The following is a 251,762-nucleotide window of genomic DNA, read 5'->3' on the forward strand; positions in this document are numbered from 1 at the left end:
AGTTTGGACAAAAATGTATAACGACACACATCCAGATTGTGTGTTTGCGTGTGTGTGTGTGTGTGTGTGTGTGTGTGTGTGTCTAATCTCTTTGACAAAAAGAGACACAGCACTGAAAATAGCAAAACAAAGTCACCTGAGATAACCTCTTCAGCAAAACCCCCACATTCAGGCATCCGCATGCACTTCAAAAGACCTACCAATGGGCCCAAATCACCCAGTAAAATCACCTCACTGATGTCAACAACTGACTACGGAAGCAATAGGAAGAAACAAAGAATGGGTGAAGGTTTGAAGAGCTAGGCAGCTCTTTGATTACTAATACACAGCCTTAGAAGGAGAAGACTTCACAAAGGTGATAAATGGAACCAACCCAGCTGAGACTGTGAGGCTTGAGAATGGTTTGTAACTGGCAAGAGCCCAATTCCCCTTGAGAGAGAGGGCTGAAGTAGAGGATGATTTTTCTCATACAAAAGTGTCCTGGATGGACCTGGATGGATCATGGCCTGATCTAACATCATCGAAACAGGAAAATTGAATTCAAGGCCAGCAGAGGGGTCACATGTGAACATATTTTTTTTTTTTTTTTTGACTCTGGAAGCCTGCTATGAAGAGGCATGAATGGACAGTAACGGAAGCGGAGGGAACCCTGGGCGTCTGATCCTTCTGCCTTCCTGTCCAGGGAATAAAATGGTCCAGATTCTTAGATTCTGTAGAGACAGCAATTGGGTATAGTCACACCAGGCTCTGATCCCTGTATTCTTTGCCCTGAAAGACCATCCCCATCCTCCTTCAAATCAGCAGGAATGACACAAAGAGAGTCTGCATTTAACTTCCCCTCCTCTTCAGACAGATATTCTGCCAAATCGCTGACACCTACGAGGGGAAATGAAATTACAGCAAAAAGAAAATACCAGATAACTGAAGAATGCAACCACTAATTAAAGAAAGGTAATAAACTTAATTGTCCATACTAAACGGAATCGATTTGAAATAAGCATAACATGTACTATTGAAGAAAGATGATAAGATATTGTTAACATCAAGTGAATACCATATAATTTTTTTAAAAGGATCAAGTAAAAATACCAGGTAAGAAAAATTCAGCAGTTTAATTAAGGAACTTCATTAAAGAGAGAAATGACAGAAGGAATACAAATTTGAATTTGTGAGCAAAGGCCGAGGCTGAAGAACTATCTCACCACAAGTCATCAGGAAGAAATAAAATGAAGAGAAAGAGAATAGAAATTTTAAGATCTATGTAATAGAGGACCAGAAGAAAGTAAACAGAGGAAGATGTGATACACAGTAATGCCATGGTCCCCACATACCTCTCACAATGTATAATCAGTCACCTCTCACATTGACACCAGAGGACCCGTTTTTACCAATGGGATAATAATAAACATGATGCAAGCAAAAAAGAAAAATGTGTTAAGTACTTGTGCCTTGGGGTTAGAGTAAGACTTGTGTGGTCATGTGACTTGTTTTGACCAATGGAATGTCAGTAAATCTGATCAAACACAGACTTACTGAGCACCTGAGCCCAAACACTGCGTTGGCTGTGTACGGATGCTTAGTACACACTCTTAAAGGATGAAAGATCACAGAGAGAGGCCTAGCCCTCCCAGCTGTCTGACCAGCTCAGACCCTGGATTCTTGTCAGCTGGAAGCAGCCGTAACTATGACTTCTCAAAATCAATAAACCATCCAGCCGATTCACAGAAGCATAAGAAATAATTGTTCTTTCAAACCACTAAGTTTGGGGGAAATTTATGATGTGTTCAGCAATAGAAAATTGATATGGGCAATAATGTATGGATAAAGAATGACCTAAAATTGCCAGAGTAAAAGATGTTAAAATGAAATTTTTAAAAAATTTAGATGGAAAGGCTAATGCAATGCCAAAAATTTAAAAAAAGAAAAGAAATTCATCTAGGATGTAATAGCTTCAAACTTCAAAAGGCAATTCTAAAATCATACCAAAAGAGAATATATGACTTACAAAGTAACATGAATAAGTTTGACATCAGATTTCTCAACTGGGACACTAAAATCAAGAAATTGATGGAGCATGATTTCCAGGAAGTAAAAAAAAAAAATAAAAGGACTGCAAACCTAGGGCTAAATTATTCCACTTAACTGTGAAGATTCAATAAAGATAGTCTTGGCTAAAGAAGGTTATTGGAACTTTACAAGAGACACTCCTAATTGTGCTCCTTAAACAAAACAAACCAAAAACAATGTATTAAGTCATCAACTAAGAGAGGTAAATACAATAAAGGAGAAAAATAGATAAAACTCTGGCAAGAGTAATAAGGGAGTAAAAATGAGAAGATACAAAGAAATAAAATGCAGAGTAAAAGGGGAAAGATTAACTAAAGACATAATCAATTTTAAACCTAATGAATGGCTGATTACTTTGGACCTTTCTCAGTTGCTTTATTTTGTCATGAAATAAAACTTAACCTTACCCTAAAATAAATAAATAAATAAAAATAAACCTAATGAAAGAGTATAATGAAGTACTATCTGCTCATAAATTTGACAACAGATAAAATGAGAGGGTACTTCCTCAGGCAAAATTATTTCCAAGAAGAAATGGAAAATTCAAATTAACTATTATAAATTGAAATAGTCATAAAGCAACTATCTTCCTAAACACACACACACATACATTTAAACACACAAGTTATAGATAACCACTACCTTATCCAAGGATCCAAAGAAACCCTACTCATTTTATGAAGCATGTATAAACCAAGTTCCAAAACTAGAAACAAAGAGTACAAGAAAACATCCTTTATGCTGGCAAGAACAAGATGGAAAATATAACATAAAATCAAACACTATTTACAGTAGCAACAAAGTAATAAAGGATCTATGAATTAACCTAAGGAGGGAAATCCATATAGAGAAAGTTAAAACCTTATTACAGTACATAAATGTTTATGCACAAATGAAAAGATGTGAAAATTTTCCTCCAAATTTATCTGCCTAATGTCATCTCAATAATATTTTAAGATCTTAAGTATATTTATTTGTACATATATACACACACATATATAAAGATATAAGTATGTACATACACAAACACATATAAAATAAAGGTCCATAAATACTAAGGCAATTTTGAAAATGATAAGTAAGTGGTCAAGAGAGAAAGAGGACAACAGAGAAGGAAGCAGAGCTCGGCTCACTGCACCAGAAAATCAGTATATCATATAGGACTGGGGATATAGCTTAGTGGTTGGGTATTTACCAAAGCAAGTGTGAGATCTTGGGTTCAACCCCAGCACCACAAAAATAGAAAGTATATAATAAAAGTTATAAAAATAAGTATATTGATATATTAGGAATAAAACACTCAAAGGTGGTCTAAAGACCAAGAGGACAACTGACATCTCAGATGATTCAATAGTGCCAGCAGAGAACGGTGAGGCTCAGCGCTATCTTGGTAGAATAGAAGTGGGTAGAGCACAGCAGATCAGCTGTGAGATTTATTTCCTTCAAATGACCACAGGAGGAACTGGGGTTGTGGCTCAGTGGTAGAGTGCTTGCCTCTCATGTGTGAGTCCCTGGGTTCAATCCTCGGCAACACATATAAAAATAAAATAAAATAAAGATTTTTTTTTTAAAAGACAGGAGGAATTTCTGACTGAATAGATACAGGAGTTAAGAGAAAAAAGAACATGGAGTTGTATGATGGGATTTGAGGTTGATAAAATGAATTAGCGGTAGACCGTGCAGGATATTTGTATGAAGTTAATCTTAGAAAGGTTAAGTATAGGGTTAGCATAGAGAATAAGTCATAAGAGAAATAGACCAATTAGGTCAACTGGAGAAACACTCATTGAATTCTTGCAGTTGTCAGGTAGGGAATAGTGAGATACTTAGTTTGCTAAAACTGTGGGAACTGAGGTGGGAAGGGAAAGATAGAGATAGGAGACACTAAGTATGTTGAATCTGAGTGACTTATTAGATTAAAGTAGATGGCGAGGGGAAACAGATTCAAGAAAACCCTTGAGTTTTCTAGTTTTGTTAGGAGATCAATGGTAGCAGCATTAACCAAGATAGGAAATCCAGGGGCATTTATTTGGCCAGAAATTTATTTAATTTTGTATATACAAGTACGGATACTTCCAATTACAGTATGCATGTTCAGTGGGTAATTGGAAATGAAGCTCTAGAATTTACACTAGGGTGAAGTATATAGAATCAATACTCTGACCAGAATTGGGGAAGTAATTGAAGCCATGAATATGCTCAAAATTTCACAGCAGATGAATATGGAAGGTACATGTCAGCTACTTGAGTTCCTGGCTGTCCATGGTCCAAAGGCAGAATCCAGTCCTGTTTCTGAGAGGTGCAGGGAATTCTGGGAAAAGTGAGAACCACATTTGGCAACTGTCAGATCACATCTGCTTTCTGTGGCATGGTTTCCTCACTGACTGACGATCCCAATGCATAAATACATGTAACACATCAAACAGACAAATCCACTCCGCTCCGATCTGCCTAAATATTTAGACACAGCCAAGCAGTGACAGAAATTATTAGGAAATTGAAATTCCAATCACTAAAGGTGATCAGTGAAGCAGAGAACAGCTCTCATCTCAATCCAACCCTCATCTTCAGAACTGTGGTTGGCTTGTCACCTCCAGAATGAAGAAAGGACACAGTTCAACACGTGTGGAAGTTTCTCTGTTTGACTGGTCACCTCTAGGTCACCTTTAATTCTCCTTTGAGAATCTTCTCATAGTATTCCCCGCCCCCATGAGAGTGGATGGGGGAAACAAACAAAGGGTAGGGTATAAGTAAAGTTAAAAGAACTTTAACTCAGTGGTAGCTCAGCGGTAGACAGCTTGCCTAGCACATGTGAGGTACTGGGTTCAATCCTCAGTACCACATAAAAATAAATAAAATAAAGATATTATGTCCATCTACAACTAAAAACGTTTTTTAAAAACACAGAATTCAGCATTTCATGTTGGACTAAATTCAAGTCTCATATCCACTGGTTCCTACCTATAACAAAACCTCTACAAATCTATTCTTCTCTATAAAATAAGAACTCTAAGTCCTGACCTACCTGCCCCCAAAGGGCTCATGGGAGTCAAGAGCTAATGTATGTCTCTAGGTTTTGAACTGTGTTCTCCGGGGCTCTCCTCTGTCAGGATCCACAGCTACAAGGACGAACAAGAGGAAGGAATGTCTCCTAGAGCAGAGCTCTGGCTGCCCCATGGCTGCTACACCAGAGCAGTTGCCCTTTTACTTGCTTTGTATACTGAGTTTCCAAAGGAGATGCTGTTTGAAACTATCTGCTTCTAAAACATCCTTGAAAACCACTGACATGAATGAAAGGGCCATACATAAATATAAATTATTATTATGAGGGAGTAAATTCATTGCCCTGGCTGAATAGACGAAGAAAAACAGGTATCTGCAATGAGCTTTTTGGATTATCTATGCACTGCAATTTCTGGTATCCTCTCTTGACCTTGATTATCAGATAATTAAGAATTCATTCTATGTGCATTTTATTATAATAATTATAACTTGGCTCCTAGTACCACCCTAAATGACTTCTCCTTCTGGAGGACCACAGACTTTTGTTGGTTGCATCTAAGGAAGGGTGCTGAGTAATGGGGATTGCTACCCTCTTTCACCCATCCTAGTTTAATTACGATTCCTCCCTCAGTCTGCTTCCCAGCAAAATTGTTGGGAAGAGGCAGCACCCCAGCTGTTTCCACGGGAGGAACACAATTCAGGAGACTGCCATCCCAGCCCCCCCCCCCAAACCTGGAGTTCCTGTGGGAGAACTCAATTTCTCTCAAAGTTTCAGCACATTATTTCACACCATTAGACCAGGCTCTATCATAAAAGACGGTGCCAGGGAAAAGAAACTGAGCCTGGGTTTTCTGCAGGCAGATCATTAATGACTTGGCTCTGGTGTGTCTTAATAGAGTTCCAGGAGCTCAGGATCTAAATAGTCTGTAGCGCTAATCTTCCCAGTAATGGGGAATAGGGTTGACAAAGGAAAAATTTCAGATCTGTTCTAGTTTTGAAGAGAGGCATAAGTCTGATCAAGTATGGTGACCCGGGAAGCTGGGGCTCGTTAATTACTATCCACGTGTAGGAATGATATCAGCTACCGGCCAGTCCTTTCTTTTCAGCTATAACATCCAAGAAATGATCGTCAGAAATAAAGGGAACATTTAAGGAAGCGCTTAAATTCTTAATTATCTTAGCCTCTGAAGACTGCAGGGCTTTCAATCAACATCTCTCCAGGCAGAAGCTTCTGTAGTCAACTCACTGTTTCCAAGGTCTGTTTCTGCCTCCTCGGGGATGTGTCGCACAGCAGTTTCCCTCTCCTGGAGTGTTGCTTTCTCTAATGCCACCTGGTCATCCAGCCAGGAGACCGAGAGGAAGCACCGCAAATCTTGTCATTTCTATTCACTGGGGAAAAGGGAGGGATGGACTATTCTGTAAGTTCAGGTTCAAGACCTCAGTAACTTCTGGTCATCACAGGAGTGTGAGAAAATGTTTGGGTCTCTCACTATGGTAAGCAGCAATATCGTATGTAGGTACAAAAGTGAAATTCTAGAATCTTCTTTTTACCCCAAGCTGGAGTAGGAAAGAGATTCAGAGCGAGCCCTGCTGTCATCTAGGAGGACCACAGAATCCCAGCTCCCATCAGCTTGTATCATAAAAGGGTTGGAGTGAGAACAGTGTCAACTGAAGGATAGGGCCCAAAGAATAGGGTCCAAACTGTCAGACTTCATTTGGGAGCTTCCAGAACCTTACCGGGGAGCACAGCTCCAGCTGCTTCCTCAGAGAGTTGAGGAACACCATTGCCACAGGAGCCCCAAACATGATCCATCCAGCTAGAGGTTGCTTTATCATGAAAACTCCAGAGATGGTATCATGGCAGGCATGCTGCCCCCCACCTCAAGCCCCAAATGCTCTTAGTTAGAATATTTCTAAGAGCCAAGTGTCTATCATGCAGAAGAGCCCCCTTTGCAGGACGAGCTGAAGAGAAGAAAAGAAACTAAGAAGAAAACTAATACTTGTGGAAAATCGATTGGTATAAGGCCCGGTGATAGTTGCTTTTACAGTGAGCACTTTCAAGACTCTTGGCAACCCTGTGGACTAGTTCTTATTACTCCCCATTTTTTAAGTGAGGAAACGGAGAGTTGGAAAGGTCAGGCATTGTGCCCAAGGCAAACATCACTAATAAGGGGGTAGAACTGAGATTTTTTTTTCTCTTGGCCATTATATTTAATTAACTAATGACTAAATCTTCTTGGTTCTGCCTCTTAAATAAGCATTAAATTGGTCTCCTCTTTGCCAACTTTATTACCAGGAGCCTCGCTTAGGCCTTCATCAATGTCTTGTCTTGACCATAGCAAAAACCAATTTACTGGTCTGCCTACATGTCTCACTGCTACTGCTAATCCCCTTCCTCCCTGACCCCATCAACCCCATCTCATCATCCTCTACACTGGCCATGTTTTGCCCTTACCAGCTAAACTGAACTGTCTTGGTAAAATCTTTTTTTTTTTTTCTCCTTTAAATCTCAACTTAGAACATCAGCTCCTCTGTGAATCCTGCTCTCACATCACAGGCAGGGTTATAGACTCCACCCACAGCATGGTAGTACCCCAGGCCCAAGTCTTTCTTAGCAATGTTTACATGGTGTCAAGATTGGCTCCTTAAGAGTATGTCTGTGTCGTCATCCTCCTCTAAGCTCTTTGTGGATAATGACAACCGCCATTCATTTCTCCCTTGCATTTACAGCGTCTCACCCAAAGTAGGCACTAAACGAGAACTTGTTGAACAATGCAAATAAATGAATGAGTGAAATTTTTAAAAAATCCACTGAATGAAACTTTAGACAATAGTTATCTGACTCCAAAGCTGTACCAATAAAAGAGTCTTGAATCATGACTAAAACATTAGATTTCTTTTATAAACACAAAAGGAAGAAGAAAAATAGAGTACCCTTCGTAGGTGAAATTTGAATTCAAAACAGAAAGTAATATTATTCGCTTCAGCTTGCAAAAAGGACACACGTAGAACCATGATAAATTATGTTTATGCAATACTTCACAGTTTTCAAAAGATACTTACAGGCTCTATTTCATTTGAACTTCATAGCAAATCGGAGGGGTAAAACAGTAGATGGGTTTTTTTAATCCCCATTTTTCAGATGATGAAGCTGAGGATCAGCCAGGTTAAAGTGACCTACCCACAATCACACAGAGGCAGAGATAGGACAGAACCCATGAATTCGGAGTGCAAGCCCAGAATTCTTTCCTCTCTACTGGGGCACCTCTTGAAGAAGGCTTTGATCATCCCATGTGAAAATGTACTGTGATTTCCTAGCTTACTGCACTCACAAACTTCTCACATCCCTTCCTGAAAAAGGCAGTAGGGTCCCAGGTATCTGAGGAGGTCAAAAGACTATACGTGGACAAAGTCCTCCTGAGTCCAGACTTGGTCCTCTCCAACCTTTCTCAGCCTTCCTGGCCAACCGTTGGCACTGTGTTGCAGTTGCTTTTATCCCAAGCTCTAGACACGCCTTTCTGCAGGCTACAGAGGGTAAACATGCCAGGTACAAGCAGGGTGGGAACCCCAGGTCAATGAGGGGAAGTCGAATGAGGCAGGCACACCCAGGTTCAAATTCCAGCCCTACCTACTTTTCCATACAGTGTTCTGTTGTTCCAGCACAGTGTTGAACATGCTTTTCTTACCCAGTGGATTGCTGTAGTGCCTTTGTCAAAAATCACATGACTATATGCTTGAGCTGTTTATTCTGTTCCAAAGATGGATTTATTGTTTCACCTGATGCCATAGTATCTTAATAGCGTACCTTGACACTAAGTCTTGAAAGCAGGTGGTTTAAGTCCTCCAACTTGGTTCTCTTCCTCCTTTCTCTGGGCATCCTAAATTCTTACATATAAGTGAGAATCAGTTTGAGATTTTCTTAAAAATTAGAAGGATAACTGGGATTACTTTGAATCTACAGATACACATGGGGAGAACTGACATCTTCTCAATATTGAGTCTTCCAGTGTTTAAGTATGGCATGTCTATCCATTTACTCAGGTCTATTAAGTTTTCTCTTGGCTATATGTTACAGTTTTCTGTGTAGGCACCTTACAATTCTTTTGTTAGATTTATTTCTAAGAATTGTACATTTTTGCTGTTACTGAAAATGGAATTATAGGTTTAATATTTTTTTGTCACTTTCCAATTCTACCTAGTGAAAGGAAGATGAATTTACCTTGGTGTTAATAAGTATTAAGCTTCAGAGTCTTTCTGTACAAAGTCACTTTGTAAAGCCTTTAGAGGTGGCCTAGAAGTTTTGTAATCATTATTTTCTGTTATTATTTAAAGGGCCCCCAATTTGTAAAAATTTCAGGCCACACAAAACTTAGACCCATCCTCTGCCCGATAGTAATGTTCCTGGCATCTCTTAGAGCCTCAGTCTTTTTATTTACAAAGTTGGGATAATGATCTGTACCTGTTAGGGTCATTTTTAATATGGTAAAGTGCCCAAAGCAAAATCCATTATTTTAACCACTTTAAGGTGTAAAATGCATGACATGAAGCATGTACTGTTGTGCAACCATCACTACTATCTAGTTCAAGGATGTTTCGTGACCCCCAAACATCCTATATGTTAAGCAATCACTTCCCACCTCCAACCCCCACACCCTGGTAACCACTAATCTGGATTTGCCTATTCTGTACATTTCATATCAATAGAGACACACACTGTGCCCAGCGGCACATACCTCTAATCCCAGCAACTCATGAGGCTGAGGCAGGAAGACTGCAAATTCATGGCCAGCCTGGGAAAGTCAACAAGGCCTTCAGCAATTTAGTGTCTCAAAATAAAAAATAAAAGATAAACAGGACTGGGGATATAGCTCAGTGATAAAGTGCCCCTGGATACAATCCCCACTACCTAAATAAATAAATAGAGTCGTGCATTATGTGTCCTTTCACATCTGGCTTCTTTGGCATAACATTTTTTAAGGTTCATTCATGTTGTAACATGAATAAATCCTTCAATGTCTTTTTATGGATGGGTGATATTCTGTTGTAATATACCACATTTTGTTTAACTGCTCATCTGTTGATGTTCATTTGGTTACTCCCATTTTTTGGGCTATTATGAATGGTGTTTCTATGAATATTGTGTACACTTTTTTGTTTAGACACCTGTTTCCAGTTCTTTTGGGTACGTATCCAAGAATGGAATTGCTGGGTCATATGCTAATTCTATGTTTAACTTATTGAGGAAACATCAAACTGTTTTCTCTCCTAGGGTTATTTTGAGGATCCAATGAGCCAACACATTTGTAAAGCTTTTAGTATAGTGTCTGGCACATAGCAAAAATCCAATAAATCATTGCTAAAAGATAGAATTCCACACAAGTTATCAGCAATAGAGTACATCTGTTGCAACATGTGTCATATGTTAGAGGGAACAATTAGTCCCCCCTCATCTCTTTGTATGGCAGGGCCTCCATGAGGCTAGCTTTCCAAGCTTCTCTCTCCATTCCCTCCATTACTTCCTCCAGGAAAAGATACATGATTTACCATCTGGAAGGCCAAACTACACAAGCTCCTGCCAGCCCATTTCACTCTTCCCTTGGGATCTGCATGCCTGTAGAGAGCACGTAATCTAATCTCTACTCTTCCATGCCATATAGTTTTAAGGGGCACATCCCTATAAACGGAGGGCTAAGGCCATTCAGCTCAAAGTCAGGTGGCATGGCAGAGTGGTGGGGAAATTTAATCTGGGGCATAATACCAGCAACTACACTTGCTGATAGATCCAAACCACCTTCACTAAACACCTTTTTCCATAAGTAGTAAAAATTACATTTGCAATTTACATCTACTGAGCCCCATATGTCTTATACAATTGGTTCTGTCGGCAGTAAGGAAGGGATATAATGTATTACCCACCGATGGGCCAAAATCAAACAAAATGCAACAAAATGAAAAAACTTGAACATACCCAGAAAAGTTAACAAGGCTGTTTCTCATACCCAAATTCTTCTACCTGAAATCTAAGTAGGTTAAAAATAAAAGACTTTGAATTGAGATCAAATATAATGAGTGACTGTTTGTCTTTTCCAGAGGGTTTTTTTTTGTTGTTGTTGTTGTTGTTCTTTGATCTTAGAAAAGTTGGAATTAATACAGAAAGGCGTTTGGCTATACTGTAGTGGCATTATAGTAAACCTTGATAGAGAAAAACGCATTGTAAGCTTCATTTCAGAGTCCCTATATTTTTAAATTACCAACCTTGAGATGGCATTTGTTTTCATTTTTGCACTTAATAGAGCATAGCATCCCATTCATTGTTTTTTCTCTCTTGGGGTGAGTGTAGAATTGATAAGTAGTGAATGTCTTCTCTTTAATTCAATTCAATAAACATTTATTGAGCACCTGGTTATGTGTTAGGCATTGTGCCAGGCATTTGGGGGGAGACCAAGAGGAGTACCCTTCAGTTTCATATGCAATGAACTTTTAGTCCTGTGAACATGAAGGAAGACACTGCTATGTAAATAAATACAAGGCAAATTTTAACTGATCTGGCTTTAAATGGGTTTTAGCCATTTGGTTTAGATGATTAAAATCTAATACATCTTACCAAAGGAAATTGGATTCAGAATTTTATTTCATTACTATTCCCATGCTAGTTATCCTCCCTTCTGTCAGACTAAATCCCTCTGTCCCTTTGGAAAATGACATATTTTGCAAACATACTCCAGTCTATTCAACTAGCTAATTAGTTTATTTCCTCTATGAACCAACACTTTAAGTGGCTTAATTGTTTAGGGTTTTTTTGCTGTATTTATCAGACAGGTAGCAGGCAACATCAGGCTAATGAATAAGCAAATTAATGAAAAATTAAAATCCCAGACTAAAACTTAGAAAGCCTGAATTTCAGTTTTATCTTGGATACATCCCTTGGGAATTCTTTTCCTCAAAGTCACATCCCAGGGTTCTGGATCACATTGAATGTATGTGTCAGGTGGATTGAAAGGAATGGAAAACAATGACATCCAAAGAATCTGTGTCCAGGCAAACCAGTACCCAGACATATCCGTTAGGCCTGGCACAGGGACAGTCAAGGCCAATGAGAGTCAGCTATAGCAAAGTCATTTTGAATGGGGCTATCAAGCCAGACTGCTCAGCCTTGAATGTTGGCTCTCTTCTCCAAGCTGGGTGTCCTTGGGCAAGTAAGGTGACTTAGTTTCCTCATCTGTAAAATGAGAGTAAATCATGGCATCTGCTTCATAAGATTGTTGTGAATGAACATCTGCAATGTGCTTGTGTCTGACAGGTAGGTGGTGAGGATTATGGCCCATCCGCTGAAACACAGATATGAGTGTAAAACACTGAAGAAACCATGAAAATCAGAACCCCCAAAGCCCCCTTTGCATCCTGTTCTATATGACCCTATGCAATTCACCTGACCCCTGCCTCCCGTCTCTAATTTCTTTCCTGTAAAACAAATGAGAGGCCCATGGAGAGTAGTGGTGAAATACCAGCATGGCCACTGACCAGCTAAGCGGGCAAATAGACCTAACATCTAGATATCCTAGTTTCAACTGCACTGTGAGGATACTAATAGTTCCACTTTATAGGTATTATGGGGTGCGGGGGTGTGCGTTTAATTCGAGAAGATCTCAGGATATTGACTTGTGCATAAAAAGCACTTTACTAACTTCAAATCCACTCCTTCCAATAAATAGAAGGGATTATTATGACCTTCAAATTTATTTACTGTTTTTTCATTTAGATAATGTCATGGCCTAAACATTTTCTTTCTGTCTTCATCCAGCTGATTCTTAAAACTAATGGAGAATCTCGGTCAGTAGAGAGATTTCATAGCTTCTCTCTCTCCTCTTTGTGGGCTGACTTCCTTGCTAATTCCCTCCCTCTGGATAGCTGTAAAAGCAAAAACTACTGCCAGGACAGCTCTTATCAAAATATTTTAGCACTTCTGCATCTGGTCCTGGTCATAAAATAGAAGTGAAGAAACACTTATGTAAAGCTTTCAGAGCTGTGAAGGAAAAAGAGAGCTCTTATTTTATTGGCTCTGGTTCATATATCTCCAGGACAGCAGGGGGGGAAAAATAACTTAAAGATTTAAACCAAAAAGGCATTCAGTAAAAGAAAGTTAAAGATATGACACGAGCACCAGCAACTAAGATAAACAAGGGAGGAAAAAAAGAGTGAATGTTGACGAGTGAATTATCTCTCCCCTGGGCTCAGTTCAGCTCTGTGTACCAAGTCAACTAATGAGCTGGGCCACTTGGAGAACTCAATGATCCATATGCAAATCAGCTTTCCGTGCTCTCCTTCCCACCCTTGTTCAGTGGCTGGCTGCAGTGGCCGACAGCATCCATATCAGCAAAGTCTCTCAGGTTTGTGTCTACAAACCTCTTCCTCCCATTTGCAAGGTTAGTTCTTTCTGTCCTGGCCATTCTCATGATCACATAGGAAATGGATAACAGAGACAGGATTCATTTCATATTTATTGGGCATCTAACATGCTCCAGACCCTCAACCCAGGGGATCTGGGGAATACAGATAAATAAGACAAAGGCCCTGAACTCAGGGAGTTCTTTGAGTGACAGGAGAGACCACTGCAAAGTGATGCAGCAAGAATTAACAGGGTGGGATGCCCTATGTTTTAGTCAGATTTGTGCTGCTGTGATTAAAAGATCTGTCCAGAACAATTTTAGGGGAGGAAAAGTTTATTTAGGGGCTCATGGTTTTAGAGGTCTCAATCCATAGACAGTAGTCTCCATTCTTCAGGCTCGAGGTGAGGCTGGACATCATGGCAGAGGAGTGTGGCAGAGGGAAACAGCTCCCATGACGATCAGAAAGCAGAGAGGGAGAGACTCCAATCTCCAGATACAAAATATATACCTCAAAGCCACAGCCCAATTCCCACCTCCAGCCACACCCCACCACTTCAGTTACTACTCAGTTAATCCCTATCAAGGGACTAATTCACTGATTGGGTTAAGATGCTCATAATCCCACTATTTCTCCTCTGACCTTTCTTGCATTGTCTCACATGTGAGCTTTTGGGGGACACCTCATATCTGAACCATAACATCCTGGGTGCACAGATGAGGTAGGAAAGACAAAAGCCTGAACTCGGCATGTACTCTATAGATTATCTCCTATAATCTTCAAGACATCTCTTATGGGAGGGGCATGATTTCTTTTAATCATTGCATAGAGTAGGAAACTGAGGCTCAATGTAATTAAGTAATTCGCATCACAAGAGCCAGAATCTAAATCTGACTCCAAAGCCTATATTCTTTGCAAAAATCTTGCTTTTTTTTTTTTCAGTTGGGGGGGAGGGAGGTGGATACTGGGGATTGAACTCAGGGGCACTCGACCCACTGAACCACATCCCAGCCCTATTTTGTATTTTATTTAGAGACAGGGTCTCACTAAGTTGCTTAGCATCTCCCCATTGCTGAGGCTGGCTTTGAACTTGCGATCCTTCTGCCTCAGTTCCCAAACCTCCCAATCCCTGCTCTTGCTGTGTTCTCACATCAGGATCAGTATGCCGGTGGGATTCAGAGAAAGGTAGGTAGAAAAACCCAAGTGAAATTGTGGGTGATTTAACGGCAGAGAGGGACGGTGATTGGGAGGCACAGGGACGGGTGACAGAGAGGTCAGATGAAGGGAGAGATGGAAGCAGGGGTGTTTCAAAGCCTGACTTTACCCACTCTCACATTCAGGAGTTTTGCTGCCTGTTTTTATACCCTTGGTAGCTCAATCCACCACGGGGGAGTATTTATAGGACAGAAATAGGAAAATGTTACAAATTAGGGTCATTTTCCCCCTAGAGAGTCATTTAAGCTGCAGTCCACTGAGAGAAAGGCCTAGGAGGGAGTGTGGATGGTCCTTGAAGCATTTACAAATAGTAGATGTTTTGGGGGGGGGGTAAACCAAAGTCTCAAGTCACCCACATCCCGTGCATTCATATACTTCTAGTTCTAGTGATGAAAGACGCACGTGCTGCTCAGAGACTCTGGTGTGTGGATGCTAATTAGCTTTCCACTTCCCTCTTTCACGTGCTACAGTAACCAGAATTCTTTGGATTGCAAAAAGAGGATTTCTTTGCTCAGGCACTATAGTCAGGAAGGCCAAAAGGAATTGACCTCAGGGATCCTTGAGAGACAAAAGTGCCAACAGTTGTCAGCAGATTTTTTTTTTTCCTCCTCCATTTTTCACATTTTCTTCTGGGTTTTTGCCTTATTCTTTCCAATCGCATTATGGGGCTTTCTATGCAGAGACAGTGGGAGGGAAGTCTTGAGTGGGCAAGGAAGGCAAAGCCCCCAGACATGGTCAAGTTTGCATCATCCCAGCTCAGAAGAAAGAGACAACTTCTTTCCAACACCAAACTCTGACCCAGGGCACAACTGCAATGGTTCTGACTTAGGTCATACCCATGCTTAGGCCCATCACTGTGACTGGAGAGTGGGATACCCTGACTGATGAAACTAGGTACTCACTCCTGATACCAGGGAAAGCACAATTTGGTTTGACTGACACTCTGGTTTAGAGTCACCAGAAGTGGGGGAAAGTTAAGTGGACCCAAACAAAGATGTTCCTTATATCTGCTAAACTTATTTTTGGAAGTACTAGAGGTCCTTAGGTCACTTTAAATGAGACACTTAGGCTACATGGAGCAAAAATCATTTGACTTTGAGATCATTCCCCAACAGAGTGAATTTCTTTTCTTTCTTTCTTTCTTTTTTTTTTTTTTTTTTTTTTTTTGTACCAGGGATTGAACTCAGGGGTACTTAACCACTGAGCCACATCCCATCCCTTTTTTAAAATATTTTATTTAGAGACAGGGTCTCACTGAGTTGCTTAGGGCCTTGCTAAGTTACTGAGGCTGGCTTTGAACTCACGATCCTCCTACCTCAGCCTCCCGAGCTGCTGAGATTACAGGTGTGCACCTTAGAGTGGATTTCTTTTGGATAAAGTCCCCAATCCTTGTAAGGCCCTGGGAGATCTGGCCATGCCTACAGCTACTCTGTTAGCCTCCTTCCCTTTTGCCCTTTAGCACCCCCCGCCCCCTGTCTGCCCCCCCTCCCATGTGCCCTGCATTAACTTGAGGCACGTGGCATTCTTTCCTTTTGCAGAAGGGCTGTCCCTTCCTTCTGGTGGCTTTTCAATTGCTGTTCTGCCAGAATGCTCATCGCCTGGGCATTCCCACAGCTGGCACCTTCTCAAAATTCATGTCAAAAGTCACCTTTCAGAAAGACCTTCCTTACCTGCCACGTGTAAACTAGCTTTTGCCCCAACCCAGAACAACTTCTCATCATTCTTCCCTATTTCCGTTTCACTTGTATTTATCACTACCTCACACTTTCTTTCTCATTGATTTGCTTCCTTGTTAATTGACGGTCTTGCTCCACTAGAAGATGAGCTTAATCAGAACAGGAGCCGTGTCTGCCTCACTCGATGATGTGCCTCCTGACCTGAGTACGGTGCTTCCTACATGATAACGCTTAATAAACACTTGTGGAACCAGTGAGTGAGCAGAATGACACATGTGTGCTGCTGTAACCAGCAAGAACGTGAGGCAAGAGAAGATATCCCGGCCTTAGACGACATTAATTCAATTTCATGGATACCTGCTTCCCTCCCAGTCTTCCATCCCCATTTCTTCTGCTCTTAAACAGCTCAAAAGTTAATGAGGGCTGGGGTCATGGCTCAGTGGTAGAGCACTCACCTAGCATGTTCGAGGCCCTGGGTTCAATCCTCAGCACCACCTAAAAATAAATAAATAAAGGTATTGTGTCCAACTACAACTAAGCAATAAATATTAAAAATAAATAAATAAGTAAGTGCCAGGTGTGATAGTACACACCTGGAATCCCAGCAGCTCAGGAAGCTAAGGCAGGAGGATCAAGTTCAAGGTTAGCCTCAGCAACTCAGCAAGGCCCTAAGCAACTTAGTGAGACCCTGTCTCAAGAAAATAAAAAAATAAAAATATAAATAAACAAATAAATATAAAACAATTAAAAGGGCTGGGGGTGTGGCTCAGTGGTTAAGTGCCCCTGCATTCAATTCCTGGTACAAAAAAAAAATTTAAAATATAAAAAGTAAATGAGTAAATAATGATCACTTGATCACTTTCTGTCAAATCTAACGATATCTTTTTAGTTTGTCTCATCTTGGTCTCTCTATTGCCCTTGTCACCATTGTCGAATTATTCCTTTGATTTTTTCTAATTTCTACAGTTCTGAGATATCTTCCTTCCCCTTCCCACCTCTTGGGCTCTTCTTTATCTCTCCTTGGCTGACTTCACCTTTTCCCATTAATCCCAGTCATCATCCAGGCCTCAGTCTGGTTTTTTTTTTTTTGTATCATACAAACACAAACCCGTCCAAAATAAGCTTCTAGAAGCTGAAAGATTTATAGCAACGAGCATTCAGTAAATCAACCAAGAGTAGGAACCAGAATTCAGCAGTGCTATTAACATAAGCTTATAATGATTTTTCTAGGAACTTAACTATTTCAATGATTTATATACTAATAAGCACATAATAGGAACATTACAAAGAAGTTATCAATCTAGCCACAAAATCTGGTGTCAGGATATATGATATTAATGCAAAGGAGAAATTCAAATGTGAAGACAAATATTTATGTCTAAAGTTATTCATTACTGTCTTTTCATCATAATAAAATGCTTGCAAGGAAAACCAATGTTCAAAAAAGGGGAAGAAATAAGATGCCCTTAAAAATCATGATTGTTATGTAGACATGGTGGCTTACACCTATAATTACAGGAGGATTACAAGTTCAAGACCAGCCTGGGCAATGAAGTGAGACCCTGTCTCAAAATACATGGAAAAAAAGAAAAAAGTCTGGTCATGTACTTCAGTGATAGAGCACTTGCCTAGCATGTGTGGTCCCTTGGGTTCTATCCCTAGCAATGAAAAAAAAATCATGAAAGTTTAATATATTTAATGTGTGAGAAAATAGTCATGGTATATTGCTAAATAAAAAACAAAGGCCATAGATAATATAATTATATGATGAAAGAGAAAACAGGGCTATCTTGTTTATGGGTGATTTTCAGCCATGTTAGTAGATATTTTGATACTTTTAAAATATTACCTAAATATTACCTAAAAGTTTGTTTGCCTGTATGGGTATTTCACAATGTAATTAAAAGCACAACTTCTGAATATTTGCAAGAACTGTTGTTGTTGTTGTTGTTGTTGTGTCTTTTTGGATTTTTTTTTAAAAGACAAAATATTCATACAATTCTGGGGAACTCTGCCCAACACAGAGGTCAGGGATGTGTCAGTCATCACAGAGACAGGCAGAATAACAGTAACTACATCAGGGAGTTGTCTATCCACTGCCCAGGGCAGAAGGAAAAAGTAGCAGCTTGAATTCTGCGATCACCTATTAAGTTTCCGTTACTGAAGCTTGGCCTTATTGAATTAGCGCAGGAGATTGTTTGTCAATAGTGGTTTCCTGAGTTTTATAGGCAAGCCTCAGGATGAGAGAACAACCAAAATTTCAGATGATGGGCTGGGCATTTAATAGATAAGAAGAGCTGATAGGTAGAAAATAGGAGGCTGATTCATATATTGAAAATGCATAATTTAATTATTAGAGATAATCAGTAAATCTTTACATCCACTAATGGAATCAAATCAAATTAAATAGTCAGCACAACTCAGGACTCAACAGGCTATGAGGATAATGCAAAACAATAAAGAACAGCAGCTAAGTAAATTGACCATTTCCATTTTTATTAATTGGGGAACTATCTGGTGATCGTTTAAATAAAAAGAACTGGGTTTTACAGAAAATACACATTAACCATTCAGATACTTTCTCCAGTAATACGTTTTCATACTGTTATATGATTTTTATTTTCATTCTTTTAATATTAAAAAATAGAGAGTATCCCCGGGCCTTAATTCTCCCATCTGTAAAATAAAAGTGTTAGAACAACAGTTCTAATAATTCATGCTATGGGAGTGAGACTGTAGGACTTGCAGAAATGTTTTTTAATTCTCTTCACGGAAGTTGCTGTTGACATCAGACTGTGATTATCATTCCTATTTCTGGATTCCACTTTTTTTTAATAAAACAGGATGAACTGATAAGTTTTATAGTAAGTAAATATTCTTTATCTGAGCTTATAAATTTATCAGTTTCAAAATCACTTTGCTTGTTGGGGAGACTTCAACATTGGGGAAAACTCCATTTTACAGCTTAAATAACGAAGTTTGAAAACAATGGAGTTTCAGGAGCTCTAAGGTTGTACTGTGACTCAGAGGCTGACATTTCATCACAAAGGAGTCCCAAGCTTCTAGTTCCAGGAAGCATCAGGTCCCGGCCAGCTCATCATCTTGAAATGGTACCCTTGAAGGACATTCTCAGCTGCTACTTTTCACTTTTGAAAAATCAAAGGATCTAATGGTCACTTTGCACTTTTAAAACTGTCTCACAAGGAAGAAGTTCAAGCTATATCATTAAATTTTTTTTTAAAAAAACGCAGGCAACAACAACAACAAAATACTTCCATCCCATCTTATAAAAACACACAACTGAATCTAGATAGATAATGCTAGATACAGGCTGTATGGCTTTTATGAAGCACCAGGCACTACTTGAACCACTTTGTATACATTCACTCATGTTTTGCCCACAATCATCCAATGAAGTAGATAATATCATAATCATTTTCACTTTGCAAATGAGAAATCCAATGCACAGCAATGAACTGTAAAATCTATCTGAGGTCATATAAATGCATTGAAAAGAATTTCTGGAAGTATGTTCTGTAAGTGGTAAAATTATGAGTGATGTTTGCTCTTTTGCCTGCATGTAATTTCCAAAAAGAATCTTGTGTTACTTATGTGACAAAATAAAAGTCCTCATGCTCATTTTCCCATGCTCTCATTTAAATGAGTCTGAGTAGAAAAGGGCTCAGGATCAGAGATCTGGCTCGGTTTGGGAATAGGACAATGATCCATTAAGATTTGTGGGTAGTTTTCTGCTCTGTGTAACATGGAACAATAGGAATTTTTATTTAGTTGAAAGGAAGAAGTGGTTCTAATAAAACACCCTTGGTAAGAACCTTTGCCCTACAGACTTTCTCTCTTTCACTAAGGTTATCTCCAACTTTCGCTACCAGGCTAGGATCACTCTGTCAGCATCAAGCCCCAGATAAAGCCAAGCTTGCAGAATGTGTTCATCCACTTGGCTCCAAGAGAATCAAGGGTCTGGCGCCAGCTCGTTTGGGTATTCTATTGAACTGCTTATTTTTTATTTGTGTTATTAATCTACTTTAAATCTCTGTGTTTCATTTCCCCAGTGAGATTTTAAACTCCTGAATGGCAGTTATGCTGAGAGAAATACTTTCTCGTTTTTTCCCCCGAATGAGTTGAACACAGGAAGTGTTTGGTAAAATGACAATTGGATGGAATCGAGTATGCATATAATGGTAGATTCCATTCAACTATTATTTTGGGGCATTTGTTTTGTTTTAGATCAATGAGAGCAACACATGGACAATTAGGTTCACCACTTCAAGATAATATCCCATTCAAAAATGAAGACTTAGGGCCGGGATTGTGGTTCAGTGGTAGAGTGCTCTCCTAGCATGTGTGAGGCCCTGGGTTCAATCCTCAGCACCACATAAAAAATAAATAAATAAAAATAAAGATATTGTGTCCAACTACAACTAAAAAATAAATATTAAAAAAGTGAAGACTTAGAGATAGATACATAGATATACCTTGAGGAATGCTAAGTCTCATTGTAGTGCTATAAACTATCTTCAAGCACCTATTCTAAAAAGGTAGAATCCATTGGTGCATGTTCAATAAATACAAAATGGAAGAATCTTCCATTTGCCTTCCTTTCCTTCCCTTTTCTGAACAACTCAGGCCTAAATCCACCATATAGGACAGAGCAAGACAAACAGACATCCAAATGGGTGGCCTGACCCCAACAGGATGAAGGCCCTGTTGAGGGAAAGAGGCAGCAGTGGTGATGGAAGGTTGGCTGCATACAGGGGAGCTGATTGAATACATTCATTAAAAATAATGGGAGCCAAGTTTCTCTCTATCGTAGAAGAGAGTTATAAAGAAGCAAAGTAAAAGGGCCTGAGATGTACCTCAGTGTTAGAGCCTAGCACGTATGAGGCCCTGGGCTTGATCCCAGACAACAACAACAACAAAAAAAAAAAAAAAAAAAAAGGAGAAAACTAGAAGAGTGTGATGTTGAATTGATATTGGGAGCATCAGTGTAAACACACGGAATTTTGTAAATATACATAGACGGGGCAATAAATTTGATATATATCTATGCCAATGCACATACTGACACACGTGTGTTTTATGTATATGTGCACATATATATTTCTTACCTAAATTGTTTTTTAACTTTGTTATATTTTCAATGCTACATTTAAATTCATCTGGCATTTATTTCCCTGTGCTGCATGAGATGGGGTGCCACATTTTTTTTTTTTTTACTAAATTGCCAGCCAATTTCCCCAACACTGTTTATTGAATAATTCATCTCTCCCCATTGATCTGAGACACTTCCATTATCATATATTATGCTGACTGCAAACATCTTAGAAAAGCAACCTTGATCGTCTGTCTTATTAATGATAGAGCACTGCTGACACATCTCTGTTTCTCCTGCTCTGACATCTTGGGTGTCAAGGGCCTGTTTCCAAATGAGGGTCCAAAAGACATCTTAAGCTCAACACTTCCCAAACTCAACCAATCCTGCTTGTCCTCACGAATTCTTGACCTCCATCAGGATCAACCTAACTGCCCAACCTTCCTTTGTCTGCCTCTGATCCTGTGCTCTTGCCCCTCCTCTTTCCCTTGTCTCTGAAGCTCCTCAGTCCTGACTTTTCCTGAGCTACTTGTGACAGCTGACTCCTGAATAATAAATAAAAATAACGAATAAGTAAATACAACATAATAATACAGCCTTTCCCATGGCTCTGCAACTCAAAAACCTTCAAGCTGCATGTTAACCTGAACAGCACAGCAGAACATTCAAGCCACTGTGATAGAGCTTCCAGAGGCTCTTTCTTTTACCCGACTTGCTCAGCTTTCACTCAGAGTAAGCTCTGGACATGGAACATGACAAACACTTCCCCAGTTTTGAACTTGTTTGTCTGGTCTGGAAAGCTGGTCTCTTCCTGCCGTATCAATCTATTTTTTTTTTTAAGATCCAACTTGAACATAGCCCTCTTCTATGGAAGTTCCAGTTGGAATTCATTATTTGCCACCTGTCTTCAAAGTGTTTTGTCTGTGTCGTATCATACTGCAGGTTTTATTATGCCTTGTGCATAAGTGCTGTGCCTCTTGGTTTTTATATCTAGATTTTAACCCCTGAGGGCAGAACCACATCTTTGTACCTCTGACCTTTGCCTATAGCTAGAGCCCACTTATTGAGACACCTTGCAGGGTGCTTTTATTCTTTCCTCCTCCCTCTTTCTCTAGTTCCCTTCTTTCCTTCTTTCAACTCTGTTTTGGTAAGTGGCAATGCATACCTAGCACTATTCAAACACTTGGAATACTGGGATAGGCAAAGTCCTTGTCCTCTGCATTCCATAAGGATTCTATTTAATCCCATCAGGAACCCTGTGACATAAAGGCTATTATTTGACTTCAATAAATTATCCCTCAAGAGTGGCTACATATTTGGTAAGTGTCAGAACTGGAATTCAAGTTCAGGTCTGTATGACGGCCCTTTTTCCTAGCACCATGCTTTGCTACAATGTTTGCAAACTGAAAAGAAAGTTTGGCACCAAAAGAGGGTTAAGTAGGATACCTCTTTAGGTGCTAGTAAAGGAAAACAATTATGTGTCACTGTTGAAAAAGCCAGGACCCCCTTTGCTAGGTTCTTAGGAAGTAAATATACTCACCAAACCTTATACACAAGTTAGGTCTTTAATTCTGAGGGATGATGTTGCTATACTACAGAAAATTGGGAAGAAAGGGAAATGCATTAACTGAGATAGCTGTATATATGAGTTTTTTTTTTTTTTAAATCTTCATAAGAACAATGCAAGATAGATACTGCTCTCTTCATTTTCATGGAGGTTGCGGGGGGGTGGGGACAAACCCAGAGAAGTGAAATAACTATCCACAGTCACTATGGCTATTTCTGGCATTATTTTTCAATGAAAATTTTATAGACCGCATATAGAACTTACATAAATGGAATCATATTTAAAATGTACATGGAGACGTTATTATTTAAAGGACTCCTATGGTGGTAGATTAATTCAGTCAATGGTAAGGGGAAGTACTAATTGCTGTTTTGAGGTTTTAAAAAAAGACAATAAAACTGGAAGGAAGGAAGGATGGACAGAGGATGGTTAACAGGTACAGGGATACAGCTGGACAAGAGAAATAACTTCTTTATATTTTTATTTGTTTGCAATTCTGGGGAAAGAACCCAGAGACTTGCATGTGCTAGGCAAGTGCTCTACCACTAAGCTATGCCCCCAGCTCAGGAATAGCTTCTACTGTTCTATAGCATAGTGGGACAACTATAGTTGACAACAATTAATTGAATATTTCAAAATAACTAGTAGAGTAAAAGGAAAGTGACCACAACACTTGGAGCGACCTAGAGATCTTTTTTTGGGTGGTGTCTGATTAACAGGGAAGGAAGAGAAAAAAAGAAAGAGAGAAAGAGAGCAAGAGGGGGAGAGAGAGAGAGAGAGAGAGAGAGCCCAACAGGAGAGAGTTTTTATAGCCAAAATCTAATGGGGTCTCTGGGTCTGCAAGCTGCCTTGTTGGCGTACAGTGATTGGATCACACAGTAGTAGTTGCTAAGGGTGTCATCTTCTGCCCTCAGGCAGACCGGGCAGGATCCAGACGTGGGTTTCCATTGCACCAGATGGGTGGAGGTCGAGTGTTCAGCCTTGAGTAGGGTTGAGTGTTCAGCCTTGAGTGGGGTTGAGTGTTCAGACTTGAGGCAAACAAGCGGTAAGGAACCAGATGGACGGGGGGTCAAGTGTCCAGGCTATCTGTAGCTAACATTCGTTCAGCCTGCTCAGCAACCAACAGAATTTTGAGTGTTCCCAACCCTAAAAAATGACATATTATGTGATGATAGATGTCAATTACCCTGAACTAATCATTGCACATTATATCCATGTATTAAAATGTCATACTGTACCCCATTAATACAGTTACTATGTATCCATTAAAAATACAATTTAAAAAAAAAAACCTGGATCCCTATTTCATTTCTTATATCAAAATAACTTCAAGATGGATCAAATATTTACATGTAAAACATGGAATCACAGACATCCTAGACAACCACATGCATGGGTATCTTTAAGATCTTAGAATGGGTAAGACTTTTAAAAATATAACATGAAATCCAGCAGATATACAGAAAAAGATTAGTAAATTGTTTATATGAAAATTAGAGTTTGTATATCAAGCTTCAGCCCATTAAACCAGTGCAAAACACCAAGGCAATCAATCAATTAAAGTTAGAGAAATGTTTTCTTTGGTTCTAGACACTAGTTAGACCTCACCAAAAGACTGCATTGGGGTTTGCAGCCAAATCACCATTAGTAATAGAGGACTGTGTGGTTTGGTTGTATTTTCTACTCTTAGACCTTGCTTGACAAACTTGTGTGATGGTAGATACTAAATCAGAAACAGGACTGGGAATCAATGTTCTGTATCCTAGACCATATGTTTCCTGCCAGTGTCAAATTACAACTAATTCACAACTTAGTAGTAGGAGACTTAATATGCAATGCATTATCTCAGGCTTTCAAAATTGAACACATGAATGTGAAAGTAAAGCATTTGGCTAGTTTGATTGTAAAGGCTGACTTGATGAATCTGGGCAACCAGAGCTGCCTGTCACTCCTTCTTGAAGCACAGTGTTATGGTTTGGATGTGAGGTGTCCCCACAAAGCTTGCATATGAGACAATGCAAAAAGGTTCACAGGAGAAATTACTGGGTTGTGAAAGTCTTAACCTAATCAGTGAATTAATCCCCTGATAGGAATTAACTGTAACTGAAGGGGAGGGTGTGGCTGGAGGAGGTGGGAATTGGGGCATGGTTTGGGGTATATATTTTGTTTCTGGAGAGTAGAAACTCTCTCTGCTTCTTGATCATCATGATGTGAGCTGCTTCCCTCTTCCACACACTCTGCCGTGATCTTCAGCCTCGCTCTAGCCCCAAGGAATGGAGTCCGCCTTCTATGAACTAAGGCCTCAGAAACTGTGAGCCCTCAAACAAACTTTTCTTCCTCTATAATTGTGATGGTTGGGTCCTTTAGTCATAGCAGCAAAAAAAAAAAAAAAACAAAAACAAACAAAAAAAAAAAAACTGACTATAACACAGAGTTTTAATCATAAAGAGAGAAGAAATGTAAGAATGCAAAGATAAGTGAAATCTGTTTGAATCTTGGTGGAACTCGGTTTTTCTGTGCAAGGTACTACTTGGCTATTTTTAAAAGACATTTGGTCAAAAGGAACCTGTGAATGAGTTTATGTGACTTTCTTTAGCAAAGTTATGGAGTGTATCAATATAGAAAACATTAGGGATGGTTTAGAGATCTATAGGAGAATTATAGTGTATTCTCATTACATTTTTACTTGTAAAGTACATATCATTTATTAAGCTATTGTTTTGGGGGGGTTGGTTGTTGGGTTTTTTTCTTTCTTTCTTTCTTTTTTTTTTTTTTTTTTTTTTGTAGTTCTGGGAATCAAATCCAGGGCCTCATACATACTGGCAAGTACTCTACTACTAAGCTATATCCTCAGTCTTCTATTATTTCTTAAGCATGACAAACATAAACTTATTGGGGATGAGCAATAGAATTTATTTTTATAACTGTGCTTTTATTCTCCATAGTCATTTGAGTTACTGTGTTTTCTAATGAGATTTCAAAAGATGCTGGAGCTTTACATTAGGAAGATTGGTCTGACCCGCCCCAGCCTAGTTACTCTTGCTTTGTGATAGAACCTCAGTGTTTGTGGGGTGTGTGTGTGTGTGTGTAAAAGAACCAAGGGGTGGGGGGAGGGCATATAATTAAAAAGCTTGAGCAGGGCTGGGATGTAGCTCAGTGGTAGAGCACTCACCTAGCTTATGAGAGGTACTACACACACACACACACACACACACACACACACACACACTCACACACACACACACTCACACACACGATCCAACAAACAAACCAACAAAAAACACCTGCAAGTCTTTGGGCTCTAGCCAGCTGTGTTGTGGGATATCCTTAACTGATCATGGCTCTGGGAAGATGACCTCCCCACTTCCAAAAAGATCACTGAGTTTCATAATGCAAGAGTGAGCCAGGAGACTAAGGAGAAAACAACCAGGGGAAGTACATCCAACATATCTGCCACCTTGAATAAAAACACAAGGGAGACATTCCCAAACACACCTTATCGAGGAAGGCAGTTTCTAAGTGCCAGCCTCATTAGCAAGCCAAAGAAGGTGCATGCAAACACTCCCAGGGATTCATGCAAACTTTTTTTTCCAAAACCTTCCATTACAAAAAAAAAAAAAATTAGTTGTTGGACACAATACCTTTATTTATTTCTATATGGTGCTGCAGATTGAACCCAGTGCCTCACACTTGATAGGCAAGCACCCCACCACTGAGATACAACCCCAGTCCCTCACGGAAATTCTTAAAGAGTGCAATCTGGGAATGATTGGACTTAGGGCAAATTAGCCAGGGGAATGGAGTAAAGGCAAAGTGTGCTCAAAGTCCTTGTAATTTGGGTATAGATGCCAATTAGGCCTTATAGTGAAGTCTGGATAGTTACATTTTAGTGTTCCTTCCAGGATTTTTGTTAATCCTAATATTGTCATACCTGTAATAGAACTAATTATTTCCTCTAAGAGCTATGGTCAACTGGTATTTGGAAATGGCAGTAGTGATATTGTAGGAGGCCAAATGTGAGGAAATGAATGTGGATTCTCAGTTTGTTTGTGATTGTAATGAATAGTGAGAAGCATGTGATTAAAAATAAAAACAAAAAAAAAACATCCAACAGGCTGCCTTAAAGATCCTGGTGTCAGCAGCTCAGGAGAATTGCAAGTTCAAAGCCAGCCTCAGCAACTCATCGGGGCTCTAAGCAACTTAACAAGACCCTTTCTCAGGAAAAAGAAATAAAAGGACTGGGGATGTTGCTCAGTGGTTAAGTGCTCCTAAATTCAATCCTTTTTACCACCAAAAAAAAAAAACCAGGAAAGAAAGAAAAAGAAAAGGAAAAAATCTGGTGTTGTAATTTGTTTCTGGAATGTCCTTCAAAGACTTGTGTGTTAAAGGTGTAGTAGTCTCTCAACCTGTTCTCCTTACCTTCAATAAAATAATGAATTGCTATATAGTCTGAATCTCCTCCTAGATCAAGAATCAGGCATGACCTTGGTAATGGATTGTCCGGTTAATTTAAAACGAGGCAGATCACGTGTCAAATGCACAGGAGCTCCTGTTCTGGCACAGACAGTGGTAGAAACCCTCAGGGCCAGGGGCAAGAACTGGGTGTGTGTAAGACCAGTGACACCACAAAAATGACAGATATCAGAAGTGAGACAACAACAGCCCCCACATATAATCCTGACAATAGCTCCACTTGTCAATTGCTTACTAAAGTGTCCAGCGTGGCACAGACCACTTTACAAGCATTATCTCATTTAGGAAATTGAAGGGGGGTTGTTGGAAAACTTTAGAGTCTTGATATTTGAGGTCATATGTATCCTAAGGTATATATATGGTACTTCAATAAGAGTGTTTAAATGTTTGAGAACCCTTGAGCAATCATTGGGGAGCGTTACCAATTATAGAACAACACAGGTAAAACTGCGAAGCTGTGAGTGAACTAAGAAAAGGAAAAGCTGACTTTAAAAGCTGGAGTCACTAGGATGGAAGATAGTGGATAGAAAAGCATAGATCAAGCTCTCTGTGAACGAGCTCTGGAGCAGAACCCTTCAGGATTGCTCCAGCTTCCAGCCCAAGAACAGGCTCCAACTCCCTCCAGCTGCTAAGACCAGGGACAGGCAGGAGGAAAGCCTATCCAAATCAGGAAGGAGTCACCAGGACCAATTGGCACAGTCACTAAACTACTAGGAAGGTAAAGGTCTGACTTTAGTCCAGGTCTTCTGTGAAGGCCTATAGGTGGCCTCTTGCCAGCCACAGGAGTCACTTGACCAAGAAAAAAAATGTAGGAAAGCGTACCCAGAAAACTGCTGAACAAAACTACCCCTTTTTTATATCCAAAAATTGGAACAAGATTATATCCAAAAAGATTGTGATCAATAAGAAAAATCCCTCTTTAGGATTCCCAAGGTAATCAAGCATCACAAAGAGATTTTTTTTTTTTTAATTGCTGAGGTTGACATTGAACTTGCAATCCTCCTGCCTCAGCCTCCCGAGCAACTGTGATTACAGGCCTGTACCATTGAGCCCCCAGCACAAAGAGATGTTTGTGCAGGAACTTAGAGAGACTGCTTTTGCTAAAAACAGTGACTCTTCACTTAGGCCTGCCTGCACATGCCCTGTGGGTAACTGAAAGCAGGATAAAGCTTGGCATCTCTGTCATCATTCTATACATCTTCTTTATTTCTGGGGTCTTTTGTGAATGCATGTTAGCCATGTTAATCACTTAAGGAATATTCATCTAAAAACTAGTAGTGCAAGGTTTATTAGCCCTCAGTCTGTCTAACCTATCTCATTCCCTTCAAGATTGAGACAAGATATGCAGCATCCTGTTTCAGACCCCTAAAGTAGCGCCTAGAAGCCTTCAGTCATTGCCCTGTATCTTCCAGGAAAGTGGAACACATCCCTCCACAAGAAGACTGTCCCCCCACCCCCACCTCCCAGGCAGGAACAATCATCCCTTGGAAACTGAGTCTCCCACTTCTAGGATCACAGATCTAATAGATAACCATCCTGAGCAACAAGTAGAACACGCCCCCTCAAATAATAAGTACTTCTCCGGAGCCACCTTGCAGAACCAGAACTGAGATAATGATCAATCAGACCACAGTTTGACTAAGATTGCTTAATCATGCATACATCTAGCCCCCTGCCCCAGTTCTTCCTCTGTGTAAACCTAAAACTCCCATTGGCATCTCAAAGACAGAGCAGAGATGCTGGATCTCACCTTGCCTTCCCAACCAACATGGCCATATTGATGAAAGTTCTTTTCTGGCTTTTCACCATGACCTTCTCTGTTTTTTTTTTTTTTTTTTTTTTGGCGGGGTGGTGGTGGTGGTGAGTGGTCAGCCTGGTTTATTAGAATGCCAGAGTCAGGCCTCTGTTCTAGGATTCCACTAACAATATTGAAGTGGCACCCCCTTTCTCCACAGAAAAGCCCTCTTCACCATGGTTAATTTTAGGACTGCCAGAAAAAGAGTCTATTGTAGAGGGCTGGGGATGTGGCTCAAGCGGTAGTGCGCTCGCCTGGCATGCGTGCTGCCCGGCTTTGATCCTCAGCACCACATACAAACAAAGATATTGAGTCCGCTGAAAACTGAAAAAAAATACTGAAATTCTCTCTCTTCTCTCTCTCTCTCTCTCTCTCTCTCTCTCTCTCTCTCTCTCTCTCTCTCAGAAAAAAAAAAAAGAGTCCATTGTAGATAAACTTCCTATTTTTGTGTCACCCTGTTTACTTGGCCACTGGCCTAGAAGATACCAGCACTCCAGGTGCTGGACACCCCCTTACTAGTTTTTCACAAACGTATCAGTATAGTACTTTGAAGAAATGTGCAAACAAGGCCTCTGGCCTTGAGCTGGGCTTCACAGAGATGTCTACATTTTTAAGATAAGTTACAAATGGGCTCCATGGTAACAGCTGGCAGGGGAGGAAAGAAAGGGGAGAAGAAGCTCTCCCCTTCTCAGGTGTTGTCCTTGAAGAGTTAACATGTCCAGAACAGTGAAAGAAAAAGCTGCTTTTATGTGAACTTCTGCAGACTGTGAACTTCTGAGCCCCTCCCCTTACATGCTGGGTATAAAACTCTGAAACTCCCTGAACTCAGGGTTCAGGGGATTGATTGATTACAGCAAAGGCTGTGCCCTCCGAACCTGGCTGCAGCCAAATAAAACTGTTTCCTGCTGTCTTCGGTGCCTTGCCTCATTTGTCCCTACAACAATATGACAATATGGACCAAGATAGAAATTGGTCCAATCACAACAGCAATCTCTAGGCATGCGGAGATTTGATGATTTGAGTAGAGTTGAACAGAAGCAAGGAGGGATTTGGTGTTTGCACAGAGCAGGAGCTCTCCCCATGATCTAATTCTGACCCACTCTTCTTCATGAAAATTGGATGCTTTCAGGGATTCTAGCATACATGATTTACCCCTCCCTACTTTGGAAGTGTGAGTATGAGGCCTGAGTTTTCTGAAGTAAGGGAAGAGGTGGATATGGATGGCAGCAGCCATGACCTTGAAGTGGGCAGGGGGATCAAGGAGAAGCCACATGGATAAGAACTTGCTCCTGTTTATTCAAAGTACTTTCTGCAGACTGTGGGCAGCAGGTTGGTTATCACAGAGATCTGGATTTTCTCCCCACCCACCCCTCCAGACTGAACCCTCAGAAGACAGGAACAGGAAAGGACCAAAGATATTGACCCTTGAGGATATACCAACTGGATTCCCAGGAATCCACTTAGAAATCTTAAGGAAATCCACTGCTGGATGAAAGAGGTTGAGGGGAGTGTAATTCACACAAAAGAAATGTTCCCCTTTCTTCTGAGAATGGGATTGAGTCATCTTCAGGGAAAGTTAGCACATAGCAGAGCTGTATGACTCTTCTCCCTGAAGGGAGAAGTTCACAAAGATAGCATTGCTTGGGATTAATAAACACCTAACTAATAAATATCAAAGTGGTGATATGTCTTGACCTATATGCTTTCTCAACATGATAAGGGGAAGATGAAGCTTAAAAAAAATATAGATGTAGCATTGAGTGCTCCACATAGATGAATTAAACTAGTGCACTGTACACAATACTTTCCACCAATTGTCTTCTAGAAGATCAGTGATTATTGGCATCTATTTGAGGAGAGAACTGTCAAAACCCTTTGACTAAGGGAATAAAAAGAGAACATGAGCTCAGCGCAGTACTCCCAGTGACTCAGGAGGCTGAGGCAATAGGATCACAAGTTCAAGGTCAGGCTTAGCAACTTAGTGAGGCACTAAAAAACTTGGCAAGACCCTGTCTCAAAATAAAAAAATAAAAAGGGCTGAGGATGTGGCTCAGAGGTTAAATGCCCCTGGGTTCAATCCCTTAAACCCCCTACCAAATAAAATAAAATAAAATAAAAAGATCCTGAGCCAGGAACAGTGGTGCATACCTGTAAATCCAGCAGCTCAGGAGACTGAGGCAGGAGGATCCCAGTTCAAGGTAAGCCTGAGAAAGTTAGTGAGACCCTGTCTCAAAATTAAAAAAAAAAAAAAAAAAAAAATGAAAAGGGTTGGGGATGTAGCTCAGTGGTACAGCACCCCATTACTCCCCCCACAAAAGACCATGAAATAATGTATGTATAATTTCTATCGGAGAAATTGGAGGTGGAATGATTTATCTTTAGGTCTAGAAGCTATTAACAAATAGGCTCTAAAAATAACATACAATGCTATGAAACAAGAAAATGGCAAAAGCTGATGGAATGACTCTAGGCAGTTTTCTTCCCATCACTCTGGTGATAATACCTTTAACATTTTTTTTGTTCTATCCTGTGCTTAATGTTTTTCTTTAAATTGGTGTGCATCTCAAACATATATTTTTAAAGAAGAAACTTTATGTCATGATTGTAAAAAGAAAACAATATCACTGTCCATAAATAAGAGGTAACAATATAAACAAGTACTTAGGTAATAAAAACCAAAACAACATTATGAAACTCTAGCTAGATACTATTACACTAAAGGCTCTCAGCCTGAGGCCTGCTCTTTTTACAAAAGGGAGATTAGGTAGGAATAGGCCTACAAGGACCAAATGGAAATTTTTACTTAAAATAAAGGGCAGGGCTGAGAGAGAATTGGAAAGGGAAGAACTCTTTTCAAGGTGTGGTTCAAATCCATTTGAAGGCAGTGTCTGGGTACCACTGATAAACATCTCCAGTGTTACTTAGGCCCGATTCATGACTTGAGGGCTACAGAGTGTAGGAAACATTGTTTTTGACCCTTCGGAATCAAGCAAAATATAATAATGGGAAAACAGAGAAAGAAAGTGTTTGAAAAAGTCTTTTTAAAACATTGGGAAAATTAAGATGTAGAAACTAAGTTGGAACAAAAGACACACAAACACAAGGCAAAACACAGAAATTGAAGGGTAGCCTGATGCTTGGGAGGAAAAAGAGCTCATGAAAGAAAGAATCAATTAAAGACTGAAGGGGTACCATATGCGTCACATCCGGTTGACACAGCATGAACAGAGATGCAGAAAGTCACCCAAACAAGAGCTGAGTCTGTAGGCCACATGGACAGTTATTCATCGACCTCTGTTCTTGAGGGGAAAGAGAGGAGGTGTGAGAGAGCTGGCTGACACCTCTGTTTGTGCCCAGTGAGATCATCACAAGGCTGAACCAGCTGGCTGAAGTAACAGGACCAACTGGCGCCTCAGGTATTTTAGCTACTCTAAAACAAAACACATTCTTCTTTTTCCCCTGGGGAAAAAAATGGGAATTTGTCCAGCTGAGTTTTACTTCTCAAACAGTGGTTTTGCATGTGGAATTTGAATTGCCCATCACTTAATTTGTTTTTCTAGAAGGTAATAAAATGTAATTTATAACTGGTAGGTTCAGTGACCAGGGAGAGTGATAAAATTCCAAACTCAAAGCATTGGTATTCAGTACCTTTAGCTATTCTACTATATAATCTAGTTTACAGCAAAGCAAAGATGGGTCACTTGGGGCTCCTATAGTTGCCATTTATACCTCAGAAAATAATTCCTAATGATTGGGGCAGGATAAATAAATAGAAGACCAATAAAGTTCAAGGTGAAAGCTATGTTTAGATCACATCAGAAACTACACATACACACATATGCTACTTAACATAAATTGTGTGATGTTGCCTCAAAAATTCCACCATCTGGATATTAGTGACTCAGACATAAGAAACAGAAACATATTAATAATATACTTAATATGTATAATATAAAACATATTTTAGCATTTTATTTTCACAAAGTTAAATTATATTTTAATAATTGTGTATGTTATATTTTGTATATTATACATTTTATACATTGTATGATATATTTTTATATATATATTTTTTTAAACTTCAAAATGGTGTTTCTCAAGTACTGTTCCAAATATAGCTTTCTGAATTTTCACTTTCTTTCAATTTGGGTTTGTTCTCACATAAATGGAACAAAATGGGGAAACAAAACTATGATAAGACTTCCTGGATTTTAGCGTACATTTGAAAAAAAAGTTCTTTATATGTATGTACTGTATTATGGTCTGTAGAATATTTTCACATGCATGACTTCTCCCTGCTCATCTTCACCATGACCCAGCGAGGCAGGTGGACTTTACAGGGGAGTTACAGGCAGCGAGATTAAATGACTAGCTTAAGCACAACATGGCCCTTAAAATGCAGGTGACATTTAAAATGAGCCGGTGTTGCAGCTGGCGTATTACTAGAGGAAGAGAGGCTGGCTGTTCCCTCTGAGACTTCACAGGTGGCCTTACTTCACTGGATCTCCAGTTGCAGGATCTGTGTCTAGTCTGTCAGTGTCTCAGAGTGTGACTCTCAAAGTCAACTGAAGCGTCCAGACCCAAACCCATAAGAGACCAAAGTCTAAACCAGAAGGCTGGTCTATTTATTGAGAGCCATTACTGCCCTGTGAACCAGTCGGAATGCACTTGCTGACACCACCGTGTATTCTCTCCCTGCAGGCAGAATTACATGGGATGGCAAACTACAGTCATGAGACTGAGGGATCCATGGGACGGGAGGAAAGAAGGCAGATGCTGAGGAGTGAACAAGGAGAAAAACCACATGTCTTGATACTTAACAGTGTGCCTTTCATGACTATCAACAGTGACATTCTTACCAGTATTCATTATCATCTTTCCTTTTCTAGAAAGGAAGGACTTCAGACCTGAGGAGTTTAATTAACTTGCCCAAGCGTGCGTTTGATTTCATTTCTAGGTACTGCTTTTGAGATGGTGTTCTCGCCCTTGGGCCAGAGGCCAGCTACTCTAATTACAGCAGAGGAGAGAGGAAGCTTCTCCTCACTTGCAAGGAGCAGGTCCATCTATGGATTAAACCCCCTCCCACATTAAGGGCCAGGTAGATGCACCTTAAGTCTTGGCTCCTGACTGACAGCATCATTGAATTTGTTTGTGAATTTATTAAAACGATATCCCCTGAACTGTGGCTTTCTCTACAGGTGCTCTCATGTAATGGAGCCAGACGAGAGGGGGTTCACAACTTGAATTTCAAATTTTCAAAAAAACGTTTGAAATTCTTCATTAAAAAGCAGCATAAATACTGTATTACTAATGTTTAATTTGATGAGCAGTAACGGGGGACCCTTATCCTTTTTCCTTTTGTGATTTTAAAGCTTCCACATTAATTTTTAGAGGCTTAAATATATCATCTCTCCATGACTCCATAGGTTTTAATTATCAAAGCAGCTACATCAGTTTTTACCAAAAGCAGAGTGACCTTATTTTATAACTGAAACAAAGCCCATAGCTTGGTCCCAGCAGCAGGCAGTTAATAGGTCATTCCATAAAGATTTATATAGACTTTGTGGACAGAGGAGAATTTCAAATAGGGTCAGTTAAACTTACAGGCTCACTATTTTTAATCACTTTAGCAAGTTAGGGTTTACTACCATTAAAGGCTGTATCCTGGCCAAAGAAGGTTTGTTTTCATGAAGATTTCTCCCCCACAAAAATCTCAAAACAAAATAAACAACAACAAAAACACTGACATTAAACCACTCAGAGAATAGTAAATTCAGCAACTAATTTTAACATTCCTTTGGGGGAAACAAAAATAACCACCAAATTTTCTTTTGTTTCAGCAGGAAGGTGACTTCACTGTGGACTAGAGAAACAGGCAGGGTTTCATAATTGTGTTTATGCACCTGACATAAGAACATATTCTTCCAAAATGAAAGCAAAACTAGGGCAGAAATAGCTGGGTGTTGGAGGGAGGTGGGCATATGTGTAGGAGAAGGCGAGGAAACTCTTCTATTGTCTTTTAGATTTAGTAATATCAGTATCAATTTATCTTCTAGCTCACTTTGTTGTTATGAAATTCTCCAGGAAAAAAAAATATGTGATGAAAATCCTCAATTCTGCACCCCGTTCCCACACGCACGATCCTCTCCCCTAACAGAATCTGTCACCAGTGCCTTTCCTGAGATCCTTTCCTGCGAGTGTTTTCTCTCTGGAATAACAGCTAAATCTGGAAAAGGTCTTGGCCACAGCTCACTGCTTCAGTGACTACCTCAAGGCCAGCTGGGGACTGACAGTCTCAGACCCCGACCAGTTGCCACAGACGCAACTGCTTTTGAAAAGCAGATTCTCTTCTGTGCTAACCTCATGCAGAAAAATGAAAATGGGAAACGCAGTGATCTTTTATTCAGTTTCCTTCTGCTCATTCTAGGAAATAGAACCAAGGGGATACACGATTGGAGCAAGACATGGCTTTTCTTAGCAAATCAACACTCCACATGCAGAATCAGTACAAAATGTGGGTTAGAGAGTTTTCTACAAACACATTAAATGGCCATTCTTCGTCTTCCTATCACTGAGGGACTGGGGTGATGGCAGAGGGGGAGGCTGGAGGCTAAATAGGTGACATTTAGAGAATAGGCCTCGTTATCCTCATTTTACAACTGACAATCAAACACACATAAGCTTTATAAATTATGATTTTGTCATTACAGACAGAAGTGTCCTTTTAAGCATGTTTTGGATGAGCTATGAAAAATGTGATTGTTGTGGTACAGAGATATGTTAATTAAGACTGTTAGAGTTTTCGGTAATGTAGGGTATCCTTTATTGGCATCCAGAGTCCAGAGCGTCTGTCCCCACAGGTGAAGACATGAGAGGCTGCCCCTCAAAATGGGCAGGATCCAAGCCGAGGTGGAATGGAAGCCACACCTTGCTACCAAATAGAATGCACATCCTGCAGCCCTGACACCAGGAACGCAAGCCTCTAATAGCCTGCCTTGTTCCTGGCTCTCTTTCTCCCACAAGCTCATACTTTCGGTTAGTGGTTTTTTGCACCTGCCTGAGTGGCTGTGTCCTCCAGATGAGCTTGCTGGGGTCTGTGTGACTAAATGAGCAGACAGGAGATCCCACCATGTTGTCACTGCGTTCTCTTCACTGTGGGAAGGAACGATCCTGGCTCCCCACAGCCCAGACATCATGTGAACCAGCAGTAAATACCATCCAGATTCATCAGTCTGAGAGAGATGCTGCTGATCTCAGGGATGACAAGAGCTCAGCCTCGGGGAACCAGACTCCAGAATGGGCATCAGACGGCGGCGGGGCATTCAGGGCAGGACCAGACCTGCCTCATCGGTTGGCCCAGAAAGCTGGGATCTTGAGAGGGAGGCAAGTTCCTCTGAGGCTGTCCAATCAGTTTGGCTTCCTACTACCCCATTGTTCTCGGGGACATTTCTAAACTTCTGCAGTTGCAATGGCAGCCTTGAGTTTCCTTATCTCTAAAATGAAAATAACTATGTTCTAAAAATGTTAAGAGATAACGTATGTAAATTGCCTGGTGTACAGTAACTCAATAAATGTCAGATCTTATCATCAAAGATAGACATGGATTTTTTTTTAAAAAATTATTAATGTATTTAATTGTTTAGAAAAACAGATTTCATTATTACATATTCATACAAACAAATAGTATAGTGTGGTCATATTTGTCCCCTATTATTCTTCCTTAACCCCCATCCTCTTTCTCTAATAGACAGACATGGATTTTTCAAATAACAAACAGCTGGTGTGGGGCATGTTTCTTGTGTCTCTGAACCCAGGCTCTTGAGTGGGCAAGTAGAGGGACACATTTAGCTTGTCTTTAAATTATGACTTTTATTTCGGTTCTGCAAATGTTGATTTTTGTGTTGGGTTAATTTCTGTGCGATGGAGCTGGCATGAAGGCAAGATGAGCTCCCAGTTGAGCATTTTCCCTTTATGCTCTGCCTGGTCTCTACAAGTTGTCTGATGAATATTTATGAATCAGTATTAATACACGTCTACCTGAGAGAATTGCAGAGCAGTAACATTTGACCTTTCATCCTGTCTCCCCTGTTTTCTGGGGTTTCGATAGCAACAATTATGGTTGTAACATCTATTTTTATTAAATAAGGAAAGGGACAAAATTAGGAAAATGAAAGGCTTGGGTGCCTTTGGTGGTGCTGCCTTTTTAAACGTGTATTAACTATTAACGTTAACTTTGTTCTGGGCACTCTGCCAGCTGCTTTCCTCATGTTCCATCTTTTAGTCATTGCGAAAACCCACAAGGAAGTTATTTTAGCTTTGCTGAGGATCTAAGAAGTTACGCAGCTCACTTCAAGTTACAGATCTGCAAGTGATAGAGTCCTAATCTATCGATAGCGACAGCTATCTATTCACCTCTCAAAAATTTTTGGAATACCTAATAGATGTTATTCACTTTGCTAGATGCTGAGAGCATAATGGTAAGCAAAGACAGACCCTGTTCTGGTCATCACAGGGAGGCTGACAAGTTAATAGGCCAATACTCAATGTCAAGGTAGAGAGGATGGGGTGGCATATGTACTCCAGACAGGAAGTACAAAGGCCAGGGGTAGGTAAAAGCAAGAGTCTTCTGGGAATCTGCAAGGAGTATGTTGTGGAATTTAGTGCTATATAATAAAAAAAGGCACAGGCAGAGTCCTGTGGGCTCTTAGGGGAAGGAGACACTATCTCTGCCTGGGGCGAGTTAGGTTGAATATGATTTTATATATACATATATATTTAGTTGTAGATGAACACGATACCTTTATTTTCTTTCTTTATTTTTATGTGGTGCTGAGGATGGAACCCAGTGCCTCACACATGGTAAGCAAGCACTCTACCACTGAGCTAATACCGCAGCCCCAGGTTGAACATGATTTTATTGGAGAAATTTGTGTTGTCAGACTGAGGTTTGGCAAAGGAGTAAACAATAGGCTCTGGAGATAGTTATGTTCATTTCTTTGCTTAGAGTTTTCCAAAAAGCAATGGAACTCAAGATTTCTCTAGGTTTGTTCCAATTCTTGTGCCCTAACATGAGCTGAGGGGGAGCAATGACCAGGTCAAATAAGACATATTATGAGTATGTGTGTGTGTGTGTGTGTGTGTGTATGTTAGTGTATGATGCATATGGGACTCCAGTGTAAGATCTTGAGTCCCAGAGGAGCAAAACATCCTTTTTTAATAATATCAGTTAGCCCTGTAGGCCTAACACCCTGTGACAGACTGTGTTCTTGAGCCATGCAGGTACCAACTCATCAAATCTTCAAAATAACCCTAGGAGGCAGGACCAATTATTTCTAATGCTTCAGAGGAGGAAACCGAGGCACTGAGCTGTCAAGTAAGAGAAGACCCACGCTCACACAATGAGTGGGTCATAGAGCCTGCCTGTAAACCCAGGGCAGTGTGGCCCTCCAGGCTGTGCTCTTATTTGCCACCCTGTAATCCCTCCTGCCTTGGAAAGACACTAGCACTGTCAGAAGTCCTTGAAATCACATATGTAAATTATGAAAGATAAGTTCTGTTCTCTGGCAGTGTATGAATTAAAATCGTCTATGGGCCACATCGTGGATAAACCTACCACCACCCACACCTGCCCCAGAGTGTTTGACACTTTACCTTTGCTCAAAGCAGGTGTTGCAAAGGCTGTGACCTTTGGTCGAGCAGTCAGCAAACCTGGTGCACTGTTGTGGAAGTGGAGTCGCTGCCAGTAGGGGGTGAGGTTTTTTTCTCCCATACCTAAATGCTGGCTTCTCCTCAGAGAGATTCAAAAAGGCTCGGCCTAAGGTGGATAAAGCAATGACACAGTGGCAGTCATTTGTTCCCAACAAAGCATCGTAGGGTTCGTTATGTGGACAGGCTCCACCCCAGAGGATTGTAATTTAGTGGTTCACAAAAGGGGCTAGGGCACACAGATTTAAAAGAAATGCCACATGTGATTCTGCTACGCAGAAGGAAGAGAGAACCACTAGAATCCGTGAATCTGTCATTAAGAGAGAGCAGTAAAGAATGCCTGACACCATGATGATGATGATAATAAGGCATTAAGACAGTTGAATCAGTGAATGAATGCTTCCATAAAACCCCTGAAACAAACCCATTTGAGGGTCTAGAGTTCCCAGCTTCTGCTCTGCCACAGGGTTGTTAAGAGACCCATCTTTTATAGGAAGTGGTGACCTGCCTTAGATTAGATCTTCTGTGTCTCTCACTCATACTTGACTCTCAACCTTGTGCCCTCTGGTCCATCTTCCCTACAGGCTTTATTCAGAGTCCTCCCTGATGTTCCTTTTTCTATACTTAAGCAGTGCATAGTTTGATTGATTACCTCCAATTCCTCAGCTCTGCTGTGTGTGTGTGTGTGTGTGTGTGTGTATAACTAATTTTTACTGCTATATTCACCAAAGTGATCCTGATGTCCAGCAGCTACTGTGACTACCATTTCTCTTGCTACCTGTGGGATTCACTGATGCAGGAGGTAAGTCGGAAAAGAAATTTAGTTTAGATGCAGAAAATAACTTTGCATGAAATAGCATGACACATATTTGAGGAGCCTTCATTTTCCCCAAATTCATAGAAATAAGATATTGTCTTGTGGAGACACTAGACATTTTGCTGAAAAATAAGAGAAAAAGACCTCTCTTGTTATTATGGTATTATAATGATTAAATTTCTGCTGTGGAAGTGATACAGGTAATTTTGTTTCCTGTTTGTTGCTGAGTCTATCTTCAAATAGAAGATTTGGTGAATCCTTCTGGATAGCACATGTGAATCCTGAGCTTTATTCACATCTATTGGTGAACTGGTTTCTTCCTTCCTTCCTTTCTAGGAAGCACAATAACAAAAAAAAAAACAAAAAAAACAAAAAAAAAACACCCCAAATTTATTACATTTGGGCTCGATTAAAAATACAAAGGGCTAAAACGTCATTCTTGTGATCTGATTTTTTTTCTGTGCTGTTTAAAACCAGTAAATTATTATGATTTTGAAAAATACCAGTAAAGTTATAGTGCATCCATTCTTCAGCTTATCTTATAGGGAAGAAGAATCCCACAATATCTTGTTAGTAGGACCTCTGTGTTTTTAGCATTTCTTAATTAAGGGTGATATGTCTATATAGCAGATGATAATCAAATAACACTTTGGGTTAGGTAACACAACATGGTGACTGGCCCTAAAGGAGAGGAGCCCACTGTACTATTTTGTTTTCACTGACCTGAATGAAAAGGGACACAGTTGAAGGTGGTCACAAGTGAAGTTCTGTGATAATGACTCAAAATAAGAAGCAGACTATGTGTGAGGAATTTAATATAATACAAGACCTCAAATAAGTATTAACTTTAAAAATGAAGTACAAAAAATGTTTTTGTCTTTGAAAAACACATCCAGAGTCACACATATTATTATTGCTCTTTACTACCAGGAAATTTCCAGTCTGCAGATTTTCAAGCAAGTTCCCTTTAACGGTTCCAAATATTTTGTGTCTGTTAGAGCAGTCCTATTCTGGATTAGGCTGAAATTGCGCAGCACATTTAGAACTTTAAAATCTACATCTCATTTGCATTTTGGAATTGCTGTAAATACAAAACTTTAAAATTCATAATTGGAAATCTGTAAGTCCTTTATACCTTTTTCACGCTTGAAGCTACTAAGTAAAGTGACTTTGGAATAATAGCTCCTTAATTTCCAGCATTTGTGCCTTAGTTTGGTTGTATAATATGTGCCCACCTCCTTAGTCTGAGTACCTACAAAATCATTGTTCTCTGAAGGATAAACACACATTGTAACTCAAACATTAGTTTAAGGTAATGCAACCAGGGAAAGGAAAGGAATGTTTGTGCTGTGAAATTTGAGTGTAAGAATTCACAGGTCAACCTATTGGCCTTACTTTTTTTTTTTTTTTTTTTTGTGATGTTGGGGATCGGAACCTAGGGGCCTGTGCATGTGGCATGTGCTGTATTCTTGAGCCACACTCCCAGCCCTGGATTTACTTGTTCTCAATAGCAATGCGCTCTAATGAGAGTCACAACTCCTTTATTCCAGCAGTTAGTCACATGGGTGTGTTTGAAAATCCATTATGTATAGAAGTGTGTGAAAATCTGCCATAAAATATAAATAATCTTAAAGGACTAGCATTATTATATGAAAAATGATTATTTAGGACACACACACTTTTTTTTTTTAAAGAGAGAGTGAGAGAGGAGAGAGAGAGAATTTTTTTTTAATATTTATTTTTTAGTTCTCGGCGGACACAACATCTTTGTTGGTATGTGGTGCTGAGGATCGAACCCTGGCTGCAAGCATGCCAGGCGAGCACGCTACCACTTGAGCCACATTCCCAACCCCAAGGACACACACACTTTTCTGGCATCATTAAAGACTTCTCTCAGATTATTAAAGCTTCTCATAGAAGTACTTTTGGCAGGGGTTGGGGGTGGGAATGTGGCACTCCACCCCTGAGCCACATTCTCAGCCCTATTTTGTATTTTACTTAGAGATAGGGTCTCACTGAGTTGCTTAGCGCTTAGCTTTTTGCTGAGGCTGGCTTTGAACTGGTGATCCTTCTGCCTCTGCCTACTGAGCTGCTGGCATTACAGGTGTGCGACTCAGCGCCTGGCTAGAAGTACTTTTTGATGGGTATTTTAAAAAATACTCTTTCTATATTAAATATAATTTAACTTTTTAATGAACCAGTTTGTGAAAAGTGAGGGGAGGGGAGTTCAAGGGTTATAATCAGAGAGTGAAAACAATATCTCCACCTGCCTACCAAAAAAAATCTGCTTTTCTTCATTGCCATGCATCAAGTTGTCTAGCAGGATTATGATTGTTATCTTTGATCTCCTCCCCTGCCATCCAATCAACTATGCTATCCGAGTGCTTTTTAAATGCCTGCTCATCTTTGCCAATGGTTCTACTATGGTTCAGGCCATTAATATCATTCAGCTCTGCAGTAGAAATGGTTTTCTAACCAGTTTCTCTGCCTTTATGTAGTCTGACCATCCTGAAGCCCATTCTCCATTTTATAGTCAAAGTTCTAAAACTGGATATCTGATCTAATCATATCTGTGCTTGGAATCCTTTAATGGCTTCCTACGGGTCTCAGGAAAAAAAACCTCAATTACTTAATGAGGCCTCCTTAGAGGCTCTTCATGATTCAGTCTCTTGGCTTTTGTCTACTTGATCCAGCTGTTTCTGATTGTCAAAATCTCCCATTCCCATGGTGGGCTTGTCAATCTCTCCTTGAGGGTCTGGTGGTTCTGCTTTCTATAATTGAAAACCATGTTGTTTAGGTATTTAAAATTTCTTGATAACGACCTTATTCATTTCTATCAATATACTTGACTTAAAAGAATATTTTTTGTCTGGCATTAATAATGTTCCATTGCCTTTCTTTATGTTAGTATTTTGATAGACTTTTAATCCCATCATATTGCCTTTCAATAATTTAGTTTTGTGTGTCACTTGCTAACATTATATACCTTGAATATTATTTTAAAACCAAGATGACCATCACTGTCTTTTACCAATTAATCTAAATCTGTCCTTACTAATATATATTTGGATTTAATTCTATTATTTTATATTGTGTGTATTTTGTTTCCTATATCTTTATTTTCTTTATTCTGCTCTTTTGTTTTCTGTTGAATTATCAGTTTTTTTTTTTTAAAAGAGAGAGTGAGAGAGGAGAGAGAGAGAGAGAGAGAGAGAGAATTTTTTAATATTTATTTTTTAGTTCTCGGCGGACACAACATCTTTGTTGGTATGTGGTGCTGAGGATCGAACCCGGGCCGCACGCATGCCAGGCGAGCGCGCTACCGCTGAGCCACATCTCCAGCCCGAATTATCAGTTTTTTTAATATTAAATTTCTTCAATTCTTGGCCATTCTTTTCTCTTTGCTGCTTTAGAAGCTTTGGGTTAGATTTTAATTAATATAAAATATCTTAAATACAAAATATTCAGATAAAGCCATTGTTTCTAGCCCTCTCTCAAACATGAAAAAGGCCTTATCTTGCTTTTAATTACCCATTTTACACTCACATTTATATGCTTTTTATTTGTTCTTTTTAGTTATACATGGCAGTACAACATATGTTGGCAGATTATACATACATAGAGTATAATTTACTCTATTTATGATCCCACTCTTGTTGTTGTACATGATATGGAGTTACCCTGGTCATGTATACAAATACAAAGGTAGGAATGTTATAACCATTTAATTCTACTGATTTTGCACACACACACACACACACACACACACACACACGTGTGTTAAAAATAGCATAAAAGTAGGTATTTTTAAAAATTCAACTATACATTTTATTAATTCCTTCCTCATCAGTTTCTCTTATCTCCTATGCTTTCCCCCAGGCTTTTATATTTTTTTCCCTTAGTCAGGTTCTTTTGATGTGAGTCTGTGGGTGGTAAACTCTCTTTAATTGTTTACAATTGAAAGTGTCTCTTTTACCTTCTTTAAAATGACAGTTTATGTGGAAATCAAATTCTTGGTTTAGAGTATTCATTCAGCACTTCTAAGTTATCATTTATTTGTCTTCTTATTTCTGTTGTTACTTTTGAGAACTCTAATTACACTATCTTTGTAGATAACCAAAATTTTCCCTTTGATAAATTAAGATTTCATTTTTATCCTATTGTCCCATAATTTCACTGTAATATGATGAAAGTTAGTTTTCCTTATATGTGTAGTACACATAATGTTCTGATGTTTTCATGAGGAAACTTTCAGTTTTCTTCTCTTCTCCCTCCTTCTCCTTCTTCCTCAAGCGTAGCTTCTCTACTCTTGCAATTTTTCCTTCTGGAATTCCTATTAGATGTATGTTGGAGTCGCTCAACCTAACCCCATGAATATGAAATTTTCTTCCATATTGGAAAATCTGTTTTTCTAAACTCTCCTCTGCTCTGGGTGAGTTCTGTAGTACATCCCTTTAACCCCCTACCTTTTCTCTTCAACTTTGGATAGCTCCAGAGACCTTTTAATTTCAGTGACCACATTTTTGTTTTCCGAGATTTCAGTTAGTACTTTTTCATATTTACCTGTTCTTTATTCAGCTTTAATTTGTTCCCTAATTTCTTGTCTTTTAAAAATGAGTATTATACCATCATTTATTGATTTGAGAATGCAAAAATACGAAGTTTATAAATCTTTGTCAGGCAGTTCTGTAGTTTTATCTAGAGTAAACTCACGTTCAGAGTGTTCATTTTGATGGTTATCTTTCTTAGTGTGAGATATCTTTATGTGTTTGGAATCTAGATCATGGTTAGGTTCATTCTGAGGGGGAATTTTCTCTTTGCTTTTTTATCTCTTTTGCTTCAACTGTTTTGTTTTCTTCTTTTTCTCTCACTCCCTCTGTGCCCACTTCTCCATGTTTAGTAATTTTACCTCGCTAGACCTCCTTTCTAGGATCAGGCCTAATGTTGGCACTTTGATGTTCCTACCCCACAGTGATGTTGGGACTACCACAGAATTAGTCAGGTGGTCAGCTGCTTGGCTTGGTTCCTGGTTCCAAGTCTGATTCTTTGTCCTTCTGCTTCCCAAGCAGTGGGTGGCAGCAGTTATTTTTGACCTTCTTTCAGGAGCTCTTGGCTTCAAGAACTCAGTCTGGCTCCTGTCCTCCACCTGGTTTGAAGCATCTTCAGTTTATGTCACCTTGCAGGAGACAAAAACCTTAGACTTTGAGCTTGAGATCCTGGTGGGCCTGTAGCTTCAGCCTGCTAAAGACTTTGTTTCAGTTCCATTTTTGGGTCCATGGAAGTGTTTATTTTGTCTCTGAGCCTGGTTATATTTTTTTTGGCTTTTCTTTAGATATTTTAGTCATCATTCATTGCTAATTGTGTGAGAATGGATAAAACATGACCACTGCACCAACTTGAGCAGAAATATTTCTGTGAGTACCTCTCTTTTTCTCTCTCTAGCTTCCCTTACAATCTACGTTCTAGCCATAATGAACTACTTTCAGTTTCTAGAAGGTCCTCAAGTTGCTTGGCCTTCCTTCAAACACCAAGTTTGAATGAAATAAAGCATAGAAAACAAGCAAATGGAGATTTTTTTAAAGCAGTCAGCTTTATTACAGATAGCATAATAAAAAACTAGTTTCTAGATCTGTAACCCAAAAGGACTTGGCAACAGTCTCAACCCCTATCCAATATAGCCACCATACAGGAAAATTGGGTCTGCAGAGCAAATATGTACACCAAAATTATTGTCTGTAGCAGACTGGGGCAGAAAGAGAAAATGAGAAATCTTTAGTACTGGGCCTTTTTGCTAAGTTTACTTCACCCAGTCAAGAACTACTAACTAATGCATGGAACAGTACTCATTAGTCAAGCAACTCCTGAGTGTGAAGAATATTGGTGTAAGGAGCCAGACATGGCACTCCAGTAAAATTTCCTCTTTCCCCCCATGAAAACTTGGGATAGGTTCCTCTAACAATGTTGTGCACTTTCTTCCTCCCTTAAGTCTTTTCAAAGACTCTTCCCACTTCTTTTCTCTTTGCCAATTCTTACTTATTCTGATGTCTATAATAGAATAATGCCACCCCCGATCTGCGGGGGCAGCTGAACTTAAGGTTGCTCGTGTGAATTTCCTAGGACACCAAATAAAACACAGACACACACTTTACCTTTACATCATGCTTCAGGACAGCTCGTCCGTTCTCGGTTTCAAGCTCCCCAAATGGGAGAGCAAGGAAAAGTCCCAAGAGGCTGGCAAGAGAAAAGAGCATGTTTGGAAGTGCGCTTTTATTGGCGGGGTTGGGGGGACACTGGTTCTTAGAAAGTTCCATCCAAACAAGGACAGGAAGGGCAGGGTTACAAAGGACAGGTGAGTGTAATTCGATCCAAGGACAGTAGGTCGACATGCCTAGGTCTGAAGACACATTCTCAACTTCCAGGACCGGGGCAATGTCCGGGTCACTATGGTAGTGACAATCAGAGCCTCTCCACTCTCAGGAAGGAGAATGCAAATCATTCAGAGTGGCGGCCTGCCACAGAATAAGGCTAATATTTACTAAATCTCTATTATCTCATTTAATCCTCACAACAACCTGATGAGGTTGTTTTATTTTAATCTTGTGGATGAAGAAACTGAGGACAAGGAAGATTTCCAAGGTTTCCAAGATCACACAGGTAAATAGTGAAGATAAGATTAAGCCTGAGTTCCTCCAGTCCCAGAGCCCGTGTTCTTTTAGTCATATGCAACTGACTCCCATAATTTACTCATCTTTGATGCTTACAAGCACAGGATAACATCTGGCAGAGAGTGGGTGCTCAATAATATTTAATGAGTGAATATATATAATCAAAGAAACATATTCTCAAGCTAACTGCCCAGAGTGAATTTACAACTTTAATATAAGGATTTACAAAGAATGTGCATCCTCTTTTGGCACCAGATTCCTCTTTATAAAGGTAGAGATGAGCACCCAAGTTTGAAGGTGTCTGTAGTGGGTGCTAGATTCAATATACCTCTGCTGTCACTTCTGTCTAGCTGTTTCAATTTTAGGTTTATCCCCTTGATTGTCCAAGCAGACAGTTGTACTCTACTGTCCACCGTGCTTATGACCCTAGTATAAGCTTGTTCATCAACTGAAAGAATGAGTTAGTTCTGGTTCCTGATCATTTACACTTATAAACCTTCTGATGTTTCACATATAGTTACAGACACAGGACCAGCATGCAGAGACATGCTGTGTGTTACGTCAATATTTTTTGTTGCAAGTCACAGAAACTAATTTAAACTGCAAAAATAACTAAATAAATAAATATTCATAGGCGTTGTTAGTCAGCTTTCTGTTACTATAACAAATACCTGAGATAATCAAGTTACAAAGAAAAAAAAGGCTTAGTTTGGCTTCCAAAGTAAAGGCTACAGACCATGGCCAAGCAAATCTATTGCCTTTTAGTTCTCTGGAGGGGTACTAGATGGCAATGGCAGGGAGGAGATGGTGGAGTAAAACTACTCTCTTTATGGCCAGGGAGTGAAAGAGAAAAAGAAGAGACTAGTGTCCTACAATCCCTCTTGAGGGCACATTCCTAATGATCTAAAAACACCTCACTGGGCTTCATCTCTTAACATTTCCATTGTTTCGCAATGGTGCCATGGTCTCAGGATCAATTCTTTATTATGTGAGTTCTTGGGAGACATTCCAGATCCAAACTATATCATTCTTCCTCTGGGTGCCAAAGCCCATGTCTATCTCATGATACAAAATGCATTCACTCCATCTCCAAGAGTCCCCATAGTCTTAATTCTTACAGCATTGTTCAAAAGTCCAAATCCAAATTCTCTTATGAGATTCCAAGGCAAAACTCAGCTATAAGTCCTAATACAAATCAAAAGAACAAGAGACAAGCTTCCCAAACACAATGGCACAGAGTAAACATCACCATTCCAAAAGGGAGGAACAGGAAAATAGCAAGGAAAGATCAGATCAAAACAAGACTGAAACCCAGCAAGACAAACATTAAATCCTACAGGTCAAGTGTCCAGGGCACACTGTGTGCAATGTGGACTCCTAAGGACTCAGCAGCTCCACCCCTGTGGCTTTGTTGGCAGCTCCAGCCCCTGTGACCACTCTCTTGGGTTGACTCTGCCCACTGCCTGAAGCTTTCCTTAGGAGGCATTCTCATATTGCTGGGCTTTCTGTTTTCTTGGAATCTTCAGTACAGCTTTGGCTTGGCTCTCACGGCTCCACACATCACCTTACCAGAGGCTGCTTATAGAGATTCCAAACCTGCCACACACTTCCTGGCCTCCCAGATTTTCTTTTAAAGTCTCAGTGCAAGTCTCCATGACCCAGTAACTCTTGCATTCTGTGTGCCTGCAAATCAGGTTCACATGGATGAATGTCAAGGTCTGCCACCAGTATGATCTGTACGAGGGCTTGCTTGAACCATGGCTGCTGCAACTTCCGAGTGCCTTGCTGGCTGGACACGAGGAAATGAATTCCTAGACACTTTTGGGAACAGAGTGCACTCATAAAAACCCCTTATCCACCCTGGAGCCAAGCACCAAGGGAGGATGCTTTCTCTTCCTGTGCTCTTCTCTGTTTCATTCGCAGTCATCCTAATCCTGGCCTATTAAGATTAGGAAAGGATAGTTCTCCAAAGGAATGCTAGGCACATTCATGTCTCCATGTTATACAAACACTATCACCAACAAGCAATCTATTATTTTGAATAGAGCTAATAAATTTTTTAGAATGTTTTAGAATTTATAATAAGTTTGAACCTTGAACAACAAAATTTGATCCTTAAACAACAAAATGAAAAATTCTGTATAAATAAGGGAACTCAGTAAGGGATAGAACTAAATTTGAAATCCATGTATTTTGACTACTAGTTCAGTACTCTGTAATTTGTGGTATCTCTTATATATGTGTGAATAGCCTCATTTTGTTAATAAGTTTAAATAGGTAGAATATTTCCCTGAACTAACAGAGTACTGCCTGTGAAAGCAAGATACCATCTAAGTCTTTTGATTACTGAAACAGGTTTATACCTGTAAGTTATTCTGAACTCATTTTATTCATAATGTAGGTAAAAGCTTTACCCCACCATTTTAATTTTTCCAGCTCAAGAGTATGGAGTGATCAGGTCCAAGCAAGCTATTTATTGGAAGAGTAAAGTAGAAAGGTTCTAGGTAAGTGGCAGGAAATCCCAGCTGTTGACCTGTGCATGTTCTGTTCTCTAGGTTAGAAAACAACCCTTCTCTTCCACCTAATTAAAGGCTCAGTTCAGGTGATTCCTGAGCCAGAAAACTTCCCTGACCCAATCCCCATCCACCTTCCCTCACTCTGCTGTCCTGTCAGTATCCCCATAACCCGTGGCACTATATTCTAACAGTATTCTTCCCATTGTTTTTTAATTGTTAGTGTCATTTATTTTTTCGCATCAGACTGTATGTTCAGTAAGCATGAAGATTCTGTTTTATTTCTCCACATCTCTGGCACTTAGTAGATGATTTGTCACATACTAGTCCTTCAACTAATGTGTCTCTTATAAGTAAATGAACCTCAAATACTTTGGCTCAGAGAAGCAACTGAGGTTTTTTTTTGTTGTTGTTGTTGGCTTTGCTGACTTTCATGAAACTAACTCATATTAATTGTATAGATTAGTGGATTTCTCTGAGACATTTCCAATCATGTATACATTATGCTTTATTCAAATCCATCCTCCTTAATCCCTCCTCTTAATGTTCCTTACCCTTATTAGTCCCTCTTCTACTTTCAGGTCATCTTTTTTGTTTGTATGTACAGATAAATGAAAATGTGATTCTTGTCTTTCTGTGTCTGGCTTATTTAGCTTACTTTGATGTCCTCTAGTCTAGTTCATTTTCCTGCAAATGACAGGATTTTATTCTTCTTTATGACTAAATAATACTCCATTGTGTATATGTGCCATATTTTCTTTATCCATTCACCACCTAGGTGGATTACAAAACTTGGCTATTGTGAATAGAGCTTCGATAAAAATTGACATGCAGCTCTTTTGTATGTTGACTTCGTTTGCTTTAAATATATACACAGGAGTCGTATAACTGTATCATATGGTAGTTCTATTTTGAGTTTTTTAAGGAATCTCCATACTGTTTTCACATTGCCTATTCTAATTTACATTTTATCCAACATAATGTAAAGATTCTATGTTCTCCATATCTGTGCCATCATTTGTTGTTGTTGTTATTATTTTTTATAATAGCCATTTTGACTGGGGTAGAATGGAATCTCAATGTAGTTTTGATTTGCATGTCCCTGATGGTTAAAGATGATGAACATTTATTCATGTGCCCATTGGCCATTTCTATTTCTTCTTTTGAGAAGAAATTCTTCTATTGAGATCTTTAGTCCATTTATTGATTGGATTACTTTGAGCTATAAATTATCCCTGACCTTTGAGGAAAATGCTTCATAAAGAAACCGAGAGTGGAAGAAGTAGGACTGGAGCCTGGTTCTTCCCCTATACATTCAGTGGTCATGTCTGATAATTTCTCCTCTAAATCTTCCTTGGACACTTTGGGAACCAATTTACACTATGAAGGAAGAGGATAGTAAGTAAATAGTAAGTAAATCAAAAGCCTTTTTTGCATACCAGCTATTTATGTTTTTCTTCTACCCTATGATTTCAATTTTGCTTAAAACAGGGACAGACTGTGTGTGTGTGTGTGTGTGTGTGTGTGTGTGTATGTACACAAGGTGTTAAAATTATTTAAAAAATGGATGATTCAATGTATGATTAAACCAATATAAGTAACTTTTACATTGCAATACATGAGTGGATCTCTGAAATCTGTAGGACTAATTTTTTTGTTAATAATTTAGTAACTCTAATCTCCTACGATATTAACTAATTTATATAATTTTGTAAAAGGGAAATCACCACTTTATCTGCTACTTTGGAATCCTGTCCGCACCTTTGATCAAAGTATTACTACTCTTTGAAAATGAAATATTCTCTTTAGACCCTCTGAAATGAAATCCTTCTCTGTTATATGTGATTACACAGACACACCAGTTCACACACTGTTTTCTGCTGATTGCTCTCAGAGGGACCGGTGTGTATACTTACCTAATATGACTAACTTCACCTCTTGAAATCAGACCTTAACTTTTTCAAGTACCAGTTCCTTACATATTTTTAACTTATTTAATTATAAATGTAACATAAAGAGAACACATGGGGGGAAATTATATGTAATATCAGCTATAATTTTTTCAAATATTCTCTTTTATTCCTTTTATATGCATATTTTTATATACTTATAATTAATGAATGAATTTGCAACTTGCTCTTTTATTTTAACAGTACTGATTCTTTATTCAGTCTTGGCTCTAGAAGAATGTGTGTGAGTGCATGCATAAATGGTTTTGATGCTGGTGTAGGAGTATAATAAAATAACTGATGGTATCAATGGCCTTAGATTTGCAGACTACAGTTGGACATCTGCAATAATCACTAATTTAAATAACTGTGCATACTCTCATGATGGAAAAATAATTTTGCAAAACAGGCAAGGGCAAAAAGAGAAAGAGGACTGTATGACCAATGTGATTCTGCAACCTGTACAATCAGAAAAATGAGAAATTATACCCCATTTGATTCAAATGAAAAAAAAAAAAGAGAAAGAGGGACATATAAGATTTCTTTTAAGTTATGAGGTTGAATTTGCAGATGTCACACTTGTCAGCTAGTTTATGGAAAGTTTCATATGATTGCTGACGTCAACCTAGGTAATATTTACTTTTCAAGATTTATATAACTTGCTATCTATCAGATCAATAGTTATTTCGTCTGAATTTCTCATGGAAAATAATGACCTCAATAATAGGAAACCAAAGTGTTTCTTTTCCTTTAGCTCTTAGTTTTAACAGTAGAGACTTAAGACACTTTGGGAAGACACTTTTTTTTACCTATGTCCAACACTAAACTCACTTTGGATAGGGCACTCTTAAGAGGTGGCCCTTAACATTCTTAGATGTCTTTATTTGGTGAAGCAGGGTCAATGACAATGACTTCTTTTGTCATGTGGTAGGTAGTTAGATATGCAGAGCTTCTAGAAATCCTGTAGACTGGAATGTAATTATGAATTGTGCCATTGAACATGAGACTTTTTTGCTTGATTTTTAATCTAAGGCTGATTTTTCCCCCACCCCTGCTATGTAAGGGCCTCCTCTTCAATCCCCAGTCATCAGTAAGGATGTGTACAGGGAATGACAACTTAATATTGGAATAAAAATCTGAAAGTAATTGGACACGAGTATATATATATATATATATATATATATATATATATATATATATATATTGCTCAGAAAACTTCTGGCTAAATCACAACATGATTCTTCTCAATTACAGGGTAAGAGAACAATCTGTTGTTTTTAAGCCTGAATTTAAACAATACTGTGTTTTGAGTTTTAGCACCTCCAGATTCATCCCTATTAGCTCTTACAGGGAAGGGTGGTGGTAAGGAGAACATGACAGGAGAACATGCTCTAGAACTTGAACCATGAGGAAGGCATTCTCACATGGGGTGGGCAGTGGAGGTAACTGGGTTTCTGAGAAGGGAACCTAACTGGAAGGACAGGTTGCCATTTTACTTTTAACACAGAACCTGGCACGTGGCTGGTGCTTTCTATGAACTGAGTCTCGGGTGCCCAAAAAACGTGCCCATAGACTGTATGGGAAGAAGTTTGAGACCCTTTTCCTGAACCCTGGGGACCAATGGTCTATAACCCAAGACAGGACTTGGACACTGGAAGAGTGAACGTTAACCTCCGCCATGAGCATCCGTCAATCTCAGGACCCCCAGATTCCAGCAAAACCTTCGTCACCTGCCTCGCACCCACTCGCCCCAATGCCGGTCAACCCCACCGGAAGGCGGGGGCAAACTCCAGGTTCCGGAGAAGCTCTCGGTCCAGCGCGGTTGACAACCGTCCGGCTACCGCCCCCAGATCGCGGCGGCAGGACGCTCCGGGGCGCGGGCGGGCTGGCGGCAGAGCCCGCAGCGGCGCGAGGCCGGAGCGCCGGCCTGGCGGGGCGGGGGAGGGGCGGCGGCGGCGGCGGGGCCGGGAGCGTGCGCGCGCACCTCACACTCCGCCGCCCGGGGACGCCCACTCGCCAGTCGGGGCCGGCAGGCCGGTCCGCGCCCTGTCGCCCGCTCCCCCGCCCGACTGCTCTACGGAGTGCGCCCAACGGGTGTCGGCCCCGCGGCGGTTCAGCTCTTTCTGGGCCTACGGAGACAGGGGACGAGGCCCGGGCCGCAGCCCCGCCCGCGTGGGAGCGCCGCCTCTCCCGCCGCCGCCAGCGCGAGCGGCTGCGAGCTACCAGAGGCAGCACGGAGGAGGGCCCCGCGGCGACCGGCGGCCGGGCAGGAAGGAGCCGGAGCCGGAGCCGACCCTCTGCCCGCTGAGGCGCGGTAGCTCCCGCGCGCCCGCGGCCGCCCGCCTCCCCAGGGCGGAGCGAGGAATGAGCAGGCGCCCGCCCCGGGCTCTCGGACCGAGGGCCGGGGCCCGGCTTCCTCCCACGCCGCGGAGGCGCGGGGGTCCGGTCGCGGCGACCGGGCACGGCAGGGTCGGCGGCGGCCTCGCGCGGGGAGCCGGCGCTCGGGTCGACTGAACCGGCCGCTGTGAGGAGGAGGAGGAGGAGCCGGGTGGGGGCGGCCGCCGCGCCTCCCCTCCCCCGCACACGCCGGGGCCGCTCAGTGGCCGCCGGAGGAGGAAGTTCCGCTCCCTGACAGACCGTGCCGCGGCGGCTCCGGGGCTCAGGTATTGGAGGCGCGATTGCCCTTCGGGCCGACCGTCGAGGGTGCAGCGCCGCAGCTGCGCCCGGCGCCGGGAGCCTGCGGGGCGGCGTGGCGAGGCGCGGGCGACCGCCTGGTTCAGCCTGCTGGCTTCACCCGCCGCCGCTGCCTCGGCTTTCCCGCGAGGTGAGATCTTCCTCCCTTTTGGGACACTTCCGAGGAGACCTGCATTTTCGCCCCCGCCACCGCGGGGGAGAAGGTTAAGAGCCCGTTGAATAGAGACGTCAGAGGAGATTAAGTGGACCTTGCACAACTCCTCGGACCTCGGCAGCCTCCCCTTTGGGAGGGAGACCTCATTTGAGCATCTCACTCGGGTGCGGGGATGGAAGAACCCACCTTGCAGCTTTTCTGCAGTGTGGTTTGCCCGATCTACTCCCAGGAATGAAGAGGAGACTTCTGATGACCTGATGAAGTCCTCAGAGCCTAATGGCAGGAAGATATCACAGGACAGAAAACTAACGATCGTTTGGGAGGCCACCCAGGTTTCCGGATGTAGTTGGACGAGCGTGAAAGAGATACCCTTTTTAAAAAGCACAACACTCCTGTGAAAGGAGAAACATTGAGTTTATTCTTGTTTTTTTTTTTTTTTTTTTTTTTTTTTGCCAAGATTTTGGAAACGGTTCGATGTCTTGTACATTTGGTATAAGATGAGAACTTTATAAAGTATTCCGTCCGAGAGCCTAAACGATGACTACCCCAGCCCTGCTGCCCCTGTCTGGACGCCGGATTCCACCTCTGAACCTGGGGCCGCCCTCCTTCCCACATCACAGGGCCACCTTGAGACTTTCCGAGAAGTTTATCCTTCTCCTTATTCTTAGTGCCTTCATCACCCTGTGTTTTGGGGCATTTTTCTTCCTTCCAGACTCTTCCAAACACAAACGCTTTGATCTGGGTTTAGAAGATGTGTTAATTCCTCACGTAGATGCCGGCAAAGGGGCTAAAAACCCTGGAGTCTTCCTGATCCATGGACCTGATGAACATAGACACAGGTTTGTTTATTTCAGAAATTCTGGTGTTCACATTTGGCAGAGCAAGGTACAGTCATTGCATGTAATCTGGTGGTGGTTTTTTTTTTTTTTTTTCTTTCTTTTTGGGCAGTAAAATGTAAGAGAGTCCTAAGAGTTGCATTGCTAGTTTAAAACTGAGTGGAACCGTGGACTGGAAAGATTGCTAGAGTCCCATTTCAAATCCAGCTCCTTTGTTTATTCTTTAATAAGAGTAATGCTTGTGTTCAGTGTTGTTTGATGTTGACAATTGGGAATGGAGGTTTGAAAACAACCTAGAGAAATAATGGCATATGCTGTGCCTACAGTTTATCAAGAACGTATTGCATTCAGTCATCGTGTCACCATGTGGAATCAGTACATTGACAGCTCCCATGTGTTTGCTCTCCCAAAGGGCTCTAAATCTCTGGCTTTCAGTTTAAAACTTAGTGCTGAATCTTAGCTTTGTAAATGACTCACATGGGAAGAATATCCGGAATATAACATGGTAAAAAAAAAAATCCTGCTTTTTGTTATTTTCAGGGACTGTGTGTTGGTGTTCTATATGGAATCAGTTTAGTTAGCCATTATCAAGTCATTCACTTTGGGAATCTTGTGGATAGATTTAGGTTTTTCCCTCCCTCATAATTTATTTTTTTCTCTGATATTTTTGTTTCAATAAAAGAGATGGCCTTAACTATTAGAATTTGGTCACTTAAGGGGTTCACATTCTTTCAGATCACTAAATATGAAGTGAGCTCTTGGAGATTGTAGCCAAATTAGGATGAATTCAAAGCCTTAGTCACAATCCCTTTAAATCATTTATATATTTTTACTCAAAAGAAGACTTTGGGAAATAGTTTACTTTTTCCAAACCTATCCCATTTATTTTTGAAAATAATTTTTGAGTATGAAGAAAAGTCACATGCTTGAATTCAGTTTTCAGCTTATGTTAAGTTTTAACTTTTAATCGAGCATGATGATTTTGAAAAAGTGTGGGTCCAAGTTAAATACTTGGGAAAATACACTGTTGTAATGTTGTTTTTCCCGTTTCTTAAACTATTTAATTCATTACTTGATTGATGATTCTTTGACTTTTAGTTGAACCTTTTGGAGTAGTTCTACATTTTTCATACCATTCTTCTATAACTAAGTTATTTGGGGATTTTTGCTATTTTCAACTTTTGTATTCTTGTAGATTGTTTCTTTCATTTTGCTTTTTGTGACTTCGAGAAAAGTCTAATGTGATCTATGAAATGTTACTGAAAAATTAGCAACGTAGTTTTCCTTGAAGATCTTATTTCCCATTTTATTTATATAAACTATGATGAATATTTGTAAAATATATATTATTTAGGACTAGCATCCAAGCTCTTTGTCATAGCCATGCATTAACATTATTTATTATTAATAGCTGTCATAAACTAAGCGGTTTCCTTTATATTGTGTGATCTAAAAGTTTAAATAAATATGGGCAATTTTCAGTTTAAAACATCACATAGTAGTTGAAATTAAAAATTTGAATGAAATATATTTGTATTTATTCAGGTTTAAAAAGTTTGCTTAAATTGTGTAAGTAAAAAAAAAATTGTATAAGTAAGAATTCTTTAATTTATATAGCCCATGCATACATGTATATATATTCTTGCTATCTAAAATTCCTAGGTTCCTAAATTTGGAGATTGGATGTAGAGTTCTGATGGCAAAGGGTGGTTTGTGACCCAAATTCTGATTTTTGGAGAGTAAGAATTCAGATAGCAAATGATGCATGTGAAAATTTATTGGAATCTTTTTGGTTCCTGAATTTTGGAAAGTGAGAATTTGAATAGAGTTCAGTTAGTGAAGGATCTCTGTATTAGCTTGTGTGTATGTATATGTGTGTGTGTGTATATATATATATATACACACATACATACACACACACACATATACATACACACATATATATTTCTGTGGTTATATAATTTTATTTTTTTTTATTTTCTTAGTGTGTTTTTTGATGCTTACTCTCATCTGGAAATGTAGCCCATAGTGATAAAAATTCTGTGAGAAGGAAATGAATTTTAAATTAAGTTTAAAATGTGGAAACACAAAACATCAAATTAATATGTAAATATTAACTTAATTAAAATATTTCAGAAAGATGACATCCCCACAGAATTGGTTGGTACTGGGATCATCCATATTTTGGGTGTGGATCAAAAGCTTAATTTAGAAGGCATAAATTGACAATTTATCTTAATTTTGTGTGTATGTGGAAGTGTTTGAGAGGCATGAGGAACCTTACTTTAATAAGCATGGTCCTTATTCCTTATTAACAGTACTTAGGAGATACTTCTTGGACTGGTGTTTCTTTACTAATGGATCATTTAGTATAGTAGCTTGATGTTTACTCTCTGGAACACATGGGTTCATACTATAGTTTGCAACTGATTAGATGTGGGATCTTTTTAAACTCTATGCCTAAGTTGTTTCCTCTGTATGACAGTAGCATCTATTTTGTAGGTTGTCATATTGAATCAAATAATACATGCAAAGCACTCAACGTAGTTCCTAGCATTTATTTAATTAACCATACATTTTTAGCTATTATTATCAGTAATCATAATTATAGTTGAATATTTTAATTTGGACTCTGCTTTAAATATTGTATATGTTCCTGAAAAGTTGGGTGTCATTTGGTTTATATCTTAAAAGTACACTAGAATCTTATTGTCTAAAGGAACATTTTATAACCATACCACTGTTAGCAGCAAATGTATATTGCATGTGAGCTGCCAGGCCCTATTTATATGGAGCTTCCTTATCTAGGAGGGATGATGGGCATTAAATAAATAATGTTGGTTTCGAAGCATAATGAGTGCAGTGAAGTTGTGATCACAGCACATAATGGAGTTAGAGTTACTTAATATATAGAATGGGAGTACAGGGCAGTGACAATTAGGGAGGCTTCATTGGGAAGCAAGGGCTCAGAAACTTTGAGTAGGAAATCACTAAATGAAGTATAAAGAGGGGAGGGGGGAGGGGAGAAGTGGCCAAAGAGGTGACACTTGTGAGACCCCCTAAGGTAAAACAGCTTAAGGTCATTGAGGATCTGCTCAGTGTTAAAGTATGGTTGATGTAGAGAGGGACTGTGTGGGGCCAAGTGAGGAGACTAGATGAGATGTGTGATTTGGCTTGTGTGCTTGTTTTTTGGGCCTCTTTAACATTACAGAAGTTTGAAGTAGTTGCCAGCATTCTCAGATCAGGAGATTTCACATGAAATTCTGTGTTTCTGATTTCTTTTAAAAGATTAGATAGAGTACCGGGTAGCACCCAAGTTTGCATATTTTGATGGTAACTCTCAGCTCAAATCTGGCAGCAACTGCTCCCTCTAGAGGGGCACGTGCTCTTCATTTTATGCCACTCAATTAAGGTGTCAGATAAGTAAATGAAATGAATCAATATTTAACCTGGTTGTTTTTGAGTTTGTAATCCCTAGGCAGTAACCTGGAAGGTTTTCTATTTAGTATTTTGGTCTTTATCACAAGTGTATTAATGGGAAGATATTGATGCAAGGGTATGACATGCTCATTTTATATTTTTTTAAAAAGTAAACAATCTCTTTTGTTCAGGAGGGCAACCAGATAGGAGGGGTTAGGTCACAGAGGATATTGACTTAAACTACAGTGGTGATGTGGGGAGGTGAGAAATTAGTGAAGAAAAGAGATTAATGTAAGAGATGTTAAATTGGTTTTGTAGAAAGTTGTGGTTGGTTGGAATATGGGGACTGAGGTAGGAGGAGGAGGTAGTCCAGGTTAACTTAGAGGTTTCTGGGTTGTATGGCCATGGGCTATATTTATTTATATTACTTATATTTTATATATCTATGTCATATTTGTACTATATTTAGCACCTGAATTTATTCAATTGATAGTATATTTTTATGAGGAAACAAGTATGTTTCCTTCTGTTAAGTAGTACATAAATAACCCAGAGTTTTCAAACTGTATTTTATATATTATGTATAATATATATTACCACCTTGAAGGTGGTAATGACATGTAATTGGGTTGATTATGGTCATTTGTAGCATTTTTGACTTAAAGTACCTCATATGGGAATTGGTTATAATATACATCAATGTTGTTGCAATATCATCCTAATTTGTGTATGTAAAAGACATAATTTTCATTTTTGAAAGTGGCATTTGTTTATATAATGGCTTTATATAATAAACTGTGTATGTGCATGTGTGTGTATGTGTGTGTTTCAAAAAAACTTATTTGAACATCCAGGAAGTTTCCTCTTCTAGTCAGAATTTTGTTAGTCTAAATTGAATATTTGAGGTTCAGGAATATGATTACCTCTGATAGTTTCCTCCAAGGGAAGAACACATAGGCTTTGGTGTAAGGAGGACCTAAAGTTGCGTTTTGGTTCTACTAATTAGCTAAGTGACTTTGTTCTAGACATAATTGTTCTAAACCCGGGCTGGCCAACGCAGTAGCTTTTAGTTACCTAAGACTTTTGCATTTTTAAAGTGGCTGGTACAGATTGCAATGAATTTTAGTGAGTTTTTTAAGTTCATTATACCATGATTTGGAGTTTTGTCTTTTATTACAAGAGTACAGATTTTGCGGCTCCGGAGACTGAGGCAGGAGGATTGCAAAAGCAAGTTGCTAAGCATTTCTGTCATACCCTGTCTCTAAATAAATACACAAAATAGGGCTGGGGATATAGCTCAGTAGTTCAATCCCTGAGTTCAATCCTGGTACCAAAAAAGGAAAAAAAAAAAAAAAAGTACAGATTTTAAATCTGACTGTTGCAATTTTAATTTTCATGCCATCTTTCCTTATCTCATTTCTCTTCTGTGGCCTTTTTCCCCCCTCTATCCTGTTCTCAACTTAAGACTTTCTGCTCCTTGGTTTCATTGTTTTATTCTCTAATAAGTCTTTTGGATATTATATTCCCTTGTAATTTATTGCCCCCACTTGGCTCATGAGTATTTTCCTATTTCCCTTTACTTAGATTTGAATTATTTACTCTTTGTTTATATTTGACATTTGTCAACAACAGAGTGGTGTAGATGCCTTTGCTGTATTATTTATTGATTTTTAAATATAGTATTGAGTGAATACCTTTCTAGCTTTGAGGTTGGAGAAAAGCTGATCTTTTAGCTCTCAGTCTGTTTAATGATAGGTAGCATTTTTAGTAGTCTCAACTCTTTTGGTACTAGAGTAGGTTTTATGTAATTTCCAAAGTCAGAGTAGAGTTCGAAGGATAGATGGTCACTAAGATTTTTTTTTTTTTTTTTTGTCTTCTTCTGTTTGCAGGATAGACAGTCACTAAGATTCTTTTTGTCTTGTCTTTCACCACCCAGATTGTGGTGGTTCTTCCTTTTGTCCTCCCACAAGAACATAGTTAGGTTTGGAATGGACTAAGTGGAAAAGAAAGTTCAACAGTGCTCTGACTGCATAGTGGTCTCTTTTCCATCTTCTCATTGGGACAGTCCAGTGACTGAGATAAGGAACAACTGGAATAGAACTGGGATTGTGTAGTAGTTTAGGCTTTCTTTCTTTTCTCTCTCTCTTTTTTTTTTTTTTAGTGCTGAACCAAGGGCCTCATGCATGCTAGGCAAGCACTCTGCCACTGTATATCCCCATTCCATAGTCAGGTATTTTTTGTTCTATGAAGATAAAGTAAGGCTTGGTTTTTGTGAAAGTTATGGGTTAGTGGAGAGTTCTTCCAGATTCTGATGTAAAAATTCATAATGGCTATTGTTTTGATAGTTTTTAGGTGTTTTTTTTAAAACATTATTTTCTGTGCCTTTTGCAAGTATTATGATAATCTGGAGGAAGCTGTATTTGAGAACTACTCATTAGATGACATTTCGCATACTCTATATTTAAAGTCAAATTTTGATCCAAAACAAAATAACTATGACTTTGCTATTTTATTTGTTAGCAGTTTTTTAATAAAATGCCAAATTTATTAGTATGTATTTCATTCTTCTCCTTAGGAATAGACTATTAGTGTGGCATGGTTAAAATGCAAAATGCCAGGGTCTAAGTTCTGATTTTCATGTTGGTTATAGTGAGTATTAGATATTCTAGGAGTTAACAATATAAAATGCCCATAATAGGTGAACAGTATTTATTGAATGTAGTTAAATAATTCAAGGAAATAAAATTTGTTCAAATAGTTTGTTTACTCTAAAAGCTATAATAGCCTCTATATAATTTCCATTGGATTTCATAAGAAGAGTTGTAGAGTTAGAAATATTTACTTTCTCTTATTTACTAATATTTACTTGGCTCTCTTATTAAAGTATTAATAGTTCAAAATTTTAACATTGATTTGTATTGATTATAGAACTTCTATAGCATAGTTTAAGATTTTATTTTTAATCATCACTTTTTATTGTAAATCTGTACTTTAATATTGTAAATCTGTACTGAAATATTTTGAGTTATTTTTAATATCATTTCCTAATAGTATATTTTGACCTTCAGCATTCTTGTTAATATAATTTTAGTTATTAATAGCTGAAATAGCCCAAATTCACATATAGATGAATTACTTTAGCTTGCCTGCCATTCTGTAGTCTTTTTTAAATTAAATGTTTCATATGTATCATCTGTGATTACACATGTAAAGCATTTTATAGTCATTTGTTTACTTATCTGTCTCCCTTAATAGGACATGAATTCTTTGAGAACAAATGACTATATTTATTTATCTTTGTTTTTCTAATGCTTGAAGTACATTTGATCCTTAATAAAAGTATATTTCTACTGAATAAATATTGTCTGCGGTAAGATGACAGATTCCCTGAGTATAAAAGAATTGCAAGAAAGCATTGAGAGAGAAAATGCAAAAGTAGGAAGAATGATGCCTGAAATTGATAATACAGTCTTTAATAAAGGCCCTTTATACAAAAGAATAACAGATTAGAAATAGTTAATTTTGGCCCTATCCATAACAAGTTTATTTCTGTAAATGTATCTGAAACATTCTGCATGACTCTACAATGAATTTCTGCCACTTCAAGAAAAAAGGAAAACAATAGAGAATATGTGATGAGTTTTTCATATATTTAATCCTCTTTAAACTTCATATGAAGTCTATAAATTAGGTATCATTGATTTCATTTTTATAGGTATGAATGCTGTAAAATTTTTATAGGTATGAAAAGCTGGAGTTGTTCACATTGAAGTTAAGTGTCTACTAGGAATCAGTAGTATATGATAAGCATTAATTGATTTTTTTAATGGGAAAACATTAATGTTCACTGTTGTTTTGAACATTATAAAAATATTTAACTTATAGTTTGGACTGAATTTACATATTTTTTGGCTAGGAAAATCATTTTGCTACTTTAATTTTCCCTAACTCTGCAAATTCTGTCAGAAAAGTTATTTTTGCCTGCCATTGAATTTTTTCCCATTTTTTTTGATTGGTGCATTATAGTTGTAAATAATGATTATTTGAATTTTTGCTGGAAATTTTTTCCTATTGGAACATGGTTGAAATGAAACCTGAAGTGGAGATTCATTATTCAGACTGGGTTTTAGGATTTATCATTCTTTATGATAAATCATCTTGAAAGGTTATGTTTTCCATTGATCTGTCTTGGAATGTAGTATGATCCAGAGGGACGGCATCATTATATATTTAAAAGAACATTGGGTTCAGTGTTAAAGAGTTAGGTAGGGGCTCTAGTTTCAGCCTGGTCCTTTGTTGCTGAAGTGTATTTAGATAAGCTGTTAAATTTTCCTATACCTTAATATCCTTATTTATGATTTGAGAGAATTGATTAAGTCTTTTCTTTCAGTTCATGCATATGAAACAAATAATTTTATGAAATAGGGAACTGATGAGTGTGTGGTAATTTAGTTCAACATCACAAATACTGTGAAGATAGAATGTAGTCTACTAAATAGGAATTAATGTCATTTTGTATACAAATTGTTTCAAAATCATTTTAGAATTACTAAAATTTATATGTTATCTGATTATTTACATAATGAAATTGTACAAATTTAAAAAGTGGAAATGAATCAAATGACTGTTTATATATTCTTATTTCTCATTAGTTTAAAAGTATAATTTATTAAGCATTTTATTTGCAAGCCTGAAGGTAAAGGGTGTTTTTACAAAAGTGTTTCTAGATATTATTTTGAGCTCTGGTTACCAAGCATACTTTTTCATTTGTTACCTAAGATGTTAGGATAGATTCTGTGGAAAATGGGGTCCTTGAGTAATTGAGGCCTCAGGCCCTGTGGAGACTCATACTCCTCCTGAGGCACAATTTTCTTTGATTTAAGACTTTAATTTTCTAACTTTAATATTGAGAGATACCATTGAAAGTGTTCTTTTCTATTCTTCATATTTTAACAAGAACTTTTGGGATAAGTTATACAAATATGGCATTAATAAACATTTACCTTTTCATGACCTTGATTTTTTTCTTCTCCAGTTAAATAGGCGAAGAAGGTGAACATTGAGTAGTTGTCTTCTCTTGTGAACTCTTATAAATATAAATTAATAGAATTTTCATGAAGAGCAGTGTAGTTATATCAACTAATTTAAAGTTCATATTTTTTAAAAAATTATTATTTTTTTTGTGGATAGACATAATACCTTTATTTATGTGATGCTGAAGATCGAACCTAATGCCCCATGCATGTGAGGCAAATTCTCTACTACTGAGACACAACCCCAGCCCTTTAAAGTGCATATTCTTTAGATTTAATAATTCTTCCAGGAACTTATCCTTGGGAAAGTACATCAGTACACAAAGAAATGTTCCGGAATATCCCTTGGAGCTGTAACATGACATGTTGTAAATGATCCAAATGTCTGTCAACAGAAGATTAAATAAATGTTCCTGATATGTCAGAGATTTTTTGCTTTGCCGGTTTTATAGTTTTATAATAGTGTATTTTGATATATCATAGGTTAAGTCCTCTGTGTCATTTTTTAATAAAAGTTGTAAGCATCTATAAAACATCAACAGATAATTAGTGAATGTTGATGCACTATTTAGCTTTGTTATATACAAACATTTCCTTATGTTAGCTGAAGATTAACCTTCTTGCTTTCTCAAAGTAAATCTTTATCCTCATTTGGATAGTCATTCTTAGTACATGTTCTTAAACATAATAAATTATCCTACAGGGTTTTTTTTCCAGCGGCATCTTTGCTGCTTGTGTGTGTTAATGTTAGTTTATATTCATTTAGGTTGTTCCATTATATGAGTGAACTTCAAAATATTTGTATGTTCTACTAATGATGGATCATTTTAGGTTTATTTGTTTGCTTTTTCTTTTTCTTTTTTTTTTTTCTCCCTGCAAAACCATTTCTTTACATGTATTCTTAGGCACATGTGTTTTCTGCCAAGTTGCAAACGTAGAATTCATTGCTGGATTATAGGTTATGTTCAGCATTGACTCTAAATTTTGTTACCAATAAACCGTGACACTTCAGAGCTATCATTTTCACTGCTACCCATATCTCACAAACCATAGTATTACTAGATTTTAAAACTCTTTGCCAGTTTTAGTTTGCATTTCCCTAGTTATTAATGAGGTGAAAACTTCTTCTAATATACTTACTGGTTGTTTGGGTTTTTTAATCTCTTAGTTGCTTTTTTATTTATTTATTTATTTTTTTGCTAATTTTTCTCTTGGGTTGTTTTGCTTTTTCCTTATTCATTTGTAGAAATTGCTTCCACATTCTGGATAAATTCTCCTTGCTATAGGTATTTTTATTTTTATATTTTGTGTCTTTAGTTTTACGAAAGTTTTAAATTTTAATATAATTGCAACTGTCAATATTTTCTTTTATGGTCTTACTATTTTTTTTCTTTTTCTTTTTTTTTTTTTTTTTTTAAGGTAGGGAAAATGTTCCAGGAATTATAGTCTCCCATGTTTTCAGTGCTAGTAGTTTAAATTTTTTTTTTTTAATATTTAGGGATTTAATCTATTTGGTATTGATTTTTGTTTATGGTGAATTAGGGACTGAATTTATATTTTTCCACATGGGCATCCATTTGTCTCTGTGTTACTTAACGAAGAGTCTTTCCTTTTCCATGAATTTGTTTTGCCGTTTCTACTATATAATATTTTTCATATATTTCTATGTTTTCTAATCTCTTGGTTCTTTTATATATTTCCTTTTGAACAACATGTTATGTTTTGATAAGGATAGCTTTAGATAAATTCATATTAGATAAATTGCATTCTTCTGTCTTATTCTTCAAAGTTGTTTTTGACCTTCTTAATTCTTAAGCTCTTTCATAGTATTTTATTTTTATCAGTTAAATCCCCCCCAACCCCTTTTTACCCCCCACCCCCAAAACAGGGATTGAACCCAGGGTTTTTAACCAGTGAACTACATCCCTAATACCCCACCCCTCTTTTTTTTTAATAGCAAAAATGCTCTCATCCTGCCAGTATTTAATTTTTTTTTTTTTTTTTTAGTTATTGATGGACCTTATTTATTTATTTATATGTGGTGCTGCAAATTGAACCCAGTACCTCATGTGTGCCAGGCAAGCACTCTACCACTGAGCCACAATCTGAGCCCATTTGAGACAGGGTCATGTTAAGGTGCTTAGGGCCTTGCTAAGTTGCTAAGGCTGGCTTTGAACTTGCCATCCTACTGCCTCAGCCTCACAAGCTGCTGGGATTATAGGTATGTGCCACTGTGCCCAGGTATCAGGTAAAATTTCCTTAATTTAAAATAACCATTTTAAAGTGACTATTTTAGTATATTCACAATATTGTGCAACTATCGAAACAATTTCATCTCCTCAAAAGGAAACATCATTTCCATTGATCAATACTCCTCACTTTTTCTCCTTACTATCCCTGCCTTCTTCAGTCCTGGCAACCACTGGTTTAATTTTTGTTTGTATGGATTTTTGTGGTCTGTGTATTGCATGTAAATGGAATCATGTGATGTAAGACCCTTTGTGTCTGAATTTTTTCAGTTAGCATGTTTTTGAGTTTCATATACATTGTTCCATCTCTTATTTCTTCATTCTTTTTTATGGCAAAATAATATTTCATTACATATATATATATATATATATATATATACACACACATACATACACACACACAGTTTGTTGGTGCGTCATCTGCTGATGGACATTTGGGTTGTTATCACCTTTTTGACAATGGTAAGTAGTGTTGTGAACATGTTCACAAATGGATTTAAATACTTATTTTCAGTTTTCTTGGGTGTTTCCCTAGGAGTGGAATTGCTGGATCATATGGTAATTCTTGTTTAACTTTTTGAGAAACTGCCAAACTGTTTTCCACAGCAGATGAACTATTTTTCATTTCTACCAGCAATGTACGAAGATTCTAATTTCCTTTTTTTATACCCTCTTTGATACTTGTTATTACCCAGTTTTAAAAATGTTCATTATATCCGTTCCAGGGTTATGAAATGGTATCTCATTGTGGTTCTGACTTGCAGATCCCTAATGACTAATGAGGTGATACATTTTTTCCCCCATGTATTTGCTTGCCATTGTATATCTTTGTTTTGAGAAATGTCCATTCAAGTTCTTTGTCCATTTTTTGAATTGGGTGTTTTTCTTTTCCTTATTGAGTTGTAAGAGTTCTTTATGTCTTTGGGACTATAGATCCTTATTAGATATGTGATTTGCAAGTACTTCTTCCCTTTCTGCTGTCTTTTTACTTTTTTTGGGGGCGGGGGGAGATCACCAGGGATTGAACCCAGGGTCGCTTAACCACCTAGCCACATCCAGTTTGTATTTTTTATTTTGAGACAAGGTCTCGCTTAGTTGCTTAAGGGACTTATTAAGTTGCTGAAGCTGGCCTCAAACTTGCAATCCTCGTGCTTCAGCCTCCTGAGCTTCTGGGATGACAGTCCCCATTTTGCAAAAAGAATGGAATCAGAGGACATAATGTTACGTGTAATAAGCCAGGTGAAGTAAAATAAACATTACATATTTTCTCTCTTGTGGAAATTACAAGGAAAGAAAAACAAAAACAAAACCAAAACGACTTGGAAGTAGAAGAGGGACTTTTAGGGAAGGAAAAATAGATTGGGGAGAGGAGGACAAGAGGGTTGTAAGGAGGGTAGATATGATCAAAGCTCTGTATGTATGAGAATGTCACAGTATAAACATTAATTTGTACAATTAAAACTCATTAATTAAGAATAATAAAAGAATGCAAGATAATTTTGATGACCATTTTAGAAACTGGTTTCCCCATTGAATGGATTTGCATGCAACCTTGTTGAAAATCAGTTTGCTATATAGAAGTAGATTTTATTTCTGGACTCTGTTCTGTTCCATTTCTGTTCCATGTCTGTTCTTATACACAATAGCTTTCATTATTGTAACTTTGTAGTAAGTTTTGAAATTGGTAAGTGTGGCTATTCTAGCTTTGTTACTCTTTTAGTATTGTTTTGGTTATTTGGGACTGCTGGCAGTCCCTTATGAATTTGAAGGTAGACTTTGAAGTTCTGCAAAGATAGCCGTTGGAATTTTGATAAGGAATTACTCTTGAATTTGTGAATTGCTTTGGGTACTGTTATCATCTTGACAATATGACCAGAAGAGGTCTTTCTGTTATTCAGGCCTTCTTTAGTTTCTTTCAGCAGTGATTGTAATTTTCAGTCTCAAATGTTTCATTACCTTTTTTATTAAATGTACTCCTAGGTGTGCTACTCTTTTTGCATACTATTGTAAATGTGACTTTTTCTCCCCACATTTTTTAATTGGTCAATTGTAGTTGTACATAATGATGGGATTTGTTGTTACATATTCATACCTGCACACAGTGTAACAGTAGCGTTTGTCCAGTATCACTCCTCAGTACCTCCTCCCTCCCTCACTCCCTCCCTCACTCCCTCCCCAACTCCTTGCCCTTGGTCTCTTTCCTCTGCTGATTTCCCTTTGATTTTCATGAGATCCCTAACCTTCTTGCCCCCACCCCCACCACCCCATTCTTTTTCTTTTTCCTCTCCAGCTTCCACATATGAGATAAAGCATATGATCCTTGACCTTCTTAGTTTGGCTTATTTTACTTAACATAATGGTCTCTAGTCAGACTGTCTGTTTTCCTGCAAATGACAATTTCATTTCTCTTTATGGCTGGATAAAATTCCATTGTGTATATATACCACATTTTCTTTATCCATTCTTTTGTTGATGGACACGTAGGCTGATTCCATAGTTCGGCTATTGTGAATTGTGCAAATATGACTTTTAATTCCCTTTTTTGATTTTTCATTTTTGGTATATAGAAACACAACTGATTTCTGGGTGTTGGTCATATATCCAGCAACTTTGCTCAATTCATTTATTAGCTCTAATAGTTATTTTGTAGATTCTTTGGGATTTTCTATATAATCTGTGAATAGTTTTAGTTCTTCCTTTCCAATTTAGAGGCCTTTTTTTTCTTGACTGATTACTCTGGTTGGAACCTCTGGTATTAAATAGCAGTGGTAAAAGTGAATATCTGTCTTATTCTTGATCTTATGAAGAGAATTTGTTGTCAGTCTTTCATTGTTAGGGATAATATTAGCTTCTTTGTGGTAAAGAAGTTTCTTTTTATTTCTGGTTTGTTGAGTATATTTATTATGAAAGGATATAGGATTTTGTCAGATGTTTTTTAAAAAATTTATTTGTTTACTTATTTGTGTCAATTCAGATGCTGCTGTGTTTTATTCCCTTCATTGTATTAATGTGTTGCATTACATTTGTTGATTTTCTTATATTGAGCCATTCCTGGATTTCTGGAATAAAGTCCACTTGCTCATGGTGTATAATCCTTTGAATATGCTGTTGGAATCAGTTGCTGGTATGTTAATGAGGATTTTTGTACTTGTAAGAGATTTGTCTTTAGTTTTCCTTTTCTTGGAATGCATTTGGGTGGCTTTGGTGTCAGGATAATAATGGCTCCATAGAATGAATTAGGAAGTGTTCCCTTCTCTTTTATTTTAATGACAAGTTTAAGACTGATTGGTGTTAATTCTTTAAATGTTTGGGTGGAGTTCACTTGTGAAGCCTTCTGGTTCAGGGTTTTGCAGAATTTTATTTATGACTTGCAATCTCCTCAGGTAGATGAACAGGAGGGCTTCTTCCCAGAAGTGACCAAGACAGACTTTTTTAGCCTGTGCTGGAGCACATACCAGTTTTTAACTCAGGTGTATAAATAGAAGAGAACAGTAGACTATGTAGCTGAGTGCCTTGCTAGATTCCAGATCTCTTCCCAGATGCTCGGAAGTGCCTTCTTTTTGAGTATGTAATAGTAAATAGTAATTATGGGCTGGTTGACTACCTTCCTACATGTCACCTTGTTTTCTGTGTCATATTCAGAATAACTTGGGGTTTTAAGCATATAGGTGGGATTCTTCTCAGTTTTTTAGTGGTATTGGTAGGTCAGCATTTTCCATTTTATTTTAATTGTATTGCCTTAGCAAGTGTTGGTAGGGCGGGGAGTCAAAAGCCTGGTTTTATTCCTAGAATATTTTCCATTCACAGTATAAGAATTACAGAAAGGAATCTTTTTGATACAAATAGTAGAAATCAACTATAACACATGCAAAAAATGTATTTATTGGAAGGATATTGGGTGGCTTTCAGAGTTGAATTTAAAGTCTGGAGAACTAGGTTTAGAAAATAGTTATTAAGTAAAGCCAGACTTCATTAAAGGAAGCCAGACAGAACCACAGTGAAGGTTAAGGAATAATTAGGTTCCATTGTCATTGTTGCTAATCACCAAGCACTGGTTATGGCATTGCTACCTCATGACACTGGATACCTCTATTTCCAGAGTGGTTTCTTAAATTAAGTTTTAATAATATTGGAAAACCTAGAGAAATCTGGATAGTGATAACATGAATGGAATTCTTAAGATATGAACATAAACTCATCAAGGTAGAAGTAAAGGAGATTCCAGGGTTTAATGTGCATAGTCTGGAAGGTATGAAAATACAGAATCTATTTAGAGGGTGGTCAGAGTTGCATGGGGTATTTTTAAAGGCATCAGGGCTGGTAAGGGAGGCTGGGTCTTTAGTTTAAATAGGGATTGCCTAAGAAGAGAAGATAATTTGTTTTCCCATTTTAATAGGTGAAAGGCACACAACTATGATTGAGTAGAAAAACATTAGAGAACCAGTGTTACTGATCCTAATACATTTCTAGCCTAAAGAAGTAGGAAGGAGACCTGATACTGATCTATTTGAGTTGCTAGATGCTTTTAAAGATGAAGAAGAATGTGCTTCTGTCCCAGAGTATAATTCCCTCAAAGTGCAAGATAGTCACTCTTTAGAAGTTAAGGTATTTGACATTTAGTTCTATATAGGAGTTATTGTTTACATTTTACAGCCCAGCAAACTGAGGTATAGAATTTAACTTGTTCCAGATCATGTAAATTTCAAGTTTCTCTGACCCTACAGATCATTAAGCAGAATTCACTGATGTTTATCAGTTAATCTGTAGATTATAGCCTAAGTAAATAAAAGATTATCACTAGACTTTTGAAACATCATCTTTACTCTCAGGGAATCTTAAAACTGGATCCCGGATTGGAGCCATTCTTTTTCACCGCAACATTTTTTTTTGATTGTCAGTGGACATTTATTTATTTATTTATATGTGATGCTGAGAATCAAACCCAGTGCCTCACACATGCTAGGCAAGTGCTCTACCACTGAGCCACAGTCCTAGCCCAACACTGTAACTTAATTTTTTTTTTTGAGTTCACTATACAAGACAATTTCCTTTGTGAATTGCACACAGTATTATATTGTATAGATATTTAGTTGTTTCAACACCATTTGTGAAAATGAAGACTTTACTTTTTCTGTTGAATTTTCTTTGCATCTTTGTTTAAAACTAAATGACCATATATGTATGAATCTGTTTTTGTACTTAATTGTGCATTTTTATGCTACTACTGCATTGTCTTTTTAACTGTAACTTTATACTAAGTCTTGAAATCAGGTAGCTTAAGCCTCCAGTTTCTTTTCTCTTTTTAAAGTTGGCTATTCTTGGTTGCATTTCTATATAAATTTAAAATCATCTTTCTAATTTTTCTGAAAAAGCCTGCTGATACTTTTGTTTGGATTGCATCAAATCTGTAGATTAATTTTGGGAGAATTTTTATCCTAACAGTATCGAGTCTTCAGTTTACAAACATGCTATAACTTTTTACTTATTTGGATTTTCTGTAATTTCTTTTCAGCTGTGTTTCATAGTTTTCAACATATAGGTCTTAACACATCTTTCTTAAACTTTTTAAAGCAATTCACATTTTTTAATGCTATTTTAAGTGATATTTTTAAAATTTTGCTTTTTTTTCCTTTGCTGGTAAATAGAAATACATCTGATTTGTTAATATTGACTGTTGTTCAATGATCTATCTTACAAAACTAACTTACTGTATTTTATGGCTTTGTTTTTTAAGTTTTTTTTGTAGATTCCACAGAATTTTTACATAATCATCTTTCCTATCAACGAATACAGCTTTATTCTTTCCTTTGTAATCTACATGCTTTTATTTATTTATTTTTTTTGGTGCTCCACTACACTTTCCATAGAGTGTCTGATGTGTTATTGAGTTGATGTGGTGAGAGTGGGTATCTTTCCCTTGGTCTTGATTCTAGCAAGAAATTGTTCTGTTTTTCACTAGTAACTTTGATGTCAGCCATGGATTTTATACAGATACTTATATCAGTTCACTAATATTCTTAGTTTGATGAGGTTTTTTTTTTTTTTTTAAGTCGGGTGAATATTTAATTTTTGTCAAGTGTGTTTTCTGCCTCAGGGTGATGATATTATCATTTTTCTAAGTCTGCTACATTGTTTGATATTTGACTATTAAACACCATTTGGGTCATTGTTTATTATATAATTCTACTAGTGGATTTCTCTGTTCATAGGGATATTAATTACGTTCTAATTTTATTTACTTATTTTTACTCTATCTGTCTGATTCTGTATCAAGGTAAAGTGGTCTCATAAAATGAGTTGGGAAGTTTTCTGAAAGAGTTTTCTGTGTAACTGCTATTAATTTTGACCAAAATCCTTGGTATAATTCACCAGTGAAATAATATGAACTAGAAGTGGATTTTTTTTTGGTGTATATGAGAAAAGGTTTTATACATTCAGTTTTTTAAAATAGATTATAGGCTGTTGACTATTGAGGTAACCTATTTCTTGAGTTTATTTGAATAGGATTTTTTTAAACAAGAGATATAAATTGATGAATTTTGGTATAAAGTTGATATACTTTCTTTTACTTTAATATTTGTCAGATTATAGTTATGTCATTTCTCTCATTCCTAATATTGATAATTTGTGATAATTTCAATGCCATTCACTCAAGAATTGGAAAAAAAAGTAGAAGGAAAATATGTAAGAATATAAAGGACTTTAATATTATCAACCAGCTTGACCTAATGGATGTTTATGAAGCACTCTACCCAAAAGCAAAATTCATGTTCACGTTCAAATGAAGATTTACGTACATGGACCATTTTGTGGGCCATAAAACGAGTGAAGGACTCAAACAATATAAAGTATGTTCTTTGTTACAATGGAATTAAAATAAAGATCAATGAGATGAAGATAATGAATAATCTCCAGATATCTGGAAATTTAAAACATTTAAAATCATAATTTGACCCAATAATCATGGGTGAAAGAAGAAATCAAAAGTATAATCAAATGAGTGGTCATTCTTCCAATATATCAATAGCCACTGAATTGTATGCTTTAAATCAGTAAATAGTATGTGTTGTATAAAATGGTCACCTTTACCCCTACTCTTATGAACTACTGCCTCATATTAATATAGCTGCTCCCACATTCATAATGAAACATCTTTCTTGAGGTATACCTTATACAACATAAAATTCACCCTTGTTAAGTAATATAGTTAGGTGAGAGCTTCATCTGTCTTCCATAGGCTGATGATTTCCAAATCCTTGTTGTCAGCCTTGTACATCTGAACCTGTGTGCATTGTAGACTTTTTAACTTAGCATGTCTCAAGTCATAGTAGTTTGTCTCTCTTTGTCCAAATAACTTTTTTCTTCTTTATTCTCTGTCTAGTTAATGGTACCCCTTTTTTTCTAGTCAGTACAGTGAAAAACCTACTATTTTAACTTCTTTTCCCTTTCGTATTTACTAACTTGCCTTAAACTGGTTCTGCCTTTCTGAGGTCTCTGATATTCAGTCCTCCTTCTTCATACCTATTTTAGATACAAATTATTAGGTGATTGTCTTTTTATTTTTTATTTTTTGGAACCCAGGGGCAATTAAACACCCAGCTCTTTTTTATATTTTATTTTGAAACATGGTCTCACTCATTTGCTTAGGGACTCTGTAAGTTGCTGAGGCTGGCTTTGAACCAACAATCCTCCTGCCTCAGCTTCCCGAACCACTGAGATTACAGGCATGTGCTTGTACCTGGTGACTATTTTCATTTTTTGCCTGCATGCCTGCTTCTAGTCTTGTATCATCTCCCTTCTCTCTTCCACTCCCAAGTCAATTTTGAGGGGGGTCCTCTTTTCAAAATTTAAGTACAATTATGACACTTTCAAGTTGAAGTCCTTCAGTGACTTGCTTTTGTCCTTAGAATGCACTGTAAGCTCTCTTCATAATTGAGCTTTTGCTTTCTTTGGTTTCCTTGTTAAGCTTAGTATATCCTACTTTACTGTACCCTCTTCCACCCTATATACTATACTTTAGTGGTTGTATTAAATTAATTTGCTATCTGGTATGTTATATAACTTCTTCATTGCCTTTGTACAATCTGCTTTCTATCCCTAGAATGTCCTAATTTTTGTGATCTGCCTGGCAAACTCCTGTTCTCCCCTTTCTGTTTGAAGATCATGTATTTTTTTCTGCCATTTCCCTCTGTAAATGTGCTTTCCAGTCATACTGGTATGCTTAGAAAATGGCTATTCTCACTGTTGTGATTCACACATTTTGTGCCTATTTTATTTATGAGAACCCTTTGAGCAAATAAGGTGTCATATTTTTCTGTGTATTTCCTGCACCAATTTCAGGGCCCCTCATGTTTGGAATATGATGGTTGATCATCATTGAGTTAAGCTAAAATTAATTTAATAACTTATCACCATTGATTTAAACTGAAATTACTATTAACTCAAATCCTATTAAAGTTCCAGTTAGAATAATCTATATTTTTTCTCCATGTAAATGAAATCTTTGAGTAGCCAAACAAATGGTCAGCCAAACTTTAGAGACAGTGAGTTACTGTTGATGTCCAGGGGCTGCATTATTAAAATGGAAGCATTTTGGTGTTATATGGGAACCATGTGATCAAAGCAGGTGGATTTAGTGTTGAAAGTTGAGGTTCAGTGGATTTCTCAGTGTTTGACATTGAGTATTTTTTAGACTTTTTTATGTGGCTGACCAATTACCTCTATTGAGAAATAGTTGTTCTTTTCTATTAAGCTATCTTAAGAATAGTAGGATTCATTCTTATGAAATGGGGAGCCCAAATGTGATACAGTTTGTGCTGTTCATTCTTACCTACAATCAGTACACTGGAAAACACACGATTTGGCTTAAAATGATAACATTCTGAAATTTCTTTGTTGTTTATATAACTGTATTATTCTGAGCAGATAGAGTACATTCAGTTGCTGCTGAGAATCATCTTAGGCAGAATATGTGAACAGCTCCATTATAATAGTTTACATCTTGGTTACCTCCAAGTTTAAGGAGTTATTTCATGACCTTGAAGGTCATGATTAGCATTTCTTTTTGGAAAGGCTTAAATCCCTTCAGTCACTTAGCCTCAAAGCTCTATAGAATGCTTCTGTTTTAGTGTTTTCTGTACTAGTTGCTGACTGACCTGTAGACATTTCTTAAAACCATTTTTGGCCTATGTTGTATATAGGTAGCTGTTTACATAACTGCTTCTACTGTTTTTATTGTGCTTTCCTGAATTCTCTGAAATTTCTCTTGAATATTATGAAAATATAGGATATTTGAGAAGGTTGTTTAATATCTAGCATTATTTAAAATTTATGGTATTAGCTGTCATTTATCTTTTAAAAGATCATATTACATTATTGATTCTTTCTTTTTGTTAGCACATAAGGGTAAGGGTAAATTATTCATGAGTTTGGGGGGAGTAATAAGAAAAAGTTTAGTACAGTCTATAATGGTTGAGAATAGTTATCTTAAAGTCCATATGGGCTCACCTATTTCTTAAAACTTTAGTCAAAAGAACAAGGCCTGGAACTCTTAGCAAGAGGCAATGGATATATAGTGGTTTTGGTATTGCCATAGAAGAAAGTAAGTATCAGTGGAAGTTTGAAGACTTGGAATTTAGAAAGATGGGATCCAGTAGGTAGGAAGAGAAGAAATTACATTACTGAGTATCTGCTGTCTGCTAGGTAGTTTTGTTCCCTGACTTCTTGCACTCTTATTTATAACGATTCGTTGGCTATTTTGGGTTTTCTCTGTAGAAATGATATTGCTTATGACAGAAGATATATTTTTTTAAACTTTCTTTTCCTTATATTTACATTTTTTTGTTTAATTTTATTGACTAGGATTTATACTACAACCAAATAGAAGCTGTGATGATGAGCATTCTTATTTATTTCCCTCATTTGGGAGGGAATTGCTTCTGTAGTTTCATTATTAAAAATTATACTTGCTGTCATTTTGAGAAGACATCTTTTATATGGTTAAAATTCTCTTTTTCTTCTTTGCTGTTAGGTTTTGGTATTAGAAATGGTGTTTTTTTTTTTTTCTTTTTTCTTTTTGGCTTGTTTGTTTTTGTTTTTGGTGGTACTAAGAATTGAACTCAAGGCCATTCACATGCTAGACAAAGTACCCTGCCACTGAGCTACCTCTCCATTAGTCCTGGGTGTTGAATTTTACCACTGTCTTTGTCAGATTCTATTTTTCTTATTTTACCTATTAGTAGATAAGTTATGTTGATAGTATGAAGCATACTGGGAGAAATCCAGTTAGTTTTGATGAATTGTCTTTTTTCTGATTCCTAATATTGCTGATCTGCTTTGCTACAATATTGATTTTTAATTTTTTTTATTGTTGGTCGTTCAAAACATTACATAGTTCTTGATATATCATATTACACAGTTTGATTCAAGTGGGTTATGAACTCCCATTTTTACCCCGTATACAGATTGCTGAATCACATCAGTTACACTTCCATTGATTTACATATTGCCATTCTAGTGTCTGTTGTATTCTGCCTTTCCTATCCTCTACTATCCCCCCTCCCCTCCCCTCCCCTCCCCTCTTCTCTCTCTACCCCCTCTCCTATAAATCATTTCTTCCACTTGTATTATTCTTCCCTTACCCCTCACTTCCTCTTGTATGTAATTTTGTATAACCCTGAGGATCACCTTCCATTTCCATGCAATTTCCCTTCTCTCTCCCTTTCCCTCCCACCTCTCATCCCTGTTTAATCTTCTTTTCATGCTCTTCGTCCCTACTCTGTCCTTAGTTACTCCCCTTATATCAAAGAAGACATTTGGCATTTGTTTTTTAGGGATTGGCTAGCTTCACTTAGCATAATCTGCTCTAATGCCATCCATTTCCCTCCAAATTCTATGATTTTGTCATTTTTTAATGCAGAGTAATACTCCATTGTGTATAAATGCCACATTTTTTTATCCATTCATCTATTGATGGGCATCTAGGTTGGTTCCACAATCTTGCTATCGTGAATTGTGCTGCTATGAACATCGATGTAGCAGTGTCGCTGTAGCATGCTCTTATTAGGTCTTTAGGGAATAGACTGAGAAGGGGAATAGCTGAGTCAAATGGTGGTTCCATTCCCAGCTTTCCAAGAAATCTCCATACTGCTTTCCAAATTGGCTGCACCAATTTGCAGTCCCACCAACAATGAACAAGTGTACCCTTTTCCCCACATCCTCGCCAGCACTTGTTGTTGTTTGACTTCATAATGGCTGCCAATCTTACTGGAGTGAGATGGTATCTTAGGGTGGTTTTGATTTGCATTTCTCTGACTGCTAGCGATGGTGAGCATTTTTCATGTACTTATTGATTGATTGTATGTCCTCCTCACATGGATCCTTCTCAAAAATAGATCATATATTATGTCACAGGGCAACTCTTAGACAATATAAAGGAGTAGAGATAATACTATGCATCTTATCTGATCATAATGGAATGAAACTGAAAATCAACGATAAAAGAAGGAAGGAAAAATCATGCATCACTTGGAGAATGAACAATAGGTTACTGAATGATCAATGGGTTTTAGAAGACATCAAGGAGGAAATTAAAAAATTCTTAGAGTTAAATGAAAACACAGACCCAACATATCGGAATCTATGGGACACATTGAAAGCAGTTCTAAGAGGAAAATTCATTGCTTGGAGTTCATTCCTTAAAAAAAGAAAAAACCAACAAATAAATGATCTCATACTTCATCTCAAAATCCTAGAAAAAGAAGAGCAAAACAACAGCAAAAGAAGTAGAAGGCAAGAAATAATTAAAATCAGAGCTGAAATTAATGAAATCGAAACAAAAGAAACAATTGAAAAAATTGACAAAACTAAAAGTTGGTTCTTTGAAAAAATAAATAAAATCGACAGACCCTTAGCCATGCTAACGAAGAGAAGAAGAGAGAGAACTCAAATTACTAGCATACGGGATGATTTTTAATTTTGATATTGTGTTCATGAACAAGCTTAGCCCGTGATTTTCCTTTACCATATTAATTATTCAATCCTGTTTGGAAATGTTGAATTGGAGGTATCTGGCAAATATTCAATGGTGATAACCTACGTAGTGTTAGTCTTTTGGATCTGGAGTACTTAGTTACCTGATGAAGGCTGAACATATGTGTTTTGATATAATTAAGAAAGTACAATTGGTTGATGTTAATAGGAGGAGTATGTTGGGGAAGAACAGAAGTGGCCCAGAGAATGGAATACAGTTTGGTGTTAATTGAAGATGGTAAAGCCAAGTGGTAAGCTTATTGGAAAGGCATGTTTGAGGAAAAGAGAATTTTGAAGAAAGGATAAGCTTAGCTATCAATTTTTCACTGTGGTGTATAAAAGAATTACGTAAGGTCTAGGAAATAGAAACAAGTGTAGTACTCTTTAAAAAGGTATAGTGGTGAGAGGAAGGAAGAGGAAAACAGTGAAGGTAGAGTTAGAGGCAGTTAGGAGGGAGGTTTTTATTTATCTACTATTTTTTAAATTGTTCTAATTACTTATACATATGACAGCAGATGAATTTTGATTCATTGTACACAAATAAAGCACAACTTTTCATTTCTCTGATTGTACACAATGTAGAGTCACACCATTTCTGCAATCATACATGTACCTAGGGTAATGATGTCCATCTTATTACACCATCTTTCCTACTCCCATATCTACTTATTTTAAAAGAATGAGTGAGACTTCATGTTTCTAGGTGAAGGTTAAAAGTTCTAATTGAAAGTGACTACAAAAGGAAATAGTTTTGCCAAATAAGATCTCAGTGTAATTTTATGTATCCCTGTGTAATTTAGCATCATTTTTGTTCTTCAGAGTGCCTCCACACATGGTTTATTTAAATATTCTAATTGGACAAGGAAATATATTGGTAGTTCATCCTTGTCAAGTCAACACTCAATACTAACTAAAAAGAGCTTCAGGAAAGTAGACCATCTAGGATGGATAATGTCTCAGTTAAGATTAGGTAGATTACTTATCGATTACAAAAATCACAAAGTAACAGTGGCTTAACCAAGATAGAGGTTAATTTCTGATCAGACACAAAAATTTTGTAGGACAGCATCAATAAGAGAGGCTGATAGTTTTTATTTAGTAGGAACATTTACCTTACAAAACAATTGAGGGCTCTAAGGCTAAGGAAGAAGTAGTATCTATTGGGAGACAGTTATTAATATCTGTGCAATCAGTAAGAGACAATCTCTTACATAAAATTCCTCTCATATAAAAAGCAGCATTTGTATGGTGTTTGAGAAGTCAAAATGCATTTTTTTATATCCAGGCTTTCAACTTTCTACCTCTGTGACCCTGAACAAGTCACTTATTTTTTTTCTTTGTGCCTTGTTATTTTCACAATAAGAAAAAGAAAGGTTTTTAATAGAGGGTTAAATTAGTACAAGTAATTGGTAAGAGTATTAAATAAGGTAATCTAAGTAATTGACTAAACCAGTTGCCTGGTATATGTAAGCCATAATTATTAGTTTTGTTGGTGTTTGCCTTTGCATAGTGTGTTTTCCCATCATCGGTGTGTGACAGTGTGCATGGAATATTGCCAATCTTGATAAACTCACCTAATCCTCAGGGTCCAGCATTTTTACGGGGGCTTCGTTCTGTAGACAATATTGTTTTCTTGTCTAAATTGTTGAACTCAGTCTCTGGATGAACTATGTGACCCAGAGCCTTCACCCAAAGTTACATTGTTGGTGTTTCTGTCAGAGCTGTCTTCTATCCTAAGACTGTCAGGTGAGGCTAATCCCACTGTGGATAGACAGAGATACTTTATCACATTTGGCAGATTACTTCCCAGAAACCAAAGAAAATAGCCAGACTTTAATTTGGGGAAGGACAGGTTCTTTACTACACAGGCAGATAAAAAGCACTGATGAAAAAGAAAATAAGAGATGTTTACAGATGAATCTGTTGAAGTTTGTTATTGTTTGGATATAAGGTGTCCCCCCAAAACTCCTATTGATACAGGAATATTCAGAGATGAAATGATTAGACTATGAGAGCTATGACCTAATCATTCAATCCTAGTTTGAATGGACTGACTGGGTGGTAACTGTAGATAGGTGGGGCATAGCTGGAGGAAGTGGGTTACTGGGGAATGCCCTGGAAGGGATGTTCTTCTCTGTGGCCACTTATACCTCCCCTCCACCCCCATGTCTTGACCTCACTATGAGCTGAGCAGCTTTCCTTTGATGAGCCCTACCCCATGACATGCTGCCTCACCTTGGGCCCAGAGCAATGGAGTTGGCCATGGTGGACTGAGAGCTTTGAAACTGTGAGCCCCAAATGAATTTTCCCCCCTCACAGTTGTTCTTATCAGGTATTTTGGTCATAGTGATGCAAAAGCTGATTAAAACAAAGTTGTCAAAGTTAAAAATCTGGAAAAGAAAGATAATCTAAGTGAAATAAAGGTTCAAAAGAAATGACCCACCAGGCATGCTGGCAAAAGCCTGTAATCCTGGCTACTCAGTTGGCCCAGGCAGGAGGAGCTCAAGTTTGAGTCTTACTTGAAAAACAGTAAGATCTTGTCTCAAAATTCAAAAAAAGGAAAAAAGGACCGGTACCCCTGGGTTTCATTCCTAGTACCATCAAGAAGAAGAAGAGAAAAGGGGTGACCCAATTGATGATCTAGAAATTGGCTGTTGAAATGAAATTTGAGGAGCCAGTTGAATGAAGATCAAAATGAAAATAAATTTTTGCAGTATATAATAATACTAATTATAATGTACTATTTATTAAAAAAACAGGAGTTTGAATGTTTTCATCATAAAGAAATGATTAGTATTTGAGGAGATAGGTTTACTCTGATCTGATTAGTGCACAATGTATACACATGTAGAAACAATGAAACATCACATGGTGTCTAATAAATGGGTATAACTTTAATATATTAGCTAGAAATTTTTTAGTGCCACTAAGTGGTTATTTAGAAAAATACTGTTAAGGAAGAAAGGAAATAAAGTGCTTTCTTTCCTGTGACTGTTGGAAGGTTTGCTGTCATCCCTTGTATTTTGGAGGAGAGGTTAGAAGAAGGGTTGAAATAATTAATGACTTAATGTGTGTATAGAATATTACCATTTACTGAGCTCATTTAGTTACCTTGGATCTCCTAGGTCAGTGGATCCAATGTAAGTGAAAATAATTAGTAAAAAGCACTATTTAAAAGTGATATAGTTAGGGTAGTATCATCTGTTTTCTTGTCTCTATTGATGAAGGTCCTGATCTTGAAGGTTTTTTTTTTTTTTTTTTAGTGGTTATGCCAGGTTGCAGAGTGAGTTGGTAGGGCTGGAGCTAAAATGTTTGTCTCCTGACTTTGGGTTAAGTGAAATCCCCCCAGGCCCTTTAATTACAAAATGATTCCTTTTGGAATACAGTTCTCAGGAGTTCTAATTTAATTCCTGAAATTCTGCATTTCCTCTTAAGTACTAGGTGATTGGTCTTTGAACTCTAGTTGATGTTGGTTTTTCTGAAATGGTGAGTATGCTTACTAAACTCTTAAATAAGTACTGCTTTTTGAGGGACAAGTGCAAATGCATTTATAGATGGTTTAGATTTTCAACAGGTCTTTGAATAAAACTCTTCACAATATTACAGTAGTACAAGTTCTGATGGAAAAGTTAAACTGTCAGTTCAATAAAGTGAGATAATATGATAAGCTTTTTTCTAGAACATTAAAATTTAATTTTTTTATTTCTATAAAAGTTATATAATTTTTAACACATGTTGCTATTATGTGTACTTCTTGTGGAGGAACAATTGATTCTAGCATTAATTAACATTTAGTTAATAAAAATAATAAATAGGAAGCTATCACATGGCGGTATTATTAACACCTAAATGTTACCATATTACCGTGTCATGAATTTTAATATGTATTTGAGGGTGCATTTGGATTGCTCACCCTGAAGTCAGATTTTCTATGTATATATCTTGATCATTTATAGCCTTATGGTGGTCCATAAATGTTTATCTCATTATCACTTTAGATGAGGGTCTTGAAATCTGTGTTTGTTTGTATTTAATATTTTTGAGTGCCTATTATATTCCAGGTATTGGACTAGACATTGAGGGATACATAAGTAGAGGGCACATTATATAGGATTTTTTTAATAGGCCAGAATATAATTACTAAGGATAAGGGATGCCAGGAGGTAGTGTTTTATGTGAGAGAATGATATAATCAGTATAATTTCAGAAAGTTCATTAGTTCTGTCATGTAGATTGGCAGAAAAGTGAGTGTTGGGTACTGGAATCAACTATTCTGCTTTGGATTGTGAATTGGAGACCTCAGGTAAGGCAGTTAGATATACTGTTTTGGAGCCTGGGTTAAAAGTCAGATTTGAATAATACTGCTTTTATTATCTGCATATTACCTTTGAGTTCTTACTAACATGTGTACCTTAAAATATGTGTAACTATAACCACAACTTCTGAAATAGTAATTTTTTTATATTTCTTTTGAAGCTGTTAGTCTGTGAAAGAAGACTATGGTTCAGGAGTTAGTCCCTGTTCTTGTATGATGTGGTTCAGGCCTCGAAGGAGGACTTTTTCAGAAAATCCTGCTCAGCTCATGCTCTGGGGGGAGGTCATGTGAGCCATATGGTCAGGGCAGAGCCTCTGGAGGTCATAGAGAAGCAGCTGAACTAGAGTAGACTCTAGGTTGTAGGGCTCTCTGGGAGTTTGAACTTGGTTAGCTTGTTTCCAGGGACTCCTGTGTTGACCAGTTTTTAAACCACCCAGAAACAAAAGAAAGAGCCCTGAACAGATAACCTATTCTTACCTCTACTTCTTCAGAGAACCAGGGCTCATGGCTCAGTAGGGTTTGAGGGCTCAATAAGGTTTGCCAGCCTTTGAGTTTGGGTATCATATGATGAGCTCAGGAGTTATAATCTATCTTTAAAGGTGGCCTTAGAAATTAAAGATGCAGTGGGAATGAGTGTTACTCTAGACACAGTGATGTCTGTGCACGTATTTTAAAACATGAAACCCTATCAAATCAGAAACGCTTCTGATCCCAAGAATTTAGGATAAGGAACACTCGTACAGATCCATAGGTTTTAAATGGACATATTAAATTGGAATCTGTATTTTCAATGGCAACCAAAAAGGGTTTTAAGTGGTCGTGTCCACATCAGTTGAACCATCGCACTATGAAATCTTAGTTCCAAAATTTGAAAGTTTTAGAAGCATATGCTGTACTTACAACAAATGAAATTTATTTTTTCCTTTTGTATTTTTTCCCCTTTGTCCTTGTATTTATATTTTTGTTCCATCTCTGACACTTAATTCTGTTTTACTTTCTCTCCTCCCTTATTTTTTTCACTGCTTTCTGCTTTTTTCATATACCCATAAGTTACTAACTGCCACTTTCTCTATTCTGACTTAACCTTGAACTTGGAACTTTGTTTCTAGGTTTCCTCTTTCCCTACTATGTAAAGTCCTTACTCTTCAGCAAAGTTCATTTTCTTACTCATATCAAGTTATATTTATCCTATTCTTTTAGGCAAATCTGAGTCTTTCTCACTGATCATTCTTGTCTTTCAATGTCAGGATTAGAAAACAGTGATCAGTTTGATGAGGAACTTTTTTCTTATTTAAAGGTTGATTTTCTTAAGAATGCTCACTCTTACCAGTCTTCTTGTTGTTTTTCTTTCCTCCTAGGGAAGAAGAAGAACGTTTGAGAAATAAAATTCGAGCAGACCATGAGAAGGCCCTGGAAGAAGCAAAAGAAAAATTAAGGAAGTCAAAAGAGGAAATACGTGCAGAAATTCAGACAGAGAAAAACAAGGTAGCTCAAGAAATGAAGATAAAAGAGAACAAGCCTCTGCCACCAGTCCCTATTCCAAACCTTGTAGGAATCAGTGGTGGAGAACCAGAAGATAGTGACATAAGAAAGAAAAGGGAAAAAATTAAAGAGGTAATAAGCTGAGATTTGTGACATGGACTGGTTATGGACATGTGTTTACCGGGCTGGTTATAGAAGTGTGTTGGGCTGGTTATAGAAGTGTGTGGATATAAATATATATATTTATACCATCTGTGTTGCCATATTTTGATATTTTTTGTTCTTGGGTCATAGTTGTATTTCAGTTTCTAGGTCGGCAGTAAAGACTAGAGCTCTGTCTCTTTCTTAGTGTTGATTGTAATATAATTATGTACAATCACAAATTTGATACAAAGTTGTTGTTTTCTTTCTTTTTTTTTTTTTTGGTACCAGGGATTGAACTCAGGGGTACCACTGAGCCACATCCCCAGTCCTGGTTTGTATTTTATTTAGATCCAGGGTCTCATTGAATTGCTTAGCTAGTGTCTTGCTGTTGCTGAGGCTGGCTTTGAACTCTTGCTCCTTCTGCCTCCACCTCCCGAACTGCGGGGATTATAGGCATGTGCCTCTGTGCCTGGCACAAGGTTGTTTTGATGGTTTTAGCATTTTCATTGTGTTCAGATATCTTATGAAATTTAGCATTTTATAAATAATATAGAATAGAATCCATTTATAATTTTTCTACAGCATAATCAATTTTAAGTCTTTAGTTATTAAGAATCTTTGCTTGTGCAAATCTTTTCATAAACAAGTAAGCATAATATCAACTATTTTTAAGGAGTTATTATGGTACCTCTAAACTGTACTACACATTAAGAACATATTTCTTCCAAAGAGTCTCTATGAATTGAAGAATGGGGAAAGATTTATCTAAAAATTTTTTATATTTATTTAGTCTCAGGGGCCTTTAATTCAACCTGTTATTCTAGGACTTACTTACAGATAAAAGAGAGTAACTGAGGGAGGAAAATCCAGTATATTTGAGATGAACTTTGTTGCTTAGAACTTATGATAATTTTGCATGGAGTTTGCACTTGTACAGCCTCTGAAGGAAAAGATTTTGTCAGAATATGATAGTGTGGACAATATTTCAGAAAGCTTATTTATCTTAAAATAAGGCATTTAATTTAAATGGCCAAATATCTATTTGCATGTATTCTAGTAATGGATATAAAAATTTTATTAGATATTTTAAAGTTGGACTTATAAATTATTATAAAACCTGGACCTGGATGGAGTGAAAATAGAGCTGTACTCTAATTTTTACCTCATCTTTAGAGGTTTTGTTTTATATACAGAGACTGCTTAAGATACTTTCTTTGACAGTGTTGGAGGGAAGAACAGTGATAGATTTTTTTTTTTTTTAGATGCCACTACAATTTTTTGAAATAACTTTTCATATATATAATAATTTCAGATAAATAACCATGTGTATTCAGGGGACCCCCAAGGTGACCCTGAGGCTCAGTGAATTGCTAGAAATACAAACAGAATTCATTTTACAGAAATATAACTGATTTTAGTTTGCTGAACTTGTAGCCTGTTAACTTTGCTAAGATCATTTACTGATCCTAGTGGCTCTTTTGTAGATTGCTTAGGATTTTCCTTCTACATAGACATGTCCTATAGGAATAGAAGTACGTTCCCTTTTTCCTTATTTCTCTTTCTTGTCTTTATTGCACTGGCAAGGCCTTCCAGTACATTGTTTGAAAGAAATGCTGAGAAAGAACAGGGCTGGGGATGTGGCTCAAGCGGTAGCACGCTCGCCTGGCATGCGTGCGGCCCGGGTTCGATCCTCAGCACCACATACCAACAAAGATGTTGTGTCCGCCGAGAACTAAAATATAAATATTAAAAAAAAAATTCTCTCTCTCTCTCTCTCTCTCCTCTCTCACTCTCTCTTAAAAAAAAAAAAAAAGAACAAACTTGATTTGTTCCTAACTACAGGTTTAATCATTTAGTGTTTTATTATTACATATGGTGTGTTAGCAGTAGGTTTTTTTGAAGATGCTTTTGTTAGGTTGAAGATGTTTCCTAGTAGTTACAGCTTACTAAATTTCTGTTGTGAATGAATGTTGAATTTTGTCAGATAGTCTGTATTTTTGTCTATACAGAAATGATCACAATCCCCCCACCCTTTATTTTGTTAATATGGTGAATTATATTAACTATTTTTTTAGTTAAATTAGTCTTCTAGTCTTGGGTTAAACTCTACTTGCTCACGGTATGATATTTTCCTTATCTATTGCTAATTTTTTAAAAGACTTTTTTTTTCTGTGTTTGTGAAATATATTGCCCTGGAGTATATTTCTTATAAAGTCTTTGTCTACTTTAGATGTATGAGCATGCTGCCTGCATTAAACAAATTGGAAAAGGTTTTAATGAATAGTATGCTATTAAATGAATAGATTTTTGATACACCATAGCTAGTATTATATAATTCTGCTGATATATAATTAAATACTTTGTTACCGAACTTCTTGAGTTGTAAGAAACTCAGTTCAAACTAACTCATATAAAAATGTTTATTAGCCTAATGAATTTAAACTATGGATTTAGAATTGACTCAATCTAAGTATGTAGATATAATTGTCAGTAGTATGCATTTATCTCTATTTCCTTTTGCTATCTAGTTTTTCCATGTTAGGAGAGCTAGTCATTTTCAGCTCCAGGATTCTATATTATATAGACCTTGTGATCACAAAATGAAAGTCTCCCTGTTTCCCAGTGTCTATAATAGTATGTTTAAAAAGGATATGATTGTCCCTACTTAAGTCACATGAACCCAGTCACTCTGTCTAGGGATTGGCAAACTATAACATGTGTGCCAAATTCTAAAAGCTGCTTGTTTTTGTTTTTTAAACAAACTGTGTCATTTTGGTTATATATTATCTAGTACTGCTTTTGTGCTACCTCAGCAGAGTAAAGTTTTCTGACTTCTGATTGAAGGGTAAGAAATTTTCTCGCCATGCTGAAATAATTAGAGATAGAAGCAAAGCCCTGTGATTGACACCTCTGATACAGTCACAATGAGGGCAGGGTATCTGTTCTCAAAAGGATTGGCAGTTCTTAAAAGTAAAGAATGCCAAACACCTTGCTCCTCAAGAAAAATTGTTGATTATACATAATTTTTTTCTGTTACATAGATTAACATAGTTATGTATAGATTGATATTAACATAGTTAGGAGTTTTTTCACACTGATACAAGTGTTAATTGAATCATATGCTTATGTAGGGAGACCTAGAAGAATGTATAAGAATATGGTAATAGAACCCTGAATTACATGAAATATAAAAATAATGGTCTGCAAATATTTTAATTTGATGAATTATAATTTTTTCTTCTCAGATGATGAAACATGCCTGGGATAATTATAGGACATATGGATGGGGTCATAACGAACTCAGACCTATTGCAAGGAAAGGACACTCCACTAACATATTTGGTAAATTTACTTTTCTCTAATTACTGTTTCCATTCTCTGTTTCCATATTTTAAAACAAGATTAATTTTTTAAAAGTACTTTGTAAAATCTGAGTGTTTCTGTGGAACTGTAAACGTATATATTATTTTGCAAGCATGTCAAGATTTAGTTCTAGTTACTTTGGAATGCTTAGTATTCCAAATACTATTTGTAGTTTTTCTTCTTTAACACAATACCATTTGCATATGTAGAGGAAGAGGGAAGAGATAGGAAATTCCGTTAGTACTATATACATTGAAAAAAATAAAAGCAATACACCCAAAGTGGTTTGGTTGGTAAATTGAGTTATGTTGTAAATTCATAATTCTTAAGGAAAAATTAACAGTTTGTGTGTTAATGGAGGTTTGAGGAAGAGTTGTATTAATCCTGAGTTTTGTTTTCCTACCTCTTTTTAGCTCAGTTCACTTGTTGAACTTTTCTGTTTGTTGGTTATCCAATTTGACTGAACAGGTTTTATTAAACTCAAGTTTAAGTCTTGAGAATTGTTGATCTACTCCTTCTTGCCTTTACTCCTTACCCCCATTTTAAATGCTTTTTGATGTGATGGATTTTTTTTTTTAAACAATGATAGGTGAAGGCAAGAAAATTTTAATGGGAATTAGAAGGTACTATACTTATAAGAAGGTACTATACTTCTATACAAGTCACATGCAATGAAATTTCTTTATTAATCAAAGTATATCTTCACAATAATTCAAATGACAGTATTTTTCCTTGTGACACTATGAAAACATTTTTCTTTTTTTATTCCTGAGATTTTTATTTTTATTTGTTCTTTTTGGTTATATGTGATAGTAGAGTATATTTTGAAGTATTTATACAAACATGGACTACTTCTTATTCTAATTAGAATCCCAGTCTTGTGATTGCACATGATGTGGAGATTCACTGTAGTGTAGTTATATATATACATAGGAAAGTTAAGTCAGCTTTGTTCCACTGTCTTTTCTATTCCTGTTCCCCCTCCTTCCCTTCATCCTGCTTTATCTAATATACTGAATTTCTGTTCTTCCCCTCTCCCCCTTGTTTTTTGTTAACATCTACATATCAGAGAGAACATTTGACCTTGGGGTTTGGGGATTGGCTTATTTCACTTAGCATAATAGTCTCCAGATCCATCCATTTTCTGTTAAATGTCATAAAGTTATTTTTTTTATGAAAACATTTTTTCTAATGCTGTAATTTGCCTCATAATGTGTGTATGTGTGTGTGTGTGTGTGTACGTGTGTGTGTGTGTGTGTGTGTGTGAGAGAGAGAGAGAGAGAGAGAGAGAGAGAGAGAGAGAGAGAGAGAGAGAGAGAGAGAGAGAATTACTGGGGATTGAACTCAGGAGAATTCAACCTCTGAGCTACATCCCAAATCCTTTTTTGTTTTCGTTTTTGAAACAAAGAACTTTGGTCTTGCTAAGTTGCTTAAGTCAGGGTTCAAACTGGGGATTCCCCCGCCTCAGTCTCACAGTAACTGAGATTATAGTTGTGCATCATTGTCATTGCTCGTCATCATGTAGCTTGTTTTCTGTCAAAAGTAAAATGTCTTAAAAATTATTTTTCCCTGGCTTTGAGAGATGATGTGGTAGAAGAAGAAAAAAAATCTCCTTTATGTAGATAATCAGTAACTACCAAGAATCTGATACTATATTTAATTTGGTAGCTGTCGTTTAATGAAATAAAGTATATTTCCTTTGCAGAGGTTACGCGTTGAGAAGTTCCCATTGCTTTGTAGATACCAGAAAATGAGACATTAATGTAAAAAAATACATTATACTTACTGGTTAATTAAATTAAATTCTTCCCTCAAGTATCCTTTTACAATAAGCCTTTTTAAAGGATTGGAGTTTAAACATGAATTGAAATAAGAAGTAAATGTTGATTTTCTACTTTTTTCAAACTATATTTCTTAGTACATCTGTTGTATTTTCATGTTCTAATAGGTACTGGTTCTGATATTTTAAAGAAAGAGAAATATTAATTTTATCTCATGGAAAACATATATTGTGTGAAGAAAATTTACAGTGAAATGGTGGAAAAAGCAAAACCACAGTCTGCAGAATTTTCAGTAGTCAAAATTAGGTGTTTTGTCTTTTTAAAACTTTTTTAGTGCTTAATTTTTTTCCAACCAAATAAGCTAAATGGGAACAGATCCTTGATTATGATTAGTCTTTTGTATGTAGTTGGTTTATTAAAGGATACATTTTTAAAGTTTAAAACTTTGTTTCCTACTTTGTTCCTTCTGCTTATCATATTCTCAGTGGTTTGAGAATTTTTGTACATCTGTTTTTTTTTTTACCCTCCCCCCCGTTTAATAAAAAGCTTTAAGGGAAGTGTAGAACTTCTCTGTGCCTCATTTGACACACCCAATGCAGTATACCTGTATTGACCAGAATCTTAAAAGTTAGCAGAAACTTGTAAAAGTCCATCTTCTATAACATAGGAACATATAAGTGGATATGGAAATTTTATTTTAGGCTACAGGGGAAAAATTGACCAAAAACAGGTTGTTTTTCCTAGCTTTGATTATTAAACAATTCTTTCATATTAGTAACTGAAATTAGTGTTCCTCTGACTTCTGTGTAATTCATCCTTGGCATCAGAAGATTCTTTATGTGGAGATAATTGAAAATGCATATCAAAATGACTTAAATTAAAAAGGAAATGCAGTCAATTCAATGAAGTGCTGAAACAGACTTGATTCCAACTAAACTTTTTTTCTTTAATTCTTTCTTTTATTTATCTCTTTGTGTTCATATCTTCACCTGGCTTATTAGCGGGGATGGTTGCAGCATTTGAAATTTCATGTCTTCATAGTGTTCCATCTGTGGAAAAGAGAACACTGTAGAGAAGAAATAGTTTGGTTTCTTAGATGTTTCAGTGAAAGATTCATTGTTTCATGCTTTTTTTTAAATTGGGTCTTGTGCCCATGGTTGAACCATGTGCTATACCTAAAAGGTAAAATATGTTCATTTGGTTTTGCCCAAATAGGACCTGCCCTTGCGGCACATGATTGAGGAGAGTTAGTACTGATACTAATTTTTAAACCAGTGATAAGTAGAATGAATTCTTAGTTTTGTTAGGGAAGGGTCTTTTTTGCATTTAAAAAAGGAATTTTGAATTGGAAAAGAGTATTCTTTGACTTAGTAATGCTTTTTGAAAGGTACTTTTTATTTTTCATGTGCATTTATGTAGGTATTTAATTAAATTATTTTCATTATTTCTAACTTAACTAGGGTTTGATTTGCTAATATAATGATGATTTTGGCTTTCTTGTTTTAGAGGGATATTGGTTTGTATTTTTCTTGAAGTATCTTTGTCTTGCTTTGGTATCAGGTTAATACTGGTCTTATAAAAGAACCAGTATGAAACTGTGAAGCACTTAGAGTAATCAAAATAATTTTTAAAAAAAGAAGAGCAGAGCTGAAGAATTTATATCACTTGATTTTAAGATTGGCTGTAGAATTCTCATAATGAGGACAGTAGGGTTTTAGTCTAATGTAAACAAAGAGATCAGTGAAACTGATCAACATACATTGTTAAGTGATTTTCAACAAAAATGATAATTCAGTGGGCAAAAGGATAGTCTTTCCCACAAATGGTGCTGGATCAACTTGAGGTGTACTTGGAAAAGTAATGAAATTTGACTCTTTCTTCAACATTGTAGAAAACATATGAGAAAACCTTTGTGACCTTTAAGTAAGTAACTTTTTTTTTCTTTTCAGAATATAGAAAACATTAACTATAAAATTGGAGAGGTATTGGGAATTGAATTAGAACAAATTATATTCCATGCTTTTATAGTTATGTCAAAATGAATCCTATTGTTATATATACTTAAAAGAACAAGTAAAAACATAAAATTCATACCACAAAATAATATCTCCACATATCCATTAAAATGTCTGAAATTTGAAAGACCCAACAGTACCAAATATTGACAAGGATGGTGGAACAACTGGAACTGTCATATTGCTGTTGGGGGTATAAAATTGTGCACTCTGGAAAGCAGTTTGTTAGTTTCTTATAAAGTTAGACTTACCATATTGCCCAACAATTTGACTCCTCACTGTTTTCATCATACAATGAAATCGGATAGTTATTTTCTTTTCTTTTTTTAAAAAATTTTTAATCTTATTCTGTAAACATTTTATGAAAATAAAATATACAGACCAAAAGCACACAAACCACAAATGTGTACAAGCTAATTTAACAAACAGGAAGAGTCAGCAATTTACACTGCTATAGAAATAGATCACTATCAGTATCTAAAAGCCTACATCCCAGTCACCATTTCCTAAAAAATGGTTGATTATTCTGACATCTCATTCCATGTATTTTGCCACTTAGTGACATTTCCTTAATAGAATCATGTTGTGCCAATATTGATCTGCACTTTAATTATTCTGCTGAAAAATTGTATTTTTGAAATTTATCTATTTTTATGAATAGTAACTTTTTTCATTATATTTGCATTTCAAAACATTAGCTGTTATTAGTAATGCTGCTATGAACATACTTGTACGTTTTTTTTCCCATTTTTTAAAATTTTTATTATTAGTTGTTCAAAACATTACATAGCTCTTGACATATCATATTTCATACATTTGATTCAAGTGAGTTATGAACTCCCATTTTTACCCCGTATACAGATTGCAGAATCACATCGGGTTACACATCCACGTTTTTACATACTGCCATACTAGTGTCTGTTGTATTCTGTTGCCTTTCTTATCCTCTACTATACCCCCTCCCCTCCCCTCCCCTCCCATCTTTTCTCTCTATCCCATCTACTGTACTTCATTTCTCTCCCTTGTTTTTTTTCCCCTTTCCCCTCACTTCCTCTTATATGTAATTTTGTATAACAATGAGGGTCTCCTTCCATTTCCATGTAATTTCCCTTCTCTCTCCCTTTCCCCTCCATCTCTCATCCCTGTTTAATGTTAATCTTCTTCTCATGCTCTTCCTCCCTACTCTGTTCTTAGTTGCTCTCCTTATATCAAAAAAGACATTTGGCATTTGTTTTTTAGGGATTGGCTAGCTTCACTTAGCATAATCTGCTCTAATTATTTTCCTTAGTAAGTTATGTTTTTTAATTAATTTGTATACAAAATTTATACATTAGATTTTAAGTCCTTTTTTTCCTATGTTTAGTAAAGGTTTATGCAGAATAAGAGGTAGTCAGCCTTAAAATTAAAGTAGAAATTTATTCTATGAAACTTCTAGAATGTGGTACTTTTTAGTGGTTAGCTCTTTGAAAACTTTTCATTTTCTTCTGCTTCCTTTTCTGTTAAGAATTTCTGTTTTTTTTCCTTTGATAAGTCAGAATAATGCAATATTTTCATAGAAACATCCCAATTCCATTTGTTTATTTTCCAAATTTGTTAAAACATGAATAAAATGAGCTTCTTATAATTATCTTTATTTTTTCTGTATTTATTTGTTGTTGCATTTTTACTCCTTTTGTTTTGTATTTTGTTACTTGCTTTTGAAAAATTAGGTTAGAGGTAGATTTACCATGTGATTCTTTTCAAGGAACCATCTTTTGAATATATTATTCTGATAGTTTCCTTCATTCTAATTCATTAATTTCTGCCTTTAGCTTTTTCTAATTCTCCTTTGTTTCTCGGATTTATTGTTCTTTCTTACTTGCATGTTAAGTTCAATTATTTTCATTTGTTCCTTTATTTTATTATTATTATTTTTTACTCACGAAAAAAATGTACCATTCATTTCTTTTTTTTTAAAGCAAATGACAAAGACCCAGCTTACTAGCTTTTAAAAACTAAGCTAACATTACATAGTTAAACAATTGTCAAAACTTAGATACTAAGTTTCCAGCATTCATGCACAACGAGAAAGCCTTCTTAAATTTTTATTCAACTAGAAATGCATTACCATTAATATATTAATATCTTTAATTATAAACTACTGAAAAAAAATCCAGTATACAATCTTGTCCTAGCAGTACTCAAAAGTCAAGACTCACCTTGGATTACATTTATTAAAAAAGAAAAGTGCATATAGATACTATAACAGTTTTTTTTTTTTTTTTAAAGAGAGAGTGAGAGAGGAGAGAGAGAGAGAGAGAGAATTTTTTTAATATTTATTTTTTAGTTCTCGGCGGACACAACATCTTTGTTGGTATGTGGTGCTGAGGATCGAACCTGGGCCGCATGCATGCCAGGCGAGCGCGCTACCGCTGAGCCACATCTCCAGCCCATACTATAACAGTTTTAAAGACACACACAAAAAATGGTTCTATCATGTGGTCTCAACAATAAACTCAAAAGTCTGTGACAAATATGGGCTCAGATGAGCTGTGTATAAATATATTAGATTAGATACAATTATACTGAAAGTTGAGTTTGCTTGAAATCTTAAAAAAAAAGTTCCTGTTAATGTTAAAATGGTGCATGTTATAGTTCAACATTTGTGTTAAATGTGGGCATTGAATTACTTATTATCCAAGTGTAGCACTATTTTTTTTTTTTTTTTTTACCATTTATTGTTAAGGACTGTAACCGACAGTCTTCTTCAGTCTTCTACTCTTTATTGACCATTCTCAACATTTTGCAGTGATTTTTATGCCATTTACTATTTTAATAGAAGTTGATATAGATTTGAAGTTGCCCATCCCACTGCTGCCAAATAATGTTGCAAAGAACGAAGGGGTTGCCCCGTGAACTACTGACCCAGATGAAGAAAATAATCCGGCTCTGAATAATAGAAATCCACTGAAAGCAGAGAAAAATGAGCATGCATCTCAGTTTCTGCTTTTTTGGGGACCCCTGCTTTGGTTCCCAAAGAAGTCTTTAAATCTGTGTTCAAAGAAGTTGAACAAAAATGAGTTTATTACACCAAAAAAATTCTCTGAGGACATCATTCGGATTGTGGAATGTGTAACCAAACTAAAACAGTATCAAAATGACTTACACATCCTCCTCCACCATTTAATCCTTCTTAGCTACACTTGTCATAGATGTCCCATTTTTTAGCATCTGATAATACCTTGTATGCCACAGCTACTTGATTGAATTTTCTCTGTTGCTTTTTTCTCCCCCATTTTTTATTGGTGCATTATAGTTGTGCATATGATGGGATTTGTTGTTACATATTCATACGTGGTCACAATATACCAATATAATTTGGCCAGCACCATTCCCACTCCTTTATTTTCAGAATTTTTATCTGGATGCAACTGTAGTGCCAGTTTCTGATATGTCTTTTTGATATCTTTGGATGAGGCATTGTCTCTGCACTCCATGTTTTAACGTAGTAATCCACCATGTTTTAACAGATTGTTGGAAAAAGTCCCAGGCCACATTGTCCAGTTTAGGACTGGGTAGGGCTGCTGGCTGAGCTTTTCATGGTCTTCAAGGCTGTGCTGGTTTGGTGGCAGCAAAAGTTCTTTTCTTTTCTTATTTTTTCCTTTTAAGTGGCACAACAATTTCAAATTGTGCCTTTTTCTTTCTAGTTAATTTCCCTAATAATTTTGTATGAATGTTTTGTATATTGTGCAATGAATATTTTGCTGCTTTTTTGACTCTGCAATTTTAAGCCTTTTCTTTCTTTCTTTCTTTTTTTTAACCAGTTGAAATTTTCAGTGTTTTTGGTAAAAAATCATAATGCTCATCAGTAATTTCAAGTTAGCTCTTCTCTTCCATGAACTTTTAGCTTGTGACACAAAGCTGTCCCTATGGAGATAACCAGATCAATATGGAATAGTGGGATAGATCTTTTTATTCCTCAAATACTTTAGGAAGTGTGCATTATGGGACTAAATTTATAATTAGATAACAGAGAAGCATAATTACCTACAAAAATTGAAAGAACAAAATAGTAATTTTAAGGATTTCAAATATGTTTGATAAATATTTTTGGTTGTATACTAAAATAAAAATACATATTCAAGCAGTTGTATAGGAGATAGGGATATGTAGATGATTAAAAATCTTGATAAAATTTTTATCTTGTACAAAGCTGAGCAGCAAGAAAAGTGAAAGGAAATTTCACATGTAACTCAGAAATTACATTCAAGATAATATCAATGTGAAGAGAACTAAATAGGGGAAAAAACACCAAAGAATTTTTCAGAGTGTGTTGGAGTAGTTGTCTTTTTAGTGAGAAGACATACTTATTGATAAGTGGAAAAAATTATTAGGAACATAGGAGCAAGAAAATGACATGTAAGTTAAGGACAGCTGTCAAAAGAATTAATCTATTAAACCATCAGAAGAAAATAGTTTTTACTCAGTAGAAACTGGGTAAGAGAAATAGAAGATCAAAAGAAAAGTAAGAACGGTAAATGAAAATATGAGCCAAGTAATGTTGAATGCTGGTTCACCAAGAACAGCTCTTGATAAATCGACTAAGTTGGTTAATGTGACAAAATTGTTCATGGTTACTGTAGTTTGGAGATGACTGAGTATCTTAGTAGCCTTTCAGAAAGGGAAGGACAAAGATGAGATATTGTGTGTTGGAGCAGTTGTCTTTTTAGTGAGAAGACATACTTAAAGGGATTTTCAATGGGGCAGGGCTTCTTGATTATGGTCAAGTAAGGATTATGTTATAATAGTTTAGGAATATAAAGGAGAATTTGAGGGCAAAGGGTTCTGAGTTTTGGGATGTAAATCATCATTTGATATTTTCTGTTGAAGACTTAATAGGTTTTTCAGTAATTTTCTGGAATGAACCATAAATCATTTTTTTTTTCGTGGCGTTAATCTTTCTGGATAAGAGTATCCCATGGAACAATAATCTTATGTTGTTGAATAGTAAAGCCATGTTAATGTAGGCAATGAACTGTTCGAATGATTTCCATTCTTTGAGGACAGAGAAAATTGCATTTGTGGGCTGGGAGAGCACACCTTCACTCTCTTTTATTTATGGTTTTATTACATTACTAGATTTGTTTTGCTAGCATTTTATTTAGGATTTTTGCAATTATATTCATTAAGAGAGACCTGTTTTGTTCTCCTATGTTTTTAAAATCTAGTTTTAGTGTTAGGCTGGCTTTGGTGAATTAGTTCATCTCTCCTTCCCTCTCTCTCTGAAACATTTTTTTGTTGTTGTTGTTCAGGATTTTCTCTTTGTCATGGGCAGGTTTTATTTTTAAATTTTCTCTAACACATATTTCGTTATTTTTTTTAGTCTGATTTAACTGGCTTTTGATTACCAAGGGTTGTTATATTTCTATTCCACTATGGTTATCTAGCCTTGTTACACATTTTATTATTGTTTTAAATATGTTTTGCATTTTCTGAGGATTTGAACCAGATGTGCATGGTTGTGTTATGACTTAGCTGTTATCTTGAACAACACTTGCCTTTTTAAATTAATCCTCCTTTTTCTTTTCTTCTTTTTCCTATCTCAGTTAAGTAGATAGGTATCTTATATTCTGACCAGACAAAAATTAAGGAGAATTATACTTTCAGTTTTCCTTTATTTTCCTATTAGTTATCAATGTGCCATCTTCAGTAAAATATTGTAAACAATATTATCTATTCTAAGGGAATGGTGAACAGTCTTGGGTATTCTGTTTTGGTCCTTATAGTCTTTAATTTACTTTTAATATATACATGCAAAATAAAATAGACCTAATATAAAGGGGATCTTTTAATGAATTATTTCCCCTCCCCCAATATAGGAAGTTCACAGATGGGTGCTACTATAGTAGATGCTTTGGATACCCTTTATATCATGGGACTTCATGATGAATTTCTAGATGGACAAAGATGGATTGAAGACAACCTTGATTTCAGTGTGGTGAGTATACAATTGATAATTAATCTCCTAGGTTGACTAGGAAAAGGCATGTTTTTCTTTGCTATAGAACATAGCAGAATATTTGTATTTTTCCAAAATTCATATATTGAAACCTAATCATTAATGATGGAGCCCTTGGGAGGTGATTGAGACATCAGGATAAAGCCCTCCTGAATGAAATTAGTGCCCTTATAAAATAAGCCCCTGGAGAGCTGCCTTGCCCCTGCTACTTTGTGAGGACACAGTTAGAAGGTACCATCTATTAATCAGAAAGTGGGCACTCACCAGACACTGAATCTCTGACATCTATATCTTGGACTTCCAGAACTGTGAATTTCTGTTGTTTATTAGCTACTCAGTTTATAGTGTTTGGTTATAGTGGTGCCAGTGGTCTGTGAGGCTAAGCATGATAGTAGCAGTTTAAAGAAATGTTAATACTAAGTCCTCTTTCTTCTTTGGGGATCATCAGCTGTTACTTATTTTTTGCATAAAATACACACTTTTTGGCAGCATCTTTTTTTTTTTTTTTTAACTTTTCTTGCCCTTATCATTTGAGGTATTGTGTAAGTGTGTTAGAGCAATAATTGGAGTGGGGAAAACAATGAATTAGATACATCAGGAAATTAAAAAGTGCTTTGTAAATAATAAGTGGGTTTTGGATTTCTTTTTTCTTTAGAAAATATTTAATGATTTGGTACAACTCTAAGTTGTTATAATCAGGCTTACATGCATCCTTCCATTAATTAATTCTAGATATGTGGCTCAGGAATTTTATTTATTCTTTTTAAACTTATGATAAAATAGTTATCTTATTGTAATATTATGAGGATTATTTGACATAATCTGATACATTTTGGATGCTTAGTGAAAAATCATTATTTTCATAAGACCAGTACCTAAAAGGCATGTGGGCTGTTTTGTCATATTCGCTGTTATATTCCATGATATTTCCATGTGTTTGCTGTGTTCCTTTTGACTCTAGTGTCCTTCACTTCTTCTCTTATGTTTTTCTCTGTGACACTCATTAATAGTTAAATTGTGATTTTAATCAATATTTATTTCTTTTCTAATGATTTTCCTTGTGCTAACCAGAAAAAACTGTTTATCTTCTATTATGTTATTCTAACATTAAAAATGTTGGATCTATTTATTGACATATCTTTATTAGAATAATTTTATTATCTGTTAGGTTTAGGTTTGGCTATGGGTGGCAGAAAAACCTAATATAAAATAACCAAAACAAGATGTTTATTTCTATTCATGCAAGTCAGATACTGAGATGAATCAGGGCTGCTTTGGATAGCTCCTTGGATCATCAAGATCTTAGGATCCTTTGTTTCAATTGCTCTGTTAACTTCATATATATATAGCTTTGACCTCATTGGTATGAGATGGCTCCATAAGATCCAGGATCTTATCTACCTTCCAGATGGCATAAAGGAAGAAAATAGAGGATAGATATGTAACTAATCTTTCAGAACACTTCTTGGGAGTTGCTTACTCTATTTTTGTGTCCATGCTGTTGGGTAGATTTTACTCATATGGTTCCATCTAACTACACAAAAGTTGAGAAATGTCGTGGGTTTTTTCCCCCTTTGTAGCTAGGCAGATTGTTTTTTGTATATCTAGTATATAAAATTCCTACTATAAGGCCATAAGGATATATAGGAGATATGTGTGTGTATATCTGCATATGTATGTGTGTGTGTGTGTGTTTATTTTGTTTTGTTTTGTACCAGAGATTGAACCCAGTGCAATCAACCACTAATCTATATCCCCAGTCCTATTTTGTATTTTGTTTAGAGACAGTGTATCACTGCGCCTTGCTGTTGCAGAGGCTGGCTTTGAACTCACGATCCTCCTAGAGCTGCTGGGATTATAGGTGTGTGCCACCATGCCTGGCCAGCATATATTTTTTATTCCAAACCTTTTAAAGTTTTGATTTTGTGTTTTATCTTTAATCCATATGGATTTTTTTGTATGTAGTACAAATAGGCAACTATCAAGTGATATTAGCACCATTCATTTATACATAAATAACACCCCACTATTTCTGTATGCCATTATTAGTCATATGTTGGTCATATTAATTTGTTCTTTTCCATTGTCTGTTTTACTTATCCTTTCTTCAATACTAAACTATCATAATATTTTTATAAGAAGGTTAATATCTGTATCTGAATCATAATATCTAATCTTGAACCGTGAGGAAGTTATTTTAGTTCTCATTTTTCTCTTTTAAGTTCTGGAAACGTCTCTTGAAATTTTGATGAGGATTGCATTTAATTTATAGTTTAATTTGAAGAGTATTGGCATCTGTGTAATCTCAGATACTCCTGTTCATTTACATGGCAGCTTTATTATGTCTGATAATTTCCTTGAAAGATCATTGTACCAGCCAGGGCTTGAAAAGGAAGCAGAACTATACCATTTTTTTTTTTTTCAAATAGAGAATTTTTTGTTTAGAATTGCTAGCCAAGTAATGGGGAACTAAAAAGGGAAAAGGTATTATGGTCTCCAGAAGTAGTAACTACAGGAAGCAGCTAACACATGTGGCTCTCTGAGAACTGTGGGAAGAGTTTGTAATCATTAAAATTTAGTAGCTTGAAACCTGAGGAGCCAGTACCCAGAGCTGCTCAGGTGTGGCTGGTCTTTAGAAACTCTTAAAAGACTCTCTTGATGGTGAAACTCTGGCCCCTGAGGAGGATACCCTGTAAGTGCTTGGTATGTTTTACCAAGTGAGGGGTGGCCAAATGCCTGTAATCTCAGTGGCTTGGGATCAGGAGCCTGAGGCAGGAGGATTGGAGTTCAAAGCCAGACTCAGCAAGTTAGGGAGGCCCTAAGTAACTCAGTAAGACCCTGTCTCTAAATGAAATATAAAAAAAAAAGCACTGGGGATGTGGCTCAGTGGTTAAGTGCCTCTGGGTTCAATCACTGGTACCAAAAAAGAAAAAAGAAAAAAAAGAAAAGATTGGTTGGGGGATGTGTGTATATGACAGGATAATGCCTTGGAACCAACTGCCACTACTAGGGTGAAGAACCATGGCTTGTGTGATGCTGTTAGAAACTAGAAGTAAACAGGAAGGAGTAAGTCCCTTCTTCTTCCTCTAGTCTTGTATTTTGTTTTTATAATTGCCTAATGGTAGGGCCTAAACAGGAACCAGCTGGTGAAAGAGAAATCTATTTTCATTTCCTTTATATCAAAGTTGAAGAAGAATGAATTTGAACCTGAGAGAAAATAGTTGATGGTATAGTTGTTTTCTGTCCCTTTATTTTTAACCTATATCCTTATGTTTTAGCTAATTTGCACAGTGTGTATTTGAATTTTGTTATCTTTATGCAGTCTTTTATTTTAACAATTAAATCTGAAATATTTACATTTATTATGGTAAAATATAATTAGGGTTGGGTTTTCCATCTTTGTTTTGCTACTTACATTACAGTATTATACTTTTAATTTTATTTTCTGTTGTCTTTTCATAATTTGAATTAAATTGCTTTTTTAAAAAAATTATTTTTTAGGTTTAGGTGGATACAATATTTTAATTTTATTTTTATGTGATGCTGAGGATTGAATTCAGTGCTTCATGCATGCTAGGCGAGCAATCTACCACTGAGCCACAATCCCAGCCCTAAATTACTTTTTTGTCCCTTTTCCTCAACTAGATTGACATTAGACTTTCCACTTCCATCCATTTTGGGGTTACCCTTTAAATTTTACTACTTATCAAAGGTTGAAATTAATCAATTTTTTAATCCTTCTGTAGGACATAAGAATCTTCGAATGCAGCTCAACTCCTTCTTATGTGTAATTGTTTATTTGGTTCCAATTTATATTTCAAACTGCAGATTAAGTAATGATAAAATAGGTAATTTATCATTAATGCCTCTTCTACAACAGACAGTGTTCTGAATTCTGTGGATATGTAATTAACAAAAACAGAATCTTGCCGGTTCCAGTGGCACATCAATGTAATCCCAGCAGCTCCGGAGGTTTAGGCAGGAAATTCACAAGTTCAAGGCCAGCCTCAGCATCTTAACGAGGCCCTACACAACTTAGCAAGACTCTGTCTTTAAATAAATATAGAAAAGGGCTGAGGATGTGGCTCAGTGGTTAAGTGCCCCTGGGCTCAGTCTTTAGTACCCCAAAAACTAACAAACAAAAAACCCCAAAATGGAATCATCTCTTTCTTGGTTTTACATTCTAGTGTTGGGAGAAAAGCAGTAAATAGTTATTTAAATTATGTCTGGTTATATCAGAAAGTAGAAAGTACTGTGGAGAATGATAAACAAGAGTAGATAGAATTAAAGTAAGTAGTGGTGGGGCATTGCTATTTGACCTGGGGTGGCTATTGAAGAGCTGTTTAATAAGATGGTATTTCTGAAATGAGACCCAAGGGAAGTCCTGTGCATGTGGGTAAAAGGACCTCTGCTAATAGATATAGCTGAGGATAGAATGAGAGCTCAATTATTTTCTCTCAGTCTTTTAGAGTGGGATGGTTCCATTGTCATCAACTTCTGTACTATTGTAAAGTATGCTCATCAGTCTAAATTTTAACAGTAATCTTTCTTTTCCTCCCATGTTTCCGTATTTTCTTTTACGTTTTGTGTGTGTGTGTGTGTGTGTGAGAGAGAGAGAGAGAGTGTGTGTGTGTGTGTGTTATACTGTGAATTGAACCCAGGGGTACGCTTCTACTGAGCTGCTTTCCAGCCGTTTTTATTTTTAAAAATTTTGAGATAGGGTCTTGCTAGTTGCCCAGGTGGCCTCCAACTTGTGACCCTCCTGCCTTAGGCTCCTGAATAGATAAGATTAGAGGCATGTGCCACTGGGCCTGGCTTCATTGTGTTGTTCTATAATTATATTACCATGTGTCTATGTTATTATTTTTTAAAGGAATCACAGTGTTTCATAAAGCTGAGGATTTATGTTTTTATCAATGTTAAAAGATTCTCAGTTATTACTCCTTTCAATAATGTCTCTCTCACATTTCTCCCTTCTTTCCTTCCAGAACTTCTTTTATCTTCTGTCTAGAGAAGGTCAAGATAGGAATTTTATAAGTGGTTATAAATAATTAGATGATAATAAATGTTAATTGGGGAACTAATGCAGAGTAAAGGATATTAGTGATGGATGATTACAACATTTTATATTGGGTGGTCAGCAAAAGTTTCTGATGTAACATTTGTTGACATCTGTAGAAAGTGATAGAGTGAGTGATTTATCTAGATGAAGGGAAAGCACCCAGACAAGAAGGTAACAAATGTAAAGACTGTCGTAGAAGACTCAAGATTGGCAGTTCTGAGAATACCAGGTAGGCCTATATAGTGAAACTGAATCAAAGGAGTTATGCTAGGAGAGATGTCAGAAAAGTTGTGGGGATGAGCATATTGATTTTTATTTACTCTAAGTGTAACCAGAAGCCATTGTGTAGTGACCTAACACCAAGATTTAAAATGCCCACCCTAGCTATATGGTACTGAGTGGAGTGTAGGAAATAGGACATGGATGAAAGCAAGGAAACTGATTTGAGGGTTCTTGTTGCAGTTCCAGTGAGTGTTGGAGGCTCTTCCTCCCTGTGTTTAGTAATGTCTGCTGTATGCCCTGCAGTATGCTAAATTTTGGGAGTACATGAATTAACATTAGTCCTTTGCAGTCTTGTTAGGAAAAAATTACATTGTATTATCATAGTTCTATATTGGAAAACTATATTTATGTTAGCAAGCAATGTGTTCTGCCTGTGAATCTCAGAAAAACTTCAGAGTAATCCATTTTTCCCTTTAATTTTTTATTTTATTTACTTATTTAAATTTTTAAAAATATTTATGTGTGTGTGTGAGTGTTGTTTTAGTTGTAGTTGTACCTGTTACACAATACCTTTGTTTTATTTGTTTATGAGGTGCTGAGGATGGAACCCAGGGCTTTGCACACACTAGGCAAGTGCTCTACCACTGAGCCACGACCCCAGCCCTTTAATTTTTAAAATTAATTATGCATGTTATTATTTTTATATGAGTCACATATACTCTGGATTCTTTGGTTATACTCTTTGCCAGTTTTACTTTTCTTTCCAGGTGTTAGAATTTTTCTAGCAGCATAGCCATACTTATAGACTCTGTCTGTCTAGTCCATTACATATGTATATGTAATTAATATTGTTATATTTGTGCCAAATATCCTTCAGTTTGTTTGCTTTTTAATTTTAAGAGTTTTATTCTTATAATTCGTTGTGTTAGGGATATTTCATATCCATTATAAATTTGTTATGAAAACTTCTGATTTTATGCTTGCATAGTACCTGATTTCATAAGGAGATTTACGAATTATAGTATTCAATTCTTTCTTCAATTTCTTTGTTTTTTGATATTTATAAATAATTTGTTTTTCATTTTGATATATATTGCAATGTGAATATATACATGAATTTCTTACCTGTTACACCAAGTTTTCTCAGCATTATTATTTTGGTAATCCACAATTTCATCATTTAACATTTCATTAAGTTACTATATATACATTAGGAAAATAATTAAAATTCATGAGAAGAGATAGAAATAAAAATTGTGGTGTAGTGATTAGAACAGAAATAAAGGGATTAGTAAGGAGAATGATGTTCTATCCTCCAAGATCTAGTATTCAAGAGAGACTTGCAAGAGGAAGGGACAATAGTCAACAGAATTGAATATCTTGGTAATTTTACAATAAGGTACATGAAAATGGTCCATTGGTTTCAGCAATTAGAAGTTATATAATAGAGGAATTAAATAAGATTAACAAATGGAAGATGAGATTGCAGTTTCAGAGAAGTAAAGATAGAGAAAGTGAAAATACATTCTTATAGACTGTTAGAAACACATGAATGTTTTGAAAGCTATAAAGCAATATGTATATGTGACTATTTTCAGTATGTTTTCACAGAATTCAGAAGTATCTGTGTTTGAAGTTAACATTCGATTTATTGGAGGCCTGCTTGCAGCATATTACCTTTCAGGAGAAGAGGTGAGTAAGGTTAAGCAATAAATACATTGTTTTGTGGGGAGGGGTTATGAATGGAATTTAATCAAATGAAAGACTTCCCTAGCAGCATGTTGTTTTTTGAACTTGAATATTATTGAACTCATCTAAAGGTTGCCAAAAGAACTAGATGCTTCAGGTGGAAGTGTTCCTTAGAATGATAATTTTTTGGTTTTTGAGAATCTCAATAAAATATGATTTTATCACAGATTCCAGCTTTATTTAGATCAAGTGTCCTTTACAAAAGTCATCTTTCTGTAGGATTTTGCCATTATAATTAATTGCATGGTTCAACAATTGGGAAAAGAAACCAAGAACAAAATTAAGGAATAAATCAGGAAGAATTAATACAGATGCTCCTAATACCAAATATTAATTATTAAAACTTATTGTTTGGAAATTAAATGCAAATTTATTCATAAGATATTTTTAAATTTAAGAAAATTCATCTTTGGTTATGTATGTATATTGTAAAGACATATTTCTATTTATGTTGTCTTTGGGTTGCTTGTTAATTTTTGCTGTGAACTTTAGTTATTTTTTAGAATTTTTTTCCTCCGGTGTGGCTTCTAGATTTTGGTTCTTAAACTTTCCCTGTATCTTGAGTTACAAAATAAAATTTCCCATTTTGACTTTATATGCATATATATATATATATATATATATATTTATTTATTTTAAAGAGAGAGAGAGTGAGAGAGAGAGAGGGAGAGAGAGAGAGTTTTTTTAATATTTATTTTTTAGTTCTTGGCGGACACAACATCTTTGTTTGTATGTGGTGCTGAGGATCGAACCCGGGCTGCACGCATGCCAGGCGAGCGTGCTACCACTTGAGCCACATCCCCAGCCCCTATGTGCTTATATTTAAATATTTGTCTTTGTGTGCTTGTGTATGTAAAGAGTGAGCTATTCATGTACTGCTGTTTTTTAAGAAGAAATGTGTTTGAAGATGCTGGTATATAGTATTTAATATATAAATCATTTAGTATGTAATTTTACTGTAAAATTTTATTATGCAACTTGGATATACCTCCAATTTACATTTCCTTAGAACACTTCAGTTCAGATTTAATAGAATAGAAAAAAAGTGACTTGTATTTGGTCCAAGAGGTTTTCAAAGTGTGTATTAGAATCACATAGGGTGGTTTTTATGAATGAAGGTCCAAGTTCTGTCCACAGGACTGATGTAGTGGTTTTAGTATAGAGAACACAATTACGTTTTTTGGGTAAGTATTCTTTGATAAATGTGATTTTGCAAATGGTGGTTCTGTATTTTATGAACCTGTGATCTAGCTTATGAATAAAATCATTGTAAATTAATTAACTAGGATTTCGAAATCAGTTTTATCAAGGTACATTCACATACAGTTAAAAGTTACCTATTTTAGAGTATAATCTGTGAGCTTCGACAGTGTATATGATTGTAACCACCCACAAAAATAAGATACAGAATTTGATCTTAGAAAATTTCCCTATACCATTTTATAGTAACTTTACCATTTACTGTCAGCCTCTTTTATAATATTTTTTTACTATTTCCATATGGTGTTCATTATTATGGCTTTATGGAAAATCTTGAAATCAGGGTGTATGTGTTCTTTTAACTATTGTTTTGTCTATTTTAGTTATTTTAGCTTTTTATATAAACTTTAGAATCAGCTTGCTGTTAAGGATCCTCCTATTGTTTTTATGGGAATTATAACTTTAGAGACAATAAACATCTTAACAACATTGAGTGTTCTAATCCATGAATATGGTATATCTTTTCGTTTGGTTATTTAAAAATTTTTCTCCATTGGTGTTTCTAATTTTTAGCATATAAATAGACCTTGCACATATTTTGATATTTAACTGAATGTTTCTAATAATAGTGTATTTTTTCAGTTTCCATTTGTTTATTACAAATGTATATAAATCCTATTTATTTTAAACATCTTTTAATAAAGACTTAAATTATTAACTGTTTCAGGACATCTTAGTTCTCTTTAAATAACTTTCTGATGTTATATCATTGGTGAAAAATTGTGGTAGATGTGTATTAAACAAGATTTGCCCTTTTTAAATGTATAGTTGCACTTAAAAAACATTCAGATTGTTGTTTAATATGTAATGAGTTTTACATTGACCTTCTACCCTGAGATTTTTCTAACTTCATTAATTTTAATAGCTTTTACATAGATTTTAATGGATTCTTAGGCATTTTCATTGTAAATAATTAAATCATTAGTAAAGAGGTGAGTTTATTTTTCCACAGAGAAGAATTTTCTTTGCTTTGCATTAGTGCATTGCCTAGACTTGCATTACAAAGTTGAATAGGAGTTGTGAGAGTGAGCATCCTTGCCTGGTTCCTGAATCAGGGGAAAAGCATTTAGTCTTTCACTATTAAGCATAATGTTTGCTATAAGTATTTTGTAGATACCCTTTATCATCTTCTGGAAGTTTCATTATATTCTTAATTTACTGATAATTCTTATCATGAATGGATGTTGGATGTTATAAAAAAATTGGCTATAATAAAATAATTATATAATAGTTCTTTTTCCAGTCTATTGATATGGTGAATTATATTGGTTACTTTTTAAATATCAAACCAGTCTTGCATTGTTTTGCTAAGAAAACCCCACTTGGTTATGGTATATTATTTTTATATATCACTGGATTTGGTTTAATACTACATTGTTTAGAATTTTTTGCATCTGTGTTCATGTGGATATCTGTAATCTTTTAATACCTTTGTGTGTGTGTTTGCAGTAAGATATGTGGAAGCTAATAAACAATAAGGGGAAAGGGGAAGAATGGAGTTAAGTAGATTAGACAAAGGGGAATGAAGAGAAGGATGGGATAGAAAAAGGAAAGACAGTGGAATGAATCTGACATCATTTTCTTATGTAAAATATGAATACACCACAGTGAATCTCACATTGTATACATCCACAAAAATGGGGTCCTAATTAGAATAAGACATATTTCATGTTTATATAATTATATCAAATGGATTCTATTATCATGTATAACTAAAAAGAATCAATTTAAACAATAAGAAATAAAGAAAAAGAATGTAAAAGTAACAAACTTCCTATGATGGGGGAAGAGTAACACTGCTCTTAAAATGAATTGCCAAGTGTTTTCTCTTTTATCTCTAGAAGTTTGTATATAATTGGCATTATATTTTTCCTTAAATGTTTGAGTTGTGTGATACAACTTCCTAGTGAGGCAACTTGGGAGTTGTTTTTCTAAACTACCAGGAATTGAACCTTATGTACATACATAATTGAGTATATTGTTGTTATTATTTTTAACTATTATCTGTAGAGCAAGAAAAATAAAAGTTTTTAATTCTACTGATTTATTTTCTGATTCTCTCCTTTATGTAGATCCAAATTTCTGACCTATATAATCTTATTTCTGAAGATTATTTTAACATTTATACCAAAGCAGCCTTTCTGGCAACGTATTATCTTTCTTTTCTTTACTAGAGAAAGTGCTAAAATAAATAAAACAAAAATAATTTGAATATGACATTATTCTGATATTTAATGGGCAATAAATTCCTTTATTTCAGTATGAACCAGAAAATTACTTGTGATTTATAATCTAACAAAGTGCTTTCTTGTAGTAAGGAAGTATGTAACTATAAATAAAAACATGTTACATGCACTCTGTTCTCTGGTATAAGGAACCAAGTGAGAGTTACATGCCATTCTAACAAAGTGTTCCTCTCTCCTATTGATTTATTAATATTATAGATGTGAAGTCTTATCATTTTATTTTCTCAAAAAGCACTAGTTATATTAAATATTCACAGGTTAAAAACCTTGATGATTTAGTATTTTACTTGATGCCAGCTTCAAATTTATGGCATTTCTTTAACAGGATTGTCTCTGTTCATGTTTTATAATAGTTATCAAAATGGTGTTCTTCCTATGATAACATGATTTATGGGGATAACAGTACCAGAAGTCTGTCAGATAAAATATAGAAGTTGTTATGTGGAGTTTAATATATAATCACAGATAATAAAAACAAAAGAAACAACAGCAGTAAAATCTTTCTTTACCAAAATGCAAATGTACTACTATGTTGCTTGTAGGTAAGATCATTCAGGGATATTATCCCTGAACTATGTAAGTTTTTAACTTAAAGTCCTCTTAGTGAAGTTATTAATAAAGAAAGAAATTTTAGACTGCTAATTTTTTCAGTCTTAATACCAGAAATTATTGCCCTTTTTGGCATTAATTCTCAGTTTAATTTTGGAAAGCCTGATTTCACTCCAGAAATTAATATTCTCATTGAAAATTTGACCTCTTGATTTTTTTTGCAGGTGTTCTGGTAGTTAGGCAAAACATTTAGTTCTGGTGACATAGAAAATATTTTAAAATTTATTCTCTTAACATTTTTTCTTAAATGTGTGAGGTCCTACTACTTTTGTACATATTCATGTTTAAAGTCACAATGTCTTCCCTAAGTCATAGTTGATGGTTTTGGTTATTATTACTGATGTGATGAATTTATTGCTACCATGGAAGTGGAAATTTGAGGGTAAAATGTGGGATAGAAGAGTACCACAGAAAAGAAGCCCCAGGTGCTGCATATAACTGCCCATTTATTTGGCTAACCCTGTACTATGTGTGAGTGGGAGAAACACTGAGCATCCTAGCCATCACTAAAGGAACTGAACACCTATTGCAGCTTCTTCCTGCTGTAGGGAGAGACAGTTGGATTTTGAGTTTATCTAAGTGCCTCATAAAACAAAAAATGGTGTAAGAGAGAATATAACAGAATCAATAGTCTCTGAAGAATATCAGTCACAGTGACCAATACAATTCAAAATTACTCAGTGTATGAAAAAAACAAGGGACAATGTGGCCCATACATTTTTAAAAAGTCAATGGTAACCTGTCTTGAAGTAACCCAGATATTGAATTGGGTGATAAGGATTTTATATCAGCTTCTACAAAGTATTTTTGAAATGACTGTATAGATGAAAAATCTAAGCAGAAATGAAGTCTGTGACAAAGAATAACATTGGAAATTTTAGAAATGAAAATTCAGTATCCGAAATAAAAGGTTTATTGTTTAATAACATCACTGGAAATGGTAATAGTAAACTTGAAGATAGATTTAAATTATTTAGTGTGAAGAGAACGAAATCTTTAAAAGAGTGAACATAGCTTTAGAAACTTGTGAGACAATATTTTAAAAGTCTAGCATACATACAATTTGGAGTCCTAGATGGAGAGAGAAAATGCCTGGAAAATTTTTTGAAGAAACAAGGGCCATATTTTTAGGTATAGTAGTGCACCTCTGTAATCCTAGAAACTCAAGAGGTTCAGTCAGGATTACAAGTTCAAGGCCAGCCTCAGCAACTGAGCCCCTGTTCCAAATAATAAAAAAGGGTTAGGGATGTAGCTCAGTGAAAAAAAAATCACACCTTTGTTCAGTCTCAGTACCTGGAACAAAGGTGGACATGATTTACCCATATTTGATGACAAACCTGAATTTCAAGAGGTAGATTCTTAACATGATATATACCAACCATACCTAGGCATATTGGTCAAATAGCTGAAAAGCAAATACAAAAAGATAACTTTGAAAAACATACAGGGAAAACTAGTACTCATCAGAAACCACAGAGATTTTTTTTTAATGTCTTTAAGTTTACATCCTTCTGTTAAAGCAAAAAATAATACTTTATATTGGGGTTATATAAATATAGTACATTATAGGTGTGGAATAAAAGGAGGAGGAGGACATGAACTTATACAGTTGTAAGGTCTTACAGTTTACAGGAAGTCTTATGGTATTACTCTACGTAGACTCTGACAAATTAAAGGATTTGTTTAAATCCCTAGAGCAAACACTGAACAAAATAATGCAAACATGTATAGCTCGCAGCAATAAATAAACTGGAATTATAGAAAATATTCATTTACATAAACAGAAAGGAAGAAGGGACTAAAGGGACCAAAAGAAAAAACAATGGAGATGACAAACAGAAAACAAAGGAGAACTGGGAGTTTCATTCAGTGGTAGAATGTATGCCTAGCATGTGCAAGGGACTGGGTTAGATCTCCAGCACCAGAAAAAGTTAAAATACATATACATACATACCATACATACATACATCTATGCCCAGTAATATCAATACTACCTTTACATTTTAGTTTAAGGTAAAAGTAGTCAAGATGGGCCTAATAAAAGCAAGATCTAACTATGCTGTATTTGTAAGAGATCTTCTTTAGACAGAGTATAAGAGTTTGAAAGTAAATGGTTGAAAAAAATGATTCAAAATGGTAAGCACAGAAAGTCTGGAGTGACTGTATCAATATCAGACAAAGTAGATTTCAAGATAAAAATATTACTGGATAATGATAAAAAGTTTAATTAATTAGGAAAGTTTGTAATATGAATGTGTAGGCCTCTACTTACAGAGCTCTGAAGTGCAGAAATAAAAAAAAGGACAGGTTTCATTTGTGATTGCCTTTAAAAAAGGGATGATGGTGCACATCTGTACTCCTAGGACTCAGGAGGCTGAGGCAGGAGATTGCAAATTAGATGACAGCCTTGACAATTTAGCAAGACCTTGTCTAAAAATGCAAAATAAAAAGGGCTGGGGATGTAGCTCAGTGGTAGGCACCTGGGGTTCAATCCATAGTACCAGAAGAAAAGAAAAAGGCAATTACAAAAGATGTAGCAATCTTTCAACATTTCTTTCATAGTAACTTGTTAGGACAAGTAGATAGAAAGAAGTAATGTTGTAGAAGTCCCAAATGACACTCTTAAATGAATGTCATTATCTTAAATGAATTGATATTTTATTGAACACTCTATGAACTGTAGAATACATGTTCTTTTCAAGTGCACATGATGTATTTATCAAGATAAGTCATAGGTTGGACTGTAAAACAAGTTTCAATCAATTTAAAATGTTTGAAATAATATTGGATATATTATTGGACCACAGTGGCACTAAGTTAGGAATCAATGATAGTCATCAATAAAAAGTTCAAATATTTGAAAGTTAACAACACACTTCTAGGTAATAAATATATCAAGTATGTGATCACAAGGGAAATTGAAAATATTACAAAGTTGGCTTATGGAAAGTATCTACAAAAATCGCTAAACTCTTAGCTAAATTGATAAGACAGATCACCAATATTAGGAACAAATGATAGGTCCATTGTCAAGCTATCATTGCAAATTCCATAGACATTAAAGCATAGTAATGGATTTTATTTTTTGCAAAAAATTTTAACAACTGAGACAATGGACAAATTTTCTTAAAAATGATTTTATCAAGATTAACTCAAAGTAAAAAATATGAATAACCTCCTGTATAGTATTATTTGAATTCATAATAAAACTTATAAAATTAATTCTAAGGTAAATAATTTTATTGATTAGTTCTGTCAGATAAGAGGTAAAAGACCCCCATCAATCTTCCATAAATTCTTTTAAGTAACCAGAGGAACAGGGAGCATATCTTAGTTCTTCTGAGGCCAGCTTAACGCTAATACCATAACATGAAATATCAACCAAGAAAGAGAAAATTGCAGACCAGTATACCTTGTGAACACATAGTTCTGAGCAAACTATCGGTAAAGCATAACCAGTAAGAATATGATTATATATATATGTATATATATATAGTTATATTTATACATATGTATATATTTTATGTATGTGTATATATACCTACATTTACTCCATATATAAATCTTACAATTTGATTTTATCCTAGTAGAGCAATATTGGGTTAACATTTGAAAAAGCAGTGAATATAATTTACCATATTAATTGACAAAAGAAAAATTATATAATTTTTGTGGTTAATTCACTAAAAACATTTGATAAATCAACCCATTAGTGTTTAAAACTGAGTAAATTAGTACTAGGAGTTTCCCCCCCCCATTCTGATAAGAGACACCTACAAAAATTTACAGCAAATCATATCCTGATTAATTTTTTTTATTCAAGGATTGAAAATAAAGAGGTCCATTCTTACTATTTATATTTATCATTATACTGGAGGCTCTAGCATTGCAGTAAAAAAAGAAAGAGACTGTGGTTTAGCTATTGTTTTTGTAGAATCTTTTAGATTTTCTAGATATACAATTATGTCGTCTGCAAATAAAGACAATTTTACTTACTCTCCTTCCTGTCTAATCTCTATGTAGTGGTAAACACCATCACAGTACCGATTCACTGTAGACTTTGCTGCACACACATTGTGGTTTGGATTGATGGTCCCACTGATACTGTAAACTGTTCTTCACAGTTTCTAGACACTTGACATGAAGTATTGAGTGAATTCTCCACCATCTGTGGTCCCTAGCTGCTTCTCTCCTACTAATTTGTATACTTCTCAGTTGCAAAACTAAGGTCATATTCACTTACTGCCTTAGCTGCAGAGGAGTCTTAAGTGATTATATGGCATTTGCAGCTTCTTTAAGTTAACAAGATTGAATGGGGTTTCTTTATCAGGCAGGTAGAATGACAGTTCCTATAAAAAGTAGAGGAAGTACTTTCTAAAACTTTATTTCCCCCGAGCAGCATTTTTGAAGACTGTCTTTTCTCTAATGCATGTTCTTCTCCCCTTTTTTGAAAATCAGTTGACTGTAGATCTGTGGGCTTCAGGGCTCTCTATTCTCTTTAGTTGGTATATGCTTCTGTTTTTCTGGTGATAGTATACTATAGCTTTATAATGTATTTTGAAGTCAAGTAATACAATGCCTCTTTTTTCCCCCCCTCAAGATGTTTTTTTTTTTTTTTTTTTTTTTTATTGTTCCTTCTTTACAAACTTTAGATTTTTTTTTTTTTTTGGTAGTTCTGTGAAGAATGTCACTGGTATTTTGAAAGGAATAGCATCGAACCTTGGTCACTTTGGGCAGTATAGATAGTAAACAATATTAATTTTTCTAATCCATGAACACAGGATGTCCTCCCCCTACCCCATTCCCCCCCCCCCTTTGTGTATGTGTGTGTATGTATGTATATCTTCAATTATTTTAATCAATATCTGGTAAAATTTATTCCTAGGTGGTAGTGGTGGTGGTTGTTAACCATTGTAAATATTGACTAGAGATATAAATTTGGGAGTCAGGTGCTTGTACCTGATAATTGAAAACAAAGACCTTAAAATGATATCTTTAAACTACTGAGGTAAAAATGGCTGCCAACCCAGAATTTTATAATAGCCAGTGTATCTTTCAAGAGGGAAAATGTAAGATACAGTAAAGAGGTATACACATAAAAATAAAGACATGAAATTGTCTGGGGAGACAATTTAGGGTAGGAAGAGAAGGGGACATAGAATCAGGCCTCAAGAAGCACAACATTCGAGGCCAAATAGAGGAAAAATTTAGTGACTGTAAAAATTAATGTTAAGTAATGCAAATTGAAAGCATGTGTATGTGGTCAAGAACATGGACTCTCAAGTTGGACTGCCTGGGTTTAAATTCAGACTAACCACTTACTAGCTTTATGACTTTCGGACACATGTTATTTTTTCACTTTATACCTCAGTTTCTAAGACTGTAAAATGTGGGAGTCTGGGGAAATTTTTTGTATAGTTTTCTGTGCTCTGCAGTACACAAAGTTATGCTTGAAAAGGGTTTTGAATGGATATGGAGTATCTCCCACATTCATAAGCAAAGAAATGGATATCAAAATAACAATAGAATATTTTTTCAACATCAGATTAGTAGAATAGAAAATTAGAAAACTTTTGTGTTGTGAGTGGGAAACAGCCACTCACAAATTGCTGATGGGAGTATAAATTAGTAAAACAATGGACAAATTGATAATAACTTATCACAATTGCCAATGCACATGCTAGTTTATATATTTCTACTTTGAAATTGCCCATAGCCACATAGTGATACATCACATAGCTACATAGTATAGAAACAAATTAAATGTTCATCAGTAGGAGTCTGATGAAATAAACTGCAATATATACATACTAAAGGAAATTCTGCGGCCACTAAAGAGAACAAGGTGGTAGTCTTTTGTGGACTGATTTAAAAAGATCTCCAAGGAACAACAGTGAGGGAAAGAAATAAGTTCACAATATGATAATCTGTGGTGGAGATTCTGCGCATGAAAATGTGACAGAATTTATTTTTCAAGGAGGGCTCAGACTTAAAGGATTTGATGTTTGTAATGGTTAAGAACCATGCATACCATGGAACTGGTTAAATACAAAATATTTACTAGATATTTAAGAAGCTGGTAACTGGTTGAATTATAGAAGGAACTGTGTGGTTGAGGGGCAGAACTGTATAATTATTTCTACTTTTGAAATTTACTAGATTTTATGTTATTTGCCTGTGTTGCATGTTAAAATCGAATGTTTTAAATTAGCTGTTCTGTTGTCTTAATCTTATCAAAATATGTTTCTGAAATAGAAAGTGCAAATCAGTTAAACGACTGGGGTCTGTCAGGAAACTGAGGCAGTGCACAGACAACCCTCGCCTCCTTTAAGCCCCAATTCTTTTGATCAGTTCAGAAGGATTTCAAACATATTGCTAAGATTAAAGGCATGAGTTTATTAGAAGGGATAGAGAAAAAGAGGACATGCTTGCTCTAGGGAGAGAGTAAATCCTCTCAGAGAGGGGAGGAACAGTGCACTTCTCCTGACTTCCAGTTTTATTGGGGGTTCCAAGAAAGTTTTCAGAGAGTCCTAACCAGATCTACCTCTTGACCTATGATCAACAGCAGGATGATATCAGACTTTTAAGTTCCTACTACCATAGCAACTCTCAGTCACTTTGGCCCATGCTGACCAGTTCTAATTGGAACCTGTTCTTAAGAGATTTTATGGTTAGTAGAAATTATCCTTATTTCCTTGAGTTGTGGGATCTGCTCTGTATTAGGAGTCACAAAAGTTCCTGGGCTCCTCTTATTGGCATTATTTCAGTCCTGCATTTCCTGTGCAGATAACAGGTAGTTTTCCTGAGGTATGTAACATGTCAGTTTAAGCCAGGAAGGGCTAAAGATAAATTGCTTTTTAAAAGAAAACGTGGGGTCAGCATGGTGGGCCCAATTAATAGAATTATTAACATGTAATTTTAAATATTTAAAATTATATATAAAATATGTAATTTGGGGGGAGTGTTCCCCCCAATCCTTCTTAGCCTTTATTACTTTTTGTATTCTTAATGATTTTGCAGACCATCTTAATGTTTGTCCACTTGTACAATGTTTCCTACCCTGAGTAATTTTGGGATGCTTGGTTTAATATAATCTCAAATCAAAACTTTTATCTGTTTCAGGCTGTCAACTACTAGTTATTTGGAGATCAAAATTATTTGGCATCAGTGAGAAAGTAGTATTCTAAATAATTCATCAATTTGGAATTGTTTTGAAAGAGGATAGGCTTAAGGAATATAGGAGAACACGCCACTTTTCCTACTAGAACATTCTGAAACAGTCTTAGTTTAGTCTTAGTTTAGAGTGTCTGAGTCAGTAGTGTTCAGAATAGAGTACCCAAATCTATTTATTAGAATATGCTAAGCAAATAATAGAAATTTTACCTTATACTTCTTGATAATATTATATGTTTTTAAAAGTTCAGAAATCACTGATATTACGTTTTTTTTTTTTTTTTTTTTTTAACTTTGGGAACCAAAAAAGCAGCAAGTGGGACTGAAGGTTGAAAATTGGAATGTGAACTCAAATTTTTTTTTTCCTTTTATAACATGATTAGGTCTTAATGGAAAATGTTGAAATATAAACATGTTTATGTAATCCAAGGCCAGTTATCCAAATTGGATTACATCTTTCTTTTACTTCTGTTTTAATTTTAATTTATCATCGAAGTTAAGTTTGAATATCTTGAATGAAAATTTTACAGCCTCATTTTTTTTTTCTGTTTTCTTTCTCTTTTGGTAATGGTGCTCAAACCCCAGGGCACTTTTCCACTGAAGCTACAACCTCAGTCCTTTTGGGTTTTATTTTGAGACGGGGTCTCACTAAGTGGTTTAGAGCCTTCCTAGTTGCTGGAATTATAGGTGTGGGCTACCATTCCCTGCCATAGCCTAATGTTTTAGATTTTTTTCCAGCTAAAAATAGAGATAATATTGATACCTGACCTGTATCTTTCTTTTCAATTAATTGTAGTTTTAGGGTTTTCCATTCTGGGTACCTTTCCTCAGTTTGCAAACATTTTCTCTGATTAAAATAGTCTCCATGATAACAATAGGTTGCCCTCCGCCCCATGGACCTAATACATTGTGGAATGCATACTGTGAGAAATAACAATTTGCAAATACTCATTGATGTCTGTAACTTGTGATCATTCATATTTTTGTCTTAGATATTCAAGATTAAAGCAGTACAGTTGGCTGAGAAACTCCTACCTGCTTTTAACACACCTACTGGGATTCCCTGGGCAATGGTGAATCTGAAAAGGTAAATTCTATTTTATTGGTTATTTCTATTCTATTAAATTAACAGATTTTTTTTATTTGTTTTTACCTGATTAGTCTTAGAAATTTCTTATGATCTTCTCCCACCATGCTTTTCAAGACATAAATTGTTTTTCTTTGCTTTTTAAATATATGTCCTTTACTTTAAAACAGGTCACCTGCTCTAACTTCATTCCACTTTCTACTACTTGTTTCTCTTAGATTTTTTTTCCTCATGTATATGGTTACACAATATTTATTGTTCATTTCCATTTAGTGCTGTAATAGATTCAAAATACATTTTCTCTTTTTCTTTTTACATATCACATGCATTTTTCTGAGTCAAAATGGAAAACAATGTGCCTAGAAATTGGTTTTTCTATTGTTGACTCATATTAATAGTAAAACTACACCTAATTCATGATGTTGGCTTGAAGGGTCTTTATTATTTATGTTCTTCTTTTGGGGGTAGGTACTGGGGATATAACTCAGAGGTGCTTTACAACTGAGCTATGTCCCTAGTCCTTTTCATTTTTTATTTTGAGCAGAGTCTTGCTAAGTTGCTGAGGATCTAAGTTACTGAGGCTGGTCTTGGACTTGAAATCCTCCTGCCTCAGCCTCCTGAGTCACTGGGATTACAGGCTTGTGCCACCACACCTGGCAATAATATCTACACTCTTGAAAATCAAAGTGAACTCTAAAGGATTATTCTTTGCAATCTATTTCATTCTAAAACACTACTTTTTACTTAGAAATAGACAAAATGTCTTCTTCATATAACTTTCAAACAAAGGTACAAAATTAAAATTTGAATGATGTTAACATTTTAACTGGTGTTTAAATTATTCATGCTGACTGAAATTTTTGCTGCTCATTTCCAAGTAATATTTATTTTAATGTTGAAGTTTATAAATTATGTGAAAATTTGACAGTTGATCCCCTTTTATCCAAGCTCTTTAGAATAAATGTTAGGAACATTTATTTTTCTCCAGATGTGAATCTGTGAATTTATTTGAAAAAATAATCTATTTTAGTCATTTCTTTCTAATGAAGAACTTTATGATAGAGTTTAAATTTACATTAAGAATCAGCATTTAAATAATGAACTTTATATCTAAATTTACTATTATTTAATTTTATCTACTATACATAATGCAGATTACTTCCTTTGTGAGAGAAGTGCTGACTAGAGTTCCAGAGCAATCTCTCTTGAAAGAACGTAGCCAAATGATGTACACATACTTCTCTTTTCCTTAGCTTCATCATAGATTTTCTGATATTTCCTTCAGTAACTTTACAGAATCATGCAGCCTTCCTTGATAATAATTAAAACTTAATTCTGAAAGAAGAAAGACTTTTTTTTTTTTTGCTACATAGAAGAAAAGAACTGAAAAATAAAGATGAAATTGCAAAACTTCAAATTTAAGATTGAGAATAAAGTAGAAAAGTTTCAAGGACTGTCGGGGTTTTTAGCACACACCCCCCTTCCCTCCTGACCTGTGGGAGAGATTGGGGGAGCATGCCCCGACCAGGATGAACCAAGAAAGGTAAAGGTCCACTGGCCTCCGGCACCCAGCCCTCCCTTGCAGGAGAACAATCAGACACGCCAGGGAGAACAGTCAAAGCAGGATCTCGTTTATTGAGAAAACACGCACGGCTAATATAATGTACAGGAAACAATCAGGGTAAAGGTCAGCAAGGGGGGGAGAATTTATATCTACACCCATCCTACAGGCAGTAATGGGAGACAGGAGCTGTCCACGAGGGCAGAAGGGTTCTGAGCCTATCCTAACTGTGATCTGATGCCTTCTGGCTAATTGATAGGTACTCTCTTAGCCACATGTGGCCCCAGGACTGGGAAGCAGGTAGCAGCCAGCAAGTTAGGTTTCCTCTTTTCTGATGCAACGTTACATCATGCCCTACAAAGGACCCTGTCATGAGCATTTTATAAGTTTAATTTTCATTTAGTTTCTTTGTATATATTTCTATAAATGATTTACTTAAGTTTGTGTTTCATAAAATTTGTTATTTCCCTACTTTTTAAGTTATTTTCCCCCCTTTTTGATGGGATCTGATCATTTCCAACATGGCCTTCCCACATTCTTGCTGCTCAAAACCCAACCCATGGTAACAATGGGATATAGCATACAGAAACGCAAACATATATACCTGGCAGGGCTTTTTTTTTTTTTTTAAGGGCTTATTTGAATGCTTGATTTCCCACTTCTTATTTTCTTATTCAGTGATACTCTTTTCAAAATGCTCTTCTAGGTCATCTAAACCTTTCTGTTGAATAATACATAGTGAGACCTGGAATAGTTTCATTCATTTATATATCAGGGGCATTTGTTTCCATTATTTTCGTTCTATCATAAATACTGCTTGGATAGCATCCTGTTATGATCCTTGTGTTAGTGGGCATTTTATTTCTCTAGAAATGATTCTCAAGAATATGATTGCTGGGTCAAATGTCTTTTTTGATTTTTTTTTTTTTTTTTTGTACAGATTCCCAGGTTTGAGTTTATCAGATCAAAGGTATACACATGTTTAAATTTAATGAATACTGCCAAAATATTTTCCAAATAGGCTGTAGTACATCACTTTTCTACCATCAGTGTGTGGGAACATCCAAATGTCTGCAGATATCAGTATTTTAGTAAATTTGATGAACTAGTGGTTGAAAAATGTTACTCATTGTTATTTTAATTTGTATTTTCTGACTAGTGAATTTGATCATCCTTATAAATTTATTGGACATTTAAATTTACCTTTTTGTGACTTGTCTTTTTCTAATTAATTTGTAAAGTTATTTGTAGATTGTAAAATTCCTGTCTATACTCTGCCTTACTGTTATCGGTATAATATTTTTTTCATTCATATATTTAAAATTTTCCCACATTCAGATATACTTTCTATAACTTTTTGGGTTTGTGATCTTATCTGAAGATATTTTCTTTATTTTTGTATTCTTTTGAATTCCCATGAAAACTTTTGACATGGCTTTAGTTGTTTTTTTTTTTTCAAGTATGATGTTAGTTGTACAATCTTTATCAGTGCCTTTATCGGATTGAGGAACTTGTCTCTTCCTATTTCACTGAGAGTTTGTTAATTTGCTTTGTAAATCATGAAAGAGTGTTGAATGTGGCCAGATACATTTTCTTTATCTAGAGAAATAACCATAAGTTTTTTTGCCTTTATTAGTATGATAAATTACTTGTAAAATTTTCATATGGTAAGTCAATCTTGAATTCCTTGGGTATTTCTTGGCCATAATATATTATTGTCTTTATATTTTGCAATATTTGATTTTCTAGCACTTTTTTTTTCTTTTTTTTTTTATTGGTCGTTCATAACATTACATAGTTCTTAATACATCATATTACACGGTTTGATTCACGTGGATTATGAACTCCCCCTTTTACCCCGTATACAAATTGCTGTATCACATCAGTTTCCCTTCCATTGATTGACATATTGCCTTTCTAGTGTCTGATGTATTCTGATGTCTGTCCTATTCTCTACTATCCCCCCTCCCCTCCCCTCCCCTCCCCTCCCCTTTTCTCTCTCTACCCCTTTTTGAAACTATCTGTTTCTGTAGTGATAACCCCTTCATTATTACTTTATGAAACTATGTTTATGATGAATTTTGGTAGGAAATTTACTTTTTAGTGCTACTTTTGATAGGTTTTTATGTTATTTGGCCTTATAAAATAAAATGGAATTAGTCTCACCTTCTTCTGAAATATTTATGTTATACTGGTGTTACTTCTTCCCTAAAGTTTCTTTTCTTTTATCTTTTTTTGGTACCAGGGATTAAACCTAAGGGCACTTAACCACTGAGCCACATACCCAGCCCTCCTGGTTGGTGTTTTTTTTTTTTTTTTTTACTATTCATATTTAGAGACAGGGTCTTGCTCAGTTGCTTAAAGCCTCTCTTAAGTTGCTGAGACTGGCTTTGAACTCAGGATCCTCCTGCCTCAACCTCCTGAGCTGGTGGGATTACAGGTGTGCATCCCCATGCCTGGCCTCTTCCCTAAATAGTTGATGCATTCACTTATGTAACTGTCTGGGTCAGAAATTTCCTTTGTGAGATTTTTTTCCCCATGAATATTCTTTTTTTAATGTAATTTTTTAATTTATATATGACAGTAGATGCATTACAAATCTTATTACATTTATAGAGCATAATTTTTCATATCTCTGGTTGTGTACATAGTATATTCACACCAATTTGTGTCTTCATACATGTACTTTAGATAGTAATGATCATCACATTCCACCATCATTAGTTACCCCATGCCCCACCCTCTTCCCCTCCAACTTCTCTGCCCTATCTAGAGATCATCTATTTCTCCCATGCTCCTGCCTCTATCCCACTATGAATCAGCCTCCTTATTTAAAAAAAAAAAAAATCGGCATTTGTTTTTTTGAGATTGGCTAACTTGACTTAGCATTATGTGAGAAGATTTTTAATAATTCATTTAAAAAAATGTGTATTTATATATATGTGACAATTCAGATTTTATTTTCATTTTCTGTTACTTTTACTTAATTATATTTTTAAGAAATTTCTCCATTTCATCTAAATTATTTAGTTCCTGTTACTTTATTATGCCTGATGTGTTTGTAGGTTCTGTAGTAAATAATCCCTTCATTTATTACTGATACAATGCTCTTAATTGGCATTCTCTTTTTATTTTGTTCAATCTAACTAGGCATTTATCCATTTTATTATTATTTTTAAAGGGGTACTTTTTATCTTCACTGATTTTCACTTGATTGTCTTTTCTGTTTCATTGATTTCTGCTTTATTTCTATTATTCCCTTCCCTTTCCTTACTTGGAGTTACTTTATTCTTTTTACATTGGAAACAGGTAATTCATTTTAGACGTTTTCTTCCTTATAAGCTACTATTTTCCTATAAAGCTATACATTTTCCTCTAAGGAAAGAATTTTAATGTATCACTTTTCATTATCATTCAGTTTAAAATATTTTAAAATTTCTCGGTGAATTTTTCCTTGATGAAACAGTAGTTTTTAATTGTATTGTTTAATTGCCCTGCTTTTGTTTTTTTACAGAGATCTTATTTAGTTTTTAATTCAGTTTCATTGTGCTCACATAGAACTCTCGAATTTGAACCTTGAACATTTTTTGCAACTCATTTATGGCTCAATATATGGCCTTTTTGGGAGGTTAATACACTTGAAAAGAAGGTGTGTTCTACCTACAATGTGTATAATGTTTTACCTATATCAGGTTCAGGTGATTTATGGTATTGTTCAGGTTCTCTGTGTGTGTCTTGATTTTGTTTAATTTTTGTGTGATTGTTCTATGAACTGCTGAGATGATGATGTGTTAAAATATTCCAAGTGTGATTGTTTAATTGTCTGTTTCTGGCAAGCTTTGTATTTATGAACTTTGAGATACAGATTTATGATATACTTTTCTGGTGGTTAGTTCATTTTATCATTAATGATGTGTCCTTCATCTCTGGTAATATTTTTCTCTTAATACTTATCAAATTTAATGTAGCTGTTCTACCCTTACATTATCTATTGATTTTTTTAACCTGTGTTTCAATTATAGTATTTCTTTTGGAGATAGTATGTAATTGGATTTTGCTTTTGGTATCTTATATGACAATATCTACCCTTTGTTTGAAATGTCTAGTATACATTAACATTAATGCAATTACTGATACAGTAAAGTTCGGTTTTTTCTTCCTGTCTTTTCCTGATTTCCTTATGTATTTTAGAATTCTGTTTTAGTTTATTAACTTCTCCTATTAATTTTGTTAGTGATTACTACTCTAGCAACCATTAAATGTATGTATACATATATATGTAAGTGTATATATACTGATTCCTTTAGCAACCATGATACACACACACACACACACACACACACACACACATATATGCATACTGTGATTCCTTTAGCAACCTAAAAAAGTTAATATATAACTAATTTCTCTGTAAAGTTAGAATTAATGTTGTAATATTGTGCTGTTTAATAATACTGGAGACACATTGAAACTATGCCTCTCCATATACATCTTCCCTCCCATTGCTTATATGGTATACTATAAATCTCAAAATACATTTTAAAAATATTAATTTTGAATTAAAGATAATATTTATTTATTTCAATGAAATTAAAAGGGGAGGAAATATTCTAATATCTAGATGTTTAATATATCCATTTATCTTTTCTTCATTCCTTTTTGAAGATCAGGGTTTTCATCTGGTATTAGTTCACTTAATCTTGAAGACTTTGTTTTAGCATTTCCTACAGTGCTTGTCCATTGGGATGTATTCCTAAAATTTTTTTTGTTTGAAGAAGTATTTTGCATTCATTTTAAAAGGATATGTTCAATGTATATAAAATTCTGGTTTGATTTTTGTTTGTTTCCTTGCACTTTAAAGATGTTATTTCTGTCTGTCCTAGCTTTCATTGTTTCTGATCAGTGAGAATTTGAATTGTTGTGTTTTGTATATAAAGTGTTTTTTCCCCTTTTAATGCTTTACTTCTTTTTTATTTGATTCTCAGAAGTTTAATTAAGATGTGCTCCAGCATGGTTCTATTATTTTTTGTTCCCCACTCTTTATTTCCTTCTGAACTTTTTATATAAAAGAATTTTTATTACTGTTCCACATTTTTCAAAGCTCTTGTTTGTGGCTGTCAATACTGTTTTCTTTGTTCTTCAGATTGAATAATTTCCATTGGTTTATCTTCATGTTCACTTACTATTTTCTATATTATTCTAACTTGCTCTTAAGCCCATCCATTGAATTTTTTAAGATTTTTATTTGAGTTTTTCTAGTTCAATAATGATTTCTTTTTTTTCTTTCATAGCTTTGATATAGAATTTATTATGGTATAAAAAGGAAGATAGAAAATGATCTTTTTTTCTTAAAGATGTTTGGATTACTGCATGGATATTACTTATGAAGCAATCTCTCTCAGTGAAATTATAATTTTATGTAAATATAGTAAAATATAAAAGGTATTTGCATATACATATGAATCCATTTTCCAGACTGTCTTCTTTCACATCGTTTTGTTTAGCTGGACCTGGTTGCACACCTCTATAATATAGCGACTTGGGAGGCTGAGGCAGGAGGATTTCAAGACCAGCCTCAGAAACTTAGTGAGGTCCTAAACAACTTAACAAAACTTTGTCTTAAAATAAAATATAAAAAGGACTCAGGTTGTGACTCAGTGCTTAAAAATTCTGGGTTCAATCTTCAGTACCCCCCAAACAAACAAAAACCCAATTAAACAAAATTAGTGTGTTTATTTTAACTCTACTTTATGAATTTAATTATAACATTGTAATAACTTTTGTGTCTGATAGTAGAAGTTCTTTCAGTACCCTGTTTTTTCAGAATTTTCTTAGTTCTTACATTATTTATTCTTTTTATATAAAGTTTAGAATTATTTGGCCTAGTTTTTTTTCTGTTATATTTTAGTTGGATTTGCATTAAATTTAGAAATTAATTTAGGGAACATTATTATATTACATTTCTTTCTTTTAATAAGTTATGCCTTTTTAAGTATTTAAATTTTGTATCAATTCAGATATAGCTTTATTTTACGTAGTTTCTGAACATTTCTTAAACGTGTTTAATAACCTGTATTTTGTTTATTGTTTTCCTTTTACTTAATAACCAGAGGAAAAGAAGGAGATTGCTTTTATGTATTTAATGTAGGAGTTTAAAGGCTTTCTAAATGTGATTCAAAGCCTGGAAGTTGTATAGCTTTTATTAAACCAAAGATTTAATGAAATATTAGAGATTTTCCACTAAAATCAAGACAGTACATTTTTTTGCAAAGGTCATAAAAGTGTAACAAAATAGGAAAAATGAATAAAGAATGGATTGGAGGCAAAATTATAATTAATTTCAGATCATATGATTGCTTTCCTGGAAAACAGATGTTTTAATTTATAAAATTAAAATCAGAAACAAGTAGAATAAAATAGCCAAATAGGAAGTAACAAAAATCTTTCTGAACACCAGTAACATTGAATGGATGTTCCTGAAGGGTAATGTCTTAGTGAAGAACTAAATTAGCCACAGAATAAACATAACTGTATGTCTATGACAGCATATCCCAAAACACAATTCTTGAAACAACTGAACAGCTTAGAAGTTATTTAACTGCCTTTCAAGAGAAAATTGAGCACAGAATTGAGCATTCATTGTTGGGGGAAACCTGGAGGTAGAAGCAATGGCAGAAAAACTATTTGAAGAAGCAATGTCTACATTTTTTCCAAATTTGAGTGAACAATATAAACCTGCAGACTCTAACACTTGATGAAACTTAGCAGGATACCTAGAAAGAAATTTAGCAGGATAAACAGAAAGATAAAAATCTTTCATGAAAATTAATGAAAAGAAAAAACATCGAAGACCAGCCAGAGGAAAAATTACATTATACACAGGAAAACAAAAATAGAAGTATTGCTTTCTTTTTATCAGAAGCAGTATAATCTCCCAAACAATGGGCATGCATCTTTTCTTTCTTTTTCAAATTCCTGGCATCCAAGTGATTCTTCCTCCTCAGCCTCCTGAATATCTGGGACTAACAGGTATGCACTTCTGTTCCTGTTATTAGAATGCATTTTATAATACATTGAGAGAAAAGTCAATCTAAAATTACATGACCCTTAATAACATTCTTCAAAATGAAGATGAAATTAAGCCATTTTTAGGCAAATAAAATCATAGGGAATTTGTTGCCAGCAGGGTTCTGTTAGTAGGAAAGTTAAAGGAAATTTTTAATGACATAAAAATGGAAAGACAGATCTATAAAAAGAAATGAGAAGCAGTGGAAATGGTAAATATTCAAATGAATATAAAAGGTTTATTTTTTCTAGGTTAATCTTAGAATTTTCTTCTAAAGGTAATTAAAGCAAAAGTAATAACTTGCTATTATTTAAAATAATCGTGTGGTCTATAATATACATGTAGAAGAAAAGGTATGACCACGTTAGCACAAAAAATTATATGCAGATTGCATTGCAAGTTCAGATGCTTTTCAACTCATAATAGGGTTACAGACTGATAAACCCATCATAGGTCAAATGCATTTAGTGTACCTAACCTATCAAATTTTATGGCTTAACAACAGAATACACAGTCTTAAGAGTATCAACTTTTTATTCTTGTAATTGAATGGCTGACTGTCATCTGGTTCACTGCCACTTCCCAGCATCTCCAGAGAGTGTAGGAGGCCAACCTTACAGGTGACTGAGTTACACTCCACAGCTGGGTGCTGAGGCAGTCAGTCACAGAAATGGGTGTGTCTTGTTACAGCCCCATGGTGAAGCTATGCTCACCTGTTCCTTTGTAATATAATCCCTTGCCCTGTTTAGGATAGAATCTTCCATGGAAGTGCCTTGTGTGTGTCCCCTCCTCTTATTGTGCCCTTGGGTGTGGCCTACCCAGGTGTCAGTCAACCTGCTGACAGTGGACATCATGAAGATAGACTCAGCCCCCTGAAACCTGACCCCTGCCTCATTTGAATAGCTTCTCCTCAATAAAAGGGGTTAGTGCGTGCTCTAGCTCTCTCTCTCTTTCTGCGGACCCTTAAGGTCAGAGGAGCCTTCACAGCAACCCCAAAGAAAAAGGTATTTGTGTCTCTTGTGTGGTTATTTCGTGCAGCCCAGTTAGCCCAGTTTAACTAGAGTGACCCCTGAGCCTTTTAGTCTCGAGAACAGAAACCTGGCAAGAGAGTTTGTCTGTTTGTGACTGTCTGTATGTCATAGACATACATACAGATACAGATAGCCCAGGAAAAGATCAAAATTCAAAGTATGATTTTTACTGATCCTATATTGTTTTTGTAACATTATAAAGTAAAAAAAAAATGTAAGTTCAGAAGGGTGTAGTGGCACATACCTATAATCCTGGTGCCAGGAGGATCACAAGTTCAAAGCCAGCCTCAGGAACTTTAGTGAAGCCCTAAGCAACTTAGTGAGACCTTGTCTCAGAATAAAAAATAAGAAGGGCTGGGGATGTGAGTAGTTAAACACCCCTTAGTTCAATACCTGGTACCAAAAAAAAAAAAAAAAAATGTAAATTGAACTGTTTATTGTAAGTCATGCTGTTGTAGTATTTTTTCATTATATGGAAATAGTGTAATAGTTGATTATATATTGTATAAATTAACAGTCAGTGCTGTAATCCCTAAAGCAGCCATACACACAATAAAAGTCCTCAGTAGAGAAATTGAAATACTAAAAAAATAGTCAATATTGGATAAGAAAAGTAAAGAATTGATCGGGAAAATTGAAAACAAAAGGCAAGATAGTATACTTATGTTGTGATATAAAGTTGTATAGTCACTTTGGAAAACAGTTTAGCAGTTTTGTATAAAGTTAAAATAGAACTAGCATAGGATTAAGAAATTATCCTTCTAAGGTATTTATATGCCCAAGAGAAATTAAAATAAACGTCCATTCATAGGTTGTTTGTAACAACCTTATTCACAATAGCCCAGAACCATGAACAATCCAAATTGTGTATCAAAAGGTGCATAGCTCAATAGTTATTATTTTCATATCATGGAACACCAGTTAGCAATAAGAAGAATTAAACTATTTGGTAATACAGCAGTATAGATGGGTCTCAAAGACATATTGAGTAAAAGATCTAGTCTTAAAAAAAAAAGTAAAGTGTGAGGATGTTCATAGTGGATTTTTGCATGTAAATTATACCCCAATATTGTTTATTCAAAAGGAAAAGTAAACCAGATTCTAGGTGTGGCTATAGGGATGATATAATAAAAAAGCAAAAGCAACAGCAATAACAAAATAACATGAACTAATAATTGAAAGACAACTTTAAGTTTAAAAATATATTTAGAAAATATGTTTGAAAAAATATAGAGTTAAGGGCTGGGTTTGTAGCTCAGTGGTGAAGCACTTGCCTTGCATGTATAAAGCACTCAGTTCAATCATCAGAACCCAAAAAAATCCTCAGAACATAAAAAAATAAAATAAAATAAAGGTAGTGGGTCCGTCAACAACTAAAAAATATTTCTTAAAAAATAGGGTTAAAATTAGAAACGACCAAGAGACATTTAAAATTATGTTAAATACTAATGTAAGAAGCAGTTCAAATTATGCTTAAATAGTCACAAAATTTTCCAAAAGGGTAGATGAAAATATGACCATAGACTGGCTTTCAGATCAGGATGTTATTGGAAAAGAGACAAGACTTAGACATAAGTCTTTATATTTTGGGGGGTATACTTTGAATTTTATGTCTTCTGAATATATTATCTCCCTAATTTAAATGAAAATAAAACAAAAGTCAGATTTCATATTAAAATAAAGTTGTTACATTCTGTCAAACGGAATTTTTTTTTTAAATTTTAAAAATTTTGCCTTCTGTTGTAGATCAGGTGAGAAGTAGTTCATTCTTACATTGTAGTTTTACTTGTAGACAAGTTTATCGTTATCTGTCAAAAGCCTCTAAAACTTTAGATTACTTTTGACACAGCATTGTACCCTAAGGAAATAATAGAGGTGTGGGCTAAGGAAGACATATACAAAACCATATTTTTCATAGCATATTTCATAAAAACAAAAGATATAGGTTAAACCTCCTAAGTATAGGTTAAACCTCCAGTGGGAAGGACAAACAAGTTTCGTACTCTAAAAGATAATATGCTGCCCTTTAAGTTATATCATAGGGAAAATAATTAAATAGGGAAAATAATTTATACTAGAAAAATGTAAAATCCAGGTTAAGATATCTTATAAGGGAGAACATACAACATGTTAGTCATAAGTATACAATTTGAGAATGAAAGTGCTAAAATATTTAAAATTATTTATTTTTACAGTATTTAATGATAAATTTGTTTTATTTTTACCAGATGTACTGTGAAACAGTTCTATTTAAAAAACTATTTTCCAAATATTCAAATTGGAATAATTTCTTAAAAAAAACAAGTACACCTTCATGTACGTTTATACAGTTTTGAAATTATTAATATCTATGACCTTTGTCTGTTTTTATTTGAGAAGGTATTTCCTGAACAGTTGCTTAGATCAAATTCTGCTTAACTGCCAGGTATTCTAAATTCTAAAAGTTTGCATATTAAAATGTGTAACTATTTTGAACCACTTATTTTTTTAAAAATGCATCCTTTTACTTTCATTCAGAATGCCTTCTACAAGTACTGTATATTTTTACATTGAAAATAAGACTTCTGCTTTTAGTTGTTTTTTTTTTAATAATTTTTCCAATTTAGTTAATCCAAAATCATGGGGCTTCTTCATTTCATCGAGGTCTAGAATTTAAATACGTCTAATTGAAAATAAGAGCTCCATCAAGTCATTATTTTGTAGGTCAAGATATTGCAACTTAAACTTACACATTGTTTGAATGCTTTAATTTATTAGTTCATACTTTGTTTTGGGACAAATTTTAACATCAATTGTTTGCAAACTTCTTTTCTGATAACTACATTTCACTAGAAGCTTTGTTCTTTGAATATACCAGAGAAAGATTTTCAGTGGACTTTGGACAAAATATAATTCAAATTTATTATCAAAATAATGAGTATGATTGTAGGACACTTAGATTTACCTTGAAAATTATTAAAAGTTTATCAAACATTTCTAAAATTCTGTTGTTGGTAATCAGCCAAGAGAGAAATCATGTTTTTTACTTATTTTATTGTTATTCATTGTAAATGTATTCAGGTACTTATTATATATAAAAACATATGTACATTTAGATATCTATACTTCTTATTTTGATCATCTGAAAAATCATAACAAGCAGAAATTATAATTTACTTGGCTTTTGGCAGCTTTTTTATATTTGGAACTTTTCTGTCCTTGACAGTTTTATTTCTTGTTCTTGAAGATTTCCTTATTTTTCTGAGTTGTTATTCTCTCAGCGCTGTATGTGTGCATGAAATTTAATATTTTAGATTCTTCTTATGAGACACTATATAAAATAAAAGATGACAAACCTTGTATATAATTTAGTATTTTGAAAGGTATTTCAGTGTATTGTGACTGAAGCTTAACTTAATGACTTTTGCCAGAAAGTTTCTACAGAGAAGGGTAAATTGTTGAACTTCCTGGGCTATATTTAACAACACTGCAATTTATTCACTACACCAAGACATAGCTAATCTTTCTAAATGGTATGTTTTTCTTCCTAAAGCATTATGCTCAGTTATCCATGACCTTTTATCACACTTAAAATGAAAATTCTGAAATTGTACCACAGCCTACAGAATTCTTATGGAGTTTAGATTATACTAACTCTCTAACCTCATCCTATATCATTGACTTTCTTACTTTCTGAGCTCTAGCCACACTAGTCCCCCTTAATTTCCATCAGCCCCATTGCCATTACCTTTGCTGTTTCCCCTCCTAGGAATTCTCTTCTTCCAGACATTTCATGAGTATCTCCTCATCATTCAGGTCTTAGTTCAGACTGAGTCATTTCAGAAATATGTTGTCTAAATTTGGTACATAAAGAGTCTTTCATCTAACATGCTTTATTTCTTAGTAAATTATTCAGATTTCTATTTTCTTATTTATTTTTCTTTGTAACAACTGTAACTATTTAAATGATCTTTTTTTATTGTGGAAGCATGAATAAACTTGACATAGGTTTACCAGTGTCTCTCCCACAGTATAGTAGGCACTTATTATTTGTGAGATAAATGACTGTCCTGTGTAGTTACTATATTTATATGCTTTCTTTGGTTTAGCCTATAGTCATTAAAACTACATTAGTGATATTGGCCTTCCATAATTTAAAGATATTATAAAAATAATATTTAACAATGAAGGAACTTTAAGCAAGGTACTGATATGTTCTGGTATAGATTTTGATGTTTTAGCACTGATCAATAAAATATAAAGGATATTGAATTCTCATTTTACATCCATTATCCAGAAGACAAATGGATGTAAGATGAGAAAATATTGATAATTTTACTTCTAAAAGTAAGAAAAGACCCCATAGAATGGTTTAGAATTCTAGTAAGAAGAATCCATGAACTCTACTGCTTGAATAATTAATCTAGACTTCCATTTATAACCATGGAAGGGCTTTTATCAGACTGTCTTCTTACCAAAATCAAACATAAAAACTAGAAGTATATAAGACCAAATTGATTGAAGATTTCAGAGAACAACTAACTCAATTCTTGAAGTGGCTATGATCTTAAGTTCATCTCTATACTGGCGTTTTTTCCCTAAAGGATTGTTCCAGTCAATGGAATAGGGCAGTAGAGGCCAAACTCAAACTGATAGTCTATTATTATTATTATTATTATTATTATTATTATTATTATTATTTATATATGGCAGCAGAATGCATTTGGATTCATTGTACACAATTACAGTACAACTTTACATTTCTATGGTTGTACACGATGTAGCGTTGTACCTTATATGCAGTCATACATGTACCTAGGATAATGATGTCCGTCTCATTCCATCATCTTTCCTACCCCCATTTTCCTTCCCCACCCCTCCCCTGCTTCCCCTTTGCCCCATCAAAGTTCTTCCATTTTTCCCATGTTCCCCCCATTATGGATCAGCATCCACTTATCGGAGAGAACATTCGGCCTTTGATTTTTTGGGGATTGGCTGGCTTCACTTAGCATGATATTCTCCAATTCCATCCATTTACCTGCAAATGCCATAATTTTATTCTCTTTTAATGCTGAGTAATATTCCATTATGTAAGTCAGGTCTTGTAACTGCTAAAATGACTGAGACATGATGACATTTTCTCAGAAAGGAAGGGCTTAAGAAAAACTCAAAAAATTTCTTAGAAATTTTCCTCATGTCATTGGTGACTCTGTGTATGTATGACTGTCAAGACTCAATGAATCAGAACAGAAAATTGCAGGAGACAAAATGACTAAAGAAAGAGTTTAATAATCATACCATACTGAGGAGCCCAGAGATTAGTGTTTACATCTGCTAAGGTGAAGAAACCTTGGTAAAGATAACTTGAGATCTCAGGGCAACTATATAAAAGGTAGAGGTAAATGTGAAATAGATTACCATAAAGCTTGAAACCAAGGTAATCTGCCTGTATTCAAACTGCGTTTCAGGAGAAATTTAACCTTTTAAAAAGATAATGTCATCTAAGCTGGGTATGGTGGCACATGCAAGGAATCCTAGCAGGAAGATTTTGAGTTCAAAGCCAGCCTCAGCAAAAGCACGGCGCTAAGCAATTCAGTGAGACCTCATCTCTAAATAAATACAAAATAGGACTGGGGATCTGGCTCAGTGGTTGAGTGCCCCTGAGTTCAATCCCAGGTACCACCCCACCCCTAAAAAAAAACAAAATCAAAAAAACCCATCATCTAAAGTCTCTATAATTTTTCTCTTATATGATAATGTTTCAAATAAAAAATTATAGAGCAGGCTGGGGAAAAAGGGCAGGAACATATCCTAGAGATTATTTCTACAAAACTGAAATACACAGAAATTTATTTTCTTTAAGTTTATATGATAAACTTAATAAAATATTGGAAATATTTCTAGGGACCATCAATAGGGTATTGATTAAATAAATTACATCTATTTATATAATGTGATAGACATTACTCAAGCACTATCAGTATTTGGAGCAGGATAGTTCTTTATGGTATGATAATGTTCTAACCATTTAGGACATTTTATACCTTTGGTCGTCGTAAATGCAAGTTGTACACTTAACGGTTTGAGATAAGTTGAAATGCACACATGGTTTTATGGCCCTGGGATGGGATGTTTCAACTGAGAATCAACAATACCATTGAATTCTGTGCAGATTAAAAAGAAACCAAGGAGGAGAAAGCTGTGATAACAGAAGGACCATGAAGGTGCATTGTAGAATAAAATGCAAGATGCAGAGGAGTTAGTATAGTTGGCTATATTTGTTCTAGGAAAGGAGGAAAATATGAATATATATTTAGATTGCTTATATATGCATGAAAATTTGAATTGATATGTAATGAAAGTTATTGTGGAGCCTGGCAGTGTGAAAGGAGATGAGACTAGATAAAATATATTTAATGTATACTTTTTTATAATTTTAAAACGTGGATGTATTACCTATACAAAATTTTTAATCATCAATGTTTTAGATATAAATTAACTATTGTTAGATATAATACTTTTTATGGGATTTATTTAAAATTCATGTATTCATTAGATTTTTTGTTGTTATTGTTGTTGTTCCCCTTCCCCCAATCTTTTCCTTTCATTCAGTGGAGTAGGGCGAAACTGGGGCTGGGCGTCTGCAGGTAGCAGTATTCTGGCTGAATTTGGTACACTACATATGGAATTTGTCCACCTCAGCTACTTGACAGGGGACCTGGTTTACTATAAAAAGGTTTGTTTTCTTTCCTTTTTTGTTTGTTATAAAAGAGTTCTTTAAAATTTGTTCAAAGACTTGATTAGTGCTTAATATGTTTATCAGGGCTCTGGATATTATTATTTTTTCTTTTTACCTTAAACATAGCTTTTCAATTTAAAACATTTAAAATATTTATTATTATTTTAAAAGTTTTTAAAAATACAAAAATTTATTGTCATTTCAATTGTGCTGAAGTTCCGAGCCAGCATGGTAAGATAAGAAAAATGAACAAAAGGTTTAAGAATTGAAAAGGAAGAAAGAACATACTGATTATTCACAGATTACATGGTTATCTATTATATAGATATATACTATATTAAGGTAGTCTAAATTTTTCTTTTTTGGGGAGCAGGGTAGGAAGGGTAAATGGATTGAACCCAGGGCTTTGCACATGTTTATGCACTTTGCCACAGAGCCGTATCTTCAACCTGAACAGTCTTTTTCAATGACTAAACCAAGAGCTTAATGTGGGTTTATTTTTTGTATAAAAGACTGATGTCGACATTAAAAGTCAACAATATTTCTCTGAACTAACTACAAAAGGCAAGAAAATGTCATTTTATAAAAAGATGCCTTATGATGGTAGGAACAAAAGTATGTTTCCCACAAATAAATCTAACAAAAAGTAAAGTTCTATACTTTATTAAATGGCATTGGAGAAGACTTAAATAAGTGAGAGTAGGATCACAGACTGATGGTTAATACTTCTTTTGACTGCAAGTAATGTGCGAGAAGCTAGAAAAATAACAAAGAATTTTACAGACAAGCTATGTTTGTGTCTGCAAACTTGGATGAGAAAAGAGAATCCGTGACAGATATTCTGTCCTGAGCAGTGAGTGCTGCATTGAAAATCACAGTTGACTAGGGGAAAGCAAAGGGCATAAAAACATATTTACATCTGGACTCTTGTCTTATATATGAAAGCTTTCTTGTGAATAGCTGAGTCAAGAAAAATAGTAATGAGTAGTTCATCAAAAAAGAATAAGTACAGAATTTATACAAAAATCTTCCAGAATAAAAGAATGAAATGCACATGAGAAATACTGGCCAAAAAATATTTATCAGAGAATAGCAGTCGAAAATTCTGAGCAAACATTACCATAGCAAAGAGTATAAGACCTCATCTGTATAGAACAGAATATGTAGTTACAAGTGCTCAGAGAAGATAAGATGTGATATCAGCAACAAAGTATAAGATAGAATTATTACCAAAATGAAGGCCAAAATGAAAGCGCAATGCAAAGAAAGACAGGGTTCAAAATATAGCAAAGAAAAAAAAAAGAAGTCAAAATTGAGAAAAGTTAATGTATAGAAATTAAAAAGAAAGGAAATGATAGGGAAAAGAGGCCAAGATAATTCAATATTATACATAATTTTCAGATAACAAAAAGTTGCTAGTTTTCTCATGTTACATAATATCCTTCAGAACTATCTAAAACTGGTTCCTGGAATTATTCAGATTGAAATTATTATACATAACGGTACTCTCAAATATGAAAGGACACAGGAAATATAGATAGCGTTTTTGAACCTATTCCTAAAGCTATTTGATGATGACATTCAGCCAAATAAGAAATGATGGAAGACCTTGCAGAGAAAGGATTAGAATTATGCCCAAATCCAGAAAAAGCAAGTATGTACAAGGTCCTGTGAAAAATAGAATGTTTTCCCAACCAGTTAGAAATAATTAATACCAGCCAGGTACCCATAAAATATAAACATAATATTCTCAAATAAAGAATACTAGAAATAAAGCACCTTTACTGCTGTATTGTTTAAACACTCCCCCAGCCAAAGCACTTATAAAATCCAACCAACCTAGAAATAAATAAAAATAAATCCCTGGAGAATCTCCAGCCTCTTAATATATTTTGTGATTTAATTTCCCCCTTAACCTCTTGGAGATCCCTTAGGAATTGGAATTTTAGGAATTTAGGGATGTGTAATATGGGGCCAGTATTTAAAGTTAAGCCATTTGGTTTTACTTCATTTTTTTTAATTCATTAAATTCAAATTAATGTAATACTTTCTAATGTTTTGCCTCCATTTCTATGAAATTATTAATGTTCTCATGTTAAATATGTACATATTAAATATGTCTGGAATGATATTTATCAACAATGTTTCTGATGTCTGTTTCTGGATAGTAGAATGTAGAAATTTAAAATGGTATCACAAGGCTGACAATGTGTAGTTCAGCAGTAGAGCAATTGCATAGCATACAAGCGACCCAGGGTTATATTCCAATACCACTTACGTATATACATCTGTGTGTGTGTGTGTGTGTATGTGTATATATATGTATATAAGTAAATAATTATATACTTAAAAATTATTTCTATCTGAGCTACTTTTCTTTGTATCGCTTTTATTATTGCTTGATTTTTAAAATAACAATCTTGTAAGAATAATGAGTCATTTAAGAAATAGCAGGCTTTCCTGACCATCACACACACACAAAGCAGGGAGTGGGTTATAGGTTCTTAAGTGACAGAAAAAAAAAAAAGAGAGAAAGAAAACAAAGACTAGACTAATTCCAAACCTTGATAACCTTTATTTTTGTTCATTACATTCTTAATTTTAAATTATTTTCCTTAGGTCATGCATATTCGGAAACTACTTCAGCAAATGGATCGTCCAAATGGCCTTTATCCAAATTATTTGAACCCAAGAACAGGGCGCTGGGGTCAGTGTAAGTATTTCTAGTATAACTGATATTTTGTTAAGAAGTTAATTGTCTGAAAACTCATGCTTGATGTAGTGAAAGGTACACTGTGAGAATCAGAACCCTCAGTTCATGTCTAACTCTCTGACCTATTAGTGCTGTTAACTTTGATGAGTTTCTAATCACAAAGCTTGTTTTCTTCTCGTAAAATACGAACATTAATAACCTGTCCCACAAAAATATTTTAATTCATGTATTTTAAGTACTTTGCTAAAATACTGTGTGGCAGTTTGAAGGGTCATATTTACTATTAGCACATCTTTGAGCACCGCTTGAAAGGATTTTGAAACACAAATAAGTTAAACTAGGAAAGAAGGCAGTTGCTCTTGGACAAACAGTGTGTAATTTAAGGAAAAGATATCATGACATCCGTAATTTACTGAGCTCTGTGCCAAGTTTTTGGATGTAACTAAAGGTGGGGAAAGAATATTACTGGGCTTGACATGAATTTAGGGAGCTCCCAGCCTTAGCAGAATACACTTAGAAGTAGTTGGAATATGATATGATAATGATGAATGTTGCAGTAGAGGAATATACCAGTTGTTAATGTGAAACTGTGATAGAAGTGATTCCTCTGCCTGACAGTTTCATGTTTGTTTTGGGTGGTGCTGATTTTTATTATTAGAGCTTTAGAATATTTCTTTAAAGGAACTAATTTTTCTGAAAGGAGGTGGGGTACCAGGGATTGAACTCAGGGGCACTCGATCACTGAGCCACATCCTATTTTGTATTTTATTTAGAGACAGGGTCTCACAGAGTTGCTTAGTGCCTCACTTTTGCTGAAGCCGGCTTTGAACTTGTGATCCTCCTACCTCAGCCTCCAAAGCCACTGGGATTACAGGCATGCACCATGGCCCTGGGCAGGAACTGATTTTTAAAAAATAATAAATAATGAATGTTCATGTGGAATTGTGGAACTTAAGGAATGTTAACAATTATGGATTTACCAATGTTGTTCTCTTTAAAAAGAGTCTATTTTAAAACTAAAACCATAGAAGTTGCAACTTCACTCCTAATAAAACATTTGAGTTATTTTTGAGACTAATAAAATCATAATGAAGTAATAAGAGTAAAAAATAACAATCATAGCAATCATTATTAAACTTTATGTATTGAAACACTCATAAATTTGCTAGTGAAAAACTTTGCCAATATGAGTATAAAGAGTGGGAAAACTTTTGCCTCAGAATTGTCTTTTAGGCTCCATTTTAGGAGTTTATTGTGATTTTGTGAAAGACAGGCAGATTGGTCCATATAGGTCTTTCAGAGACTAGATCTCACTTTTTTGGTACTACTTCTTTATTGTTGTTATAACTGAGGATTGAACGTGGGGCGCTCTACCATAGACCTATACCCCAAGCCCTTTTTATTTTTTTGTTTTGAGACAGGATCCTAGATTACTGAGACTCGTATCAAACTTGGGATCTTCCTGCTTCAATATCCTAAGTTGCTGGAATTGTAATTTTTTGGTACTTCTTACATACTTTTTCTCTATCCAAAAATTCTTTACATATAGCTCACTTTTCTCTTCATTTTGAAAATAAGGTCTAATTCCTGGGCTGAATGGAAATTATATTATCTGAGAAAGCAAAATCTTAAAAGCCACATTTCTAAATATAAGAGTGCAGTCTTTTTCTAAAATATAAAAGTGGCACACACCTGTGATCCCAGCTGTTTGGGAGGATAAGAAAGGAGAATCACAAATTTCAGGTCTCAAAATAAAAAATAAAAAGGAGTGACGAAAAAGCAAAGGCACGAGTGGTGTGACTGTACTTTGTGTACAACCAGAGACATGAAAATTCGTGCTCTATATGTGTAATATAAATTGAATCTCATTCTGCTGTCATATATAACAAATTAGAATAAATAAAAAATAAATAAATAAAAAGGACTGGGGATGTAACTCAGTGATAGAGCCCCTGGATTCAATTCCCAGTACTGCAATAAATAATTAAATAATAAATAAATGAAAGAAAAAATGCAGTTTTTGTGTTCCCACATAAAAGTGATTGGATTGGATTGGATCTCTACTTGGTATCTACTTGGTAGATTTTGTTGTAAGTTTTTATCCCTTAGAATTGTATTGAGATTGGAAATATTCTAACATTGGGGAAAAATATGACTAGTTTCTGCCTTATACCATATGCCAGTATATATTCTATGTAGCATAACTATTTAAATGTATAAAATGAAACAAACAAACAAAAAAATGGTTGAGCATATAACCAGGAAAACTTTCTAAGCATATCACTTAAAGCAGAAACAAAGGTGTCTATTTTACAATATATAAATGTTAACCTACATTTCATAACAAATAAAAGGCAAGTTATGAACTAAAGAAATATTTAAACATATTTGGAATACAAAGTATTCATATCCTTTCCTTATTAAGAACTTTTAGAGGATCATAAGCAAAGAAAAATTAATTCATAAAAAAAACACAAATGGACAATAAACAAATATTCATATTTAATCCCAAGAATAGTGTTAGTAAAAATAAGTAGTAGTTGGAAATAATGTAATGTGACAACATCTGTTTCTGTACAGACTACTGCTTCTACAGTAGTATTTACAAAGCCTGTAATACTTGTAGCATCTCTGGACTGGTCCCCAGAGATCTTTGTCTCTTCTATTTCACCATGCCCATAAGCAAATCAATGCAGCTTTAACATCTATACATTAACGTTTATTTACTTTAACTAACTCAGGAGTTATTTATAATAGTGACAATTTTAAACATTTTAAAACAGCTTTTGTCCAACAGAATTTTCTATGATAAGCAAAGTGTTCTGTATTTCTTTTGACCCATATAATAGTCACTAGCCAGACAGGGTTATAAGCACTTGCTATCTTGTGAGCACTGTTTGGAACTTTATTTTTTATTGTATTTACTTTCAATTAATTTAAATAGCTTTTTGTGCCTAATGGACAGCCATTGGACATTGTGGTATTTTTTTAACATTCTTTTTTTTTGGCCGGGGGAATGGGGGGTGGTTATTCAGGATCGAACTCAGGGGCACTGAATCACTGAACCACATCCCCAGCCCTATTTTTTATTTTATTTAGAGACTTTAATATGTTTGGTTAAATAAAAATTTTGGTTCCTCCATATACACAGCCATTAAAATTTGTAGTATACTTGACATGGATAAATATAACAAATCTAGAAAGACATTTAGAAAGAGAGAAAATAATTACTTTAATAATAGAAAGCAGAATGTTCTATTTCTTCAGAATGTTTGTTTTTATTTTCTCCTTTTTGTTTGCCTAGTTATCCAAATTTGATAGTAAACATTAATTGCTTTTGAAGTAGGGTTAAAAATATTTTAAAATAAAAACCAGGATGCCTTTATTCACAAAAAAATATTAAGATACTGGAAAAAATAAATTACAATTTGAGAATTGCCAGCCTTGAAATGAACAACAGTATAGTATAAATTAGCATCTCAATTATTGAAAAGATAATTCCTTCAACATTGTTGAGACAACATGAAAAAGAATGAAGTTGAACCCTTACCTTATGCCATTTACAAAAATTACCTCAAAATAGATTTTAAAAACCCTAAATTTAAGAGCCCAAACTTTAAATTTCTTAGAATCCTTAGTGGCAAATCTTCATTTCTTTTGATTTATCAGTGGACTCTTTATTATGACAAACAGATAACAGTAGTTTTTTAAAAAGATAAATTAGATTTTATTATATTTAAGAACTTTTGTGCACCAAATGATACAATCATGAGAGTGAAAGACCACTCACAGAATGAGAATATTTGAAAATTGTGTATTTGATGAGGGAACACGTAAAATATATATATATGTGAATATATAAAGAAGCCCTACAACTAAACAGGAATATGATGATACCATCGAAAAATAGACAAAGAACTTGGAAAGTCATTTATTCAAAGTACATATGCAAATGGAAAATAAGTTCATGAAAAAATGGTTAATATTATTAATTATTAGGAAAATGCAAATCAAAACCACAGTGTACCACTTTACATCTACCCAGATGGCTATAATCCAAAGAAGAGAATATACGTACTGGGAAAGATGTGGAAAAATTGGAACCCTTGTCGTTGCTGGTGGGAAAATGATGTGTTGTAGCCACTTGTGAAAACTATTTGGCAGTTCCTCAAAAAGTTAAACATAGAACTACCATGTGAATGCAATTCAATTTCTACATATATATTCAAATGATTTGAAAACAAAGATTCAAACAGATACTTCCGAGCTAATATCCATAGCGACATTCACAATAGCTAAGAGGTAGAAACAGTTTGTGATGGTCTGAATGTGGTTTGTCCCCCTAGAGGTTTATGTACTAGAAACTTGGTACTGAGTGGTTGTACTGAGGTTTTGGAACCTTTATGAGGTAAGGGGCTAGATCAAGGTAATTGGAGGGTTGTGCCCTCAGAGGGGATTCTTATTGGTCTTGTGGAGTGAGTGAGTTCTTGTGGATTGTTATAAAGCAAAGCTATTCCACATGCTTGGTCCTTTCTGCATATGGCCAGTTATCCTTGTTCTTTACCATGTTGTGTTATAGCCAGAAGTCCCTCACTAGAAAAAATGTTGGCATGTTGATCTTGAATCTCCAAAACTGTAAGCTAAATAAACGTTTTTTCTTCATAAGTACCTAGCTTCAGGTATTTTCTTACAGCAGCAGAAAAATGGACTGATACATAGTCCAGGTATCCAATAGTGAATGGATTAAAAATTATATACATAGTGGAATATTACTTAACTATTAAAAGGAAGGAAACTCTGAATCATGTCACAACATAAATAAACCTTGAAAATAGCCATAAAAAGACAAATATTGTACGATTCTACTGTCACATGTCTAGAGTAGTCACATTCATAGAGCCTAGCAGAGGCTTGAGAGAGAGAGGAATGGAGAGTTACTACTACAGAGTTCCTCTCTCTGGTCACAGAAAAGTTTTGGAAATATGTAGTGGTTATGGATATACGTCAGTATGAATGCAACTAATGCCACTCAAAGATACACTTAAAAATAGTTAAAATTCCAACTTTTATGTATAATTTACAATAAAAATTCCAATGAGAAAAGATAACTCATGTTCCTTTATTTTTCCCTACAAACTAAATTCAAATTACTTTTCAATGTGTTCACTCTCAGCAGTTATTAATTTTGAAAATGTTATAGAAAGAGCTATTCATTGGTTATTTTGGCAAACGTTTTTAAAATCCTAGGGAGCTGCCCTGATATTGCTTTAGCAGCTGCAGTCCTTACTAAATTGTCCAATTTGTCCTTTTAAATGTTTTTGTATATTTTATATCAGCTTCTGAAAAGTATATCAAATTCCATTATTATCTTTGAGCAGTATACATCTGTCATATCTATAAATAGACTGCAAAACAAACATTTAATTGAACTGAGATTTAACAATTCAGCATTGGCTAACTGTATTATAATTAGAGTAATGATAATGTCTGACATGCACATAGCAATCACAGAGAGTAATTACCAGTAATTACCTTCAGGAAAAGTACTTGGCAACAGATATAAAAGAATATAGTAAGGAACCTAGAGTTAAAGGCAAAGTTCTTTTTCTTTTTTACTTTGGTTTTTTTTTTTCCCCCACAAATTTCCTAAGTACAATGTGTAACCTATGCCAGTTGATGGTTAAAGTGAAGAAAATATAAAGAATTAGTTGTTATAATTCACTAATATTTTTTTGCTCCCAAGTTTAAAATTGTGGAAAAATAAGAATGAGTATATTATTTGGAGTTAGAAGACTAATCCTGGCTTTCCTGATTACTAAATTAGATAAAATATTGAACTTCTCAATGCCTCTGTTTCTTCTTTTGGCTGAAAGTTTTTAGAAGGATGATCATGCGGATCATATTTGTAAGGTAATATATTTGAAAATGCTTTAATATTAGCTTTTATTCTAAAATTTCCTATATGAATATTTCAAAAAGTAGCTTCTGTTAGAATCATTAACTGTATGACATGCTGAAATAGAAGTGAATTATTGATATTTAGGAGTGCTTTAAAATACATTATCAATCTGTGAAAATCAAAAGGACCTTGGAGTGAAATCAGACTTGACATGTAGGTAGTCACAGTTCAGTGGTTCAAATAAGAACATCAGGCTGCTGGGTGATAAACTCTATAGTTATCTTGGCTTTCAGGTTTCTACATATAGTCTTCTCCTGGACCAATTCCTAGAAGCGCTTGGGTGAACTTGTCAGGAAGGAGGAGGGACTGAGACTAAGTTTTGTAAACTAAGTTACCACTAAGTCTGTCAACCCTAACAATTATTAAGAGATAGAGAAAACATTTTCCCCTACCCATAATGCTAAAACTTGACTTTCCCCTGCCCTTTCCTCCTTTATTCATTTTTATTTAAAATTCTCTTCATATATTGTTTTCTTTTCTACTCATTTGTTAATCTTTTCTTAGGTCTACAATGTATCTAAGAATAGATGCCTGAAACTAAGATACAAAAAAGAAAGAAAGAAAGCCCTCCCCCCATTATCTTAATGACTCTTACTTATAAATGTGTTGTGTCAGGGCTGTTTTGCCTGTTTTTCTACTTCTATTTATACCTTTAAAGAGACACTTCAAAGATTAGCTCTTGATACTTCTTACACCTTCCTAACCATTGAGTTATAAATTATCATTTTATACTGTTATTTCCTGATCTAAATATTTTTTCTTCATTCAGTCTCTATCACATTTATTTAAATGTAAATTTAGTAAATAAAACTGTATCTTTTAGTTTTTGCACTGTTCAGTAACAATTTCCTATTTTTTTAAATAAAAGTTATTATGTTATGAACATAACATAAGAATGATACAAATAGGGCAGTAATTTATTATGGAAGAATTTGGTTGATTCTGTTCTTGGTCTTTCCTGGTTTAAATATGTAGAGAGAGTGGATATGTGAAATGATAAAAATACGTGGATTCCACGAAAGCATATCTCAGTGAAGGTATTAGAGATAAAATTAGTGTTGAATTAGTAGCCTTCTAATCAAGCAGTTTCTATCATTTAAGGAGTTGGTATAAGAAATTGTAAATACAGGATTAGATAGTGATTGGGTTCTTCTACTGTTTTTTTAGAGAGAGAGAGAATTTTAATATTTATTTATTTTTTAGTTTTCGGTGGACACAACATCTTTGTTGGTATGTGGTGCTGAGGATCGAACCCAGGCCTCACGCATGCCAGGCGAGAGCGCTACGGCTTGAGCCACATCCCCAGCCCTCTTCTACTGTTTTAACATTATTGGAATGGGCCTGGCCTACTCTATACCTTACTTATATAAACTTTCCCCACTATTGTATAATCTACAGTAAAATAATGATCTATTCTTATCAAACAGATACTGTGTTCCCATGATAAAGGCAGTTATTTCAATACAAATGTTTACAAGGAATAAGTATCATCAGTATTTTCTTTGTTGAAATACACTGTACAGGAAAGAGAAATGACTTCTTGGTCTTCAGTAGCATTCTTTTACATTAATGTAATTTCACATCGTCTCTAAATCAAGATCGACAAAATTCTTGCTTGACAGATTTTTTTGGTTGTTGTATATTTTATTTTGAGTGGAGGTAATTGATTATTTTTTACAAGAAAATGTAATATTCTCTCTACTACTTAATAATAAGGTTAATTTTAATATGATTCATTACTGTTACTTTTCCAATTTCCGTTCTTCCTTCTTAGAGAATATATACTCTGTTAAAGGTTAAATAGTTAAGGCATATACCATCAGGTTTCTTTTTCAGAAACTTGACAAGAAACAATCAGGTTTTAAGAAAACTCCAACGAGGAAACAATTACTTTTATTCTGACAAAACTGTCTATTAATTAAGTAAAACAAAAGACCTTAAAGCAAGAAGTTCTACTAGAAAGTTATCATAATAAGCATGTGGATCCAAGGTAGTTATATGTGAGAATGGTAACCATCCTAGCTTTTTATCCTCTTCTTTTTACCATTCATCCTTCACTAAGTCTTAGCAGTTATATTTTCAAAATATTATTTTCCTCATTTTAGTTGTCACTTTTTCTATTTATAATACCTTCCTACTTATTTATGTTCTCTTATCAACAAATTTCTACCTATTTGATTAAAATAGAAAAAGAAAATTTAAATGAAGTTTTCAAATTCAGTAGTCTCCAACAGAAAACTATCTGATAGCAAAAAACAAACAAACAAACAAACAAAAAAGCCAAGATATACACCTATGTGTTAAAGGCTTGGCTCTCAGCTCGATGCTGTAGGAAGGTAGTAGAAGTCTTTATGAAGCAGTCCAGTGGGAGGTTTTAGATCATTAGTCTGTGCCCTCAAAAGGGAACTTGTGGAACTTTGATTTCTTGTGATCTTTCTTTTCTTCTTTTGTTTTCTGGCCACCATGAGGTAAGCAGCTTGCTCCATTACACATTCCCTGCTGTGATTGCTGCCTTGTCACAGGTCCAAAGACAATGGAACAATAATGGACTCAAATCTCCAAAATTGTGAGCCAAAATAAGCCTTTTCTTTTTATAAGCTGATTGTCTCAGATATTTGATATAATAGCAGCCGGCTAATGCATTCATTAAAAAATTAATATCAGTTTTGTTTTGGTGCTAAAGTTATAGGATAGGTTTTCTCTCATTTACAGTATTTTTGCATTCATTAATTGCACAAATTCTTACTGAACTACCAATTAACAACTACTGTTGTAGATACTGGGTGTATAGATATGAACAAATAGACAGTGACCTTAAATTAACCCATTTTTTCCTTCATTCCAGATGTGGAACACCTATAAAAACTTAAGTAGAATAACAAATATTCCACTTAGGATAACATTGAATAATATTTGGGTATATATTATGTTTGCAGAATTGAAAACTTGGGACTTAATGGGTTAATACCTTTGCAGAACTTGTGTTCTACAGAAGAAACATACAATAAACAAACATATAATGTGTTGTCATCTAATGATTAAGAATTTTACCACAACTCTTCTGGTCATAGTCACGAGAATTCCCCATTTGCTGAATATAGTGGGGTCAATTCTTAGGTCTTATCTTTCTGAATTCATCAGCATCTCAATTTCAGTTTCCTTGAAGTTCTTTTGGTTTTTACAATAACATATTTTTTGCTTTTTTTTTTGTCTTTTTTAACTACCTTCAGTTTTCTTAACATTTTTTTTCTTTACTCCTACTGTCTTGAAATGCTTTAAAGCTTAGTCCACTTCTCTGTCTTCGCCCTAGTATCATGATTTTAAATGCTGTCTATTACACAACATGATAGATCTCAAATTTAGAACTCCTGTCCCCACCTTGTCCTTGCTCTTTGTACTCAGATATCCAATTATCTATTGGACATCTTTACTTAAAATCTTATAGACATCTCAAACTTAATATAACTGAGCTCTTTATAATTCTTTCCACCTCATCACTTGTTATTCCTCCAGCCTTTCTCATTTCAGTTAATGGTAGCTCCATTCTTGCTTATGCCATGTATCTTGGTGTCATCCTTTATGTCATACTCAACCTCCAGTTCCTCAGCAAATTCTATTCTTTTTGCCCAAGTAACATACCTGGAATATAATTGTCACTATCCTGAGGCAGTTACCATCTCTTGCCTGGATTATTGTAACTGCATTTTAATTGGTCTTCCTATTTCCAACCACCCCCCTCACCCCCAGTCTACTCTTAAAACAGGAGCTAGTAATTGTAACAATATAAGTCACATTGTGCCACTTTGTATAATTCTCCAGTGGCTTTCTGTCTTATTTGGAGTAGAAATCAAAGGCCTTATGAACCCTTTTTGATCTAGCTTTTATATCTCTTCTCCCTTATTTATTCTGTTCCAACTGCCTTGGCCTACTCTCAGCCCTTGAGTCCACAGGCACATTTTTCCCACACAGCTATTATACCTTCTGTTCCCTCTGCTTAGAATAATCTTCGTAGAGATATTCACATGCTTTCTTTATTCAGATTTTTTTTTTTTTTTTACTTAAAAATTAACTTGTTAATGAAAGTTTTTTCCTGGTCACTTCATCTAAAAAATCTATAGTACTATGATCCCCAAATATCCAAATATATACTTTATATGTCCCTTCCAAGAACACAGAATCGAAAGTCAGAATATCTGGGGTGTGAATCCTATATCTGCTACATTCTAGCTTTGTGACCTGCAGATTATACTTGGTACCTGAGTATCCTTATCTGTACAATGGGATAATAATAGAACATACCTCATGAAGTTACTGTGAAGATTAGGTATTTTAATATATATGTAGTCCTCAAAATAGTATCTGTTACATATGACTATATAATTGCTTGCTTTTCTTAGTATCAGTAATACTTACTAACCACGTGTGCAGGAAGCCATCCATGATTTACATGAGGGTCTTCTCTCCGTATGGTAGCTGGGGAGATTTAGGTTTGGCATTGCAAACTATCCATGGCTCTCCCTCTGCAATAGATTGCCTGATACACATGACCTTTATCTCCTTTCTGCTAGGAAGATATCTCATAGTAGCTCTGTCTGATCACTTGCCCATCCTGCCCCTGCTTTTGAAATTATTTTCTGTGTCCTATAATTTTTTCATCCTTTTATTTTTTCCTAGCTTTTATTTCTCAGCCACCCCATTCCACCAAGGGAAACCCCATTTCCACCGCCTGTGCTAGACTTGGGCAGGACATGTGTTTTGCATCTCTCCATACTTTTTACTACCACTACTTATTTTACTCATTACTTTATTTATCTTGCTTGTTTTTCATCTCTCATAGCAAAATACAAGACACTTAAAGGCAGACAGTTTTCTCAGTTTTGTTCAACGCTATTCCCACGTGCTTAGAACAGTGCCTAGCACATTGAGGGCACTTGATAAATATATTGATCCATCTGTAGATTTTTAAATGACGGTGATTCTCTCATCTTCTCATCTTTTGTTGTTGTTGTTGTTGTACAGCTTCATTATTTCTTTATGAAGTGATTTTTAAATAGTCTTTCTTTTGTGTGTGTGTGTCTTCATACATGTACTTTGGATAATGATGTTCATCACATTTCACCATCGTTATTAACCCCCTGCTCCCTCTCTTCCCCTTCCACCCCTCTATCCTATCTAGAGTTTGTCTATTTCTCCCATGCTCCCCATTCCTACCCCATTATGAATCAGACTTCTTAGAGAAAACATTCAGCATTTGTTTTTTTCTTTTTTCTTTTTGAATTGGCTAATTTCACTTAGCATTCTCTTTTCCAACTCCATCCATTTACCTGCAAATGCCATGATTTTATTCTCTTTTATTTTGAGTAATATTCCATTGTGTATATATGCCACATTTTTTAAAATCCATTCCTCTATTGGAGGGCATCTAGGTTGATTCCACAGTTTAGCTATTGTGAATTGTGCTGCTGTAAACATTGATGTGGCTGTGTCCCTGTAAGTATGCTGTTTTTTAAGTCCATTGGGTATAGACCGAGGAAAGGAATAACTGGATCAAATGGTGGTTCCATTTCAAGTTTTCCAAGGAATCTCCATACTGCTTTCCATATTGGCTGCACCAGATTGTACTCCCACCAGTAACGTATGAGTGTGCCTTTTTCTCCACATCCTTGCCAACACTTATTGTTGTTTGTCTTCATAATAGCTGCCATTCTGACAGGAGTGAGATGAAATCTTAGAGTAGTTTTGATTTGCATTTCTCTAATTGCTAGAGATGATGAACATTTTTTCATATATTTGTTGATTATTGTATATCCTCATCTTATAAAAATGTTACCTTTTACTTACTAACTTTTGTATCATGTTTTTATATACATGTCATATTTCTAAGTGCTTTACACTTACTGATTTGTTGGATTTGCAAGTTAATATATAGCTTTATGAGATAGGTACTAGTTTTTATTCCATATATATATATATATATGGAAAATGAAATACAAAGAAAGTAGTTTGTATAAAGTTATACTGCTAGCAAGTAACAGCAGAGCCCTAGGGTTCAGACTTAGCCAATCTGGCTGCAGAGCTCAAGCTCTTACCCACCGCCCTGTCCTACCTCCCGTGACTTTTGTAACACCACTCTCTCCTCATCCTTTTGCTTGTATGCTGACCTATTCTCAGTGTCTCTTGTGCTCCCCCTGCAACTTATTCTTGAATTTTTCATATTTTCTAAAATACTATTTATGTCCATTGATCACTCTGTGTGTTCTCCTAGTAAACTCCCTTGGCTCCATTCCATTTTATATATTGATAACTATCAAATGAATACCCCCAAATTAACTCTTCTCTGGATCACCACATATCTGACTGCTTGTTTGTCATATCCATGTAGATGTCCACTAGCACTTCACATTTAACATGCCCCAAATTCAGATGCCTTCCACTCCAAGCCATTTTCCCCCTCCAGTATTCCCAGTTTCAGTGAAGAGCACCACTTGTTCACTCAATTTGCTCTAGTTAGAAATCTAGGTATCATCTATAGTTTTTCCTCTTTCCTTTCACTAAACACCTGGTAGATGTCAAACTAAAAGAATGTAACAGAGCCAGACAGGATTATTAAATTATTTTAGGATTTATTAATAAATATTCATATGCTAAGAGGTCAGTTCAATTGAATGATAAATATTAGAAATAAACTAAGAAGGAGATGACTCTGAGAGGGAAGCTGTAGGAGATAGGGTCCAGAGCCAGGATTATATACCATGGAAAACAGACATTTCTCCCTCTATAACAAGCAAAGGAAACAGATAAATTGACAGGTAGGGATATAGAAAATTAAAAGATGTGAGGATTTTGCTCCTTCTCCCACCAAGTGGTCTGTATTTTCTCTATGAATTAGAGGGGACTTTGAAGAAGAGATTTCAAATACTTGCTTTAGTTAATGGGAAAAAGGAACACTAATTAAGATATAGAAAAGGTGATAGGCACTGTTGAGGTTCTTGTTGATGGTGAAAATTGTGAACTTTGGGTTTAAAGGAGACTGACTGGCTCATTTGATACAAAGTTGGTATTTTATTGGTTGAACACAATAGAAGAACAAATGGAGCAAAGGTCTTAAATGTTTGGATGAGAGGAATTACCTGTTGTTTTCTTTCCTAACCAGCCTAGACTACATAGGATCCTAAGTAATATAAGAAAAACTGTGTGCATTTATCCTTCTGTTTCTTCTGTTCAGCAAATTCCCAACTTGCATCAGCCCAGCCATTGACTTTTTCCCATTCATGTGCAGTCAACTGAGCATTGCGGTTGATAATCATTAATTAAAATTGTCAATTAAAAATTACAATAAATGTATAGCTTCTATTCCAGTTGGATCACTAGTATCTGTTGACAATTCTTTTATTTTGATCAGTTTACTTTCCTGTTCTTTGTTTGCCTTCTTCTGTATAAACCTTTTATATCTCCTCAACTCTCTTTTGACTATTTTCAATTTAGGGGGCAATTTTAGTTCAGTATATGTTTAGTAAAAAAGTATTTACATGCATTTTTAAAAGTTTGGGAGTTGATATTTTAAAAACTGAATTAAAATAAGTTAAATTTATTGGATTACTAATAGGTTTGGGTTAACTCCAAAAACTTTTTGAATTTTGTTTATTATATTAAAAATTGTTTTTATCAATGTACAGTTGACATACAATAAAGTGTGTATATTAAAATGTATTATTTGATAAATTTTGAAATCTGTATATACCTGTGAGAACCTCACAACAATCAAAATAAGGAACGTACCTATCATATTCTTTTGTGTTCCCTTCATCAGTCTCCTCTTCACCCTCTCTAGGAAACCATCCATCTGCTTTTTATATTTGTTTTTTTTTTTTTTTGTGGCTTCTGTAATTCAGCATGATTATTTTGAGATTCATTCGTGTTGTATATCAGTGGTTCTCAGTAGAATTCTTTTGTGTGGAACACCAGTTTGTATCTATCTGCACACTGGTTGATCAACAGTTGCGTTTGCTTTCCTACCCACCCTCCCCATCTCTTTTGGTCTGTTACAACCATAGCTGCTGTGATCATTTATGTACAAAATGTCACAGGTTCCCACTTCCCTGAGTAAGTACCTAGGAGTATAGTTGATGTATATGTTTAACTTTTTAAGGAACTGCCAAATTATTTTTCAAAGTGGGTGTGTCATTTTGCATTTCCTTCAGTAGTGTTCCTCCACATACTCCCAACAGTCTTTTAATTTTAGTCATTTATGTATGTAGTGGCAACTCATTCTAGTTTTAATTAGCACTTCCAAAATGACTAATAATATTAAACAACTTTTCCTTTATTTACCTTCTTTGGTGAATTGTTCGATCAAATCTCTTGCCCATTGTCCATTAAAATAATGGATTGTTTATTTTCTTAATTGCTGAGCTCTCAGATTTTAGTACATATTTTAGATACAGGTCCTTTTTTAGATATATTCTTGGCAAATATTTTCTCCCGGCCTACGACTTGTCTTTTCATTCTCCTAATGAAAGCACTGAAGAGCAAAATAATCTAATTATGAAGTCCATTTTTATCAATTTGATTTTTCATGAATTTGTTTTTTGGTGTCATATCTAAGAAATCTTTGCCTAATCCTTTGTAAACTTCACAAGATTTCTTCTAAAAGTTTATAGATACAGATTTTATGTTTTGGCCTGTGATTCGTTTTGAGTTGATTTTTGTATAAGACTCAAAGTTTATTTTTGTGTATGTATATCTGATTATTTCAATACCATTTTTAGAATAGCCTTTCTTTTCTTCACTGTATTACCTTTGTACCCTTGTTAAAAATCACTTGTATCTATAGGTATGGGTATATTTTAGGGTTCTATTCTATTGATTTGTTTTACTATGCCAGTGCCATAGTAGTTTAATTAGTATAGCTTTATTGTAAGTCTTAAAATAATGCAGTGGTTGACATAGTGAACCAACGTCTAATTTTCTTGTTTTTAAAATTGTTTTTGCTACCTAGGCTCTTTGAATTTTCATGTTTGTTTTATTTTATTATTTATTTTTCTTATCATCATCATTATTTTTAGTACTTGGGGTTGGACCCAGGGCTTTACTCATGTCAGGCAAGTGCTCTACCACTGAGCCACATTCCCAGCCCTTCCATATTAATTTAAGATTCACCTTGCCAATCTGTAGAAGTCTTCTGGGAATTTTTTTTTTTTTTTTGGTGTGTGTGAGTGTGTGTGTGTGTGTGTGTGTGTGTGTGTGTGTGATTGTATTGAATAGATAGGTCAATTCAGGGAGAATTGACATGTTCATAACTACTAATTCTTCCAGTCCACAAGCAAAGTATATCTATCTCTACATTTATTTGGTATTTCTTTATAATTCCTCAAAAATATTTTGTACCTTTGAAGGCACAGGTCTTATATGTTTTGTCAGATTTCTCTGTAAATATGCTATATTTTATGCTCTTATAAGTGATTTTACATTTAAATATTTTGTAGCTAATTTATAGAAATAAATTGATCTTAATATAGTAAGCTTTTATCTGCAACTTGCTGAACTTATTATAGTAACTGTTTTGTAAATTCCACTAAATTTTCTACATGCATGATCATGATATATCTAAATAAAGACAGTTTTACTTCTTTATTTCCAATATGGATGCTAATGTTGAAGAAAAGTGGTGAAAGTGAATATTCTTGTCTTGTTCCTGATCTTTGGAAGAAAGCATCCAGTCTTTCATCATTAAGTATGATGGTAGCTGTGGGCTGTATCTGTTTGTTTGATCAGGCGTGATTGTCGGATTTTGTTACATGTTGTTTCTGCCTCTTTGTCTTTGTTAATGTGTTGGTCACCTTTATTTTGTTGTGATCAAAAATACCTGACAAGATCAAATTAGAGGAAGAAAAGTGGACCCACAGTTTCAGAGGTTTAGTCCCTGGTCAACTGATTCTGTAGTTTTAGGCCCATGGTGAGGCAGAACACATGGCACAATGGCAGCTGTGGAGGAAAATTGATCTTTTCATGGCTGCTGGAAAACAGAGAGAGTGGTGAAGGGGCTGTAGGAAAGATGAATCCTTCCAGTGATGGATTACATACCTCCAGTGATGTACCTCCTCAAGCCATGCTGCATCTGCCTATAGTTAACACCCAGTCAGTCCATTAAACAAGATGGACAACCGTTATAATCTAATCATTTTACCTCCAAATATTCCTGTGTTAATACAGGAGCTTTTGAGGGAGTCATCATACTCAAACTATAATATTCTGTTTCTGTTCCCCAAAATCTCACGTTCATCTTACAATAAAAAATGCATTCAAGAGTTCTCATGGTCTTAAGTGTTCCAGTGTTACCCAAAAGTCCAAGTTCAAAGTCTCCTCTGAAGCTCAAGGCAAACTCTTGACTGTGAGCCCCTATAAAAATTAAAATCAGGTTATACATATGAGACATAGGAAGAAGAAATGAGACCAAAGCAAGACCTAAACCCAATGTGGCAAACATTTTTCATAGCTCCACCTCTGGCATCAGAGACACAGTGTGGCAAGATGTTTTCTCCAAAATAACTTAGGCATCCCTCCCTCCCTTTTGGCCTTGTCAGTTGCAGTGTTAGCTTGACTTTCTCTGCAGCCAGCAGCTTTCCTAAGTAGAGAGTCCATATTACTATCATCTCTTAATTCCTGAGGTCCCCATTCCAGCTTTGACTTCACCTTCACAGCTTCACACATTGTACTCTCAGGGGTGGCCTGCAGGGATTCTAACCCTACTACACTTTTCCTGGCCTCCCAGGCCTTCCTTATTGATGAAAGCCTCCATGAACCCTACTAATGTAGCATCCTGCATTTCTACCCCAACTCAGTAGCATCATGTGGAAGATGCAGCTGGGATGACAAAACAACTTGCTAGACCCTCTGTAAAAGCAGGGTTCCTTCACTGTTTCTTCTCAAAGAATTTTTACACTGGGCATAGTGGCACATGCCTGTAATCCCAGCAACTTGGAAGGGTAAGACAGAAAGATTACAAATTCAACACCAACCTAAGCAACTTGGCAAGACTCTATCTAAATAAATAAGTAAATACAAAGGGCTGGGGTTGTGGCTCAGTACTTAAACACTGATAGGTTCAATTCACAGCACCAAAAAAAAAAAAAAAAAAAAAAGAAGAAAAATTTTTTTACAGGTATATCTTTGAGGCTGCAATGAATGTGGTCTTGCCAGTTCCTGAGACACTCTCAAGGCATCTTTCCTATTGTCTCAGTGCAAAATACGTAACACCTATTTAGTGCCCATAATCATTTCAACAATCATACCTTCCTTGGCCTCAGTTTTACACACTTTTTAGGCCAAACTGCAAGTTTTTAAAATGTATCTGTCATGTTTTCCACCCCCAGTTCTCAAAGTAAACTTGGCTGAAAGCCAATAACAATATCCGTGTCACTGCCTAAATGCTGTGCTGCCTTAAAATAGCCACCACCAAATCAATCAATTAGCCCATCGCCTTTAAATTTGGCCTCACAGAAAGTCTGAGGACATGGGCAAAATGTAGACTAAGTTCTTTGCCAGAATATTGCATGAATGCCTCTAATCCACTTTCCAGTAGAATCCTTGTTCTCCACTGAAACCTCACAGTCTTTACTGCCCTGCATTCCTATCAGTATTCTGGTTTTCTGAATCACCACCAGAATTACCTGTTAAGCTCCACTTACATCATTTTAAGTCTTCTTTATCCTGCATCTCCAAGCTTTTCCAAACTCTTCCCACAAACCAGTTCCAAGGGCTTCTATACCATATGGTCAGATTAGTCATAGCAGTGACCTCACTTCTTGATGTCAATTTTTGTGTTGGTCAGCTTTTCATCACTGTGACCAAAATACCTCACAAGAGCAACTTGGAGGAGGAAAAGTTTATTTTGGACTCATGGTTTCAGAAGTTCAGTCCACAGTCAGCTGGTTCCATCCCTCTGGAGCATCATGACCAAAGGGCAGAGGAAAGCTACTTGGCTCATGGTGACAAGCATGTTGAGAGATAGGGGAAGGGACCACAGGAAAGATGAGCCCTTCCTGAGCATGCCCCCAGTGAGACTTCCTCCAACCGTGCCCCTCCTGCCTACAGTTACCACCCAGTTAGTACATTCAATAGAATGGACTGATTAGGCTATAGGTCTCATGTCTAATCATTTTGATACTTAAAGTGGGGTCCTTGTCCCTGATGCTAATCCAATACAGTAGGACCAAGACGTCGAGGAAGAGGAAAAGTTGTATTGCTTTGCTAGCAGAAGAGAAAGGCAACAGATTCACATCACAGGCTGCCAGTTAAGTTACTAGAGGGAACAGAGGGTTTTTAAGGGGGGCCGTATATCAGGGCTGTTTTCCAGATATTATCGGTAGAAATAATCAATGTTCAAATTTATCCTTAAGAAAAGCTGTTTCCCCATTGGCAGGTCCAGAATTTTTTTTTGTTCAGGTAGGCAGTAAATAGAAGGACAGATAACTTAGATTTAAGACATGAAGAATGTTAATCTTGTTTTCCTTGCAGTTAGGGACAGAAAGAGGGAAAGGGGAAAGGAAAAAAATAAAAGTCAATTTTAAAGTAAGCTGCCAGTGGTCAAGTATCAAGATTTACATTCAAAACATAAAGTGGACTTCTGTTTCATAAAAAAGACCCCTGTAACAATTTTACTCTTGAATATTCCTACATTAACAGAGAAGCTTTGTGTGGGTGCTTGATATCCAAACTGTAACAGATAATATAGTGAATTAATTAATTTTGAATATTTAATCTGTATTGCATTCCTAGTATAAAGCACACTTAACTAATTATGTTATCTTTTTAATATTTTGTGGGATTTGATTTTGTTAAATAAGAGATATTATGCTGTAGAATTTTTTTTTTGTATTTGCCTTATTTTGATAAGGTCATTATAATGACCTCATAGAATTAGTTGTGAAGCATGCTTTCACCCTCAGATTTTTGATGAGAGTTTGTGCAGAACCAATACTGTTTCTTCTTTAGTGTTTAGTATAATTTACCAGTATAACCGTGTGACCTGGAGTTCTCTTTTGGGAGAGTTTTTAACTTCTTTGGCAGAGAAAGTATTGTTCAGTTTATCTCTTTCTTGAGTGAGTTTTGGTAATTTCTGTCTTTCATAGAATTTTTCCATTTTGTCCAATTTTCCTAATTTATTGATATGAAGTTGTTTATAATTTATTTCCTTATTAGTATCTACAGAATTTTTCTTTGATTTTTGCCCTAACCTTTATTATTTGCTTTCTTTTTATGTTGCTTTGGACTTAATTTGCTCTTCCTTTTTTAGTTTTGTCAGGTTAAAGCTAAATCCTTCCCAGCCATTTTATTTATTTATTATGTTTTTTATTTGGAGACAGGGTCTTACTAAGAGATCTTGCTAAATTAGGGCCTTGCTAGATTACCTCAGCTGGTCTCAAACTTAGTATCTCTTCCTCTCAGCCTCCTGAGTCACTGGGATTTACAGGCATGTGTCACTACACCTGGTGAATCTTCAGGTTCTTGATAAGAACTTTTCTCTTACCTAATAGTTTCATATATTAATTTCTCCCTAAGTACTACTTTAGTAGCATCCCACAAATTTTAGTATATTATGTTTTCGTTTTCATGTGAGTTTATAACTGTCATCAAATTTGAAAAGTCTTTGGCCAATATTTCTTCAAATGAATTTTATTTTTCCTTCAGAGATTCTGCATAGCTTACTGATTCCTTCTCTCTTTTTTAACTTTTTTTGTGGTACTAGGGATTGAACCCAGGGCCTTGCAGATAATAAGCAAGCACTCTACCACTGACCTAAAATCCAACCCTGCTTTTTTCTGTTTTTTTAATAGTCTTTATCACAAGCTTTCAAGTTCACTCATCTTTTCTACTGCATTGTCTAATTTACCTTTAGTACCAGCCAGTATATTAAAAACAAACAAACAAAAAACCTCTTGACAGGGCTGGGGTTGTGGCTCAGTGGTAGAGCTCTTGCCTAGCATGTGTGAAGTACTGGGTTCCACTCTCAGCACCCCAAACAAATAAAATAAAGATCCAACAACAAATACATTAAAAAAAAAAAAAGAATTGCTGAGGCTTTAAAAAAAAAAAACCTCTGACATTGTAGTTTTTATCTTTAGAAGTTCAGTTTGAATCTTTTTTGTATCTTCCTTGTTACTTAACTTTTTGAGCACATGTGACGTAGTTATAACTGTTTTAATGTTCCTCTCTGATAATTGAACCATCTGTGTCAGTTCTGGATCAGTTTTGCCTGAAATCTTAATCTTACTGTGGGTTGTTTTTCCTGGTAGATGTCACACACTGTAAATTTTATCTTCCTGGGTGCTGGGTATTTCATTATGAACTTGTGGTTCAAAGAGATTCTGTTTGCTACTGCTTCTTGAATATCTCATTCTTTTCTACTAGGTGATTGTTTTCTCCTTTAGGTTCTGAGAACAACTTTTCTGGTAGTTTTCTTGTTGTTCATCTTCATACCTTTTTTCTCTCACTCCCACTGAGATGACCTTGCTTCTTGAAGTGAAAGATGAGGCTGGGGATATAGCTTCATGGTACACAGCTTACCTAACATGCTTAAGGCTGTGAGTTGAATCTCCAGCACCCCCCAAAATAAAGAGAAAGATAAAAGGAGGATGTAGAGAAATAAGAGGAAAGGGAAGAAAGGAAATGAATCTAACTTGGGAAATCTCTTTATAAATTAATTTATTTACTTTGTTTCACCTCTGTTTTTTCTGATCTCAGAGAATGCAGCATCCAATGTACGGACTAGTGTTTGTCCTTTGAACTATGTTCTGGATCTCATCTTTTTTGGTGTTCTTATTTAATTATGCTACCTATTAAATTTTATGATTCTTTTCTCATTGCTGTCTTTTTAGATGCTATTGCCCACTTCTGTTGAATGTTCTACATCTCTTCTTCTTACGATAAAGTCTTTTGCAGTATTAGTTTAATATTTATTGATATAATTCATGTTTTTTCCTATTTCTGTTCACTTCTCAATGCATTATTGCCTTTTGGGTTCTGCTTCCCACAACCCCTTTAAAAGTAATTTCTTCTGTGTTCTGTTGACTGTCCTGTAAACTAGTCAAAAAAGGACAATATATTAGTTAGCTATTGCTACCTAACACAAACTAGCATGGCCCCATTTGGGAAGACTCAGCTGTGCTTCATGTGATCTTCATCATCTTTGGGAATGTATCACAGCTTACTTCTTTACTTAACAGTAGCAGAATCCCCAAAAAGAAGTTGGAACATGCAAGGCTTCTTGGGGGTTAAGCTGGAAACTGGCACACTGTTAGATTTTACTACATTCATTTAAACAAAGCAAGATACAGGGTTGTTTGTTAATCTTCTTTTATTGCTGTGACCAAATAATTGACAATAACAAAACTTAACAGAAGAAAGATTTATTTTGGTTAAGGTTTCAATGGTCTCAATCTGTGGTTGGCTGCCTCCATTTTTCTGGGTCTATGGTGAGACAGAATGTCCTCGTGGAAGTGCATGGTGGAGGAAAGCTTCCTTGCTTATGACAGTTAGGAAGCATAGTGTGAGACAGAAGCAGAAAAAGAAGAGGTTTGGGGAAAAGATAAACTCTTCCAGGGAATGCCCACAGTGCCCTACTTCCTCTAACTAGGTCCTACCTCCCAGTAGTCCATACACCTAGGTCAGAGCCCTAATGGTCCAATCATTGCTTAAAATCTCTATGTCTGAACCATGCTGCATTGGAGACCATGACTTCAACACATGAGCTATTGAGGGACATTCCAGATCCAAACCATATCACAAGTCCAGTTCACTTTCAAGGACTGGGAATTTATTTCATATTCTTCTTCATGCAGCTTTTTAAGTATTTATATTCCTAGGAATACCTACTTCTTACCCTTTCCATTTTGCTTCTCAAGCCTTATCACTTTCTTCTTCTATTATGAACTATGTCCTATAATATTGATGAGATCCAAATTGAGCAAACTGAGGCAGGCCTGTGACCTGTTTTGTATTTTACATTTTTAAAGGATTATTTAAGCACATATCGTCAGCACACATCATCATCATCAACAACAACAACAACACAAAACAGGAATATGCAACAGAGGCTATATGTTAGCTGGCCTTTTATAGGACCCCCGGCCCTGGTTTAATCCAGTATTTCATTATTACTCTTCTTTGGGCTTTAAACTTGTATCGCCACATGTTGTACAGGATATTTGTGCCTGAGTATATTACAGGTACCCTAGACTCCATAGATACAGAATTGAGTTTAGTATTATTTTAAAATTTTCTCTTCTTGATTTCTTGTCTTGCCCGCATTCTATCTGGTAGAACCTGTGTTAGAAACCTGACAGTTTGACCTAGGTGCTGTGGGGTCTATGAAGACACAAGTAGGTTATGGTTTAGCGGAGAATCTACTTGTCTTTAAGGCAATTCAGACTTCTTAGCCTGTTAAATAAGACTTTTCAGATTCATTTTCTACTTTTTTCTGATTGATTTTTCAGTTAAAAATAGGTATATTAAAATATTATTTGTCAATTTTTTAATGTAATTTTACTAGTTTTGCTTTAAAGATTTACTTTTTCTCTTAGGACACTCAGCTTTCTGTTACTATTAAAAAAAAAAAAAAAAACCTAAGAGAATTAGCTTATAAAGAGGAAAGGTTTATTTTGTATCAGTTTTGTAGATCTTAGTTCATGACTCATTGGATTCATTGCTTTGGGCCTGTGTGGTCCAAAACATCGTGGTGAAAGCACATGTTTACTTCATGTGAGCAAAAAAAGAGGGAAGAGATCAGGGTCTCACAGTGCCCTTCAAGATTATGCCAACCATTGACTTAACACCTCCCCAGGCCCTACCTTTTTAAGGTTTCACTGCTTCCCAGTTTGTGTTAACTTTTATGATTTTTATTATTATAAAATATTTTGTGTCTTAGAATTTAGTATCTTAAATATAACTTAACCTGTAAACCCATTATCATATATGGCCATAATTATAAAATTATTAACTGTAAATGTGTTGCGAATTTAAAGCTATTAGAAATTTAGTTGTTGATTTCTGATATGATACAAGATTTAAAGAAAGGGATCATATTGTAGCCCTGTCTTCTCCAGGTGTCTTCCAATATACCAAATCACTTTGAATTAGAGACTCAGAAGCCTACCTTAGGTAAAAACAAAGTAGAACAGCATTAAGTTAACAAATCTTAGTGAAAAGTAAACAACCACTTTATATGAAGATCAGAACCTTATAAAACAAATCTGTGGTGCTAGAGATCAGAAAAATGACTATCTTTTGGGATTGAGTCATTGACTGAAGGCCATGCGAAGGAGGAAACTGGAAATTTTCTATATGTTTTTACTTGGTAGTGGTTTTACTGGTGTAAACATAAAAATTCATTAGCATGTACACTTAAGATTTCACAAAAAAAAAAATAAGAAGCATTTGAGCTGCAAGCTTTTTAAGGTATATGTGAATTACTGGGTTATTAGCAGATGTATTGCTGAAGGTAATTTACCCATTTATTATTTTCTACAAGATATGGTTTTTAGTTATATATAGTTACATGTATTCAGTTAATATAATTAAGTATATAAAGTTAAAATTTAAAGATTCCTTCTTTAAAAATAATTATTTTTATAGCTGTTTTTTCAGATCCTTTCTATATGTATGCTAACATTCTTTAAGCATATAAATAAAATATTTAGTGTTGTCAAACTGTATTATTCTGCTCCCTCCCCACTACTCAATAGCATACGGATATCCTACAGAGTTAGAATACAGATGAGCCTGATTCTTTTTAATGATTGTATAGGTCTCTATAGTATGTTCATATTGCAATTTATTTAGCAACTTTAGGTTTAGTTTTAACTAATGGAAGTAATTCTGTGATTAACTGTTTTATTTTTTACATCTGTATTTATATTTTTCTGTGAATATTGTTTTTTTAAATTTTTTATTTTTTTATTGGTTGTTCAAAACATTACAAAGCTCTTGACATATCATATTTCATACATTAGATTCAAGTGGGTTATGAACTCCCATTCTTACTCCAAATACAGATTGCAGAATCACATCGGTTACACATCCACATTTTTACATAATGTCGTATTAGTAACTGTTGTATTCTGCTACCTTTCCTATCCTCTACTATCCCCCCCTCCCCTCCCCTCCCCTGCCATCTTCTCTCTCTACCCCCATCTACTGTAATTCATTTCTCTCCTTGTTTATTTTCCCATTCCTCTCACAACCTCCTATATGTAATTTTGTATAACAATGAGGGTCTCCCTCCATTTCCATGCAATTTCCCTTTTCTCTCCCTTTCCCTCTCACCTCATGTCTCTATTCAATGTTAATCTTTTCTTCTTGCTCTTCCTCCCTGCTCTGTTCTTAGTTGCTCTCATTATATCAAAGAAGACATTTGGTATTTGTTTTTTAGGGATTGGCTAGCTTCACTAAGCATAATCTGCTCTAAAGCCATCCATTTCCCTGCAAATTCCATGATTTTGTCATTTTTTAGTGCTGCGTAGTACTCCATTGTGTATAAATGCCACATTTTTTTTTATCCATTCATCTATTGAAGGGCATCTGAATTGGTTCCACAGTCTAGCAATTGTGAATTGTGCTGCTATGAACATCGATGTGGCAGTATCCCTGTAGTACGCTCTTTTAAGGTCTTCAGGGAATAGTCCGAGAAGGGCAATAGCTGGGTCAAATGGTGGTTCCATTCCCAGCTTTCCCAGGAATCTCCATACTGCTTTCCAAATTGGCCGCACCAGTTTGCAGTCCCACCAGCAATGTACAAGAGTACCCTTTTCCCCACATCCTCGCCAGCACTTGTTGTTGTTTGACTTCATAATGGCTGCCAATCTTACTGGAGTGAGATGGTATCTTAGGGTGGTTTTGATTTGCATTTCTCTGACTGCTAGAGATGGTGAGCATTTTTTCATGTACTTGTTGATTGATTGTATGTCCTCCTCTGAGAAGTGTCTGTTCAGGTCCTTGGCCCATTTGTTGATTGGGTTATTTGTTATCTTATTGTCTAATTTTTTGAGTTCTTTGTATACTCTGGATATTAGGGCTCTATCTGAAGTGTGAGGAGTAAAAATTTGTTCCCAGGATGTAGGCTCCCTATTTACCTCTCTTATTGTTTCTCTTGCTGAGAAAAAACTTTTCAGTTTAAGTAAGTCCCATTTGTTGATTCTTGTTATTAACTCTTGTGCTATGGGTGTCCTATTAAGGATTTTGGAGCCCGACCCCACAATATGTAGATCGGAGCCAACTTTTTCTTCTATCAGACTCAGAGTCTCTGATTTGATATCTAGCTCCTTGATCCACTTTGAGTTAATTTTTGTGCATGGCGAGAGGAGGGGATTCAGTTTCATTTTGTTGCATATGGATTTCCAGTTTTCCCAACACCATTTGTTGAAGATGCTATCCTTCCTCCATTGCATGCTTTTAGCTCCTTTATCAAATATAAGATAATTGTAGCTTTGTGGATTAGTCTCTGTGTCCTCTATTCTGTACCATTGGTCCACCCGCCTGTTTTGGTACCAGTACCATGCTGTTTTTGTTACTATTGCTCTGTAATATAGTTTGAAATCTGGTATCGCTATACCGCCTGATATACACTTCGTGCTTAGAATTGCTTTTGCTATTCTGGGTCTTTTATTTTTCCATATGAATTTCATGATTGTTTTATCTATTTCTACAAGAAATGCCGATGGGATTTTGATTGGCATTACATTAAACCTATAGAGAACTTTAGGTAATATCGCCATTTTGATGATGTTAGTTCTGCCTATCATCAATGAACAGTGTATATTTGTCCATCTTCTAAGATCTTCTTCTACTTCTCTTTTTAGGGTTATGTAGTTTTCATTGTATAAATCTTTCACCTCTTTTGTTAGGTTGATTCCCAAGTATTTTATTTTTTTTTTGAGGATATTGTGAATGGAGTGTTTTTCCTCATTTCCGTTTCAGAAGTTTTGTCGCTGATATACAGAAATGCCTTTGATTTATGCGTGTTGATTTTATATCCGGCCACTTTGCTGAATTCATTTATTAGTTCTAGTAGTTTTTTTGTAGACCCTTTTGGGTCTTGTAGGTATAGAATCATATCATCTGCAAATTGTGATAATTTAAGTTCTTTTCCTGTTTTTATGCCTTTAATTTCTTTCGTCTAATTGCTCTGGCCAGTGTTTCGAGAACTATATTGAATAGAAGTGGTGATAGAAGGCATCCCTGTCTTGTTCCAGATTTTAGAGGGAATGCCTTCAATTTTTCTCCATTCAGAATGATGCTAGCCTGAGGCTTAGCATAGATGGCTTTTACAATGTTGAGGTAAGTTCCTACTTTTTCTAATGTTTTGAACATAAAGGGATGCTGTACTTTGTCGAATGCTTTTTCTGCATCTATCGAGATGATCATATGGTTCTTATCTTTAAGTCTATTGATGTGGTGAATAACATTTATTGATTTCCGTATATTGAACCATCCTTGCATCCCAGGGATGAATCCTACTTGATCATGGTGCACAATTTTTTTGATGTGTTTTTGTATTCGATTTGCCAGAATTTTATTCAGGATTTTTGCATCTAGGTTCATCAGAGATATTGGTCTGTAGTTTTCTTTCTTTGAGGTGTCTTTGTCTGGTTTCGGAATCAGGGTGATGGTGGCCTCATAGAATGAATTTGGCAGAGCTCCTTCTTTTTCTATTTCCTGAAATAACTTGAAAAGTATTGGTATTAATTCTTCTTTAAAGGTTTTGTAAAACTCTGCTTTATACCCATCCAGTCCTGGGCTTTTCTTGGTTGGTAGTCTTTTGATTGCTTCTTCTATTTCATCCATTGATATTGGTCTGTTTAAATTGTGTGTATCCTCCTGACTCAGTATGGGCAAATCATATGACTTACGAAATTTATCGATGTCTTCACTGTCTTCTATTTTATTGGAATATAGGTTTTCAAAATAATTTCTAATTGTCTTCTGTATTTCTGTAGCATCTGTTGTGATATTGCCTTTTTCATCCCGTATGTTAGTAATTTGAGTTCTCTGTCTTCTTCTCTTTGTTAGCATGGCTAAGGGTCTGTCGATCTTATTTATTTTTTCAAAGAACCAACTTTTAGTTTTGTTAATTTTTTCAATAGTTTCTTTTGTTTCAATTTCGTTGATTTCCGCTCTGATTTTAATTATTTCTTGCCTTCTGCTACATTTGCTGTTGTTTTGCTCTTCCTTTTCTAGGGCTTTGAGATGAAATGTGAGCGCATTTATTTGTTCGTTTTTCCTTTTTCTGAGGAATGACCTCCAAGAGGTGAATTTCCCTCTTAAAACTGCTTTCATTGTGTCCCGTAGATTCCGATATGTTGTGTCTGTATTTTCATTTATCTCTAAGAATTTTTTTATTTCCTTCTTTATGTCTTCTGTAACCCATTGATCATTCAGTAACATATTGTTCATTTTCCATGTGATGTAGGATTTTTCCTTCCTTCTTTTATCATTGTTTTCCAGTTTCATTCCATTATGATCAGATAAAATGCATGGTATTATCTCCACCCCTTTATATTTACTGAGGGTTGCCCTATGGCATAATATATGGTCTATTTTTGAGAAGGATCCATGTGCTGCTGAGAAAAAAGTATATCCACTTGATGATAGTTGATATATTCTATATATGTCAGTTAAGTCTAGGTTATTGATTGTGATATTGAGTTCTATAGTTTCTTTATTCAATTTTTGTTTGGAGGATCTGTCCAATGGTGAGAGAGGTGTGTTGAAGTCACCCATAATTATTGTGTTGTGGTCTATTTGATTCTTGAACTTGAGCAGAATTTGTTTTATGAACGTCGCAGCACCATCATTTGGTGCATAAATATTGATAATTGTTATGTCTTGTTGGTGAATGGTTCCTTTTAACAGTATATAATGTCCTTCCTTATCCCTTTTGATTAACTTAGTCTTGAAGTCTATTTTATTTATATGAGGATGGCCACCCGTACTTGCTTACGAGGACTGTGTGCATGGTATATTTTTTCCCAACCTTTCACCTTCAGCCTGTGTATGTCTTTTCTAATCAGATGTGTCTTCTGGAGGCAACATATTGTTGGATTTGTTTTTTTAATCCATGTTACCAGCCTATGTCGCTTTATTGGAGAGTTTAAGCCATTATCGTTTAGAGTTACTATTGATATATGGTTTGTACTGCCAGCCATGTTTGATTATTTTTTTTTAATTTAGTTTGTTTCTCCATGATTAGCTTTCCCCCCACCCTCTGTCATTACCGAGGCACTTCCCACTGATGGTTTTGGTTGTTGTTTTTCATTTCTTCCTCGTGTAGTGTTTTGCTCAAGACGCTTTGCAATGCTGGTTTTTCTGGCTGCAAATTCTTTTAGCTTTTGTTTATCATGAAAGATTTTTATTTCGTTGTCATACCTGAAGCTTAAGTTTGCTGGATACAGAATTCTTGGTTGGCATCCATTGTTTTTCAGTGTTTGAAATACGTTGTTCCAGTATCTTCTCGCTTTCAGCGTCTGTGATGAAAAATCTGTTGTTAACCTTATTGGTTTACCCCTGAATGTAATCTACCTCCTTTCTCTTGTAGCTTTTAATATTTTCTCTTTGTTCTGTATATTGGATATCTTCATAACTATGTGTCTTGGTGTTGGTCTACTGTGATTTTGTGTGCTCGGTGTCCTGTATGCATCTACAATTTGTATATCCGTTTCCTTTTCTATTTCTGGAAAGTTTTCTGTAATTATTTCATTCAGCAGGTTACTCATTCCCTTGGTTTGAATCTCTGTACCTTCCTCTATCCCGATGACTCTTACGTTTGGTTTTTTATGTTATCCCATATCTCTTGGATGTTTTTCTCGTGATTTTTTACCAGCCTTTCTGAGTTGGCTAGACTCTTTTCAAGATGATATATTTTGTCTTCATTATCTGAAATTCTGTCTTCTACTTGCTCTACTCTGTTAGTGATACTCTCAATTGAGTTTTTAATTTGGTTTATCGTTTCCTTCATTTCTAGAATTATTGTTTGATTTTTTTTATAATCTCTGTCTCCTGATAAAGATGCTTAACTTCTTCTTTTATCTGTTTATGTAATTCATTTTCAATGTGTTCTTTCACTGTTTGGATTTGCTGTCTCGTATCATCTTTAAGGTTCCATTCCATTTGTCTAAGGTATTCCTTGAGTTCTTTAAATGACCATTTTTCTGATGACTCTAGGTCCTCCTGAATATTTAGGCTGTCCTTCATTGTTTGTACTCCTTTTCTTCCTTGCTTTTTTATGGTGCTCATGTTGCTTCTTGTTCTGTTTGACTGCTGAGTTACTGTTTACTCCTATAAATTTATTTGATGCTTGGGAGGAAATGTATTAGAAGGTAAGGGAAGAAGTCACTGTTGCGGCTGGTTTCAATGAAGTTATCTCCTCCGCCTGTGACGTCAGTTCTCTGCCATCGTGGTATCCCATGCAAATGGTGTTCGTTTGTTCCCTTTGCCCGGTGACCAGTGCAACGGGTGGGTCCTGACTGTGTCTCCCAAGCCCTGTTTCAATCCTGTGGCCACTGCCTATGAAGGCTCGGTTGGCTTTTACCTTGCTGGAAGAGTAAGTGTCCTGAAAGTACCTCTGTTTTTTCTGGGCAGCTTCCTCAGACAATAGTCCTACTCTAAAATGGAGTCTATGGATGCTGATGAGTAAGCTTCTCTCCAGGACAGGCAGTCTTGGGCTATGTTATATTAACTCTTCAGAGTCCCAGTTCCTCTACTCCAAATTCATCATGACTTGCCCTAATCCTGCTGTTCCGTTCCCAAACTGCTGTATTACCACAATTTTTCCAGATGCTGTGACCAGTGTGTACATTCATGTGAGCTTTTTCTTTGGGGTTGCTGTGCCGGCTCCTCTGAGCTTAAGGGTCCGCAGAAAGAGAGACTGTGAATATTGTTAAAGGATAATTCCAGAACTAGAATTTCTAGATTACATTTTATTTATTTATTTTTATGTGGTGTTGAGGATCGAACCCACTGCCTCATGTACTAGGCAATAGCTCTACTACTGAGCTACAATCCCAACCCTCTGGGTTACATTTTGATAGCTACCACAAAATTGCCCTTCAGTCCCAACAGCTGTGAACCATAGTTCTTATAAACATTGAGTTTTATTAATCTTTGAAAATGTTTGTGGTTCTGACAACAGTGGAATCTCATTTTTATAAAATGCCTTTTTTTTTTTTTTTTTAATTCTTTCCCTCTACTGCCCGTTCTTTTTTGGTACTGGGAATTGAACCCAGTGTACTTTACCACTGAACTACATCCCTTGTCCTTTTTATTTATTTATTTATTTATTTATTTTGAGACAGAGTTTTGCTAAATTTCTGAGGCTGGTCTCTGAGGTGATCTCCCTCCCTCAGCTTCCTGAGTTGCTGGGAGAATAGGGTATGTGATTTCTTGTATGTATTATTTTTTGTTTATTGTGTGTATCCTGTTTTAGTTTTCCTCATTTTTTTGTCAGAGGTCTTTGTTTAGGGGAATTACCTTTTTCCTGTTATATACATTGCAAATATTTTCTTCCATTTAATTCTTTAATCTTGTGGAGTTACTTGTATTTCGCTTGTATCATATGAAGATACAAACTTGTCCTTTATGGGCTTTCTCATTATGAATTTGCTTAGATCATTTACTTAGGAAGACCAGATGTGTTCTTATATTTTCATCTGGTTCACTTGTAGTTTTACTCTGAAATTATTAATCAACCACAAATTTAATTTGTAAACCAAAGATACATATTAACATACATTTTTCCCCAAATGGGAGTCATTTTTTCTCATAAACCACTAAATGGTCTATCCTTTACTTATAATTTAAAAAACAAGTGAACATGAGCAAATTGAAGGGTTATAAAAAATGTGATATTTTTCTTGCATGAAAATGCAAGGAGGGTGTTGAGTTTTGAGACAAAGTTTAAGAATGTAGGACAGAGATTGGTGAAAGTCAGGGATGAAAGAGTGTGGTTGCCTCAGGAACTATTTACTAAATTAGATAGGATTAAAAGAATAGATGGCCATAAAATAAGAATTATACCTAGGATATATATATATATCTATTAATAGTTGTATAGACAGTAATTAAGGATGGCAATTTCACACCTAATTTTGCAGAATTGTATTATAAAGGAACTTTTGTGTTTTTAAAAAATTGACATATTTTAATTTACTGTCTGGCCAGGAGTCACCATTAATCATCATATAAAAAAATATTAAAGAGTGACCTCTTTTGGGCTAACATCAAATTTAAGTATATCTCTCATATTTAATGTAGCTTTATATTTAAAGCTATTAATATACATAAGGTAATTATTTGAAATTATGTGAAAGTTTGGATGTATGACAAGGTATAAAAGTAATTCAAGACAAAGGCTCCTAAATATGTAAAATATCAGATCCAGAGGAAATGATTTTCTAGAAACCTGGATACATGCATAGAGAGGAGTTATTATGCTATATTCTTTTTTTTCAAGTAGTTGGGCACAATACCTTTATTTTATTTATTTATTATATGTGGTGTTCAGGATTGAACCCGGGGCCTCACATGTGTTAGACCAGCGCTCTACCGCTAAGCCACAATCCCAACCCCTTATGCTATATTCTTACTGGACAAAATTTGAAGTTTAAATTGATCTATAAAACAGTCATTATGATTGAAAAATAGTACTTTGCCTTCCGTTTTTCTCTTTACTTCATCTGTATCCTTCTCTTTTCTTTCTTTTTTGTTTTTACAGATCATACATCAGTTGGTGGTCTGGGCGACAGTTTCTATGAATACTTACTGAAAGCTTGGTTGATGTCAGATAAAACAGATCATGAAGCAAGGAAGATGTATGATGATGCTATTGAGGTGATTGTTTTCAGAATATTTTCCTGCTTAACATATTGAATGTACAATTATTTGATAGTGACTCAAAAAATAATATTTTATTATATGCTTTCAGGAATAACCATTTTGTTATGCATTCAGGAAATAAATATGTAAACATTTTATTATGTGCATTTACTATAGAGCTTTTTAGTGTTTTAATAGCAAATCCTTATACCAAGTCTTCTTTTATCTGTAACATTTTAGAGAAATTGTTGAAGTTTAGTATAAATACTTTAGGAGAATTTATTTTAGTTTAGTTAACATCTATAAGACTGGAAAAACTTAGGACTTCACATTTATTTCCATAAACATTTCTTCTTGGGGGGGTGGGTGGAGTAAACTCAGGGGCCACATCCCCAGCCCTGTGAGACAGGGTCTCATTGAGTTGCTTAGTACTTCCCTTTTGTGGAGGCTGGCTTTGAGCTCCAGGTCCTCCTGCCTCAGCCTCCCAAACCACTGGGATTACAGGTGTGCGCCACTGCACCCAGCTTAAACATTTCTTCTTTAAATGACTGTTTAAACCTATATGCTGAGATCCTTGTGAGTAAATAATTATAATAAGTACTTTCCATGTGCCAAGCACTGTTCTAGCCCTCACTTTGTATATGAGGACCTTAAGGCACCATGAGGTTAATGTTGAAGGTCACATACTGGTAAGTTATGGAGCCTAGAACTGAACAGTCTGGTTGCAGAGCTCGTTCTCTTCGTCACTTGTTTCATACTTGTATAATTTCATACTTCAGTGTTGTGATCTAGTGTTGAAATTTAGAACAGGTCATTCTAGGAAGCATTTATATGGGAAATTTCCAGGCAAAAATTGTGAAATAAAAAATGTGTTAACCATTTAATAAGTTCCTGGCTTTCAGATCTATTATAAACCCACATTTTTCTAATGATTTTAATTACTTTTTGTGTATTTTGTATAATCACACCATTCTGAGATAGTCAGTGACCAGTTTTCAGCATTGTAGTTTTTTAACTTAAAGCAAGTCTCTTACTACTCATTTTATATCCTTATTTTTAAGGACCTAATACCCTTCATTTGCTGTTTGAAATACACAGGAGTTGACCTTAATGTGTGTAACACAGTGTTTTACCCATTAAAGTCACTCAATGAATGGTTGTGGAAGGATTAACTAAAAAAGTGAGCTAAATTAAGGTGTAATCAAGAATTTAAATTTTTATGTTACTTCTAAAAAATTTTATGAAGTCTTAAATTTTTGAAAAGTTGGAGAGTTTCGCTCTTCGTTGGCACGATTAAAAAAACCTAGATATTTTTATGATTCAAGAATAATCATTAACTAGGAAGAATTATTTAAGACTATTCTTAGGATCATAGTACTAGAAATAGCCCTTTTTCATTTCCACTAAACTTTGGGTTCCTTTGAGGGCAGAGACTAATTTGTTTGTCATTATCTCAGCATGAAGCATACTACCCAATGAAAAATGTCCATATTTGATAAATGTATGACTGAATTTAATATTTTTATTTTTACAATATGACATGTCATTTACCATGTAATATCATCTTTTCTTCATAATTGGCTGTTTCTTGTAATAATCTAAAACCATTTTCTTCTTTTTTTCTTAATTCTTGCCTAAATGACCACAAAATTATTTTATATTTGTTATTACCTTTTTAATTATATATACTTTGAAAGAAGTAATAATCATTTTGAAAGTTAATCTTTTTAAAATTTAAAATTATTTCCATCTACATTAGGTGTTTTATAAATGTTTCTGTATTTGTTTTCTATGTCCTATTTTTATTAGTTCTTAAGTCTGGAATGGACTTCTACTGAGCTTAATAAAAATTGGTCAACTTTTTTTTTTTGAGCCATGATCTCAAGTTTGTAATTTCTGCAGTGTCAGTTTATCTTTAATAACTGTTCATTCTGTAAGGAGATAGAGAATATATAAATTGTAAAATAAAAAACATATTAAATGCATGGAAGAGATAGGTATGGCACTTATTTTTAAATTTATTCAAATTTGAAATAAATCATTTCTAAAATTTGTCTTTCTGAGCTATTCTATTTAAATTCTTTCCATCTGTATCTTAACATCCTCTACCCTTACAAATTCCCATATCCTTGGTTCCTGTATCTTAGTTTTCTTAATCACAGGTTTTATAAACTTTGATCAAATTTATGTTTTGTCATTAATTTTTAAAGGTGAACAAAATGTGATTTTTTGAAAGTCCTTTGGAACATGACATAATGCCAATATTAGTGACAATTTAACACATTTTAATTGAAGAGCAATAATGTTACTAACTGCCACAGCAGTTTGGTATTTTATTTAAGTTGCATTCTTAGGTATTTGTCATATTTTTAGAAGAAGGCCATACAAACAATTTTACAAATCCAAAAGTAAATTACTGGTGAAAGCTTATACTAACCTAACCTATTTCTGTAGTCCTAGTAAATTCATGAAGTTATGTTTTAATATCTTTTAATTATAACATGATAAAATTTATATTGTAGTCAACAGAAATGACAAACTGTCAAAAAACACTATGTAAAAATGTATAAACAAAAACATGGATTATTATTTAGGCATTGGTGGAGTAACTTTAATGCAGAAAACCTGCTAGTATCATGAGGTCCACAAGGATGAAAAACATTGCCCCTTCATTTAAAAGATTAATCTTTTATATATGTGCTTCAGAGTATTATGGTCAAAAGAAAACAACAACTACAACAACAAAGCTTATAATCTACTCTTAGTTCTTTAGCATTTTGGTTATCAGCTCTGTCTCACTCTCCTAACAGGTCAAATACAACTATTAAGAGCACCATTCATTTATTAAATATTTACTTACTAAACTTTTAGTGAGTGCAGAGTACATTACAGACCTTCTGGAGTATAAGATGATGAAAAAGTCATAGCCCTCCCCTGCAATTCTATAAAACTTATATATTATTGCCAAGAATACAGAATACATTTTTACCAAGTTAATTTGTTATTCAGATTGTCACAGTACACAATTAAAATGAGAATTCTTCAAAGAAATATTTCTTTGTTTCATCAGAAAGTGGAGTCATTTATCATATACAATTATTTCTACCAAATAGAACTGAATTAATGCAATTTCTTATACTTTTCCATAGAAATGCCTCTAAACAACAACAAAAAATTAATCCATAGCCTTCCTTGCAAAGTTTGAGATCATAGTCCAGAGGAACAAAGTGCTTAAAAACTTCACTTTAAAATGAAATGTGATTTTTATACTCTAATGCTTTGTTATATTTCAGTTTGGTGTAAAATATTTCCCTCACTATCCCCATGTCTTTTTAGAAAAACTGATATTCCATAAGGATGGACTCTTTATTATGTGTCCTCTCATCCATGACACAATATCCCAGACAGATGTCTAAGTTTGAGAGTAAAGGACTAAAGAACTAAGGGATAAATATTTAACTTTCAACTAGTTTTGAAAGCCTTGTAATGTGTTAGGTGGCTTACCTAATGGTTCCTTTTTAAAGTATTTTTCCAAGTGACATGGTTGCATGGAAAATGAAGAACCAGTTTAACTAATTATTAAAATCATTTTTTTATTAACTTGGATATTCTTCCTATTCAGATTTTGTTATATGAAATAGAAATGATACAACCTTTTTGGTATAGCTTCTCATTACAATCAAGTTGACTGATTATTATTAATTTCATTTAGCCCTAAAGACAAAGGCGTAATGGTTAATATTATATATAAAGGAACTCTTTCAGCCAACTCTCACCTCTCCCACTCTTTTTGTTTGTTTGTTTTTAATTCTTTTTAGTTATACATAAGAGTAGGGTATTCTACATATTATACATACATGAAGTATATTATTCTAATTAGGATTCCCATTCTGTCTTACAGAAGTGATTATAGAATATTTGTTACAAGTTGTGTTCAATTTGGTTACTCCTTCCAAAACTTATTATAAATTATGTCTTTCAGTGTAGGAAAACTACTGCTTTATAGATTATTATATTGCAATCATTTTATGATAGCCAGAAATATATATTTGAGCTAATAGATTGCTTTTAAAAGTTTGAATATCTTTTCTTTTTTACAGGCTATAGAAAAACACCTTATTAAGAAGTCCCGGGGTGGTCTTGTCTTTATTGGAGAATGGAAGAATGGACACTTGGAAAAGAAGATGGGACATTTGGCTTGCTTTGCTGGGGGAATGTTTGCACTAGGAGCAGATGGTTCCAGAAAGGATAAAGCTGGTCATTATTTAGAGTTAGGGGCAGAAATTGCACGTACATGTCATGAGTCTTATGACAGAACTGGTAAGAATATTAATAAAACTAATTACTTGGTTTAAAATAACATCTAAGTTAAAAAGTATATTTTGAAATTAGAAAATATATAGGTACTTTTCATTTCAAAATAGTTTACAAATAACACAGTAAATCATTCTATTAAGAACTTTAATTTTAATTTCAGAAATGTGTTTCTGCATCATTTTATAAAATTCAGAATTCAAGATTTTGAACTAATTGTTTTAAAGACAAGAGAGTGTGTGGGGGTATAAGGAACAGCATTATTCATTTTAATATAAGAATCTATTTTAGCCATTCATTTCAGAGTCAATAAACCAGTTTCTCAAAAGAACGTAAGAAATGACTGATTTCAAGGTTATCCTGTCTTACCTATATACTTGTGAAAATAGGAATAACCAAAAGAGAATAGTAGTTATCTTGGATGTGTAATTGGTATTAGGTAGCTTGTCTTTTACATAATTTGCCAATCATTTTTTGGAGTTTTGTGCCTTTAACTAGAAAGACATTCTTTTGGGGAAATGTGTAATATTTTCTGAACTTCAGTTTCTTTACTTGGAATGTGAAACGATGGTCTTAATGGTGACAAAAATTGGCTTTTGGGGAGGTGAAAAAAATTTCTTTTCCTGTTTTGTAGAATAGATTATGCATAGTCATAAATAGACATTGAGTATATATTTGCTATCAAATTTCCATGGAAGGAGAAAGCAATTTTTTTAAGCCTAAAATGGCTCATTGAGAGTCCAGTAATGAAAAAGGGTTGAGAAATACTGGACTAGAACCCCACAGTTTTCTTTAGCTTTAAAAATGTATATTTCTATATAAAAAAAAATAAGTAATGGGCTGAAAGCCTAAAAACTTGTAATTTCTCTTTGATTTCAGAAGTGGAATTGTTGCTTTTATAAAATAACTGAATTTCTGCTTTAAGATCAATTTGTCATTAGGTACCATGACACAAATATGATTATTGGCTTAAAATTTATCCTAGTTCATAAATCTGTCAGGTTATTTTTATATAGTAAGAAATTAAAATTATGGTGAAATTGATCTTTCGGTTCTCTCATTAACTAATAAGTGGTTCCATTTCTTTAAAAAATATATATATGTATGTATATATAAAACTCAGGAGGACGTTGAAGCAATATTAGTTTTGGGGAGTTTCAAATTGGTATATGATACAAAATAAGTAATTTGTTATAAATAAAAGCTAAATTAAGTCATGTTGATGATATGGAGTATCATTATATACTTAAATTTTATACTTAAATTACATATTTACAATTGTTTACTTAAATTTTAGGATATATACACTAAAGCTGGTAAAACATTGAGGACCAGAATGGATATTCAGTGTGTATATTAGGACCCATGATAATTAGGCTTATGGTTGTACGGATTTTGACCATAAATAAAAAAATAGATCCAAAATAGAATTTAATATAGCAAACCTACCAAAAATATGAGAGCAGAATTGTTATAATTAATTAAGGAACACCCATTACATGAAGAACCTTATCTGAATGCTTATAAGTTCAAGTGTGAACAATATATATCCCCTACCCTAGAGAAATTCATAAACTACATAGGTACAAAAGGATTCTCTTATAATTCTAACATTTACATTTTGTAACAACATTGCTGATTCTTCTTCTGATTGTCATTTTCACATTGCAAGTTGAACCTGTGACCCTCTTTGTCATGCTATAACCAGAAAAGATTACTATTTAATTTGTGTCCTGTATTTTCAGGTCTTTCAATGTTTTTACTTGTCTTTAATCTTAATTTAGATCCTTTAATTAAAAGGTGTAATTCTACTAAGTATAATTTTGCTAACTTCCCAGCAGGTTATTATATCCTCTGCTATATTTTCTTGCAGCTCTGCTATAATTTTTGGCTACCACGTTTAAAAATACCCATCTACTTCTCCTTCATTATTTCAGCTAAATTCCCCATACTGTAATTATTGCCTTGGGATGTCACTTTCATCTGTTGTTGGAATTAGAGTTAATATTAATTCCGATTTAGTAATCTTAATTCATTCCACCATTTGGTGAACATGGCCTATTTTAATAGTTAATGAGTTTGTGGAAACATTATTGAATCTGTTTATGACACCTAGCATGAAACTTGGTGGTTTCAAACATTATCTACATGGCATACTAGGTTAGTTATTAATATATCATTTCAGTTTATTCTGAGACATAATGCAGGACTGGTTCCAAACCTAATATTAGACTTCTAAAATATAGTACTTTCTTTTTCTAGGTTTCTGGATTTTTTTTAAAAAACTCCTGAACATCAGTAAAATATCAGCTATTAGATTTAATTTAGTTCATATAGAAGTTTAGTAAACTATCTTCTCTAGATTTTATGCTGTCACAGTTGAAGAGAAATTTTTTAATCTATTTAGATCCATATCACGTGGAATATTAGACATATTTGAAGAGTTTCTATAACTGTTCCTTATAATAAGAGAGAATAATACAGGAAAATAGTTTCTTTCCTTACTCTTTGCTCATCTGACTGTAGTCAGATTACATGTCCTAGAATATTCCTTATATATATTATTAGTGTTGAATTTTTTTGTTATTCACTCAATTGTGCTTATTTTTTCCAAATCTCTAGATTCTCCCCAACTTGGAAGATGTGTATGAATTGCTTTTTTCCATGACTTTATAAAATAATTTTGCCCTCTTAAACTTCCCTATATATATATATTTTGGCTTTATACGGATTTTCATCATATTTGCTATTTTGCTCTGATTTTTAGTTTTGCAAATCTCTTATTTGCCTACAGTATATAAATACTTGAAGTTTTGTATCTTGAAGTTTTGTATTTTCATCGAAGCATTAAATTATTTTTTGTTTTTACTCCATTGGTACTTGTTTGGTTATTTTCTTTTTAGAAACAAAATATCAAATGTAAAAGGGGAATTTAAGATTCGGGTGTAGTGGCCTATGCCTATAACCCCATTTGATCAGGAGGCTAAAGTAGGAAGATCGAGAGTTCAAGCAACTTAGCAAGATCTTGTCCCAAAAAGTGGGGAGATTGAAAGCCAGCCTGAATATCTTTTTGAGGCCCTGAGCAAGCGAAGCCCTGTCTCCAAATAAAATTTTTTTTTTAAAAAAAGGGCTGGGAATGTGGCTCAGTGGTTAAGCATTCCTGGGTTCAATTCCTAGTTCCTGTTCCCCACCCAAAAGGAAAAAAAAAGTGAGGAGAGATTTAAGATGGAGAATAGCAATTAAGCACAAGATAGAATGTTATGATAGAATGTTATCTTTAAAAATAGTACAAAAGAAATAATACCCTCAGAATTGTGCAGCCCATAATTTGGCCAGAATAATGGATGGGATATGTATATAATATAGGCTTATCAATTTTTATAGGACAAATCTGTTATCTTTCTAATATGCTGATTTTTGTGAAGTTAGCAATAAGCAAATAGTAATTTTCAGTGGAAAGCTTAAAATACATGTGATGATTTTTTTTTTTTTTTTTACAGTTCAGGTGGTTTTATCACCATAATTATAGAATTTATTATCTGAAGTTAGGTATTGGCTTTATTTTGTTATCTAATTTAAATTTAGCCTTAATATTCTCTTTTAAAAATCTGATTATCTCTAGTACCAATAGTTTTTTTATTTTTTAATTTTTTAAAATTTATATATGACAGCAGAAGGTATTACAATTCTTATTATACATATACAGAACAATTTTCATATCTCTGGTTGTATACAAAAGTATTCACACCAATTCATGTCTTCATACATGTATTTTGGATAATAATGATCATCATATTCCACCATCATTTATAACCCCATGCCCTATCTAGAATTCATCTATTCCTCCCATGCTCCCCCTCCCTATCCCACTATGAATCAGCCTCCCTATATCAAAGAAAACATTTGGCATTTGGTTTTATGGGATAGGCTGACTTCACTTAGCATTATCTTCTCTAACTCCATCTATTTACCTACAGATGCCATGATTTTATTCTTTTATTGCTGAGTAATATTCCATTGATTATATATACCACATTTTTTAATCCATTCATCTATTGAAAGGCATCTAGGTTGGTTCCAGAGTTTAGCTATTGTGAATTGTGCTGCTATAACCATTGATGTCGCTGTGTCCCTGTAGTATGCTGTTTTTAAGTCCTTTGGGTATAGACTGAGGAGAGGGATAGCTGGGTAAAATGGTGGTTCCATTCCCAATTTTCCAAGAAGTCTCCATACTGTTTTCCATATTGGCTGCACCAGTTTGCAGTCCCACCAGCAGTGTATAAGTATACCTTTTTCCCCACATCCTCACCAACACTTATTGTTGTTTGTCTTCATAATAGCTGCCATTCTGACTGAAGTGAGGTGAAATCTTCAGAGTAGTTTTAGCATTTCTCTAATTGCTAGAGATGATGAATATTTTTTCGTATATTTGTTGACTGATTGTATATCATCTTCTGAGAAGTGTCATTTCAGGTCCTTGGCCCATGTTTTGATTGGGTTATTTGTTTTTCTCGTGCTTAGCTTTTTGAGTTCTTTATATACCCTAGAGATTAATGCTCTATCTGATGTGTGAGGGGTAAAGATTTGCTCCTAAGATATAGGCTTTCTATTCGAATCACAGATTGTTTCTTTTGCTGAGAAGAAACTTTTTAGTTTGAGTCCATCCCATTTATTGATTCTTGATTTTAATTCTTATGTTAGAGGTATCTTATTAAGGAAATTGGGGCCTAATCTCACATGATGGAGATTAGGGCCTACTTTTTATTCTATTAGATGCAGGGTGTCTGGTTTTATTTCTAAGTCCTTGATCCATTTTGAATTGAGTTTTGTGCATGGTGAGAGAGAGGGGTTTAATTTCATTTTGTTGCATATGGATTTCAAGTTTTCCCAGCACCATTTGTTGAAGAGGCTATCTTTTCTCCAATGCATGTTCTTGGCACCTTTGTCTAATATAAGATAATTGTAATCTTGTGGGTTAGTCTCTGTGGCCTCTATTCTGTATCATTGGTCTGACAATCTGTTTTGGTGCCAATACCATGCTGTTTTTTGTTACTATTGCTCTGTAGTATAGTTTAAGGTCTGGTATAGTGATGCCACCTGCTTCACTCTTCCTGCTAAAGATTGCTTTAGCTATTCTGGGTCTGTTATTTTTCCAGATAAATTTCATGATTGCTTTTTCTATTTATATGAGGAATGTCATTGGGATTTTGATAGGAATTGCATTAAATCTGTATAGTGCTTTTGGAAGTATGGTCATTTTGATAATATTAATTCTGCCTATCCAAGAGCAAGGTAGACCTTTTTGTCTTCTAAGGTCTTCTTTGACTTCTTTCTTTAGGGTTCTGTAATTTTCATTATATAGATCTTTCGCCTCTTCCGTTAAGTTGATTCTCAAGTATTTTATTTTATTTTGAGGCTATTGTAAATGAGATAGTTTTCCTCGTTTCCACTTCTGAGGATTTATCACTGATATACAGAAAGGCCTTTGATTTATGGGTGTTGATTGTATATCCTGATACTTTGCTGAATTCATTTATTAGTTCTAGAAGTTTTCTGGTAGAACTTTTAGGGTCTTCTAGGTATAGAATCATATCATCAGCAAATAGTGCCAGTTTGAGTTCTTCTTTTCTTATGTGTATCCCTTTAATTTCTTTCTTTTGCCCTGGCCAGTGTTTCAAGAACTATGTTAAATAGAAGTGGTGAACAGAGGGCATCCCTGTCTTGTTCAAGTTTTTAGAGGAAATGCCTTCAATTTTTCTCCATTTAGAATGATGTTGGCTATCTGGGGTTTAGCACAGATAGCCTTTATGATGTTGAGATATGTTCCTGTTGTCTCTAATTTTTTCTAGTGTTTTGAACATAAAGTGGTGCTGTATTTTGTCAAATGCTTTTTCTGCATCTGTTGAGATGATCATATGAATTCTTATCTTTAAGTCCATTGATATGAAGAATTACATTTATTGATTTCTGTTTGTTGAACCAACCTTGCATCAATGGGATGAATCCCACTTGAATATGGTGCATGATCTTTTGATATTTTTTTACATTTGATTTGCCAGAATTTTATTGAGAATTTTTGCATCTCTGTTCATTAGAGATATTGGTCTGAAGTACTGGAATTAGTTCTTCTTTAAAGGTCTTGTGGAACTCGGCTGTGTATCCATCTGGTTCTGGGCTTTTCTTGGTTGGTAGACTTTTGATGACATCTGCTATTTCGTCACCTTGAAATTGATCTGTTTAAATTGTGTATATCATTCTGATTCAATTTAGGCAGATTATATGACTCTAGAAATTTATCAATGCCTTCGATATTTTCTATTTTATTGGAGTACATGTTTTCAAAATAATTTCTAATTATCTTCTGTATTTCTGTAGAGTCTGTCATGATATTTCCTTTTTCATCACGTATGTTAGTAATTTGAGTTTTCTCTCTCCTTCTCTTTGTTAGCATGGCTAAGAGTTTGTCAATTTTATTTATTTTTTCAAAGAACCAATTTTGTGTTTTGTCAGTTTTTTTTAATTGTTTTGTTTGTTTGTTTTCAGTTTCACTGATTTCAGCTCTGATTTTAATTATTTCCTGTTTTCTGCTTTGGGGGTTGATTTGTTCTTCTTTTTCTGAGACTTTGAGATGTAATGTTAGGTCATTTATTTGTTGACTTTTTCTTCTTTGAAGGAATGAACTCCATGCAGTGAACTTTCCTCTTAGAACTGTTTTCATAGTGTCCTAGAGATTTTTATATGTTTTATCTGTGTTCTCATTCATCTCTAAAAATTTTGTAATCTCCTCCTTGATGTCTTGTGCAACCCATTGTTCATTCAATAGCATATTATTTAGTCTTCAGGTGTTGGAATGGATTTTATTTCTGATTTTATCATTGATTTCTAATTTTATTTTATTATGATCTGATAGAATGCAGGGTAGTATCTCTACTTTTTTTAATATTTGCTAGGAGTTGCTTTGTGGTATAGTATATGGTCTGTTTTAGAGAAGGACCCATGTGCTGCTGAGAAGAAAGTGTATTCTCTTGTTGAAGTATGAAATATTCTTTATATGTCAGTTAAGTGTAATTTATTGATTATATTATTGCATTCTATAGTTTCTTTGTTCAGCTTTTGTTTGGAAGATCTATCTAGTGATGAAAGAGGTGTGTTAAAGTCACCCACAATTATTGTGTTGTGGTCTATTTGACTCTTGAACTTTAGAAGAGTTTTTTTGATGAACGTAGGTGATCCATTGTTTGGGATCATATATTTATGATTGTTGAGTCTTATTCATGTATAGTTCCCATGAGCTGTATGTAGTGTTCTTCTTTATCTTTTTTGATTGATTTTAGTTTGAAGTCTAGTTTATTTGATATGAGGATGGAAACCCCTGCTTGCTTCTGCAGTCCATGTGAGTGATATGAATTTTCCCAACCCTTCACCTTCAGTCTGTGGATGTCTTTTTCTATTAGATGAGTCTCTTGGAGGCAGCATATTGTTGGGTCTTTTTTTATTATTATTATTTTATCAAATCTGCTAGTCTATGTCTTTTGATTGGTGAGTTTAGGCCATTAACATTCAGAGTTATTATTGAGACATGATTTTTATTCCCAGCCATTTTTGTTTATTTTCGGTATTTATTGTGACTTGTTTTCTCCTCTTGATTAGATTTTCCTTTAGTGTAATCCCTCTCTGCTGATTTTCATCATTGTTTTTCATTTTCTCTTCTTGGATTATTTTGCTGAGGATATTTTGTAGTGCAGGCTTTCTAGTTGTAAATTCTTTCTTAACTTTTGTTTATCATAAAGGTTTTTATTTTATCATCAAATCTAAAGCTTAGTTTTGCTAGATTAAGACTCTTGGTTGGCATCCATTTTCTTTCAAAGCTTGGTATATGTTCTTCCACAATTTCCTGGCTTTGAGGGTCTGGGTTGAAAAATCTGCTGATATATAAGTTGGTCTCTCTATATATGTGATCTGATTCCTCTCTCTTGCAGCTTTTAAGATTCTGTCCTTATTCTGTATGCTAGGCATTTTCATTATAATGTGCCTTGGTGTAGCTCTGTTGTAATTTTGTACATATGGTGTCCTGTAAGCTTCTTGAATTTGGTTTTCCAATTCGTTCTTCATGCTTGGGAAGTTTTCTGATATTATTTCATTGAAGAGATTGTGCATTTCTTTGGTTTGAAACTCTTTGCCTTTTTCCATTCCAATAACTCTTAGATATGGTCTTTTGATGCTGTCCCATAATTCTTGGATGTTCTGTTCATGGTTTCTAACTTTCTTCACTGTGTGATCAACTTTATTTTCCAGATTTTATACTTTGTCTTCATTATCTGATGTTCTTTCTTTTAAATGATCTAGTCTGTTGATTATGCTTTCTATTGCGTTTTTTATTTGGATTATTCTTCATTTCAAGGATTTCTGACTGGTTTGTTTTCAGAGTCTCTAGCTCTCTCGAAGTAATCTTTTGCTACCTCTATTTGCTCTCTTATCTCATTGTTGGAGTGATCAGTTTTTGCTCATTTAGGTCATTTTTCATTCACAGATCATTTTAATTATGAACCTTCTGAAGTCCTTCTCTGACATTTCATAAACTTTGTTGTCCATGGATTCTGTTATCATAGTGTCCTGGTTTTTTGGGGGTCACTTTCCTTCCTTGTTTTTTTATGTTGTCTATGTGTCTTTCTTCCTTGCAGATATTACAGTTATATTCCTTATATTCTTGTAGTACCCATGCAGATTACCTGTACCTCATCTTGATGTTGGGCTTCCAGACCCTGCTGGTGTCCCTCAATGAATGCTACTGCATCCTGGATCTGGGTCCTGTGCAAGTTGGTGTAGGTGGATCCAAGCCGCTGGGCCTGACCTCCCTGGTAGTCTGCTGGTCAGAGGGGTGGTCCCGGCAGAGGCTAAGCTCTGGCGGGTGCCAGCTCCGCTGGGTGAAGGGTGGACCCAGCCTACTGTGAGCCTGGGACCTGCACAGGCCGGTGTAGGTGGATCTGGGCCTGGGCTGTAGGACTGGACCCCACATGGTAGTCTGATGATCAGAAGGGGTGGTCCTGCACCAGAGGCTAGGCTCTGGCGAGTGTCTGTCCCCTGGGGGAGGGGTGAACCAGGGCTACTTAGAGCCTGGGTTCCTCGAGGGCTGGAGTGTAGTAGTACAAAATAGTTTTTGAGGAGGGAAAAAACACAAGAAATCCACACCAAAGGAAAGCTTATTAGTTTGATATAGTTTCACTTAATTATTTTTGCTTTTGTTGTCTTCACTTTTGTGTGATATCCAAAATATAATTTCCAAAGATGGTATTATGGTACTTTTCCCTATTTTCAGGAATTTTACAGTTTCAAGTCTTCCTTATCTTTAAGTCTGTAATCCATTTTGAATTCATATTGTGTGTGGTAAAAGGATTCATTTTATTCTTTTTCATTGAATATCCACTTTTCCCAGCACTATTAGTTGAAGAAACTGTCCTTTCGCCATTTGTGTTCTTCTTGGCCTGTAAAAAAATTGTTGATTCTATATACTTGGATATTTCTGGGCTCTCTGTTCTGTTTTGTTGATCTATGTGCCTGTTTTATGGTAATGTCTCAGAATGCAGAAAAGGCATTTTACAATGTTCAGCATCCTTTCATAATTAAATCTTTCAACAAAATGGCATAGAAAGAAATTTCTCCAACATATTAAAGACCAAGTATGAAAAGCCCATACCTAACTTTTCTCTAAGATTTGGTACAAAGCAAGAATGCATTTCCTGCTACTTCTGTCCCACCTAGTACTGGAAATACTAGTGAGCTCAAACAAACAAGAAAAAGAAAGAAAAGACATCTAAATTAGAAAGGAAGAAGTAAAAATTTTCCTGTTTGCAAATGACCTGATCTTACAGGTGGAAAACCTTAAAGATGCTCCCTCTTCACAAACACCTGATGAAATTAATTAATGAATTTAGTAAAATAGCAGGACACAAAATCATATGTCAGTTTTTTCTTTACATTTCTTTATACTAATAACAGTCTATGAAAGAAATAAAGAAAATAATCTTGTTTATGATAGCATCAAAAATAATAAAATACTTGAATTAATTTAACCAAAGAAGTAAAAGATCTGTGTGCTTTAAGCTATAAAACATAAATTGAAGCAGATGAAAATGGACATATCATGTGTTCATGGGTTGGAAAAGAATTAATATGATTAAAATGTCCAGCAATCTATAGCTTCTGTGCAATCCCTACCAAAATTTCTGTGGCATTTTTCACAGAAATTGAAAAGTCAATTATGAAATTCCTATAGTACCACAAAAGGCCTTCAATAGCCAAAGCAATCTTTTTGTTGTGGTGGTTGTGGTTGTTCATCTATTTGTTTTGTTTTGTTGGTACCAGGGATGAAACCCAGGAGGTTTAACCACTAAACCACATCCCCAGCCTTATTTATTTATTGAGGCAGGGTCCTGCTATGTTTATTAGGGCCTTGCTAAGTTGTTTAGGCTAATCTCGAACATGCAATTCTCCTGCCTCAGCTTCCCAAGTTGCTGGGATTGTAGACATGTACCACTGTGCCTGGCTAGCCAAAACATTCTTTTTAAAAAAAAAAAATATTTATTTCTTATTTGTTCTATGTAGTTATACATGACAGTAGAAATCATTTTGATACATCTTATATAGATCAAGTATAATTTCTCATTCTTCTGTTTGTACATGATGTAGAATCACACCCGTCTTATAGTTATCTATGTAGGTAGCATAATAATATCTGATTCGTTCTACTATCGTTTCTATACCCATATCCTCTTCCTTCCCTTCACTCTCCTCTATCTAATCTAAAGTAACTGTATTCTTCCCTAGCTTTCCCCCTTATTGTGAATTAACATCCTCATATTAGAGAAAACGTTCAGCCTTTGTTTTTTGGAGATTGGCTTATTTCACTTATCATGAGATTCCCCAGCTCCAACTATTTACTGGCAAATGCCCCAGCTCCAACTATTTACTGGCAAATGCTCAGTAATATTCCGTCATATATATACCACATTTTCTTTATCCATTCCATCTGTTGAAGGGCACCTAGGTTGGTTCCATAGTTTAACTATTGTGAGTTGAGCTGCTATAAACATTAATGTGGCTGCATCACTGTAATATGCTGATTTTAAGTCCATTGGGTATAAACCAAGGAGTAGGATAACTGGATCAAATGGTGGTTCCATTCTAAGTTTTCTGAGGAATCTCCATACCATGCTTTCTATAATGGTTGCACCAATTTGCATTTCCACCAGCAGTTTATTAGTGTACCTTTTTCCCCACATCCTTGCCATTCTTGAGAAAGAAAAAAAAAGTTGGAAGCATCATATTTTCTAATGTCAAATTAAATTACAAAGCTGTGGTAACCAAAACAGTGAGATATTGGTATAAAAACAAACATACAGACTTTAATCACCATTTTAAAAAACACATATTAAATGCCAAATCATATTTCATCCTATACCAGACTTTAACAATAAGCTGGATAAAAGTGGGGTTTTTTTCCCCAAAATAGTGATTATTTTTTATTACCCCTTTGAGGAGCCGGTTAAAACTTCATATGCACACAGTTTTGCTTATAATTTCAAAGGCTTTTTGAAACACTCTATTTTTTTTTTTTTTGGCAACACTCTATTTTCTAAGCCTACCATAGTTTTCATGTCCCTCAAGTTAAGAAATTTCTGCTTGAGTTTTACTCTAGTTCTCCAAGACTTGTCAGTAACAAAATGTGGTTATTAATTCTTCTGGATCATGTTTTGTTTTTAAAGAACTAACTGCTGTTACTACAGTGGTTTTGATTTCTTTTTTATTTTTTTAGGGGGTTTAGGGGTACATAAGAAAGGTCTGCTTTCACCTCCTTTGAGTTGTGATTATTTGGAGCATACATTACCACTTTTGTAAGGCTGAAATTTGGCCATTGCTAGAGTATGATTTTATTTATGTTCTGTCTTCATAGTAGTTCTTGTGCTATACTTTATATAAAAAAAGAGAAAAATGTTATTATTTCTCAAAAGAGGTAAAACTTCTCAAAAGAGGTAAAACTCTTGAAACTTTTAACTTCTGCCATCAGTACAACCTAATAACCAGAAAGAAAGGTGGGAGTGGAAAGTTGTAGTTGTGTTATGACTCCAGCATCTCAATGGAAGATGACTTTATACTGTCCAGGTTTAGAATCGTAGGTGTGATTAGGAAGAGGTCTGTCTTAATCCATTTTGTGTTGTTATAACAGAATACCTAAGATGGGGTAATTTATAAGAACAGACATTTATTTTATAATTTATTATAAAATTTATTAGACATTTATTTTATATTTTAAAATTTATTAAAATTTATTAGACTTTTATTTTATATTTTATTTTATTATTCTGGATACTAGAAAGTCAAAACAAGGAAATAGCACTTGGAGATATAGTGAGGGGTCTGCTTACTGCATTTTTACATGAAAGAACATGGAAAGAAGAGTTAAACAAATGTTGTAGGAATGAATATTTATAAATCTGTTACAAGAAAATCAAATTTGGATCTTTTAAAGTGACTCATTTTGCACACCAGCAACAATAAAAATAAAACAAAAATTACTTCAAATCCCAGTATTTTGGTGGGAGGAAAAAAAGCTCTTGCAAAGAACACAGTGGTTTATTTGGTTCATTTACTTTATCTATTTATTTTTGTCATGTTACAGCATTAAAGCTAGGTCCTGAATCATTCAAGTTTGATGGTGCAGTGGAGGCTGTGGCTGTCCGACAGGCTGAAAAGTATTATATCCTCCGTCCAGAAGTAATTGAAACCTATTGGTACCTATGGCGATTTACTCATGATCCAAGATACAGGCAGTGGGGCTGGGAAGCAGCACTGGTAAATAAGCCAACATTTTATTTTATCTGTAAGAATATGAAACCAAGCCCTCTTATAGTGCCAGGTATTCTTATCTGTGTTAACCTCAGTTTGAGAAACTATAGTATGATTTTTATTTTCCTAATGAAGAAACTATTAGTTCATTTAAATTTCTTGAGCAGTAGATAAAACCTTGAAATCCTGTTTTATTTTCTAGTGAGAGTAGTTTCCTGCCAGTATTTAATTATTATCCTTATTGAATAATATGAGGAATTATTTAAAAGGCAATTTTCCAATAAAACTGTTATATAAGTAATTTAATTTTTACATGTCCTCTTAATGCTTAACCACCGGAAGGGGGAAAAAGTCATAAAATTAATCAAGTGTATAACTTGGGTAGATGACCCCATTCACTTTACCTTGAGATATGAAAGATACCTAATAGATCACCATGAAGGATCAGTAAATTTTTTTAAATTTTCTAGGTTGAAAAATAAACTATGTATATTTAAAATTAGGAAATTTTAATTATAAGTTAAAAGAAGCAAATTATTTACTCTTAAAATACTAGACTTTCAGGAAACCTCATGGCTATCAGTACCTGGGGAAGAAAAAAATTAGACTTTTATAAAAATATAGCTTATTCCTGGAGTGGGGGATGTTTTATTCTCTGAGATTCACTAGTTATGATGAATAGTATTAATTGTGAATATTTATATTCAGACAAATTAACTTAAACTTGTAATCTGATAAAATGACTAATGAACATCCCAGGCAAGATAAGGAATGCTAGTAAATTGCCCAACCAAGAATGTGCAAGGTGTATTTTAGGGCAGAATGTACACTGATTTATGTACAGAAAACATTCCACAGTGGCAAAGTTGGAGCCCTTATGTGTCAAATCAAGGGTACTTCATTTAGTAGTTCAGGAATAAGACACAAAAACATACATACACATACCCTCACTAAGTTTTGTTAATCACTTTCTTATGTTTTCATATGCAAAGTAATGATAAAAAGTTGTTTGGTAATCTAAAAAGCCCTTCAGATCTTCTTTTTTTCCCCTCACTATTTTTTATTTTAAGAATCTGGGGGCTGGGGATATACCTCAGTTGGTAGAGTGCTTGCCTGGCATGCACAAAGCCCTGGGTTCAATCCCCAGAACGGAGGGAGGGAGGGAAGGAAGGAAGGATGGATCTGTTATAGAACTACTAAAAGTTTTCAAAGGGTTAGGGACTACTTAAAGCTTTTTTTCATTGGGGAACAACAAAGCAAAGGGATCTGATTATAATTCACACATTGATGAATCTAGGAATAGGGTGATATCTTAAACTAAGGTAAAACACTTAAGGGTCTTTTGTCATTCAGGTTTGGGTAATCCTTTGGACAGGAGATTGTTAGAAGGAAGGTAGTTTCACAGAGCAAAAACAGGCACAGCACTTATTGATGCTGCTTTCCCCTGGCCCCATGAGTCCAAGATTAGGTAGATAGTACAGCTCTGGCAGCAGGTCCTGCCACAGCTGAGAGGACAGCCAAACTGTTGTCACAGTGGTTAGGGAATAGGCACTCACACACATATATACACTCCCATGCACATACACTTATTTTGTTAGTGGTGGCTTACTAGTGCTTGCATAGGTAGGTAAAGTAGTTCTGTAATGAGTCTATTTGACTTGAATGTTTCCTAATATTTAATGATTCTTATTTAGAAAAACGAGGGAGATGTTTCTCAATCATGTGGAATGGGGAGTTGGGTAAAAAGTGATGATGGATACACATCTTATCATTAGGAAATGCTATATAATAAATTATTCTTTTCCTAAAGTCCTTTTTTCCTGTGTGCTATCTTAAAGTATGGCCCCACATTTACCTGTTAGAAGAGGTTTGACAGGATTCAACTTTAGCCTACAGCTGTCCAAATTTGAATTATAGGAGTTAGGATTTTACTTTTTTAGACTATATAGACACATACAGATTCAAAGTGTAATCTGTCAAGAACAAGAACAAAACAATTATGCTACAAATTAAAGTTTGGAAAGTGTGCCATGATGAGAACTGGAAAAATAGAGGCAAAGAGGAAGCTTCACAACTTAAAAAGAATTTCTTTGTGCATCATAATTGGCCCCTCCTATTGAAGGTGAAGAAAGTAAAGAGAAGGTGTAATTGGACAATAGTGATGAGTCTGTCTTCTGAAGCCTTAGCTGTTTTGTTTACATATTCAGTCTTCTAAACTGGAATAAATTATACATGGAAACTTTTTCTCAGGAAATGACTCTAAATGGTTTAAGGATTAGTCACACCTCCCTCCTGTTCCTCAGTATTCCTAAATAGCTGTGGTAGTTCATATAGTCCTGAAGATATGATCATTGTGGGATTCAGTACTTAAAAACTCTTGTATTTGAAATGTTTAAAATATTGATAGGTATAAGAAAAAAAAACCCAGCTGTAATCACAATGGAACAAGTTGACTATACTCTTTTCAGTGTTAATTAACTTTTTATTAGAAAAGAAGACCAGAAGAGAAAGAAAAATTGCAAGACTAGGAATAAGCTATGGTAGCCATGATTAAATAACAAGAGAGTTAGGTAGAACAAAGAAGGAAAAGAACCATAAATAGTTCCAACTTTTCACAAACAGTTTAATTCTGTACGTGATATACCTGCATAAGCAAGATATTTGATTGCTTTGAATTAGAAGTAGAATTGTGAACAGATAGCATTTGATTGGATTGAATTCAGAATTCAGTTTTATTTAGGCATGTTCATGGATTCAAAAGGAGATAAAAATTTAGAATCTTAATTTCCAGCCAAGCAATAAAGCACATTAGTTAATATTATAGAGCAAATTACTCTGCTTAGTTTTTCCATCTGAAAAGAGAAGCTATCAAACTCAGGGTTGTTGTGAATTTTAAATGTTGGTGCCTTCAGCACATAGTAAGTACTTCATGTTAGCCCTTAAATTTTAAGTATTATATAGAAGGTATATAGATGAGCTTTCTGCTAGTTTGTATCTAAATCATACAATGTCTGGCAAGAATTTATTTGTAGTGAATATATACTAGTAAATCTCTTGTTAGTGTTACTATAGAAAGCTCCTGAGAAATACTTTAATATATTATGAACTATTGTTTGTTCTTGGAAGTGATAAAATTTAAATTCATAATTTGAGTTCACGCTGACCTCTAATTTTCCAAGAATGAGAAATTTCCATTTGATAATGTATTATTTTTAGGCTGAATATATTATTAATTAATTAAAGAATAATTAATATTGTCAAATTTTTATACAGATTTTTAGGAACTTTTGATTTTGATTCTTAGCCTTCAAAATTTGAAATTATGTGGAATTGTTTCTTTTGTTGATTTCGTTTACAGGCTATTGAAAAGTACTGCCGGGTCAGTGGTGGATTCTCTGGAGTCAAGGATGTATATTCCTCTACTCCTACACATGATGATGTACAGCAGAGCTTCTTTCTTGCTGAAACATTAAAGTAAGTAAATACTTTTAAAACTCTTTTAAAAAGTAAATTTATCTTCTAACCAGTACATCAAAACACAGAAATCTTACATATTAAGCGGTAAGGTAATTACAGTGTTTTGGTATATATATCATGTAATGTTTAAATGAGGTTAAACATATCTGTGTCTTCAGATATTTGTCAGTTCTTCGTGGTGACAATTTTCAAAATCCTTTCTTCTTTTTGAAATATACAACACATTATTGTTATCTATAATGATGCTATTGTACTATATATACACCAGAACTTCTTTCTTCTGTCCAGCTGTAATTTAGTACTCTTTGATCAAGTTCTGTCCCTCTCTCTTACCCCTAGTCTCTCATAGCCTCTGGTAACCACCATTCTATTCTCAACATCTATGTGATTAACTTTTTTAGATTTTACATATGAATGAAATTACATGATCCTTGTCTTTCTGTGCCCGGCTTATTTCCTTTAACATAATGATCTTTGCTTCTGTCTGTGTTACAAATAACAGGATCTCATTGTTTTTTATGGCTGAAGAGTATTCCATTGTGAACCACATTTTCTTTATCCATTCATTAAAAGTTTTTATGTATATTAGTTGTATGATTGCTAGATGATGCATTAGGACTGTGTGATATGTTACACTAAATTTTATTATGAATATCTTTTTATGTAATTGGATCCATAAACCTTCACCTACATCTCAAGAAGAATGACTTAGACCATAAGGCAGATATTTTATCAAATACATAATTACTACCTTTATTTTTTGTTGTTGTTCTTATTAGTTCTTTAGAGTGCATTACAATCACTTAGAAGGCTTCTTAAAACACAGATAAATAAATGGGCTCATACCCATAGAATTTTAGTAAATCTGGGGTGGAGTCTAAGAATTTACGTTTCTGACAAGCTCCTGATGATACTGATGGTGCTGATCCTGGGACCACACCCGATCTCTGCTATAGCTAATTAAATTTTAGGAATAATCATGAAGTTTTGATGGTACCAAATGATATAAAGCCATAGTCAACCATTTCCCAAAGAGGTTTTTCATAAAGATACACATAAAAGTAATAATGGAGGGTGGGGGGAGATAATTTTTGACGTATACTCAAAATCCCAGATAGAAAACTCTGTAAACCACCATAGGAGAAGGTGGAAACCTTAAGCCTTACTTTGCTAAAGACTTGAGAGATTTCTTGAATATTAAATTTATAAAATATTTATATCTAAATATTTTGAGAGGAGATTTAGATAATTAGTGAATATTTTAGGTGCATTGTTAGTATAATAAATATACAACAGCCTGATTTTTATGTAAGGGGAGGAATCATACAAGAAAGGAAGACCTTTGAATAGTCTCTATTAACATGAAAATGCTTGAAGATATTTATTGAATCTTGATTGTTTTCTAAAAATAGGTAAATGCTATCACTCTACCAAATTCTCCAGTTGCAATAAAAAGAAATATGTTCTTTGGCAATGGTTTTCATTACTCCAGGAATTGTTAGTTCACTGGTCTTATTGAAATAGCAGTTATTAAAAAAACCCTTTAAGCTAAAAGATGCCAAGGAACCAAGATTCCTGGGAATACTTCTGTAAGAAGCAGTCTGTGATTGTCTACTGAATATATTCTATTTGGATTCTCAATAGTTTTATTTACGTGGATGTGTATCACTTACCAGCATTAATCAATTCCTCTTAAATAAAACTTTGAAAGAAGCTAGGCACAGTGGTGCATGCCTGTAATCCCAGCAGCTCCAGAGTCAGAGGCAAGAGGATCACACGTTCAAAACCAGCCTCAGCAATTTAGCAAGACCCTAAGCAACTTAGTGAGACCCTGTCTTAAAAGAACAAATAAAAGGATGTGGCTTAATGTTAATCACCCTTAAGGTTAAATCTCTGGTATAAAACGAAACAAAACAAAATTTTTGAGAATGTGTTATTTTATATCTGTATCTCAGTACCCGACTTCTGTTCATCTAAATCTTTCATGTAATTAGGTTTTCATTGACTCTTAGCACAGTTGTTGTATATTTATTTGAAGTTCTGACAGAAAAAAAATTATATATGTTAAGGATTCATTTCAACCACATTTTTTGAGTTCATATATATCAGGCATTAAATGACTAAGAGTAGAAGTCAGAAGTCAGTCTTTTTATTAAATTTATTATTAAAGAGAGGTAGCATAAGACCAAGTTTACCACCACAGCTTGTCTGCTTTCTCCAACACTGTAGTCTCTGAGACAGAAAGTATGTCTGTATATCTGTATGTCTTGCTTGTATAGTTTTTTCCTCTCTCGCTTAAAAATTGAAACTTTGAATATAATGGCAAAATTCTGGAAAGTTATGTAAGTGTATGTCAAATATCTTAAATGCAGTCTTTCACTGCTTAGTGACAGGAATATGTTCTGAGAAATACATTGTTGTGCAAATATCATAAAATGTACTTACATAAACCTAGGTTGTATAGCCTACTACACATCTAGGCAATATGGGATAGCCATAATTTATTAAAAATATTTTTCTCTCTTCAATAGTAAATTAGCCTGAGCTTACTGTAACAATTTTTACTTTCTAAATTTAATTTTTCAAAACATTTTTACTATTTTGTGATAATATTTAGCTTAAAGCACACATTGTATAGCTGTAACAAAGTATTGGGACTTTTTACTGTTCTTATCATGTAAGCTTTTCCATTGTATACCACATTTTTTCTATTTTAAAATTTTTATTTTATTTTATTTCAAAAACTGTTTTGTAAAAAACTAGGAAACAAGCATACAATAGCCTGGGCCTACCCAGGTCAGTATTGTCATCCACCTCTTGTCCCACTGGCAGGTCTTCAGGGACAGCAATGCACATGGAACTGCCATCTTCTATGATAATAATACTTTCTTCTGGAATCCCCCTGAAGGAGCTGCCTGAGGCTGTTTTATAGTTTCTAAGTAGGAGGAATATAGTTAATACATAAACCAGTAACGTAGTCACTTATTATCAAATGTTATGTACTGTACATAATTGTATGTGCTGTATTTTTATATAGCTGAAAGTACTGTAGGTTTTTTATACCAAAATCACCACAAGTATGAGTAATACATTATACTATGACTATCTCACTAGGCAATAGAAATTTTTCAGCTCTATTATAGTATTATGGGAGTACTGTTATATATGTGATCCATTGTTGACCAAAATATTGTTATGTGGTATGACACTATGATCAGCTATAGAAAAGGATTTATGTACAAGACATTTACTGCTGTTACAAAAATAAGAGTTATTACATGTTCAGTAATAGTTGAATGGTTAAATAAATTGTTACATCCGCAGTAGATGTTACTGTGGAGACAACAGCAGTTGTTTATAAGGCTTTTCACAGTATCAGATAGGATATTGAGTGCATGTATATATACACACACATACATACATACACACATGTATGTATGTAAAATACATGGGCGAACATGTTTCTAGGATTTCAGAATATAAAGATGTGAACTGAAGGTCATGTGTTCTAGTAATATAAAAATGTGAACTGTGGGTTGGCTTAATTGGCTTTTTCAAAGAATGCTTTTTGGTTTTGCTTTATATTTTAAATAAATTAATTTATTGTCCACTTATAAAAAATAATAAAGCTGGATCCCTGATAAACATCAAACTCATTTTATATAGAACAAAGCTTTAAATATAAAAAAGGAAAGAAAATCATGAAAAAAAATGGATTCTCCCCTCCCCCAGTGCTGGGGATTAATATGACATGATACAAAAATCAAGAAACCATAGAAGAAAGGATAAAATTTTAATTGCATAAAAGTAGAAAACTTCTACAACAAGAAAAGAACATTAAATAAAGTAAAGAGCTGGATGTGGTGGCACATACCTGGTAATTCTAGCAGCTCCAGAGGCTCAGGCAGGAGAATCACAAGTTCAAAGCCAGTCTCAGCAACTTAGTGAGGCTTTAAGCAAAGTAAAACTTTAAAAGGGGTTGGGATGTGGTTCAGTGGCTAAATGCCTCTGGGTTCAATTCCTGGCATCAAAAACAAAATAGAACAAAAGACAAACACTGGATAAACAGTGGATTACTGTTATAATCCATTACAGTGGATTATAAACGATATTGCAGCGAATGCCTGTCTATCTCTGTCTATGCTGCTTCCTGTGTGAATATAAATACTGATTAGATTTCTAGAAATAAATGTCTGTTTCAGAAGGCATATGCATTTGAATTATAGTAACTTTAATTAAACAGAATTAACCAAGAGTGGTAACTATTCACAAAACTTGTTACACATAGAAAGCTCTGGAAGTTCATGGGGAGAAAAGGGTGTTTAGAAAATTAATTTAAAATGGCTAGAATCAAGAGGGTACACTGAGAAGTACTCAAAATACTTAGGTGTGGTACCTGATAATATGAGGTAAGGTTTGAATAGTTAGCTTAAAAAAAAAGTCAGAATTTTTTTAAAGTCAGTATTAAAGTTTTTAAAATCTCAAGTGACTTAAACTCACTTAAGATTCAAATGACAGAATAAATTACTCAGGTCTTTTTTTTCTATAGGTAAAATGTTATTCTTAGGATTAATGTGATAAAATTTTAGCATTTGCTCACCCTTTAAACCATCCTTAGAAGTGGATCCTTTATTCTATCTCTTTGGTCTTTAAGTAGATCTGTTTCTTTATCTACTAAATTAATGATCACCAAAATATAGAAAAGATACAGTGTAATATATGGAGCAGTTCACCCAACACATGCTTATTGTTTAGTGCCTAATAAGTGCCAGCTTATATATCATGTGCTGGGGATGTGTCCTGAGTATATCAGGAACATCCTGACATCAAGGAACTTACATCTAAGTCTCATGCACACTCTTCCTAACATAATTGCTATATGTTTTGAGAGTCTGCCTGTAAAAATACACCCTATGTATGTTATCTATACTTGCCATCATTTTCTCCCTTTACCCTGCTTTATTTCTCTTCATAGCACTATCATCACCTGATATAGGTTTGCCTGTTTTGTCTCTACTAGCACATTGTGTGCTTCAAAACAACAGTGTTTTCATTTTAACTCCTCTGATCTTCTCAGCACCTAGCACATGGCACTCAGTAAATAAGTGTTGGATTTGTCAAATCAGCTCTGTTATGCAAGGGAAAAAAGGCTATTTGCATCTCCATTCTGGCTACTCTTAAGTAGTAGTTTTTAATGGTGTAGTTTTGTCATTTTCAATTGTATTTTTAAGGCATTCTTTATCATCCTATGTAAAATTTAAATTTCTCCTTTAGTCCCTATCTTTTTCCCCACTTTGCTTCATTGCACCTATCTTCTAACATGCCATATAATTTTCTTAAACATTCCACAACTAGAGTACAATTTACAAGATTTTGTAAAGATTGGTTACTCTATCATATGTCATCCACAGTGGGGCTACACATATAATACATGTTTCAATATTAAATAATTTGTCAAATAAAGAATTGAGTCATTTGATTCTAAGAGAGATAGCTGAATAAATGGCAGTTTTATAAGATCTTGCAAAAGTAAGAGTGGGAATAAGAAAATAATAGAACTATGTAATTTCCTGATTGAGTCTTAGGGTTTCAGAATTCATTTAGTGCCCATCGGTGGAAATAATGGACTAAGGAATTGACAAAGCAAGAAGAAAGGGCAAGGTGTGAAAACTGGAGGAGTCAGGGCTGTACAGCTGAAGGTTCAGATGTCTACATGAAGAAAAAACAGAAATGGTACAAATTAATAGTTGTTAGAAGTTACACAAAATTGGTGACTTGAAAAGTTATTCTCAAATTTGAGTATATGTCAGAACCACCTGGAAAGATTCTTAAACCATGGATTGCTGGGCTCCATTGACAGAGTTTCTTATTAATGAGTCTAGGATGGGGCTTGAGAAGTAGCATTTCTAACAAGTTCCTAAATTCTGCTATTGCTTCTAATCTGAGAGAATCACTCCTTGAGAACCGTTAGCATCTGTGGCTCTGTTGTAAAACATTTATGGATGCAATTAGGGATCAAAAGATTAACTCTATGGATACAGAAGCTAGCACACCAGAAAGGTAGGCAAATTGTTGTGTAACTGCTATATTCACGTAGTCTGGTCTCTTTGAATAGATATGCTGGAGGAACAGAACTACTCATATTTCCTCTCTATCACTGTAGGTTTAATACCTCTTAGGACCTGACATAGTACAATCCAAATATTTGGTACTGAGGTGGGCACACACGTACAAACCCAGTGGGTTTTATGTCTGTCATTTCATTATAAGCATTTTTTCAGTTTCAAAAATGCTTTGAAATATCCTTGCCAGTTTCTTTCGCTACAGTAGAGGGAGCTACAACCTAAATTGTAACACAACAAGGTTATTTTGCTTTTCCATTTTTGTCCATTAGTCTTTTTTTTAAAAGGTTTTAAAATCAGATTTATTGAAGTATTTTAAGTGTATACTTCATTGTATTTTGACATACACATAAGCCTGGAGAACTGCCACCTCAGTTAAGTTAGTTGTGTGCTGTATGATCACATTTTCGTCAACATTTGAACACGTGTCCAACAGTGGTTCCTTAAGATTATATCACCTGGCTGCATTGGGGATATCTTAGTTTATGTTCAGTACACTCTTAATGTTCACACAACAAAAAAATCATCTAAGTGCATTTCTCAAAACACAAGTGAAATGTGACTACGTATGGAAGATTTCCATATACAGTGTAAGTTATCTCATAAAATTTCATGTAGTTTGAATCATTTGGGGATAATATTTTCAGAGTAATCCATGTTACATTTATTAGTAATTCATTTTTTCTGTTGATAAGTAGTAGTCTGTTTTTTGTGCATATATATTTTGTTTGTTTACTCACATGTTTTTGAAAGAAATCAGGGGAAAAAATGGTTTGTTTCTTAACCATTTGACTATATTTAAATATCTTGTACTTAATTTTTTCTTTGTAATTAGTGTTTTCCCTTAAAATAACTAAATTTCATCTAATTTTCTATTATTAACAAAGTGATTATCAAATAGTTGGCTAATAAAGAAAATTCCAAATGGTTTTCATCTGATGCTTTTTAATGCAGAATGTCATAACTAAAAAGCTAGAGTGGTTATGAAAAAAGACTGAAATGATTTTAAATGATACATAAGATATTATTAGGCAAAGTAAAATGGAAAGTCACTTTGTGAAAAGAAAGATCCAGCTGGAGAAAGTATCTTTAAAAACATACTAAGAAAACTAGAGTACACCAAAGTACATTCACTGAAAGTAACGCGAAATAGGATTTTAGAATCAAGACCAGGGAATTAACATGGATGAACTTTGAGGACATTATGCCAAATGAAATATTAGTCACAAAAGGATAAATACTATATGATTCTACTTATATAAGGTATCTAAAGTAGTCAAAAGTGATAGAAACAGTTACTAGTGACTTTGGAAAGGCAAAAAGGAAAGATATTAAAGGGTATAGAATTACAGTTTTTTAGATTTAAAAGTTTTAGAGGTATGTCTCAGAAAAATATGGATTATATACTGTTGAAGTGTGCACTTAAAAATGGTTAAGATAGTAAATTTTATGTTATGTGTTGTTATCACAGTGAAAAAAACACCAGGGAAGCAATGACATGCTGAAAAGGGAATCATAAGATAAAATGCAAAATGCCCACACTATAACTCCAGCCTCCTCTCCTAGCCCCTTCAATTCTACTTTTTTCCTTCTCTAAAATTCTCTCTTCTATTCTGCTTTTTCTATCATTCCTAAAATAATGACTACCAAATCACACTTGTGGTTGTATCTTCAAGTATAACTTATTACAAGGTGTGCAGTAATTTAATATAACAGATTATATTCCTGTTAAACAAATAGGATGAAAATGAAACTTAGAGACCCAAAGGAAGGAAAGCATTTTTTTTTTCTTTTTTGGTGGTGCTGAGAATTGAACCCAGGACTGCTATAACACTGAGCTACATCCCCAATTGTTTTTAATTTTTTATTTTTGAGATAGGTTATTGCTAAGTTGCTGAAGGTCTCATTAAGTACCCAAGGCTGGCCTCAAATTTACCATCCTGCTTCAACCTCCCTAATCTTCTGGATTATAGGCATCCCTAGCTAATAATTTGTTTTTAACAAATGATTATAGTTGGATCGAAGAAAATGTTGATGAATTTAATGTCCATTTTAACAAAATTCTAGAAGTCATATAATGATGACTTCAGCAAACTGATCATGAAGAGTCAGAAAGGGTTTCTAAGAAAACGTTCTTGGTGGACTGACTCTGTTTTTTGGGGGTTAATAATAGAAATGAGGACAGGGAGTCCATGAGACAATTACATTCAGCAAATTATTTGGTAAAGTCTCCTGAAGTGCATAAGCAGGACTTCTGCTAACTCCAAAGATGCAACCAGATTGCACTCTTCCACCTGAAGTAAACAGAAAAACTATATATATGAAGTAGTGGGTTTCAAAACACTGCATGGAGACAATGAAAGATAAGGATCCTTGAGAGAAGGAAAACAAAGAAGGTGAGCCCTATGGCCCAAATGACTGTCTCCATAGAGTTTCCAGGACTTGATTGGGAGGCAGGGAGGACAACTTGAGGTAGAGCACAGCCACTTCCCTTAGGAGGACAGTACCAGAGGGGTGAAAGCGGCTTAAAGAACTCAAGGGAACACCCTTGAATATTCAGCAGAGTGCCCCTCAACACTAAGGAACCTCCCTGAGGTGAGGGAAGAATTATCTGAAAACAGAAAAGGGAAAATCAATTCAAGTATTACTAAAGTGGGATGGTTCTACCTCAGTAGTGGGAAGTAATGGTGCTTTGGATCTACACAATAATGAAAGCAACATCTAAAAGTATCGAACTGTTTTCCAAATAACCAAATAACATCCCATCACAAAACATAAAAACATTTATAGGAATATAAAATATCCAGCACCTAACAAAGGAAAATCAACAATGTGTATCATTCAGCCAGAAAGTTTTCCATGTATGCAGAGGCAGGAAGATATGGCCGATAACGAGAAGATACAATAGAAACTTAGAACTGATACAGATGTTGAAATTGGCATTGATATTATAATGGTGATAATTACGTTTCATATATTCAGAAAGTTAAGACATAGAAGACATAAAAACCCAAATCAAACTTCTTGAATCAAAAACTACAATGTCTAAGTTGAAAATACATTGGATATGATTAATAGCACATTAGACATTTCAGAAGTAAAAATTAGTGAACTTAAAAATATGCGAGTAAAAACTGCCTAAAAGGAAACAAGAGAAAAATAAAATGAAAAGAACGTTAGTAAGCTACATCTTGAAGTGGTTTAAAATATATGATACTGGAGTTTTCAAAGGGAAGGACAAAGATGATAGACCAAAAATATTTGAAGAAATAATGGCCAAACTTTTTCAAAACTCAAGATAATCTACATACCTTCAGATCCAAGAAGCTTAACAAACCCCAAGCATAAGAAACATGCAGAAAACCCCACCAAGGTACATTATATCAGTTATTCAAAATGAGTGATAAAGAAAAATCTTAAAAGCAACCAGAGGCGGGGAAAAACAAGTTAGATGAAAAGGAGCATATATAAGAATGACAGCAGGGTAATAATTGTGAAATTTTGTAAATCTCTTCTAGTAAAAGAAATTGAAGAGCTTGGAGTAGTTTTACAGAAGATCTTTATATTATGGCAGCTTACGAATTTGGTAAAAACAAAACTATTTGCCACCTGGGATTGATTGAGAGTGCCGAAGAAACAAAAATGTATTATATAATGACAATAAACAACAACAACAAAAACAAGGAAGCTTATCTGATTACCCAATGAAATACACAGTAAAAAACCAGAAGGTGCCCACATGAACTAGAACTACCTGAGTTTGAAAAATCCTTGGCAGCAAATAGCGATGAGTACTAGAGAAAATATAAATTATTTGTACTTTTCACATTATTCTTAGAAAAATCATCATTTAAATCACTTTTCCAAGTATATATTCAGTAATTAAAAAGAGATTGGGATATATTAGATTTATATAACAAATAAGGAAAAAGTAAGACCTGAAAGGATCAAACTGTTTTCAAGTAACTCAGCTACTTTTACCTTTGGAGAATGATTTCCCCTCACAGAGAATGTAGCCCAGCCTTTATACTTCATCATTTTAAAAAATGCATCAAATCTTAACACAAGAAACAAAGTTGATAAAAATAAAATAATAGAGGAGAAATATTTTTTAATGATGGTAGAGTTCTTATTGGAAGCAAAAAATCAGTATTATGAATATAGATACAAAAGATGTAAACAAGATTTTGACAAGTCAGATTTAACAGCATGTTAAATAGAGAATACATCATGACAGAGTAAGTTTATCCTAGCTATGGAGGGTTAACATTTGAAAATCAAGGAATTAACTAAAAAAGAAAAACCATATGACCCCCTTCAATAGATGCAGAAAAATCCTTTAACAAAATTCAACATATATTTCTGATAAACTTTCTGAGCTAATAGGGAATAGAAGGAAACCTTGTCAGTCTGATAAAGGACATATATGAAAACCTACAGCTAGCATCATTCTGAAAAACTGTGTTCCATTCTCCCTAAGATCAGGAAGAATACAAGGATTTCTCTTCACTTCTGCCTAGTATTGTATAGGAGGTTGTAGCCAGTGCAGTGTAGACCAATATGAAAAAGAAAGACATCCAGACTAGAAAGGAAAAAGTGAAACTATCTTTTTTTTCATTGGGAATATGGTAATCCATGCAGACAATCCTATGAAATTTATCCCCAAAATTACTAGATTAAGTGAATTTAGCAAGGTTGCAGATAGGAGATCAGTGTATTCAAATGAATTGTGTATACCAACAATGAATAATCAGAAATTAAAACTAAGAAGGAATATCATTTATAATAGCATAAAAATAATGGGATATTTTGGGCATGGGGGTAGGAAAGATGGTGGAATGAGGTGGACTGGACTTCATTACCCTAGGAGTAAATCTTAATAAAACATGTGTGAGACGTACATACTGGAAATTATTGCTGAGAGATATAAAGAAGACCTAAAAGAATATTCATGGTTCTGAAGGGTTGATGTTGTTAATTCTCCTCAAATTAATTTTAGACTCTACAATTCTATTCAAAATTCCAACAGTCTTTTTTTTTATAGAAATTGACAAGCTGTTTTTAAACTTCTTATGGAAATGCAGAGGACCTAGGATAACCAAAACAAATTATAAAAAGAACAAAGTTAAAAGCCTAATGCTACCTAATTTCAAGACTTATTATTCAGCTGTGATAATCAAAATAGTGTGACACATCAGGGGAACAGAATATTGAGTTCACGATTGTGGGGTCAGGAATACCATACCTATGGTCATCTGATGTTTGACCAAAGTACAAAGGTAATGCAATGAAAAAGGATAGACTTGGCTACAAAAGGTGCAGGAACAACTGGATTTCTGTATTTATATATAAAAATCAACTCACAGTGGGTCACAGTCCTAAATTTAAAGCCTAAATATGTACAACTTAGAAGAAAACATAGGAGGAAGTCCATAAAAAAATTAGTGATTAGATTCAAAATTAAAATTGTCTACTCTTTGAAAGATATTGCTAAGAGAACGAAAACACAAGCCACACACTGAGGAAATCTTTGCAAATCTTATATCTGATAAAAGACTTGCATTAAGAATACATGGAAAATCTCAAATTTCACCTGTAATATAACAAGCAATCCAATTGAAAATTGGGTTTTAAGAGCACTGCTTGTTGGATTTTACAATAAGATTAAGAGATGCCATGCAACCCAGCTATCCCATTCCAAATCAGCATACTGTAGTGATAAATAAATGTCAATATGTATAGAAACACAGTACAAAATAGCCAAGATGTAGAACCAGCCTACATGTCTATCAACAGATGAATGGGTAAAACAAATGTGGTATGTGTGCACAATGCAAACTCAGCCCTAAAGAAGAATGAAATTGTCATTTGCTGGTAAATGAATGGAACTGGAAAACTTCATCATGCCAGTCTCAGAAAGTCAAGAGTCAAATGTTTTCTCTTTCATGTGGAAACTAGAGAGAAAGGAAAGAAGAAAAAAAAAAAAGAATAAAAAAGTTGTCTCAAAAATGGAAAGGAGACCCAAAAGTAGATGAAGGGTATAGAAAGGGAGGGAGGACATGGGAAGAAGAGTGATCAAATTATGTGCATATATGAATATGTCATAACCCATCCCATTGTTATGCATAATTATAATGCACCAATAAAAAAAAAACATCTAAAAAAAGCACCTGACATTTTTTAGCACCAATCTGATCAAAAGGAATGGGTGCCACACCAAGAACACTAAAAGCTTGGCCCTCTGGTCTCTGTAGAGTAAGCAGAACATGTAGAGTCTTTTGCTGTGTCCAACCAAATCTCTTAGTTTCAACTTCTCTACCTCCAACCTGGTCAGCAAATCTCTCAAGCAGGTCTAGTGATCCAGGGTTGAAGAGGGAGATAGGAAGCACAGTTAACTCTTCATTCCAGCTTTACCAGTTATAAAGTTTATGCGCTGTTCTTGTTTACCTCAGTGTTGTGTTTTTACTCTTATCCAGAACTGTAACCATAATCCAAGAAGATACTGATATGCCTATTTTAAAAATAAAGAAATTCTTTACTGAAACTTTGTAAGGCCTAGCTAGTTACTGCTAAGATCAAGAGTTAGAATTCAGATTTTCTGACTTTATTGTGTTTTTGGTTTTGGTTTTGGTTTGGTTTGGTATGGTTTGATTTTTATCAGGTGCTGGGATTCAACCGAGGCCTTACACATGTTAAATAAGTGCTCTGCCACTGAACCACACCCCCAGCCTGATACTGTAGTTTTTTATGTTCACTTTGATGACATGATCTACCCCCCAAATTAGGATTCATAGAGGAATTTTTCCGTTAATATAGATAAGGATCATTGTTTTTGTTGACTCGTTTTTAATTTTTAAGTGACTACTGTGGCTTGCAGTTCCATGGAGAAGTCAAGACCCTTGTGTTCATGTGCATAGTGCTCTCATCCATTAAGGGCAATTATTAAACCTCCTGCAAATCCAAAATGTGTATGAAATTTAACAGCTTGCAGTACCAAGAACTGTGAAAACTACAACATGAACATATTAGGAGTAGTATAAGTCCTTTCTGTATCCAAACACTATAATTATTTCTCTCAGTGCTCATTACTAAGTGTGAACTAATTTCTATCTCCGTGAGCTCTGTAAGTTGTCAAAACATGATTGGTATTATGTGTGATTTTTAAAAGAATGTCTTTGAAAAATTATGAATTTGTTTTTCGTGCTGCAGACAGATATGTGGAATTTTCCTTAAAACCCATTATTTCAGCAGATCTAGTTGTACATCTTACTGGATTTTCTTATGCTCTAATTTGAAGCACATTCTTTTTGTGTTTTAGATCATCTGTGTGACTGAGGTTTATTTCTTATGATGTGCTTTTCATCAAAGATTCTCAAAATAAGTTATTGGTTCTTTCTGCTGTTGTGACTGAGTTCACTTGGTCTTCTTGCTGAATTCTAATTGAAGCTCATTTCTCCCCTTTTTATTTTCAGATATTTGTATCTGCTCTTTTCCGGTGATGACCTTTTACCTTTAGACCACTGGGTATTTAACACCGAAGCTCACCCTCTGCCTGTGTTACATTTAGCCAACATCACACTTTCAGGTAATCCTGCTGTTCGATGAAAGCAGCTCCAGAAGGAACAGTCTTACCTGTGTTTTGTTTACATGGACCACTACAGAAACTAGTCTGGAGAGGCGGCTTTTGAAAATCTGGACCTCTAAGTCAACATGACAGGGTGAAACTTCCCCACAAGACTTTTCAACTTGTAGATATATCAACTTTGAAATTATTCCATTTTATACCTGACCAAAACATGTTCTGGTACATGTAGGACAGAGACCTGATGTGCTTTGATTCTTAATGAGATGGTCACACAAGAAGCAATGCCCATTACTGCTATATTGCAAGAGCAAGCCAAGGACATAGAGCACCTTGCAGGAATTAGAGATGGCTTTTGGAACCAATTATATAATTTGTTTCCTCTCACAGTGGAGCAGCTTTCAAATCAGATATTTACACATTGATTATCCCTTTTTCTCCATTTTAATAATGGAATAAACTAAGATAAACAAAAACAAAAGAACAGTGTAACTGCATCAGTAGCAAGAAGACTCAAAAAAACAGAAGTACCTATCCCTGTCTGAATTTTGAAGTTCCCCATTGGATGAACAGACTGGCAACCATTTCAATCCCAATGTTTTTCATTGAAATTTCTTGGTTAAATTTAATTTTTCCTGGGGCATGATCTCACAAAGAATACTCTTCAAGTCTTTTTCTCTATCTGGTATCACTGAAATTGCTATTTATCATAACCACTACTTATGAGCCTGGGTTTGGGATTTTGTGAATGTAGTTCAGTCTAGTGTTGGTAGCATGACAAAAAGAGATGGAAGTGCCAGTGTGTTGCCTTGACACCTGTTCTTAGAGAAATTTTTGGTTTTGTTGGTAAGAAATTATTCTTCTAAACCAACACATCTACCAACCAAATTTTATTCACTTTAGTCTCAGAGTCAGTCAGCTTACAACTTTACATGGCTTGACAAAATTCACTCTAATATTATGCAGCTCTGAATTTGCTATGATAAGCTAAGTTACTTTTACAATTTAGTAAAGCAAAAACAAAACACAGTGAAACTCCTTAAACGTTCTATCAGGAATGGGGACAGGGGACCCTTTATTTATTATTTCATCAAATGAGTGAGCTGTTCACAAATATTTTTGTTTTTTTTAGTTTTTCCAAGAATATTTATAGACTCCAAAGAGTTAATCAGAATAACTTCAAAATAATTTTTGGTGAAAAGAGTATAATTAGTCATATTGCACTGAAATTGGGATATATCTAAAGGTCTTTCTTTTACTATTAGTAGATTTTGCATTGATTTTTTAAAAAAAAAACTATTTCTTTATATATTGGCAGAAGAAACAAATTTTATCAAGAATTATATAGTATAAGGTAAATACTAATACTTATAAATATTTTCTGTCCCTTGAATTTCTGTGACAGTGCAAGACACTTTTTTCCTCTTGATTTAATATATTTTCCACTGACATTAATAAAAGTTGGAAACAATATTATTAGTATTTACTCTGAATTTGAATATTTTATGAAACAAGTTTATACAGGAAGCCCACCTTGGAATTCTAAAAGCTTATTCCTTATTCAGTAGCTTGACTTTTTAACCCTCTAATTAGCATGTAGTATATTTAAATTGGGAAAAGATTTAATAAATTAATTAAACATTTTCTAAGGGTGATCATTTTATACCATAATCATCAGACAATCCTCATAGTTCAGCCAATGATTCATAAATGGATAGCCATTCCAAAATTGTTTAGTGTACATAGAAAATAAGGATGTAGAGCCAGTTGTATTAAGTTTCTAAGAGGGTTAAATTTATTATCTTTTACTATTTGAACATTTAAAGTTCTTGCAAAGGGTAGATGACATAATTTTAAAAGAGAAAGGGAGTATTTGATTCTCAGAAAAAATTAGCCTTCCTCCTAAAATTAGCACAAGCCCACTTATGAGTCACTGAAAAAAAGTTAAAATCTTGAGTTGTGCAGATAGCAGCAATCTCCCCTGCCCCTCCCCCTTCTTTCTAGAAGAGTGCAGAGTAAAGGGACCATGCTGACTCCCTAGGTACTCCTCACCAGAGAAGACAGAACCCCTAACCCAAGTGCTCTATATTACTTGGATGACTGGAGTTTAAGAGAAGGCAAGGAAGTGTATAAGCAGAGCCAGTTCCGGTACAAAGAATTTGAGAGGGACCATGGAAGGGTCTTCTTCACCACTCCCTACCTTCTTTGTGATGATAAGTCTAGAGCTTACAACAGTGCTTTTTCTTCTCTGAATACCAAAGGCAATTAAATTCAGATACAAATGACTTGCCAGTGTCATGTTTTGTTTTTGTTAAAGATTTTGTAAATAACTTCCACTGAGATCAATCTTTACCCCATATTTTGCTTAGTTTCCAAGAGTATTCTTTACTGTCTTCTGTCCTTATTGCCCTTTGCATTTTGTAGATTTTATTACTCAGGTTCAGAACTCATTACATTTATAAGCCCTCCTGCAAAGAGCCCAGAAATGTTCCTTTTCAGGTGCCTCCTCAAAGAGCTGCCCCCTCACTTTGTGCCTGTGGCACAGTTGTGCAGAACAGCTAGATGGGTTGGTACATAAAAAAAGAAAAGAAACAGAGATATTGAACACCTACATTTATCTCTCTTTATCTTAGAATCACACTTTTTGGTTCAAACCAGATTTTTTGTTTTGTTTTATTGTTTTCTATTCAACCAGTTGAAGTTGTTAAAACCAAGGGAATGGGCCCTAACCAAAAAGAGTCTCAGTGCAGAAAAATAAGTCCCCAGTCAGGGGGTTGTTACTTTCTGGTGGGTTGCACATGTTATGTCTAACGCCAACTCATTCCTGTCTTTGAGCAGATATGTCACTATGTGAAATCTTATCAACCTCTCACCTTCTCCATTCTCCATTGCCAAAGTATTTTATCAAAACTCAAAATTTGTTCATAAAAGATTGCGCTTGCCATTCTCATTATAATGCATTTTATCCTTAAGCCTGAGTTTATTTTGAATGAATGCATGAGTAAATGAGAGAATGAGTGGGAACTTGGGACAGAGTACTGAATATGTGCCAGCATTGTGTCTGGCACTTTCAAGCATTATAACATTTTGTGTGATTCTAGTGGCATTTTCTGTATGAGAGTAGTTAATACCATTTTAAGTGTTTTCCAATATGAATCATGTTACAAAATCCTTAATTTTATATTTCATTTAAATTAAAGAGGAAAAGAAAGGTTTATAATATATTTTAAACAATGTGTTACTATATAATACTAACAACTATAATTGTAGCTAATAACTAAAGTCTTGGAAAATATCAAAGAAATATTTGATTTCTGATGCAATTTTGACTAAAATATTTACTTTAGAAATAAATAAAAACATTCTTATTTTGCTATATCACTATAATTACATAATTAAAATCAATATTTTATAGAAGTGCTGGTTATTTTATATTCAAAGGTTTTGTCACTTCATTCATGGGTAAAACGTGTAGGTGTAAATTGTCTTTGCTCTGGTATGCTTCCTACTAGTGGTAGTACCCATGTTCTTAAATATAAAGAAAAATATACTAAGATATTTAAGTTCCAAGTAATGGTTCCTAGTAATAATATTTGGAGTTCTTACTTTTCTTTAGGTTCCTTTACTCTGAAATTGGCTAGCTTCTTAGGCAGTCTTTACATAAATATGTATGATATCCATAAATACAGTTATAAAGATTTTTAATACCATCAGTTACACATACAGTTGTAACTTGTTTTGGCCTCACAGATTATCAGCAGAATCTTTAAGTAACCACAGATGATATGGAAATATTTTCATCCACTTATCTGTTTCAAGAATTGTGATGAAGATGATTTTCTGCTACTTCAGCTCACTCAGATCATGATGGAGATGTTCTTTTTTGATTCATATGTAGTTAAGAAGCTTTTCTGTAAAGGGCCACATAATAAATACTCGAGGCTATGTAATCCATATAGTCTCTTTCATTACTTAATGCTGCAGTTGAAGTGTGAAAGCAGCTATAGATAATATGTAAATGAATGGTGGTAGCTGTGTTCTAATAAAGCATTACTTACAGAAACAGATGGAGGGCTGGATTTGGCCTGTGGGTCATAGTTACTGGCCCTGATCCCAAGCCTAATTTGTATAAGACCATCTAACCTTTGGTCTGTATCTTTTCTCTGTGTTTTGACTTATATATTCATTTTTAAAGCAAAAAGATGTGTGTATGTTCACTTGTCTGTGTTTTGTTACCCAAAGCTGTATCTTTCATTGTCTACTCTTCTGGAGTCTGTTCAGGTTTCAAGATAATAAGACTATACTCAAGAGGCAGAATGGGGTGGGGAGTATGCTATCAACCATTATCTTCACTTGTTATTTTAATGCCATATTTCCAGATTCCCTATGTAAAAAAGGTATATGTGGCATAAAAATACTCTTTTCTTTGAAGTTCCGCCTATTCGTTGACCCTTGGACCAGGACTCTGGATTGCTGGAGCTGCAGAAATGTATCCACTTGAGTACTCAGAACAAAAATATGATAGAATTCCTAATCTTGGTGCTGCAGAAACTAATCTTTTGAAAAATTTTAGGCAACAGAAAATGGGGTATGTGCCTCATTTAAGGGTATTACTCCTGTTACCTCGAGAACAGCCTGAGTTTGAGGACTATGGAGAAAAATGTATCCAAAAGAAGAGCTTTCTTCCATCCTTGAATACCTCTCCACAGTACCTTTCCAAGTCACTAACACTATTTCAGAATATCAATGTGCACCATTTTTCAATTAAAGCATTCCCCAGCTTCAACTTTATACTTCCAGTACTTAACAGCTAATCTATTTCAAACTTGGTTTGAGCCCAGCAATTGAAGAACTCATAAAATTGCTCACAAAATTACATAACATTATATTAACTAGCCATATACATTCAATATATCAATCATCCTGACAGATAGTAGATTTTTCATTGAAAGTTTATTAAATATTTTACTTTTTTTTTTAATTCTAGAGGAGGGAAAGATGATTCAGACTGCAAGAGCACAGAGATGTCTCTCTTCTGCATTATAAATATGCTGCCCTTTCAGGTCCATCCTACTATAAGGTTGCTTCAGCTCAGCGTGAATGTAAATTTGATACTAAAACACATACACTCACATACATTCATATTAATATGCACAGGCTTTTAAACAATTGCAAATATCTTGCAGCTATTTGAATGCTACAGAATTCTGTTGCAAATTGCATACCAGAAATTTTCATGAAGATAAGCTTAGCTCTTTGGGAAAAATTATTTTTTTAGAAAATTTAGGGATTAGTTTTTGCTGGATTAATTGAAATGCCCCGAATTTTAATTACTGGTTTTGAAAATTGAAATGCCATTCTTTAATCTTTCTGTTGTCAAATTCACTGATAAACTTGTTCCTTAAACTAATAAGTGGGGTAAGTATAACCTCCTAAATTGGAACCCACTGGCTGCCCCTGAATTGGTTTCCAATCATGTCCTCCATAATGTGATTTTTACAAATCAAAGGTAATATTGTATATTAAAGATCAAATAAAGATGTTCTTTAAGTGAAAAGTCTTTGTTTACCTTTCATTTTTGCCCACTGGTGACAGTCAATCTTCCTGTATAAAGAAGAGCAACTTCACGTTTTATAATAACTGGCAGTCCTTAGTATCTCACATTCCAAGATTATTTCTTTTGGCTCAGCCAGTTTTCACATCCCTTGATATTATAGAAACATGAAGAGAGCTTTTTGGAAGGGTAATTTGTTTTTTTGTTTGATACCAGGAATTGAACTCAGACACTTGGCCACTGAGCCACATCCCCAAGCCCTATTTTGTATTTTATTTAGAGACAGGGTCTCACTGAGTTGCTTAGGACCTTGCTTTTGCTGAGGCTGGCTTTGAACTCGTGATCCTCCTTACTCAGCCTCCTGAGCTTCTGGGCTTACAGGCATGCAACAGGTTTTAAGAAAGCAAACTTTAGACCTATGTGGCAGCCTTATAATATTCCTGTGTGTGTGGTTCCTAAAGCCTTGTTTAGTCCAGCCTCTGAGATCACCAAGCTTAAAAAATGTCTGTATTACTGGACCTTATCCTGTCACATTAAAATCTGACCTAGCTCTGCCAATGTAGATCTTGGACAAATACAGGATAAGGGGCATAAGGTGGTTTAGTCTAACAATACTGTCAAAGCACAGGATATTTCAAACTCTGTATCCACAAAGCATCAAAGTTGTGATAAAACCTGAAATAGCAACCGGTATATATTTTTGAGGTCTGATTCTTTCTAGTACTGTGAATTTCAACTTGATCAAAATTTTAGACTAGGAAATTACATTGTGGATATACCAAAATCAGTTATGGATTTAAATTTTGAGGAACACCTAAAGCAGAACCAGTTAAGAATAAAAGAATATGGATCTTTTAAGTGAACATAATTTGTGAAAACCTGGACCTCTCTCTGCTAGATACCTGAAATTTACATAATTTCATTGGGTTACAAAGGAGTGTCAACATGCAAACAACTTCCATGTTAAGAATGGGTTTCAAAGTGAGTGAGCCTGTACCATAACTTGTCGGATGGTCTAATACAAATTTCACTTAATTTTTTAAATTGGAAACATATATTACATGAAATCAACTATTTTGACCACTTTAAAGTATACAATTCCGCATTTATTATATTGACAGTGTTGTGCAATCATTGCCAGTATCTATTTCCAAAATGTTTTCATCATTTCAAACAGGAACTTCTCTTTGAGTAATAATTCCCTTTTCCTCCCTCCTCTCAACCGGTAATCTCTATTCTACTTTCTAAGATAAGTCCCTCCAAGTCTCAGGCTGGCCAGTATTTTGTCACCCACCTCTCTAGTCAGTTGTCCTTTGACTGTAAAGGAGTACAAAGTTGCTGCCTAGATCCACTCCACCATCTGTCTTTCTAAGATAAATTTCTTAACCCCACTGAGTCTCAATTTTCTGGTAGAGGAGAGATAATATAGAATTCTTAAAGTTCATGTGCCTAGCCCAGATGAAGTCGACAACTTCAGTTGTTTTTAATTATTTTTGTTGGCTGCAGGTTAGAATGATCATTCTTACATAGAAAGAAAAAGCAAAGGGAAAGGCCAAGAAAACCATCAGTTCTACCTCAAATTTAATGAATGTAAGTGCATTGATGATGCATACGAACCAAGCAATTTTAAAACTTGTAGAATTGACTTTTGCTAGAGATATAGCAAAAACAAAAGCTTCAAAGTTAATACAGGTTATTTTTATGGGATAAGGATATAAGAGACTCCATATATAACTTTTTGTAAAAAGTTTTATTGAGGCATGATTTACATAAAATGTTTCTATTGCAAGTACACAATTCAGTGATTTCTAGTAAGTTTATGTTACCATCCCACAATTTATAAAGGTAGATAAATAGATGCTTACAAATTGGTTTTTGAGTTACATGGTATACTATATATACTTTTTTGAAAAAAAAAATATACCACACTGTCTTCAGAGGGACTGCTTTTACATTCCTACTAGCAATGCATGAATATACACGTACCACATACCCACTAATGTTTGCTTCTGTATCTTTTTACTGCTTGCTTTTTTTTTTATTATAGTCATTCTAATGGGTATGAAGTTGTATCTCAGTTGAGTTTTAATTTGCTTTTCTGTAATGACTGATATTGACCATCTATGCTATGAGCCAGTGTACATGTATTTGATTGTCTATTCAAATATTTTGTTCATTTTCAGCTTTTACTGAGTTTAAGAGTTATTTACATATTTTACATTTATTTTGCTAAGATGGCTATTTGTCTTTTTAGCTTTTTTTTTTTTTTTTTTTGGTACTAGGGATTGATACCACTGAGCCACATCCACAGCCCTTTTCATTTTATTGATTGATTGAGATGTGGGCTCACCAAGTTGCCTAAGGTCTTGCTTAATTACAGAGGCTGGCTTTGAACTCCCAATCCTGCCTCAGCCTCCAGTGCCACTTGAGATTATAGGCGTGCACCACCACGCCCACCTGTCTTTAGTTTTAAATGGTATCTTAGGAAGTGCAAAAGATTTTAATTTTTTGAGGAAGTATAGTTAATCAGTGTTTTCTTTTATGGACTATGCTTTCCTAGCTAATACAAGGTTCACCAAGAGTTTAAACTTGTTTTCTTCTAAATGTTCTGTAGTTTTAGTTCTTACATTGAGGTCTATAATCCATTTTGAGTTAATTTCTCATGTATGATAGAGATCTGATGACAGTATTGTATGCAGGTATCCAATTATCACATGTTTTTTTATTGAAAAGACTATCCTTTTCATTTTAAATTGTTCTGGCCCCTTTGTGAAATATCAATTGATCATTAATGTAATCTGGACCCTTAATTCTGTTCCGTTGATGTATGTCTTTCCTATTGGGGTACCATGTTATGTTAGTAATAGATTAAGAGCAGTGGTTCTCAACCAGGGGATGAGTTTGCCTTTCCTCCCTCCAGAGACATTTAGCAATATCTGAAGACATTTTTATGTCATGACTGGGGGAGGAGAAATTACTACAGCATCTAGTGGGATAGAAGTTTAGAACAGAGATGGTTTTTATCAGCTACTTTTTTTCTGAAAATTGGCCACTCCCATCTTTTTGCACAGCTTATAATTTTTGGTTGAAAGCTGAGCATTTTAGAAAAACCTTTTGTAACCCTCTGGATTCTGATCTGATCTTCGCAACCCAGAAAGGTGGTGGTTGCTGCTATTTTTGTTTGGGGGGTTTTGTTTGTTCAGTGATTTGCCTGGATTTAACTCTGTGGAGGTTATCTCAATACATAGTGTGCAATCACTGATACTTTTGCTCAGTTTTGTACTTTTAAGATCCTGGGTGCTTTTTTAAGCCTGGCTTCCTAGGAGCCAGCACTGTGGCAGCATAGCTTAGTGTTCTTTCAGAGGCTGGACCCAAATGCCTTTAGCCAGTGCACTGCTTCTCTGCTTTACCTATGGGTCCATGTGTGGATGGAGAATACACTCAAGGTTTAGTTACATGTCTTCCCCAGCTTCTAATCTCCAGGCCCTTTCCTGTGTTTTCTGTCTATCTCCAAGGGCTTGTGCTCAGTCAGGAATGTGTGGAGGTAGCTAGAGTTTTCAGTGTCTCCTGAATGTATGCTCAACCTTGCTCTTGCCTGCAGTTTTGCAAGCCACCAAGGATATGCGGCAAGGAGACATGATTATCTCATTCCACTCTCTCCCTGTTAAATTTCTGACTTGTCTGCCAATGTATTGCTTTGTCTGCCAACATATTGCTTGCCTCAACCAGAACCACAACCTCACACTGGCTACATTTACCTTTCCTATTCATTTGCTATTGAGATTGTATCTGTTTTATGTTTTGTGTTTTGTTTTTGCTGGGGATTAAACCCAGGGCTTGTGCCTGTGCAAACACTCTACCACTGAGTTACATCACTGACCTGCATCTGTCTGTAACTATGCCCAGCAGGATGCTATTTTTCTGTGCTTTGTTCAAGATCAAGTCACCCCCTCTTAGCTTGGCCTGTCCTGGTAGAATTGCCTTGCTGATGGAGCTGAAAGGGGAAGGGAGCAGCCCTGGGTCAAAAACACCACAGATGCACTGTTCTTACTCAAGGTTCAGTAGTTTTTGTTTTGTTTTGTTTTTGTTTTTGTTTTTTAAGAAATAACATCCCAATTTGTTATATGTCTTTAGCAAAATTTTTAGAATCCTAAAGTGACTTTTTAGGTTTTTTTTAATGTGTTATTTCATACCTTTGGAGGGAGAAGAATTTCTTGAGCTCTAAAGATTAGCTCATTTTTTCCTATTCTCACAACTAAAACTTTCACAAGACCCTTCTGTGGCTTCCCCATCTTTGGTTTTCCACATTTGCATATCCATACTTCTTGTTCATAACTCATGCTATTCTTGCATTTTGTCATATATTACACTCATTTGTGAACACATCTTTATCTCCTCTAGTAGATTGTTAGCTGCTTCATAGTATGCTAGTTATCTATGTATTATTTTAAAATGTTTATTTAATAGACACCCCAATTCTTAGAGCCCTGTGCTCTTTCCACCAGCCCTGGCGGCCCCACTGAAGGGTAATCACAGTCCATTTCTCGTGATCTGAGTTTTCTGTCAACAAAAACTTTATCAAAACCATTATCACCAAAAAAAGCCTATTATAAAAGGGCATGGATTGAGACCTTTCTCTGCAAATATAGGAAATACACAGTGCCGCTGGTGCATAGGTGATCTGGAAGACCTAGTGGAAAGAAGAATGATCCTTGACTAGTGAGGAAGTTCACTAGTGCTTGATCTCTGACTGTGAGGCCTTAGGCACATTGTTCACCTTCTCTCTACCTCAGTTTGTTTCCTATAAAATAGGACGAGACTAGAAGATCTGAATGTGATTCTTGATATAATATGGTTGTTAGTTCCACAATTTATTGAAATTTCAAAGCTTTAGTAGGCTTCTTGTATATAGAAGTCAAAATAAAGTTTATCCTCAAATAGAGACTGGCCTGCTTAATACTGTGGTTGAGTACTGTCATCAAGATATGCTTCAATATTCCAAGGGTAGGGTCCTAATCAAGCTTAGCTTAGAAGTGGGAGGAGAGAGAATAATTAGGAAGTAAACAGAAACTGGATCTGAATTTTAAAAGGTGGTCAAATTTGAAGATAAGGGGAAAGAGATATTTGATAAGGCAAATTCACCTGAAGAAACAGGAATTTGAGATTCAGAGCACAGGTAGGAAGACTGGCCTTGAACTTGAGAAGGGGAAAACATAAAACAGTCCTCTCATACAGTCCCTTGTCAGGCTCTGGGGCTGCATTTTCCTTGACCAAGGGGAAGGGAAGAAATAGGGGACCCAACCAAGATCCTCAAGGGTAGGGATGAGGGTAGTTTTCCTTTCTGAAAGTTGGGTTCAGTCCTCTACTAGTATCAAGGAGTCCATGAGATAGAAAGAATGAATGTCAAGAAGAGACTAAGGGACTTGATTATCCATAGTTTACTATGATTCAAAAATACTAAAAAAATTCCAGAATGAGACAACTTATAATTTTTAAATTACATGCCATTCCAAATACCATGATGAAATCTCACTGTTCTGCTGTGTCCTGACCAGCATGTGAGTCATTACTTTGTCCCACATTCCTTGTAGACATTAACAACTCAGGCACTCAGTAATCCTTTCAGGTGTCCTATTAGCTGTCACAGTATCACAGTGTATTTAAGTAACCCTTATCTTATTTGTCCCAGAGTGCAAGGAAGTGATGCTAACAGTTTAGCTGTGCCAAAGAGGAGCTGTGAAATGCTTCCTTTAAGTGAAAAAGCAAAATGCTCACCACTTCACAAGGGGGGAAATGTTTCAAACAGTTCAGCAGAAAGAATTCAGAAATTACAGAAGCCTATAATCTCAATTTGTTTTTTTAAATCTTCAACTTGTTGAAGCCTAGAAAGCTAGGCAAGCAGTGAAAACCCTTGAGTTTTTTATACATCATGACATTGGCTGGTGGGAGGGTGCCATTGCTCTTTGTTGCTCAGGCAAACCTGCTACATCAAGAGTTTTCTGAGCCCTACAGCAGCGTCAGCATGGGATTCTGATGAAATGTGTCCCAAACAGATGACAAATACTTCCTAAAAAAGACTTTTCCTTTTCTCTCAAAACATGGCTACCCTTCCTTTAAAGGTTTTGAGCTTTGTACAAGTTATTAGAAGATTTAAAAATACAGGGGCTAGGGTTGTGGCTCAGCGGTAGAGTGCTCACCTAGCTGGTGCAAGGTGCTGGGTTCGATCCTCAGCACCACACAAAAATAAATAAAGGTATTGTGTCCAACTACAAATGAAAAATAAATATTTTTAAAATAAATGTATAATATCAGAAGGTAGACTAAGAGAAGTTCTAATTTGAACCTTACACATGATTTTAGCTCGCATAGAACAACTAGGTTGTGGAGTGTGTGTGTGTGTGTGTGTGTGTGTGTTGCATTGCTGGGGTTCAAAACCAGGCCTTAGAGCATGCTAGGCAAGGTCTCTACCATTGAACTATATCCTCAGCCCATGGAAAAGTATATTTAATGACATAAATCAAGTTGTAATTGCTCATAGTCTTTGTTGTTAATATAATTCTTGTTGAGTCCTTTGGGAATTATTTTTTCTGTATAGATTTATGGAACATCTGCTCTGTGCCAAGGAGTGTGCAAGGCACAGGAAATAGAGCCAGCCATGCTGCCTAACTTATGGAGATTCTGTGCTAGAATAGGGCATAGGCAAGCCAAAAAGTATGTTTTGCTAGTAAAGATACGTACAAAATACTTAGGGCACAGAAGAGAAGAGTAGAAAGCAAGGGGATATGTATGACAGCAAATTAATTAGTAGTGAAGAGTGTGATCGAAACTCTTCCCCATCCACAGAGCAGAGGAAGTGAGCTTACCTAAGCAAAAATGAGGTTTAGGGACTGGAGTGGAATGTTTTGAAGTGGCAAAGGGCTACCCAGTGGAGAAGGAATCCAAACCATCCTCATTCAAGCTTTCAGAGAGGAAATATTCATTTGACTAAAATTTGAGGGATGAGAAGTCTGTTGAATGTGGCAGGTATCTGCCTGCAACCACACAGGGAAGACACTGGAAAAGGAAACATGCAAGGCAAGGAGGTGAAGCAGGCACTGCGGTCCACAGCAGCCAGTCCTTCCAGGGAGGGCTGCAGAAGGAGGAGAACAGCAGGGTGAGCTGGGGCAGAGTAGGAGACCAGGAGACCAGGGGTAACAGGAGCCCAGTCCTCAAGACCATTGTCTCTGGAAGGGGGTTTGGCTCTTATCTTGAGTGAGGTAAAGGCCTCCTGTCATGACCATCCCTGCTTTCAAAGGGTAGCTCTGGCTTCCATGTAGAGAACAGAGTGTAGGAGAGTCACAGCAGGAGAGGGGAGACCATTTACAAGACTGCTGAAATAATACAGCTGAGGAGGAGCGACAGAGCAGAAGTGAAAGTGGGACAGAGATCGGGTCTATATTTTGCAGGCAAAGCTAACATGATTGTATATGGGGAAGAAAGAGAAAAGTCAAGGTTGGACTCCAAACCTTTTGACCCAAGAAACTGGAGGAATGGGAATTCCTGTTTACTGAATGGGGAAGATTAAGATTTAAGAGAAGTGCAGTGAGGGATTTGTCCGTGAACATGCCGGTTTATCATTTCCTATTAGATGTCTGACTCATTAGTGCTTAGCCCTGTAGACGTATTGGGATGACTGAGAGACGGTTGGTAAAGATGGAGAAAAGAAATGATCCCACGGCTGAGCCCTGAGGCCCTCCAATGTTCAGAGGTCCATGGGTGAGAAGGAAGCAGCAAGGAGACTAAAGTGCAGCTGGAGAGGTGGGAGGAGAACCCAGAAACCAAGAAGGAGGTGAGCCACCGCCTCCCTGAGAGATGGAGTAAAATGAGTCCAGGAGTGGATTGGATTTACAACATGATGCTGAGTGACCTTGACAAAGGCGCTTCTGTGGGATGGCGGGGACAAAAGCCAAACCAGGGAAGGTTCAAAGGAAGTGGAAGCCGAGGCAGAATCAAGAGTAACATCTCTGAGCAGGAGTTTTGTTACAGGAGGTGACCAGATCCAGGGGTCCTGCGACCTAAAGGAACACCCTTGACAGGTAGCACTGCGACCCGGTTCTGTTCCCAGGGGAGAGATCCCTAGAGAGGGAAAGGCCAGTGCTATAGGAGAGGGTGGATGTCCATGGGGATGTGACGGGCACAGCCTACACAGCCTGTGGGAGTCACCATCGCTCGCTGTGGGAGTCACCATCGCTCGCTGTGGGAGTTGCAGCTGAGAGAGCGAAGAAGAGCATGTGGGAGCTCTCCTCAGGCTCTGCTTTCCCAGTGACAGGAGGAGGTACATTATCAGGAATAGAAAGGGGCAAAGAGGTGAGAGTTTAGGGACAGAGGAAGAGAGAATGTCAAGGATAAGGAATGTGGGAATCTGAAGGACCAGGGAAGCGGCCTCAGTTTTACCATCTGTCACAATGGACTTGCTACCAACCCTCCCACCACTGACAGCTTAGAAAGCCAAATGAAAGTTTAAAACGAAAATAGAAATCATTTTTTAAAGCACTGAAGAACTAAAACCTTGTAAAGGATCATCACACAAAAACCTAGGAGGCGTGACCTGAAGTAGTAAGCCCAGCTTCCCAGGCCACCTTTGATCCAGGGGCATTTGCTAATGAGACAGAATATGTGGGACACTGGGTTCTGGAGCTGTGCCTTAAGGGGAGCATGGAGATCAGTCATCCACTGGATTCCCACCTGCAATTCCACATGTGTTTTTAGGCCACAAGGGCAAGAATAAAACAGTCTCTGCCTTACAACACAGTGGGCTGGCGGAAGCGGGTGCAGTTTGCGGTCCCCGAAGGCCCAAGTGTATGTGCCCATGTGACCTGGAGACTGGACCATTTGTGCCATCTCATCCACCTTGAGAAATAGCTGTGTGTCAAAAGGAGAGAATATTACTTCCTTCATCACTGAAAAAAAGAGAAGTAATCAAAAGGAGAGGACCCCAGATGAGGAAGGAAAAGAAGACAGGCTTAGGGTGGAGAGGCAGGGGGTCACCCAGGGCTACTGCATGCAGACTCCAGACCCTCCCCAGCTCCACTCTGCTAACCTGTAGCAGCAGGAAGCTGCATGGCACGGTGACTTCAACCAGCACCCACCATCTTGTATCCGACCCTGCACTTCAGAGGACAGGACACACCTACCTGCCCCTCTGAGCTCTGGCCAATTCTGCTTGGTTTTTCTAAACTCATCATCCTTTACTCCCTATTTCATAACTCAAACTGTACCAGAACCAAAATGGGCAGCTCAGCTCACTAATGTATAAGAGAAATAAAAGGGGTCATAGGGACAATTCTTTGTACACTTGTGGGTATACGTGCAGGATAAGGAGGGGCTGTGGTGAGGCAGATATTGCATGTATGTAAGAGTATGCAAGTGTATGTGGGTACACATTTCACTTTGTGCAACCAGAGAGGGGTTATATGATTGAGTGCAAGCCCAGAGTGACCCCCCCGCCCTCTGCTGGAATTCCTGCTGAGCTCAGCTGATGGGGGCAACAGAAACCCTCACAGTTCTGTGCTTAGTAAAGGGCCTTTCAAGGCAGAAAGGGCAAGACCGTAGGTAGCCAACTCACCCTGGCCTGCATGCAGGGCCCTCGGCAGCACTGACCTCCTTTACCTACTAAAGATAGGCAGCAGTGTTCTTCGGTGCAAAGAGCAAGAACCAACTCCGGTTACTTAAGCAAAAGGGATTCATGAGAAGGTTATTTGGGAACTCAGAGTCTGCCAAAGGCTGGAGGCCTAGGCTTGGGAATTGAGTACAGCCCAGGCACTCAGGAAGCCAGGCCACAGAACCCTTGGGCAAAAGCCCCTGCCTGCATTGTTGGCCCCACCCCATACCGTCCTCAGCAGCCCCTTTCTTGCTGCCTATGCAGGGTGTGAAGCTGGGTTTTATTTGAGCAGTGAGAAGGATCCAGTTGCTAACTCTGGCTGCCCAGAAGAGGGAGCTTTCTGCCCACTAAGGCTCATTTAGAGAGCAAAATCCCTGAAACATGGAAGGCTGTTTCAGGGCTGGCCAGCAGCAACAACCCCGACAAAGACAAGCATTCCTTGCACAGTCAGACGTAGGGTTCAAGCTCCAGGTCTGTTGTATATTCACTGCGAGACCCTGAGCCACACATATGACTTCTCTAAGCCTCAATTTTCTCCTCTGAAAGTGGGATAATAATACACCTCCTACCAGTGATTGTGGAGATTAGATAGATTGTCCACATGCCTCCTTAGACAAGGCCACTTGAGGTTCAGACCTCCCCTCCTTCCCGACTACGCTGTTGGACAGGAGTCAGGACAGAGGGTGCAGGACCTCGCTCAGTCTCCCTGCTCCTCCCCAGCCTCGCTCACCTCCCCGCCTACCGCCTTGTGCAGCTGTAGAAAGGAGTTGCGACACATCCTGTGACGATTATAAATCCCTCTACCATTTAGGCTCTTGTCATTCAGCTTCACAATAATACCCTTGTGTTCCAGGCCCTTCTAAAAATGCCAGGGACTCTGCTAATCACATCATAAGCAACGTCTCATGCTGTCCTCATCACAAACCGTGAGTTAGGTCTTGGCCTTGCTCCCACTTTCAGATGCGCCTCAGAGGCTGGGTGGCTTCCCATAGGTCCCTTGGAATAAAGAGCATGGGCTCCTCCCCACTGGGCAACCCACCCCTCAGAACAGCCAACAGTTAGCCTGTGGGCCCAGCCCTGGCCACTTGAGCTTACCATCAAAAGCCAACCTTTCCTGAGGCCAGTGTCCACTCGAGAAATTACAGGGATCCTGCCCTTCCCTCCAGAGGTGGGTGGGCTGCTTCTTCCACACTTCCACCATGGTCCGAGCTTGTTACCTGGGCTAGATGAGTTCAGTTGGAGCTCTCGGCTGCCCACCAGGGTCTGCACCTGACCGGATCTCGGAAGCCTGGCCAGCCTTCTGCCCACGGCTCACAGGAAGGAGCACCAGGGGAGGTACAATCAAAGAAGCGTGGCCCTGAAGTCACACTCTGCCCGGATAGGGCCCCGGAGCCATGCAGGACCAGCTCTTGCCAGCGTTGTCCTTGGTGCACTCTCTAAAGACACAGAAGAGGGGACTGCAGCCTCCTGGGGCTTGAGGAGGATGTTCCCTTGAAAATGGCATCAGTGCCACGTGATTTCAGATAGCTCCCTCTGGGCATACAGGGCCCAGAGCTCTTCAGATCAAGTACTGGGAAATGGCAGCCCTGCATACCGAGGACAGAGAAGCAGAGCACACCTGTCTCAGGCGGAGAGGGCCTGGCATGTTTCACTTTACCCCTGTAATGAAATGTTTCTAAGAACAAAAGGAAACATTCTGGGGGGTTGGTACTTCTCCCCTTGGCAATCATCCGTGATTTGCGGGCACTGGTGTTCCTTGCTGACTCTATTTCTGTTCTTCCTCTACCCACATTCTCTATCAGCCCAGCTGGGGTAGAAGGCCTAGATCACCTGTGCACACTCTCCTCCCACGGCTTGTCCTGTGGTCGTGGGGCCCAGGGAGGCGGCCCGGGGAGCTTCAGCGGCCTTGCTGACCCAGAGCTCCCAGGTGTGGCTCAGGGACTAGCAGAGTGTCTCAGAAGGTAAAAGCGGAGAGTGGGGAGTATTCCTCAGCCCCTCCAGGAACCACTGGGTGTCACAAGGAAAACCAGTTGAAACGGTTCTTAGTTTTTTCACCCCCATTGGCGAGTAGAAGATGCAAAAGACAAGAGTTCACCACAGCCACAGAGAAAGGCTTCCCAGTTTCATCTTCTTGGTTTTAAGGACCACCAGCTCCTCCTCTAGGAAGCCAGGACTTTTTAATCTAGCTTGAAGCAGTTCTGGAGACCATCAGTAAAAAAACAACCACAAAGTGAAAACAAAAAAACAGAGAGGGGGAGGCTTCTTTCAAAAATTCATCCTTAAAGTGTTTATTTACAAAGCAATTCCATAATCGTTAGTGCTGAGTTATAAAGATTTAGTTCTATATAGCCCCTGTCACTAGGAGCTGTCAGTATGTTGTCACTTCTGCTTTGCCATTAATCTGCTTTGAATCAGGAAAATTGCTCTGGAAAAAGCTGCATTTCATTTAGTCCTTTTGTCAATAATTTTTAAATCTGGTTCAGGTTGGTGACAATGACCCAACTAACATTAGGCTAAAGACATTTCAGCTGGCATCAGTGTGGCTCGTATGGGTTTGTTTCAATGGGTCAACCTCTAGGGAGCATCCTTCTGTGGCAGGTGAGGGCACTGGCACTGGGGGCCCAGGAGTAAAAGGCATACACTGCTGTGGTCTCTGTGCTCAAGGAGACCAGAGTCTATACAGCTCACACGACAAGGTGTGATCAGAGTCATCAAAAAGGCCTTTCATGGAGTGGGCAGAGAGCTGGAGATCAGGAAGCTTCATGAAAAAGGTAGTATTGTAGAGTCAAACAGCCTTCCTCAGTTTCAACCCCTTCTATGCACATATCCTATGCATTATTTCTCTTGCTAACTTATTCATTCATTAATGTAATCATTCATTCAGATGTTCACCAAATATTTATGAAGTCTTAGGATGTCCCAGGCACGGTGCTAGACATGGGGGATACACTGGTAAGACAGAGCTCCAGTCTGTGTACTTTCCATCAGGGTGTGGATGGAGGACAGATGCCGACAAACAAATAAGAAAATATAATATCCATGATGGTGAGTACTGTGAACAAAAGAAAGATGGGCTGAAGGGGACAAGTAGTGGATGAAGATAGGGAAGGTGAGTGTGTCCGATTTTAAATATAGCGTGGAGGAGGCTCTCACTGAGGGAGACATTTGAGCAAAGATCTTAGTGGAGGGACACAGTGAGCCATGGAGCTGTGGACCAAGAGTATTGCAGACCGAGGGAATGGCGAGCACAAAGGCCCTGAGTTACAAACATGCCTGATGGCCACGGTGACAGGGCATAGTGAATGAGCAAGAGAAGGGATGAACTTGGGTGAAAAGACAAGCAGGGACAGATCACCAAGGACCAAGGTGGGAGTTTGGATTTGATTCTAAGGGTGGTCAGAGCCACTGGAGACTTTGACCCGGAAGTCCCATGATCTGATTTATGATCACTTTAGATGTATAGGGTATAGAACAGAATCAAGGAGGTCAATAAGAGAAGCCAAGAGAATTTGTAGAATAGTTGCATTTTGAGAAATAAAAAATCAAGTTGGCATTTCTGATGTAATGAAATTAGCTGGAGGAATACGGCTGGGGAGTGGAACTTCAGGGGCTCAACGTTGGACATGACAGGTGAAAGTGCTCCTTTGATCGCAGAGGGGACAGATGGAGCAGGTGGTAGGCAATTGGGATATCTGAAGCTCAAATTCAGGGGATAGTCAAAAATGCCCTCATCACTTGGAAGGCAGGTTACATGAGTATAATAGCATGACATACAGGAAGTCATCACACTCTCCTTTGCTAGAGTAACATCAGTGGAATCGTGGGGGCGAGGACAGTGAGTATACATTATTCTTTCAAAAGAATGAGTGTTTGGCTTTGTTGATTCTATTTTTCTTTGTTTTCTACTTCATTAATTTCTATCCTTCATTATTTGATTTTGTCAACCTTTTTCAGAGGTTTGTGTTCTTTTTCTAATTTAGGGTAGGATAGAGAATTAATTTTTTTGCTTTTCTTCTTTTGTAACACAGGTATTTAAGAGTCTAAAAATGTCAAATATCACATTCACTGCCTTCCACAAATTTTGACATACAGTGATTTGACAATCATTTAGTTCGAAATCTTTTAAATTTTTCATTTTGAATTCTTTTTGGACCCTGCCTCGTTTCTTACCCTAAAGAAGGAGGCAAATACAAAGATGGGTTTACTGCAGAAAACCAATGAAGAGGACAGGCAGATATGAATAATAAGCAAATGGAAATATTAGGAATGAAAACTATAACCACGGAATGGAAAACAGTCAATATATTTTTAAAGAGACCAGACACACTGAAAGAGAACACATCCAGAATGCAACAAAGATGTCCATGGTAGTCAGCTTCCCATTGCTGTGAAAAATACCTGAGATAAACATCTTTAAAGGAATAAAGTGTTTATTTTGGCTTACAGTTGCAGAGGTTTCAGTCCATGGTTGGAGGCCCCATCACTTTGGGCGTGTGGTGAGGAAGAACATCATGGCAGGGAGCACTTGGTGGAACAAAGTGTCTCACCTCATGGTGGCTGGGAAGCAAAGAAAACAAGAAAGAAGCTGGGTCCCAATATCCCCATCAAGGCCATGCCCCCAATGACCTAACTTCCTTCCCCTAGGCCTCACCTCTTAAAGGTTCCACCACCTCTTAATGGTACCTCAGGCTGGCAGCCAAGCCCTTAAATTTTGGACCTTGGGGAGGCATTTAAGATTCAAACCATGACAAAATATAAGAATAAGAAAAAAATGATAGGGAAAAGGAAGCCAAGATAGAAGAAGATGTGACACATCTGATTGGAGTTCTGAAAGGAGAAATAGAATGGAGGGAAGGTACTGTTTAGGGAAATTCTAAACATGTTTAATGTGGTGAAAAGGAAAAAAAGTCAAGACAGAGGGAAGACCTGAGAGCAGCCAGAAAGAAAATATGGATCACTTACAAAGGACATTAGGATGATAGTCTCCTCTCCTCCCAACACTGTGAAGTGTTAGGAAAAAAATGGCTGCTAACGTAGAATTGTGTACCCAGGAAAAGAACTGTGTGATAATATTGATGAAATATTTATAGGAAACCAAATCCAGGGCCTTTACTACCAATAGAACTTTACCAAAAGGTAAACTTCAAGGAAGAAAATGATGCCAACAGCATGGGATCATATGAAAGAAAATAAATGGTAACTCTCAATAAAGGCAAGCATTTGTTGCTGGGTTAAAAAGTCAGAAATAAAATATTTTAAATGATACTATGAGTTCAGAGATGCTAAATTCTAAGAAAGGGATGACCATTCAAATTACTTTCAAGATTTAGGATAAAGACTTTTAAAGACTTAGGTAAAATTGGAAGGTGACCACCAATAGAATCGAAATAGCATGCAAACATCCCCAAATCTGTAGAGAGAGAAAGGGGGAAAAAAAGAAATATAGGAAATAACTTGCTAATTTTTATAAAAGGCAAAATTGAGGACAGACAGAAATTTTCTGGTTAAAGTAAAACAGTGATGTGCATAAATGATATGAATGAATAGCACCTCACTGTCCACCATATAATAGTACTAATGTGCTACTTTGCACATTTATGTATTATTTGAGGCATAAATAAATACAAGGATGTAGAACTCTCACCCCAACAGGGGGTTTGACACAGAGAGACATGTGTCTCTCTGGGATCCACTCTGGCAGGGACGGTGCACTCTGGAGAACAAGATGGAAGGCAGTTATAGTACTTGGAGGCTTCTCCAAGGTCTGAGCTAGACGCGAGGAGGATCTGAGAGAGGCTGAGGAATGACGGAGGACAGGCAAGATGGCAGGGGAGAAGAAAAAGCCATCAGTCTTCCTGAGGTTAGGACAAAAGCTGTGCTCTTCATGTTAAAATGCCACCCAGACTTCTGGACTCAACGTATAAGTCCTTCCACTCAAGCCAGGTCAGAATTGTGAACCCAAAGACAAGGGCTTGGGAAGGGCATGAGCCTGACCTTTGCCCACATTCAAGTGACATCAGCAGGACTCCAGGCTCTGGGCCTTCTCTTCCTGCTGTTGCGGGAGGCGGTTGTCATTGCGAGTCTCTGCTCCCTCAGGAAGTCGGGGAAGAGAGAAGAGAAAAGCAGCACGGCCTACCTGAGATCCACCAGCCCTGTGTTACTGCAATGGAAACAACTTCTCCCACTCAAATGAGCTGGGTTGGTTTCAGATCCCTGGACTCACAGGTTCATCACCCCTCTCTAGATGAGGGGCTGCTCTCCTTTGGTTAGGCTGGGCAGGCATCATTTCCCCCAATTCTTTTGACTGGAAAAGAGACAAGGACTGAGAGTTGATGTGAGTGGCCCCAGATCACTGGACGGCAAAAGCTGAGAATGGAAACCCACAGTGGGAACAGCTGCTGCCTGTGCTGTCAGGCGTGAACTGGTTTTGGTGAGAAGCAGGAGTCAGTCGAACAGAAGTCAGCCAACCCCAGCCTGTATTTCCATCCCCACACCCACCCACTGCTCTCTCATTTTTATGTACAGAGTTTTGTTTTGTTTTTTCCAAAACATCAGAAATTTAAGCTGAAGGAGGCAGTTCCTGGGGGAAAAGGCCAACACCTAAATCATAGTGCTCCTAAAAGAGAAATCGAAGCAGAAAGGAAATCCAAGAAAAGGTTTTGGTACCATAAAAACATGAACGTCCACTAAGAAGAGGCCCTAGTAAATACTCCCTCACAAAGAATGAGAATATCTGAAGCCGTGACACTCTATCAACACTGTTGCTGCAGCTTGCATGTATCCCCCAGAGCTCATATGTAGGAATTTTATATTCAGCCATACTCGGGAGCACCCTCTGCGTGCTATGCACCATTTCTTAGTGGTCTTCTAGTAACGCAGAAGTGTAAAACCTGGAATTCAGGAAACAAGAGTTCCACCTTAACAGCAGGAAGAAAACCTCAAATGACGGTGAAAGGAGATTTTAGGATGGCAGCTATGCACCAGGTGTGCGCTGGCAATCAGTCCAGAGTGGCCCTGATCAGATGCTCCAGGAAGTTGAAAGTGATAGAACCCCCCCCCACACACACACACACGCACTTGAGCTATCAAGAGGAGTTTCAGATGGGTAAGTGAGAGCTCAGGTTGTTATTAGTTGTGAGAATTATATGGAAAACTGTGCCAGTACAAATTCTGAGCATCTTCTAGCTACTCCTGCAGCTGGGCCCACCAGCCATTCCCTTCACTTCTGGTGTTAGATGAAACACTACAGCACGGGGCTGAGATCTGGTATCCCAGGGGGCAGTCCATCAGGGCTGGCTAATGTAATCTGTAAGTGCAAAGGAATAAAGTCACACGGGACAAATTTAGCCAAATGAGAAACCAGACCCGAGGAGATACACGTCACTTTCCGTCTTCTCTTTTATGGAGCCCTGAGGCCTGGCTTCTCCGGCAGCCCATCTGGAGAAGTCTCAGGTGGCCCAGCGACCCTGCAGGAAGCAGCAACCGTGTGTGGTAGAGCACCATTCTGCATTGCTCCTTCCCTTACCTGCATTCCTTTTTCGTCTCCTCACTGACCTGGGTTTGCAACTCCCAGATAAAGTCACAGCTCTTCAATTTTTGTTTCAGACTCTCCTTTTTGGAGCATCTGGGCTGAGGTTAAAACTAAGCAAATAATTAAACAAGAAACTTGAAGGAAAACTAAAATAATTCAAGAAAGGAAAACTAAGAATAGTTTTCCATGGCTCTGCCCTTAATAGCATCTAGTCATGACCTAAATACTAAGTATCCAGCAAAAATTGAGACACAGCTGACCTGGAAGGAGAGTCCATGTGGAAGTCGTGCTTAAAGAGTGCTAGCTAAATCCTCATGTTCCCTCCTGACAAGCCAATCAGATCAAAAAAATCTGAAAAAGTGAAAAATAAAAAAAAAAAACTGATAGAATTGAAAATGATGGTTGTCTTGGGAAAGGGACGAAGGGAATGGGAGATAATTCTTCATTTTCAAGTCATACTGAATCATTGAATCTTCTACCATGGACACTTATAACATTGATTTTATTCTATTTTATTTAATTTTACTTTTTTGGTAACCAGGGATTGAACTCAGAGGTGCTTAACCACTGAGCCACATCCTCAGCCCTTTTTTATATTTTATTTAGAGGCAGGGCCTCACTAAGTTCCTGAGGCTGGCTTGGAATTCACAATCCTCCTGCCTCAGCCTCCTGAGACACTAGGATGACAGGTGTGCATCACTGAGCCCGGCTTGTAACATTGATTTTAAAAGACACATATCAAATGCCAGTTGTGATGAAGTCATCCGGTTTAATTGTAAACTTCAAAGACAAATTAAGAAGGATGAAGGATTTGTCTCTGAGTCTTCTATACAGTGCTGCAGCCACATCAATGTTTACAGCAGCTCAACTCACAACAGCTAAACTAGGGAACCAACCTAGGTGCCTTTCAACAGATGAATAGATTAAAAAAAAAAAACATGATGAATGTTTTCTCTAATAGGCTGGTGCTAATTCACAATGGAGGTGGGGTGGGTGGGAAGAATAGAGGTAAAAGGAAGTGAAGGGAAGGGAGGGGGTCTGGGGGTAAGAAAGATAGTAGAATGAATCAGACATTATTCCCTGTGTGCGTGTATAACTACATGACCGGTGGGATTCTACATGATGTACAACCAGAAGAATGAGACATTATACTCCATCTGTATATGATGTAGCAAAGTGCATTCTATTGTCATGTATAACTAATTTAAATAAAATTAAAAAGAAGGATGAAGGAACGTAGGGTTTTCTGCAATGACCACGCTATTTATACCCCCTTAGCGCCATGAGAGCCTTCTAGTTGCTCTGCAGCCTCTCCACCACGGGTTGTTGTCAGCCTCTCTGTTTCGCCTCCAGCACTGTCTTTTTCACTTCCCACGTTCTCCCCGGTGTGCAGTGGTGTCTCCTTGTGGTTTAAATTTTGCATTTTTCCTGATGACTAATGAGGTGAGGCACTCTGTCACGGACTCAGGGGCTTACTGGCCATTTGTACGTCGTCTTTTGTTTTCTTTTTAATTGATTTCTTTGATTTGGTCATTTTGTATATGTTGGATCCAAGTCCTTTGTCCGTTTTTTGTGTTGCAGACATTGTCTCCCAACCTTGACTTGCGTATTTTTTTTTTTTCTGAGTGATGATTTTCACTTAGCAAAATTTTATTTGGCTCCAATCTCATTTACCACTTTTTTTCTTGAATGGTCGCTATTTTGAGTCCTCTCTAGGAAATCATTTCCTTTTCCAAGGTCACAGAGACCTTCAGTGGTTTTTTTCCGAGTCACTGCCTGGCTTTCACATTGACGGCCACGGACCACTTGTTGAAGTGATCTTCTTTCCTGACCACTGTGGTTCCAACACCTGTCCAAAACTCAAGCCGACGTTTCGCTGGCGTTGTAACAGGTGAGAGCCTCTAGGAGATAAGCAAGTTGGAGAGGTGGGGACCATCCTCATGACTGGACCCATGCTGCTGTCTCAGGAGGGGTCAGTTACCTCAAGAGCCAGTTGGCTACAAGTTCAGCCCCCACTCTGTCTCCTGTGCTCCCTTGCCTTCTCTGCCACGCCATGACACAGCAAGAAGGCCCTCATCAGATGCAGCCCCTTGATCTTGGATTTCCCAGCCTCCAGAACTGTAAGAAATAATTACTTTTTAATTTATCCAGTCCATAGTATTATGTGACAGTAGCAGAGAAAGGCCTAAGGTGCCTTGATGAGTGCTCCACACGATGGAACCAATGACTGCAAACTGACTCAACGTACAGGAATAGCCCCACAGTTTCTGTGGGTCAGGGGTCCAGACACAGGCTGGCTGGGCCCCCTCCCCTTAGGGTCTCCCGAGGCTAGAATCTTCCAGGCTGCATTGTTTCCCAGAGCTCAGGATCTTCTCCCCAGCTCCAAGGTTGTTGAGAGGATTTAGTGACCACTGAAAGGCTGGGGCCCTACATCCCTGCCGGCTGTCAGCTGGAGGCTCCTCTGGGCTTCTAGAGTCCCCTGCAGGTCCTGGCCTTATACCCAGCTCCCTCATCCCATCTGCCTTCGACATGACGCCTTGGGTGATGCGGTGTGCTCACAGCAGTGAGGACCATCATCTTGGCCATACTCTGTTGGTCAGAAATAAACCATAGGTTGGTCCTGCCCTGTCCCCCACCCCCAAAAGGAGGGGGTTTCATGGTGTGCAGGACCAGGGGCAGAGACCACAGGACATTCAGAATTCTGCCTACCCCACCCATCCCATTTGCTCTGGGATTCAGTGATTCTCCTTCTAAGTGTTTGTTTACCCAAAAGAAATAAAAACATGTCCGAAAAACAAAACAAAAAACAGTACGCAAATGGTCATAGCAGCTTTGTGAAGAATAACGAATAGCCAGGCAAGGTGGTTATACCTGCAATCCCAGCAACTGGGGAGGCTGAGGCAGGAGGATTCAAAATTCAAAGCCAGCCTGGAAAATCTAATGAGATCCTGTCCAAAAATAAAAAATGGTGAGGGGAGGCAGTTGGGAGGGTGGGGGTGGCTAGAAATCAGATCAGTGGTTGCTTAGGAAAAGGAATTAATTAACTGGCAGGGAGCACCAGGCAACTTTCTGGATTAATGGAAGTACTCTGAATCTTGGTACGAATTCATCAAAATGGAGAAGTTGGGATTCATTGTATGTAAATTATACCTCAGTCAAAACAAACCCCAGCCAGGCTCCTGAGCCCACACCCATAAGCCAGTGACTCCAGAGGCTGAGGCAGGAGGATCGCAAGTTTGGGGCCAACCTCTCCAATATAGCAAGACCTTGTCTAAAATAATAAAAGGGGCTGGGGATGTAGTTCAGTGGTTAAAGCTCCTCTGGATCCAATTCCTAGTACCAAAAATAAACAAAACAAATATATGTGTGTGTGTGTGTGTATATATATATATATATATATATATATATATATATATATATATATATTTTTTTTTTTTTTTTTTCAAAGCCTGGCTGTATTTGGGCAGGGGTGTTTAACCTTCCACGTGCATCAGAATTTGCTTGTTAAAAGTGCAGCTCCCTAGGCCCCATGCCGACCTGATGCAGGCTGTCTGCCCTGGTGCCTGGTGAGGATCTGCATTTTTAATAAACAGCCCAGGCTCTTCTGGCCCTGGACCCGATTGGGAGAAACCCGGGACAGCCACCTTCCCTCCCTCCCTGCTCTCCTCCGAACAGGGGGCAGGGAAAGCCTCAGGACCAATCCCGGAACCTGAGCAGAGAGCAGGCAGCGACAGCTTGTCGGCCTCTGCCTGGACCCTGGGCCCCGGGACCACTCACCCCCTGACTGTGCGTTAGGAAGGGGAGCTCTCTCAGGTGGAGCCTTCCCGGGGAGAAGGCCAGTGTGCGCTCCTGTGCCGGGCCACAGGCTGCAGAGGAGGGCTGCACCTCCCCTCTGCTTGTGGGCAGCCCCAGGCCGGGGTGCAGGCTCCGCTGAGGGTCAGCTCAGCTCTGCTGCAGCTGGCCCGGGTGCCCAGCAGGTCTCAGGATGGAGTGCAGCGGGGCCTTTATCTCCGGAGCCTCCAGGTTCCAGGGGCTTCCCAGCAGCACTTTTGCTGTGGCCTAGATGAGGTGTTACTGCCCGTGGTGCATGGGAGAGTCCTCCGTGCCACCTCCGCAAGGGCACCGCCATCTTTTCAGAACCGTATGGGAAACGGCAGGAGGGCTGTGGTCCTCGTCCATCTGTAGTCATGGTGAGACCAGAAGTGTTTATGAGCCCCAGGCAGGTGCTGGGAGCCAGGGAGCCAGCCCCAGAGCTCACCCCTCACCCCAAGGCCACTCTTGGCAGCAGATGTAAGGCTTCCACCTGCCCCAGGGGATAGCTCTGCCCTGCACCCTGCAGGTATTGAGCTGCTGCCAACTCTGGCAGCCAAGCCAGATCAGAGGCCAAACACAGACGAGGGGGAGGGTTAGAGTAACTTGAAAGCAGTCTTTATTATAAGAGCTTCCTAGGTGCCAGCAAAGAAGCCTCCTGGTTTCTCAGGCCCAGGCTGGTGCCCAGAATGGTATTGCACAGTCCCACGTGTGAGGATTATGTTAGACCAGGAGGCGCCAACCACACAACAGGAGAAAGACCATGTGCAAGGCACCTATGAAGTGCCAGGTGCCCTGCCAGGTGCTTTATGTGGCCTATCTATAAGCACCCAAACAGCTCTGCAATGTAGGCCTTGTTCCATCTTGCAGATGAGAAACCAGGGCTCAGAGAGGTTAAGTAATTGGCCGAAAGGCACACAGCACGAGTAGGAGATCAAAGCTCCATCTACCTGCGGAGCTCCATGGCTCTCCATATAACATTCTACAGAAGAGATGTTGAAAAATACCAGTTGGTGCAGAAGTTCCCAAGGAAAATTGTTCCTGATCTGTCTGCTGTCAGATCACTGCTATAAGTCTGGGCTCAAAGCCAAACAGCAGCACCTGGAAAACTGTGGCAAATGGCCTTTACCACCATTGTCACTGTCATTGTCAACAAAGAATGAAACCCTTGCACATCTCTCCTCTTACTTGAACTTGTGACATCCTGAGAAGTGGGTGTCAGTTCTTCAGATAGACAAGAGGCTCCTGGAGCAAGCCTTTCTAGTGAGCTGTCTTTGGACCACAGAGCCCTGGGGGCAGCAGCCTCGCGGATGGGGTGGAAGGCTGCGGAGCAGACGACCCATCCTGGCCAACTAGGGGTCCCTGCCAAGTATTTGTGGGTGTGCGTCCTCACCCAGGTGAGGGAGGAAGAGGCCAGGCCGAGCAGATTACTGAGCATTGGAGCTCAGCCTCAGAACAGCAAATATTGATTCAAGAAGCTGCCCAGAGGAGCTGACATTTTTATAGTCAACAAATAAAAGGGAGCCCCTCCCAGCCCCCCTGAGTCAAGGGCTTTTCTCCTGCAGCTGCTGGGGTTCATTGGTGACATCTGCGCCTGAGAAGAAGAGGAAGAGCCGGTGGGAAATGTCCACAGGGGCCTGGCTGATGTCATGGCTTGTCCTTTAGAAGGAAGGGGGAGCCCAGACACCCCGGGTGGGACCTTGGGGAACTGGCCAGCCTGGCAGGTGCCCGAGTCCCTTGGGGCAGAGCAGAACTTGGCACTGGAGCCCCTGGAGACAAGGGATCCGCCTCGGCCACGCAGCTTCCTCCTGTGGTGGCTCTCGGGCTGCGGGCACAGGGCAGCAGTTCAGGATCTGTCATTCCTGGGTAAGGGGCCTGAGGCCCCCCAGAGAGAAAATCCTCTCCAAGGTAAACAGCGAGAGAACAGTGAGGTCTGTCCAGCTCGTGCGCTTCAAGGGGAAAGGGAGCGTCCCTGCTCACCTTGCTACTCAGCTGGAAAGGAGAAGGTATCACCTGTGCACGGCCGTCCCTGTCCTCGGGGCTCGGCCCACGAGACCCACTTCTTGGCATTTACACTCTGCCTTTGTGCTGTCCTCCAGCGGGTCCCTTCCCTGGGCACCTTGGGGACACCACACATGGTTCTTGGCCTGGCTCACCTGTGGCCTTTGCAGGAGATCCTCCTAACCTCCTCCCACCCTCACCCTCTCCTGGGCTTCTCCCTCACTGCTCCCGAAGCACAGGGTTGCCTCCGGTCTTCTGGCACTGGTGCTGTTTCGCCCCACGTGGACCATTCTTTGAATCTCTTTGAGTCCTCCTGAGCCAATTGCTTCAGCCAGAGGTTGATCCATTTCTCTTGCCCCCCACCCAAAGCCTAGAAAAGCGCCCCATACTTGGCAGGTGCTCAGTCAGAGTTTGTGGAATTGAATTAGAACAACCCAGGACCTGTGGCTGAGAAACCAGAGTTGCAGATTCAGCTGCTGCTAGGCCAGGCCAGAGAGCTGGCCAAGCCACGGGCAGGCTCTGCGGCAGGAGGGAGCAGGAACTTGACCAGTTGCTGCTGTCCTCGCCCAGCCAGCCCCATGTTCACCCATCCACCCAGCGCCCAGGGGTTGAGCTTCTGTTCTGCATCTGGTCCTTGTTGGGTGGTAGAAGGGTGACGGCAAGGGGCCCACAGCCGTGGACGCTGCCTGGGGATCTTGGACCACACCAGACTTTCTGCTCCAGGATGGGTGGGTCTACAGTCAGCCGCTGTGAGCTGCAGCTCTGGGGGCCGGGACTCTGGGCTTCATGAAATGCAGGGCAGCTCTTCCAGGACTGGCCCCTGGAGAACCGTGTGGCCAGCAGGCAGTCCATGAGGTCCCTCAGGGACTGTGGTAGGACAGTTCTGCTCCATTCCACACGAGGCCCCCATATCTGGCTGTGCCTGAGGCAGCACCCCATTGGTCGCCAGGTCTCAGACAGCAGGAAGGGGACTGGGATCCAGGGCCTGCAGCCAGCAGCTTACCTTTAGGAAGGTGACCAGGAATATTAAGGCTCATAGCTTTTAGCCTGACCTTTGTCTCATGGTTACACCTACCACCACGGAGCAGGGAAATATGGTTCTCATGGGGTGGGGTGTGCCTGGCACAGCTCAGCAAAGCTCCTCATTAAAGTAAAAAGAAAAATGGATACTGGGGATGGACGGCCAGTGGCCTTCGATTTTCTCCCTTACCAACTCACTGTAAATAAAATTCCCCCACAGGCTCTGACTGCTCAAGCCCCCCCCCCCCATGCACAGGCCAGGTGGAACTGTGGCCCCACTCTCCCCCCATCAACCTTCCAGCGCAGAGTGACCTTGGGCGAGACACTGCTCTCCCCAGGGCTTCCTTTTCCTTATCTGGAAAAGCAGCGTTCAGCCAGCTGATCACTGACGTTCCTTCAGCACTGACATTTGACGGTCACGGCCGAGCCATTTCACCCCTCTTGGCTTCAGTTTCCTCATTCATAAAGCAGAGATGAAGACACTTCTGACCTCAGAGCATTGTCATGAGATTATCTAGGGTCACGCCTGACATATAAGAAATAATAACTGTTTGCTATAAATCAAAATAACGCAGGTTCCATCTGTCAATCCCTTAGCAAAACGTCGGTTGCCATCACTCATACTGAGGCCTAAGTCAGGATCAGCAAAGAATTGGCACAAGAGCCATCATCATGTCCCTTCTGTCACAGACATCCCTAATCAATCAGGATGTTCTCCACGGGAAGGCAGGGTTCAGGCTCTGGGTCCAGCTTCCTGGAAGCCGCCACCAGTCAATCCCCCACCAGTCCCTCCCCTAGAAATCCTTTCTGATTCCAACGCAGGCATGTTGGGGGGAAAATTAGTACAGCTTACCCACACCGTTATCCTGGCCCTTCTTGAACCATGTTTTAATTTTGGTTGTGCTTGTTGGTACCCCCATTGGCTTGTGAGTTCCATGAAGCAGCGATCACACGCGGTCTCTCTGCTGCCTCGTCACAACCCTGCGGGGGTCTAAACCATGAATTCGAGATCCTGTGGTTGGCATCTCGGGGAGATGTCAGGGGACAAGCTGTAAACTAGGGGACCACTTTGAAGGGGCTTATGTTTCCTGCCTCTTGAAGCCACTGTGGGCCACGTTTCCCCCGCAGGGGTGGGTGGCTGGAGAGGGAATAAGGCCTCCAAGACGGTGTGAGGGAGCCCTCCTGCCCGGGGCCCAGGGTGTCTGCTCCCCTCAGGCTCCAGGAGAAGGGCAGCTTCCTTAGCAACTAATGGGCCTAAGGGAGCTGCTTTCTGCTGTCACACACAGCATCACCTTGGTGACAGAGTGGAAAATGGGAGATGGGGTAAGGTGGGGACAGCTGCCATCTGTCTGGTCAGCCCATGGAGGTACTCACCGCTGGGGCTCAGGCAGGTGTGGGGGCGGCAGGTACCACAGCGTCCTGGGAGGATCCTGGCGAGCTGCGGGGGGTGCTCCCAGAGGCAACTGGAGAGCCAGCTCCCAGGGTCCTGGCTCCTGGCCGGAATCAGCCCAGTGTGGGTCTGGGAGGTACAGGAGAGTCGGAGAAGCATGAGGGCACCAGGAGCACTGTGTGTGTGTGTCCCACAGCCACCTGTGCCCTGAAATGCCAGAATCAGGATGAAGCCAAGAGGGGCACCTCACTGAGGACTCCCTTGGCCACCTCACCAATTATTGTAGCCATTTTCTAGAAAAGGAAACTGAGACTCAGGAAGGTGGAGTGACTTCCAAAGGTCACGTCACTTGGAAACTAGTTGTGATCCCTGAAGCCTAGGGCTCATCGCATGGTCCTGAAGGCCCCCACAGTGAGCATCCAGTGACTCTCTGACAAGACCTTGTTCCGTTCTCCTGCAGCAGACGTGGAATCCAATGGGCAAAGATCCCTGGAGAAGAGCTAAGGTTTTTTAAATATTAAAGTGTTTCTGTTCATGAGCTCAGGTGATCCCAACAGCCCCTGGCCAGGTGCTGGGGATTAAGATAGGAGCAAGCCATAGGCCCTGTTCAGTACCATTTGTGGGGGTCACCGGTTAGGCTGAGCCCAACAGACCCGACCACAGCGGAGTCTCTGGCGCTGCGATCCCACACCCCAAGCCGAGAAACAAAGATATTTATCTGACCTTCCAAGAAATCAGGAGACAGAGAGAGAGAATAGCCAAATCTCCAGACAAGCCAGTTTTAGCCGGCCCGATAAGGAAATCCCCTCTGCTTTAACCTTTACAACGAAAGCAACTTTGAAATGATCCATCTGCGTTTGCTTCTGTTTCTGTTTTCCTCATCCCTTTTTCTGTCAATAAAGTCAAACTTCTCTGCTCAGCTCATCAGAAAAAAAAAAAAAATAGAATGAGCGTTTACCTGACTCTAAAATCACAAATAAAAGCCAATTCAGATCATTAAACTAAATTTATTACAATTTTGTCTTTCAACAATTCTGACCTCCAGAACTTTGGGTCTGGAGATGAACTAAAGCTACTGGGATAGAGGCACCTAAGAGTGTTGACAGTGATGAGTTGGTGACATCTCCCCTGGCCTTGTGGATAAATAACAACAATAGTAACACAGGTGCACCTGTCACGTAGAGAGAATGTGGGCTCCCCCGCACTCCTTCCATGTCTGCCACCAACCTTCTCTGGGTTCCTTCAGAGCCATTTACTCCTTTCAGGAGGATTGAGGTTGTCACATGAGGAATACAAAGGAAAGAAAATCATCATGCAGAATTTTGACTTTCAAAAAAGTTCTTAGGGCCCCTTTCAGAGGCAATAGTTTCTAGAGTCATAATTTTTGATTTACAATATTAAGAGGTGCAGACAGCCTTCACGTAGAGTATTCCACTTGGTGATGGTGTGAAAACCACTATGCATTCATTGGGAACAGGACTTTGAATTTTGCATTTTGGTCTTCACCTGGGCTGGCGACGTGTGGGCAGACACTCTCTCCAGATGCTAGGCAACGGCAGCCATCCGCAGTTCCGGGTCAGCCACATCATAAGAGTAATTGACCAGTACTGTCCAGCACTCCGTGTTGCTAAGCTAGGATAGTCCTCAGTGCTGAATCCAATGGTTTGGCCTAAAGTTGCCTCCACACATTCTTTTCAGTTTGGCCTGCTGGTTTTTCTGAACTCAGTGAACTATAACCTAACTTGATGTGTGGACAGACTGTCACCTATTCTTTGTAACAGCTTGCTGAGCCTTAGCCAATCACAAGCAGCCACAGCTCAAACTTTGTTCAAAAAAGACAAAAACAAGCTGTGACCAGTTGGTCTGTTTCTGAACCTTGCTTCCATTTCCTGTACTTCACTTCCTTTTCTCTGGCTATAAATAAAACCTGCCCTGATGGTGGAGCAGAGCATTTGTGACCAGTTTTTGATCAGGACTGCTACCTGATTCTAGAACTGTAAATGTAGTCAATTAAAATCTGCCCAACTAGTTGGCTGTGATATTCTCTTTTAAAAATAGGTTAAGTGTATTAAATGTATTAAATGCATTTTTTCAATATTTATTTTTTGTAGTCATAGTTAGACACAATAACTTTATTTTTATGTGGTGCTGAGGATCGAACCCAGGGCTTTGCACATACGAGGCGAGCACTCTACTGCTGAGCCATAACCCCAGTCCTGCATTTTTAATTTACCGTATTTTCCATGTCCAGTGGGTTTATCTGGATGTAACCCCATCATATAGTGAGTGGCATCTGATATTGAGAGGAAAGAAGGGTTTTTTTTGTGTGTGTGTGTGTGCAAATACAGCTTGATCTCACTCACTTGTTTGACACATTTATTCAGAACCTATTTTGTGTCCCATACACACTGTTCTGGATACTAAGGCCATTGTTTATCCATCTGCATGGACAAGAACAGGTTAGGATTTAGTTTGCCATAGGAGGGATTGGGGTGATGTGCCTTGAGAGTTTGGGATGGAGGTAAAGTTGAGATGCAGAAGGAAAAAGTGGAGTGAGTGGGGTCTCCCAGGCCTGGGGTCTTTAGGAAGGAGAGGAGATCAGTGTGAGGGACATTACAGGCTCTCTAGTGGACATTGCCCAAATGAGCCTCCATGGTGACTGTGTCATGGACTGGTACAATCTCTGGATGGCTTGCTGAGTCCAGGACCACCAAGAAGGGAGGTGCCCTTTCATACCTCCGGACGTGGCTCAGGTGCTCTGACTGCATGACAATACCTCTTTTTTAATGACCAGAACACCCATAAGCCACCGCTTCCCAGAGGGATGGGACTCAGGATGGCCAGAGAGACCATCTTTGGGTGGAATTGAAGAGAAACTGTCCAGAATTTCCCTCCCGGCTGGGACAGGATTGGTCACACATCCAGATTGGTACTATCCAATTTACACCTGTTACACTACCCTATCCCAGCCACACTGCCATGGGCTCATGATGCTCCCTGCCTTTGTGACCTAGGTACTGCCACTTTACAGACGGGAAGTTTAAGCTCCAAGGGCTTGATTCCCTTGCCCAAGGTCATATGGTGCTGAGGGTCCAAGCTGAGATTCAGTCACTAATCATCTGATTCCAGAGGTCTGACTCCCTGATGGCGTCTCAGAATGCTCCTTGTCAACATCCCAGTGAACTGCAGAGGAGAAGGGAGGTTTGTTGACGACAGAACCAGAATCCAAAACGTTCTTGTTGAACTGGAGTTCATCTAACAAGATGATGTTTCAAAGGGATAAAAGTGAACCTGAGTTAGGTTCCACAAATCCCAACTATAGAAAACAAAAATCAAGGCCAGACCCACAGCGGAACAGCAGCATGAGGCAACATGCCAAGAACTGTCTCTTTTGACGGCTGCTGCTGAGTAGGAAGCCCCTTGGTCCCCTCAACTGAGAAACATGGCTCACAGCACCACTTGGCACTGTGCTTTTGAAAGCCCGCGTCTAGCTCTGCTCCTTGCAGCCTCTCCCAGATGAGGTTAAAGTAACAAATGAGATCCGAGGCTTGGTGGGACGGACTTGCCTCCATTTGCACAGCTGTACAGGGGTGGCGTGTGGATTCGAATCCATGTCTGGATAGGTTGGGCACTTTGAACCATGTCTGCCTGGCTTGTGCCACGGGGCTGCAAAGAGGGGTGCAGCCTTATAGAGTCTGAGAACCTGCTGGGAGAGGAGGAGGGTGCTGTGCCAATGTGAGGTGTGGTTCTAGCCAGTGCTGATGGCAATCGAGTGGTCTGGGAGAGTCACATCCCCACCTCCTTCCCCTGAGCTTTATGTTTTCACCTGTGGTCCCTGATCAGCCATCTAGCCTCCCCAAGCCGGGTGCTCCTGCTTGTTAACACGGGAAGGCTAGGCCTGAGGTCACACAGCAAGCAGGGAACTGGGAGCCCTTTTGCAGAGTGCTTACTGGGTGGCCTGCCCTTGGCTACCCTCAGGTCCACCGTGGTTCACTTGAGGCCCACAGCAATCCTGTGGGTTAGGTGTGGTCATCCCATTTCACAGAGCAGGGAAGGAGACACAAGAGTTGGCTTAGGGCCTGGCTTAGGGTTTCCATTCAAATTTATGTCTATTGTTATTCTTCAAAGAGATTCTGAAAGGCTCTGTGGTCTTGTCATGGGTACGTACCCTTAAACATTTTCCTTATATTCAACACTTGTTCCTATTTTATTTTAAAATATCAGCAAAGCTACAGTGGTTCCAACATGCACAGAAAGTTGCGTGCACTTTTCTGTTTATTTCCTTGAGGGAGATTCCTGGAAGTAGAATTACTAGGTCAAAGGGTATGCACTCATTTACAGGTCTGGGCCAGACAGCTTTCCCCAGTAAAGGGAGGCTGAAATACCCAACGGGCAGTGTTGGAGGCACTGCAAATCATGATCAAGAGCTTATATATCCTATATATTTTGTTCATCTCTCTATATGAAATATTTATAAATTTTTTCAAATGCTATAATTGTTCATGCTATTTTCCTCAAAAGACTAGAACACTAAAAACAACATTTATTGACCCGGGGTTGTGGCTCGGTGGTAGACGGCTTGCTCAGCATCTCTGAGGCACTGGGTGCAATCCTCAACACCACATAAAAAATAAGTAAAGATATCGTGTCCATCTACAACTAAAAAATAAAAATAAAAAGAGATAGTATTCATTTCAAAAGTTATAGTAAGTGGTATATTTGTTGTTTGATTTAAGATTTTATTGGTGACCCACCACTGGGAGTTTACATGTTAATGATGAGTATGCCCGTTTGGGTAGTGGGAACCAAGAAACTGAAGCACAAAAAGTAATCTGCCTGAGGTCACACAGCAAGCAGGTGGTAGATGAGGGTGAGCTGGACTCTGCAGGCCACACTGTCATCCACCCATGGCCCTCTGTGCTGTCTTGCTGAGGGGCAGCAGCTTCTCTGGTCAGCTAGTCTTGAGTTTCTGGTAAACTCTCGTGAGAACAGCACTCGATAGGAGCCTCAGCAACACTTGAGACAATCTAATGAAGAGCCAGAGGAGTTGAGCTTAAAAAAAAAAAATAGATAACCATGGTCTTTATCCACCTTCCTTTTATAAAGGGTGACATTTCCTTGTACCTCTTCCCTGTGCTACTTAGAGGGATAAGAACTAAGAATCCTGTGGCCACTCCTCTGGTTCCTGCTCAGTGGCACCCAGCCCGTCTTCCTCCCTCTTCAGCCAGAACAAGGTGCAGGCCTGAGACCCGGGGCCTGCCTGGGGCAGCACTGTGCCCGCCTGGTAGGTGTGTACGCAGGCGCTCTTCAAGGTGTTTGAGAAAGGGCCAGATGTGAGCATGGGTGGATGGTGAATGGACCCATCAATGAGGAGCTCAATGCCAGTTTCCCCACTCCTTCCTTGGACTGTAAGCTCTGTGAGAGCCGGGGCCCACCACCTGGTCCACCACTGGGTCCCTAGGGTCCACTTCTGTGGAGAAATATTGGCCAAATGAACGGAATCGGTGCTGTGTGATGGTCAAACATAGGAATCAAGTACTGGGTTGTATTTTTTTTTTTTTTTGAGTTAGGAAAATAAAGTCAGAGGAAGAGAAAGTCAGATGGAGGAGATAGCAGTGAAAGGAAGTGAGGAGAGATGCCGAGCAGGGGACAGGGTGACAGAGGGAAACCTAGATGCATCAGAGTCTGTCTGCCAAAGTAGGGCAAGAGGACACACCAGGCCGGAGGAGGAACATGGGCCCGAGAGTGAGACTGTGCTGCAGGGTGAGGGTCCCTGGTGGAGAAATGGACTGGAGGCCTGATGGGGTGCCCTTGTGGCAGAGGCGCCAGGACACCCACGGGTCTTACTAAAATGGGACTTCTGGGTCCCACTCTCAGAATCTTTGATTCAGCAGAATCTGCATGTTTAACCAGTCCTGCGGACAGAAGCACAGCTCCCCGTTCAGGCTTCCTGCCCGCCCTAGGGCGCCCTGACACTCCATCCCAGGTTGTGTCCGGGGGCTCTGGGACATCAAAGCCGGGAGCCACCCCTGGATTCCTGCCACTTGCCGGCCAGTGCAGTCCACTGCCCTCCACGGGACACAGGCTCCTTGGGAGAGCACACAGGAGAAACAAAGTGCCAAGCACACCCTCAGGCCGGGACACAGGGAGGTGCTGCCCCAGGAGGCCCACTTGCTGAAACCCAGGTGGGCTTCTGTCCCTGTCTCAGGCTGCCTACGACAGCCCTCTTCAGATGGCAGCAGTGGGTCTGGGCTGGGGAAGAGCCAAGAGGCAGGCTTTGAAATGGAGAGTCCCTCTCTCAGCAAATTCCTGAGGGATGTTGGACAAAACGTAGGCATTTCACATGCTTAGGATGAGAGAATGAAGCCAAATGCCGGTCCCAGAAAGGCTGGGCCCCTGCGACACAGAACTCCGTAACTGCCCTTAACTCCTTGTCTGCCACAAAGACTGAAGTCCCCCCTCTAGCTGTGGGGCTGGGGCACAGGTCTCATGGAAGACCTAGGACACCTGGCTGAGACCAAGAAGAGTGCTTTGGCAGAATAAGTCTGACAGCCAGCCATGGGAGTTGTGGGTTCAATTCTACCTCCCTCTGCCGCTTAGGAGCCAGGTGTGAATTTTCTCTGAAATTAGAAAACTGCATCTGTAAAACCAAGACACAGAAATTTCCAATTCTCCAGGTTCGCCATGCCAATATATGAGGATGAAGAGCACGTGCAGGGTTTGGGTGTCCTGATGATTCTGTTTCCGGCCAGGGCAGTCCCAGCCAGGGTGAGTTCCTGGACGGCAGGTGTGCGAAGGGGCTCATGCCATTGCTCTTACTAGCCCACCCAGGAAACCAGGCTGTAAACCCAGCAGGACTACAGTGTGATGCTGGCCGAGCTGCCTTGTGATCTCAGGGCTTCCTGCCAGCAGATGGTATGACAGATTCCAACCACTTGGGCCTCCTGTGGCCCTGCATGCTGGAGGCCCGAAGCTTACTGTTGCTCTCTAGACCCTATAGGCCAAGCCTGCCCTGATCCTCCTTCAGATACTGGGGCTGGGGGTGTGCATCAGGCATTCCATGGAGCTGAGGGTTCTCAAATTTGGGGGTACATTAGAATCACCTGGAATTGTTGTTAAAATACAGATGTCTTGGCCCCAACCTGCCCCCAGAGTTTCTGACTCAGTGGGTCTGAGGTGGGGCCCAGGAATCTGCGTTTCTCACCGGTTCCCAGGTGACTCTGAGAAAAACTATGAGGTCCTGTCAGCCATGCTCCCAATTCTGCACAAAAGGTGCTGAAGCCTGGCACCATCCAGACCAGATGTTAACAGAGAGGGGCTCTGGGGGCCTCCGCCCTGCTGCTGCCTGTCATGTAGCTCCACGTGGAGCTCCACCCTTCCCTTCAACCGTTCCTTCCCAAACCACCTCGGCTTCCTTAGCCGTCTCCTTGGGAGGAATGGCCAACCTGGACAGCATTTCCAGGGGCTTCTTGCCCAGTGGAAAGAAACTCTCAGCCTCTGCTCCCTTGGCCTTTGCTTAGGGCCCAGCTCCATGGGCTTCTGGGGCTCCACGGAGCCTACTTCCTTGGCTGGGCCCAATGTGCTCCCCTCAGAACCACTTCTGTCCTCAGGAGCCTCCCTTCTGTGTCTCCAAAGCCCCGTCCTCCTGCAGTTTTTCTGCCCGTGTCCCCCATACCCGACTCTCACTAGCCTGGGCCCTTATCTTGCTTGATTCTCTGTGTGGCCACGGGCATGTTATCTGGGAATTTCCTCCAGCATCCAGAAGGGGACAACAAGTGAAGGGACAGGGCCAAAGGCTCAGGAATGCATTTGACCTGGTGGGAAAGACTTGCCACCTGCAGGTCCAGCACCAAAGTACACATGAAGCAATCATTTAACAAAGGGAAAGGCAATCAAGGAGCTCAATAAATATTTGTTGACTAAGGGAACACAAAAGTGACTTTCCATGATGCACATTCAAGCTCACTGAGGAAAGAGCACTTTGGTTCTGTGAGAGCCCTGTAGGTATACATGGAAAGCCCTTGATGTTCTCGCCCCGTGTGGGGAATTGGGATCCCCTGAGAAGGAAATTTTTAGGTAGGATTTTTTTTTTCTGAAATCTGTTAGTGTCCTAGTCTCACGAATACACCCACAAAGCATCTCGGGGACAATACATTTATTTCTTTTTCCTTTCCACTACACTGGGAATTGAACCCAGGGGTACTCTACCACTGAGCTACATCCCAGCCCTTTTGTTTTGAGACGGGGGTCTCACTAAGCTGCCCAGGCCGACCTAGAATTTGAGTTCTTCCTGCCTCAGCCTCCTGACTTGCTGGAATGACAAGCTTGTGCCATCATGGCCCAGCTTGGGGGTAATGTATTTCAGAAGCACTGAGGTAAGGAAACATAAGCTGATCTTTATACTAGGGGCTTCTCTGAGCCTAAAGGGAGGAGACCATTCTGAGGTTCTTAGACCATGAGAACTATGGATCTAAGCCCAGATGCCCAGCTACCTAGAGATTTAGGTTTACTGGGTGTGGTCTGAGAACTGGGGGTAGATGCAAGTGGCTCCTCTCAGCTTGGTGGCTCCAGCATTTGTGCCAAAGAAGGAGGGGATTTCCTTTCTGTCCAGGCTTCTACCAGCCAGGCTACAGAGAGGCACCGGCATCCTGGACTCCTACAGAGATGCCGGGGCCTTGAAGGTAGCTGCCAAGGGGGACCATCAGTAGCCTGATGACACAGGGTCAAAGATCACCCTGTACACACACACACACACACACACACACACACACACACACACACAGTCCAGAGGAAACAGTCATTCTGGAGGAAGATTTTAGCAGGAATATGAGCAAACAAGTGGATCAGTGTTTGGAGGGGATGTTCCCGGTACCCTTCACTCCTGTCCTGATCCTACCTAGACACAGGATGGGCCGCACCCTGATCGTCCTGGGGCAGGAGGTCAGGAGCACAGAACAGGGTGAGAATCGCCAATGAGAGGGCCAGCTAGAAAGTAGAACCCTCCAGAAAGGCAATGCCACCAGATCCTCCCCCTTCCCAGCTTCCTGGCCGCCAGTGAGCTTTGTCTTGTTTGATGACCTGCATCCTCTAAGGACTCCCTCAAGGCAGGGGGGAGGAGGGCGAAGCGATGGAAGAGAGAGCTCCACTAGCCTTGGCCCCCCTGGGAGATGAGCCAGCAGCCAAGGAGGACAACTGTCCCTGGCAAGTGAAGCTCATGGCTCCTGGTCCCACCAGAACATGTCCCTCCTCTAGAAGGACATTTTCTGGGAACAGAAGCTTTGTGAGGTTCTTCAGTGGGATGTCCCACTCACCTTTTGGAGGTCAAAGGAGAAGGTGTGTGAAAGCCCTCCTCACCCGTTGGTCTGGAACCGGTCAACATCAAGACTCCTTTAGCTCTCTCCCTGGTGGGCGTCACCCAGGGAACAGGGCCAGGGCTCTGCTCCAGTGGAGCAGCCCGGGCAGGAGAGGAGGGTGTGATTTCAGACTTGGGTTCCCTTGACTCTGAGCCATCAGGTTCATCTTGAGGCTGGAGGGGAAGTAGAATGGGGTGAGGGGAGAGGGTCCCATTGCCCTGGAGAGAAGTTCAGATTCAGGAAGGAGTGGGGCGGGAGCAACGCCCAGAGGAAAGCTAAATGGAGAACCTCCAATATCCCGAGACAGCTCCCACCAGCCCAAGAACTCTCGCACCTCGGTCAGTAGTCATCCAGTGGGAGACTCCCTGGCTCCCAGATAGTCAGTGGATGTGTGGCTGAGTTCCCTTTCTTTATGTCCTCCTAGGCCACCCTCCATAGGAACAGTGTGACTGCAGGTGAGACCTGTCCATCGTAGCAGTCCTGTGTCCTTGAGACCACCTGGGAGCTTTGTTCCCATGCTTCTGTCACCATGTGGGCCAAGCCTTACCCCAGTATGTTCTCAGACCTACCTCCTTGGCTGTCCCCTTTCCTACACCAATCCCAGTGCCATCAACCCCCACCACACCCACACACTCCCTCACCAGTCTGCTCCCACGCTGAAGTCTTGGCAGACAGCTCCCAAGCTTTCAAAAGTGAATGAATGTTGAAGACAGTTCCGTGCCAGTGGGGTGGAGGGACAAATCTTCCTGTGTCCACCAGGTAGGAGTCTCTGGGTTCTTGTTGAAGAGATGAAAACACCTTACTGGACAGGAATGAATGAAGTCACATGTCCCTTGCTTTCCCCTGCAGCAGTGCTGGCCGCAGAGGACCACATTTGTCTAAACACAACTGTGTTTCCTAAGGCCCTGGCCTGCAACCAGGAAGCCCGATGTATCACCACTTCAGACTACCCTTCCATTTCTCGTGTCCCCCATTGCTTCAGCTTCTGGTCTTCCTAAGCCACAGTCTCCCTGGCAGACAGTCAGCGGTGACATGTCTACAAACCCACAAGGACTGTTATGAAATGAAACTGTTCCCTGGAGTCATTACGCAATCAGATAATCCATCCACTCTTGGCCCACCTACCAGGTAACTGATCCAGGTACTGTTCTGGCGTGGGCAAGGCTGCTGGGATGGTTCAGCTCCCCCGATCTGATGTCCATCCTGGTTCCCAGGTTCCTATAGACATGTTGGGTCAAATGATTATGCAGAATAGAGGGGAGAGTGGTACTCTCTTGCTAGGAAACTGGGGTTACATGGAGTTTTTCCCTCTTTCCTCACAAAACAGTGTCCTAAAAACGTTATCAGTAAGTCTGGAAAAGGCTCCCTGTGTTCAAACAGCTTCCTTGTGGCATGTTGAGTCTGGGATTCTGGGCTCAGCCTGTGCCCAGCCGAGCCTGACCTCTGGAGCAAGGATCTTTCAATTCTCTTCCTCTGAATCATGCAGCAGGGATAGGACCTGCCTACCTTCTTCAGAGTTTCTGGGAGGTGGTGTGTTTGCTAGGTCCACCAAGATCCTGGGCACTCCTGCATCACAGAGATGCATGAGGAGGTGTCAATCAGATCGTAAACTCTGAGAGCTACCCCTTTAAGAGATCAGTGGATCCCCTACCTCAGCCCAAGAAGATGGCCACAATTGGGAGGACCACAGCCAGAGAGATAGGAAAACACCTAGGCCCAGCTCCTTGCCTGGGATTATACCCTGTTTCTGATTATGGAAATTTTCTGGGAGAATGGAATTTGCAGGAAAAGTCTCCAAACCCTGCAAATTCCATTCAGAGTGACTGCACATGGGCCGTGTGTATGCAAAGAGGCTCTCTAGGACCAAAGTTTGGGCAGTAAAACAGAAGGACACCAAGCAGTGTGTGAGTCAGGCTGGTGGGCAGTACCAGCTTCTCAACAGCTGACCAGGGAGGTGCCGGGAGAACCTGGAGCCAGTGAGCTCTCAGCACCAAGACACCCAGAGGTAGGAGTGCTTGGAAACCTAAGCCTGAGCTTCTGCTCTTCTTCACAAAGCCCTCAAAAACTCCTCCTCATTGTCCCCAGAAGTGCATCCCTGGGGCCCTGCCTGGTCGGGCCTCTCGGGGCTCTGGTCACCACCCTCCTTCCCACTCTCCAGCCTCCGCCACACTCACACCCGTCTGCTCCTCCCTCAGACCTGCTGCTGTCACCACAGGAGCCTCTGTAGGTACTGCTCCCTCCTTCTAGAATCATCTTCCTGCTCCTCTTTGCTTATTACCTCCCACTCTTCCTGCAGGCTTCCTTGGCCAGGTCAAATCCTCTTCCCACAAGTACCATGATGTCTTTTAGGAAATATTTCTTACAGCTGCAATTTTTCTCACTGTGTGCTACTCAGGCAATGTCTGTGTCCTTAACCGAGCAGCATAGCTTCATGACGACCTGGACTTTGCTTCCCAGAGTATCCCCAGGGTCAAACACTCAGCTAGTGCTATTGAGTAGATGGAGAGAGGGAAGGCGGGAAGGAGGGAAGGAGGGAAGGGAGGGAGGGAGAAAGGAAGAGAGGGAGGGAGGAAGGAAGGAAGGAAGGAAGGGAGGGAGGGAGGGAGGGAGGAAGGAAGGGAGGGAGGGAGGGAGGGAGGGAGGAAGGAAGGGAGGGAGGGAGGGAGGAAGGAAGGAAGGAAGATTGTTTTTCACTTTTTATGTTGCCAGCCTTGGTGCTGAAGTGAAACAGCCCCCACGCCAAACAATCAATGACTAAACTCAAGATCATAGGCTTTGGCCAACTCAGCCCTTAATCCCAGGGTGGAAAGGGATGATATTATTCCTCCAAAAGCTTTGATCCTGGCATTTTGGGCCTGGCTTAATCCTTTCCTTTCCATCCAGGATAGTCTGGCCTGGAAACTCAGGTACTTCAGAGGCCCCCAGAAGAAATGGAGGGACTTTGAGTTTGCTAATTGTTCACTCGTGACCTTGGGAAGTCCTTAAACTTTGACAGACTTGGTTGCCTCATCTGACACCCTTATCAGGCTGCGACTGCAATGGAACGTGATCACATAAGCCAGAAAACACCAATCGCCCATGGATGTAGGGGCGGTGGTACGGTCACGTGGCTGAGGCGGATTGCAGGGACAGGGGCATACAGAACTGGGGTGCACATAAAGTCTCCAAACTCCTCTCTGTTAGTGCTCCCTTTGGCCCCTGGACCTTTCTTTGGGCTGTCCCTCCCTCTGTCCACAAGCCCCTACCGGGCTTACTATTGTCTTTGGGCCTGGGGGAAGAAGAGCTCTCTCCTGCGGGAGCTCTAGGCCTCTCCCCTGGCCCCCAACCAAGACAGCCCCTTTTCGGCTCCCATGGCCCCACTCACCTTCCAGCCCCTCCCAGGGAGTGTTTTTCCTTGTAGTAGCTCCTTCCTCCCTTCATCTCTGAGGGGGTGCTGACTATGGAGTCAAAAAAAGACTTGCCCTGACTGTCAGCTCCGACACAGAGCCGTGGGCCAGGACTCCAAGTCTCCGTGAATTGGTTTTCTCATCTGGAACAATGAAGACCCAGGGCTCCTTGCAGACGGTTGTGAAGATACAACCACGGCATCTTCGAAATGTGTGCCTGACACCTGGCACTTGCTCAAGAAATGTGGTGTTTCTTCTCTTCTAGAAATCTCTCTCTCTCTTCCTCACGGCTCTGCTCTCCAGAATTTCCAAAGCCGTGCTGCCTAAATCTCCAGAGGCAAACAGAGATAACAGGCATGTGCGGCCTCTGCCAGCCGACCTCATTTAATTTCCTGAGTTGCTCAATAGGTTTTTCTACCTTCCTTCCCTGCCCCTGGAGATGGAGAAGGCTGACAGCGTCCAGGCTCAGCCCTGCTGGGTACACGCCAGGCAAGAATCTTCAGTGTGAGGGAGCCCAGAACCTTCGGGAGTGTGGAACTAGACACTACCAGAAGTGGATCTGGAGCAACCAACAGCACCTGCCCCGAGTGTCCCCTCCTTGTGCGTCTCCCAGGAATCGCTGAACCCTGGAGTTAGGGTCATCATAGCCGAAATCCACAGTGAGCTTAGCTGGCCCCACTCCTTGAGCTCAGGGGACACCTACTGCCACAAACAGCTTCAAGTTCTTTGGTATGATTCAGTTTAAACCAACGTAATTCAATTCTACCCATTGAGAACCAAGCACCTCCTCAGTACCAGGCACTGAGAGAGGATCTGGAAATGCAGGAACGAGAGAGCACTATCCCTCCAGAGGCTTCCAGTGTAACTGGGGAGGTGGTGGCCAACAAGCTCCATCTGCAAGCAGAGTTCACTATTTTAAAGTGTACTGTTCAATGAATCTGGACAAGTACATACGATCATGGATCCACCGCCACAGTTGAGATATAGAACTTGCCCACCACCCCGACCAGCTCCCTTAGTTATCCACATGCTGGCTCCTTGGTCTTCACATCCCCAGCAGAATTCATTCCCCTCTGCCCTGCTTCATCTCTTCTGGGTATTTCCTACCACCACGCAGAGCAGGAACCCCAGCTGAGCAGTGAGTCTGTTCTGTTCCCTGGGATGTTCCTGGGGCTTAGTTGTGGCACTCATGGGAAAGAGGACGGAGATGGGATGGCTGGAGCGGTGGGAACCCTGGGGAAGCACAATGCCCCCACTCTACCTGGGGAAAAGGACACAGGGGACAGGGAGTAGGGAGGGGAGGAGAGCATGCCATCCGAGAACCAGAGGCCGCCGGGTTTGTAGGCTGAGAAGGGCAGGGACAGGGGTTGCTGAGAAGTGGCAGAGAGGCCAGCAGACGCAGGCTGGGTCAGCTGGAGGGCCGGGAGGGCCAGGAGCGTCTCCTGCATTTGATCCTACCTCACTGCCCCAAGCCGACTCCTGCAGAGGACATGGTCTGATTCACATGCTACCAGGGACTGTCCGGGCACATGTTGGAGGAGGAGAGGGTTAGACTTGAAGAGGATGCACACCAGGCAGGCAGGGATGGTGGCTGAGGCGGAGGCTGGACTGGGGTGGCGGGTCAGAGAGGGGACTCACATGAGGACAGACAGTCAGCAGCAGCAGGGCAGTGTGTGTGTGTGTGTGTGTGTGTGTGTGTGTGTGTGTGTGTGGTGGGGGAGGGGTCCATTGTCCTGGGGTTGGTCTGGGAGGCCAGACCTGGAGCTGCTGCCCACCCGCTGTGCTGCCTGGGTAGGAGGGTCCTGAGGGAGCCAGGTCTCTATCTGGGCAGTACTGGTGTCCTTTGGGGATGGAGTTTCATCCTGACCAGAATCCTCACTGGACAGCTCCCCTGCTGGGCTGTTTTCTCATCTAGAGGAGGAGATTAAGTAGGTAGGGTGGTGTCATGACGGTTCAGTCTCCTCTGGGGCTGCTGCCTGGCTGTTCCAGTTTAGAAGTGCCAACTTCTCAGCCCCAGCCACACGGTGCTTTTCACCCTTGGGAGCGCTGTTGCCTCAGATCTCCACTCTGCCGGGACCCCTCATGGTGACTTCTGAGTCCCAACAGGAGTTTCCATCTGACCCTCCCCTTCCTAAGGGTGGGCATGTCCTGGCACCTCCGTGGAGCTGGGTGATGCTCGGGACCTTGTCCTGGTGTCCCTCTTGATGTCTAGCCCACGGGGCTTGGGCTGGGACGTCCCATTTGCTTTCCCGGGAGGCCATGCAGGGTTCGTCCAAAGAGGCTTTTCTGGTTGGGGCTGTTGCCAGCACCCACTGCAGCACAGCACGACTGAGCATCCTCCCAGAGCCAAGCTCTGTGTTTGGGATGTATTCCCTGCCCTGAGTAGAGAGAGGGAAGATGTCACATGAGCCAGCAAACCACAGCACAGAGAGATAGATAGATCAGGGCACCCCAAGGGGCTGTGATGGGCTGTGGAGGGAGTGTTCAGGGAAAGCCTCCTGGAGGAGGCGGCATTCAAGCTGGGTCTTGAAGAATAAATAGGAGTTTATCATCTCTGACGCTGAGAGAAGGTTGGTAGGCATTCCAGACAGAAGGAATGGCCTCTGCAGGGTCTGGGAGGACTGAAGGATCACGGTGGGTTCGGGGCTACAACCACAAATCCTGGCTGGGTTCCTGGGGTGACCAAGAGGGGCACCAGGGAGCAAGGTGATCATTTGAGTTTAGCCTGGGTGACACTGTACCAGCTGCTTTGAGGCCTCGAGGTGTGAGATGAGCATGGCCCAGAGTTCACCCTGCCATCCTTCCCTGTGTCTTCTCTTCTGTTCACTCCCCAGCTTCTCTCTGGCTGGCCTGTTCTGGGATAGGCTGGTAGTGGCTGTAAGGTGCGGTAGGACTTTCTCTACCCTGCAGCAGGGCCCAGAGAGGTGGAGTGAAAAGAAGAATCCCAGGAGGCAGTTTATGCCTAGGACAGGTGGGGACCTGTCTCCACTAGGAGGAGAAACAGGGAAGAAAGGGCAAGGCCCCTCCCTGCTCACTGGTCAGCAGGTGGAGCTTAGGGCGAGCCTCCATCTTCAAGGGCATCCAGGTACCACTGGTCAGAGACAGGCAGAGACGATGGGGCAGAGAAAAATAGAGTGACCCCACGATCCGATGAAGGTTCGGTTGGGAATGCCTGACCCTGGGGAGCAGAAGGGAACTCTGAATGCAATGTGGGGGCCGGGGGCCACAATGGTGGGGCCAAGCCTGTGGCTGGATATTCTTCCACTGACATATAGGACTGAGACCTTGGGAAGGCTAGAGCTTGTGCGGAGGAGGGGAAACAAGCTCAATCACTCTGGAGAAGGGAGTATATGACATTTTTTAGTGGCTTCCTGTGTTAGCTTTCTATCCCTATGATAAAACGCCCGAGAAAATCAACTTAGAGGAGGAAAGATTTGTTTTGCTCAGAGGTTGAAGTCCATGGTCATTTGGCACCATTGTTTCTGTTATGTGGCAAGGCAGGACATCGTGGGGGAGGGGAAGGACCTGGTGGAGCAGAGCTGCTCACTTCTTGGCAAACAGAAATGAAAGAGAGAGAGAGAGAGAGAGAGAGAGAGAGAGAGAGAGAGAGAGAGAGAGGATGAAGATGAAGAAAAAGAGGAGGAGGAGGAGGAGGGGAGGAGGGGAAGAGGAGGAATAGTAGTAGTAGTAGTGGGAAGGGGCCAAGGACAAGATATACTACCCTTCCTTCCACGGCATGCCCTCCAGTGACCTACCTCTTCCTACTAGACCCCACCCTCTAAGGTTTCCACCACCTCCAATAGCACCACTAGCTGGGGACCAGGACTTCCAACATGAGCCCGTGGGGAACATTCCAGAGCCAAACCAAAGCAGCACTGATGGCTTGGCGGATGTGAGAAACTAATATTTCACATTACACCTAACATTGACTTAGAGCTTGCCGTGTGCCAGGCACTATACTGGCACTTTGAAGACTTTGCCACACTTGGTCCTCATCCCACCTCTGCATGGGAGGCGCTGCCTCCCTATTTTACAGACAGGAAGCACATTGTGGGGAGGTTATGGAACACAGCCGAGACCAAGGAGCTGTAAGTGTGGAGCAACTGGGAGGTGTGCTCCAAACCACTGCAGGGCACGTCGCCATCCCGGGCCCTGGGCTGTGCCTACGTTGCCTATCGGTCCTGCCCCCCTTTTTCCTCCGACGGCTCCCCTTTCACTGTGGCAAACTTAGTGCTGGAGATGGCTGACTGGGTCATTGTTGTGGGTGGGCAGGGAGAACCAGCCGCTCTGAGCTGAGCCTATTCTGCCCTCTCTGCGGCTCTGGCTGAGCGGAGGCCGGGGTCTGGGCATCTGTAAGTTGGGTTCGCCCTCCTGGGGCTGAGAAGCCACCGGAGCTGAGTCACAGAGGATTTCCTGGAGATTAACCATCTTCTGAGGTCCAGGGTACCTGGATGTGGTTGAGGCAGTTGGCTCTTCCAGCCAGGCACTAATCCCAGCGAAATACTTGGTATTTCCAGTCATTCCGGCTGGAATTAAACTTAAATCAAGTCCAAAAAAGCACAGCCAGGAGAATGTGAGCAAATCCGCCAAAGAAGCCAGGCATCCGGCCTGCCCTAGTGTCTCAGACACCAGCCTCGCCTCTCAGGAGCAGCGGGCAGGAGGAGCAGAACAGAACCCAAGCCTGGTCCTTCCAGGCCTCCCACCACGTGGCTGATCACAGGCCTCTTAGCCGGGCAGGAAGTGAGAAGTAGCCAGGGTCAGAAGGTCTGAAATGGAATCCTCCTCTGCTAATGTGACAAGTCCTCTACCCAGGTGACACAACTATATTTGGTGGCAGAGAGGCCGCACAGGCTTAACGGGTAGGAACAGGGCACTGGAGCCAGCCCGCCTGAACGTCATTCCACCACCCACTGCGTGGCCACTAACTGGGGACCCTGCTGTGCCTCAGTTTCCACCTTTGGACCACAGGGATGATAACAGGCACCTCTTTGCGGGGTTGTGAGTATTCAGTGGGTTGATACGGATGTCGATCATGGAACTGGCCTGGCACGTTGTGAGCACTTTGTGCCAGCTATTGTCATTCTCTGGGCTTCACCTACAGGAGGGGCTGGGTTGGGAGTGCACCAACAAGGACACTCCCGATTCTGGTGCCCACCAGCTGCGGGTGCAGTGTGAGGCTCCACGGGGAGCCACTTACACCCCAGGGGAGGAAATGGCTGGACAGACAGCACCACATGTCCCACAAGCCGCTCCCTCACCTAGAGGCAAGGCACTTAAGGGGTGTGCATGTGTACTTGTGCATGTGTGTAAAAGTGTGCAGGGTAGATGTGTGCATGTATGTGTATGAGGGGTGACAAACCCAGGCCTGGACGAAAGAACGCTGTCCTGAGAAGTAGTGCCTGGGAAAGGGAGAGTTCCCCTCCCCTTTCTCCTCCGCCATCTTCAGGAGCCTGGTTAACATCATCCTCCCCTACCTTTTGGATTGTAAATGACTCCCCTAGGAATCTAACTTGTCCTTGGAAGTTTAACTTTGGAGCTTATGGAGACTCATTTCAACTAGAAAATTTATGACACCAAATAGCCAATAAAGGCTGTGAAAACTGGTGATGGGTGCTCAGAACGTGGAGATTTGTTTTCCTCTTGGCCCACTGGCGTGAAATAAAGTTGAGAGTTCTCCTCTCCAAGTGTTGCTTGCTGCTTCTCCATCAGACTGCTTCCCTGCAACATGTGGGCATATGTTTATATGTGTGCGCCTGTGCACGTGTACATACGTGTACGTTTGTGTGCATGTCTGTATACGTATATATGCATATATGTATGTGTAAAGTGCAAGTGCTTGTGTGTACATGTGTGTGTGCATGTGTTTGCACATGTATGTGTGCATGGGTTTGTGTGTGTTAGTATGTGTGTACATGTATGGGGGTGTGTGTAATGTGTTTCTGGGGGAGAGCAGAGGCCATCCACTTTGGGTTCTTTGTGGGAGTGCAGACGGGAATGGACCCCTTCCCTCTGCATCTCATGCCTGGACCTGAAACTGGGCCATGAAGGAGGGTGGAGAAGGGGGAGGTGAGAAGTAAGGAGAGAAGCAAAAGCGTTGGGACCCAAGGTCTCCAGCAGGATGTAGGTGGAGAAGCTGAAGAAGGTGAGGAAGGCAAGGTGCCTTCTAAGCTCTGGGTTCCTGCACCACAGACAAGCGATTTAATGCTCAGAGAGTTCTTGTCACCTGCCTCGGGTCACAGTGGACAAACCAGAGGTCAAGTGTGGGTCCCTGTGAGCCCCAGGCTTCCTGGACTGGAGCAACACTGAAAGGCAATAGGTCCCTGGGCTCTCACTCTGCCCAGCTCCATGAATAGAAGGTCCATGGACCCTCAGGTGAGGGAGGCTGCCAGCTACAGGGCAGGAGAAGTTGGAGTCAGGCGTAGAAGAGAGAGACTGAAGTGTTACGTGGCAATGCCCAGGCCTGGGGTAAGGGAGGAATTGCTGAGCAGAAGAGAGCCCAGGGCTCTAGGAGGGCAGGGACAGTGAGGTGGACAAAAAGGGGCCTCAGCCTAGACCCCAGGCTATTTATATTTCAGTTCTGTTCTAAGGTGCATACCTTTGGGCAAGTCCAGTTACCTTCCTAAGCCTCAGTTTGCACGTCTGAAGAATAGGGCCACTACTTCCTATGAGATAGGGAGAAGCAGTGTAACCTTGACCTTAGCAGCCATGTCCTTTGGGATGCTTATTCTCAGTTTTCTCCTATGTGAAATGGGGATGATGACAGTCCCTCCCTCCTAGGGTTGGTTTGAGGATCAACACAAATAAAACTAAAATAAATAAAATAACTAAAGACACTCAGAACACCACCTGGGACAAAGAAAGGGTCAGTGATGTTACCAATATCAACAATATTATTGCTATTATTTTATTAGATTGCTACCAGAATAAGCTTATAGAAGGAGATCACCCTTACACAGTGCTGACTGC

General features: G+C 37.4%; 1 protein-coding gene and 1 pseudogene across 1 annotated transcript; one reads left to right on the forward strand and one right to left on the reverse strand.

The window, feature by feature from the left end:
* Window positions 1–54,181: 54,181 nt before the first annotated feature.
* Man1a2 (mannosidase alpha class 1A member 2) lies at window positions 54,182–206,614 on the forward strand. The gene is made up of 14 exons (XM_026407286.2): window positions 54,182–54,627; window positions 83,030–83,285; window positions 86,543–86,639; window positions 96,315–96,433; window positions 103,350–103,430; window positions 115,768–115,862; window positions 132,112–132,235; window positions 134,858–134,951; window positions 166,673–166,788; window positions 170,874–171,093; window positions 183,764–183,936; window positions 187,289–187,404; window positions 201,002–201,114; window positions 204,862–206,614. The coding sequence occupies exons 1-14, from the start codon at window positions 54,326–54,328 to the stop codon at window positions 204,879–204,881; spliced, it is 1,926 nt and encodes a 641-aa protein (XP_026263071.2). The 5' UTR covers window positions 54,182–54,325; the 3' UTR covers window positions 204,882–206,614.
* On the reverse strand, window positions 93,122–93,932 carry LOC113195667 (dnaJ homolog subfamily B member 6 pseudogene; annotated as a pseudogene).
* Window positions 206,615–251,762: the final 45,148 nt, after the last annotated feature.

This window comes from Urocitellus parryii, chromosome 11 (assembly GCF_045843805.1).
Source record: "Urocitellus parryii isolate mUroPar1 chromosome 11, mUroPar1.hap1, whole genome shotgun sequence".
In the NCBI taxonomy this organism is placed as follows: Eukaryota; Metazoa; Chordata; class Mammalia; order Rodentia; family Sciuridae; genus Urocitellus; species Urocitellus parryii.

What these genes read in the sequence shown, in the direction of transcription:
- Man1a2 (XM_026407286.2), top strand. Translation starts at nt 54,326, where the DNA reads ATGACTACCCCAGCCCTGCTGCCCCTGTCTGGACGCCGGATTCCACCT. An exon ending in ACCTGGTTTACTATAAAAAG is followed by an intron (nt 132,236 to 134,857) that starts GTTTGTTTTCTT and finishes TATTTTCCTTAG; the next exon opens with GTCATGCATATTCGGAAACT. An exon ending in AGCCAACATCACACTTTCAG is followed by an intron (nt 201,115 to 204,861) that starts GTAATCCTGCTG and finishes TTGGCCTCACAG; the next exon opens with ATTATCAGCAGAATCTTTAA.